We start from the raw sequence: 288,358 nt of genomic DNA on the forward strand, positions 1-288,358 counted from the left end.
CACATACACACACACACACACACACACACACACACACACACACACATATATATATATATATATATATACATACACAGACAATCGACGTATATATTTTACTTACATGACGTGTTCATTTTATAATACATTATAATACATATGTATATACCTACGGCATACGCAGTACACACGTCGTGTCTCCCTGAGCCCCCAGTCATTTTAGATCCTTTTCAGTTATCCCCTCCATCTTTCGAAAACTTCAAGTTTATACACGCACATACCACGACTACCTACTATTCGAAATTCACCCATTATTATACTGAGTGTAAGTATGTGTGCGTGTTACTTCACTGAAACTTATTTAATAACGACTCTGTTAATAACGATAATTATTGTCTCCGGCGTAAGTTAATGTGACTCACACGCTCCTTCGTGCACCAAATAAATGTGCTTCGCCGGGCCCATTAAATTCCGCATGGGATTAACCTGGATACGTGTAAGGGTGTGTGCGTGCAGAATGCGGCAATTGTATGTGCACGTGTGATTGCAAACTCGAACAATCCGTGTTTCCAGTGCCATGAACAAAGGTCGTTCTGAGCCAACATTGAATTTCTGATTTTGACCGAAACACACACACACACAATTTTCTTTAAATATAAAATTTACAACTACAATAATTATTATATTACAATATATTCTATAGTTTGTATTGATATTGAGTCCTGTCGGTTGCAAAGCGTAGTAATAGTGATTTGGATGAATACAAAAGTACCCGTTAAACGTCGAAAATGCATTATAACACCGGAAGTTACTTATGCCTCCTACAACAACCACATTATGACTATAAAGCAATTAAAATACCCAATCAAAAGATTAGCGTTGATTACAATTTTTCAATGATTATATACAGGACTTCTAACTAATATATTACTAATTATTCTAAAATAGTACGTAAAAAAATATACAAGTCAAAAATATGTTATGGATGTGTTATGTTAATTACAATATGTAGGTATATCTGGTTTAACTTGGATGGCTGTTGATATAATCATTCTCAGTTTCCATAATTATTTTGATCATAGTAATGTCACATAAACAGATTTGAAAAAGTAATTAATAATAGTGTAAATATCCGTGTTTTTACAGATTATTATTTAAAATCCTTCTATAATTACTAATTTGTTGATAACCACATTTTTTATTATCATATTTTTAGAACAGAAAATGTTGTATAAGATTCTTTTTTTTGTCGGGGGGGGGGGGGGATTTTGCGTTACGTTGATATTGTTTTTAATTTTGTTTGATTTGATGTTCAAATATCGACTGTGTGAGTGCCATTTGTTATTTATATGGACGTTGATTTCCTTTTTTACGTCTGAGTATGTGGTGGTATTGATAGTTAAAGTTGATCTTGAAACGATTGCATTGAGTGCTTCGGTTCTTTCGTTTCTTGGAATTCCAATATAGTATATACCTTGGAATCTATATAAATTCAATTTGTTTATCTTTTTCCTGCTAGGAAGGTTTCTTCTGGGAGAAGCTTTGTGATATCGGTTACATTTTTCTTATTTTTGATGGCCGTTAAGTTGTTGAGCGATTCACTAAGTATTATAAATTTTATTTGAGAGTACATTTCTTGTTCTGTGTGAATATATTTTACAGTTTTGTATATTTCCATCGCTTTTATTGTGAGTATTGAGGTTTATAGGGAGAGTTGAGTTTATATATTATTGTTTTATTATAACTGCAAGTCCGACTCCGTTATAGGTTTTAGAGGCATCAGTTTATACGTGTTCACTGTTTAGATGCTCTTTCGGTATGTTTTTGAGCAAGTTTTTGTACAAAAAAGGCATTGTGTTTTATTTTTTGAATTCTGTTACAGTAAGGTTAACATTAAATGTTCTGTTCCACGGGGAAAAATTGTATGGTTTTCTTTCTAATATGTTGTTTATTTTTATCTTTTCTTTTTTGACTTCTTGTATATATGTGTTTATTATACTTTGGCTGGGTTGTTTATGTTTCTCTTGGTTCTGGCACAATATAATAAAAGTAATTTTTCTATTCTGAGGTCAGGTGAAATTTAATTTGCAATATTTTTGATGCTCTTAATTGAGCTAGATTTTATACCACCTATTGATAATTTTATGGTAGTACTTAGTTTGGTTTGGATTATATTTAAGTGGTCGGTGTTAGAATTTTTAAGTAATATAGCGTCAAAGTCTGTTTTAAATCTGATAAATCATTAAAAGAGATGAATTGTCGCCATCCAATAATGTGTGTAATTATTTTAATTATACTGAGTTTTTAAGATATTGAATAACTTATACTTTTTATGGGATATAGTCAATTTAGTTTGAAGTGACTTAGGATTTATAAAATATATAAATTTAACAGTAAGATAGAACTTTCTATTACATTGAAATAAATATATCATCATTACAAATTAATCAATATTAGACTTAATTATTTTTAAATATAACTTTCTACTATTTTTAAAAATGAGTCTATTCATTAAAAATAAATGTATAATTTTAATTTTAATTCGTTATTAGATTTATATGAAAAAAAAAAAATAAATAAATAAATCAAAAAACGCAGTTATCTCGTTTAAAAAAAAAAAAAAAAAAACAGAACTAAAAGAAGAACGTTTATACAAGTAGTCTGAGAACTAACAGAAAAAAAAATAAAAATAAAATAGTAGTAATAATAATGATGACTTATCCAAACACTCGAGAACATCAGTGGTGCTTTTAATGCTCAATGTCTGCAAAGAAATAAGCAAAGGGGTATACAAAAATGGGAGAAATAAAGATAGAATTATTATGATTCAGAGTGACCCTTTAGAAACCTTTTTAGAGTTATCCATTTCGACTAGGAAAACGTTTTAGTTTCACGTATATGTAAATTTCAGGAAAACTGTATTAACCAGTACCCCCGGGGGGAGAAGAATAGGTCTAAAAAGGGCAGTGTTCCATTTAGTTATGTAGACTGGTGGGTACAACTTTGGACTTTAATATTCCCTGAAATTTTGTTCCTGAATATTTACCATTTTTTTTTTTTTTTTTTTGTTTTTTTAATACCATTGACTGTGCATGAGTAAATATATTTTTGTGTTTATTTATTATAATAATTTAGTTAAATACTTTAATTATATTGTTTTACTATTATTTATGAACACGCCTAGAAATAAAATAATAGTACATCATTTATCAAATTCTATAGTAAAATTGTTAAAAATATGACCATTGTTCAATTATTAGGATGTATTTTGTATTTCGTATTATTTATTTATTTTTTTATCATGTTGAAATAAGTATAAAATGAGATTTAGTGAAAAATGATTATGCGTCTCAAAAGGACACTATACTTGGATGCGTTATATCCATCTTAAAAATGCATACAAAAACGAATTGTTTGTTCTGAAAAATCTATTTAACTTCTTTATGGTTAAAATAATAGTGAATTTATTTATTATCAAATTTAAAATTAAAAAAATTATTTAACAGACTTTGTAAGGTTTATTTCAACATTTTAAATACAATTTAAAATTCTAAATTATTTGTGTATTCTGAAATGATCATAACTCGTTTTAAAATTAAAACATATAAGATTCACTGTAAGTTATGTACCTACTTACTTTTAAATTTTATAACAGGTAAATTATCTATAGTATTAATCGATTATTATAACTATATAAAATATACCAACGGAATTTTAAAAATTAATTCGTAATTAAAATATTCATTACCTTCTTAGATGTTAAAAATTTTTTAATTAATAACAGCTATACTCGGTAATAAAAAAAAGAAAAAAAAACTAATATTGTTTTTCGTTAAAAATCCTACTAAATATTCAATATTATGCATTTTTTCTATGGTAGAAACAATTAGTTTGTTAATCTTAATTTAAAAGTTATTAATTTTCAAATAATTTGCATAACTTATATACGATGCGTATATGGAATTATTTAAAACACTAATAACACAGTGGACTACTATCATCGCGGTATTATTATTTATTACTTAATAGAGTCTGCAGGCGTGTAGTTTTACCTTTTTGAAGGGTCATAGTACAATGATTTATTTACATTGAAATAGACCTAAAAGTCTGAAAATTATTTATAGAGTTGGATAATATGAAATATGGATACGACTAATAATATAAGTACCTCAACATTTAAATTTGGTTGCCTATTTACTATATAGGTACTTTATATTGCGAAATCGTAATTAATGTTTTAAGCTGATTTTCTTTTTTATTTGCTTAAAAATTAAATTTATGATCATAAACTTATTACTGTACATTATAGTGAGGATTTAAAACAATTTATCGTGGCTATTTAATGTTTTCTAATAATTATAGTAATAAAGATTAAAAAAATAATGATACATTTTTAGTATATTTTGTCATATTCATAATTTTCAAATAATATCATTATAATGATGATTAATAACCACGATAGTGTAGATATTATGCCTTTAAAAATATGAAATGTAATCTCTACTATTATATTTTTGTACTATTTATAAAATGCCTCTATCTCTAAATTGGCATTTTTTTCTTCATTTTTGGGTTGATTTTTTTCTACAACTAACTAAGAATAAAAATAATCATGGTTAGATTGAAATTTTTTAAACAATTAATAAAAGCCCAGATTGACGGATGGCATTTACCCATTTCAACATTAAGTAATTTATTTGCAGTTTTTTTGTGGTTATTAGTCCTATCTTGGGAATTCAAAACTTTATTATAAATATTCCAAATACCAGACGGAAAACGTGTGTAGCATTTACCTTTACCATTTATATTTACTATTTCAATATTGTTGGTTAGAAGAAGTAGAAAAAGTATGTTCCAATATAGTTGTCTTTGAACCATTCTAATAAATTATGAAACTTTTCATCGAGGTACTCGGCCAACGCGTCAAAAGCAATATCAACATTTTCTAATTTAACGAACACCTACGCAACAATTATTTTAACGAAAACTGCATAGTCAGAAATATTGTTATACTGAAAAATAAAATATAATTCAATGAATTGTTTTTAATATTTTCCGCCAAATTAAATAAACATCAAGATATTTTAACGTTAGAAAATGCTATTTTTATTGATTTTATAGTAGTTTATTCAAAATCATATAAAATAAAACTAGAATTTAAATTGCGTAAAACATATAATTGTAAGTTTTTAATTTTTTATCTGGTAATAAAATATGTACTAATGAGAAATACACTGTTTAGACACTTAACTAAATATGTAAGGTACAAATTTAAATGTACCATCAATATAGCATATTTTAGAGTTTTGTAGTAGGTATATAAAAGCTTTAGAAACGATTAAAAAATTAATATTATAACTAGACTCAGATTCCTATCATGTTATAAAAATAGTTCATCGTTTCCTGTTAATGGAGAGTACATACGATATGAAGCTGGTATTTCTATCATGGTTAAATTTTTTAGAATTGATGTTCCTGCTAGAATATTTTATCTTTTGATTCGAATTAACTTTTTAATAAATCACTATTCTATAATTTTGCCTGATAAATAAATAATAGTTAAAATAATTAAAAAATATAATGTTCACCTAAACTAAAAACATTTTTGCTATTTACTTTGGCTGCTTCAGACAAATAACTTATTCACATGTTAATCACAATAGACGTAGGTTCCACTCTTTCAGTAGCTTTTCTTTTTAGATTCGTTACTGCAACATCTGCTTCAATTTTTGATACTTTTAAGTCATGACAATGTTCATTAAATAGTTTTTATGACAGCTAAGTTATTTGTTCCAGTATGAATTCGCGCTTTACAAAAACTTTTATTACAACAACGCTAAAACCGTATTATATTATTAAAATAATTAACGTTATCATAAACATATATAAAACAATTACACACAAATGTATTATGAACATAATTCGACATTATTTGAAGTCCCATTATGTTATCTACTGCGAGTTGTGCCACCTGATAAGAACTGATTAAAACATTATAATCACAAATGTAACTTGTAATAGTGATAGTCGTCGATAGGCTACAGACGATGAATATCGGTTTTAAGATAAATACGTATGATGCATTAGTAAAATCCAATAATATTGATGATAATTTAGCATACAATTATATAGTGTGAATTTAAAGTTATTTGAATATACTCACAATTTTTCAACTTCGGATTTCTGAAAAATGTCCCAACAGAGATACGGCCGCTTTCTGTTAAATTTCGTCATAATAATGGCTGCATCCGAATTGTATGCCAAAAAGAAATTTCCGAATTGCATGCCAACTCTTAGAGGGGTCTGTCCGAATTGCATGCCACCTCTCAGAGGGGTTTGTTCGAATTTCAAGCCACCTCTTAAAGTAGTATGTAAAAATTGCATGTCGTGTACCTAAAAGTTTATTTATCATGCATGATTCACTTATGTGCACAACTTAAACTTTAATTTTGACTTTTCTAGTTTTTTTTAAAAAAAATCATGAATAAAAACGCTTTATGATTTATGGTTTTTACAACTTATTAGTTTCTAGATTAAAATATTTTATCAAACTGTACCTAACTATTATATACCTATTTACCATATTAACATTTTTTATTATTATAAATTATCATATTTTTATTTTATTATTATAAACTTATAAAATATTGTAAATTATCAAAAAAACACCAAATTTTATTATATTATTATTTATTCGAAATGCCATGTAAAAATATAAAATTCATTCACTTGATTACCTACCTTAAATTATAATAATTTTACTTAATATTCAGTGTGTCATTTTCTTCAATTTGATAAAATTTTTACTCAGATATAAAAATATTTCAATCTAGAAACTAATCAGTTTCTATTTATGAGTTTTTTTTTTTTTTTTTTAAATAATAGAAAAATCAAATATAAAGAGTTTAAGTTGTACCTAAGTGCATGATAAATAAAGTTAAACTTGTAGGTACACGGCATGCAATTCGGGCAGACCCCTCTAAGAGTTGACATGCAATTCGAACACTACAATTTGTGTTTATTTTTTCGGAATGCAATTCGGACGCACCGATAATAATATAGATGATATGATAGTAAAGTTTATAATTAATTAGTTAATTAAACTTTAAGATGTTGAATAAAATAAATAACGTTGTAAAATGAAGAATATGTAATGACATATTATATTAAGTATCTATTATAGTCAAATTGACGATTATTATAGAACGATACAGTAGACTTTAGATTAAATGTTATATGTTTGTAGTACAAACTATAGCTAAACTGAATAATAAAATTACTGTTTAGTTATTATATTTTATAATTTTAAATTGAAAATTGGATGAAATCAAATAATTTACTCAAGCAAACTGTTTGATTTCTATCATTCGTGTAACTTAACCAATTGTAAGCTTTTGAGCATTATCGTAATTTATATTTCTTACACAAACAATTCATCACGATTGATAGTTTCTAAAGCATTTAATCTATTTCTGAAAATATATTTATAGCTATTGTATTCGAGTTCAAATTGATTATTTAATAGATCTATAAACATACTAATATAATAGTATATTAAAAACATCGACTCTAATATTACATGTACTTTCTGCAAGTTTTGTCGGGAACTGACAGTTTTTTTTTTTTTTTTATCGATATACGTAGTATGTGGTTAGACATTTGAAAAACAATTTATAACCATCATTAAGTACAATTTTCATTTCGACTTTCTAAATGTTTCTTCTATTTGTGCTATATTATATGCTTTTGAAATTCAAACGTTAATTAAATAGAATTAAAATATATATATATACAGTTTAGAGTATTTCAATGTTACTTAAGTCGAATAAAGAATTCGAATCGGATTACAAACTTATTGATCTATTAGAATTCCAGTAGCTAATATTTATATTTTCTATCTATTAATTCCACTAAGTTTTCAATTTATAAAATTTATAGAATTATAGAAACCAAACATAAGTTTTAAAACGGTATTAATATTTTAAAATATTTTTTTTTTAATAATAATTAATTTACAACACACGTCATAATTTTACATGTATAATATGTATAAAATATACTCTATAAATATTTAAAATTTTATTTTTACTATTTATTTGATATAGATGGGTTCATACAAATAATTTATAATAAGAAGTATAATTTATTTAAAAATATACTTATATAATTAATAATTATACATAATTCAAAATAAAAATGTATATGTTAAGTATTAATACATTGTATAATAAGCCAACTTCCAAAACTTTTGACTTCATAATTTTAAATATTTAAACATATTACGTTATATTGATTTAAATATTAAACTTCCGCTCGTTGGAATCAATATATGCCCGACCGATTATACCACAAGTCTTTAATTGTTGGCAGTATATAATGAATGCGTAGAAGCACATCAACATAATCAGTTAATAACAAACACTACAACAGATAATTTGCAAATGCGTACTTACTTGTATATACAGTAATGTACGATACTAAATTAAATATATTAATTATTGAAAAAACACAATATGCAAATATCCCTTAATGAATTTTCACAAAAACCTTTAACACCAACCTGAATTTAGTATGAAAAATTAATAGTTCTATTTCGATGTGTGACATATTAGACAATTAAGTATGAAATATATTTTTTAAATTTTTGAATTTCAGTATAAATTGTTTATTGAAAATCCTATGTTATATTTTTAAGCTCTAAAAATAAAAATAAATAATATTTTATACGATTTTATCTACAAAGAAATTTGCAAATTTTCCATAACATATGCAATTCTTTCAAAATTTTAACTTCCAACACAGAAAAAAATAATATACATAAGTATGTATTTTTAATATTTTTAAATCGTTATAAAAAATAACTTATGGGAGATATTTTACTTGTTTTTCAAGGTTTTTAATTCAGCATAAACATTTTATTAACAATTAACATATACCTAATGCCTTTAATGTCTTATTTATATTATCTATATTATATTAATAATATTTTCTGTCAAAATTTAAACTTCAAACGTTTTTGAAAAAATAATTATGAAACTAAATTCAATTTTTTTTAAATATTTGTAAGCAAATCTTATGAGGACACTTTGTATTAAATTTTCTATATTATGTTTTTTTTTATCTTTAAAAAACTTAAAAATAACAATTTATCAGTGATTAAATTGAGGCGTTTTGTTTTTATTAAAAAATTAAGTTGTAATACTCATATTAGAATTTTAAAAAACTCCATCTTCAAAATCAACTAAAATTGCATAAATTTAAAATATATATTGTAATATAAAATGTCACATTCACAGTACACAACTATGCTTATACATTTTATACGTAAACTGTGTATATATCATCTTGCAGTGTTTAACTGGTAGTTGAAATTGAATAATATTTTCTACAACAAAATGTTAAAATTGCATTTTTTTCTTTATATATGATTAACATATTTTATATATAAAGTAAATAAATATTTTTTATTTTAAATTATTCGTCTTACTCATGAGTATTTATGTTACAGTATATAACTACATGCAGAGGCACAGAATGTTAAATTCAGAAATCTGGTCTATGTTATATTATAATATAACAAATGTTAAAAAAAAAATACCAGTATAAATTAAATATGAAAACATAAGAAACTGTAGGTAATAACTAATATTGTTAAATTGAGAGAAAATTAGTTAGTTAAAAATTCGAGTACATAACTGATTAATTTAATATGGTATTTTAATTTTTTCATGATACATATATAACATATATAAATATAATATATAGATGTAGAATATTATCTATTTTTATATATTATATATATAACAAATTCAGAGGTGTTATTAATGGATAGTTTCCTCTTACACGCATCATGTAGTACCTATATATTTTCTTATAATCATAAATTTACTTATTGTACTATTATTTAAATATATATTGTAAAAATTATTTATTTATTGTTTTTAATAAAATAAAATAATATTTATTTTTTACAACTAAAGTTATTTTAATTTTTTTTTTTCAGAGTATTTATTCCTCTTTTTATTACAGTAGTTGTATTGGATTTTTTTTTATTATTATTTTTACAATAAAAAAAATTAATAAATAAATAATACAACTATTCAAAATAAAAAATATATTAAAATTTAATTTAAAATTTTAACCATACATCAATTATATGAGAATATAACAATTTCGAGGAAAAAAAATATCATGAAATAATCAAATCTTATATGTTAACATAGAAACGTGATAACATAATGTGGTTTCACGATATTTACTAAAATAAATATATAAAACATATATTGAAAGAGGAGAAAAAAAGAGTATTCAATTTTTCAAAAAGAATATTATACGAGTAAGATAAATAATAGCCATAGATATAGAAAAAAAGTTTTACTTTATTAAAAGTAAATATGTACTATTCGAATATTAAAAGCCAGTAAAAAAATATCGAGTTAGAATTTACTAAACAGTACAAAAATAAGTCTTGAAGTATTTTACTTTTAAGAAAAACATATGTTTTATCAAAATACCAATAAAACAAATACGAAATGCAATATAATATTTAATTTTTGTTATTATTATACTATTTTATTTACGATTTAACCTAAAAATAAAATATATGATTAGGTTTAATGTAAATGTATTAATATTTTTTTTTCTTAAACATTTTAATTAAACGTATGATTTGGATTATTTAAGTCTTCTTATTTTCTAATTTAGATAACCGTATCTAAAATAATACGCAGATTAGGTTACTTTCATTGTAAATTTTATTATACTCAAACAACTAACTGTATAATTTTTTTTTTTTTTTTTTTGAGATATTTTTCACAAACAATTTTTTATGTAATCCCCAAATTATTTTTTCCATATTAGTAACCTTCAAAATGTGATAAACGTTGACATTTAAATAATTTACGTTTTGCTAATATTTAAAAAGTAGGAAATTATATTGACAAATATTAGCGGTTGGCCATAACACAAAACAAAAATCTTAATTAATAAATATATCGATAGGAAATCTGATGTTTAATAATAAAACAATTACTTCCTTTTAAAATTAATTTTGATCTTTGATCAAATATAGTTAATACGTCAAACTAGTAATTTTTCTTTTGGACAGAAATATCCAAAACATATCCATTACATTTCTATATTACGATTTAAAGAAGTACGCGTGATTAAAATAAAATATTTTATACATAAATATTTATAAAATTAGAAAACCAAAATGTCATTAATAAATGCGTATCTACTTACATTATAATATATACTAGTACTTTTTAATACTATTAATATTTTTTTGTTATAAACGATTAATTATACGTTTGAAAAAGTTTTGACTTAAAAACTAAATATAGTTCATTGCTGAACGGCTAAAAAACTAAATAACACGAGATGTCGAGATGTCTAACAACTAAAAATACTTAGATTGTAATTTAATGTTAAATGTAACACTGTTCATTTGAATTGAGATATGCTATTGTTTTAAACAATTATAAGCTAGATCATTTCTAATATCAATTAGAAAGACAAGCATGAAAATGAAATGAGCTATATAATATATTATATATACATATCTTAATGTTATTATATAGCATTCAATTTATTGTCATGCATTAAAATTGTACTGATGAGTTATGTACCTCAGTGACGTTCTAAGAACAACGAACCATAATAATAACAAATAATTTATTGTGACTAACGTAATAATATATTCATATACATTATATAGTTCCATAGTAACTTTATCAAATCAGTTTGCTTTTTTTGATTTCTTGAATTATTTGTTTTGTAGAATATCTATATATGTTGGTGGTATTTAGTTGGACAACTGACTAACTATAACGGTATAAAATATCGAATAATATAAAATTAGAAAAACAAATGTTAAGTGAATACAACAAACTATAAAATTATATTAAAATCTATTGTTTATTTTGAAGACATTTTTTGTGTAGATATAATATAGAATTCATTGTTTTACCAAACTAAGTTTTATATTTTAAATCAAAAATCTGATTTTAAATCAACAAAATATTTATTTGTTTTTTTTTTTAAATGAAATGGACCGTCAAACAAGGAAATAATTAATAACTTCAATATATATAAATATATATATATATATATATATATACATTATGTTCGATGAACGTAAAAATTACTTATCTCCTTATTAAACATTTTGTTTCTTCTTTTATCAGTGACAATATAGAGTTAATTATTACCAATACAACTTTAGCTACCTACCAAAGAACATCATAAACACTAAGAATATGAGTAAACACCCTTATTTCACAACAATAAAAATAACTACGAAAGTTAAACAAAACTTATAACAGTGTTGATAAAACTTAATATTAGCAATATAACGATATATTTGCATTTGGCCTGTTAAAAAAAAAAACAAAAAGACGTTGTAAAAGTAGAAGTAAAATATTTGTTAACATAAAAAATGTATATTAATACCTATATAAGTATAAAAAATTTGATGCACAATTTATTTTCAAATTGTTATTGAACGGCTTAGTGCTCTGCATGGTCAGGTCCTAAAATGCAAAAACTATTGAGTCGTAAGTTTGGTTTGGTTCAATATTTTCTAGGAGTAATTCGGTCTAGTTCTTAGATAAAATGCATTATTATCAGTCCGGTTCGGTTTCAATTACAATGCTTAAAATATAAATAATACATTGTTATTTAATATAAATAAAACGAAAAACAACAAATAAAAACCCCATAACTATTAATAAAGTGATTGTACTGATTACTAAATGCGGCATATCTGTAAATATCATCGACTACCACCCGTCAGACATGAAGGTCGAAGGAAATAATTTTATTTTTATTCATAGAATTCATAAATCATAATACGTAATTTTTAGAAATTCAATAACATTATACCGAGTATTATAATTATAGTATCGTATCGGTCTGGGCTAATATTGGCTGAACTTTACGGTCCGGTCCATAAACGGTCCAAAATGTTTTAAGATCGAACCGGAAGTTCGGTCCCGGTCTACTCTATTCGATTAATTGTAATTATTGGTCCGATCCGGTTAATAAATAATATGTAACCATAGGTTTAGTCCGAATTTAGTCTTCTGTATAATTTTTAAGTGTAGTTCGGTCCGAATTCAGTCTCTGGTTCAAATTTTAAGTCCGATCTGGTCCCTTAAACAACAAACCGTGCAAAGCACTACATTTATAAGAATATCAATACTTCAGGCACTCGAGTTACGTCTAATTGGATTATATTTTTCTATGCTTAAAATATTAGCCAATGTATTAATATTTTCGGACAAAGTCCGTCCATTTATAAAATTGTATTCCAATAATTATAATATACTGTACTCAAATAAGAGCAAGGCATGTATTGTATACATATAAGTAGACATTATCGTAAAAAAAAAATACGTCACCAAATAGAAAATTAATCGTTATTATATTTTTACATAAATCAATAACTTTTCTTGGTTAATTTTTCCAAGAATATAATATCATACTCCTGTAAGAAATTTTAGACAGACAATAAACGAACAATGTAATTGAAAATATTATATATTTGTTTAAAACTTGGTAACAGCTGCATGATGGTGTACTATTTGTTTTAAATTTTGGTTTCATCGAACCACTAAATGACTACAAATCGGAGATAATGGCAAAATACTTAGAATGTCGAAAAATGAACAAACATTATACCATCGATGGCTAAAAATATATTTCGTAATCTTAATAATAGTAAACGCGTAATGTAGATTAAAGCATATAATGTTGCTCATAAGAATTTTTTTTAAATATGTTTATAACTTTTATTGGGAATATAATACTCTGTATTTTGTAATTATAGTTACAATAATAAGTACATGGTAAGAGAAAAAAAATATGCATATATAAGACATGAAAGCCTAAGAAGAGTCGTTACCAAACGGTAACACTCAGACGCGATAGAGCATAAGTATTATGGAATTATATTATTAGCCATTAGCCATTAGCCATAATACAAGCGAAGAAGCATCCATTTTTGACACTACATGACTTATTTAAAAAGGCGTCGTTGATTATTTTTTGATGTGTCAGTAGATCTCTTCACCATATACATTCAAGTCTTTTGGGTGGGTTTCTAGAGAAAAAGAAAAGATATGTACGATATCTTAAGTACATAAGTGAATTTCTATGATTTAGAAGCGAGTATGAAATTTTATATAATATGTTTAAATTACATCTATAACAAAAGTATGAAGAGGTCATGATGAAGGGTGTGATTAAAAACGTAATATCGCGTTTTTTGACTTTTCTTAGAACTTTGAATACATAAGTTTGTATTATATTAATGTTGGTAAGATATGCTGACCTCAGAGCTGTATATCATAGACCTACAATGGTTTGAGTAGCATTTTATGTATAAAGAGCTTCTTCTTTTTTTTAAGTGAATAATTTTAGAGGTGTCGCAACTGGCGGCTATGATCGTTGAGGACTTTGTGTTTGGAGCATATATTATGAGAGACCCATATAAGCCGGCGATTTAAAATTAGTCTTTGAACTTATTTTAATTTTAATATTACTTAATAACTATTTAGTTTTTTAAGTTTGTTATTAAGATATAATTTTGGTCAGTCTCAGGGACATAGAATGAAAGGAATTTGTTTTTGTTTAATTTCAAGTCCCGTTCTGTATACCACAAATCAATAGTCAATAGGTTAAGATGATTTTGTATAAATAAATCAGAGTGACAAGAATTTTTTGAAGTTTGATTCACAATTATACACACACATTTTTTCGAAACTTTTTAATCGAAATAAATAATATTATTTATCATATATTGTAAAACTCTTGATAATTGTGTAAATATAAATATCTTAATCTTAATAACTATATTTTCTGTATTTTAACTTTTCTTATAAATTTACATAATACCTATTAAGTATTAAGTATTAACTATATGTAGGTACAAGAGGTTGAGCTTAAATTAACGTTTCCTTTAATATAATGTTTGATGGTAATATTATGCAAACACCCGGTTTAGTGTGATTAGAAAGGTTACTTATTGAACAGCAATCCTTCTTAGAGTTCATTCGACGTACATTTAAGTTTCAAACTATAAATATTTATTCGAATATTTTTACTAAGAATAAATATAATTACACATCCCTATCAACGCCTAAATCATAAGTTGTATTTTAATTTAAAACTATAAAAATAAACTATATTTTAATCATAATTTATAGCTAAAGATATTTTAATATTTATTTTCCGGTTTAAAAATATCTTATAAAATGAAAAATAAAACTGTGCTTATAAGGTATAAATTAGGTACGAAATTAATTTAATAAATCATTACCCAAATTCTACCAAAACACAGACTGTCAATAGTATTTTTATTATGTTGATTATAATGATAGTGAATCATTAAATATATGTTACCACTTAAATCAAAATTTGGTACTAGTTTTATAAATAAATAATAGTTCGATATGTATATTAGATATAAAAACGAAGATGAAAATCAACAAAGAAATTGATCCAGTTGATCAATTTTCAAATTGTTATCATATTTTCAAAATTATTGTATATAAAAAAAATTATTATATACGATTTTATGCTATTTTTTTCATTTTGTATAATAGCTATCATCGTATACTTCAATACCCGTTAAAATGATGCCTCTTGTATGATTCTAACGTTGTTCAATTTTTTATCTAATACTCCTCATTTGCAGATGACATGACGCTTCTTTTTATCTTTATAGTTATCTCCATGAACCTTATTACCCGCAAAAAATTACCACATATAATATATGGGACTTTCCAAAACTTATTTCATCATTAACTGATATTGAAGATACCCGCTGCGTCGCATCGTCCATCCACACTATTACTATGTTTTCGCTTAGCGTTCTTTCTGAATTTTTTCTTTTTGCTCGGTTTCTAAGGGTCGTCACATGATGTTAAATATACAATAACCTTTCTCAATAACTGAGCTGTAAAATATTCAAAAATAATTTTTAGGATCCAACTGGTAGTTACAGAGATAAATGTGTTCAAAGTTCAAACAGATTCTTTGATTTTATCATATATTAGTATAGTATACAAATATATATATTGGCTGAATTTTTTTATTAAATTACACTCATTATTTCAAAATCTATCAAAGTTTTAAAAAAAAAAATATCACATCATTTTCAGTCGAAATAAAATATATATTTTTATATTTTTTATCTTTATAAATTTTTTAGTTTTTTAGTTTTTTAAGATATATTCTTAATATATATATATATATTCAAGTATAATATGTATATGCATATATATAATAATTATATAATTTTTTTAATTACGCTCAATTAAAATCCTATAATTGCTCTTCAATATTTCAAATTTTGCTATCACTTAATTTACGACATTTTATTTCCATGGTGTTTATTTATGAACGAGATTTGTGTCTACGTCGTTTGACTAATTAGCAGGATTTTTTTTTTTAACTCAGAAGTTTTTGCCAAGCTTGTTTTGAGTTAATGGTAATTTCTTTTATCAATGTTTCAAGTAAATAATTTACATATCAATACAGATAATTAAAACTCGTTATTATTAAAACAATATGAAACGCGTACCAGGATTGAAAACTTGAAACGAGAAAATGTCAGCATATTGAAACGGTCATATTAACCACTCGCCCTTCACCCATGGCTGTAATAAATTGTTTATTATGTATCTTAAACTAACTTAGAAGTATTAAATTTCCTGTTCAAAGGTACGTAAATATACTGAAGATATTGCAGACCTAATTAGCTTATTAATATACGTATATGTAATATAACTTTGGTAGAAATTGGTTTGTATGCAATCGGTTTGAGTGGCAAATTACTATACAGTATACATATATACGACCTATATAATTAATTATATTTTGGATAAAACAAAAATGTCTAGACTAAATTCATAAAAAAACATTAAAACACCGATAAAATTATAATCAAATATTTCAATATTTGAGTTGGTATTAAAATTAGAATATAAAAACAATAAACGATTAATAGAAAATAATGATATAAATCAAGGTTGTATTTATTTATATTCTTAATTTTTAAATCATTGACAAACATTGTATTAATAATCAGAATTTGACAAATGACTATTGTTACCCTTAAAGTTTCCTATCTTTTTACTAATTTATGCTACATTTAAGATAAATGGGAAATTTCTGTTTGGAAATCACAAGTTTATATAGTTTAAACAGACAGATAGAAGTAATAACAATATTATAATAATTATTATGATAGAACCACCATCTAAAACGCAACAAACTTTTAATATATATAATATATAAGTATATTTTAATATTGAGATTTTAAGCAAACGGTGATTGTCTTTAATAATAATTAATGATACAAACAAAGATTTAACGTATTTATACAAATAACTAAGATTTACTGTGGTGCTAGAGAAATAAATTATTTTCTATTTAATATCAAGTTGATATCTATTTATTAAACTATTATCAAAAAAAACTTTTAGGTGCAATAAATAATATGAATAAGTACTTAACTATTTACGTGCATATTTACAGCACCTACCTAATACGTGCTATCATAATTAGTTTTCTACTTTTTCTGAAGTTTTAAATTATTTTTTTTATAATAATAAATAATTAATTTTAAATGTAATACCATATGGCAAAAGTTTATAATTAATGAACAATAATAATTCATCTAATGCTAGAATTAGTAGTTAGTCGCATTTCGTAATTAATCCCCATGCTTAGATAAAGAAAAATTATATAAGTTTATTTTCTCTCAAAATACATCTCAAAATAATTTTAATCATTTATTCTATAAATAGACCTATTATCTAAAAAACTATACAGTACATTTTATATCAAATAAAACATTTACAGTATAAAAATTGAATTAAAAGTTAAAACATACATTTTAAACTAGCTTTAAACATGCGATTATGTGCAACTTTTTATCTAATTAAATATTTAATATGGCATTACTAATGTTTTTTTTACCGATTAGTTCTTAATAATTTTAGTTAAGAGTACACTAAAATAAATTAATCGTTGTACACAACATGTCTAAATTCATTACAGCCAAAATCTTATTCAAACAATATTAATGTTTTTATACCTACTTTAAGATACCTAACTATATCAACATTAAATTAAAAGATCATGAAATTTCATCTTTGCATGAAATGTAATTAAACGTATGAATATATGTGATGTTTTGCTTATTTATTCAGACATATATTAACGCTTAAGCTAAAAATTTGTACATAGCTGAAACTCGCACCATTCTATGTGCGTACTGAATACTACAACTACAGATAATCGTAATAAAAACATCTACCTCTGCCTTAAATATTTAGAAAATAGACAAATAAACATAGAAATATATGTTAGAGATTCAGTGTAATTAAAACTTAACCATTCTCACGTAAATGGTAAAATAATTATTTAAGTTCCATTTAAAATTAGTCACAGTAAAAAAATTAAATAATTTATGTCCGTAATAAATTAACAATATAATTATTTATTCATACCACATTTAATTGTTTGATTTTCTATAATATTGCTATCAATGGTACCAAAATTAAAATTACACTTCCGAAATTAAAATAAATCATTCATTAATCACTTGAGAGTAAATATACATATTTAAGAAATAATAAGCTATAATAAATAAGTATCTTCTTTATTTTTTATTTTTTTTTTTAAACATAAAATTAAATTCAAAATTATTATCTAAATACCAGTAGAATAATAAAACACACGATATAATGAATTATACTTGAAGTTTTTTATAGTGTTTTATTTGGTTTTTTAGAGTATAATATTCACTTGTATTAGAGCGTTTGGGTATGTGGTTTATTTTTAAATTAATTATTCGGTGTATTTTAATATTTTAATCGAACAATATAAAATTTATTTTATTTATTTTTCATCAATAAAAATTATTTATACAGTGTAAAGCTCGAATTTAATCTTAATGTAACGTTAATAATCGATAGCTCATAAAAATGCAAATTATTCGAAAACATAAATATTAAATAGCGTTATTATTTCAATTATTTAAAACCTTAATATTCGTAATAAATGAACATTGCATGTTATACGAATATGAACAATTTTAATGAAATTATACAAACATTTATTATTTTGTTGTATTCAACTGATTTTAATAATCTAGCGAAGTTACTATTCAGAGAAACGTATTATATTTTCCCGAATTTCTTCGCATAATATCAAATCATTCACTGTGAAAATGCAACCTGAACTTAAAAAAAAAAAAATGTAACGAAATAACAATGATATCAATATCAATAACGATGACGCTAGAAATAATATACTTTGCGAATGTTCGGTGGTTCTTATAAATACATATCTTAACAATGGATCATTCGTTGCGTGTTCATATTCTTGTGTATTGTAGACTCCCCAAAGACATAGGCAGTCACGTCAGGAAGAGGAAAACGTGAAAAAACGTCGAAATTGACCTGCGGATAATTCAAGACGTAACGCCGGGAATATCGAAAATAACTTCTTACGTGCTGTAGACGAGAGGAGAAGTATAGTAGCAGCAGTGGCGTAAGTATCCATTTCAGTTGCAGGCGATGTGTGTAAAAAATATTAACAAACGGAAATAAAAATCTAGTGCCTACCACCTGTACGCAGAGGGTAGCGCCTGAGGTGCGGGCGAGGTGCGTACGAGGGCGGAAAACCGTGGATACAAAAACCTGACGGGCGGACGGATGGCTGGCGCCGGCCATGTACCGCCCGGTACAAGCACACCACTGTAACGGCGGCGGCACGCAAGTAGTCAGGTCCTCTCCTCCCCTGAAATTTAACCAGCGTAAAACGTCACGCTGATTTCCCACGAGATCTCTGATACGCCGCTGCTTTATCCCCGGTGTAAACGTGTACTGTATTTACCCATGAGCGCGATACCTGGTGCGTGCACGTGCTGTATGCAAAATGCCTAGAGGTTTGTCGTTGTATTTGCCGTTGCAGAGTTTTTCAGTTATTATACACGTTAAATTATTGTTGTGTGATTTCGGACATATTATGATACGACGGGATGTTATGTCGATACAATAATAATAATAGTACAATATGATACAGTGGCCATCGTGTATACGCGATATTATTTGTGTTTGTGATCATAAAATGTTCTACTGTTATATTAATATATTATGTTAATAATTCACGACCGGAAACCATTCTCAATGCTGAGAGTTGAAAAACATTTTTTTTTTTTTTTTGTTTACTCCAAAACGCAACGATAGACATATATAAAAAAAAAATGCATGTAATTGCAGTAAAACCAATACATCACTCCTCTCATCAGAACTCAATTTTTTTTATGAAAAGTTACTACTACAAATATTACCAATAATAATTATTTTTTTTATAAAGTCATTGAAATCGTTATAATTCTTTTTTTTTTTGCTGAAATTCGATTTGAAATAAGCTTATCGTTAATCATACGTATACATATTGTACAGCTTATCAAGTCTGTAAGTCTTTGTAATATAATTGAAAGTTGCCATGCGACATGCACCCATGAATTTAAAATTAAAATTGATAACAATAATAAAATAATAAGCTATTTATTTTGTACATATTATTTTTTGCCTTTAAAAATGTAAAAATATATTGGAGAGAAATAAATTTACAATTAGTTAAGTATAGATAAGCTCTTTTTCCTATAGCTAAGCTTATGGCGATATAACAACGTTGATTGACTTATCGCCAAGTTAAGCCACTTTGAACTTTTAAATTGTGGTAATTGTTACCAATTTAAAGATAAAAATAGTTTTAAGGTAATTTAATTTAATACCATTTTTTAAAAATATTATCTAACGAAGAAACTAAAGAATTAAAGCGTCATATGTTTTCTTCTGATATTGCATTGTTTATATAATATGGTTGAGAAATTCTTTGATAGACAATATTATTTATTTTTTTTTTTTTTTAATGCAATAATATAATATCATAAAAATATTCTTACAATCAATGTTGGTAGTCTTTTAAAAATCAATAATAAATTAACATTTTTTAATTACATTGTTCTATATAAAATAATATTAAGTTGTATATATCTCTATACTGATAGTAATAGATTTAACTACATACAGATGCCAGTAATGCGTGATAACATTTTAGCCATATACGATCATTTCCAGATCGTGGACTTAGTAACACTCATCGGATACTATAGGTTATCGAGAGCAAAACGTACCGTGGAATGTGCTTTTGGAATTTTGGCAAATAAATAGCGAGTTTTGCACATGACCATTTTAGTGGAATCTGATTTTTGCGATTATATTGTAAAAGCATGTTGTGTTCTCCATAATTTTGTCCAAAAGAGAGATGGGTATAATTACGACGAAGAAACTGATGTGTATAATTTTAATAATTTGACAACACGTAGAAAAAATATTAAGTGGATTAGACGTAAGAGATAATTTTACTGATTATTTTATGGCTGACGGAGTGGTACCTTTCCAACACAGAATGCTTTAGAAGAATGATATATTTTATTTTATTTTAACCTGTATTATTTTTTTTTCTTATGATATCACCATATATCTAAATTTAATTTTATAAATTATATGCATTAAATAATATTATTATTTTATCTAATAAAATTTCATATTAAACAGTATATAATACATTATAACATTAGTTGGTATAGTATATTTATTTAATCGTATAAAGTTATACAAATAATACCTACGGTTTATTATTAATTATTACTTACCTTTACTATTATGTTCAATAGTATTATTTTATTTATATACTTATACATATTTAAACTATTTATAATCGTATGTTTAATTGTCTTACCTTTTTTTTTCAGCAGCTTCTCAGTTATTCCATTCCAAATTGTATACTGCTCAGCTACTTTCAATCAAGATGAGATTTTTAGGTCCCTATTCATTTTTAATAATTTGAGGTCATATCCCAAATACACGGATAGTTTTGAACCTCAGTTTCAGTTATACATTTTTCGGTTGAATTCATGTTTATTGTGTTTTAATAAAAAATATTTTTAAATATTTAAAAAAAAACTGCAAATTGAACTATTCAAAAAATAATGGCAACCAAAAAAACGCTCAGTGTAGACGTCTTTGTATAAATGAATATAATGTTGTATCTGATGGAAACGCATCGTCGCTACCAAAGCGCAACAGCACGCAAATTGTTCTAAACCGATATCAGATGGTTCGAAGAAACGGTTTAGTCTAGACGCAACAACGTGGTTAATACGTTAATTATAGATGTCTCATGTCATTTACCGATCGGTTACGTATTATTGGCAGCCGAAAAAATAATAGTCGGATCCGGCACTAAACATGTTGAAGACATTTATTTTTCTTAAAAATCACATTCATAAGACTTGAATAGGTTGTAATAATTTTATTATCCCATTTATCTATGTACAGTAGTAAATAGATTTTTATACACTATCCAAGTCATAAACTACTGACTGATGTTAAAAAAAAAGCACATTCTTTTCAAAATATCTTTTAGAGAATATAAAATAAGACTAGATGGATTTAATAGTTTAAGGTAAAAGTCATAAGATAATTTTTTCTTTAGTTCTAAAATGTGAATAATAATAATGGCTGGACATTTGCATATACTAAATTTAGAAAGGGACACTAACGATGGGGTTAGGAGACTAATAAAAGTTTTAAAAACTTTAATTATCATAAATCATAGTTAAACTAAATTTATGATCGCCTGGCAGAAATCTCTCGTGGATACTAAAAAGTATGAATAAGTGGTTTGGTTGAAATTTTTATTCGAATGAAAAGTTTATAATCGCTAAATGGTTTCGTTCCGAAAGTTTTTAATAAGTTTGAATATTGCAGAATAATATCGTACGATATGATTACTGATTTATATGGTTGTCCATCTGATTTAAATTTTCCGATACAAATATGCATATTTTAATAACTCACATAGTCACATAAATGTATTTTGCATGTATGTGTTTTCATTTATCACATTATTGAATTTCAAACAATTTTTTTTTTTCATTTCGACCATCGGTTGCCTTTTTATTATGAAACACTATACCGTTAACAGATCACTTTGTTCTGTGATAACTCTTGATTTTTCAAAATATTTGATTGATACCATAACAATTATTAGGATTGAATCAACATTGGGTAAAATATATGACTGTGAAACTTTATCCAAAAACTTTGTTGTCTATATTCAAGTTTAACCTAAAACAAACAAACAAGATGATATATGATATTCTAGACAATATACTATATTAACTAACTTCAATGTACAATTGAATATATTTTGTATAGAGCTCATCAATAACACAAAAATATATTTTACGTGAAAAAATAATAAATGTTATTATAATAAGGACTTCCGGACGAAGATTTCTTTTTCTTTTAATTTTTTTTAATATTAGAAATATTTTTAACTAGTATACATTAAAAATATACTTCATAAAAGTATAGTAACCAAAATAACAAGAAATAACATGGTTGATAAAATATTCATTGATAATATGTAACAGGAGAAATATTTACATATATATTATAATATGGGCAATAGATATTAAAAAGAAAAATTGTAGTAACATTTTTTTTTTTTGTTTAACATATATACCAAACAACAATGTTGTACAAAGATAACCAAAAATTTATCTAGAGATGTATTATTAAACACTTAAATCATGTATCTATAAAATAAATAAAAGATAACGTATATTTGTAAATATAGTTATATTAAATGCGATTACCCCCATTGGTGTTTGAAAGGCATGAATAATATACTAACAACAATAGTACACACGTAAATAAATTTAAAAATACTATTAAGTGAAAATAAAATAAAATAAATGTACTATTTGCAATAGCTTAAAAGATTTAACATATATTAAAAAAAAAAATCTTTTAACAAAATTAAATTGAAAATCTTGTCTCAAAAATGATCTCGATAATGAATTTCAGATAATTGTTTTATTCAAATAGATAGGTAAAAATATACTTTAAATTATTTTTAGAAGATAAATGACATAGTTGTAATTATACAGATTCAAAATTTTGAACAACACTTGTGATTTCTAATGAACTTCCGATAATGTTTTATCACATATGTCATTACATTAATTGCTTATCATAAATTTAAATTAGATTATTCTTATTGCAAAATCTGCACATATATTATCTTATATGAACACAATTACCAAATCGATGACTGGTCCATTTGTTGCATTTTTATATACATTGGCAGAACCTTCGAGTTCAATATAATCTATTCAAAATCACTGTACATGGTTACGATGTAAGTTTACAATATTTAAAAAGTTCAAAACTAATAGGATAAATACGTATAATCGTTTCATTATAACATTTGATCAATGGTTATAAGTTAATTAATCTAAGTTCGTTCCGATCAGTTCCTTAATTTGGAAGTTTAAACTTAATTCAAGTTTACTTACTTATATAACTTCTGTTTATAGTATAAAATTAATAGTGCACAAATACAAAATTTCCCAATAGTTATAATAACGGTATAAGAGGATACAATATATCGTAGTTTAACATATTATCTGCATTTGTATTTCGTAAAGATTTATGACTAAAGGAACCATTCAAAAGCCAAAGTACTGTTCGACGTGATTTATTTTCCCGTCATCTCGTTTTAACCTTTAATTATTACGGATGTTAAAGGTAACAATAAGCAGTCCGCAAATCGCCTTATTACTTATATAAATAGTTAATATTATCAATATTGATTTATTTTTATCCAAAACCACCAATGGTATAAAAACAATAATTATTATTTTTATAAAATCCGTCGTAATTATTATGATTCAAAATGCAAAGATGATTGCTAAACAGATGAAAGTAGAAATGCAATGTTTAAATGTGCAGAAACGGAATATTTATATCAAACGAATTATAAGTGTTTTTGGTAGAATATAAGTAAATATAAACAGCAACATTGTATAATATTAAAATTAAAATAATTCATAAAAAAATGAATCCTCAGTGTGTACAAGTGGGTGATTAAAAATTAAAATATTCATAAATATGTTTGCTATATTGTTTATTTATAATTACTGATTGTACCATAATATTTATTTAGCGTGTACACCAACTGTAAAATTATATTTTCTTTTCAACGTCCGAATACCGTCGTAATTGTGTCTACAAACCTCTGAAATGAGAATTTAAACGTACCTAATTAATTTTGCAGAAAAACACAGAAAATACGTCACATTATACTTATTTGTACACAGTTTACTTAATATATTGTGATAAATTGGTTGTACGAAATTATTTTGAATTTCCATTCGAATATTCAAATTCAGTATTTATAAACATTAAATTGACACGTTTTAAATTTTCGATTGGTATTTTATATAAAATCTTAAAAGCTCAACACTAAAACCAAAAAATATTTCAGTACAAATAATAAAAATATCGATAATTCTAAACTATAAAATCATTAAAGAACGTGTTAAAAATCTCAATAGCAGTATCTATTTTATATTTTTATTCGAATACAGGATGATTTACCTAGCACGCATCCCTCTTTTTTTCTTCAATATTGCAGATATTCAAAATCTAATTTTTGAAATTCTTCAAGACTATATTTTAAAATGCTCTATATTTTTCGTATTACTTACGGAGTATCTCGCGGATATTATACAAATTTTTATTCCTCAAACAATAACACCCTACTCTTTTTTTATACAGTACATTTTTAGCAGATAATTTTTCCTAAAAACGTCGCACCGAAATCGAAATTTAACGAGTAGTTTTCAAGTTATTTTTAAATCGGTGTGTTAAGAGTAATCTATTCGTAATAATAAGTCTAGAAGAAATGTGTAGAAGTAAAGTATAATTTGAAACATTAAAAAAAAAAAAAACGATAATTTAAATAAATAATAAGAACGGCGATGATTGTGATCGGTGAATCGCTCTATACAATGCAGGCAATTTACAACAAGTGTTCAACGTCACGATACATTTTTAAGTATCATGCAATGACTTAAACTCGTAGTGTGATAAGTCGTATAGAGGTGCGTATATCTCGACTCAAAGACATCGAATAGGGCGAATGCCGTTTGAGAACACGTCATTATAATATGTACATAAACGAGCACGAGATTAACGGGCATCTTCGTTGTTTATACACTAACCCAAACGCGGCTGCTTTGTCGGGCTCCGATTAATTTCGGTAAAACTATTATAATATAATATACCTACAAACTATTACGCCACGGCTGGTTCGTTCGGTATATTACATAAAATATATTGTGCCCGCGGCCACAACAATACGGTATGTCAACAACTTTTTGGCGCGTAAACGGGTTGTACAGTAATACAGTAGTAATATAAATATATATATATATATATATAACGTCTAAGTACTGTGCGTGGTATATATATATATATTTATAATATGCTTATGTGTATTTATGTGCATGTGTGTTCGTGTGCGTTCCGCGGCGGCGGTGCAAGGGAGGCGACTGGGAAACAACTGAAAAGTATAAATCGTCTGACCCGTGGCGGTGTGTCGCACACTTAGGAATTCCTACACTGCCGCTAAACGATCATAAATTGGCGAAACTCGTTGGTGAAACAAAGTAACCGGGTGTACTTAATAGACCGTTCGCCGATTGTATTTCTTTCTGTTGCGCGCCGGCAATAACGGCATCTCTCCTAGAAAACAAAATTAATAAATTTCTATGATATTGTTCGCTCGATTCGTTTTACACACACACACACGTATACCTATATATATATTATTTTTTTTGTTATTATTATTATTATTATTATATATATGTTTCCGGTAAATTATTATCGTTTGCCGCCGGCGGGCGTGTTTGTTTTACACGCGCGCGAACTCCACCGGTGGACCCCCGCAATAATTCACGTCAGCCGCCGCGGCATCGGTGTCAGCGACCGCTGCACCGTACCGATCGGATTTATCGACGGCTGCCTGCCCGGACGTGTATTATTACCACAGGTAACGCACACACGCGCGCGCGTTTGTTTGTGTAAACGCTGTAATATAATATATATATATACTTCTGCCGTTGACAATATAATAAAGTTATGGTTATTGTGTGTTGTTTATTCATTGGACGGGATCGAGGATTAACGTCGTCCTAACCCGCCCGCGACCGATACCGAAATTGATTCGTTTTCCAGACATATTCTTACGTATAAATCGTGAGTTCGTGAGCACACCATCGCACCGGTGCACAACACAATGTGTTTTTTTTTTTTATCCCCTCAACAACCCCTTATACGAGCTACTATCCACTCTGCAGATAGCTGCTACGTGGCGTGCACAAATATACACGATGCTATATAATATAAATATATCACGCTGCTTTGTAAATCGTAACGAATTCGTGTTCCATAACGTGCGAGGACAATCCGCACCCCAGTTTTTGACGGCATGGTATTTTATCAAACGGTCACAAACACCTAAGGAATAATTTATTTAATATTAAATCGAGTCCATTGTCTTGAAACACAATGCATATTTTATTATATTTTTTTCATTTTTTCTGTTTTGCTATTCTCAATCATAATATTTATTTTTTTCAAGTTTTTGCTTTTTGAGTAAATGACAACACATATTTTATATTTTATAATACTCTTAAATAGTAAATTATTATAAACATTTTGATTGATGATTTTCAAATTTTAAACATTGTAGTTAATATATTATAACTTATAAGTTATAACTATTTAAAATTTAGAGTGGTGTTAAACTTAAAACATTTTGTTCTACTACGCCTCTCATCAAAAAGGTAAAATAATTATAAGATTTATATAATTAACAAAAGTAAGGTGTCGTATTTTGTGGTAGTTATTTATTTTATGTACTCTATGAATTTTGCAAATATAATTTTTTTGTAAATTTAAGTATAATAATTGTGCAGTTTAACAATATGAATGGAATGTTTTATTTAATTTCAAAAATGGATATTTACTGTCATAAATGGTGATTATGATACAATGAAATCATTTATATACTATTTAAATATCAAATAGAATTCACATATCACGGTTAAATTAACACAAATATGACAGAAATTGAATTATAACCTTCTTAGATGAGAGTATAAATCTCATATTAATAAAACAAAACAGTATAAGAAAGTGATTTAATAGTAGAAACTACAAAGAAAATAACAATTCATATTTATCGTGATAGAAACCCTAGATTACTTCATGGAAACTAATATGTGACCGACAATATTTGATTTTCAACGAGAAAACCGTATGATATTAATAGCTGATATATAACATTCCTTATTCAAATTTAATGGAAACTAATATGTGACCGACAATATTTGATTTTCAACGAGAAAACCGTATGATATTAATAGTTGATGCATAACATTCCTTATTAAAATTCAAATACTACACTTGAATAGCAGTTTCTGACGATTTAGTTTTGTGTAGATAGACGATATATGCACTTAAATCTCTTACGAGCTGCGTGACTGGTTGTAAATTTCAAACAATATATTATAACCTCGTGTTATACGCACAAAGTATATTGTATTTATAGTCCTTTGAATGAGAAATAATTCTGTGACACATCAAGTGCACGTCAAGCCTAAACATTGCTCATTTGCAAGAATTCAACAATCTCGAATTTGATTAAACAACCAGCATCCGCAAATACATATTATATAGCTATCATTATAGTGTGCCATTTCATCAGAATATTTAACTAATACACTTCTCAAATTTCCTCTCTAGGCTCTTTCATCAATCATATGTACAATGTTAGTTTAACACTATATAACATTATGTACATGCATATGACTTTTGTCTTCCTTTAGCTTATTTTGTTCTACATATAAATGATATATAAGTACTATAATATATGAATTTGACGACTTAATATATTATTCAAAGTTTCTAATGATATTAGAATATTGTATATTAATAAGCACATAGCTATTTAGTCTTCTAATAATATTGTTCACGATAAAAAATATTTTATAGTTCTATTTTACTTAGTTAGGTATACATTTTGGTGACTTGATAATAGTTAATTAAAATTTATAATAAAATAATAGTTAAAAAAATCATGTATTTAGATAACTCTCACCAAACAAAATTAAATTGTTATTATAATATTAAGTAAATACTATAGATGATACTTATAAATATTCATAACAAAAATATTTGTTTATTCATTTAAGTTTATTACACATTGTTTATTATAAATATTAAATATCTACATTTTAACCGTATCTTATGAAACTATATAACCCATTAATGCGATATTTGTTTTTATTTGTATAGTTTAAATGTAAGTGCCTAAGTAGTTAAAAGTATAATTTTTAATAAAATGTATTTTTATAAAATTTTGATTGGAAACACCATAAATAACTGAAAAAAGATATGAAGTGGAAGTTATAGAACTGTATACCTTCACACTGTTTGGCTTTCAGTTTAATATGAACGTCTTAATTCATTAATTTTGAACGAAAATCTACTTAACAGAATAATAACAGTTAACATCATAATTCACATTTATTCAAATTAGTTAATTAATCCATTAAAACAAAAACAGAATTATGATTTACTCACTCTTGGACCGAATTCAAATTTTTAATCGCAGTACTATCTTTTACTAAAGAAACGATTAAATGCGGTATTAAGTACAATTTAAAGTGTATACATAAACAAATTATACTGTATAATACAGCTATAATAATATAATTATAAATTATACAGTTAAAACGAACTTTCTATAATAATGGTAAATAATTACAATAATAGTATCATTGTAATAGTTATAAGTTATTACGTATATATGTATTTATTATTATACATTAATATATTATATTATCATAGATAAATGTAGTTTTCTTATTGAAAATCCATGGCGCACACACATACACACACGTGTTCAAACCCTTCAAAACAAACATTTACAAAAATAAACCTACTGTTCCTATCCACAGCTAATGGCCTTAGTTGCCGGGCTTAAATAAGATCAATAAAAAAAAATATATATTAAGTTTCTAAAAAACGTAATTGGTATTTACAATGTTATACTTAAAGCAGTAAGTATTACATTTTTTACCAAAAATTTTGTTTAGATCGTTTGTTTAACTAACATACGTATTGTTAATTTAAATATAACATATAAAAATATTTCTATAAAATATTTTGACATAATAAGAATATTTTAGTTTGGTCTTATCATAATTATTCCAATATGACAATTAATGTTTATCATACACTTAAGTAGAAGTGTAATTAAAATGCTTTAAAAACACAGTCATCTACTGTCTGATGCATTTTATGTATTTATAGTTCTTCGACAAATTCAAATTACGTATTTATTTAATAAATGATTTAAATTTTTTACCGAAAGTAATCCATATTTGTCTTAAGCGTATACGAGTACTTAGAATCTCTTGTCATTCATATTCTTTTTATTTCGATTATTTAATATTCTATTATAATGCAAATTCAAGACGTTGCATAACTTTTATTTTATTCTTCAAAACAACGATATTATTTTTTCTCTGAAGTCTTCTGTTAATTATTCAAAAATAATAATATATTACTTTTAAGATTCAAACAAAATACGTGTTTTGGAAAGTATATCACAGTTTGTCATAAAGTCACATCTACAAATTGTTACATAATTAAAATTATTTAAGTTTTTTATTTTCTTTAATATCATGATTATCTGCTTTATGTTGATTAATAACATCTTACAGCATGATAATTTGATACCAAACATTTGTTGTGTCACACAAATACACAATATTTAATAAAAATATACATTGAATTTTAAACACACCTTCAAAAAAGTTTTAGGCAATTTTAAAAATTACCTAAAATAAAAAATATATTTATATAAAAAAAAAAAAAAATAGCTTATGTTAGGATGAATTATGGAAAGACCATGGTTAATACTAGCATCCAATATTCTTAAGTAAAGCGTGTTTAGAGATAAAACTCACTGAACTACTGGGATGACATGATATTATAACGTTTTAAATTATTAAAAATGTTTTTTATTTTTATTTATTTTTTTTATTTCTTACAATATAGCATTTTCCAAAAAGATAAATACTAAACAAAATGAAAATTTATTTTTCCATTCCGTGATGCGTTTTGGATAAAGTGAATTTAAAATAATTGTAAAGATAAATATAAAGTATAACAATACAATATGTTATATACTATTATAGGCTCTCATAATACAAATATTATTATTTCATATTATAAACTATCATTGTATCATTTCATCATAAGAATAGTTGTTATCATACGGATAAACTTATCTTCATTAAAATATTGATATTGAAGTTTAAGCACCATATAAACAAATGTTTTTAATCGCTGGACTTTGAAAATCACGTTTACGGAGTTTTTATTATATTGTATAACTTCATCTATATTTTAGGTTTATACGCACGTGGTGAAAAATATTCAAACACTTTCAAATGAAAGATGTATATTAGTTTTCATAGGTCCACCTAACGAGGATACAGTTAATACTAAACATTGAATATTAAAAACAAAAATAATGTACGTAAATATTTCCAACATAAAATAAGAAAAATAATATGACATTTTTTCAAAAAAAAGTTTACTATATATATATTAAAATTAGGCATGTATTATTTTGAGTATTTTTTTATTTAAAATCAAAAAAAAAAAAATAAATAAATGAATTTAACATACTATTGATGAGTAAATGATATTTTTTACATTTTTTTTTTTTACCGTAATCGGAAATTGATATATACTTACAGTTATACAATCAGAAATTCCAAAGTCGAAAAAAAAATTCATATTATATAAACTCAAAAACTCAAATTGTATGATGTTATTTTCTAGGAAACATAACTTACTATGCATGATCAGCGATCAGCATTATATTTAGCGTATATATTACTGTATATCGTTTGAAACCGAAGTTTTTTTTGGGCCGACAAACGTAACTAACATCTCTTCTGCTTTATACAAAGTATTGTTAACAAGTATATACGAATTATATATTTTGTAAGTCGTACATCATCGATCCGAATTCATCAACAACGGTATCGAACCGAAAATACTCAATCAAAATGCAAAATAAAAATATTAAATCACATAACCTGTATATATATACAATGGCACAAACAACTACAAATGCCTATTACAAAGACGTCTGTAATCAAAATCTATAGCCGATTGATCGCTGAAAAAAAGCGTATTATTGTTATTAGTTATACACACAAATTTATATATATATATATAAATATTAGAATAATGTGGGATATAAAATGAATACATATGGGGAAATTGAATAACGCTTTCTGTCCAATGATACAATAATAAATAAATGTTGACAGAGATAGATAAAATATTGTTAAGATAACAAATTATGTTATTAAATAGTCGATATTAAAATTATAGGTATGAAGTACATTTATCGAATTTCCATCCGTTTGCATTTAAAAAAGTTATATAACATTTATTATTTATTATAAATAGATTTTAAGATGAGTGTATCAAAATATTTACTAACTTTCACATTCCTTTTTTTCATATTTATTTATAAATTATAATATACCTACTTTCAAAGTACTTTTTTAATATAATATTATTGAAAATACATTTTTGAGTTTTGATGAATATTAAGCACCCCGATGACATAATGTGATAAGCAATGTGGAAAAAAATAGATGAGCTATTTTTTAACTTTGATATTCTTTTGTTTTACTCTTAAAAAAATTTAAAGAACTTAAACGTAGACATGTAACCTCCACCCCCCTTTTATCGCAAAGCATGATTAAATTTGGTTACAAATATAAAATAATTATAATTCATGCTAAAAAATAAAACACATACACAGTGTATTAAATAAATTAAGACTGTAAAAATAAGGCAAATCATATTAATCCATTACAATTCAATTTACACTTATAACAACTCACAATTTGTTCATAAATATATTTTTACCAACAACTTACGTACATAGATCATAATTTAAACTTTAAGTGTAATTTTTAATGATAATAAACGAATATCAATATTTTTTAATAAATGGACCAATAAATTAACAAAAAATATAATTTAAAAATACATTTCACGATTTTTTGTAACTTAAAAAAAAATGTATATTTTTTTATGTATCACTATAAAGCTAACCTAATAAAAAATAAGTTAAAGGTTGCTTATCTATATTAGAATATTTTCAAAATCTTGTTATGACATTATAACTAACTAATTGAAGCAAGTTTTCTGTTTTTTAGAATCTCTGTGATGATACAAACTTTTAAATATATAGTATATTTTTTGTACAAAAATTTATTTTAATATGATTTCTATAGACTATTTCTGACGAGTAGTTATACACATTTTAATGATATTCCATAGTGTGTTTTTAAAATAACATATAGTGCATTTACACTATCGGTAACTTATATTTACATTTTTTAAATCATATTAATTTTTTACATATAATGCTTATTATGCTTTAAATAGTTTATAGTTAACATTAAGTATAGAAATGTGAAAAAAAACAAAACTTATTTAATAAAATAACATGTTCTTTATACCTAAACGAAGTTATGCTTTAAACGTTTAATAAATTATAATTTGTGAGAGCATTAAAAATTGTAAAAAGTCACAAAAAATGTGTAAAATACTCAAATAAATTAATAAAGTAATATAATTATAAAAATACTAAACTCATTTGAAGAAACTTAAAATGTAAACTTTTGATAATAAAATATTGTCAAGAAACTACCTAGCGTAATATCAAAACTAAAATAATTCAAGAGAAATTTTTAATAAGACACATTTCTAATGATTTTATTAATCATGTATATTACACATTTCTAAGAATACAATTTTTTGTTTAATAAATTAAAATAATATGCGTTTTATTATTAAGTCATAAAAGTATAATTATGATTTAAAAATACATAAATAAAAAAAATCATATAAACCTATCAAGTTCTATTTTTAAAATAAATGATTATATTGAGTTTGTTAAATATATTTTCTTATAATATATGTATACAGAAAATCAATAAATATTATAATCGTGATTCGAGACAATACAGAACAGGTTATATATATATATATATATATATATATATTATACACTATGTAATACTCAATGAGCTAAAAATAAAAATAAATTGTATTACACGGTAGAATACGACACATTTGAATATGTTTCTCTTATTAATTTCAAATAGCATTTATATCAATATGTTTAACAAAAATTAGTTAAATTTAACAATGAGAAGTTATATTAAATAATTTTAAGTGTTTATGACATATTTTTTTTTTTTTTTTTTTTTTTAATGGGTAATTGATGTAGTATTTTAGCAAAAATATCCTAAAATATATTTATTTTATTAATGCGATATTGTAGATTTTGATACGCATGGACAATGGACTTCAATTATTTTTTATAGAAATTATCAAATGATGAGTTATAAACTATAGTAATATAACTGTATAGTTATATAAGAATAAACTATAATGATATATATTAACAAATAAAATTTGAAAATTGATTAAATTACTATAGTGCTAATTTACTAACGCTGTCTACTGAAAATTAACTAATCTGTAATTAAAGTCAAAGCATCATAATTTAATATTGTATAATACTTACGTGATATTATAAGGCTGTTTTACGTGTTAATCAAATACAAATACCGTTGATGATATGATGTGTAAACGTGTAATTTTTATTTATTTGATTTGTATTGATAATATACTGTAGGATGTAAGAGTAACCATCGGCTTATGTATTACACACATATATACAAAATAACATATAATATATTTATGTGATTGTTTTTTTCATACATCATTAATAGGTTTTGTTTCTTCATGACAATATGTTAGCATTTTTTTTTTTTTTTTTTTATCCAAAACGTTGTAAATATACAAAACTAAAAAAAAATCAATAATATAAATCACATATTATTATTGCCTAGCTAATACATTCATCAAGATCTGAAATCTTAAAATAATACTAGAAATTATACAGATTTAATATTTAAAAAAATCATTTGCATGTGTATTAACACTAAAATCTAAACATAAAATTGTATAAATCTTGTGTAAATAAAAATAATATTCGTCTTTTTTGTTTTTTTTCCTTTCTCTGTATTTATTTTACAGGTTAAATTGTAAGCCTTTGATTTAAACATTGGACATAAACAAATATTTGTTGGCATTATTCCATTGTCCAAAGTTTCAATATTCCTATAAAGTTATTTAATTCTCATTTCTGAATTTTTGGACTAGTCCCCATTTTACTAATATTATATATTAAACTTACCCCCTCCTATAAAGTAAAAATGTGATATCTGCTTTTGAAATTGGGACCTACATTTTCAAGTGCAGATTATCATGCATAGTTTAGCACATTGCAATCCAATTTAAAATTAGAATTTCAAAAACTGAAGATCTTTTACTTTGTGGTAACAGAAACAAATAATTAAAACATTTTTTTTCTTATCATTTTTTTTACGAATTTCTAATTCTCTTAAGTTCTGTTTAGATAATCTGTGAACGTATTTTACGCCACTTTTGTTTAATGTCCACTCTGCAAACTAAAATATATATATAATATACAAAAACCTAAAACGCAAAGACAATAACGTCTCAAACAAACAAAGTCAATAACTTCCATCATCTAAAATCACTACCAATTATTAGTAAAACATAATTTTTTTAATTTCCTAATTAATTTAAATCTATTATAAATTCACATATATACGACCTCACAAATGTACTCTAAAGTCTCACAAAAAAAAAAAAAAAATGTCAAATAATAACTTTTGTATCAATATTTTATCCTTGTTCCTTGTCCCAACATGGTGTCATAACTTACTGAATTCGATTACATCATGTCATGAAGTTTTATCAATTGATTGCTTCTTCAACCATTCCCTTGACTATGTACTATATTAGCTAATTTAATCAACTATATTTTATTTTATTTAAAATTAAAGTAAACATAGCGTTTATTTATTGTAATAATTAAAATTAAATTTATAGATTATATATATATATATATATATATAAATATTTTTTTTTTAATCTCATTTATGTAAATATAATATAATAATCATTCATAATGAAATAATGAAGTTTTTTTTTTTTTTTTATTACCATTAATTTTTCGTTAAACTCGATTTATAATATTAAAAATATATTGACTGAAGATCCATTACTGGATAATGGAATAATAACTGAATTGATAATATGAGTAGTTAAAAAAGTTTTAGCATTATCACCCCATTTGAAATTTGTGAATTTTTGTAGTAAAAAATAAAGAAATAAAAAAATAATAATAATATATTATTAATAACACGTGCAATAAACGGTAATTTTTACATAATTATGTCAAAATAGTACCGCAACAAAATATTTTCTTAATTTCAAATTCGTTTTTTAATAATAGCACAGGTTATATGATTCAAAAACCACCTACACGTTAATGTACCGAAATTGCATATATACTGCGCCATCATAGTTTAAATTATTATTATTATTTAAAAATATTTTTATTATATTATCTTGAGTTAAATTCCTTATTAATTTAGTACTCAACCCACTTATTGTATAGAATTATTTATTTAGTTAGAAAGTTGTTATCTAAAAACTGCTTTTTTGAGAGGAAATTTAATTTTAAATTTTACTTATTTTGTTGATAAAATTAATCATTTCAATAAGAAATTCAAATTTATAATCGTCATTTAGCTAAAAATATATTAAAATTCAATTTTTTTTTTTTTTTGTAACTCCCTATATTTATGTTTGTAATATAATGTTTTTAAAAGTTTAACTACTTTTTTGTAATACATTTTTACAATTATTTGATATTTCATGATTATTTATGACTGAAAAATATTTTTACATTTTAATAAAAATTAATAAAAAAATTTTATTTTATAGGTCATAATTAATACACTCGTATAATGTTTATAAGAGGTATTATTGCATTTCTGATTCAGAAAAATTTAAATTTTTTTCAACTGTTAGGATAACTTAAAAACCAAACAAATATTTAAAATGAGATAATTATAAAAAATGCAAGACATTAAAAAAATAAGTTAAAAAATTTCACTATTTTTCTCATAGTATTCTGTATTTACAATTTTATTCATGCTTATAGTGTTAATAAAATTAATAGTAAGAAATAGATAACTTGAGCGATAGTTGTTGTGTTAACCACTTTTACACATCTTTTAACGAATTCATCAATAATACATGTAGTTTTAGAATAAAAACTTAAACAATATAGGACTGTAAAATATTTTCATTTTTTTTTTTTATTTCATGCTTATTAAATCTAATTAAATAATTTAGTATAATTTAGTCTGAAATACCATATTGCTATCGAAATGTCGACAATAATATTTTCGGCCTAATATAAATTTTTATCATATCGATTATTGAAATGCTGTCCTGTGTTAATAATAAATGCCTGTCGAATGTGAATTTTGAATAATGGTATGGCGTAGGTACTATTTCACACACACACATATAAGACTTTTATAACGAACAAATAAAATATGTATATTTATGTATTTATATATATATAAATGTGTGTGTGCGTGTGTAAATACGTATATAAATCAAACCAGCGTTTGTTGAATGTGACTGTTCTCTTTTCGAAAAATCAACAACCGATATGTTCAACAAATAGAAGTGTATTTTTATTTTTGTTTAATTTTTTTTTTTAATTTTTTTTATATAAAATAACGACCTACCAGGTTACAGCCGTCTATTGGAAGTGTAATGTTTCAGTATCACTATTTTTTTTTCAAATTGTATGATCGTCCGATTAATGACCTATGTAGACATAAAAACAAATTAGTGTAACTATGTTGGTTAATAATTAATTGCATTGATGAATTACAATTATTTTAAAACAAGCGAGATCGGTGTTCGTATAAATTGTCAATATTAACTAAATATATCTATATATTTACGATTTTTGCAAATTATAACGCATAAGTTATACCTGAAGAAAGAATATTACAAAAATAATACGACAATATTATGTGCGATATCCGATTCTACGCGCGTCACAACGGTAACTCTGTCATTGTCGTCGCACGTACGGGAGTAATATTAATAATTATTATCAAACGATCGATCGCATTTCACACATCCGCTCCACACTAGATCGAATTTACCTGCGTGATGAGATGAGAAACTAATTGAACGGCGCTGGTTATTTATGTAATGGTATTAATCCTCCACCTGGGTATATGTACACGGCGGCGTTGTAAATTAGCAATCGCCTATCGACTTCGGACGCTGATTGAGCCCAGTTAACCGTTTGAAAATTAACGTGAGAATAATGTAACATGGTAACGCATCTGACAAGCAATACGTCATTTACATCTCTTGTATGATATGCGTATAATATTACAACATAATAATTCTATGTTAATATATACATGTTCAGTTAGCGCTATATAGCTTGGGCATTTCGCCTATATATTTGTGTGTGTTTTGAGTGTTATTATTATTGTAAAATATGCAAAATTGTTATTTGGTAAAGTATAATATAGGTACCTAACACAAGGTTATGTATGTATAGGCTTAACGAAACATAACACGAGCGGTTATGGGTCATAGTATGCATATTATATTTATGAATTTATTTATATTATTATTATTATTATTATAATTTATAAGGAATTTCATCGTTAATGTCTACGCACCTGCATGCAATTTGTATAACGGTGTATCTAACAGAAGATGTCGGTATACGAACTACTGTATTATACAGGTATAGGTAAATGATTACAGTTCTAGAACGCTGAGCTTTTGAAAAACATGCGTGACTAAAGGTACTAACTGAAAATGCAATAATGTTATATCATATATGTATAGGCAAGTACGCAAATTCGAAATTGTCAGTACGGTGGTTACATACATTTTATCAAATTTAGAATGATAATATAGAATGTCAAATCGTTTTCTTATTTATGCCGTATCGTCACCACCACCACCACCATCACCACCACTACCACCGACATCATCGCGTAGAACGATGTAAGAAGTGGTGTGTGTAAATGTAAAATGAAATCCCGTAGTGATATTTGCACACCGGAAAATATCTGCGTCAGTTGACAAATATTCGATCTATCGTATGGTTATTGTCAAACAACAATAATAGCGAAATATAAACGACGCGAGTATAAATATTTATAGCTTGTGAATCACGAGTTTTTCTCGCGTAAAAAAAACACAAATATAATTTAGTAATCCGTCATTTTTAAGAGGATCAAGTGGTGATACGTACACGTCTCTAACTATCGCAAAAATGTCACTTATAATTTATTTATTTTTATATTTTTGTCTATATTTCATCTTCATTTTGCTCGAATTTTCTAATTTAAACTACATTTATTTAAGAACTCGTAATTAAAATAATATAATATTATATTAGTAGGTAGTACCTAAATGAATCTTCAACAGAAATAGAACCACTATTGAATTAAGCCATTCGAATATTAACACCGAGATGGAAAGACATAGTGGACTTAGTGATAAAACATATTAAATAATCGTATGATGTAGATTTGAATATGATTTATATAAAAAATTGTTTCTAAGAACATAAAGTCTGTGTATGTATTGTTTTCATCGTACAAGCATACGATAAAATATAACGTAAATATATGTACAATATATGTACAATATATTAGCATACAGGAAAATCCATTTTGAGTTCTTAGTTTTCACATAATATTAAATTTACTTTTATGGTATAGTTTGAGGTATGATTATTAGTCATGTTTTCTTTTCAATTTTTCAAATATTTTAAAACAAGTTACTCGTAAACAAGTAATAAAAAATTGAAAAATCCAATAAGAAGATTCAAATAATATTCTTATCTTTAAATGTATCATATAAGTGTAGTATTGTATAAGTCAATACACTGTAATATGAAAACTTATAGCAAAATATGAATTTAGTAAAATACCTTACTATAATTTAATTTTAAAATGATTTTAAAATTTAATTCATGTTATTATATGTGAGTTTAAATGTTGGCATTTAATTTAAAATGTTTACTAGAGAACTGCAACTATACTTACATGTTTCGCCTCCTTCTATAGAAATATTTTAACCTAGGCAAAATTAAAATTATTTTAATTTTTATCTAGATAGTAAAATTAAGTGTTTTAAATGTATTATATTCTATCAATATTTTTTTTTTATTTATTCTTAACACTAGTATTGATGTTTTTTAATACGAAAATACAATTAATAATTTCCACAAATTTCGTTTTCTATATAATAATAAATATTCTTATAAAAAATCAGCGATGACTTTTTAATCAGTTTTTTCAATTATTCACTTCTTAGAATTTCAATTAATACAACAACAACCCGTCGTTTAAAAATTTCACAAGAAATCAAATTATCACAAAAATAACCTAATAAGGTTTTCTATAAGCATGAAATACAACAAAATTCCATCCTCGTAGTTGACTAAAAATACACTAGTACTGGAACCTTTCATTTATAATCAATTTTTAACTTTGAAACCATCTCCATGCTTTTACTCTACATAGTTATACACTGTTGTTGTAATTTATTATATTTATTAAATTCAATCATCTTTATTTAGTTACAGAATGTATATATTATTATTTATATTCTTTAAGAATTTAAATAAAAACACTTCAGTTACACACTCTTCCATGATTGTTTCGAGTATATTTTTTTTCTCATGATATTGGATTTATAGTTATAACAAATCACTGAATATAAATAATATATACATTAAAAATGAAATTATATGATAAAGTAAAGTAAATTAAATATTTGGTTATATTTATTTTTGACAAATTTCGGTAGATAAGGTTTTAATATCTGTGTGTTAGTTAAAGTTATATTGTCGTAACAACGGCACTGCTCAGTGATCACATGCATGATGCAAATAATTCGAATTGAAAGTATTAACATATGTATTATGTATATATTATACTGCTAAGTTATACAAACCGCTTTTACACAAATTAAAGTCTAATAGAATTTTCTTGCATAAATTCCATTATACCAATAAATCTCTTGTAAGATCTATTTGGGCTTATGGTGTACAACGTATATACATACGTTTGAAACGGCGCTAAATCGCCTCAAACCCTCGCCATTCAGCTTTCCAATTAATTTCCCTCCGCGTTGTTACTTCTGTTCCGCGATACACGTACTACACGCACTATGGTATAATTAATTTTAGAACAAACTTAAAAACAAAAACCATTAACTGATTAACAAATGTTTTAATGTCAAAAATACAAACAAAAGAAGAAATCATAGTTTTCCACACGCGTGTATGCCAATGACTACATCACAACAATAGCACTTAAATCTAATATCTACATTGAGTTGTCCTCGCATTTAGATGGTAAATTTAATCATTTCAATTAATCTAAACACCATTACATTTCTTGAATTTTATACTCCAATCCAATAAACGTACATGCACATCTTACATGTGAATGGTGGTGTCTTTGCTTTCATAATTATTTTGTTGTATCATTAGATTAAATTGTATTGTCAGAATCGATTTTCGCGTTTCACTATAGTTTATCGGGCAAAAGTGCGTCACACGGTAATATATATTATTAATAATAGAATTGTTTTGAATTCAGTGAGTAGTGACGTTTTATAAACGACAGTACAATGTCATAAAATGTTAATACATTTTTAGATTATGTTAAAAACGGACGTCTGCACACTGTAAGACCACGCATTGTATCGGTTTTAAATAATTCGATCATCGACGATTATTACCTAACTAAAAGATTCTTTCGTTGACGTAAACTAATATCAAATATTGCAACAAAATCGAAATATACAACGTCAATGAAATTTTGTGGCGATTAAAATATAATTATGTAGGTACTATTATTCAAGTAAAATGTCCAATGCAATATTTCGATCATTTTGTATAATATTTTAAGCGTATGTAATGTTTGTGTTTGGCATACTATGTACATTCTTCAAACAATATCATAAGTATTTAACGATACATATAAGTAAGCAATATAATTACAATTAGCAAATAGATCAATAAGTGTTTAGGGCTAGTCAGTTAAAACAGAGTTGATGTTCAAAATAAAAATAATACTTAACTCGACCGTTATGACGATAGACCGTCGTAAGCGACAAATATAAACGATTGTATTTATTAGTATTTACATATTTGATAAAAGTATTTCTGACTGTGTTTAATCCTATTAAACGTATGTATTACACAGAAAAAATACGTATAATATATTTACTTGGTTTTTTGACGGGGAATAAATACATTTCAAAATAAATGTCTGTTGTGCGGCATGTATATATTTTTTAAATTTAACATACCTCGTCTTTAACATTCCTGAAATTTTTTTTTTACGTCTTTATAGCGTTTTTCATTTCATTTCCCTTCTCTTCAATAGTTTTTCAGGCATACCCGGTATGCTGTACACGATTATTAATTCTATGTTTAGACTAAATACATTAGTAGAATTGATTGTTTAACTCTCTAGCTCATTCAATTGCTCAAACTTTAATAAATAATCAATTACATGATAGGTACTACACAAAGTGACATGACAACTAAAACGTCCTATTAAGTACGATAAATACAATCTGTAAATTATATTATGGTAAACGTAGGTATACATAATATAACGGTAAGTGTCAATTGGTAATGGCAGGCGTACAGTAACGTAATATAATTATGTACAGATTGTTTCGGAGTTTCGAGTAAAAACTAGTATAATTCTTGACTTACGATTAAAAATCTGTTTTCTTCAGAGTAATTAAGTTTTTTAATGATTTTTTAAGACGGGTACGATTCCGCGTAATTGGAAACTGGGAGTCTTAATTAAATCTTATGTCTGAAAAACGCAGTGCAGGTTTTTGATTACGCCCACGAGATCACTCTCAAAGTTTATACAGAAAACCAGGAAACAAAATAAATACATAATATTAGTATTATTGTATTTGTCAAAAACATCGAAAACGGATATTACACCATCGATTAATTGTGCCAGACGTGCGGATCGGATGACGGTAACGCGGGGTGACTACGCAAGAGAAATACAATATACACAACATTGTTCTTTAGTGGAAAGCGTTCATCGAATCGGCTACGAAAACAAATAATAAGCGTACGATGGTACACAAGATCGTTTGACGTGACGTCAAACCAAGTAAACAGTACAAACAAAGAGCTGCAAAAACGGTACCTTTAAAAATACCACGTGTGCATGAGTTTGACAGAATTAAGTACTGTGGTTTTAGGCATATTATTATTAGTATTATTATTTTATTAAAAACTATCAGTAGGAAAAAAAAACTATTGGACGTAGCATAAAATTTTAATTAAATCAGATGCTGCATTGTTGATAGTATTTAAAAAAACAAATTAATTTAATCATATACGTCGAATAAGCTAAGAATCGCATCTTCAAAAACAGATGCATCCGTAAATGTTATTTGAACTCAAGGTTAAATGATGTATATATAATCCTTTTTATTTTTCGTATGACAGTTATACAACAGTATCTACAATAACCACGGTCAGAATTCACAATACCTAATCTATCCATGTGTTGGGGGTATTGACATTTTTATGTTCGTATAAATATTTTTTTATCATATATTTTTGTTAATATCGTAAATTCAGATATTATTGAAATTAATTAGTTAAATTATATATTTAACGCCTTGGTAATTATTGAGAACATGTATGTATATAAACTTAATATGATAGATAAAATCATGTTGTATACCATGGTGCATTGACTAGTTATTTCAATATTTCTAATTGTCGTGCAGACAATATTACCTGTTAATTGTTATTTATAGTTTATTTTTTTATAGTTAGATGAAAAATTTAAATTGACCTCAATATCAGGTTAGTATTTATCGTTGAACTGACATGTGTGTTTCGTACGCAGATTTTTCTCATAGTGTCGCATTTGTGCAACTAACAAGTATATTTTACAAACGGAAGAAGAAAGAAAATCAAGCGCTTATTTGAAGAATGCAAAACCGATGAAAAACGCAAATGATTGTAGATATTAATCATTAACTAAAACTTTGAACGACACATTTCACAATTCAAATTTTGTACGTCGTATAAGTTGAATGATTGTAAAATAGTGTGAGGTTGACATTTTTTTTTAAAATCACATTATAAACCAACAATTAATTCAATGACAAAACGTAAATTTCCATAACGGTATACAAATTTCAGAAGGTGTTTGAAACATCTATAAAGGGTTAACGTTAAGTACACCTTCTACTTTTAGTTACATCAGCGCCTATGTATTTATGTATTTTGCAGACACGATGGAATGGCAAGTAAGAAAAACAATGTATTCCCTTTGTGCGTCTACTCGGGCGATAAAAATCGATAAGCCGTCTAACACGCACAACTCACATGACGTGATGAATAACGCCGTTGTACACGTCTCATTATTATAATATGCGCGTGTTAGTGTGTTACTTCGCACATTTTACTTGCGACAGAAGAGTATAATGTATTATTATGCAATATAATAAATACTCTGGAAACTTTGTGGCTTTTGAAGGCGATTAACTGACGTACACGCGCGGCGTACATCAAACTCGCCAAATATTTAATATTGTATTTTACATTTCGTGTGGTGTTCGTATTATAATATTACGTACATTCACGTCACCTGTACAATACGCGCTATGTATACGTTTCGTTGAACAATGATGATTTTATAATATGGATGTACATACTTACAGCGAAAAGCACACAATACAAGAATAGTATATAATATTATGTTATTATATTCGGCTCAAAACGTTTCATTCGTAATCCTGTAATTTTTTTATTTTTTTTGTTTTTTTATCTCTTACCTATATCGATGAAAGAAGAACCATAGATCCCCGAGTTTATACACTAGATTTTTAAAGATCACGAATCATATAAACACACTACGGGTACACACTTTTCTGGTGAGTGGTATTTACTTTAATTTAGCAACGGGATATTAATAAATATTATTGATCATACTGCTTTAAATACATTATATAGGTTTAATGTATTTTTGTAAGAACATAAACATTAACAGCTAGATTTATCCATTTTTCTCAATAACGTTCATCATAGCACATTTTTAAAATTAAATATTATAAGATAACTGTTATAGCATGTCATAACAAGACAAATGTTTAGCATGTTATACTAAGAAATGTGTCAAAGTACTCTTGAGAAGTCATTATTTGGTATCGGAAGACAAGAAATCCAGATGGCACAAAACTTTGAACGCTGCAAAACTGATGTCCAACCAACTTTGTGGGATACTTAGAGAAGATAGATTATGATCATTAGAAATACTTCCAGAAATAAACTGTCTAGTTAAGTTTGGAAGTTTTCATTCAAATATCTGTGTCCATTATATTTAGCAAAATTTCGACCATGATGTGTTTTTAAACTAAATAAATTACTGTATACATCAAGCTAACATATAATTATATTATATCTCGGTAAAAAGTTCGTTTTAAATTTTGTTATTAATTAGAATAGATTATTGCTATGGAATAAAAATTATATAAAATATCTTAGAGCAATTTTATCGATTTTCTATATTTATAAATATTGTTTATAAACTTAACATCTTTTTTTCTTTTTTATATCAATACAAAATCGATGGTTAAGTTATGGATATCATAGCTCAGATTAATAAAGCTGCAGAACGTCGATATTTTTTATTTATTATCGTTCAGCTTGTCACTAATGAACAGTTTACAAACCGGAATACTTGAAAACTAATATAACATTTGCATTGTAGTGATCGGAAATTTGCGTTCAAAAAAATAATTTTACACTTACTTTTTTATTCTTGTTTTTAATCATTATCACTACCTCTTTCTATCTCTATGACATATATAATGTGTTGTGTGCACGTACGGTATTAAATTCTGCCTATCCACTAACGGAAATCATGGAATATGTGTACATATACATATTGTACATGTCTTATTGCAACGCAATACCCATTGGTTGAAATCGCTTCAAGTTGTTAGTTGTTACCCTAGACAAAACAAAATTTGTAAAACAATATTCCACGAGCATTATATATATATATACATTATACTCGTATGTATATATGGAGGAATGTGTACTATGTATCATACATATGTAATTGTAATATATGCGGATTATGATAATAATAATAATAATAATAATAATAATAATAATATGCGTCCAAAACCGCACAAGCCATCATAAAATATAACTTATTTTTATTTAATCGTAAAAATATCGATAGCCGCGAGAGCGTGGTAAGCGCGGAACTCGACTCGAACCCACCCAACCACCCACCTAACCACCTAGTTAGCGTATTATATGGGATTAAATGTTTTTGACAACACGACAAGTCCCACACCAATATACCAATTATTGGCTGAGGCCTGAGGGGTGCAACAGCAATTGTTGTATTGTTATGATGAGTTAGATGAAGAAGGGTTATTTTTCCTAAACAGCACTAATATTTCGTTTCTGATAATATAATATATATTTATGCGTGATACATAAAGGTAAAATGATTATACGTGATGGCAGTAAGCACCCATTTATAACTTTATAAATGTATTTATTTAAATCCTAATTTTTTTTTAATTTTCAAGTATTTATATTGAACATAATATTTTAAAATACCTACTTACATTTTGTTTGCATTTAAAGAGTCGTGTGTCAATAAAATGTTCTTTTTTTTTTTTTTTTTTTTAAGTACCCTTATTAGCAGTTAATTGATTATTTTTTTTTTTTTTTTTGTTCTTTACGATAATAATAGTATAAAACCAAAATTTAAACAAGTAATTTCTTAAGTGTTTAGTTACATGAATTATACTATTATGATTACATAATCAACGATAATAGCTTTAAATAAAATATAAGGACTGTATGGCTATGATTTGAAACATACTTCCTATGGTCTACCAAGATTAAAGTATATTGCATATTTATAATTGTTTTATGTTTAATTTAAAACTGTTATCAAAAAAATATTAAGCCTTAGTACATGCACTTTGCATTTTATCAACTCTGAAACTACTCGTATGAATTTTTATTTATATGCACCAGCATTTAAGAAAAAAAAACAATGCGTGTAACAATGTATAGTAAAAATAAGTGTTTTTAACTAGAAAAAAAAGTTTATGTCACAACAGGATACTTCTTAAATGATATATAAGATTTAAGTTTCTGAAAATAAGGTCTTTGAGCATTATTTAAGGTTGAAATAACAGTACGCACATTTGATGAATCATTCTGTAAATAATATATAACGCACGTATAAAATATATTTTAACAGCATACTATAAGATACAATATTTAAATATATATTTTAATATTATAATCAGTTAGCAGACTGTAATCGTATAATATTAATTAGAATAATAATATATTCGAGGCAAATATTAATAACAATAAAATCAATTTAATAGGTAGCGTATTCTGATCGAATATTATTTTTAACAAACTATAAAAACGGATTATGACGTGGGCATTAAAATAGTATAATATCGATAAACACACAAACACACATACATATGGGTATTACAATTTAAAATATATTTTCTACTTACAATTAAATATATGTGTGTCTGAGTGCATATGCGTTACTAAATTCCATCTGATCTGATTATTGTCTTCTGGGTAATATGCGTTCAAAATACGTTTCTCCTAAGTCCTAATACGTACATTAGGTATTATAATATAGAACATTGTTGTTTTAGAATGACATGAAGTATGGCGATCAGTATAAGTGGTGTTTAGATATTTATGCTTAAGTCGTTCTCATCAGCCACACGATCGTAGTCCATATTATAATCTCTGGACACATCAACTAACAAATACGGTAAATGTATAATACTATTATTACAATAATTTTTGTTTTAGTTTCGGTTACCCAGTTTTTAAAGAATTAAAAAAATTTTAAATTATCTTGTATAATTATGATATTCGAATTTTTTATTTTTATTAAATCATAATATATGTACTGTGTAGGTACTTGAATAATAAAAAATAATAAAAACTGGAAAGTCACTTTTTCCGTATAAATTTTAGCCTTTGGGTTGGGAAATATCGGTATAGTGGTAAACTTAACGCGTTTCGAATATTCATTTAAATTAATCGATATTAAAGTAATTATAATATTAAAAATGGAATCATGAATGGAATCATGGAATTTCACGGTAGAACTTCACATCGTTTAGACAAAATAAAAAACCATAAGACACAACATACTTATGGGGTCACTATATAACACTCTACTTACTCGAGTAATATTACAGCCAACGTAAGCTTGAACATTTAAAAACAAAAATAAAGTGAAGCACCTAACCACCAACATTAATCCATCGCTAACCATTTTCCAGCGTTGATGCGGCGGGAGAGCACTGCAGTAGAAAACCTTTTTACGACGAAGGTGTGTCGTTCGATATTTATAACGTTAAAAAAAATAATTTAACCTATATCCGTCTTTCCATTTTTTTTTCACTATATATATATATATATATATATATATTTAATATTATATGTGTTATTTTCGTTCCAACTATCATATATACGACCCAAACAGCGCCGGAACTCGAATGTACCACCAGAATGGTTTCGTTACGTATTTTTAAATGAAATTTTAAAAGTCATCCGTGCTGAATACAATATCTCAATGCGTATACACATAGTATAGCTAGCAGTTTACATAAAAGTTTTTACGACCTTTCGCGACGGTAAATTTAAATATTTACGTAATAGCAACGATTTGAAAGTATATGTATGTATGTATGTATATATATATATAAATATATATATTATGGGTTACTACGATGACGCATATTACCCGTTATCGGTTACATGCTGTCGACAGAAGTCTGAGTGAGATGAAATCATATATAAAATATTTTTTCGATCATATATTTTATTTATTCTTTGTAACGTTCTATTTTATCCACCATTCCAGCGCAGGTAAATAATATGAATACTCGAATGGTGCCTATAGTATTAAAACCGGTAATATACTTTAAAATGTATCTGTCGTTTTCAATAATTCACATAAGTGTTTTTATTTTTTTCAATATAACTATTTTAGGGGTGTTTCGATCGTCAGTCAGGACAGTTTTTTGAACATGATAGACAATATCTACTGTAGCGTTCAAGTTCAAAACAACTGAGCACTGCAATATCCCGTACCATAAACCAATGAAAAACATAGCTTGTCATGTTTCTCGACTCTCAACAACTGTCACCCGACGAAATACAATTTTCAGAAACATTTTAATTTAAGCGCACTTTAGTAACATACAATATTCAAATGTGCCATCCACAAAAACATATTAAAATGCATTTAATATTTTTTATTTTATTTTTTTATAGTTATTTTGTAGTATATTTTTTTTTTTTTACAATTGAAGATTATAAATTATGTAGAAACTTATTTTAAACATGCATAAACTACGTAACTGCATAATTTATATTTCTTTATCTTGAGTAATTAGGCATCTAATAGATTTTTTATGAATTAAAAATAACCATTATAATTCATTACTTAAACAGATAAAATATATTATTTTTGACCAGGCATTGCGGTTACACTATAGAAGATTAGTAAATCGTTACATATTATATATTATTTTATTATTTTTTCACATACTGTTGTAAACAATGTTTAGTAATTCTTATATTGGACCGCTACTTTCAATTTTAACAATATTCCAAACTCTATCTAAAGTAATGACGTATCCAGAATATCGTGATCGTTCTATACTATATTTTTTTCAAATAAAACTAAACTGCATGGTACTAAAATATATATTCTATGATATAAACTTTTATATAAAATATAGGCGTATCTAAATGTATTTTAAAAAGTCGAAAAAGGTATGCAAATTAATATTTTCTTTATATCGAAAAAAGTTGTAAAATAATAATTCCAAAAACGAATTTTCCATAATATTTACTAAATTGTTTTATTTAAGTATTTCATTTACAAATTAAAATTATACGACGCTTGGTATTTTTGTCGCCTTAAAAGTTTATCTCAATAACAATAAATTTAAATAAGTCAAAGATACTGTATGCAATTGTGAATAGAAAAAAAAATACATAATATTTATGTATTTATTTTAGTTGCATTAATATAATTTTTCTAAAAAATTAATCAATACTTTAAAGTTCTAATTTAAACATTATATACATACGAATACTAATAACATTGTATAATTCGTATAAAAATTAAAATAAAAAAAAAATGTAATAATTAAGAATTGACAATTGAAATGATTTGAAATAGATATTGGCACACGTTAATAAGTGACAATTTTTTCAACATACAATGTAAACGTGATTGGTTTCGTTTTTTAAAAATTTTGATGTTGCCTACAAAGATAACAACGACATAAAACTTTCTAAGAAATTCACTTTAATGCAAAACATTTAATCAAAACAATGAAACATACTGTTTTTTTCAATTTAAAAATAATTTGTAGTTTTGTAGTATACTCGTAACCTATGTACGAGTATACTACAAAACGTATAATAATAAATATATGTACTATTTAAATACATATAGGTACATGATAAAATATACTAGTTAAAATATAAATTAAATAATAATACAAATTGATAGATAACATGGTATATTTTTAGTTTACCATTAAAAAAGTTTAACTGTTTAAATTATATTAAAACAATAACTCAACGGGTAAAAAATATTTGATAATAATAATTTTAGATAAAATAATATATTATCTGTCAATTTAATATATTTATTTAATTATTCTATAGTGCCCATTTCATTTTTGAACACACCAAACGTAACAGTAGCATAATTCATGCGGAAATAGTTATGATTTTTTTTTTTTTTTTTATCAGTAGGATATTTAAATAATCATATAAATGTAAGAGAATACTTAATCAATAAATACATATTAATCAGTAAATACTATTTACTTAATATCTATCAATTATTTAATAACATGCATCAATAATAAACATAAATAAAAATATCAAAAATAAAAACAATAAAATCAAATAATCAGTGGTATAAGCTAAATGGAAAAATATAATGAGTAGGTATAGGATTTTACAGCTTTTAAATACGTGCATAAATGTATTCTATATAAATTAAAAATATGAATAAAAGTTTATTAATTAGTGAAAGATAATTCACTAAAATTTGAATGTTCATGATAGTATTATTGACATGAATAAATTCGAGAAGTCATACAATTCCGAGTATAAAGTTTTTTTTTTTTTTTATAACTGACAATGAAAATAAGCTCGTATAGGTTAAAATACAGTAGATAAGAATTTAAATGAAAAGTGAAATGGAATATTATATTTAAAAATGTGTTGAACAAATTACGTGAATACATCTATGAGTGAAAAGCTACCAAGTAAAAACAAATGAGGATTCAATTACAATTATACATTCTACAATTTATTTCATTTTATTTTTTTTTTATTTCAAATATACGAAAAGTACCTCTTATTTTTGCATGCTGTAAAATATCACAAATTTCAATATATCAAAATAATTATGCTAGTCAAGATAAAATAATTTTCTGACCTTTCGAATAAAACAACATTTCACAATATTTTATCTGTACTAGCGTACTTTTATGACCAGTATAGAAAATAATTCTACGTTTATATTTACTGCAATGACCTAACCTTACCTATTTTACTTTTGTTATTTTATTTATTTACTTATTTTTAAAATCAGGATAAAATTATTATCTAAAAAAAAAAATGTATGTATTAATTGTACAGTATCATATAAGCAATACGTATTATCGAAGAGCTAATAGATTTAATTTATGTTTATCCTTAACAATATATTTCATAATAGCAATTTTTATAAGAACACTACCAAGGACCAACCTATAAAAATATATAATAAATAATAATAAAATGTTTTATATTGGTGTTCTCAGTTTTTGTTCTTGTACTATCTATGTCTTTCCACTTAATTCGATTGAACAATGAATTATTTTTGAACTAATTTTCCCTATACATCGACCATTGTGTCTTATCAAGATTTAATTACCAATATAAATAAAATTTATAAAAATCTATTTTTTTTTTTTTTTTTTTAACTTTTACTCACGGTTAATAAAAAACAGTAATTTTACAATTATTATGTATTTATATAAAATAATTAATACGAAAAAGATATATTACGAAATTCAATACATGAGAAGAAATGTCACCTATTAGCAACATCCCTATCAGAAGAGATTAAGACAACTCCAAATCATTTCCAACAATCTAGGCAGCTGGTGGATTACTTAATTTTTTCATGGTGATATCATTCATTAGAGGATTGTGTGATTACTATACACATTATGACTTTTTTTTTTTAAATTTTAAGAAATGAAAGATTATTTAATGCTAGGTTAGAAGGTAGTTGAATATAAAATAGTATACCTAGTGTTAACTACTAAAATAATATGAAAAATTGTACATAACATTTATTCGAAAAAATAAAATAATGATAATAATTATTTTTATTACATATTAATTAATATCATTATTTTATTTTTATTTTTGTTTCTTTTCTACTATAAATATATTTTTATTTGGAAGAAAAAGTATCATAAAATGAATTTAAAATAATACGGTATTGGTATTTAATATCGATTGTTTATTACTCGATATCGTAATATGATGTGTATAATGTATATATATATATTTATACGCATATGTATATGTGTATGTGTATGATATTAATAATAACAAATATATCGCACTCTATTAATATTAATTAATAAATTACTTCCAATGTTACCTCTGTATATCTGCGCAGTACGCTGTCTATTTATTGGCATCGTTAGAAATTCAAACAATGATACAAATTGAAAATTATTATTTTAAACATAAATATTTTATTTAAATCTTCTCGACTTAATTTCAATAAAAAAAAGTGCATTTTATAAGTAATACGATAATTTTACATGCAACGTAAACATAAATTTCAATAAATTGCAACCATAATTTAATTTATTTAATTTCTGCAATAAAATAAAATAATTTTATTATTATAATAAATTAATTTACTAATAATTATTTGACTTACTTTTTTTTTTTGTATAACCACCAAAAACACACAGCAAGTTTTAAATTATGTATTGTTTACTGTTAAAAATACTTGAATATTTGCAGAAATAAAATAAGTTTCATCACATTTTAATGACATTTTATGTGGCAAAATTATTTCGAAAGTTGTTTGTGTATATTTATAATACTAGTCTTACAAGGAAACATTTTATACTATTTATAAAGTATTTTTAAAACTTAATCATATTATTTTTTTAAATTAATTTTTAGTTGTACTTTTCTTTTAATTATGACTTTCATTTTTGTTTTCAAAAACGTTTTAATTAAGTTTTATACGCAGCATTTGACCATTGATTGTTTTAAAAACTTTACTTCCATCAACAGTTGAAACAATATTGTGTACTTACTTGTTTAAAAAAAGTATTAAACAGCAAATAAGATTACAATATTTTTTTATGTTTATATAGTTGAGTTAAATGGAAAAAAATATTTTCGAGGATAGGCATTATAAGGACATAAAACAATAAACACTTTTTTTAAAAACAATTATGGCACATATAATATTATATTTACATACTTATTTTCTAGTGGTAATACAAGTTGTTCATAAGGTTCATAAATTGTTGATACTCGAAAAAAAAATCTTTTTTAATTTGTACAAAATACAAAAAAATCGTGTAAAACAAACAACATCAACATTAAATATCATTATAAATTTCAACTTATATTATCATTACTTAACTTAAAACAACTCAAAAATCCAACGTAAAAACAAAACAATATATTTCAAATTAAGTACCAAAAAAGTTAATATAACATATTGAATAATATTTATTTACACATTCTTGTTTCAAAATCATCTCAGTCGTCCTATAAATGTATTCATACAAACAATAAATGAAAACAATAAAACAATTCAATTAATAGTGTTTAGATTAAACTCGAATTATTATTAACGATGAAATAATGACTGATATCTTGACATTTTTAATAACACGGAAATATAACTATGTTTAATTCACTAAATGAAAATTTTTTTTTGTTCATTTTGTATTTTCTTTTTACAACTGTACATCAATAATGAGTTTAGAATACAAAAACAAAAATAATAATAAATAAATATATATATATATATATATATATATATATATTTCACAATTTAAAATGTATTTAAATAGATATACGAGAAAGATGATGAGAGAGAGAGAGAGATAGAGAGCAAAATAGATAGAGTAAGATAAAAGAGAGAGAAATATAGAGCAAGAGAGAAAAAACAATTTCAAGTTATTGGAAAACAAGTTCCAGAGTTTAGAGTTGAAAGTGTTTTTCATCTGCATCTGGGAGATGGGTCTCTGTATATATAATAAATGTACAAGGCTTTTTCCGTTTAGGACTCGAACGTATTGTTTTTCATCTAAAGAATAAATGCATCATTGTCACAAGCATATTAAGCAAATTGGTAGGTTATATATAATTCCAAGCGAAAAATATTTGACACTAATGTCACAATATCTCGCAGTCATAATATGAGTATATACAACGAGACAAACGTAGTTTAAAAAAAAAAAAAATGAAAAATAATGTCTTAAAAATATATTGACTGATTATTACAATTTGTCAAACGTTAAAAATAATATCCTTCTCTTTAAACTGTCAGAAACATAATTCAGTTAATTGACGTAATATGTCAAATTTGAAAACAAAACTAACAATTCGTATTCTATAATTATTTTTTTTTTTTTATATCTTTTGTGCTTTATGATTAATAAGTTTGATTATAATCATTCGTTTAAATTAAGTATCTAAGTGTTTTTTTGATGGTATTATAAAAGTAAGTAAGCAAACAAAAAAACAAAATAGATTTTACTAATCAACAATCAAATTCAAATATAACTTATATTTTCAAAAAATTAAATAAATGCATTTAAACTTACAAAGATTATTTTCAGGGAGTTTCAATTAACAGTGCAAACAAACATTATTTGTCCTACGTGCCGATCACTCTGCACATGTCCACTGGAGTTTCCTACAAGAAAAAAAAAAAATTTAAAAAAAACATTTTATTGATTAGGTGCAATACAAGCGAATATGATAAAAAGATAAAAAGTTATTTTAAATTACTTTTTTATTGTTTTTAAAATAGTGTTAAGAGAAAAACGATTATCCTAACACCTAATAAAACCCACATGATATAAAGTTGATCGTCTATTACCAATAAGCAAACATTATAATACCGCGTGCCTTACAATGCATTTATATTCACTATGGATAGTGTTAAACGAAATACCTGATACGACTATCCATCTACTTAACGCCCGTAAACTGCTGTTTCGTACAAAATGTGCAATGGGTGCAAATTTTTAAATAGAAATCGAATTTCCCTCACGCACAAATACTTTTAAACGTGGATATAGAATTTTTAAATAATGACTGTTATTACTCCATAATTTTATTACATTTAATTGAACTATACCGTCACGGTGTAAACATGAATTTAAAAGTAAACTCAATTTTTTTGACAACACAATCGGTGCTGCGTATATTAAAAACAATAATGATAATAGTAAAGTATATAATTTATAAGCTACGTCCATTAAACAACACTCACCCTGCCACCGTTCTCGGGGTCGTGCCTGTTATTTTTGTACTTTCCGACTGTTTTCACGGCATCCGGCAACTGAAACTAGAAACGATAAAAATTCTATTAAGTTTAGGCCGAAATCGAAACTTAACCACGGAAAAAAGATAGTAGATTAGTAGGTATATGCGCGATCGTAGACTTCGTATGGCACGCAGTCTTCGTCGAATTAATTGGAAAACTTACTAAGTGGTTTTATTGGACCGGTGCTAATAGTTTTACATGCGTCTGATAATACCGGGCTAACAACAATGCGATTATGACTACTAGGGTTTATTGATTAGACAGGCAGATTATTATTGTATTGCGTCGTTTATTATCGAATAATATTATTATGATATATTATCATAATATTCTCGTAGCTATTTACGTATTATGAACAATATTATAACAATCATTATTATCGCTTAAACGACCGTGGTAGATCGCGTAAATTTTAAGGATGTACCACTTAACCACCCACCGAGACTAATTTGAGTCCTAAAGGGGAAAATTTCGGAATTATTCGTAATATATAAAACAATTTACCAATAGATAATCATAACCAAAGCTACACCCTTCAATCGTAATAAACATTTTTAATTTCAAATTTTTTATCTATCGAAATAACACTGCAACATTTTAATAATTTAAAAATTATTTTATCAATAATACATAAGTGCAATATAATAGTAAGCACATATTTCAAAATGATTATCAGCATTTTATTTAAATTAAAAGTTATATAGCAGACAATAATTCGAGATAATTATAATATTAAATCAGGAAGAATTTAAATTTAAAAAAAAAAAATTATTTGTATCATTAAAAATGCTTAACCCTGTTAAAATATTATTATTTGTATTAAAAATGCTTCTATTGATTTTAACAACAAATATATAAAATACGAAAATAAGGTGCAACCATGTGAAGCAAATGCCTGCTTATGTAAATGATGATTATATGGTAAAACAATACAAAAATGTATTGTTTACAATATATAAATCCAATGATACATTTATGTCAACGAGATATCTTATTATAATATTTTAAATTATAAAGCACGCAAACTATACCAGATAACTTTAAATTGTTGATTTAAATTGATTTAAACAGTATTATTTAACTTAATTTGCTGATTCCTAAAAATTTCAAGTAAGAACAAAATTTTAGGATTTTTATATATAGTCTTTGCTTTTTATTATTAGGAAAAAAATTTCTGACTTTAATTGTGTTGAATTAAAATTTAAGCATGTGATAAATTATGGTGAAAAGAATGGAACAATTTAAAAAAATCGTTTTTTCAGCGTTTAATTTTATGTATACTGATCTACTATATATGCCACCAAGTTTTAAAAATAAAAACAGAAATAGAAATATATTTTAATATTATACATTTTTAATTTTTATGTACCGATTTACTGCACAAACTATCTCATTAACTAGATACTCCTTTTCTTGAACGTTATCTCTTTACTGCAATAACACCGACTTTGACTTTTTCTTTACGTGTTAATTCAAAATGTTTAATTCGTATTGTACTCTAAGGTATCAGAGATAATTTAAAACTATTATTACTAATTGTATTTTTATTATTTATACTTAATATTAATTTATGCTCTATATACCTATATAGTATAGGCTATAACTATTAAATTATGACTAATTTTTATCATTGAAACTTGACTCGTTTTTATTCATACATATCTATTTGAATAAAATATTATTATTAATTATCTTGATTAAACAAAAGCTTATCTTTGACATTTCAAAAGCGCAAAATCACAAACACAAATTTTATCAGCTTTCTTTAACTATCATATAAATCTATTTTGAATTGAAAGAGGAAATAATGCTTGTCTGATTAAAATTTAAATTTAATCCATTGCATGGCGTTTTCTTTGTTTGGACCAGGACCGACGAACGATAACTGACTGAAATATATTTTACTATAAAGTGCGACAAGTATTAATTAATAATAATGGCCAGTTATAATGATAGACAAATGGCCAAAGACGTGACACTGCAGCTGTTCCATTCGTGAACAATATTATTCTCATCTCTCGCGTAAACTTTTAAATACTATATAAATCGATTTACCAGACATTACAACCAGTCGAACGGCAACAGTAAAAAAATTTTCTCGTTTAATACTCGCGAACAACAATAATTTTTCTAATTCTTCATCGGCAGTAAGACGCGAAAAAAAAATATTTATTATTAACAGTTTTCCGTGATGGGCTATATATTACGAACGAACACCCACATTCCATGGACACAAATCGATGTGTTCGTCTTATGTTTTTTACTTGTTAAGCGCCAGAATAAATTGTTATAGTAAATATCTACTAAGACCATATTATAACAATATATACAAGCTGTATTAGTAAATTATTTTTTATACGCAACCAGACACTTATTTATGACCTGCTACTATCTTTAAGCCTACAGAAAAATTCTAGACACAATAAATATAGTATTTCAATAATATTTCAATTTTCTGTACGCTTTAATGGTGTTCTGCTGTTATAGTTTAGGTAAAAAATAAAAAATAAAAATGTATTAATACTTGACAATCACGAAAAATAACGATATTTATTCTGTTTTTATATTATTATTAAGATAAAAGTATAATTAACAATACATATAATAATACAACTTGCTAGTTTCATATAATCTCTACTTTTTTTTATCTACGTGAAAATTCCAAATGATATTTTTTATTGGTATATAAAAAACGTTTTTTCATACAAACCTAACTTAAGTCACACTTCAAAGTATCAGCATAATAATATAACCAAACGATCACGGTTGAGTTTATCATAAAAAAAGTCTGTATTTTATTTACTAAGTAATGAAATATCAGTTTTTTTTTCTTAGGTCTCGGTGGAATATAGTCATATATCAACGAAAAAAAAATTTGTCAACGAAATTGGATTTTGATCTTATATTGATGGCCGATAAGCCACAGTGTTGGTGAAGCGAGAGGGTTTTTTGCGGGCAACCATAGCTAAGCCCAAAGAGATTTATTCAGACTCCCTTACTTCTACAACATTTTTCGTTAACAAAAAATAATTGAACACACAAGATCACTAACTGGTTATTACTCTGTAAAGTATTTCAATTATAATTAATTAAATAAAATAGTACACGATCGTTTTTTTTTTCTATTATTATTATTGTTATCAAATGTCGTAATTCACTTAATTCAATTAAACAATTCAATAATACAATTATCATAGTGTTATAAATAAACTCAAAATAATTATTACTTGATAATATTACTGTAGAACTTAAGTTAAAGGTTTAGAAATTAAATAATATATCACATGCCAAATCATATATTTTAATTTAAAGTCTCATATTTAATATTTTTTAGCGACCTCGAGTAGTAATTTATCCTGTCATGTTTTTTATAAAGTAAAAAATTCTAGTTAATAAACATTTGTTATGTGTAAGAGAACGTAAAAATACAATAAAATAGTTTCAATGTATATCTGTTATATTAAATATATATATATATATATATACATATTACATACATATAAGATAATATAAAAAAATACAATGAAAAAGATCTTGTAAGTGACCGCGAATACTGTCTATAATTTGTTATAAGTTTCACCTAGTCATTTCTGTTATTAATTATTATTTTTTTTAAATAAATTTGGATTATACATTTTACTTATGTATATATTTAAAAATAAATGTTAAATTGAATTTCATATTTTATTTGTATATCTTGATAATAAATTGCCTTCTAAGTTATAATGATGAGTATAAAAATATAAAAACAAATGTTAATTTGTGAAAAACATTTTTGCAAATGTGTTAGGTAGAAGTCATCAATTAATGAACTCTTATTAATTTTTTAAACAAATAAAAAGTATATATTATTAAAAATGATAGTCTTAACTTTGAACTCATTATAAAATTAAAAGCCAAAAAACAGTATAGGGGGGTTTGTCTGTTCTTTAAAGTTTTTTTTTCTATTAAAGTAAGTGCAATAACTCGCAGGTGACGTTAATATATTATTCTTTACTATAAAATAAATTTTCTGCTGTTATCCATGTCACTTTGTTTGATTATAGTTACTAAAAGGTGACATTATACCATTTTTTTTAAATTTTTATTTTTGTAACATAAAAAAAAAAAAAAATCAAAACACAATTTTTACTCGTTTGAGTAAAATATTTTTAAACCATTTAAACTCATAGCTAGGATAATGAGTGAAATTTACTAAACATCGTAAAGCTTTCAATTTAATTAAAGTTACATTATATCACTAATTTCTAATCATAATTTATGTAGGTAACTAACCTAGAATACTTATTTTTTGAAGTAATTTACAAATGAATACATTTGTAATATATCTATGAAGTGATATAACTATTGCACATAAATACATTTTTATTTATACTCAATAAATTTAGTAACTATCTTTTTCTAATTCTTCAAGTAATCAAAATTTAATTTTTAGTTTTCAATTTAATAAAGTTCAAAACTAAAATATTAGATTTAAAATAAAAATATATTTATATAAAATAAATACACATGTTACAATATGTTAATATGAAATGCATAAAATGTTTGTAATTATAATGCTTGACATAACTAAGTAGATATGAATGTCATTTATTGTGTCATTTTATGAAAATTAGTTTTAATTTTTTAGAGAGTACGTAACACATCATGTTAAGTCATGGTTTATCATTACAGCTATCAAAATATATTGTAATAATTGGAATAAAATTTAACTAACAGTAATTTATTAAATTTTAAAGGAATCGATTGGAAGCATGGTTTATAGTAAGTGATGGGTTATAAAATATATTAACAGTGCAGACAACAATGTTTTCCGCGTGTAGTGTAACATCTAATTTGCACATATTCAAAGTGATTGGGGTAAGAAATTTATTGAGAAATATAATATAAACGGTTTGTTTCAAATGTTTTATATGATATTCGTCGACAAAACATTATTAAATTGTTAACGTAAAGTAGATAGAATACACGCATGTTGGTTGTAAAGCGTGAATTAAAATTGTAATGAAATCTATAATTTTAAATAATATATTTTAGTTTATTATAAAAAATATAATTGAAAATGTTGAATATTTTGAATACCAGAGAAGCGAGGTTGTGTTTATATGTATGAATAACATACATTTATAGATTAAGTAATATTTATTTTGAGTTTTATTATATTTATATTAAAAGTATTTTATTAATCATTAGATACTGTGTATTTCATTAATCCATATAATATATTAATTTCACTTTAAGGAGTATTAAATTTCAATTTAGAAAACAACGATATCAATTAAATTCTTTATAATTTTTTAAGTAATAAACACTTAATACATAGTTATTTTAGATAATATAATATCAATAGTTTTCATTTTAATATTTTTACAATTTAAAAGCTGATAAAAAATATTTTAAAGCAATAGTGTATAGTGAAATTTAAAAAATAGGTTACAAAAACTACTTTTTACGAGTTTCTTCAGTATTTTTCACAAGCTTTCAATGCATTTAAACACTTATAGTAACTTCTTGGAAAATTGAGAAATTATCCTTTTATAAATTAAATACTCTCAATTTATCAAATTTAATAAACACAAATCAATTAAAAACTGATTAATAATTTCTATTGTGTTCTTTTACCAAATATTTAGTAAAAAATTGTTCAAACATAATTTTTTTTAAATCATACGTACATTGAAAACAAAAATAAAACAACAACATTGATATGTAATACTAAAAACATTATTTTCATGAAGACAATTTAATTTTCTATTAATTTATTTTGGCCAACGTTATTAAATTTGTTTTGTATACGTTTTAAAATGTCGAAACCAATATAATGATAATTAAATTATTCATTGTATTTACTCTTTATAATCTTTGTAGATATTTTTAAAACTCCTATAAATATCTATAAAACTTTAAAAAGACTTACCTAGAATCATAATACTAAACATTGTAAACTTTGGAAAATGCTCTAGGCAATACTAACCAACTATCTTTATCCTTTTGAAGTTTATATAGTAAATACAAGTTAAAATGTATTATCGTATAACAAAACAAACATGCGATAGACAGTAAAATCTATTTGCAAAATATCTATATACAGATATAATAATTCTTACAAAATGTAACTCATTTATAAAGTAATGATATCACTAGTTGATAAGTTATAAATTTCAAAAGTGTATAAAATCAAAAAAACATTTTCTATATTATTATTTTATTGAGAAATTATTTGTCATACATAAATAAACGATTAGATTAAATCATAATAATTTAATTTAACAAATAATATTATTAATATAATGGTAATTATTTTATTCTAATGTTTTCGTCATCATAATGTCAGTATACGATGTACATAAATCGATTTATTTCATAACTTCCTTAATATAATATAGATAGATGTACTTGAGTGTACGTTTACTAATTTAATACTCATATAATATATATATTACATATTAGTCTTTACCTATCTTCAGCATAAGCATAACCATTTTTTTATGAAAATACGTATAAAATAATGGTGAGAAAATGTCAAATGAAAAATTAAAAGTTGGATTTTAAAATATAAATAAGTTAACTTTGTGAAAATATGATAAAATAAATGTTGTAAGACTAAGTAATTTTTATAAAAACAACTTAGATTGTTTATTTTTTAACTATTCATAAAATCAAAGTTAAAAAATGCTTTCTAAAAATTAAAACTGAAAAATACTATTTTTTTAAATAAGCAATTTTGTTTAATGATTGTCAAGTAAAAACATTAACAGATTTTTAGCGTAGTCTTGTAAGATATGTTGTTTTAGAACTAGAACCACTTGTCTTTGGTAAACCTATAAATAACGAGCCTAAATAATTGCTTATGAGTTTCAAGTTTCGATAAAGCATTTAAACTAAAACTATATAAATATATGTGTATAAAAAGTCAATTTTTAAATTATATTTTAAATTTCATAAATACTAATCTCGTTGGCATTTATATAAAACTACTATTTAAAACTAAAATCATTTTTTTGTAGCTATACTGATCATAATAATCATTGCTACAATTAGAAACCGCATTTTCATTAATCAATACTATAGCCGAAAACATCAAATAACCTGCGCGCGCATCAAAAAAGGATACCTAACGTAAACACGTAATAAAATTAGAATTTAAAAGTAATCAACCGCCGATACTGGAAGCAAAGTTATGCATACATCACACTGACAATATTAATTATTTATAAAACATCATAATATTTAAGTGTAACAAAATATATAATAATAGTATTACTTTTGAGTTGGCTTGATCCGAATGCGTTCGGTAGCAAAACTGGAACAATGCCACGGCGATGGCCACGATGAGTCCCAGTACTAGTATGTAAAATATACCAGCAATATTGTTTAACGTCAGCTCAGCATTGCGGAAAGACTCCTGCGGGAATTAAGATGTGCGGTATGTAAAACGTTGGCAATTTTAGACTTATTATTTTTAATAAATTCAGTGATATTTCGTGTTTTATAGCGCATGACAAGGAAAGAGAGAAACGAGAAAAGTTACCGTTGCACTTCTGCACCAAGTTCAAAAATAAAAAAGGACATAAATTGCTGCTATAACCTATTTTTCCTTATTTTTTCGTTTGTGGGTTTGCTAGTAATGTAAAACTGCGAACAAGCAAATGGACTAAAAGTAAAGTTTTAAAAATTCAACTACCGTTTTTATTCAAAACGGTCTTTAAGTGGTCAAGCCTCAATGTATTTTTCTTTTGAAAAAATAAATGACTTTCAGATTGTTTTATTTATATTTTTTTTTTCTCCCAAAACTGAGAGTTCTATCATTTCATTATTAAATAACCATACATTTTCAAATTACTTAAGTGAATTAAAGTAGTATTTAGTCAACATCACTTTATATTATTTAAGTAATTTTTCAATGTTTCCTACATTTTTAAAAGTATTTCATTAAAAAACAAATATAGGGAGGGGGATAAAATTGAAAAATGAACGACTGGTGATATACATTCTGAGTAAAGTAATTTGTCTATAAACAACTAACAACTGTGAATATCTTTGTAAATATTCGTTAATAAAAATTTAAAATAATATTGTAATAATTCAAAATAAATTTAAGGATTTGTTTAACGGAATACCACATAAATATATTAAATAAACGGATTTATCTAATTTTTAATCATTCTATTGTTTATGAATTGTATATATATATTTAATGCTTCATTTATTTTAAATATTTAATAAATAATATTGGTTATATTACAATATTAAATCATTTAATTCATATAAATTAAAAAATTAATTTATCATCAAAAGAATAATTAAGATAAAAAATTAGAAAATTGTATTTTACTTTCATTACCTTTGCTTCGTAACCGCACTCATCTATCCACCATTTGTTTTCGAGCCTTGTAAGATCGCCGCTATCAGTCAATTGTACAATTGCAGCATTTATTCGATTCCTAAATAATAGTAAAATTAAATGTATTATAATCATGTACATAAGCTTAATATATTTAAGTATAAAAATTAATATTTTATAAATTATAAATATATAAGACAAAGAATTATAAAAATTGATCGTCCAAAACAAAGATGGATAAAACAATCAAAGAAGATATGAAAACCTATATAAGGAATAAACATTATAGAATAGGAATTAGTTACTCATAAAAGGAGATTGAGAACAATGGAGGTTATGTTAAAGAACCTAAATGATATATGTTACTCTAAAAATGAAAATTAATTTTAGATGAAATTATAATATATATATAAAACTTTAATAAAAATACCAATACCTAACTGTAATTAATAATAAAATATATCAACTCATTTGTTCATAGTAGTTATTATTTTAATTTTATACTAAATTAGCTTAATAACTCTCGACTATTATAAAACTAGATATGGGAATTTTAATGTAAAATTTGTTTCGGTAAATTTTTTAATACTGTATAATATTTTTATTTATTAAATTTATTACGAACTCAATAATATTTTTTAAAACAAACTAACCAACTTATTACCCCTTACCTCGTATTACGTTTAGAAACATAACAATTAATGAAAAACATATAAATTATGAGAACTTGATAATTATTTAAACAAAGAAAAAAACAAAAACTAACTAATTATTAATATATTAATATATATTTTTATTATTTTACAAATATTGAGAAACCTATACATAAAAAAAAATAAATTTTACTAGTTAGATTTGGATATTTATTCAAAATGCGATTCATCAAATTCATCATCACTTGAAATATTATGTTCATCTGATAAGTTATCAGATTTAACTATATAATTTGTATTATAATATTCTTCTGTGTCTTCGCAGTCAGAAATCACATGACTAATCACTAATTAGTAATCAGTAATCAATAACCAATAATCACATAGGTACTATTAAACTATTATATACTCTGTTCCGATTAAGATGACTTGCATTCGAGCACGGTGAGCAACGAGCGTGGCTGATGGGCCGCACACAAACACATCGGTTGGACAGCACGACGCGACGATTGGTTTCGCAACACGGGCGATGAAAAGCGATCTACTACGATGTAAACCTAACATAATTCAGTCGTTTTCGCACAAGTCATATTTATTTGGAACAGAATATACTAGGTTAAATGTTGATATGATATTATGATAATATGATGGTTAATAGAAACAATATTTATTTTCGTCGAATGCGGGGAATGGCGATAAAAATAAAATTCAAGTTTTACCGATATTCTCGTAATATTGACGTATAAACATTATAGTATACGTAGAAGTGTAGAACGTCAATAGCGTTATTATGCACATGAAAATCATTGAAATGAAGGGTTACCCGATTTCATAAACAGTAAAAAAAAGTTTACCGAGTAAAAAAATATCGGTAAAATTTACCTAGTAAATTTACCAAGCTCCCATCTCTATTATATAATACATAATTTATAACTATTCAAATATCTTACTTCCTTAAATAATATTTTAAATATCATAGTTGCTTTATCCAATGTTAGTAGAAACCATCCAGATTCAATTCTCAACCTCCTACTGATATATTTATTCGTGTAGTTATATAATTTTCGCAAAGATATAAATTGCCCTTGGGTGTACCAAATATTGGCGCAAAGCACATAAAAGAGAAATAAGTTCAATATAGGTGTTGTATTCGAATAGACCCAAGAGAATACCATTTGGGCGGAGATAAAATTAACGGAAGGACAATCATATAGATCAAACTGCAAAACACCACCATTCCTCTCTACTGGTCCCCCATTTTTTGGCTCTAGAGCATTTTTCGATAGCCCTTGGGGACCCTCTTGATACCCCTATAAATCGCTTATAGGATTCGATCGGATGGTAAAACAATGTTGAACGAGTATATTGTTTATATATAAAACCATTAAAACAAAAATACAAAGAATTTATTACTTACTAAAAAAGAACAAACAATAATCCAAAATAAATATATAAAAATTTTTATTATATTGTTTTGTAAGTTTAAAAAAGTGTTTAAATTTTTTAACAATCTAATAAAAGTTACTTATTATAAATAGTACGTACTATTAAAATTATGTTACCCCACTGAATGTCATATCTACTTATTTTACTAATTAACGGATATTTCTATTTACTACATTAGAATTTCTATTTATAAAACCAAAAAACCTAAAAAGCACTCATAAATGTATTTATCTAAAGCCCTAATAATAATAAGTATTAGGCTTTAATTACCAAATTTCACATCCGCTACATATTGTAAGTCTCTCACATATTTTTGTCTAAAGAAAATATAGGCTTTAGGTATTTATAAATACCATATACATGGTACAATTTGATATTACTACACATATTAATTCATGTTAAACATAAAAATTTAAACTTCCCAATTTATTATCTTAAGAATTTTACTACTACTCAATCTCAATCACTGCCACAAACAAATACAAACAAGCTGCCAACTTACTTGACAAAATATAAATAACACTCAGTTATTTTAACAATGTTATTAAGTAGTATTATCGTTATTAAAATAATATTAAATATATTCATAGACCTCTCTCATTTTATGAAAATGTATTATTTAATACTAAATCTGTAAATGATAAACGACACACTAGTTGCTAGAACTCAAAGTAACAATAAAACATTTTTTACACCTATTATAATGTGTAATAGATTTTTATCGAACCAAGTAAACTATCCAATTTTTTAAAATATATGTAAAGTATTATATTTATAGAACACACAAGCATATATAATATAAAATGCCATTGTGCATCTAATCGCATAATCTCTTACACAATTATGCAGGTCTAGTATGAAGCTATGTATCATTTTTGCATAATATACATTATTATCTAATGACAAACTTTTTTTTAAATATTTGAAATGTTTTAATTAATTTAGTATAGCTAGTTATCACATAATATTTTAATAAAATATGAATATGTTACACTGCATAAAATCTGTGGAATGGAATGGTTCATAAAATGTACCGGGTTATACAAATAATAAATCTGAATTTAAATTAATTTTGTTCACTCGTTGTTTAAAATTAAATTCAATAACAATACTTTTTTTAAATTTAACATAACAACAATAATTACTATATTATATTTTAAATCAATTTTCCAGGCTGTTTTTAAAAGTCAATTAAAATTATCACCTTGTGACATCCTAATTTTAACGCAACACGAATTTCATCAGAATAACATTAGAAAAACTTTAATTTTTAACATGAATATTTTATTTAAAATATTACATGGATTTAGATAGTAACTAAAGTTTTGAAATCGACGTCAGTTAACCACTGCAGGTTATTATAAATCGCATTGAATAGACTCGTATATAATATATAATATATGAGTGCCTCTCCTTCTTTATAATATATATGTATGTATCTTTATACATATATACATATATATATATATATATATATATATATTTATTTTTCTTATAATCAAAAATGTGTTGCAGAAAATTGGGTTTTCTTTTTTTTTTTTCATATCAGTCTCTCGTCTTAGAAAATGTGATTTTGTGGAATGTAATCCGAGAGAGTCATTCAACCGAAAGACACGCGTAATATTCCCACTTGTGTCCCTTTACCCGAACCTCACATCTATCGGTGATCTTATTTCCCAAAAGCCCCAAACGAGATTTGTCAATATTATATATGATATGTATAAAATAAAATAGATCAGTCTCACCTTAGCGGAGACCCAAGTGGCATCGCTATACCGTAGCCCTTAACGTCTATGTTACGTCCGACTTTCATTGTGTCACAAGGTTTTCTCATGTTCACAAAGTCATTTTTGGGAGACTCAATAAGCAAAGCAAACTTGCCATTTGAGTTCCTTACTCGTTGGATGCCTTCATCGTAAGTATCCACAAACACGTGTGTCCGCGAATTCATGAACTGCCACATTTTACTGTACAATGAACTATGCGATCTCTATATAATAATCAAAAAATATAAGCAATACATTTATAGAAATAATTATTATAGTTTATATTATAAGTTTTATTTGTTTGACTTAATAACTAAAATAATAAAAATGCAGCAAAATATACTTGTAATTGTTGCATATTAGGTACATTTAACATTTATGTTTTAATAAATTGTATGATTTTAGATGATTTAATCAGATATATTTTTTGAAAACAATTTAAATTAATTTTTATGACATCATTGATATAATGATTGAATAATAATATAAAATTAAACACGATACTCAAATTAAAAATCATTTTATGATTTTATAAATAAAATTTAAATAAAATTATTTAGTTGAAAAAAAAACAGAACACTAGCGTACTATTAATTATTAATTTACTTATTCAAGTATCTATTTTATAAATTAATCAGATCAATTGATTGTAAGTAATTTGGAAATCAATTGTTTTTATTTTTCAGTTTTCTTTTTATCATTCTCTATAGGTTTTTTAAGTAAAGCAAAAACATTCATAAGAAACTGCCGTGGTGAATGGCCCGAAACGAAAAGTTTTCTGCTAAAAAAAAAGTGGACCAAACCCAAGATTTACAGTCCATAGAACTCAAAAATTGAACACGTAATGAGAAATTATATATTAGTTCAACACCTTTTACGTATGTACCTATAAATTTTATTTTTATTTCTAATATCATTTTTCACGTATCCCACAACAAATAAGCTAAAAATTATTGAGGAAAAATATTAAATTTTCAACAAGCTAAAAAAATCAAATACAAAATGAATTCGGTGAATAATTTATCTCCATAGTTCTGAAGGTTTGAATTTAATGGTGTTGACGTTTGCAGACTTCATTGGATAAACAACTTATTAAAGGGGACAATCAAGTATTGAAAATAATTCCAAACTTTGACGACGACAAAGTCACTGCCAGGTATAAAGTTTTTGAATAAAAAATATTTTTTATTTTTTTATTTCTTATAAAATAATATAAATAATAAACTCATGTCTAGGTATTATATTGTATTCATAACGATGAAATTATACGTATAAACAAGTTAACCCAGATTATTTACTACTATAACAGAAATATAATTAAAATTGTAAAATTTATTTTAGTGAACAGTTATTGTTTTACAATTATAAATAATATTATTTTAAAATTTGTTAAAAAAGCTATGTGAAACAATACTATAGATGCAAAAATATATGCATTCATTTTTACGTTCGTTTAAGTCAATCGTTGTGTTTTAAGGTGTAACGATAATATTATGTTAATTATAGTTTATAATAATAATTCACCAATTTATTCGTAGAATAATTATAATAATTATATTTATCATTTATATAGTTATATTATATCAAGGTATTTTGATTCAAAAAAATACACTTGGAAATTCAAAAAGTAAATTAAGTGCGCTACTTACTTTGAAAAAATCCCACGTAGACCCATGAGAAAGAATTCCGTATTCAATTTCAGTTTGTGCAGCTAAATCTTCTGGTGTACTGATTGGTGTGGACATTTTCTGTACGATCAAATACGCAGTAAAATTAGATACGTACGATGATATCAATATCACAGTGAAAAACCACCAGACGGCTCCAACAATACGTCCTGGTGTAGTCCTGTGCAAATAGGTTTATAAACAATGTTATTATTATGACTTTTTGTTTTCATTTAGAACAAGTAGGCTTAGACAAAAAGGTATTGCTTTGCTATATTGTAAGTACCGTGTGAGTCTCCGTAATAAGTGTATTAAATTTAAATTCTATGGTATTATATCATTGTATACGAAAAACGATAATAAGCAGAGACGATATATTAGACTAAGAATATTTCATATCTTGTTTTTATTATTACAACTAGACAAAGTAGTTTATTTTTCTAATAGTTATACACTGAATTAAAATTGAATTAATTTTTGTCAAAAAAATTGCATTTGAGAATATCATCATATGTTCTAAAACATAATAATATAAGTAAAAATGTTATGTTAAATTATGTTTTTGAATTATAATAAAACAATTAATATCATAATTTATAGTTTGAACAAGCATATTAATAACTATAAATTGATATACATTTTAACTTACAATGTCTTTATACATTTATAAAAAAAAAAATATGCTTGTAATTCTTTAGATTTTTTGGTACGATCTATTCATGAAAAACTTGGTATTAAATTTAACCTTAACTATAAAAATTACACATTTTATACATATTAAACAACGAAGCAATTTAAATACTTTTTGTGATTTTAATAAATTTTATAAAAATTAGAACATCAAATACTTCAAAAAAAAAAAAATTACGCCAATGTATTCTAAATGTTTTTATATATTTCTAAAAAAAACTTTTTGTGGAATTTCATATTCAATTTTCAAAGAATTTTACCCAATAAATAATTTTTTATCAACATTTATAAAAAATTAAATAAGAGTCATAATATTTCGTAAATATTATGAAGTACAGAAAAATTTCAAATAAATATTTAACGAAAATTTCAAGTGTCAACAACTATTCGTTTTTTAATTATAACAAAATAACAAAAATCGTACGAAGTGAAATATTTATTATATAGATATCTTAAAAATTTGAATTTTAACATACATAATCAATTAATTCGACTTCTCTGTATTTTTTTTTTAAGTATAGATTGAAAAATGTATGAATGATATTGTATTTATTTTTCAAATCTTTGATATCAAAATAAAGTTTTTCATAAATTTATAACTTCAAAATAGTTTAAAAATGTTCGAGATGATACGAATTTCATAAAAATTTTATATTAAAATACTCTTATAAATAATATTGTCTATTATGTATTTTAGGTGTTTTTTAATTGTCATATAAGTAACTTATGAGAAACCTTGTATTAAATTTTTAAACATTTTCTGTATTGTTTTTTTTTCTTAAAGTATGTATTTATAAAAATAACATTTGATAATTTAAAAAAAAAAAACTTTTTCAGTATACATAATTATATCAACAATTAAAATTAAATTTTTTATACAAATATTAATCAACAAGTTTATATTATTATTCAAAAAATATGTAAGTTATCAAATCGCGTAGAAGCACAAACTTTTTTAATTTGCAAGAGCTTCTATTGTATATTTTATATTATGAATTTGGTATATTTTTTAAACAAAAAGTTATGAAAGTTCTTCCTGTTATATAGCAAACGATCTTTATTTAATTTTAATTACATTTTAATTTAAGAAAATAAAAATAATTTTTATATAAATTCTGAAAATACCATGAATATTTCTAATATCTACTTAATAACTATATAGGAATAATTTGTGTCGGAACTCAAAATAGTAGAATGTAGTTAATAAAAATTTAATAAAAATATGTATAATTCTTGACAGAGAAATATGTTAATAAAATAATTATATTAGGTATGTTAATTAGTCGTGTAATGTGTAGTGCCAGGTTTCAATTTTTTTTTAACAAAATACTTACGGATTGTGTAATAACATTTCAAAAATTAAATACATGAGTATATATTTTGAAAATTTTAAGCCTAAAACTTTTAAATTACTTACCATAATAATTATGAATTTAAAACAATTTAATTTTTATTTATAATATTTTCTGTAATCTATTACTTAATAACTACTTAATGCATATTACATTTTTAATAAAATATATTTTTTTAATTTAAAAGATATTTTTTTGAATTATTTAAATTTTAAGTGTTCATCGCAAATATAATGTAAATATTTGGATAAATTATTTTGTTAATTACGTGGCGATTATCAGTGTAAATTATGATTTAAAAAAATTAAAATAAATAATAACTTTATAAATGTAAATGACTTTTTCATGTACATTTTAGATTTTGTATTTTGTTTGATATTGTGTTTATTTTTTAAAAGCTTTATAAAAATTGCTCTACATACAAACAATTACATTACATTACATAGTACTATAAACCTGATGTTTAAATAAATGTTTAAAATGAGATAAATATTTAGGTTATTTGAAAATTTTTAATAAACAAAATATGTATGTAATTACAAGTTGACTAGTAACAAGGAACCTACAGCAGCAACAAACGACATTTTTCATTTGTTTCCCAGAATACCCTATTATAATTTTGTGTAATAATTTACAAATTAAATATATTTTTATTATGTTTTAACTTTTAATAGTAATTTAATTTCATTATTGAAATAATAAAAACCCATTATTTGATATAATTACCTAACCTACATTAATATTATTTTTTAAATTTCGAATATTAATATTTCATTAACTTAGAAATAATATTTTAATAAGTAAATCTTAATTTCGTCATGGTAGAACATAAAACGCATTTAGATATAAATATAAAGCAATTAAAAACAAAAATAGCGCATTTTATTAATTTTATAATAATGTTGATTTTTATCAAACAACATTGATAAAACTTATTAAATCATTAAATATTAATGATAACCATATAATAATCTTATTATTACATCTAAATAACGCTATCACACGAGACTAAAGCATAAAGTAAACTTTGAAACGCCAAATAAAAAACTATTCGGTTAAAAAAGTATTTTTAGTATTTATATTAATCTACTAAGACGATTAAATATTGATTTATTTAGTTATTTTTAAATAACTAGTCGAATTACCCGACCTCGCTCTAGAAGTAATTAACTATTAAAAAAAAATTGAGGTTTAAAAAAATTACTATTTGCCTTATTATAAGTCTTTAATTTATGTAAAACTCTGTTAACATTATATTATTTTTTTGTAAAAAAATATTTTTTTGTTTTTTGACGAGGCATATACACATATAGGCTTTTCACCAAGTAGACACAAGAACAAGCAGCATACAAAATTATCCATAAGTAAAACAGGGAATCGTGATATCAAAGCCAGTAACCTTCAGAGTCTGTCCCTGTGCCTTATTGATGGACAGAGCACAAAACAAAGCTTTATAGGGAAGTGGATTCTTTTAAATTCAAACGAGTACTGTGAATAAAAACAACTTGACCTTGGGCTGAGTCGGATAGAATTTTAGCTTCGATCATGTTCCTCACAATGTAGGTAATATCCGTAATCTAATACCATAGCATAATTTTAATACATTTAGATTCTTCATAAATATTATTGGAACCACGATTTTCAAAGCAAGCTTATGCTGAGTTAATGATTGTTTCTAGATAACCACGTCCTCTTGGCCCTATTTGTAGAGCGACCCAGGTTTGATTTTCTACTTATAGGCATTATGCAACCAATAAAACAAATATTAATAACTAAAAATATTTAACACAAATGAAAAAATGAAACCTACATATTTAAGTATCTATTTAGTTTATTTAAAATATTGCATAACAATTGATAATTTACTCATTATTCTTATTTTTAAATCTTACTTTTACAAGTTGAAAACAATTCAAACCATTTGGTGATTTCCAACATACCTAGTAATTATAAAGTATTTTAATATTTTTCCAATTCCAACTTTAATCCACTAATAATGTTGTCATCAATACAAGTATGTTTTGTTTTTCTACAGGTAATAAACTGTTCAATTGAAATGTTAAAGATAAATCCAATTAGTTAAATAACTCATTCAAAAAAGTACTTAATCATTGTGTAAGTTTAAGAAACTATAGATTCAATACAGTCAAATTTAACCAAGTACGAAGACTTTAATATAACAAATAATCTAATTATCATTTTAAAATATTATTATATTTTATATCTATCAATCACTTTACTAAAATTGTTAAATGCATTAAATTAAACTAAGCATAAAATAATAATTGAATCTATAATTATTTTTCTCGTAGATAATATATAATTATCCATGAGAAAAATAAAGAAAAATTCAATCTCATGAAATATGCTTTTTATGTTTTTATTATAGTTATAATTTTAATTTCTTATTACGATTTTTTTTATTGATACATCGATATTGAATCAATAAACCAAAAATTAAAAAAATTAACTTTTAAATAATAAAAGTTTAATTTAAAATAATAGATGTTTAAGTAAGTCCCCAAAATAATAGAATATCTATTGTATGTATAATTTGAAAAACCTTATACATATATATATATATGCCATATTTCATGATAATGAAATAATAAAGTATGCCAATAATTTAGCTATTTATTTTTCCCGTTTTAATATCATAATTTCAATGATTTTTATAGATTTCCTTTATAGGTAATTTGCACCCCGCTCCGATTGCAATAGCCAAATACATAAATATGCATGTTAACTATGTTAGCATTTATGAATTACAAGTTGAGTTTTATTTAGCTGAAAACCAGCAATTTTAATGAAAATAAACGTAGTTAGTAACAAAACACGCACACACAGAAAAGTCAGGTATAATATACTATATATATATAGTATATGTATATAATATAAAAAGGTAGGTATAGATGAAAGAACAATTTTTATTAAACTATGAAGACTACAATTTGTAGTAATATAATTTAAATGGTATCAGAGAACTGTTTAGATATTATTAAATACGATTATGTTTTATAGTATTGTACCCAAAAACGTGAGAGTCAATTACACATTTACACGCGAAATACTGTTAAAAGTCTATAATTTCCAAACTTTTCATTCACATGTTTTAAGTACGGGATCTTAAAAAAACATAAATAAAAAAATAATAAAATAGTTCTATTTGCCAAATTCCTATCGTAGCCTAAGTATTTAATACATACTCTTTCTGAAACAATAAAATTTACAGTGTAATTATCATTTAGTTTAGCTATGATTAAATATTAATATGATCAGCATTAAAATTGCTCTACTGAGTTCAATCTGACAAAGACATTAAAATAACACAAAAACTATAACCAATACAACTAAATTAACATTAAGTAATTTTGCAAGCGACCAAACTGTATTAACAAATTAATTATTTAATGCAAACAAATACACGTGATTTTAATAGATTGTAAATCAAACTTCAATTATTTTTTAATTAAATTGCTTTTATCTTGTATGGTACTCGGTGAAGTGAAGTAGGATACTTTAAATTGTTCATTTTACTGATAACTGCAGAAGATAGATAAATACAATTATAATCTCATTATAATTTAGTACAAAATAAATATTAAAGTTTAAGTTAATAACACGAAAAAATTAGTTTAAAAATATTAATTTAAGTATTTGAAAAACTGAACTGTAAATAAATGTCTTTAAAAATATCTTTGAAAACATTTTATTCATTTTAAACGATATAAGGACTTAATACCTAGTTTAAAATGCATTCACCTGTTAAAGGTTAAAAGTTATTATGACATATTGTTCAGCTGGGAATAATAATTTCACTTATATGCTTTAGCCACTAAACATCTTAAATATTGTTTCATAACAATTATTAAGCTATTATAATTTTTATCTACTCTAATTATTACCTTCTACATAAGTAAATATTTTTTTAGAGAAGTTAAAAATTTAATTGTGAATATAATAATGAAAAAAATAAATCAACAATATCAGAAAAAGATCTATACATAACTGTTAAACAATTTGATTTTCATAACACTAAATGGATTAATAGATTTAAATGTGTATTATAATTAATTTTGAATATTTTGAACATTTATTGATTATATATGAATGATTGATACTATACAAGTATCTTTATTAATAAATTATATAAAAATATGAACTATACAAAGCTCAAGTTGTAAACCATTATAAAAAAAAATAAACTATGGAAATATGGAAATCAGGGTTTTCATAATCATTGTAGTTAGTATAACCATATTAAACCATAATTATTACAACACTATTAACACATATATTATAAATTTATAATGGACGTGAAACGGGTCGGCCTTATACAAAACTAAAACCCTTTGGAGAATATAACCCTAATAGAAATTAGGAAATCATAAATTCATAATTATAACATATTATAATAAAAACTGTGATTGATATTCAATTCTTATAAATATAATAACAATTAAATATAATAATATTTTAAATTTTAAAAATGTATTATTTATTTAGTTTCAAAATTTTATAATTATCTTTATATTTTTTCCAGTACCTATATGTTTATATAGATAATACATATTTTTTATTATCTTTTAAAGTTTATTTTTACTCTCAATAGTCATATTATTTTGAATTATAGCAGATAAATAGAATAAACAGAATCTATTTTTAGATTCAATACCCAATAGCTTAATAATAAATATTTATTTATTTTTGTAATTTTTCTATGAGTTTAAAGAGAAAAAATGGCTTCCCAAAAGTTTCAATTGGATAAAACTTACAATCTAAAAAGGTCACTTAAACTTTAGGAGCATTCTTAGATGATGTCAGAAAATAAAATTATACAATTATCATTGTAAGATAAATACTTCTTTCACTTTGTACAAAAACTTACAAAATTAATCTTATAAATATTAAGTATAATTTTAGTATTTTTATAGTCAGTAATTTATGTTTGTATATAATATAGTATCTACAAATAAATATGAATAAATTTTAATATAAACATAAATTATTAATAAAAAGCATCTGAAATGATCAGCCGTTGTTTCAATATTAGCACAATAAATTTATTACCTCATCTTATCAATAATAAAAAAAAAAAAAATGTGATTATGCAATTTAAACAAAATATTTATAATAATCTAAATTTTCTTATGTTGTTTGTTATTTATATACTACGTATTTAATATTAGTAAACGTTAAAATCTGAGGGAAGGCATGTCTAGATCCGAAATTAATATCTTAAGTACGCCACTGATGTACACCATGTATACCACCATACTATATATATACACACACGATATTCTACTACTCAGCATGCAATCTTATAATTTGGCAACCATTGATTATAATATAATATTGGGTTGCTGTAAATTGCATCCCATTTTTAATTTTTTGTGTAAATTGCGGCCCGGATATATTTTATACATACGTAAATTGCGGCCAGGATATATTTTGTACATATGTAAACTGTGGCCGAGGTATAATTTGAATAAAATCAATTGAAAATTGAATTAAAATCATTATTTTCTTTCCTATTTTTCAGACTTAGGACTGGCAATTTAATTGTTTTAATATTGGTATGGTTAAAAATATTCGGTTTTGCTGTTTTTATTTATAATTAAAAAAGTATTATTAACAATTATTTATAAAGTATTAAGTAAAAATATGTATCATTAAAAAATATATTATTAAAAAAAATTGTAATTAAAAAATTGGTAAAAATTTGTAAGATAATTTCCGCACATAGTCTAACTAATTTTTTTTTTTTTGCTTGCAATTCATGCATTTTTTCATGTATAAATGTTTCTCTTTCAGTCATTTTTTTGCTTTTTGTTCCTTGACTTCTCAAGCTGATATCTACATCGTAGATTATTAGTAATTACTAATCTTTAAATTGCACAGTTCACTGGAAATCGAAATATCCCAAGCCGCAATTTACGTGTCATAAAAATACACGGGCGGCAATTTACGTATGTTTTAAAAGTACATGGGCCGCAATTTACATAGTATATGACTATGGCCTTTTTTTTGGGACGCAGTTCACAGACTCCGATAATATTATGCTATTATTTTACAAAGACAGTTACCTCGGTGCGATATCACAAGCCTGTTGGGTGATGGCCGCCACTGCAAACCACATGCTGTTGGCTAACGTAAAAGGATTATGAACAAACATTGGGGGTGGTGGTATAGTCTGCTGTAGTTCATGACCCAAGCCACCGCCGCCACTGCCATTGCCGATACCACCACCACCGCCGTAGCTGTTGTGCACTGGCCTAACGTGAGCCGCAGCAGTGGCGTGCGCAGAAAACCGCGACACAACGTACATGACGATCACGACAGCTACATAAGCAAACCCAATGCTGATCCACACCTCCCGTGACAGTGGCGATAAGAAACTGAAAACTCCAGGCTTGTGTTTAGACGGTTTTTTAATCAAGATGTTAATGGCCGTTGACATGAACGGCTTACTAAACTCAACCACTTTTTCCCGTTCTGCCGTAATGGTGAGTGGTGCAATGGCCAAGTCCACTTCCTATAATAATAATAACAAATAATAATAATAATAAGAAGAAGAAGAATAGTAAAATTAAAAGAAAAGAAACTCACGATACTTAATATTTCGAATCACAGTGCACAAGGCAAATATTATTAGTTAGTTTATAATTTATATGCTTACTAATATAATTCCGAACTTGTTTCTGACAACAAGATAAATTATTTATTTAAATTATTGGTCAATGAATAATGTAACAGTCAGACAAAGCTTATATAGTTATTTTATTTTGTTACTTTTAAATTAAATGAAAATAAAATTAAACAAATAACAGTGGTAGTCGAAAAAAAATTTTTAAATTATAATTCGACAAGATATTTTTAAACTTTTTTTTTTTAATGAAATATTATGAAATATATTTTAACTATAGTAATTAAAGTCTTATTTTATAAATATGAATATTTTCTGATCATGTTTTTTGAAGAAAAATAGAATATACTGTAAATTAGATTTTTCATGAAATGTGAAGAAGTAAGAAGTACGAAAAACATTTTAAGTACTTGACGTTTTTTTTTATATTTCTGATCTACAATTTATACTGTTTACTACAATGAAAAATAATTATTATACTCTTATACAATGATAAATTTCCAAAATAAATACTAAACAATAATAAATGGTTGACGAATGAGACATATATTATTATATTTAATACTAAAGTAAAAAATTAATAAATTATTTAAGTTAGTATGATTATTCAAAATATAAACCATATATTATGTTCTATAGCCAATAATTATTTGGTTAAAAAACAAATATTCCATTAATTTCATTATATTTTTTATAGACCTAAAAACTTTCCTAAGAAACTGAAAAATTTCAATACCTACTAACTTTTTGAAAACAGTTCAAATTAGTTAAATTATCCATGGATATTTAAACAGGCACCCTTTTTTTTTTAATTGAACTACTGCCAACATAATTAGTTTGTGAAAGGAAGTTATTGAATGCAAGTTTTTGGTTGGTTATACATTGGTTGTATATTTTAAAATCAAATAAATAAAGACATTAAGTATTTACCATTTTAAAATCAAAAATAATAAAATTTTCATGTGCAATTAATATTTTAAAACTTAATACAAAGTCTCCAACAGTTTCTCCAACAAAATCGATATAAAGTATAAACATTAAACCATATTCATACTATAAGAAATAATTGAATTATAATTAATAGATTGCTATTGTATGCATGTATATAAAACGATGTTATTATTTATTTTTATTTAGACCCAAAATAAATTTAATTCATTAAATGTATTAAAAATAAATAATACACTTCCATTATAATATTATTATAAATAAGATAACTGAATAATACCATGTTCCAATATTACTATGTCCTATATTACAGTAACATGAGTAATATGTGGTTTATTAACTTATAAATTACGTATTAAAAAGTTTAGTTGGCTTTATTATAATTATGGAATATCTATTGAGTGCATTAAAAAAGATTTACATCAATGATTCAAATAAATTTGTAAAAGTAAATAAGAAATCAAGCTACAATTGGATTTTTAATAACTATAAAAAAATAATTGTATTTTTATAAATAATAAATTATTAATTATAATAAGTATTTTATAAGAAATATAAACATATAAAAACCAAAATTGATTTTAAAACATCAGTGGAATAACTATCTACAACAATGCGTTTATTTTAATAAAATCCACATCGGTATATTAAGTTGAACAGTTCTTTCGGTACCATTCATATGAGTAATAGTTTTACTTAAAAATGTATTTCTAATATCATTAGATTTCGTTTTAAAACAAATACAAAGAAACTTTTTTTAAAACTCATTTTATGTTACGTCATTAAATAGTTTATTATACAAAATAAAAATAAAAATATAAATAGTATTAATAATAATTTTGTTTAGAATTTTTAATAAATCAGCATACAATTATTTTTACTTTTTTAAATTAGAAAATAGGAAGAAATAACATTTTTAAGTCGTACTTTTAATAATTATAGTAATAAAATATTTAAAAATTAACAATTCAGTAGAAGTTTTATTAATTCCATAGTTCATACCTTTCTAATTATTTCGCCGACCATCCCATCCCAACCACCTTTAACTTCATGATTCTCCATTCCATATTTCCGGTCTTTGACGGTACGTAACTCATCTGAAAAAATACGTTTAATAATAATGCATAAATTACGTGCCGCCATATTTCATAACTCTACTATATGCTATACACTATATAATTTAATAGCTACATAAACATATTCATACTTATAACAAACTAAAATCATTGTGCATTATTAATATAAATATTAATTATTGTTATATCTATATTCTAAACATAATAATTAATAATTGTTACATATATAGTTAAGACAACTGGAAAATAGTTGAACAATAAGCTTTATAAAAAATTTTTGATTTATTATTTACTCATTGAGAATTATTTGCTAAATTAATAGTGCTATTCAAAGATACCTAGAATTGAGAGTTTCGATATTAATTTACTTCTCGTCAATGATAATAATTATAACGAGTAATTGCGAAGACTAATTTTATGCCTTTGTGGCAAACTTTAAAGTCGACACGATGTTCAATAAACGACCATCGACAATAATTTGCATACATACTGATCACGAAACAAATCGACATCTTTTGTTTCCCGAATATATGTGTTTTGAACTTACTGTATAATTATTAGAACTAAATACTAAAACCTTATTGATAAGACTAATGACTTATTTTAAGTCAAATTTAATATATATGATAGAAGTACACAAGTAAATAAATGATATGATCAAATTTATATGGACAATTATTTTTTTAATTTAAATTAAATTAAATTTAAATGTTTAATCTGATCTCTGTTATTTCATTTTTATTTGTATACGAATATTTTAAATATTCAATTAATCACGGTATACGAGTACTAAACGTATACTCATATTGAACACGGTAAAACATGGTTGTGTTATAAATGAACTATGTACATTTTTAACAACTTTTTATATTGATAATTTAATTAATTAAATATTAGGTATTAAACAAAAAATTACCTAATTAGAAAAATGTAGTTTTATTTTTAAATTTGAAAATATTAGAAATGTATTAAGTAGTCCACGTACCTTATGTTGTTTGGTTAATTTGAAAAAAAAATTATAAAATCAATTTTACTTGTTATATAATTTAGAGCAATAAACTATTTAATCAGAATTATTATTATACATTTTAAAATATAAATTAATTAAGAGCTAAATAATTGTTTACGCTATAATACTATATTCCTATAATATACTACAATTAAACTTAAAATTAAGTGTTAGTAGGTGGTATACATTATTTTATTAATATTGAAAAAATTATTAAAACATTTCAAAATCTATGTGATCTTATTTTATTTTTAACCCAAAGAATATATATATTTTATGTAAATATAACTGTTTAAAATTTTGATATTTTCTTTAAAAGAAACGAAATAGTTATTTATTATTTTATTATTTATGAAAACTTTATTTAACACTTTCGATATAAATTCCATTGACATGATGATTTTATAGCTTATTCCTACACGAGCATGTTACATACTTTATTTTTACTAATAAGAAATAAAAAAGTTCTGTATGCCTATTTTGGTACTCCCGTTTGTTATTAATGGATACGCTCTTATTCAGGTTCAGATATGGTAATGTATAATATAACATGTACTAAATTATAGTCATATGGTCTAAAGGATAATCATCTGTTGATACGTAAAACCCTCCCACAAATATATCTAGTCCATAAGTTTTTAGTATTCGCTAATAAGCATTCCGCAAAAACGTCGTCTTTCTTTAGTTCTATTTAAAAATCAATATCATTCGCCATTTTTTGGGAATTAAAGCTAATATATATATATTTATTTATTATTTCATATATATATATATGAAATATGCGTTTAGTATATTATCAGCCAATAATTCTTTGAACTGTATATTAAATATTAATGGTATAATACATAATTATACGCTTAAATAAATGAAATATAATATTATGTATCTGAACTACGAGTATAGTGCCGCATAATAAATAGCACAAAAAAGTTTGGTAGGAAAAATATTTTTGATACATATAATTTTAAATGCTAGTGAATTTTAAACAAATTCGTTGCCTAACATTTTCTTTTTCGAGATATCCCAAAGGACAAATTTATCATACCAAAACTTTAAATCATTATCTACTTAACAGTAAGAATAACTTTTTTCGGAATGTGTTCTATTATCTTAAAATAATAATATTATGTTTACACAGATGTATGACGTGCTTCTTAAAAGTTTTTCCATTTATATGTAAGATATTATATTTAAATACAAAAATCTCAGTGAAATATGATAGTTATATGACAGCTGTATTATTTTTCTTTTTAAATATTTATATTAGTCATCCCAAATTCCTTACTTTTTTCTAAATTATTCATATTCTATTTTAGTATATTTTTATTATAATAATGTATATTCCAATAGCTATTACTTTTTGTTGCATAATCATAATATTTTAAATATTTTGAAATATATCTTTTAAAAAACAATAATAATTAAATTTCATAAAGATTAAGTTGTCAAGTTGAATGGAATATTTTGTTCAAAAATAAATAATTAAAAAATAATATTAAAAAGTATCTTAGAAAAATAAGCCTTTTCATTAATAACAAATTTATTATGTTACAATATATATATATATATATTATTTTAACTTGAAAATGATTTAACTTTTGTTATTTTATACTGGAATATTTTTCAATGGCATTGCGTTTAAATATATATATATATATAAAACAAAATAAAAATTCATTCATTTGACATTGTATTATATCTAAATCAATCAAAATTTAACTCTGTAAAAACAGATAGCTTCAAAATATTTGTAAATTTTGAAAATTATATGTAAAATAATGACTCTCTCAATGATAAAATTAATACAAATAAAATATAAAACATTTCTTTGTCATAATTAAAAGATAAGTTATTAGAGTAAATACATAAAAAAAAATTACCTAGTAATGATATATAAATTAGATACTTAATTTAAAATAACCGGTTTACTAACAAAAAAAGATGTTTCTATAACTTCATCATAAAATTACAAGATACAATAATGCATAAAAAACACAATAAAATACAAAGATTACTAAATAAAAAATATTTAAATTAAGGATTTATAAAATGAAATGATAATAATATTATAAGCAATCCTATTAAAAATAAATTATGTATTATTGCAAGAACAATAACATACTATAATATTCATAGTAACTAAGTAATCATATATCAGCCACACGTAGCTTTCTTAAAAATCATTAATGAAAAATTTATATTATTAAAAAAATATATTTTAAAATTGAAATTATAAGAGATTCTATTGAAATAATGAAATACATTTTCTTTTGAGTATTAGTTCAGTACAAACATGATTCAATCTTTTGTCGAATTTTCACATTATTTTTCTTATGGATGAATTATGTTCATTTGCATACAACTTACCAAATTCGGTATTAGTTAAATTTTATTCTAATAAACGTTGACAATTTTTACTTTTTCGTATTGTCGCGAGATGTATTTACTGGTCATATAGCTCTTTTTCAATCTATTGTAGATTATTTTAAAGCGTTTGGATCAATTGTAAATTTCGAAAAGACCCGACATTTTCATTGGATGTATAGTATAAAATATATGAACAGCCTCAAACTAATAATACAGTTAAAGATTGATATTATAATTTAAGTCATCAAATAATAAATACTATACAACAGCATCAATTTTTATAACCTTTTTTAAGTCAAATGAATCCAAATTTAAGTATTCAAATGGAGTTGAAGATATTTATCCAAAATATCAATAATAAAGAATTAACTATATATACTGAACAATACATAATAAGCCAGTAAATAAAAAAAAGCAAATTAATTCGTTTAAGAAGCAATTTTCATTATGTTTTAGATTCTAAACAAAATAATACATGTATTGATTTACGTTTTTTTTTTTCTGTGTACATATGTAGTAAAAAATATGCTTTTATCATCAACTTTGAAAGAAATATCTGATATAAAATTAAATCTAGTTAGAATTTATTAAAGATCAACATCAAAAACCTCTTATTATTTTTTTAAATAATTAAGAAAATTAAAAAATATTAAGGAAAAGCCGATGAATAATCATAGATATTTCAAATTTACACCAAATGTTTAACTATAATATTCTTTATTTTTATCACTAAATTAAAAAATAAAATTGAGTGTGATTTCATAAATATTTTTTGTGAACGTCTGAAAATTAAATTATTCATAAGTAAAATATCGTAAATATGGAGTTCTTCAAAAGTTTTTAATATATCTATTTAAAAAATATTAAAGATAATACTCTTTCAATATTTATTATACACATATGAAGTTGGTAAAATATTTTTTTATTAAAAATCTATTAAGTATTAAATTTATATTGCCAGATCTGAAAAGAATACAAAATTCCTTATACATTATTTATAATAGAATCAAAAATGTTTAAAAATTGTAAGGTCATTTAATGAAATTCATTATTTAAATAAAGAATAATGATAATAATAATTCTTTTGTTATTCAAAAATAGTATTTGTTTGATATTAGAAAGTTTTACGAATATTATTATATTTTGTAGACATGATCTGATCACATTTTCAAAACACTTTAATTTTATGCTATTATCTAATTATAGTTTATACCAAATTACTCATAATAAAATAAATAATTATAGTAAATTATAGTAGTACATTTATATGACGGTATGCTGTTTTCACTTAGAAACGTTTTTAAATGCAAACATTATTTAAAATTAATCATTGAATTCAGATTTAACACATTCACTATAGTAACCAACTCAATGACGAGGTAAACTTGGACCCTTGTGTACCAATACAGTAAAGTAGATAGACCTACTTAACCCATTTTTATCGATTGATTTTTAGGAATTATAGATATAACATTTTGTATTTCGAATATTTTATTTTTTTCCAGTATTTTGGTACTCAATAATTTTAGTTCGTGGATCAAAATAACAATGGTATTATACACCAGATAAAATAACATAGACAAATTGTAAATATTATAAATAATAATCTATTCAAAAATTTGAAATTCAATTTATTTAAAAACCATTAATATAACTGATCAGTTATCAATCAAAATACACTTTAATAGTTAATTAATATTAATTCATCAGTTGAAAATAGTTTTGTAATTTTGAATTAACTTCATCTTTTGCTATCCCCCGCCACTATCATATTAAGGTTGTTTCGACACATTTATTATATATTGCTGTACACTGAGGTTTTGAGTTTTCAACGCATGACATTTTGTAATAAAAAGAGATTGATTTATATGAAGTTTACCACGTTATATTCTTATTCATATTAGTGCAAATGATTTAGGTTGTTTCATTAATGTTAATAGTTCTGTTTCTCAAGAAACATTAAGACAAAAAAAAAATTCACAAAGCTGACCTACTAACCATTTGAATTCTATAGAAGTTGCGTTATTCATGTTTCAAATTATCTATACATACAGATTAAATAATAATTTATTCTGTAATCGAATTTAACATATATTCAAATATCATTAAATTAAAACCGAAATATTTATTTTTGTTACAACTCATTATTATATAAAAATAATTATTTTAATTAGGAAACACTTTCAAACGTTGTAAATCATTTGGCTATTTCTAAAACTAATTATTAAATAAACAATGAAATATAATATATAAATTTATTTTTATTCCATTATACTGTGTTAATTTATCAAGTATTTAAAAATTGTGTATGATGCTTATAATGTATAATATATTTAATTATTAATTTTATAAATAACCTAATAATGGACAATGTCAAGGTTATTAATTTCACTACTGAAAATAAATTACGTGATTATTAACTTTAATTATAAACTTAGTGTTTTTCTTATGTATATTTATGCAATGAAATACCTACATAACCTAGAAATAAGTCAAAAATTAAATGCGAAAATAGTTTAGAAATTGAATTTCAGAACCAAAGCAAGAGTCAAGGTTATTTATTATGTTGTTATTAGTATATTTATAGCATACAGGACTTCAGAAATGTAATTTTTGTTATACTATTACAATTTTCTAACATCTAAATAACAAAAATAACTACTTAAGATACAGTTATTCCACAATTAATAATTATAGTTTTATTTTAAGTATTGTTCACTAAAATAGTATTAATATTTCGATATACAATTATCTACAATAATTAATAAAAAATTTAATGGATATAATAAAAATCTATTAATAAATGTATGATCTTTTTATAGGTTTTACTTACATTTCACTCCAATTTTATCAGCTAATAATTTAGTTAAATCCTTACAATATCCTTCAAATCTGTCATTTCCTGCTAAGGATTCTCCATACTTGGGCTTTTTAAACATGATAAATGGTTCTTCCTATAAAATATATAATAAATAACTAATTAAATCTATAAAATGAATGTTTATAAGTAAATTGAAACTTATTAAAAACATATTAAATATAGTGAATTGTTTTTAATTATTTTTAAAAAAAAATAGTTATATATTATGTACCATCCAATACAATCATAACATACTTTATAGATGATCGTAATTAAACTTTACTTCATAATATTACATTGACATTAAATTAATATATTTTATTGTTTTAATATAGCAAAACCTAGATAGTATTGTTATAGTTAAATAATAATAAATCCAAAATAAAACCATTGATAATACTAAAACTGTATTAAGAGTTTGAAACGTTACGAATTCGGTAAAATGTGTTTATCCTATACCATTTGCAAAATATTAAACTTTTTACGATAAATATGAATCATAAGGTGAATTGTATTTTAGTACAACACAAAAAGAAAACTGGCGTATGTACAGAATACATCAACCACTTCTGGCGGTTTGTCTAAAACCAATTTAAGTCTCAACTCCTAGCTTAGCAACATCAGTCTATCTCTAAACACACTCTCTATACATTTTCTCGCTCATCACTTGATGTTCATAAATTGATAATGTTCAAAGTTTTTAGTACGGTAATACTCGTATTTCATCCAATCTTGGGAACCCTCCGGAACAATGCGCTATCTCGAAAGATTTACGACATTTTATCTTTTAAAATATCTGTATGCTCTTTCTTCACTTTTAACACTAATGTAGCATTCTTTTTAAGTTTATTTCTCATTGGATACTTTCAGTGCTTATAAATTTATTTAGATTTCTTCCGAACTTATTACAGTGCTGTATTCTCAAGTTCACCTTAAATTTCAAGATTTGAGATTTGGAATCAGAGTTAAAAGCAAAATTCAACGTTTCAATTTCACTAATAAGTAATAAATTATAAGTGCAACATAAAATTGTCTTATTAAGAATTATATTTTTTTTGTTTACTCACCATTAATGTGGCCACGATCAATGTAGCGTTACCTTTATGTGAATGTCCTGAGGTGTGAACCCTTTCTGGTTTACTAATAACTGTTTTGAAACCATCTGTATCCGACCACTCTGCAATCTAGATTTTTGATAATGCATTAAAATATATACGTCATACTTATCTAATACTATAACTTCTAAAATTAATAATTATATAAAATATACTAATAACATACAAATTATGGATCTGTTATAAAAAAATGAAGTAATCTTTACTAAATTCAATTTTTTTTTAATAAAGCAATGTTAAATTTATTATTAAAATAACACAATATACTTATTAACCAATGTGATATTATAAATTGAAATACGATATCAGAAAATAATCAATATTTCTGTCATCATAATAAGGAGCAGTTGTCTTTGAATATTAAATTATCTTTAAACAATTTTAAAAAAAACCCTTACTTTTGTTATAGTGCTATCAATTGTCATCTGTACAACGTGTAATGTGTAATTATAACGTTTCCCATCGTCGTTAAACATTATATGTCCAGTCAATCCTTCCATAACAACCTAAAAATTTAAAAAATAAATCTTTAATCGTATGATACTATGTTTTAATTATTACATCTTTTACATATTTTGCATCGTAACATTTTTGAAAAATAATTAATAATAAAAAAACCGCATGTGTAAAATGTTATTTTAATTTTATCCGTCAAGGATATAATGAAAAAGCGCAAGTATTCTTTTTTTTTTTTTAATTCAATTAATAGGCTTGCAAAAAACAAATACACCAAGAGAAGGATCGAGGTTTTCGATTCATTTAACAAATTTGTGTTAAATAAACGTGACCAGCCTATAGCCTAAATAAATACGTGGAAGAGAATTTCGGGGAAGGGTTTGATTTATATAACAATTTTACGCAAGAGATTCTTGAAAATTAACAGTATTCTGTTTACTAGACTTTTATTTGCATAGCATAAATAAATGATCTGCATCGATATGGAAATAGTGAAATAAAATACACAAAATTCAAATTTTTGAAATATCAAAAATGCATTATTTTCATTGTAATATAATTTACGATTAACCTTTACGTAGTAGTAGATTATAACATGAATGACTATGAATCTAACCTAAATAAGCAGTGATACTCCGTATGGATCTAATGTCTGATAGATTTAATTAGTTTAACGAGTCATTAAGTAGTTTAACAAATTAGTTAATGGAGTTCCTAAATTCTATGACAGATATCGAGACACATGCCTTATACACTCATAAATCCTTTTAGCATTTACATTATTTTGAGATTAATCGTGAAACAATTACCTAATTTAAATCAAAAGCAATAATAAATTATAGTTCTAGTTCAGACTATTATTATTAGGTATCATATTTAGATTAACTAGCTACTTATGCGTTAACTGATATACTATACCTATATTGTAATAATTACTCATTTTATTTTTTTTATTTTAAACAAGGTCCAAATAAAATTAAAATAAACTAAATATTTATCTTTTTTAAATTAAATGAAATATATTAAATAAATATTTAAAAATATAATAATTTATAATATACAGTTTAGAAAGTTTAAATTAAGTTGTGATTAGTGATAACAACAATGATATGGGTATGTACTATTCCTACACCGATGATATTAAACCAGCCTTCAGCCATCCTACAATTAGTAACATGTATATTTTCGGATTGTGATATCAGCCGGATCCGGTACGTGCTATCATTATTGTTATAAGACGTGGTTAATTTTATTTTTAATAGTATTTAAATTGTATTACTTAACCATGTATTCTACGAATAATAAGTTAGTATGAATACATAAATTTATAAGAGTGTTGATATTTTCTTAGTTAAGGCCTACCTTTCCACAGTAAATATATTGTTGTTCTATAAAAGTTGAAAAAAAAATACAGAACACAATTATTTTTTTTATCGATTATCAACATAGTAATAATGATATACTAATGCTATGTCGATTATTTTAACTCTAAGTTCCAAACTAAAAACTAATGAAAATTTTTAATTAGAAAAATAATATTCTTGTTTAACAAATTTATTTTTACCTATCAATAATGTATGAGATTAATATAACTAATACATTATTTTTTATGTTATAAATTTATCTAATGACGATTTTGTGTGTTTTTATTCCATATTTGTTTATGACATTTTTAAAAATATATATATAATTATTATATAAAATAGATTTACAATTTTGTATTTGATGATCATGAATCATTTATAATCCAGTTATTATTTTAAAATACATAAAAATATAAAGTACTATAATCATTATATTTTGTATAATTTTATAAACTTAATAACTATCAAGTATTTAGGTAACGTATTTTACGAGTGTTGTGGCTGACGTATACTATAAATTACTATAAATAATATAATATAATACATTTAGCATAGAAACAAAATATTATAATATAGGTATGAGATATTTTCAATACATTTTTAGCATATAAATTACTAACAAGGCCCGAGAAGCAAATTGTGCTGAGGCAACATAAAATTATGTTATGTAACACCACCGCTGCCATACATGTGAGGAGCGTTCCACTACTGACATAGAGTTTGGTAATAGCGTTGTACGTAAAGAATTGAACAGACGTCACTACATACTTCATATTGTCATAAATGAATAGGTAATAAACTTGTTTCCGACCATAACAGCTGTGTAATACTTTATACTTGTAATCGTTTTACGTTCAACCTTTGAGGATTGATCTAGGCAAGAGTATAAAAACCATTGAGTTGTTTAAGTCTGAAAAGGAATGAGCATAGAACCAAGTAATATATGCCATCATACCTCAATATAAGTTAACTATGTCGGCCAAATTAATTGTTGGATAGCGTTATTAACTTGGAAAGTACAAAAGTAGGACCTTGTAGGTTTTAGTGCATAGATACTACTCATAACGAGTAATACGATATGGTATAATCACGATTTATTTTGGGGTAGCTTAATAATTTGTTATATAAGGGAGGCTAAGGAATTTCTCATAAATTTGGCACATATCAAATATGTATGTACGTAACATACGCTGTGTTTCCAGTGTATACATAAATTTAGACTATTGCAGCAACCTTCAAACAAATTATATGGTTTATATTTCCACTTTAATTTGTGTACGAAAATAATTTAAAAATATATTCTTTGGGTGGTTTGAACTTTATAGTATATTATATTTTTATGCGCGTGGAATAATTATTATAAACGTATTAACAATGACGTAAGTTGCAGATGTGTACATGCAATTCAAGTTTCAAGCTAGGAAGACTATATAGTTAGCAAATTGTATAATAATATCGAATTATTAATACAAATATACAATATATTATGACACTGATAAGTGTTAACGATACATTTGGTTATGTGGTCATTCCATAAATATAATATAAAAGTATATAATTATAGAATGACGTCGCTCGATTTATATCGGCCTTAAATGCAATTTACTCATTATACGCCTAAGCTACACAATGTTGGAACATGGAATAACGACGTGTAAATACAAATTCAGGAGTTACTGTTATATAATATGATATACGTAGTGAGCTGCATAGTACCGTCGTTTATTGCCCGAGGTGCGAACAAGTTACAGAATCTCGTGAACATATACTATACATGTGTGTGTGTGTGTGTGTGTGTGTGTACGAGTGAACACGTTTTATACATTGCAGGGCAGTATATACTAAGGACGATTGCGTTAACTCATGTTAGAGGGGCGTTCGGTGCAATCTTTTTACCGTACACAGAGCTCGGAGGCGGGTGGAGAGATAATAAAAGGTGACAGAGACGAATACGCGGCGAGCGTCAAGGTGGAGGCGGTGACGTAAGACTCGGCTACTACGTCCGCCGCCCCCGCGCGCCACCGGCCACACGATTCACCCCCTTACCGCCGTCATTTTCGTCTGTACGAGACGTGGTGGTCGCGCGATGAAGATTGAACGTGTGCGGCCGCGTCGTCCCGGACGGATCACCTTGCACAATGTAGGTAGGTGAATCACGACTGGTGCTCACTAATTTCACTTAGGCGAGTGAAATTAAAAACTCTGCCGCCGTAAAAGAACGACGACGGTGGCAATGCTCACGGCAGCCCTCGCCGCCGAGTGCTCAGAGCTCGTACATTAAACACGTTTATATATTATATATATATATACAGAAAGACATCGTGGCGTGACGAGAGGGTGTTTGAGTGGGGGGGAATAGCTGAGGGGAGAGAAAAAGGAGGGATTATGTCGCGCGGACGTTATTAACGCGACGGGACGTCCAAGCCCATTTATACCACTTTGGATAACCCCAACCACCGTCACTACTGCTGCCACCCCTTCGCGTACTTACCATCCTTTCGTAGTATATATACATGTTCTATATTATAACTATACATATACGTACACATTACACTATACTCGTATACGGTATTACATATAGGATATATACATGAAAAGAGGCCAATGGGAAGGAACGAAAAAGAACGATTTCGTAATTGAGTTTTGCCTGGACAACGGTGGCACACGCTGCTGCACATTTCGGTACACCGAGTGCTTTTTCTAGGCTACGTAGTAAAAAAATTTAACCATTTTCCGTCATCGCATTGTTTTCATTCGTATATTTATTTATTTATAATTAGATACCAACGTAGCGAATGAAAAAATACGCTATGAACATTATATGACTACAGAATAATAATGATTTTATTCCACAATAAACAATAACTTTTTTAAACTGAAAAAAGTACCTGGTTTACTATTAATTATTAATAATATTTTTGTCTTTGTTGTACATATGAATGTATAACATTCATATAAATACAACATCTTGTTTTACGGATATTTTTAAAAAAAGAATAAGTGCTTAAAACAGAAATATTAATTATAAATTATGTTAAAAAATGTTTTGAAGAAATGTAAGCAAATATTAAATTCCAATAAGAATTGTTTTTCAGGTTTATTATTTATTTTTTTTTTATATATCAACCCGTAAATTGGTACATCACCGTCTAATATACTATTTATTTATTTAGTAATTTGTTTAAGATAACATCTTTATCTTTATCTAACATAGAAGATGCGATATCATCCTATATGTTCTCGCTTCCTAGATCCTAACATTAGTATATAAATAATATTGATAGTGTTTTATGCTGGTTCAGATTTTATTTTTGGATCAAAGTTGTAAATGATACAACGTGTAACATTATATCTTTCACTAATATGATGTATAATATTGACAATTTTTATTTTAAACAATCAAAAATGTAATACGGTAAGATTGACTATATTATATGTTATTCTAACGATTTAATTCAAAAATGCTACATACAAAATATTATTATATTAAAAATGAAATTTTAGGTTGTCGTATGTTTTTTACCTTTCTTAAAAAGCGTGAAATTTTTTCACCGTGTTCCCATTGATTTCCTGAAGTCCGACCACCATTACAGTCCAGACCAAGGATTTGAGAAGACATAGATGAGTTACTGTTTGAAAGTGTTCTCTTGGTGTTCGCCTTAAACATATCTGGTTTTTTCCATAAAAGCTTGTCGAAGGTTTCTACGAGGACCAGTACCGCATCATGCATTAGTGCAGCTTGCGCCTAAATATAAAAAAAAATAGATCCATTAATGTATAATATTATAACAACTAAAAGGTCCAAAGAAATCCTTGATCAAAATAAAGAGAAGAAATTCTACACTCGCGAGCGCGTGTGTGTATTTGGAGGATGCCAGCAATACGTCAGCCGATGACAATCCGATGCGCGGATCATGACAAATGGGCAAAAAATTAACCCGAAAGACCTTTTCATCTATAGGTCGTCGCAAACAAAAATAAACAAAAAAAAATTATATATATATGTCTGTGTATAAATGTACAGTTATATATGAATATAAGTATTCGCAAGGTGCAGCCATGGACAGAGGGTGGGTTACGGTGAACATTTTTGAGTGTGATTGATTTGTTGTTGTTGTTGGGGGATGAAACGGTTGAGCGGCCATGTTTGTCAGTAGGGCTTTGGCTCATGATTGATAGTGGAACATTTTCGTGCGACGCCCGATTGAGGAGAATGGAGAGACGGTGGTACAGGCAATGCTGGCACGCACAAACAGAGAGAAGCGAGGAGTCCTGCAGGGTACGAAAAGCTACGTTCAATAATGCAGAAGCCACAGCGTAGCGAAACACAATCACACCCATGCTCGGGACTAATTCATCAACTAAGGTCGGTTTGAAAAAGAAAAAAATTGGTTTAACCTGTCAACAGATGAAAACCGACAAAAAAAATATATATGTATATTGTATATATATATATATATAACTGAAAGTCACTTAACAAATTATTATAGTGTTTCACAATAAAACTGCATAATTTAATTTCGGTTAATAGTAACAAATATTATAATATGTCTTTTATAAGCACTTAATAACAAGGTCTATGCAATAACCAAATTCAAAGCAATACAAAGAGGATATCTGTATAAAATTCTTTAAATAAGTTAAATTTATAATAAATCAAAAATATTTACAAATTAAGTATTTATAAATATTATACACACAAGTAAGTTTAAATTTAATAATTTTTACCGGAGTATATTGAAAAAATATAACACAATAGAACAAAAGATATATTATTCACTTGGTTGATTCAAAAAATTAAAGTTATAAAAATAAGTGCAACAGCAAATTCCATCTTTTTTTTAAACAGATATTCAAAGAGTATTCAAAAATATTTCATGTTTATCTAGAATAATTAATTTAGCTGCTTACAAAGAAGCTTTCCCATATAAAAACACAATAAAATATGACACACTTGTATAAAGTTAAAACCAAAGAAAAATATTAATCAAAAAGGAAAATGAGTAGAATAGAAATCCACTGATAAATTTATATTTATAATATTCATGAAGATAATAACACAAAAATTATTTTAATATTTAAATTTCAAATGTATTTGTAAATTATATTTAAGCTGTGCTTTTTTTCACCTTTGCTTATAATATATTATTAGCATTTTGTATAGACTAATAGTTATTGTTAAAATTGAAGGGAGGAAACTTACAAAAAAGTAACTATTCAACTCAAAATTTAATTTATTGTGATAAAAATAATTGTAATTAATTTTGTAACATTAAACATACATACATACATATACAAATATGTATATATCATATATATTACGTAAGTAATTGATATTAAATCCTACCGAAATCGTGTTCTTTCCTGCTCCAGGTGAAGTGATGGGATCTAAATTTTTCCACTCGGATAGAAAATGTTTAACTGACCATTGATTCATGTCTAATAGTCTAAATCCAGTTATATTTATAGCACCATACTCGATAACTTCTGTCTCCCAATGATCATCCATTATCTAACAAAAGGCAATAAATAATTAACTATTATTAGCTTCAATTACAAATAACATATCTATATATTGTCATATAAAATAAATTAATGCTAAAAATATTAATTAAATAATTAAAAATACATTATTATATAAGTACCTACCTAATACTAACTACTTTATTTTTTTTTTTTTTTAAATATATTTATTAAAATAATGATATAGTTTTATTTTTGAGTTAACATTACAATTATTTATTGTATTCAATACAAATATTTGGTTAAACAAAAAAAAAAATTGACAACTTGATGTGTGTATCAAAAATAAGTATACCAAAATAATAAACAAGGTCATTATTTTATATTTCTAAATAGGTTGCTAAAAGACAAAGACCGAATATAACCAGTTCTGAGATCCAACAACTCCTAAAGTATTGGAAATTGAAATATATTTAGAACCGAATTTAAATATTTTCAAATAACTGAAACCAAAGCCTTTATTTTTAAATTTGAAGTTAAAACTATAACCTTAATCCTTAATATATATTTCAAAAACCAAAATCAACTCTTAATAAAACTTGTTTACACTGGAACTAGAATTAGAACTGAAAAAAAAACTAAAAAAACCTCTCTGTAAGTATATGACTTCACAAGTGCATTTTATGAATTATCATATAAATACATGATTAGGGTCTAGTGGTATACATTTCTCGGTAATTTATTTTAATGCTTTTTTTTTAAGTTATTAAAAACCTGAAAAATTTTAAGTACATTTTACTTTACCTGTAAATTGTATAATGAATGAAAAAGTTCAGTTTAAAGTACAATATTGTATGTATATATAAATAATAAATATATAATAAATTTATAATGTTTTCAATATATCCTATAGTTAAAGCCTTAAAGGTATCTACAAGTATTTTTTTTTATTATTATCATTAAAATAATTATTTTTAAGTATAGAAAGGAAAATAATTACTAATAAATGGATTTAAACTTCTCCTTTACACGTGAACTTGTCAACGAAAATGTTTGTCTTTTGACGGAAACTTTAAAGAACACGTTCGCATAATTAATTAATTTAACACCCTAACCTATTTCGTTAATATGGAATCACTAACTTCACGGATACCTTGTAATTAATCAGTAGTGATTGTACGTAACAAAGATAAACTCAAGTGATAGAACACGATGGAATTTTAGGGAAACTCTAAAATTAAATTAAACTTGAATGTAACGAATTGATTGCTGCACTATAGTATACCAGAAACCTAGGGTAGGCTATTACTATTTAACTTTAGAATTACCTACATGAATTCAAATCTTAACTTTGATAAATCAAGAGATATTTTTTAATGTCAGTCCTTAAAACGTTAGAATTTAAATTACATTTAAATTTCAAAGCATAAATTATAAATTAGGTATATATAATTTAATATTGCACCTATTAATTTTTTTTAAATATACTTTACTATTCGTAAGTATGGCTGGTTAATGATTATTAATTTTAATTTATACAAATAAACATATGCAATTCTTTTTAAATTTACATAGTTCATAGTGTTTTAGCATAAATAGTGTTTGCTTTCTTAATATACAAGTGTTATATTATAATAAAAGAGAATAAATATCTAATAGCAATTAAACAAAAATCTCAAGTAGATTCATCTGCCATTAACAATGCCTAATAAAAAATAAAAATATAATGAAAAAACAATAAAATTGTAAATATAAGTTATATTGCTATCAACTATCCAAAAAATAAAACAGATCAATAAACAAATTCAATTTTAAAAGAAAAAAACCTGCAGCTAAAAAAATGGAAAAAATTATGCACTAAAATTCGCTATTACATCATAATTTCATTTTACTAAAAGGTACCATTTTTCAAAATTAGTCTTTTAATTAATAAAAATAGTGACATTAAACATCTTTACTATGGAATAATTATAAAATGTAAGATAAATTTTAAAATAAATTATTTACATAAAGATAGATTTTATAATTCCTAAAAAATATTTATCTTCTATCCAACGAGAATTTTAACTTTAAAAAAATATATATTCAATTAACCATTTAAAAAGTATACATTTATGTTATACATACACCAATTTTCAAATGTATTTAAATTTAATACACCTTTATATGAATATTTGATATCATAAAATAACTTAACTATAAAATACATTATATTTATAAGCTTTAAATTAAACTATGTTTTTATTTGATAATTTAATTAATATTTACCAATCCACTGAGTAAATAGTGATATGTTCTTTTTCCCAATTGAATATCTTTTACATGTGAAACGACAATTTGCTTAGCCATAAGTGTTGGACAATCAAGCACAATTCTTTTATTACCCCATCTGCGAATAATTTAAAAATAAATAAAAGATAAAACAATAGCATAACATATGAAAAAAATAATTTTTACACATTTTACTACGGTTTTCTATAGTAATTTAACTACAGAGAATTATTTTATTATTATTATTATTAATCAAAACCGTGATATTTTTTCCTTTTACATTTTTCACAAATACACAAAAAAACCACGTAAGTAGTTTGGTCTGTAAAATCGAATCGATTAAAAAAAAGGGATGATTTCTGTATATACTTTACATATTTTATACATAAAGTACGATACACAGTTGGCTGATGAATTGGGTCAGAGGGCTGAGTCGGGATGGAAAAAAATCGTTGAGAAACCAATTCAGCACACAATATAGTGTTTAATTTACCAAAATACATGTATGAAACATTCAAGTTTTCTAATAAACATAGGTATTTAACGTTTATATTTTGATTTTGTGTACTTTCATAATAATTTAGATGTTAGGATGTAGTAAATATTATGATAACTATATAGCGTCATTTAAGAACTATGTAAACTAAATTATTTCAAAATTTAAATTCTACGGCATCACTTTTTGTTTTAATGATTTTAATTCCTCAGTAAAAATACTACATTAATAAAAAAATAATGTTCATGTTTAAAATTTAAAATATTATTTTGTACAATATGTATTAAATATTGTTTAATATTGTTACCGTATTTGTTTCAAACAAACATTTAATAAAACAATATACTGAAAATATTTTTTAAATTTATTTCAACGCATTTTAAAGAACGCTACTCTATAACTTACTCTATCTAATAGTATCTACTGTACATTTTTTAAACTAAATAATAAATTTGTTAAAATTTAATTTATAAACATCAATATGACAAAAATACACAAACCTAAATATTAATATTTTCTTTTTACAGGACTTTACAGAAAATTTTTTATTTGGAATTGTACTTAAATAAGTGCGAATAAACTACTCAATATATATCAACCTACAATACCTTATTATTAATAACTATTAATATATTAATATATCTACAATTTTTAACATGGAGGATTTTATACATAGTACCTAAATTATAAATATAAATGCTATTTAAAAATTGAAATTCTAAACATTTTTATAAGTTGTAAAAATGTATACTAAGCTCTTATAAGTCAATTGCAGTACCTTCATTTTACATTTAATAAATTTTTAAGTAAATACACATATTATTAAATCATGCATCAAAAATAATTTGCAAATTAATGAAATACTGTAGAACTTAATACAGTTAAAATATTAGATAATTTTATGAATAGATATAATCATTCATCATACAAATAAAATATAAAAACCGGTACAATCCTTCAAAATCATTAATGTTCATTAGAACTCAAAAGCTCCTCACATTATATTATTAGTATTTAATAGTACCTTAAACATTAATATTTAATATACATTGCATTGTATTTCACATCTTAGGTTTCTAAACTAATAAGTTCAGAGCACTTTGTATTCCTGTTGTATCGGTGGGAACACATGAGTTGCGTCCCGTAAAGAGATATACACGAATTGCGTCCCAACAAATCCAGGACGCAATTCGTGTATTTTAATCAGAACCTCATATAAATTAGTAGATATATATTATATATTATAAATCTATATAATATATATATATATATATATATATATATATTTATATTTATTATATATTATTAAATTATATATATATTATATTATATAATATCTATATTTTATATTATAAATCTATATAACAATATAGATTTATATATATATATATGTATATATAATTATACACGGGTAACATCATAAAACCTACTATAAAATGTATGTATTAGTATACTAAGTATAAGTACAAATACAGAATTAAAACAATGATTGTAAACTAAAAACTTTATTTATTTTCTAATTTCCTTACCATGTTCACAAAATTATTTAGTCATAAAACGTTACAAATCATAACAATATACAAAATAGAATAAGTATATATAAATTGATAAATATTTTAAATTGTTTTAAATAATTATTTTTTATAAATCAGATAATATTTTTAAAAAAACTAATCTAAATTCTAAAGTAAATAATAAACAAAATTAATATTATAAGTAAAAAATATTATTATAATATAATAATAGCTTATTAAACGTATAAATATTTTACTGTTTTTGGTTAGTAAGTTAAATGTTTAGCTGGTGATAAAATAATAGAAAGATAGAAAGGTATATTACTGAAGATAATTTAAAAGTAATCATCTAATTTTACAAAACTTTTACGTGAATTATAAAAAAGTCTAATACAATATATATCACAGTATTGAAACAAACATAATATATATATATATTATAATTTTACCTGTTTACTCGTTCTACTTGGTGAATAAAATTTAAAGCATCTGATACATTTTGAATACGTTTGACCATGTCCACTTTAAGGCTATTTGGGCCAAGGTCTAGAGCTTCATACAACTGCTGCAAACGTAAAAGTCCTGAAAATTACAATTATAATATTATTATACATTTATTTGTTTAAACAAACGAATATGATACATGATCTAATTTATGTAAAATTTAGTTATCCGTTCATTATCCCCTTGCCATGCAAAAACTCATTAGTGTTGTCTTGGCGTTTCAATTTTTAAATTATCTATTTCAGATTTCTCGCCTGGGGTTACAAACATTTCACAAACACAATAGATTGAAGCCATTGCTCAAAGAGAGGAAATATAGTGATAACTAAATAGGGCAGCGGTTTTAACATACAGAGAAGGCAACTCTACAAACATATTTGTTATATGTATATAATATCTATATTTGCATTTCAAACAAATTTTATCGCCCTATATCTTGAATATCTTCAAACCATTTACTATTTGTTTGACATTTAGATTCTACCTACGCACGATTATCTATACAACTATATTTTATGAATAGTTAAATAAAATTATATAAGAAAAAATATCTAAAATGCCAATATAAATAATGAAGTTTATTAAAAAAACTCATAAAAATCAAAAAAAAAAAATCTGAAATTATGTACAATTTATAAAATTTAATATTTTTAAAAGGTTCAAGCATTTAATGTATCCAGATTGTATGCCATATATAATTTTACTTTTAACAATGAAAGCCATATACATATATCATTTTATTTAAACTTTTGGAACCCTCAATTCAATTTTTTCAACATAAATTGAAAAAATAAAATAAAATGTTTTGATATCTAAGTTAACATTTTAACAAATCATATTTTAGTGTATTGTGGCTTTTTTCACAGAAACTACGTATTTTTCACTCGAGTGATTCAAGCTCAAATATATAAATACTATAAAAATCGTCTTGAACAGTTAAAATAAAAAAGGTGACACTATGACCATAAAAAATAATAATAATATAATTTAAACAAATTGGAGATATTTTGAGTATTCAGTCTTGTGTTTCCAGCGTTTTCTAATATTAGTACATATTGGAACATAAATATTATAACTTTTTCACAATATTATTTTAGTAGGATCATTAAATTACAAGTTGAAAATACATTGAGTAAAATAAATAAAAAAACATTTGTAATTAATGATTTTAAATTTGATTTTTAAAAGTTATTGTGCAATAATATTGAAAGATTGGCTTGTTACAAACGTTTGTGTAACGCTCACATAAAATTAAACAATAAACATAAAATAATACTCCGTCAGATGGATTACAGTAAAAGCAAGGACAACAAACAAAAAACTAAATAGATAATAGGTATACAATAATTTAAAACTTAAAGCTGTAAATGGTTGTATTGAAAAATCTAGTAAAATACTACATTATGAACTATTTTAAGATAATATTAAGACATGAACGACAACATAACACAAATAGTATTCAAAAAAATGTATATTAAACCTTCGAGCATTTATACCAAACTACCAGATATTTTGATTAATTTATATACAGCTTAATATAATCTGGATATCAAAACTATCGAGATGAAAAGATTTTATTTATTAAAAATCATGAAAAATATGTTATAGATTTCACAACACAAGCAGATTTAAAATATTTTGGTGAGTGCTAAAGGTTCTGTGTTGACGGTATATTTAAAAGTTGTTCTAAATTGTTTTAATAGTTATTCATAATTCACAGAATTAAAAAATAAAACTATATACCACTAGTTTTTTTTGTTTTTTTTTTTTTTACCAATGAGAAAAACAAATAAAAATGTTTGAAAATGCTGTGACTAATTTATTAATAAATATGAACGACTTGAACTTAAATTTATCGCCAAAAATAATTTACGCTTACTTTGAATTAGTTATTCATTTTACACTCGTAGAATGTAATTTTTTTTTTTTAATTTATTAAGAAAATTATGCTATTTTCATTTTGCATAGAAGGAAAAAATTCAATCATAGATTTATGCACAAATCTTAAAAAGAAAACAGAAAACGGAATATTTTTAAAATTATTTTTTAAACTGCCATCCTTAAATTTAAATTAAAAAAGAAAAAAATTTACAAGTGGCATTAAAGCGATTCAACCTGATGATGAAAGAATACATGCATTTTGTGACTACTTCTTAAAAACTTATATGATGGCCAACAATTAATTTTCTCCATCGATTTGAGCTAAGTTTTTGAATTTTTTAATCCAAAAAACTTAATGTTTTCAATCATTCCATTTCAAACCGAATAGCATGTTTTACTCTCTAAGTTCTAATTTTATTTATGTTTTAAAGGAAATAAAATGTAACCTATATATAAAAATACGTAGTTCAAATTGAAATTATAAACATTAAAAAATATTAGACAAAATAAAATTTTTAAATACAGCGATAACGCAATTTTAAAATAAAGAAATTAGTAGAATTATATATGTAAACAATTAATATATTATGGTACTGCCGATAAAAAAATAAATAAAGATCAATAAATACATAATCAATTTGTATAATATATGACATTAGATATAACAATACAGACGATATTAAATTATAACCAAAATAATAAAATAGAATGCGATTGTATAACACCTAATATTAAAATTAAAAAATTTATAAATTTAATATGAAATTCAAAAATGTAATATTTTTAACCACATTAGTAAAACAATTCAGTTTCTATTGTCAGTTCAATAAGTCTGCAAAAGTGGAAAGGAAAATGTAAAATTTTAAGTTATGGAAGTATATAATGTAAATTATATAGAACTATAAAATTTGATTTGAAATAAATAATAAGCGCCAAAAGCAGATCACTTTTTTTATGTTAACTAACCCCGCATAAATGTAAATGAAATAAATTACACCTTTCTAAATTTTTTTAGTAAAAAATTACTTAAAAGAACAATGCCAAATCTTTATTGTTTTTTTACTTAGTTCTTAACAAGCACATTCCACAATAAATGGTTATTAAAAATAAAAGAACACTCTCCATTAGCGAGTATTATTTTTTTTATTCTACACATAAAGAGGTCTTTTGTTTCCTATGAAGACTTTTACGCATAAATTCGTCTTTGTCTTTACATTTTAATGTCATTTTCTTTCAATGCTTTAGTATTTAATCGATTTTTAATTTGAATTATTTCAACTAAATTATAAGGTGGCCAAATATTTTGTAAATTTAACGATTGGAAATATAAAAATAACATCTCTATAATTCATATACTATTGACTCACAATTTATCTAACAAGTTATACTTTAATGCATAAAACTCGATTTAAATAATATGAAAAATATTAAATGAATTTATAACGAACCAAATTGTATTATTTATACTCTCACATATTCAATGTTGACAAAAACTAAATATTATCAAAGTTCTATTTATAAAAACATGTTTTCCTAAAAACTAAGCAATGTATCAAATATGAGACATATTATCAGCATCAATCTTTTTAAAAGGTAAATATTTTCTGTATAAATATCAAAATAAAAAATATTTATTGTTTAAATTATATTGAAGTCAATAATATTTCAAAAATAAATTACCGAGAAAAGTTGTATAAAATTATACAAGTATAAATAAAGTTTGAAATATTTTTATATAGATATAAAAATATATAGGTTTGTAATTTAAATTAATATTGTTATAAATAACCAATAAAAGTACATATAAACTATAGTATATAAATTTAATAGCAGTCTTAACTTTGAGAAAACTTCCTAACTAAAAAGTATATTGTATTATTGCACATCTGTCACGTTACGTATTGTATTAAAACGATATAACCAAACTTATATGCATATGAGTACAACACAACGTATTTAAAAGCCTTTATTATAAAATATTATTGCAAAAATTATAGGAAAAATGATTTATAACAAATAATATATTAATTATTAAGTTATAGTATTTAAGAAATCTGTGGTATTTATTTTGTTATTTAGTACAATATTTTTTTATTATTTTTTAATAACAATTCTTACTTAAACCATAATTCTTCATAAATTAATTTAAATTGTTTTAAAAATATGACGTTAACAGTATAAATTGTTACCTTATAAGTTATAAGTACCTAGTATAATACATAACAAAAATATATAATTAATACCTGTACTAGAATAATATAATGATAAGTTGTTATTCTGTTCGACCAATATTTGCTTAGATATTAGATATGCCTAATTGACAATTAAATAAAAAAATAAAATACAACTGATAATCAATGACATTTTTTTATCAATATTTCTTTATGGTATATAGTAATATATTTTTTTTTAATTACTATGAATTACAACTCCAAATTTACCTCCAATAAAATAAAATAATTTCAAAAATTCCTTAAAATGTACCACAGTTTGATAAAAGGTAATATTAAATATTTCTAACGGATGACCTTTAATTAGATTTTGATTTTTTTTTTACTGCACAAAGGACTTAATAATTGTATAAAAGTTCAAATTTTAACCTTTTTTCGAGCATAAACAGTATATTTCAATTTTTAATTGCATATCTCCTCCCTATATCATCAATACTTTTTGAGTATAAATTTGAATTACATTATTTTTTAAGCAACTTTGACATGTAAAATTTTTTAAATCTTAAACAGAGCGATACTTGCATTGATTTTACAATGATATGTATCTTTTTCCTATCCATCATCTTTTGATTTTGAAAAAAAATTTAGTAAAAATTTAAATTTAAATGGTATTTTTTAGAGGAAGGTGGTGGATCAAAAGTAACAAAAATTTAAATCGAAAAAAAAAGAAAATTAAAACGGGAGTTTTTACATAAATTCAATTTTGGAAAAAATCGTATTTTTATTTTTTTCTGTAACTCATATAAGAACAACCATTACAGATATTTGAAACTTTCACCAAATATTTTTTTTTTACCATTTTCTATTTATGAAAAAATTTCAACTTTTTTCAGAACTATTTATATGCATGAGCAATTTTTTAATTTTACTTTTTTTTCTATATCTGTTGATTAAAGATTATTAACTTTATAGAAATGCTTGAAAATTTAATATAAAACTCCTCATAAGTTTTTAAATTCTCAATTATAAGGTTCGAAAATTTATAGTTACAATTTTTTTTTAAGCGTCTCAAGTTAGAACTTTATAAAATTCATAAAAACTGTGAAAATTATTAAGCTATTTTTTCGTTAGCAATTCATAACTTTTTTTTTTTGGTTTCAATTCCTAAAAGTTAAAAATTTATAACATTGTTCTATAAATCTATAAATTAATTCTACCGGAAAGCCAAATTAATTTTTTGTGAGCATTTGAAGTTTAAACTTTTATGATATTGAATATTCATTTATGAAAAAATTATTTCTCCTCAAACCAGTTTTAATATTTTGTTGTATTTCAAAAAAAAAAAAATAAATAACAGTAAATTCTTAAAATTTCCACCAAATATTTATTTTATCATTCTTAATTCATTTTTATTATTATTTATGATGACATTTTCAAAACATTTCAACTTTTTTAACTAATTTATTATAGACATAACAAATTTTAAATATTTTAAAAAAATTTTCATTAAATGTCAATAAAGAATTATTCACTGAGTCAAAATTCTTGAAAACTTGACACAAAATCTCTCAAAAGTTTGATTATATTTATTAAAAAAAATTAAAAATATAAAGGCACAATTATTTTTATATGCATTTGTAGTTCAAATTTTAACAAATTTCATCAAAATCACAAAAAAATGGCAAATTATTTTGCAGTTAGAAATTCTTAAAAACTTTTCATTTTATATTTAACTCTTTCATACCCGAATTAATTTTAGTAAAGTTAAAAATACAGTGGTATATATTATATATATATAATAAAAGGTACTTAATAAGATTTATCTTAAAAATTGGAGATATTCTGGCCATCTACACCAGAGATACAGCTAATTATGTAAATTTTAATGTTTATTGAGTCAATAAGGAAATATTTGAGTTGTTGTGTGCACATTGCAAAGTAGGTTGGATATCCTTGATATAACACTATGCATATTGTAATATATAAATGGTATTCAGGCAATGAACTTATTTTTCATAATTTATACAATTTTATTTATAAAAAAAAATGAATTTTATTGTTGTTCACAATATTTTAATTTAAAAAATATTAATGCAGTTGTAATTTGAGTAAAAAAAAACTCGACATTTTCAGTAAGATACAGCTATCGAATAACATCAACAGATACACAAGAAGTGAGTAAGTGCCTTATGTCTAAAAAAGAGGAATATGATACAAGATCCCTGATACTGAAATCATTAAATCCAAAAAATATGTAAATGCAGTTATTTTTATAAATATTTAAAATTCAAATTTAAACGAAATTATTATTTAAACGATAAATAACGATGTTAATATTTTTATTATAATTTTACAACATTATTCGTGGAACTTAAAACTTTTACGTTTATTATATTATTATGAATTTTATTATTATTGATCAAATTAATCAATTACGAGTTTTATTTAAATATCCCAGTTTTTTCTTATTATTATTATTATTATTATTTTATTTTATACCAATTACTAACTAGATTCAATTTTCTATCAGAATTTATAACCAAATTTGAAAATCAAAGAATTTTAATTGCCCCAAAAAATGATAATAGGCAAAAAACACATATCACTGTAAAATTAATACATTCTTAGCTCCGTTCAAAATCAAAAACATTTTACTTTATTGCATATGAATCCATCATAGGATTCCGAATGATTTGTAATAATTTGTATAATTTACAACTTACTATAAATCACTTAATTTTTACGATGAAAAAAAACTTAACATTTAAAAGTTGTTTAAAACAAATAATGTAATTTAAATTCGTAGTTGGGAGGAGGTTGAAATATTTGGTTTACTACGCATACGTGAAAAAAAAGGTTTGAAGTTTTATAAGATTACTGTGATTTAATCCTTCACAATGAACAAACCTCGAATAAAATTAAAGGTCATCTAGCAAAAATATCTAATGTTTTAAATTGTAACCAAATTACGTACCTACATAAATATAGCAAAAGTTACTATCATTATTATTTTCGATTTTGTAATTAATAGATACGCTTTATAATAATATCGGTGTATAATGAGATATAGAAATAAAAACATTTAAATTCGAACTTAAAGGATTGTATTCTTTTACCCTTACTTTTTATTCAAACTGATTAACTATTTCAATGTCCTATAGAACTCTTTATTTCTGAGTACTAATAAAGCATCCAAAGAAATGTAAATGACGAAATGAATAAAACGCTTTTAGAAAAGAAATATTTAAATTAAATAGGATATGAAAGGACTTTTAAAATAAACTCTGAATTTCGGTACTGTTACTTAAACGTATTTTATACCTACTACTATATTAGGACAAAAGACTCTATCAAGCATTTAATCTTAAAGCTTAACTTAGAAACACTATGAAGTAAAATGATCATAAATACATTGTATTAAATAGGTACCTAACTAAAAATCTATTAACCTATTTATATATGAGTAACTCATAAATACACTCTAAATAAAACAAAAATCACTAAAGAGTTATTATACATGACTACACGAGTATAAGTAAATAGATTAATAAGAATTGATTAAATAAAATTATTCTAATATTTTCAAAATCGAAAGAAACTAGTTGAAATATCTGGGTAATAAACTTTCAAATTATCATATGAAAAATCACATATCTGATGAGGTATAATTAAAATAACATAAAAAAATGTAAATAAATCATCATTTTATTTTTAAATTTGAATATGAGCAAGTATGAGTATTACATAATCTTATAAAAAGTTTAAAGATAATATATTCTAAAAGTAGTCTAAAAGATATTCATTCTTTTCTATTAATCCAGGCCGTTTATTATGGTAATAATAAAATTTTAAAAATCATCTTATATCGTTAAATTAAAAATTAATTAACTTATAGCTAATCAATATCAAATTAAATATAAGTAAAAATGTACTTACCATCATGTGAGTCATACATATAAATTATATTAGTCCAACCATAATATCTAACGGTATCCAATATGGCACGGTGGTAGTCCGGTCTAAGACTGACCGCATAGTCCAACATCCCCGATGAGGGAGACAATACCTAAAATAATCGTAATAATAATAATTAAATGTATATTTTTAAAATAAATATAACTAATTTATATAAATATATCAATACAATATATTAAAATGTAAAATATGCATACTGAAGTAAATATTTCTCTCTAAATACTAAATAGGTACATGTTCTTTAAAATACGAGTGTACATTTTATAATTGTAAAAAATTTGTATGATAATTAATGGTAATAGTAAATAAAAAAATAAAGTATTCATCATTTAAATACAGTGGATTCTCTGTCTATTTATAATATACGATACTTAAAATATACATACTATAAATTTTTATACACAACATTTTCGTCAAATCAGATAATGTAATTTGTCGGAAATAAAAGGAGCCTTTGGATATCGTCAGGAATGACAGAAAATATTGAAAAATAAATGACTATAAATTACATAATATCCACTGACCACTATTAATCATTATATTGATTAATGATAATGTCAATTAAACAATCAAATGCATGATCAAATACAATCCATAAATTTCAGTTATAAGAGAAAAACTAAGTTTAACTTATCTTACAAATATTAAGTTATAATTTGATCGTTTAAAATTTAATAATCAAAAAAAAAAACAAAAGCTGAACTTAAAATAAGGTATGATATCCATTAGTGCATTTGTACACGGAATATTATTAAGTCAAATTATTTATAATAAAATAACTTAATAAAAATCATTAAATAAAGATCAAATAATACTAAACAAACTATAAAATGTTCACCCCCCACGCTTCAAATATAGATTCATTTAACCCTTACAGTCCTAACAGTAGATATTTAATTATTTAAAACACTTAAATAATACTTTTATTTACCATGTAAATAATTTTGAGCAATAAATATTAAAAGTAGTTCTTCATTAAAAATTGGGGAGCTATTTGGTATTTTTAAAAGATCAAATGTAAAAATTCTAAGTGCTATTCAAATACTTACTTCAATTTAATTTTTCAGAAAAACAAAAATTAAATTAAGAAAAAACGTAAATTATTATGCAAAATTAATTTTTTTTTTTTTGTTGTTGTAATAAAAATAAATAACCGAAGAAACATGAAATTTTCACCAAAAGCTTATATTAGTATTTTATCAAATATGAAATCATTTTTTTTAAATATATTTTTCTTTTGATTCATGTAAGATAACATTTTTGTTTACAAATAATAAAAATATAGAAAATGTAATACAGAGTAGCAAGTTCCTACTACACAAATTATTATAAAATATTGAAAATACAGTCACATTTTTTTTTCATAAGCATTTAAAGTTTCAATTATTATGAAATTCATCAAAATTACAAAAATTCAAAAACTATTATATTATAAAATTTATAATATTTTTAATTTTAAATAAAAAGTTTAATTAAAATAAATTAAAAAATTAATGTGAAGTCACAAAATATATAGAGTGATGAAAGTCAATTTAAATTTTAACAACATCATTAGATATTCAAACGTATAATAACGATTTAACTTCAAAAGATTTTTAATATTTAGTCGTAATACAATAATATAGATTGATTATAGAAACTTGGAACATGCAAATTAAATTATCACTTCAAATACGTAGTACTCGTATATTTTTTAAAATATTTTAATTCTTTTTGAGCTACAATTTAAATTAAAATCTTTTTTTTTGTTTTAGCCATATTAATCTTATAAATATTAGAATATGTTTAAATTTTTACGATATTGCATATATTATTCAATAACAAATAACTATAGATACATTCTATGAGCTATTTATAATCTATTATAAACATTTGAAATCTTTAACTTTTTTAAGCTTTCTTTTTAATATGAATAAATATTTACTGGATAAAAATTTTTGAAATTTTAATACATGAACGGATGATCCCCATATAATTTACTTTTATATTTGTATAAAAATATTAAAAACACATAAGAACAATTTTTTATAGATGTACGTTTAAAGTTCAGATATTAACAAACTGTCAAAATCACAATAATTTACAAATTACGAATATTGTATAATAAAAATGTATAAAATCTTCAATTTTTATAGCTAAGGTTTGAAAACTTAATTCATTAATCCTTATAAGAAGTTCGTCCTAGAACCAAAATTTAAAATATGTTCAATCACAATTTGGTAGATTAACATTATGTGGTATGTGTGCGGGTATTCTTAACACGAGTACATGAAGTATGCTTTGGTATACTCTTATAAATAATTAGGTTTATGAGAAAAATACAAAGTAAATTTTACTTAATATAATTCACATTAGTCTAATAAAATTGATGTATAACTTAAAATTTTCATAACTTTTTTCAATAAATACTACAAAAAATATCTTGTTAACACAATAAGTCCTTAATTTAAAGATGTTTATTATCATCAACATGAAAAAAGTAAATACCTATATTTTTTGCAATATACCATTGATTACATGTTATAACTGAGATAAGTTTTTTTAGTTGAAAATGTTAATATATTATTAATTATTATCTACATTAATCTCAGCTAATCTTATTTTGAAATATAACTTAAATCTTTTAAAAGTACATATTTAAATTAAAAAAATGTTTCTACTGCACAAACTCTATGAAACAAATTATATTTGTATTCGTGTTAAACATTTATAATTTTTGAGTGTATTTTCAAAACATGGTTTTTAAATTATAAAAATAATCATAACTTTAACTATAATATAGAAGATATGCAATTAATAACTAAAAATATATTTCCTTACTTGCTCAGGAAACCATGGCGTCACAAATGGCATCTGAAATGTATTGCTATAGGAATGTAATGTGTCAAATGAATCTGGGCTGACACTTCCCAACATGGAATAAACACCTCGTGAAAACTGGATACAAACTGAAAAAAAAAAAATAATAAAACAATAAAAATTAATGAAACGAGGCAAAAGCAAATTAAAGAGTTTAATTAATTATTTTAAGTAAGCTTATTCATATTGCATAAATCTCGTTAGGAGGTTTGACAACTATCTATACAATCAACATCTATTTTTTTTATTTAGGTATCATCTACTAGCTAGCTGTTAAATTTGAATTAATGACATTGGGTTAGTATAAATAATACTTTAATTATACTATAAGACACAATTATATTTTGTACATCTACTTATATTTTTTAATTTGAAATTTATTTCTGTCCAAATTGATTAATTTACTAACTGTTAAATATGTCACTCGTACTTTGCTTAATACAATTCTGTCACAAAAAGAAAACACTCGCACGCAACTCAGCACTAACACTAGAAATCATGCACGTAATTCGACTTAAATAGATACCTAATGATTTTTGCTCACAATTTGGAAACAAAATATTACCTATTTGTATTATATAAACTATTTTATAAGCCAATAATGAAAAAATTAAGAACATAACGAGGTCGCTCATACAATATACATAAATAATTAGGAATTTTAATTTATGAATGTAAAACTCTAAACTCTTAGTATGTTCAACGTGAATGTATATCTCTTAAATTTATACCTTCAGAATTTGTCATATTTTTTTCCGATTTTTGGTTTATTATGAATGAACATTAATTATAAAAAATCCCTTATAACAAAATATTTCCATATTTTCATACAACTTTAATTGTATGCATTAATTTTGTATACTAAACAGGCTGTATAAGTATCTATATATTTTATCATTTTTAACACCCACACCTAAATATATTAAAATTTCTATTTATTTCTTTGAATATGAACTTTAAAATATAGATCTCTCATTTTAATACAAATTGATTTATTTGTGATGAATTTATTGAAACTTGTTTAAAGTGCATTTTAAATGGTTTTTTTTTTTTTCTTAATTTTAAATACTTTGTTAATAACTTATTATATTCACTATATTTAAGTTTTAATCTAATAATCTGAATAAAACATCAAAGTTTAGTTTGTATATAAAGCCTTATTGTAAATGTCTTTACTAATTAATTTATTTAAAAAATATATATAATCTTCTGCAATTAAAAATTATTAGGTACTGTATTTACAAATTAAAAAATCATATGTTATTGTTTATTAAAATTATATAGAATTTTTGGTTTACTTGTAAATTCAAAATAATTATATTTATTTATTTTTTTTTATATTAAATACTTTAAAATTCAAGGTGGCTAATTTATGTTAATATTTTAAAAGTTAAAATATGAATTCCTATTTGGTATTTAAATGGTTATACGAGGGTTAGTTTTGATAGGTGACAGGTTAAGGAGTGTTTATAAGTATACTTTTAAACAGACACTAGGAATGCATGAAAGTTAAGAATAAAGATTACAATACACTCAGTATGTAGGTTGAATACCTATACAGCCTATAATTATGTATGTAATATATAATAAAATGTATTGATGTCTTGATCATTTAAGGTTCTTATACATTTGGTAAAATGGATAGAAATTGTATTTATTTTACAAAACTAAACTTATTGTTACACACATTGTGTAACTACACAAAACACATTGAAATTTAGTAGTACCTATGTAACTTGCTCCATAATCAATACATCCACATAGGTACCAAAAAAAAAACAATGTTTTAATTAATCTGAATTAAAATTATAAAACTATATTTAAAAACTATTTATTTAAATCAGTTGTATATTCTAAAAATGTATTGAAGATTATAGTAAGTAGGTATTATCATGAAATAATATTGAAAAACTTTAAAATGTAATTTATAAATAAAAATTATTAAAATATAAAAATTTAAATTGCAATATTTTAAATTAAATAATAAATATGTTGCATCAAAAATGAAGAAGTATTTTTGAAAATAACTATACAATAGTAAGAACCTATAATAAAACGATTTCTAAATATATTATTTCTTATAATTTGACTTATTCATATTAATAATCTTACTTCATTTTCTACTGAAGCTATATATTTATATAAATCAATACTGCATGTTTTACTCATCTCTATCTTTATGAATATGTAATAATTTTAAGCAAAGTACTTTTATGTCGTGGGAATTTTGGAGATATAATTCTTATTATAGTATAAGAGGCCAAGTAGGAATTTTGAATTTGTTGATCAGAACTAACAAATAAGAAATCAAGAACATTCAAATCCTAAAATAAAAATATTTATCTTAATGTACTAAAACAACTAGATACTTACCTAATATCTTAATAATATACTAAGTGCAACTCCTTGATTAAATACAATGATAATAATACTAATAACCTTACTATCATCCAACAATCCAACCCTTAAGATTAACCTAAATGATTAAAACTCAACATCATAGCATAAAGATGAGAAGTTTCATTCAAGAAATATAAATAATTTATAAGCATCAATGGCATCATTATTTATAAATATTAGATATAAACAAAGATAGTCGACTTTAAAGAAACTATACCTACCTACAGTAGATTAAAATATAAAATTATGTGAAACACTTAATCTCAATAATATTATATATCAAATTAATTCAATCTAATTTTAAAAATAATAAAAACTGAAAATATAATATAATTTTTTTTTTTCAAATAATGTTTTGGTTTCTATAATATTATATTATTATTAATAATTAACTATTAACTATTAAGTAAATATAATATTTAATAAAGTAATATACTATATACATAGATACTCACTTACTAACATAGATTAATATTATGCCAAAATAATTTTAAATCATTAATATTATATGAATAAAACTAAATTGTTTCAATGAAAAAACTAAAAAAAAATCAATTATTATATAGACTATATATATACATAGGCAAAAATAGATGTAGCCTTTATCCAAAATAAACACTAGGCATCAAGTTAATTTACTGACACTGATTGTCTATTATAATAGAAAAAAACTAGTTAAAAATATAGGGTGAACATTAAAATATAGACAAGACAGATCAATAAATATTATATTATGAAAAGTTTGAGTATGTAGAACAGATACACTCATACCTCATACAAGTATACAACTGACTACACCTAGTAAACCTATTAACTATACACATAGTATATAATATAACAAGCATATAAGGTATAATATCTTAAATTATAAAAAACAAAACAAACAGAACACTTCTTACTTCTTAGATTAGGAAAATTATACATGAACCATAAACTAATAGTAATTATTATCATAGATCATAGATACAAGGTATAATGATTACTCAATAAAATATAGAAAGTTTTTTTTTTAAATCTTTTACATCTTTAGCAGCGACAACTGTACCAAGAGGAATTTGAGTCACCTGGTGGTACTCTTGAAATAGTTGAAATCATGATTATCATTTATCAGGAATAACTCATCGATCATAAGGAAATAAGTTATCTATTTTATCTGTTTATTTTATATGGACTTTTGCATTAAGGTAATAATTTTTTACAAATATTTGGAATAATGTCGTCATTTTTAATCATGACATAGCCACCAACGGAATACTGAATGGCTGGTGTCAAAGTTTAATCATGGTAAGCTTCATTAATCAATTGTTCTACGAATATATTTTACTGAGCATTCTACCTAATTTAAAATTTTATAAGTTACATTATCATTTTCGGAATCAATAAGTGCTTATAAAATAAAAATAGTCGGACATAATCTGTATGTTTTCTTATCTAATACAAATAATCCTTTAAATTTAATAAATTATAATATTAGTGTTAATCATGATTCATAGATGTACTATTTTTATTGCTGTCTGTATTCTGTTGACGCATCAAGCGATACCCGTCATAACAACAATCTAATATATATTTTATTTCATCAAAAACTGACAGCTGTGACAGGGCATCTTACATTTCACTGTTAACAGCAGCTACACTCCCGGACGTCTGGTTGATATTTTTACTAGTGTGTTTGGTGGCTAGACTGTAGATTGTAAACCGCTTCACTCGGCATTATTGCTGGGAAAACCGAACCGCTACCTCACAATCGTCTAATGTCTATACTTAGTCTCAAAGTAGAATACACCAGGCGGCGACCGGTTTTTGTCCGAAGGTACGCGTCTCCCAACTACCACATAACTGATATAGGTATTCTATTTGGAAACAGAATTTAGGCGTCAAAACACTCAAAACATCGTAGCTCGTGTTTATCTGTTAAGTTGTTGGCCATTTCGAATCAGAACAAAAAATATTTACGCGGCACAAATCCGAATTAATGACAGAAAACAATTTAAGGAAAACACTATATAGTTAATAGTACAGATTACAGACAAGAAAAACCAATTAATTTAATATCACGGAAAGCCCGAGCGTACAGCACAAAGCCACAAAATCAGTCCTCTGACGCACTTACACAGTTACACAACTAAATGTACCCCGGTCGCCGAATCCGCAAACTGGCGGCATGCGGCAAAAACATCAACGATCTGTTCCAATTATTACCGTTATCACACTACAATACATGATAGCAATAAAACTAAATTAAGTCGATACTCTGGATAATCAACACTTCAACAGGTACCTAATGGCTAATACCTATCAACTGGCAACTACTCACCTACCTACTTAATAAATATTTTTATTCTTTATATTATACATTTTAACATGAACTTCAAATATCTGCACATTGTTTACTGGTTTTTTCTTCTCTCTATAGTCTATATAATAAGTAAAAACAGTATAATCCTTACTGTTTAAAAAAAAAGCATTAAAATAGTATGGATATTAAATAAACATAAGAATATCAATAATATAGACTATAAGACTAAATATAAAATAATATGTATTATGCTCATGCTACCACTCCTATCTGTGCAGGAACCTAATGAATAGGTTACTCTTAGTTAAGACAGAATAAATTATATTCATATTATCTACCAATTAATTTCTTAAACGGTACTATATAGCTTAATAGCTTATATTATATTCCATAATGCATTGACTTTACATGTTTAACAAAAAACACAATTACGTAAAATCGATTTCACTCATTCCTAAAATTATCAAGTAGGCATTAGGTAGGTAATATTATTGAATATAGAATCAGAATGGACTATTTCACAACCAATGGTAATATGTTGGAATCATTGAGTAATTATTTTATGTCCTATGGTCGGCATACGGGTACCTATTTAATAATAGAACGTTTTGTCAACTCAGATTTTTGATATGTATTTGAGTACTCGTAAATTAGAAAAATCATTTTTGTAAAGCCCAAAACCAAATAGGTTAATTTAATAAAAATAAATTGTATCGAAATTGTAAAATTTGATCACATTAAATATAACTATATCATATAAATCATTATGTTATAATAATTATTATCGACATTATTAAATTTGTTAATTTATATTTATGATATGGGCGCCAAAACCAAAACCACCATCAATATTAATATTGATATTTTTATTAAATTATAATAAATCAGTATTGAATTATAATAATCAGTAATCACCTAACATAATCGAACTTGTTTGTTTTTTGGAAAGTAGTGGCCACACTGTTCAAAAATTGGTTGCTGTTTACATGTACAGTGTTTACTTAATAAATGTAATGTTTTATTTTGTTTCTTTATTCTTTGTAAAAATAATTATAGTCAACGATCCAATATCCAGGCAGTAGGCACAAGACTGAAGACTGAATTAATACGATTACCGCTGTGGCGCTGTATTGTCATTTGTCACTACTCACTGGGTATCACCATTTACCACAGACCGATTCGTAAAATAAACCTAACATTCAAATTTGACTGAGTTATTTTGACCAGAGGTCCAACTTTTCCACTCAATTTTCACTGATTTAGTTGCTGTTGCACGTTACATTTTTGATAATATTATCGAGGTAAGTGACCGTTAAAGCGGCGGCTGTACGCGTGTTCGTGTATGAACTATTATTTTGTAGAAATATCCATATGTGTAAGTACTTTTAAGCTTATTACTTCATTGATATATATTATATATATATATATATACATCTATGATATAAATACGCGAACTGTCGCTCGTGAATTTCTAAAATATCAATGAGGTAGTTTGCGATAATTTATTGTACATGAAACTACAATATAATTTAATTATTAATGTGCAATATGCCGCACAAACGTAATTTTATTGGGAGGGGCCTAAAGCTTTTCATGTTGGGTTACTTACTATTTTTTTGATTTGACGGGTTTGTCTTTTTTATCGTATCGCTTTTGAGAGTTTGTTTATAATTAAAAATATCTATTTTATGTTAAAAATGTTAAGTTTTTGAGAACTTAAAGTTGATCACAGAACCAATATAAAAAGTTTCTTTAAAAAGGCCGAAAATTTTTTCAAAGTTTAAGAATTTGCTTAGATGTTATAATAATCTGTTTAATACTGTTTAATAGACAGTAGGTACACACTTAAATTTTTTACTAGTACCTACTTGCCCGCTTTGAAAGTACATTACATAGGTTGTAGGCAGCGGTGTATTAATAAATAAATTTATGGGTATACGCACTTGAATAGTTAAATAGGTGTACCTTAAAAAATTTTTTCGCTTCGTTCAAAATATGTTATATGTATTCATGTAAATAACTTATAACTAGCATACTTTTGAAATTTAATTTTTAAAATTTATAAATTTATTTATTTTATTCAACAAATATTTGCATACTTATGAATATTTTTATGTTAAACCAAAATTGCGATTTTAGTGGTAAACAGGATATAAACAAATATATTTAGTTTGAATATAAGTAGTATTTTGACTACATAAATTTTAGTTGAATATCTGCTATAGACACATACATTTTAAACTTCAATAATACTGATGCTAATATTCAATATGTACACATTCGGCAGTTTCCAAATTTTGAACTTCATATGGAACTGAGACGTCTTTTATGTAATCAAAATTTACTTGTTAAAATTATTATGAATTAAAATTTTTTTTTTTAGTATATATTTGTATAAAATATATAAAATATTTAAACATTTTGGCTTTTGGAATCAATGTGGCCTGCAAATTTATTGACATTGGCCATTCCTATTACATATCATAAATTTTAAACAAGTTGGTATAAAATCTGCTGATTTTATGTCAATTAATCAATTTAAAAAAAACTTTTCTCTTAAAATTTCTCATAATTAATTTCATATTTTTATTGGTATGTAATAAAATATTATTTTATAATATCAGTTAAAAACAACATATTATCTATATTTTATATTTATGTATATATTTACTAATTATTAATATACAGTAGAAATTGTTTGTAGTATCATTCAAGGGACAAAAAAAAGTAGATAATAATAACCAATAGTCAATACCTATCTATCTAAATTAATATAAAAAAAAAATATATTTATATATAAATTAGTACCTACACTCAGTCAGCGAGAGAACATGTTGTGGCTCTACAAAAATCAGTCCTATTTATTTTCTATGTTACACCCTGCTATAGTGGAATAGGTTTCATTGACAAGATGTTACATGGGGATGCACAGAATTGACTTGTTTTTTTAATGGAAACAGAGTATATATATAATCTTATATTTAATTTAAAAAATATTAACTTTAATTATGTATATCATTAAACAGTAAAGCATATTTTTATTATATATTAAAATATTCTACCTATTCTTTTGTATTTTAAAAATTGTTGTATTTTTTTTTTTTTCATTTTCTAATTTTGTTTTTGATCTTATTTTATTAATAGTCATATAGTTTAATATTAATTTTGCTTAATATTTTGCTCTGTCTTGATTTTCATGTCATAAACCTTTGATAATATGATCTATATATTGTGTATTAATTATAAATAAACCATTTTTATTTTTATTTTTGAATTTTAAGTTTTTTTTTTCAGATGTCAAGTTATGAAAATAATGAAAGTTGGATACATAACAATAAAGACAATAGTAATATCAGTATAAACATCAAACAACACATTAAAAATGGTCTTCATAGAGCAAAGTACACTTTTTCTGATGATCCTGTAAGTAAATCTAATAAATTCTGATAAAATAAAATATTTGTTTTACATGAATAAATCATTTCATTTTAAGCTTTTCTAAAAACTAAAATGTTCAATTAAAAATAGTTTTATAAATTTATTTTAAAACAAATATTTATTTTTATGAACAATTTTAATGTTAAGTTTTTCTACTGTAATTTTTGCAGGTCTTTAAATTAGTAAGTATGAAATAATAAATAGTAATACTACTACTAAAATATAACTATACACTATGATATAATATATGTTGCATGATTTATTACCCTTTATTATAGATTATAATTTTAAAAACCACCCATTTATTACATATAGGTGTCCTCTTTCCTATATTATACAAAATATCTACACTGCCAATCAATCCGCCTCTCCACACATAACAGTTGCTAAGTTTACAGACTATAAGGTTATTATTTTATTCATAAATTCTCACACTACCTTCCTTTTCTCCAAAACCATCTTAATTTTGTTGCTTGATTTACAATTGGTATTTTAATGTCAACCAATCCAAATTACTACATATACTCTTCGCATTCCTCCTTATACTATGATGTTTCTAGATTTTATTCAAATTCCTACATTTTAATCGACAAATACTTTTGACTAATTATTGACTGCCAACTTACTTATTACTCTAATGATTAACAACAAGAACACTAAATTAAATTAAAAACTCTTAATAAATAAATCCTGTTTAATCCAATGTGGACTTTGGTCTCTATCTCTGGGACAATGCTAAATAATCAAACACTGACAAAATTCAAAAAATTGCTTATTTTTCTTACTACCTTTTATCTGAAGCCTAACATTTTATACCATCTAAAAATTTTAGCAGTTCATGAAGAAGCAGTAACCTTTTATAAAAATTACCACTTATTCCCATTTTATATCTAACCTTACCTTACCATTCACAATTCTTTGTAATCTACAAGGCTTAAAAGGAACATGTGTTGTGATCTATTTGAAGTTAAATAATTAAAATGTTTAATTCGCTTAAAAAAATAAAACAAGTTAGGGTAGTTTTTCCACTGAGGGTGATTTTTCTTCTATCATGCTACTCTTATAAAAAAAAATTAATTCTATTATCAAATATTCTTATTGTTTCTTGGTGAACAGATTGTATATACCTTTAAATAAATCAAAAAAAATCTACCTATTAATAATGGCAATATGAAAATTAAATACAACAAAATTATTGTACTACATTTTTCTTTTATTTGTATAATATTTAATTTAAATACATATTTGTAATCTAAAATTATATACATGTTTAATTTAAATGGTTAATGTACTATTAAAATTATAATTAGATAAACTAGAATTTGAATCAATAATAAATATTAATTTTTTTAATTCTTGAAAAAAAAATTAATTTTACTTTCAGACTGATATTATTGATCTGAATATCCAAACATATGATGGTTTTGATCATATAAAAGCTCTACATGAATATTTAGAAGAAATGAATTTAGGACAAGTTGAATTTACTGTTTTTAAATGTAAATCAAAATCAAAAATACCTGCTCACTATGCCAATATTAAGGTAATTTAATGTAGTTATATATAATTATGCTGTTTAGAAATATAAATGTATATTATATACAGTACAAACGCTTTATTAGTAAAAATATTTTGTTTCTCCTTTAATATTCAATATCCGTGTATATTTTTATATAATGTATTTGTTCTATGTTATATTTTTCATGATTTATAATTATTATTAACACACTTAGGTATATTAGAATAATGTTCTGTATTTTTTTGTTAATATTTTTTATTTGTAAATAATTTGATACTTAAATAAAACAATAACATCTAAAATCATAAAACCTATTTAATTATTATAAATTAATTATGAGACTCACTTTAAACATTGTAAATTTTTTTTTTAACTAATTCTTCATATTTTATTTTTAAATTATAATATTTTAAATTTTGTTAAATTATTTCTTACCTATATAAAAAATATTTTAATTATTGATAAATTTTTTATTGATTAATATTGGAAAAAATATTACTTATTGTGAACTTATAGTGATTTTTATTTTAATGCATTTTAATATATTTATTGTATTTTATTTTGAAAGTATTCATTGCTTAACTTTTAGCTAGGTAATGTGTCTCTTGCTAGTTCATTCCCAGAAAAATATTCTCTTCCTGAAGTTGCTCAACAGGTAGCTGCACGTAAAGCATTATCTGTACTGAAGAAGACTCATAGTTATAAAAATATTCCCATTACTCAAGATATGTCTATTGTTGCTGAAAGATTGGAAAAGGTTTAATTTTTAATTTATTATTAAATTATTTTATTTGTTTTAATCATAGTTATTTACAGGAATTACAAAAAAATTATGCTGGACTTTTCTGTGATAAAGTAGAAAATATTTACAAAGAAGTATATAGTGAACAATTGCCTTCAGATTGGTTGATTCTACTTGGTCGGTTAAACACAAATATTGTAATTGAAGATTTACCTAATCAGAACAAATCCATTTTATACTATGATGCTTCTCCTGTATGTACAATAATAAATACATTTAAAAATTCTTAATTTTGTACAATATTGAATTTTTAAAGGTTGATAAAAAAAAACATAAAGAGTTATTGGATATTCCCACGACTGAATCTTCTGAGAACTTATTTGTTATGAAATTGGTTGATAAAACTGAAAGAAGCGTAACTGTGACTAGTTTAGACAGTAATAACAACATTTGGGTTCTTTTTGTTCATGACAGTATTAATGTAATTATAAGTTATTTTATTTAATAACATAATATTATGGTATAATATAAATCCTTTTTATAGGACGACTATGACACATTATTCAAATTAATGAATATGCCAAGTGAATCAAAACATTTTATTAAAATGTTTAACATTGAGATATCTGATGTATATGCAGTTCAAATACAAGATGTGTGGTATAGGTTTAAAGTCAGTTCAATTGAAGATGATAGTATTACTGGCATTTTTATTGATCTGGGTATAGAGTTTTGTGTTACTAAAAATAATGTTATGTTTTTGCCTCCAAAGTTTCTAAAAGTATCCTCACAAGTAAGCTTATAAATTTTTATTAACAACCTATTCTAAATTAATATTGTATTTATATTTTTTCAGGCTATAAAATGTACTTTAACATCACTGTTTTTTGCTCCTTACTTTCAAGTTGCTCAAGAATTGTTTCATAAAATGTTATTTGGAAAAGAATTTACTTTAGTTCCAGATAATATTGAAAATGATGTACCATTGGTCACATTATATGATGGAAAGTGTAATATGAATAATGTGATTAGAGAAGCCATTATAGAAAAAACCAATTTTAATAAAGTATTTTAACATTTTACTTATATATTTTATATTAATTAAATGGTTTAAAAACTGGTGAATATGTATTTCAAAGAATCTTAAAAAAAAAGGTTTTTAATAATTAGTAGTAAATTTTAGTTATTATAAATGTATATTAACTAAGAGTTGTATAAAAATATAATTTTTTTAATTTAAACCTTGGAAAGAAACACTTGAAGCATTATGTTAAAATTTAATAAAATAAATTAAAAAATGGCATGTTTTTTCACTATTTTAAAAAAAATTGTCTGGACTCTTATATTTAATTAGTAGGGTAGTATCTTATGGTAATTTTTGCAATAATATTTAACATTATTCATACTAATATTAAATAGTTTAGACAAATGTATAAAAATGTTATTACTTTATTTTTAATCTTATGATATAGAATAGATAATTAGTAGAATTTATCATGATTTATTCTATGATTTGCCAATGTAAGGTACTGTAATATGCTTTCATTGGGACATTTGCTTCTATTTGATTTTAAAAATTATTTATTTATTGAATTTAAATCTTATAAATGTCATATTGTGTATATCTTATACAAAATGTATTCACAATTTCTGCAAATACTACAAAAGAAAAGTCACAAATGATAATATATTTTTAAAACTTTATTGAACAAAATATGGACAGTTAAAATTAATTATGGGCATGATCACCAACCAAAAAAAAAAAAAATGTATAACCAAATTAGTTAATTCTAACTAAATTAAAATCTTATATAGGTTTATTTATTATTTATAGAATATGTTGATAATATTTAATATGTTTTTAATTTATTAGATATAAGTAAAACATTTAGTTCCTTAAAATATTACTCAATTTGTGTAAGTGCATTAAATTGAGTCATTCAAATAAAAATAATTGTTATGTGATAAATAATACTAAATTACATATTATTATTAAATTTTATAAAGTTAATTTTTTTTTTTAATCAATGATTTATAATAATATTTATTTGTTTTTTATAAATAATTTTTCTAGATTCATGAAAAATGTGAAAAAGCTATTCTCTCTTACATTGCTAATGGCTATGTATATTTACATCCATCAAGTGAAACATTAACAGTTATGGAATCTATATTAGATTCTATATCAGCCTCTCGACCTCTTGACACTCTATATTCTAAAAATAGCATTTCACCTCATAAGTTATATCTTGTTAAGTGCCCAGAACTTAATTTGTGGAGTAGAGCAATAGTTCATGATTTTATATTTACTGATCAAAAGGTCAGTTATTTTAAACATGGTAATATTGATATGTATTTATATATTTTTCTGTGTTTTTAGTTCAAAGTATACTTTATTGATTATGGTAATTATGGATTTATTGATCAAGATAAATTTATCGATTTGCAATCATTTGATTTGTTGTTGTCAACAATTGGCCCTCAGGTAACTTGTCTAATCTTATGTTTCAAGAAATTTATATTATTTTATTTTAAAGAATACCTTTATGATTTCATAGGCTTTAAAAGTATCTTTTCATTTATTTCCACCGGAGAATCTTATAGATCAATCTCGATCCAAAGCGTTGTATGAAATGATGATTGATAAATCTTTGGAAATAAACGTTATTTCAACTAATAGTGATGGTATTCAAGTGGTTGAAATATTTGACGCTGATGATCAAAATCCAAATCGATTGTCTTTTAATACTCAATTATATCAAAGGTAAGTTCATTGTGATTATTATTATTATTATTATTATTATTATTATTAGAAATGTAGTATTTGATGACAAAATTATTATTTTTAATATTTGATAGACTATTAGGCTGACGCTTTTAATGTATGACTACTATAACTGACAATCTTAAACCATTTAGTTCTATAAATATTATTTCACAATCATTTTTTTTCTTTCATAATTTTCATATTTTTTGCTTGAATTCTTACAAATTTGTTTTTTATGCATATTGTGGTAACTCTCGTGTAAAAAAAAAAAAATACTATTTTTTTTGTGATAGTATAGCATTTTTGAATTGTATTACTATTTAATACTGATAACTGACAAGCATTAAATTATTACATTTAAAAAAAATGTATTGGAAATTAATAGGTTTTGCTCTTTAAAATATTAAATGACGATGGAACCACATAAGTTTTGAAATGATGATTATTGATTATGTATGTTAAATAGATCATTTGGTCAATTTTGTACAATATTGTACTAATTTCAGTAACTATTAAGTTACAATTTTACTAAATAAAATTATATTAAGAGATTCACAGTATAATTTGACATTTTTTTTATATTAAATAAAAATATTATTTATTTTTGCTATAACCTCTAGCTATGCAAGGATTTATAAATCTTAATTTAACTGATATATTATCTGAATATCACTGAACATGCTAATATGTCTTAATTATAAGAATGCATTAGTATCACAACAGAATTAAAAAAATTTTATAAATTTCATTTAACTTTTTAATTAACAATATGTAATTATACCAATATTTATTTAATTTTTTTTTTTTTTTTTCAGTGTTTAGCTGAACTTTTAAAGGAACGTTTTTACGGAATTTATTTGTCAGACTTACTCATAACTAATAAGTAAAGTATTTATTAATTTGTAATATTATATTATTTAATAAGTCATAGTACTTTTTTTTATGTTAATATTTAATTTTTTTTTCCGTTTTATATAAATATTTTAAAAGTGTAATCTGAATATAAATATAAACAAACTAAATTTATGCTGAATAATTGATTTTATATTTATTTTTATTATACTTATCAATAAAACTAACATTTTTGTTATAAACAACTTTTATTGGGTCAGTGGTGTATTTAGGAGAAGGAAAATAATATACTCAAATGCCAAATTTTAAAGTTTAGAAAACTTAAATGTTTACCAATTTAGTGCTCATAAAATATATAAATTTATCAGTTTATCAGACAAAATCGTGACATGTATTTTTTTTAATATAAAAAACACGAAGCCTTGACTAAAAAGGTCATTAGCCGCAATCGTCAAAATATACTTTATAGTAATATGTTTCATTTGTATATTTCAATTGTTTGCAACCCTTTTAACGTACAGTAAAATGGTGTAAATATAGGTTTGGGCTTTATAAACTTAATAGTAAGTAGTTTAAAATTAATCTAAGTAATTGTAATTTTAATTTTCATTCTGCGTACAAAATAATAAAAATTTATTACATCTAATGACAAAAAGTTCAATGTAATATTTGCTCCATTATGCAAAAATAACTAAATGTGTTATCGAATATTGTGAATGTAGATAAATTATTCCATGTGCATTGCGTGTTCAATTTTATGATAGTGTACATAGTAGGTATATCACGTTTATACGACAAAAGATCAAGCCGAAAAAAATGAAACTTATGAAACCACCTTCGCCAAGTAGGGAAGACGACTACTCTTAAAAGAAACGGTCATACGTGATACATGTATGTGGAGGGAAGAATAAGTGTATACTGTATATTAACTATTGTAATAGAAAAGCGCTTATATAAGGGATTGGAGTAGGTGTGGTAGCGAAACTTTATGATTAGCGGGAATGGTTTATGTGATGGGGGGAGGTTATAGCAAAAGAATATTAAAAAAAAATCCATTTATAAAGGTTTTTTTTGTTTAAATCTACTAATCCTTCGTTCTGTTGCAGTCTACGCCACTGATCTGCCTACGTGGATAGAGCAGGATTTACCCTACTCATTTAAAGGCTAATATCTCGTTGTTAATTGAATTCACCGCTGGCCGTAACTACTGGTGTCCTACCACACTATCAGTATTTAATTAAACGTGCAGTATTTATGTGTACTCGCTTATGTATTTATATATAAAAAAAGTATATTCACTATATACATAACATAATATGACGTGATATCGGTCCATCTCGGGGACGCTGCGGGTTGAGTTTTTATTACGCGGCAAAAAGAAAAGGAAATCCTTCACATAAATGTAGATTAGTCGAAAACAACGGCTGCTGTGTTATCGTCACTAATCTTCGTGTGCAGGCTTAGTCGGGCGCAATTATTTTCCTTCTTCACTTCCACTATTGTATCTATGTTTTCTGTATGTAATGTGTGTGTGTATTTTGTGAACAGTACTATAATACGAAGGGAGTGTATAATTAGATAGCAACTGCATAAAAACTTATTGTATACGAAAGGAACTACAATTATAGCAATTAGGAATTAATTATTAATATACAATATATTATCTAATGCGCATGGTATTTAACTATTAAAACGTACAATGGTTTTATAGATGACCATATAAATATGTATAACAGAGGCTTAGCGTGCATGTAACTGTAAACACTGTTTATACTTTAAATCAAAGAAAAAAGATTTTTCAATCAAGACTAATAGGTTTATAATAAATTATTTTATTTATAAAATATTTAAACTTATAGGTAGTGGTTTTCGTTATCGTTTTGTCGGTGTCGTACACTGTCCACTAGATTACTCACTATTTATGGAAAACCATCGATTGACGGTCTATTTTTAATCTATTGTGTTATTGGCATATAATACGACCGCACTAAGTCCCACTACAGTGTTAAGGTACGGGCCCACTGAATGTGATTTGCGATTTACGATTTTACAATTTTATTGAAACTATAAAATAACTATGACATAGCCGCACCGAGAGCGTTTTTCGTTTTAAGATAAATCGCTTTAAACGCAAATAAATCAAAATAGTTTGTTTCCTTGCGGATTAATCACTGGACAATATAGCTCGCATCACAAATCACGTTCAGTGTGGCCATACCTTAACACTGTAGTGAGACTTAGTGTATTTCACATTCTGAAATTGCTAACGCGCTACTGTTGGTTTCTAATAGCCTATAGTCAGGGCCGGATTTATGTCTAGGCCCGCGAGACCCGGGCATAGGACGGCAAATTTTATAAGAAATGGAAAAAAAATCTTATTAATATTTTATGCATTTATGTAACTGCGTAAATTAATATTATATAATATTTAATATATATATTTAAAAAACAGAAGTAAATCCATGAATTTAAGAAATTAATACTACATTATTTTTTTTTGGAAGGGGGGCACTTGTTTTAAATCTGGCACTGTCTATAGTATCATAGAGGGGGTCACGTATTTAGCTAACGTTTGTATACAATTTTATTTTGCTTACGCGATAAGCGAATTGCGACCAGCACTTAGTCCGATGCGTTTTTTCTTATTTACACTGTCATTTGCTTCATAGCCTTTATATTACAAATTCTTTGTTTTCTCAAAATTTATAACATGTTAAAAGGACTAAATTTGTTTTTACATAATTGATAATTAGCTATAGTATTCTAATTACTATAATCACTTGAAAAAATATCACTACTTACGTCTTTTTAATACTTGTGCCACGGCATTGAGCGTGATTTAATTATTCACCCACCTATGTATGATATTTTGTTAATAGTATCCACCTTTTTTATTTTATTATTAAACATAATGTTATAATACGTAAAATAATTATGGATTATGGTAAGCTATTATTTATAATAAATTGCTTAATGTGATCACATAATATTATAAACAAGCAATTTCAATAATATTAGCTGATATGTTCAATTAAACAACAAAATATTTTAATACTTTACTTACAACTTATAAGATGTCAATAAATTTAACAAAAATGAAATGTACATAAAATTGAAAAGAAGAATAAGAACATTAAAGAATTGCATGAATCACCAATATAAATAAAATGCTAAATAAACATACTAACACAGAAACACTATAAAAGTTTATATTTTTTTAAATACTTGGACCAATCAAATAAATTAAAAATTAAGATCTCTCTACTGTAAGTATTTGATATTTCTTTGTAGAAATTTCTTTTATATCATTTTTTTTTTTAATATGTATAGTGACAAATGCAGCAGCGCCAATGCACAGTAAACAGTGTATAACTAGTACGAGTATGACTGTGACATACACCTCACAACTATTTTAACACATATCGAACAATTAAATTATGAAGTTTGTTAGCTTCATAAAAGTTCAATAAATAGTTGACAAACATTTTTTCCTCAAACACATGTTAAGTATGCACACAGTTTTTGAAATAAAAATGATATCAACCTAATTTATATTTTTATAATCAAGTTAAACGTTTTTATATAAATTAAATTAAATTATAAAAACTAAAATTGAACTGTCTTATTGTAGATAAGTATCTAATTTTTCTGTTAATATTCATTGAATCAATATGAACTTGATAGATGAGAGTATACAATTGATATTTCGATGCGGTGTAAACTTTAATTAGGTTCCTATAAAAAACGAACGTCGACATTTACACACTGTACGTCAATATCAATTTTAACGTGTAAAATTATAATTTAAAGATATAAGAGTGGTCATATATTATGTGGGTTTTCAATGTTTTAATTTACCATGTGCGATGTGCGTATTTGTTTATTCGTACGATTTTCAATTTATAAAAAACAAATGATAAACAACAAATTTTTGGAACACAGGTGGTAAAGACTAAAGATACGACTTTTTTTATCTGTACGAATATTGGATACCTACTAAACTAACAACCGTAACAAATATAAACAAAACATCTTCACTATCCTTTAAGTGGTCCGCCCCTGCGTATGTGCACCAGCACCACCATACACTTGCGAGTGTTATATTAATTTGTTTATCATTGTATTGAGTACGAATACAAAAATGGAATAATAATGTTATATTATATTAACAAAATTCAATACGGCGGACACCTACACACATCACGCCGCACGTACTGTGTACTACTGTAGTCTGTAATGATGGTGCGGTAGTACAGAAGTGTGGAATCTCCGAGCGTATATATTATTATTACTATTATTATAACGACCGCCGCGTGCACTGCAGTTCCCGTCGTGTATTTTTGGCTTAAGTCAATTATCCGTATAGATACGCAATGTATGTATGCAAATGATTCGGATTAAAATTCAAACCTCGATTCCCGGAGTTATTTAAGTTTGGGCCCGGTGGCTCGTCCCGTACTCCCCTTCGACTCATGGTTGGTTCGTCGTCGGATTCGGAACCGACTCGAAAACGAAAGATTCACAGTCTCAAAGTCATTACGCGTTAAAGTTGCAACGATACTAGTGGTGATGAGGGTAAAGAGAATGGATGGGTGGCGTAGGATTGGGGTTGACACATGGGTTAAGTGGAGAACCGAGGCTCGGCTCGGCGGTATTAAACCGAATTGTCGCGTGCTCTTGCGGATATTGGCGAGGAGGGGAAGGATATCGTTTAAAACCGTCGCGTGCATTGTCGTATCCGCACCTATATATAATACTATGTACATATACGTATATATATATTTATTATTATATAGCTGCTATGCCGGAGGTCCTCCTCACCGGTTCGTCGAGTTTCGCCACCGCTGATATTCGCTCGATGAATAATAATTTCGCGGTGTTAATTCGCCACACCGTTTATATGGCTTTTGTTTGCCACGACGGAGAATCGTAAATATATATATATACATGTATACATAATATTATTATATACCTATTGCGGTCGCGTTATAAACGTGATCGCTGTTAAGTCGGCGTCGAGGGTTTTTCGAATTTGAATAAAACGATTGCCTCTCGCGCGGCTTGTATAAAATAATATTATTATACGCGTTTGCGTCCGTTTCTTCTATCCTCGCCACCGTCATCTCCGTCGTCGTCCGTCATTGTTATTCCCGGCGGTGGTGGTTTTTTTCGGCCCAATATAAATAACATCCACCCGACAGATGCCGCACATAGGTAATCTTTGGAAAGGCTGCCATCGTATCAAACCAGTGACATTTTACTTTATTATTATGTAAACGTTACATTCGCCGATTACGGCATAAATGTATAATTGGTACAATAATATTATAACTTTCCCATTAATAATACTTATAATTTCAATCATCTGAGCCATCTGTGTGTTATAAATAGGCTTTATTCCAACAGACAGTTGGAAATCCCAAATGTTACAGCTAGCTATTATAATTATTATTCCAAGTATACCAGTAATATTTCCATAGTTTATGCTAAATAAAAATTATCAATCATTGATCAATTAAATTTAGAAAGGTAGTGATTTACTAAGTTTGTTTTATTTGTGTACAGTATATCATACATCATTACATGTACCTAGTCTTTGAATATAATATTATGATCTATGAAATTTAATTAACAAAGGGAGGTGTGGGGGAAATATTCTATAACGAAAGTATTTAAAATTACATGCCACCCCAGAATCATATATCAGACTATCAGAGTAGGTATACGTTATTCTATTTATGGCAATAGAGAAGGATATAACAATAACATCTAACCTAAGTGGAGAAGTGACAAGAGACCTACTTCTAGACACAAACACGCTTCTTAAATTTTCTTATTTTTAATAAAGTAGGTAATAATTAAATAATTTAATGGGATATTCGTGCTTTTTTAATTAAAACCTTAACTAAATAAACTATAACTGATACCTCATATAAAATATAAATTTTAAATCATAAGCCTAGCCATTAAAAATGATTTTGCTTCAAACAATGAACCGTCACCACCGGTGGTACATTGTATATAATTAATATATTATGTATAATATTTTATATTACCATACATTATTTATAAATTATAATATAATACTATATAATAGACATAAATGTTAACTTATTTTGTTCTTCGTTTTTCTACTTGGATGCATGGAGCATAAGTATAAAATCTGAATTTTAATCTCTTAAAACTATTAAAAATGCTAAAAAAAAAAATATTAAAAATTTATTTTAAATTAAAAATAACCATTTTTTTTTACATTTTTACTTGATTACAAAAATTTGAAAAAATTTAATGAATACGTCGGCAGTGGTTTTAAACGTTGATGAGCGTAAAACATTTCTTTTGATTTTTGTGGTTGAATTACTCAGTATTAAAACATATGATTACCAACACTTATAGTTAAGTTAAATTGTACGTTTGTTTGAAAACTAGACGTACCTACTACATCTGTTAATTGCACTGACGCACTGTAGATAAAAAAAAGACGTTGTTGATGTATTGTAATTATAGGCTCACACATCATTGTATATTATATTACTATAAAACTCAAATAAATAAAATAACGGTCAAGTTGTCGCACGCAGATTAAAACCCCATAAACATCCTTTCACTACTGATGAAAGAAACAACTTATATGGTCACGAAGAAATTGACACATGATTTGTGGCAATGTGCCGCAAAGCGTTTGGCCCAATTTTGTGTGCCACCAAAGACAAGGAATGGTTAAATGAGGGTCTCTGTTGCCTAGAAGAAAGCCTAATTCTTAGAAAACGCGGAGACCTTCGATGGTGCCGCCTGCGACTTTGGCTGGCTTGACCAAGTCGTCTTCTCTCATCAGTGCATGATTACTAGCCAAGCTATAAAGTGCAGGTGCACCATACAAGCAAGCAAGAGCTCTTCCCAAGACCACCACATACACAAGATTCTGAGCGACAGCTGTACTTCTTCTTTATTTATAAGTCAAATCAGAGTTGCTTTTTTCTTGTTTAAATTTAAGTTTTCCTTAAGTCGTTTCGTAATTTGTGTCACCTTATATCTCTCTTCGAGGAACTTATAATAGGCATTCACTGCGGCGAATCAGGTAAGGTACATGTTTAAAATACCTATTGTTAATTTAGGTTCTTTTACTATCTAATTTACGTAACGGTGTGCTTGGTTATACATTTTCGAATACAAGATCTTCGAGAACCCTCCGAAGAACAGGAGGAAGGTTATAACGCAAGAACAAGTGTATTGAGTATTCAATAATTATTAACACCGGACTTTACATCCAAGGCTTGTGTTTGTCAGGCCCAATTATTATCTTTATTTTCATTTTATTTTGTCATATTTTTACGTTATTACAGTATGAAAGTCATAAATATATAACGATAAAAAATGAAGATTAATGGTCGGAAAAAAAATGTCTGATTAAATTTTATCTAAAAATTCATATTCATATGTTCGTGTGTATGAATATGCATTCAAAGTTATGAAATTATTTTAAAAACGTCAAAACTGTAAAAATGCAAAATAAAAGTTTAAGTGTTCAATTCTCTGATGTATGAAACGGATTTTGTACTTGAAAAGTATTTCCCGGCACTTCCTAAAAAAATAATGCATTTTACATTTAAATCCGGGTCTTAGTGTTAAGGATAACATTTGAAACTTGTCGTGACGTCGTCTCTAACGTATTGTGTATTTTTTATTACTTTTTTGCTATTTTACCTTTGCAACCGCACTCCTTGTTTTATATTCGAAATGCAGTTAGTTATTATTTTTTGGTACGTATTTCGTTCTCGAAAATGGTGTGTACAAATTATCATAATTTATGTTCCAAACCTATCCTATTAAATTGCATTTTGACACTCGTTGCACTTTTAAAAAATTTATTTTCGTTTACTGTATTCTTTCCACATTACCTAAATTATATAACATAAATGCCTATTCATATCGTATTTATTTATTGAATTGTGTTAACTATTTTTATTATGGTTACTTAATACCTATATTTAATAAGAATATTGAAAAATATTTATTTAGCATATTACATGGTATTAGCATGAGAAATTGAAAAATAATATATACGCAAAATAATATTATACATCGTACCACCGGTTATGTATTCTAAAAAGTAAAACATATTTAAATTTTTATTTTTCAATTACCCAATTTCTTTTTATTCCATTTATTTTGTCGTCAATGGTTGATGGTAAAGATCAGTGGTTTTCAACCGGTATGCCGTGAGCGCCATTGAACTTTGAAGCGTGCCAAGATAAATCTATTAATAGTTTTATAAGTATGTATTTACTAGTATTTTAATCGATATTCGGTAAAAACTGATGAATATCAAACATAAAGATAACCTAAATCATTAATCGTATGGATTAGTGCCTCGAAATTTTTTTAGGAGATGAAGTGTGTCATATTGTTAAAAAGGTTGAAAATCACTGGTATAGATATAGATGATGGATCTGCGACGTGTTGAAGTATATTGTATATTAAGTTAAATTAAGCGGAAAGCAAGCAGACAATTTTTAAGAGGTTCAAAATAAGCAATAATATAAATAATAAATAATAATATTCATAAAATAATACATTAACTAAATAATAATGTAAATGTCAATATAAGTACTATAATTATATGTTAAACATTTTTTATTCATTGTCAAAAATTAGGTACTTTAGGAATAATATCAATTCCAACATAAAACGAGCAATTTTATTATCTATAAACTCATTCTTGACAATGACCATAATTATTATCATATTAATTGCAAACGAAATAAATACCTAATATAATGTTATTTAACTATATTAGTGCACAATATGGCAATGATAAATGAGGTCGTGACGGTGGGTCTGTCAAGAAAAAGAGATTTTTCAAGAATATTATTGCCGTTCAAATTGCATCGTGGAAAAATCTTATTTTCGTCACCGGCTGACAAAGTAATATTATGGTATTATTATTTATTAGCGTTACGTAACGTTATATAGTATTGTGTAGATTACCATGACGATAGACGATAAACGACTATGTTACGTGCGCCACTGTGACAGTATGACGCCCAGCACATAAAACATTTAAACTCAATAAAATACTTGATTACCCTCGGGAGGTTTGCATTGAGACTCGAGAGTTTTAATGTTAAATTAACTGGCGTGTTCAGGCGGTGGCGATCGTATACATCCCGCACACACAGTCACACAGACACACAGACACATAAACATAGTTAAATAGGTAATAAATTGCTGTAAATCAAATGCGTGCTTTAGTAATAAACTAATAACTAATAACGTAATGTTTTGGTATTGTATTGATATGAATAAAATTGTCGAAACGACTGCAACTGACTATACGCAGTAATAGGTTATAATAGTAATAGGTATATTATTATTTATTATATTATTTTGGGAAGGTCCAAAAGTATAACAAATGCGCATATTTTCAGAATAATTGAAAACGAATCTTTTAAGAACACACTGAACGACTGAACAATAAATCATGGTTCTAGAAAGTTTAACAAGTCAGATATTTTAATGTTGATTATACAATCGAGTTTAAAATCAGGTTGTAGAATTATTATTTACAACCGTGCAGACGAAACATCTAATTCAGTTAAAAGTTAAATGATCAATCTTATTTTTAAGGTGATTATGTTTTAATTAGTAGAATTACTCTATGTAATAAATTTACATCGATAAAATCGTGTTATTTTCGTATGTAGAAGTTAAGTAGGTACTTACCGAAGAAAACTTATCCCTACTAAATCTACTATTATAGTCATAAATCGCACGTTCGATTGGCCTCAATTCTAACAAAGAATCAGTCACAGAGAGCTTCTATAATGACTACATGACTTCATACATTTTAAGTTTATATTCGGTATAGGTACATTCAATATTAATTTACTTGTAATTTAATGTTAACAGTTAATACACTTATTTGGTATGGGCTTACTAATATATTAAGAAGTAAGCCTATGTGTTAGTATCGACATTATAAAAAGAAAGTTAAAATAGTATAAATGTTATAAAAGTCCTGTGGCCATCGATAAAATGGTGATGACCATAATCGGTGAATCGTCCCGTATAATATAATTATCAACTATCATGTTTTGAAGATATTTTAATCGTAATATGTCTACGGAATACGACTAGAAATCGATCGAAACTTAAAAATTATTATCGTCCCCGGCCATTTCCACTCCATATATTTTCCACCATCACGTCTAGATATATACGAGAATTTTATTCGTTCCATATAATATTTATTTTTCACTCGGACACTTTGCTATGACATCTTCATCGCCGCCGACACTGTAGGACATTATCATCGCGTATGTATAATATGTAATATTATGATTTATCGGAGGATCATTTATAGCCACAGCCCTTCACCCCATAAATCATTCCGTTTTCGCTGTCCACATGTAATTTAATATAATTATGTAGGACTTATACTCTACATTAAACGTGATGTGTATATTAATATTGAATACTTAATAGTCAATAGACAACCTCAATAATCGTATATTGCGCAGTATTGCGGGTAATAAAAAATAATATTATGCTTAATAATTTATTTCAAAATACGAAAAGAAAATAAACCGTCAAAGTTTATGCATGTTTATGAAAAAAACTACTTGTTACAACGGATTACGCAGGTTTGTTGTTTTAAGAGATTTAAAAGTTACAACATAGGTTTAAGTATAAAATAGTCTAAAAGTACCTATATGTTTATAAATCGTTAATATTGAATAATAATTGATTAAAATCGACATAACAACAAGATATACCAATAGGACTTTTTAACTTTTTGAGTTTACTTGTTGACTTATATTTTTGAAGTCTTCGAGTGTTCTGTAGCAAAATAAATAAATTTTTTTAAAAATCAGTGAATTTTAAGTAATCTCAAAACTTGAACAAGGTATTAAGTGCAATAGTGTTTTTGATTGTACGCTTAAAAATGATCTGGGAAATAATTACAATTAGATATTAGAATTCGACAAAATTAAATTAAAATATTTATATTGTTTTAATATAAATATTAATTATTAGTTTTTTTTTAACTGGTTATAATACCTAATTAATAACTAATACGATACCTAGTACAAGATTAAATAATATTACTTATTTTTTATAGCCATATAAGTAAAATTATTATTAAGAACTATAATTTTTATTAATTGAAAAACAAAAACTATTCACTCAAATTTTTATTTAGATTTATCAACACTTTAAAAAAAAACAACATGTTCAATGTGTTTTTAACAATTTACAGGCAAAAAAATCAGTATACACTTGGGAAGTACTATTATGTATTATGTATCGCCACAAGAAACAACTCAAGTTATATTACTATAAATAGAAATGTCACATCTATAATAGATACTGTTAGTGTATTCCGTGTACAATAAATTAAAAAATATAATTTTATAATATCAAAAATTTGTAAGTTTTCAAGTTTATGTTTGTAAGTTAACTGAAATTTATTTTTATATTTGATTGTTTCTCCACCGCAATCTATTCGGAACAAAAATACCCATCACGTCTTATACCCGCTTCTCGATTTTGGTGTTGAGTTTAATAATAGTTGAAAATGTAATAGGTATATACTATATTGTATAGTCAGGGTAATCTAACGACCTAGACAACGATAAAGTTCTTCAGAAAATACAACTGCTAACCGTTATATAAGTGTCGAAATATAAAATATAATAATTATAAAATAATATAAAGTTGTATTTTTTCTATACGATTTGTGAGATATTCTAGTGGTGGTGAATAGGTATTGCAACTACGATATTGTTATAGTGTACGTATACTAATACAATAATTACCATGGATCGTCTATCATCCCGCCGACTTGTTTTTTTTTCGCATCATATCACGCTCAAAATCATTATATTATGATGTCGTTATTATATCACTTCCGCCTTAATGCCTTATTGCTCGTTGCTCGCGCCGAGATCGCGTGCCTGTAACTCGTTACCATCGTCGCCGTCGTTTATAATCGTTCGTATGAAATAGCACGCCGTTATTGTAAACGCACTCTTATTATTACGATTATTATAATATTATTATACTGTCGGCGGCTTTCATCAACGTGCTTTATAGCATATATTGCAGACGCTTCGCAAACAATACGCACAAGTGTACATATAAAACACTAATTTGCGGTCTCTAGTTAAATAAAGACGTAAAACCCTCCCCCGAGTGCCGCTTTCGGAGTACCAAAATAGTAAAATATATGTTAATTTGTGATTTATCATTTGATAATGTGCCTACATAATAATACATAGCCCATTTCCTGTTGTCTGCGTTTTATGCCCCCCCAACTACTTGTCTCCCATACCGACTCACAAAACCCCTTAATTTCGCTTTATGTATGTGTGCACACGTACTTACGTAAGTTCGCTATAGTCTAAATAATAAATGCATGTATTAATTTTCATGTTGTTTTCATGTATTTTAACCACGCCTTATTTTCACAGGTTTTCTCTACGTCACTAATATACATTTGCATTATTTAATAATATATTTCCTCGATCGCCAACTCGCCATTGGATTTCAGCACAAAAATCAAACTGTGTATTGCTAAAAACGGCGGCGGATGGATTGTTATCGCTTCTACTTTTGTTGGATCAACTCAATCAGGTCGAAAAGTTTAACTCGATAATATATGCAAAATACGGTTCTCACTCCTCCTCTTTCTACACGTGATTCATTTGACCTCGCAAAATGAGTTCCACTTAATAATTAACATACCTATTGTGTATCTAAAGCTTTGGAAACTAAAATATTCCAAGTACATTCGTACAATGGCTATTAATTATTGGATTCTAAAACAAGTAATATAACGTATTATTTTACTGTAGTACTCGTCTAAAATTTGATATACCTAAGGGGAAATTTGTGCACCCACGGTGCACTCATGCCAATATATCATATTGACATATTGTTGAATTACTCTGAGAATGTTGTCGGATTACCACTAAAACCATCAAATATTTAAAAAATTGTATAAATATTTAGTACATGAAATAAAATCGAGACAAATAATTCTAGAAAAGCAATTAAAATAATAATATAGCAGCACTCTATTCATTTGCTACGTGACATTACAGTTTTTTTACTTCTAAAAATATAAAGAAACTGACAAAGAATGTATTTCTCTTGCTAGCAATTTTTGGTATTATTCAGGGCCAAATTTAAATATTTTATACCTTAGGGGAAAAAACCTCCACTTAAAAAAAAAAAATTAATTAAAATAATACCAATTTTGTCTTTTATAAGATGTAAGATCTTTGAACACTTGAATGTTCATATTAAGTAAGCTTTTCACCAGTTTTTTCGACATGAAAATCCAGTTTTTAAAATACTAAAAGCATCACCAAACAGTCGACATAAAACACAAATAAGAACTTTAGTGATTTCAAAGTATAAAAGATAATCTTTATTTTTACTTTTATTTTCATTTCCTAAAACAGTATAAAGTTAACTTGATTTATAATATCCAAAATAATCCAGAGATTTGCCTCTGATAATACTCTGATAACGCCCTAATGACTGAAAACTTAAATTGTTTCATGTACATTTTATATAAAACTATTATGTTCGCTTCAGTTATAATTATAACCACAAAACAAACATTAATTTCACATAATTGCTTAAAAGAATTCGAAAACAAATAATAAAATAAATTAATATAAATAAAAAAATATTGCAACCAGTATAAATGACAAATGCATTGTATAAATTTGGAAAAAAAAATGTTAATGATTTGGATAAACATTTGATTATAAATATAATATTAAATTATATAATATTTTTGAACAATAGTTTGAGATGCCTACTGGTTATTTAATGGTTTTATACGATTAAACAAATAAGTGACAATACAATGATATACATGACATAAGTATAATGTTATAAAATTCTGTCGTAAATCGTTACTCATATTATGCAATATTTTTATAATAATGAGATATGTAATGATATATTATTAATGTCTTGTGTTTTAAGTTTTAACAATGCACTGCCGATCAGGGGGAAGCAGTTTTCACGATTTTTCATAACTTTGCACGTGACAGCATCTACGGCTACAATGCCGTTTGACTGAAATTCACTTAATATTTATAATGCATTTTCAACGGTTTACTTTAATGCGAATGTGATTAAATATGTATACAAAGATTTTTAAAATAGTATTTGAAAAACGATTTTTTTTTTTCTTTTTTATGTTAGCCAATCGTGCTCGAGCAAGTGTACCGTTGTGGTATACGAGATGGGGATAAAAATAAATCATTTGTCAACCAAAAAGGACATTATTGTTAAACTATTTATTTTAAATCTACTGAAACTGTTTGTTATATAAAATTTGCACGCGTCTTTGCCGTAACACCGTGCGTGTATTATCGTGTGTGTAGCGGTATTATAATATACCTAATTTAAATATATATTTATATACATATTTCTAAATAGTATAATAATATAGTGCTGTATATAAGAGAAATAAAAAGTGGTATAAATAATACCTACATTATTCAACGCAAACATAACAATTTATGTCAATAATTAAGACAAATCTGCGGCGCCGTACCTTCACCATGAATATATCTATACATACCCACTGTGCAAAAATTTGTAATATTTATGTTTTATAAATGTTTTAAGTTTACTTAAAACGTTAAAAATTATTGTAAAACTTACGTAAATTTAACATTATACGAACTGCAAATGTCCGCGAAAATTTACTTGATAATTATGTAATATTTACATAAATATAACAAAATAGTAAACGTCAATTTGATGTTAAAATTATGTTAAAATTCTGTTTCACCAAACATGAAATTTATGTTAAAACTATGTTTTATTAAACATAAAATATGTGTTTTATCGAAACAGACGAAAAACATTATAATAAAACTGCTTATTTATGTTCTAAGAAAGTTTTTAAATACTAAAATATAACATAAATATTATATGATTATTTAACAGCAATAAGATATATCGGATGTATCTCATATTTTACATACCTACCATGCATTTATAAATGGCTATAATAGTCATAACAGATATAGATATAAATCATACTAATTAATTATCTATATTATATCTGTGAACATCAATTAAATTTTTCAGTATGCTATCATTATTAAAATATACCTTTAATGTGTCTCGACTCTTGATTACTTACCTACTAATGTTATTCGTAAGTCCTATTAAATAAAATAGATAGGTAGGTACTTAAAATGCAGATTAACAAAAAACAGAAAACCAATTAGACTTCAACTAAGCATTTATTATGATATTAAATCAATATAAAATATAGATATAAGAAAGAAATATAGATAATTATGGACTAAACATTTTTTGGTATAACATATAGTAAGTAGTTGAAGTTCCACTGTGCTTACAATATTTCATGACATAATCACTGGTTGTAGTTCTGTATAGTGTACAGGCTCTTCATTATTGGGCAACTTAAATGCAGAAGTAGATTCAGGTATTATACAGTACCCAGAATGATCTGTACACAATAATTTCAACATGTTTAGTCTTACACATATTACAACCCATAGTTTACTAAGCCTTTAGGTACCTTACTGTAATAATTAGGATAGATTGAGGTTATTAATTACCTTCATCACTGCTACTGCTTGATACATCAAATATCGTTGATGCACGTTTACATTTGGTCATCAAATGAACCTCCTCATTTTCCGATTCTTTTTCAACTCTTACATGCCAAGCTTTTTTAAAATTATCTAAAATGTTGGTAAATTTTAGATTAGAACAAATTATAACAAAACAAAATAATTATTAAATAAATTTAATTTTTAAAATAAGTGTTTACATTTTTTAAAATATAACATACAGGTTCCATACTACATACTTAAAATAATAATAAATATAAACTTTGTAAACTATTAAATAGATTTTATTTTACATACCATATGTTTTATTGCCACCAACTATTTTAATACCATACTCAAACCAAGTTGGATCTGGATCTAGGGCGTCATGAATGTCAGTACTGGTTACTCGACCAAGTGGCCATTTACATAACCTTACATTACTATTTTCTAGATTATTTGTGTCATTTTGAACTAGCCACTTTGTTGGTACTACACTGTAATCCTTCGAATCCACAAATACCACAATAACCCAACTAACTTTAATCTAAAATGGAAAAACATTCAACATTTATTTTTTAGTTGAGTATCAACTACCTTATTTATTATGCACTAGAAATCTGAAATATAGTAGCAATACCTAATGACTAAACTTGATAAAAAATTAAAGGCACCTATTAGGTAGGTAATATCTACTGTTATAGGCAAAAATATGAAACTGGCTATGCCACTGATAGCTAGGTGCATATTTATTTTTCCAATCTTAAAGAAATGGGTACTTTCTTTGTAACATTATTGTAATAATATTGAGTTTAGATGGATGATTGTTACTTTAGTTTTTCTGATTTACTGAAATAATATAGATATTTATAAGTTATGGAAGAGGAATCAGATAGAAACAATTACACACATTTTCTGGTAAAAAATTGTATTATTTATAACTAGGGCTAGGATTTATATGCAATAAAAAATTGTAAAATATGCATTTTATTTACCAAAATATGCAAAAATAAATTGGTTCTATTTAAACGAGAATTAGCCAAATCGTGGACAAATCTGACAACCATTAAATTTGGACTTAAGGAAAAAAACATGCAAATGCATATAAATCCTAGCCCTATTTATAACTAAAATAAGCAATACAATTAATGAGAAATTTAAATTTAATAAAGAATAAATAAATTAAACTATTATATATAATAAATAAAAATATGTTATAAAAATAAATTATAGGTACGACAGAAAGAATTTTTTTTAATGGAATGTTTTTGGAAGGAAACTTTGAACATAATATACTTAATCATTAGGACAAATAGGGGAAAAAATCATAACTAAATAATCACTATCATCTTGGTTATTCATGAACTGTATTTGTTGATTGTTCGAAATAAAAACTTAAAACATAATCAATGGTTAATGCACATGTATGTTGTCACATATTGACATATCGAGTATCAATATGTAGCCATATAGATACATATTATGGAGGTAGAAATATCGGATGACAGTGCTACAAGGGCATGGCCCGAAAATGCACATTTTAACTTTAATAATAGTTATAATATACTACTAAGTAGGTATTGTATACAGTAATGAATCTTACCTTTCTAGTTGCCATGATACACTTTAAGTCTTAAAACGATCTAAAAACGATGACAGGATACTAATCAGCTGGATACGTGATGCATGTATCATGTATCTACTGCTGTATTGTCGTACTATTGCAAGTAGAAAACAAGAGTCACGAGAAATGTGAACATTCGTCCACAATCAAAAAAACACATTTACTGTTATATCTGCTGTAGAAAAATAATAATTAACGTACGACTGACGAGTCACGAGTGACGACGGTTATCGGTGGTGTTTCTGGGTATTGTTGATAATTTATAATAATAAAACTATTTTCAGCCGCTATTTATAAATTAAAAATAAAACCCATATCTATGGCGGAGTACATAATAATTTAATATATTTTTGGATTGCTATCAACATCAAAAGAACATAAAATTGATATAATATATTATATTCTAAAATAGGTGGCGTTTTTATTATTATCAAATATTCTTACAACGTTCTACTGCTATGTTTATTTGATGTATTTATATTTGGAAATACATACATTCGTTGAATGTTTATTTCGTGTAATAAATATTGATGTTTTTTTTTAACAAATATATTATATAAAATAAACGTTATAAAATTATGTTATTATTGTAACTTAAAATTAACATTTTAAGGATGTTTAAAAACTTAAATTGCACAGTGGGTACTGAACATTAAAAAACATTAATCGTCCGATCGGTGAATACAAAAAAAAAAAAAAAAATGGATGAATACAGTTCCGAGTTTTTTGTATTATACGTACATCGTATCGTGATGTATGTGCACTGTATAATACATATTTAATATTCGAATCGGCTTTTTGTTTATACATTTTGGAATTTCGCAGTCATATAATGCGTAATGCACTAATGTTTATTATACGGAGAGAGAGGGAGATACTCAGATACCTACGTTTATATTATTCCCACATACAAACGCATAATATACACTAACTGGGATGGGTGTCGAGTTTTCTTGTCGTATCCCCAACGCGACCATATAATACTTTTTAAACGCATATTTTGCACATAATAATATGTCGTATTATAATATTATATTATGATACTATATGCGAGTCGAGGGAAATTAATTCGATAAATAATAAAATATTATATTCTTTTCGATGAGCTGGGTTGTTTGATCGTGATTATCGTCGTTGTTTATCTCTTAAGTTTTTATTTTATTTTTTTCATATAAATCGCATAAATTGTTACTGTACGTACATTTAGTACATAATTTAACATAGTTAACAAATCACTGACCCGTGTGACAACAGTGGCGTCAGTGGTATTATAGGTGAATTAGTCGTGTCTGTCGATTGCACAATATAACTTAACGCTATTATTATACCGCCGAAGACTGTAGGTAAGGTAAGGTTAGCGGAGCACCGAGGTCTATTTCAGCGTAGGGTCATCATAGTTTTGTTTTTCTATTAGACATGCTAATTTTTTTAAGCTGGACATTTGTGTCAGTCAGTGATATTTCAGCCACTGCTCATGTACATTAACGAGTGTACTGATTACACATTTACACCAATTATGCTGATAATGTGCACGTCACACCAACATAGAATAAACTATAGCATTTTTTAAAATGAACGGTCATACGTATGTAGTTCATAAAACGTATTTATTCGGAAAATATTATGCGTGTGATGTGTCGTATCCCAATTGATAGACACAGATATTATGTCACGCGGTTAACGCAGATGAGGAGAACATGATTGCGTGTTTAAAATCTAAGTCCGAAATTCGATTATAAATCGACGTCGACCATGTTTATTGCTTGCGGGATCGTTTAATTATCAGATAACTACCGTATCACGAACTTTCGGTAAGGTACAATGACAAAATAACTTCTGAGGAAGTTGCTGATGGTAATCGAAAATAGGTACCTACATATTATCATTATGCGCATTGAAATATCGTGTTTCTAATCATAATGATCATTTTTAGTTTTGCTATAGACTTTTTAACTTCTAAATTGTTCAAATATTAAATCATTATTTTTTTTTGAAAATAACCTTTACAATTGTATATTTACATAATGTATTACAAATTACAATACATAGAAACACTTCTATCTTTAAAAAATTCCGTAAATTTCTATCTAATTCAAACATTGTCCATAATTGATGAGTACGTGTCAATGCTGTAAAATATTCAATGTTACCTGCTGTCGATTTGATCCTAAATCTTAATCAACAATGGATAACAACGGCTATGTAATAATAATGTGGTGAACTTCATCATTAATGGCAAAATAATGTTATTAGTATACTACAACAGTAACGTACGCGTGCGCCACGTATTATACGAGTACTCTTCGAACATCGCGGTGACGGTCATCAGTGGTGATATAAAAACACGCGATGCTTCGTGGGGGAATGTCAAGGGGAGGGTTGCGTACCCCATTTAATTACGTCGTTTTCTGCGCCCGAGTTTCCGGGAAATGATTAACAACATTTTAACCATCGGTATACGGGTTTCCGGCGGTGGCGGAGAAGGAATGTAAGTATACTATAAATCAACGGGTCGCGAAGAGGGTTGCCGCCACCGCCGTTCCGGGGAGGGATTTCGCGCGCGCGTTTATATATTATATATAATAATACGCAGACCGTTCCCAATACGCACACACATGTACACACATACACGTACATACAGCGTATATTTCGCGAGTATATCTATGTGTGTATACAGCACTTACGACGGTACGATGCTGTGCTTTACCGAGAGTAAATTATTTTTGTTTTATCACGACCCTTAAAATCTCTTTTCCAACTATCTCTGTCGTTCCAATCCCATGCAACTACCACTGCGGCAATGTACTCGTCCCCGCGACACCTCTCGCGCGTAGAGCTTTTCTTAATATCCTGGCCATAAGGGCCGAATTAATATAACTCATATCATAGTATTATGTATCATACCGTATACCGCATCAGTGTTGCAACTGCTACACGTGAGAGGCTCGAGGTAAACCCAATTTAAGGTGGCACAGTGGTGAGAGGGTGTGTGTTACCTGCCGTGTATCTCTCGTAGTGTATTATAATATTGTGCGTAATATGCATATACGTAGCGCTTTCCCTTTCTATCTAGTCTATACAAGAGCTACTGCCGACCACTTGATAAACCCCGTTCTCATTCTTTACCGCCAATATTTCGTCGTAATCTCCACTATAAGACGATTAATTATTAAAAACCCCTTCATAGTTATAGCCGTTACACGTGGACGGTTGATATTAATAGTGTTAATAGGTGTATAACGTTACGTTATAAACTATCGCGCAGGTATAAAATGTCTCGCGCATGTACATACGATAAGTAAATATCGCACTGGGGAACGATTTTTAAAATATATATCTATCTATAAAAGGGCCGTTTCCTACATAGATATAATCATAACGCGTCGTTTTGCTTATATACTCCGCCGCCACCCGCGACATTATTCCCATACCTTACCGTCGTCGTCGTCAGACGACGAGGTAGTTATATTTTTATTATAATAATACGCGTGCTTTTTTATGATTATTATTACTGTATAACGTCTCGTCATCTGTGCTATATATATATACATATAATATACACAAACGGACATATATATATATATAATATTATTATTATTATAAAATATTACCACGCATCGAGTAACGAGCAGCGGTGCGTGCCTGCAGCACAATAATATACATATATATATATATATATTATATATCTATATTTATATATATTATACATGTATACGGTGCATGACTCTGAAAAACGACGCTGTGAAATCAACATTTTTCATCAATCCATTTTGGCGAGACGATTACTACGGTGGCGGCTGAAAAACTATATTCACCACCGACGCGACGCCGCGCCGTTGTGTACATAGTTTTTACTCGCAAAATTTCAGCCGACTAAAAATGGTATAAATTATCATAATTTCTCGACTGTATATATATATATATATACACGCGTACACACACAATCATAAAAAAATACATATACATATAAATAATCCATACGTCCGTTCTTGGCTTTGCGTGTATATATTATACAGAAGTTTGTATACACAATCGCCGCGGCGCACTTCATTATTCCATACTAATAGAAAATGTCATATCATCGTAAATCCTTTTAATATGTAAATCGTTGTTATTTATTTTTAGCTAGAAATTATTATTATCTTTTTGCGCCCCTAAAAGTTGTAATTATTATTCGGCGGTTTGCACAACTCTGCGTTTATCAAGTATAAATAATGCAGCATGTCTACTGGATAAAGGACCACTTCTACAGTATAGTTTAACTTATAATATAATAATTATAATAATAATGATAAAAAAATACAGAGACATAGAGTAATTAAAAATAGTTAAATAAAAAAGTAGTGGGTCTTCATTGGTGAACAACATTAAAGTCTTATTAGTTCTTTTTTATAAGAGAGCAGTAGAGTGTATATAACGGTCAGCTTAGAAAAGTTTTACTTAACTTTCATCAACGGTTCGCTAAAAAATTTAAGAATATCATTTTAAGTTATTATGAGAGGATGGGCATTGAATTTTCAAAATAAATCTTGCACACCTCAAGAATTCGCGCTGGACTCTTTCAAGTTTAACAGAGCCATATTTGAAGTATGAGGGTATATAAGTGCTGAGCCACACTCTAAGACTGTACTTTGTATATAAATATATGGTATTTATTTTTTAAATCATGACTTGTAATTATGGTATTTATAGTGGGTACACGATTTTACTATACATGGATATTTTATTAAAATAAATGTTCGTCTTGAGTTTGAGTTAAAATCGTTAAGTCGAGGATACACGCCGCTTTTAAATTGTGAAGTAAAACGTTATGTACAATGGTTGCAGTAAGCCCGAATTTTAAAATCTAAATCAATTTCAATCTTCGAATACTTTTTGTTGTAATTGATAAAAAACAGAAGTTTAGTAATTATTATAATTATTACAGTATCTGTGATCATGGTAACTGTGATTCATGGTACTATTTTTTCAATTTAACCTTATGTTAATACAACTATATACCCTCATTTAACTTGTAAAATATTCTGTACCTTTTTATATACAACAGAAAAAAATTCGTATTCTTATTAGACGTTTCCATCAAATTGTATAGGTATTTAAAAATTTCTAATTTATTTTACGTAATAACAATTAATAATATATATGTATAATATAACAATGGTTTTATGAAAAAAGCAACCCAATTTTTGTGACACTTAAAATTTATTATCATAATTATTAATTCTTAGTTTAACAGATCTTTAAATTATTTTTGTGTAAGATAATTTTGAGGATTACCAGGAATTACGTTGGTTGATAAGTCATGCATTAAGGGATTATAGTGAGTGCTAATTCGTGCGTCGAATTTCTTGTAGAAGTATTTTTTTATCTATTCCTGAACAGCTTTTATATGCAAATCAGTGTAAAAGTTGTGATTAGATAAGTATGGTGGGGGATTTGTTATTTTTTTAAATAATATTTTGAAAATTTAATTTTTTCAAAATTAAGATTTTGATGTTTTCCTATAATTAAGTTTGCGTACAATTCAGGAAAATGCTATACTCATCTTACAATATTTTAGAAGGGGGTTTATGTAATAAGTTTAATTATTATATCTGTATGGTTAGTCTGGATTTTTATTTTGACTGAAAACATCAAATTAGATGATGAAAATAATTTGCTGGACTTATGGTGAGATTGGAGTTTCAGGAATTGGATTGCTGGAGAAGTATATTTTCCTAGAATCTAGATTGTTGTATAGATGATAGTAATTATATCGTTTTTTCGACTGATGTTTTGTTGTTTGTTTTACGATAAATTGGATAAACTTCTATTTGTGTAGACGATTCTGATCAGAGTTATCGGTTTGTTGATTTAATTATTATTGGTATTAATTTAAAATCCGTTTATTCAATGAGTATATAAATATTATGGTATCGAGTAGATAACTAGAACAAGAATGATATTACTGATTAGTTTATGTCGTTAATAAAGTTTAAATAGAGTGTTGTTGGTGGTCGCAGATTATAAAATATCGAATGCGGTTTATACATATGTACGTGATTATTGGTAATTAAAGATATGTATATTGTACATATTTTAAATGCTCACTAATGTACATAGTTTAGACCAGGATGTAATTAAATGAAATAAGCTTATTAATAGGTATAATATCATTACACATCTGTATTAGAAAAAAGTAATCTACAAAATTCGTAGTTTAAACATTTATTTTGTAATTGCACCTTATTACGTAAAACATAAGCTTTTAAAATAGATTTTTGACTCTAAATTGTAATTTTCTAGTTCCAGTAGCAAAGAACTTCCACTTACAGTACAAATCTCACAATTAATAAACTAAGCTTACGACAAGAATTAATTCTAAATTATCCGCACTCTTGCAGTCTTACTGCAAAATATTATTGATCCGGTGAGTATATTTCATATGATTTAATAACTGCAAGTAAATAGTAATTATATCTCACCTATTTGAAAACGTAAACGAGGTTACGCACGAGTATATAAAAAAAAATCTATGTATGGTAATATTTTCATTAAAACAGCGTTTTTCCCTCTACTATTGGCCTTTAGCATGATGTAAAAAGAAATTGTCTAATACGAAAAATCAAAAAAATATAGGCCATGGCAAGAACCGAAGTCAAACCGTTACTGGAGGGTTTAGAGGTGGTGATATACACGCGCACATACACACACAACCATCGATTAATTAATCACACGGTAAACCCGAGAAAACCATAAATCAAGGCAAGCGTTTGACATTCGATACCAATTATAACCTAATACAGCGACTGTGTGCACTTTGTACATAGTACGTATATAATACGTGTATGGAGTCTACGACGCGGATACGGAAGCTGGTGCGGAGGCAGCGATAGATATAGGTATTTAGGTTACACCGGGTGTATAGAAATGATGTGTTTTAGCGATCGCGTCGAACATATTATATTATATAAATTGCGTGAGTATATATATAATGGAAAATCCTATTTGCAGCCGACCTAAAATGTCCTTCTCGAATAACACGCTCAGACAACGGATATCACTAAGCTATATAATATATATTTATGTGTGTGTGTGTGATACGGTCGGTGGCGTTTACTGTGTTTATATGTATGTATAAGACGCACGCGTTATAAATGAACACTGCCGCGAAGGCTGCGGGTTTCCGGTGGAAGTTTGGACACCTCTGTACTTCCTCTACCCTCATCGAGAATCCATTCCCCAGAGACTATTTCGTTACACCAACTTTGGACATCAATAATACATATATATATATATATATATATATATATATTTATACACACACACTGGTAGAAGACTAGAAGAGGGAGATATTATTTACGTAATATATACATTATACATATATATATTTGTTTCGCTACTTCTACCGCACCAACCAACCGACCAATAGTTTTACCCTAGTTGTCGTCTCCTTATCGTATCATCATCATCGACATCATTATCATTATTATCATCATCGCCGCTATTAGTGCACGGGTATATAATAGTAATAATAATAATAATAATAATAAAAGCCCCCAATGTACAAGACAGAATATATAAAAGCTGTAAGTCCTATAGAGAGACCGCCAATTCTCTCTCTCTCTCTTATTCTCTCTCTTTTTTTCTAATAATGCGTTCGGCACTGCTCGTGTTCTCCAAAACTCGGAGCTTTTGTAATCTGTTTTTAATGACATTTCAAAGGCAAGACCTCATACCGTCCTCTTTTCCTGTCAGATGGTATAACAACTACAGTCAACAATTGAATGTCTGTGTTATGGCCTTATGGGGAATAAAATACACACGCATACGTACATATACACACGGGTACACGATATGACACTGTAATATACGATACGCGTATATTGTAAGTGGTTTTCATTTGTTCGAAAATCCGCATAAATTTAATATCAGTTCGTGTGTGCATGTGCGTTTGTATTGTGTGTCACATTTTTTAGCGTATAAAATGATTTTATAAAAATAAGAAGACGAAGATGAAAAAAAAGAAGAAAACGTTCGTTTAAACCAATAACAAAGTCAAATACAATATTTGTCTGTAAAAAATAAATAATATTATACAAAAAATATGATATACGTTTCATACAGTTAACTTTTTATAATAGTAATAATATTATACAACTATCCTCTGGATGATATGATCTTTCAAAGACGTTAGATTTTTTTTCTTTTTTTGAACGAACAATTCTTATTTTGTACATTTATTCACACTAATAAATGTTTTATACATAGAAACGTATTTCCATATAAAAAAAAAAACTTGTGTAATATAATGTACAACGTCAGTTTGTAGTAAAGTACGACTACGATGAAACGTTTAATCGGATCGTAAAATGTAAAATCCTTTCTGTGGATATTATATTTTACATAATATTATCATACACGTAAAACAAGTAACAACGCGATGTTTATTAATTTGTTCCGGTTGGGGAACTTTGAATTCATCCGTAAACACGAGGTCGAATTTTGTCGTTTTAAAGTAGACAACTTTAGTTTGGTTTCATAAAAAAAAACAAAACATAATGAATGGAGAGCTTATTCCAGGACAATTAGTTGACGTTCTCCTCACATCCTGTAAACTATTCACTTGCGAATATCTATACGATTGTGTTGTCCATTTCGTGTATTACAATTGTATGTATATTATTGAGTATAAATAATATTTTATACTAAGACGTGTTTATGCATTCCGTTTAATACGTATCTGCATATCACGTATTACATACAAAGTTTGTATTATAATCAAGTCCTTAACTTAGGAGTGATGGTTGGACCAGATCTATCAGATTCTTCGTTTTTTTTTAGGTAGTAAATCTTTAGCAGTAATGAAAACATAATGCACGTGTAATATATCAATTGTTTTTTTATTAATTAATTGTTAACCAAAACAGGTTAAAACTTAATACGATTTTTTTTATTTATACAAATTATAATGTATCGACATACATATCGCATATTACGATGAGTATATTTACAATTATTAAATAAATATGTTATAAATGTACGAAAGATATGATATGTGTTATAAAATGGGAATTATGGGAATTTAGATTTTGTTTAATAAGGATAGTAGGATAATTAGAAGGAGGTTAAGGATAGATTTTAATTGTCGAGGACTTTGGTGATGATGTGAAGTGATTGATCTGATGATGTTTTGGTTTTGGCGTAATATTAATTTTAAATATATGTATAATAACAATGTGAATTTAATAAAAATAAAAAAATAATGAATATAATGAAAAAATAATTTACCAATAAAATCCTTTAGTATAATAATTATAAAAAGATTTGATAAAGTTAAAATATCATTAGCTTGATTTAGTTCTATGTATTAGTGTATAAAAAGTATAAGCAGACCTAGCTTGGTGTCGAGGAACGTAAAGATTTAAAAAACCAGGCAGATCTGAATAATTTACGTAACCATTGACCAATCTATACAATAATTTTTAATCTGATATATTAAAAAAATGTCAAATCTCTTTATTTTGTGGTCGTTGTTTTCAGTACAGCCTTGTTTGTGAATAATAGTTGTTATATCAAGCGTCCGAGAATTAATTTATATATTTTCAATCAGTATTGTCACCTACATCATACGCGTAGTATAATACTATGCGTGTGTGTTTGATCGTTTTACCGATTGACCTGAATTTTACGGTAAATTGAATTTTTTAAGTAAACTGCACCGTTAATATTATGAAAAATGTATAAAGTTTAGACTGCGTAATCCTATATGATTGCTTTACGTATTACATACGTATATTTATATATATATTATAATATATACGTGCCATGTATTTAAAAATAATCTCATCGTGTGCACGCAAATAATTGCCCATCGATTATTATAGCAGGTCAAGCCTTATCTTCCAGGCGCTATTTTATTATGTTGTACCTACTAACTACACCTTTTTTTTATTGTTTTAAAAAACCATTGAATTATTTATCGGAAAAATAATAAAAATAAAATCGTTACCTTGATGTTATAATGTGTTCAGTTTTTTTTCTAGACAAATGGTTTTTTTAAAACTGACATAACACTTACAGTAATATATTTATAAAGATATGACAATATTATAATCGTTAAAATTGCATTTATTAAATATAAAATAATATCATGTCAATAAAATATTATAAATTATGTACACTTACAGTGATGCGAGTGAAAGTTAGGCATAGGACATGCTAAATATATTTATTTTTATTTTTATTTATGTGCATATACCATTCCATTATAGTGTTAATAACATTATATACTATTTAGTATGTATCTTGGTGAAGGAGAGTACCAACACTAATAATAATTACAAAACGTTTTATAACATTTAAAAAAAGAATAAATAGCTAGGTTGTGGTTTTAAAACTAAGATATTTTTGATAGATAGTTTGACAAATAATTACTAAAGGACGAAAAAAACAAATACGGGTATATAATACCTATTAAAATTAAGTATTAACTTGTATATTTTTCAAAATAGTTAAAAATTCACTGTTAAAAAAATTATTTTGTCTCAGAAATATTTAAAAAGTATCAATTACTCTGCTACGTAGAATAAAAAAAATATACAAATTTTATGATACGAAACTATTATAATTGGTTCAGCATTGGAAAATCGACAATGAATCACATAATCACTAACAGACAGGTAATGAAAAAGTTTGACTTTAAACAAGCATATGGTAGTGTTATAAGAAATGAGTTATGGGATGCTCTTAAAGAATTTTAAGTATCAGCTAAATTAATTCAACTTGTAAAAGAATGTAATTCCAACAATAGATGCTTGTTAAATTTGAAAAGACAATATCAAAAAGTTTTAAAGTCTGAACAGGGCTTAGGTAAGTTAATGGATTGTCTCCAACTCTATTTACAACTACATTCAACGAAGATTTGTAGATGATAATAAGATTAGTAAGCCAGTGTGTCAATGAATGGAATTACTTAGGAATAAAACGATACTAGCATATACTATACACGGTGTACATATATGATATCATATTGATTGGTAATTCACGTGCCAAAGTTATTATTGAAATTGCAGACTTTATTGCGGCGAATTATCTTACGGGACTCAAGATTAATAAAGATAAAACCAAATATATAATCATAGACAAAAGAACTAGAGTCGTAAATTATTTACAGTTGGTAATAACTTTTTTCAAGAGGTTAATGATTTTAAATATTTAGTGATGAATACAAATAATCCAAACAATATACATGATGATGTAATACTAAGAATTCTAGTCGCTAATTAAGGTTATTTTATGTTGGAAAAATCATTTAAATCAAAGTTATTAACTATAAGATCAAAATTAACTTTTATTCAAGTCATTTGCGACCAGTCCTTTACTGTGGAAGTGAAACGTGATCGGTTACTAATGGCGATGAAGAGAAACTGCTGATATGAGTATTTGAAAGAAATATAGTGTGACATATTCATTGAACTATTATTGAAAATGGGGTGTAAAGAATGAAAAATAATAGTGCAACCTGATATTAAGTCATTGATAATAAGTAGACGTTTATAATAGGCTGAATATATACAGAGATTCAATGATGCAATAAAAATGGCAAGTTTTTAGATAGAAAAAGGCCTAGAGGACATCCTAAGCAGAGATGGATAAATATAGTCAAATCAAACTTTGAAAAATTTTCATAAGGATTAAAATTAAAGGAGAGAGAAGATAAGTAAATAAAACGTAGTATAGTATAAACAGCGAAGGTGCTAAATAAGCATAGAAGTTTCAAGTTAGTGAAGAAAAAATGAATTGAATGTTTAATATAATATTATATACATTTGCAGATGATATAAACGAAAAATATATTATAAAAACAGCATTTTAATAACTGACAAGTATAAAATATGAGATTTGTTGTGTTAGCTCTAGAATTCAAGATGATAATGATAACCAACTTGAAAACCCTTGAGATTTTTGTCTATGGACTATACAAGTAACCTAACCTATACAAGTAGCAGATTTTATAATTTTATAATGAAATTTTTCTAAATACATATTAATAATAGGATATCAAGTTATATTTTAAAGATACGAACTTGCAGATATTATTTTTTACTTTGAATTCCATGTTTAAATTTATAGTAGAATATATTATATAGGTTCTAGCGTTGTCGTGTAAGTACTACATATACGTTTTATACAGAAACAAATAACAATGACACGTGAATAATACATAAAGAAAAGATTTCATGCTATTTTTAATAAATTATAAATATATTTATAATAATAATTAAAAAAAAAAAAATGTAGCGATACTGAGTGTAGACAATATGAATGGTAATAGTCAATTAGTGCTGTTTCATAACGCTAGTTTACCAAGCGTTCGTATTCTTATTGGTATTATTTTTAACTGGTAATAGAAAGACAGCAAACTAGTACTTAAATAATTTCAATAGGCTTACATTTATAAATATACAATATTGTCATATAATAATTATAATTTTCGTAACAATATACACATACATTATATTATATATCAGATATGTTATTATTTTATATTACATCTATAGACTAAAAATAGGTAGAGACAGTCTGTCTTTGTGATGTCAGTAACGACAATGGAACATGACTAATTAAAATGTTGACTTCAAAAGATTTAGTAATCAGTAGTACATATATATTCCTTATAAGTATAAACATAAACACAGCTAGATTCTTTCAAATGGAATAACCAAAAATTATATAGATCACGTAATGATCAGTAGAAAACACGAGTTGCATGCGTAATGTGAGAAGTTATAAAGGTGCAAATGCGGATACTGATCATTATTTAATAATAACTTAATCCAGTATAAGATTATCATCAAAATGAAAACCAACATCAAACGGTAACAACTAAAAATGTAATACTGAAAGATCGAGACAAAGAGTTAATTAATATAAACATGATATTTTGATAAAGAATATAGGATATCAAGAATATCATTGAAGTGTCGAATTAAACAAACCAAAACAAGATGCGCGACAATGGCCATTGGAAGTGTATCAGAGCGAGAAGAAAAACGGTGGTACAAAAATAATTGTCGAGAAAGCAATACAAAAGTGAGCTAAAAAAAAAAAAAAAAGCTACAAATCCGCTGTAAGAAAATAAAACTAAATTTGAAGACTGCGGAAGAGAAACCGATAAAATGTTTAACAAAATAAAATACAATCGATTTAACCATTATAAAATATTGTCGATAATATGAGTTATCAATAATAATATGAGTTTGGCGAATAGTAAATTATAGAACTATTTTTATAATAATAGTATAATTAAATATTTATCATTATTTTTTTTTTTTACTAGAATGCTAGTTGGCAAGATACGTGTGGATGTAGGAAATGGATAGGTCTTAAACGCGTTCATGGCACCAAAATGTTTTACATCTTCTCACGCACGTTTCATTTAGACAATAATACCCGTGATAAACGAAATTGACTAATATATATATATAATTATACTCAGGCATACATATTATAGTCCGTATTGCGACTTAATGGTTTTTGTTTTAACGATCTCCGAGCGGAGGTGATGTTTTAATCGCCGGTTAGTCGGAAACTTTCAAAGTGTTAAAATTAATACGCGCGGGGAAAAACGAACCGTTGTATGCGGCGGTTTTTTTTTTTTTTATGTATTATTATTATTATAGTCTGTGGAAATACGTTGGCACAACAACGGTATCGTGCGAAAGAAAATTTTTGACAAAAATACTAAGACTTTTGTCGCCGCCGCAGACACACTGCCGTCCAGCTGTTGTACGGATGACGGATACAGCGCAATACTCACTATAATTTTTTTTTACTTATCGTTTCGGAGTGGTTACGATGGCGACACGCCTCTTTGGCCGCGCTTGTCTTGGTTTTGGTCAATTTAATATTTATTTACACGCGGTTCGCAGACGTACCGTACAATAATAAAATGTCGCATACAATTTATCGGTGTCGCGTTTTATTTCAGCCGAAGTCGCGTGCAGTTATACGCATAATCTACTCGCAATAATGTCGTATATATGAGCACTGTGTTGCACCTACATAATACACGTGGTGTACACCCAGTCACGTTATATGTACACGTCGTCGTGGGCGTACGAACGAGGTCTGTTTTATCGTTTTATTTTTTTTTTCAATATCGATTTGGCGATACGGTCGACGTTTTATTTTTTATTATTTATATTTTGCAATTTTTTTTACTCTGCAGTTTCGTGGACTATAATAATGTATACGTGTATAGTCGAGTACGTATATCTATCTATAAATGCGGGACTACGTGGCGGCTATGTGTGCGCGGGGCAGAATTTGTTTACGTACGCGCACGCATGTACAGACAGGCGCGGCATACTCGCACGTTCCGAATATTATAATAGCAAGTAAAAAAAAAAATAAAATAAATAAAATGATGCTCCGAACGTTTTGCGGGGGTAGTTTTCCGCTACCCTTAGTATTGTGCGAGTGAAAAACGCCATTACTTACTTTCACTACGCATACAATACGAGCGCCACCCTCGAATGCGTGTAAATCAGTCGGGGGTAAGAGACACACGGACGACAGGCGGAATGGCTTCGGTCGTCGATCTGCACCTCCATATTAATTCGCTACCAGAACGGTTTGCCGTGCAGGGCGAAGAACGAATGGCTTATAGTGGGAGGGGGGAGATGAGAGGAGAGGTATTGTTGCGAGAGGAAAGAAAGTGATTCCCCCTTCCCCTTTCCCCCAGCACCCTTTATAATTGCTGAGAGGCCGAGCTTTCACGACCAATTTTGTTAGGCGTCTTCCGATCTGAGGGAGGTAAAAATCGCGTGTATAGCGTATACGTACACATATACACATATATATGTGCGTACATGAACATGTATATGTACTCGCACGGGGTATTTCGAACGGTCGTCGGATTGATTTACAGTGACATTGTGTCCGCTAATGGGAACTTATCGCCCAAAAATCCCACAAATACATACACTATTCTCTTATATATATATATATTTCTGCGTCCTATATGACTAGCTGCTGCACCAGCCTTTTGTCCGATATAATTACGTTTTATAATATACTGCATTGGACATCATCATTCATCTTATCAACTCGATTCGATGGATTCGGCGAAAAACACGTTTAGCTTGAAACCGTGCGACATCAAACAAATTCGTTGAATTGTTTTTTATTGTATATATCGATTTAGTAATTTCTGGTGCGGGATCTTTGTTTTTAATTTTCCATTACGTGCTAATAATGATTTACACATTTTATAGGTATGCGGCCTACAGATTTTTTTTTTATAATTTTAATACAGTTATACAAGCATTCTTTCAATAAGCCCGATATCTCGTAAATTACAGAACAAAAAAAACACCTTAACTTTAATAATAATTAATAAACAAATACCTTTTGCTGGCAAAACCAATTAGTTAAACAGCACAGAGAACGGAGTTAAAAGTCACCGTAAAATGCATTCAGTGTACAAAGTGTACTGTAAAGAGTTAATACTAATAAAAAAAAAAAAAAAAAACTGTGACCGGACAGATTTTCCTCAAATTTAATAGTTGTCCGACGTTTGTTCGGGAAGCGTGATAGCCACGTACAACTCAGTATTCAGTGGCGTATTGTATTACAGTGAACCAGTTACAAGGTTAACACTTTTTGGTGCATTATTGGACGTGGTTGAAAATTCAGATGCGCCGGAGTATACTGCGTGTCTGATGACTTGTACTGTTGTAGTGCAAAATTACCACTCTATTCTATCTAGTTGTCGATCGGAACTTTGGTCTTAGGCTGCTTCATTGATTAGTCCGTCAGGCCGTTCAGTATTGTGAGTAAAAAGGAAAAAACATTATGCGTGTTCAATTTTTATACTTGGAAGTTGGGGTTCTAGTTTCCACGATAATACGACGATGGCCAAAGTCGTAGAGTAATAATTATAATACACTTCATACTATGGTCACTGACCGTGGATAAATATAACTTTGATTTCTGACAAATGTCTGTACTAGTCGAAAGTAAAAATGAAACCACCCTAGTGAAAACTAGATAGATTACTACCTGGAACGGAAATTGTTTTGTTAATGTTTACATATTATATGTGAAAAGTCTGTTGGTATAATATAAGTAATAAATTAAAAATTGATGTATACTTTTTTTTAATAGTGTGAAATTTTAAGATTTTGACATGATTCACATATTTTGTACAAAAATTATGCAATAGTAATGAAAATACGAATTTGTTTAGATAAATAAATAAATATTTAAGTATTTTATTCGAATAGGTTTGTACGAAATATCAGAAAAATTATTTCATGATATTGATAATTAAATTATCCCTCTCTCTCTATATATATATATATATATCTCGCTGTGTTATTATAATGTTTTATATTGAAATGCATACAAATGTAAAATAGTATATTTATAATAATTATATTATCAATTATCTTGCTAAGATTATTATTATTTATCTGAAATGAAAATATGATAGTGTATTAAATATAAATTATATCAATGAAGCAATTATATATCAAAAAATATTATAACATATAGTCGTCAATCAATAAAATAAGAATAAATATCACGATATGTGACAATAGTACTCCCAATATATGTTATTCTACACTTTTGTCGTGTAATTAAACAATACGTTTGCTTTTTATATTTTGTTTTTAAACTAATAGTATTTTTTGGTACGTCCCATCGAACTATAGCCTGAATTTTATTTACCAACGACACCAAGAAAATGTCACGATATATCAAATGAAAATTAATCAATGGTTTATTGAAAAATGTAAATTATATATACGTTTATATTTATACGTCTTTTTGTATATGTTATATAATTATTTTAATTTTATTTAAGTGGTTTGGTAATACTATATGCGTTTGAATATATTTCGTCAAATTTAATATGTATCACATAACACATTATAATACATTGGTAATTTCCAATTTTCCATGAATAATATCACATATTATAGGTACTTTATATTTTTTTGTTTTTTAGTATTTTAATTTAACGTCTTAGTCTTGAAGATAATATTACACGAAGATGTGTCTAAATATATTTATGTTTAAAAATAAACTTCCATTACAAAATTGGATGGTTTAAATGACACATCATAATGGAATTATACCGTTCGATTATTAGATATTTGGTTGAAAGTGTACCTGTCATTTTTGTCAGTCAGCTATTCAATTTCGGCGGGTATAGGGTTTGAAGTCATGAATTTACGGTTGGTTTTTCAGAGGGGTGGAAGAGTATTTCTTTAGTGAAGTTTCGGTTTTTTTTCTTTATTTTATTAATAAATAAACCAACCATGCAATGTAATCGCAGAGGAGAAGTTTAATTTGAAAGTTGTAAAAAACCGTTAGCTAAAGGTGTGCAGTCGTAGCAGCTATAGTTTGGGTGTAATCGCGTCTTTTATTGCTTTTTCCTTTCCCCGTTTTGTTCGAATCTTAATATTTACGGTCTCAGACAAATTTGTAATTAGGTATATTATTATATATATATATTTCAAAGAATCGGCTAGTCCGTTTTATCCGCTTCGAGTTGATGTAGTGTGTATGTATATCATTGTTATAAGTCTAGATTTCTACAATGTATATGTACAAGTTCACGTAATGTTATTCGACGACCCTTTTATTGTTTTCGTGAACTTATGTACCTACCTGCTATACCCGGCCGTGTTTTACTTACTGTCGTCACTATGGCGACCGTGAGGCTATATTATATGCAAACTTTTTAACACAGTTTTCAGCGCTCTGTTTAACTGCCATTCCCTCTCTCGGGGCAAAAGTAAGAGATTTATTTATTTTTTCACTTTTCGAAAATATAAGTTATATACGGTATTGATGCAACATTTTAAATTACTTTAGTTGTCGCACGTGTGCACTATGCTCGTTCCATCAATGATGCACCCCCCGATATTTTCTCCCCGGGAGTTGTATCTCGATTATGGCGAATTTGACGAAAAAAAAAAAAATAAGAAGACTTATAATTACAAATACGACCATTAAATATTTTCAAGAGAGATTCGGAAAAATATGAAATGTTTAAATGAATTTATAGAAAGTTTATTAAACCAATTAATTTTTTTTTTGCAAAATATGACTTAGTCTTGTATATGTATTTACATGAATATTCTGTGTATGAATCTATACATATATATATATATTTAACATTTTAACAGTGAAAACAGGTGATAATGGATGAGGGTGGGATGTAGATTAACCATAACAGTTATATAAATAATAATGACAATGTAAAACGATTGGAACGAAAGCTAGGAAATAGAGAGATCGAGTGATTCTTAATAGTTAAACTAAAAGTCAACTCTGAATCAGAAACCGTTTAAGTGTTGTTAGATGGAAGATATTAATAGCGATAGTATTTAAGATTACACTCATACTAATACTAATACTCAAATCTTCTTTATGCTTAAAGACTTAGACTCCACCAGCAACGAAGGCTATTCAGCATCAAGAACTATCAACCTGCTATCATTTAGTTACTCATCAACCAAATAATTCAGCAACATAATCTTTAAAACAACAATAGTAAAGGATAAAAGCATTAATATCAGTTTTTGCGCTGGTGATGTCAATATTATCAAATGCTTCCACGTTTAAGACATGAACTAAAATTGAATTCCCCAATGTAAGGAAAAATAATTTTTTTCTCTGGGAGAGAGCAGGGGTAGTCAAGAAGCGTCAAATCACCTTTTTTTGAATTTTTAGCATTGTTTTAATTATAAAATATGTTATATTTATGTTTTAAATTATTATTTTAGGGTGATTATCAATATATATATATATATATGTATATATACCAATTGATTTCCCTAATATGGTTCTTTTAGCTTGTTCAGATTTGTCTTAGCTTTTCTTTTTTTTTTTTATCATTTATTCGGTTGCATTAATTTTCATGCTAATAAATTGTCGCTTTCTAGGTTAAATAACTAATTACAGTGTTAAAAAAAAATTAAATAGACGAATTAATATTGAATATACACATATATAATTTACAATTAACTATCCTCGTGTATTACGTTGCCGTACAAAATACATACGTTTTAAATTTGGTTGCCTAATGCTAACATTTAGCGTAATATCTATGAATATAATATTTTTGGTTTTATGATTTGGTGTTCAAATGATATTTCTGTCATATCGACTTTACATAGATGCTCCGCATACTTTTTTGAACATTTTAAAGCAGTATTTTAAAAATAATATTTTTCGATTTGGTGGTCTGTGCCGGATAAAATATTTTTCTTAAGGTTTCTATCGATTTTATAACATTTCTTTTTAAACCATATTATTCGTGTTTATGATTATCTACATTGATGCATAAATTGTTTTCTGAGCTTACACGGGATCAAGCATCATTGCAGTTATTCTCGCGCATTCTATGGCCAATTTACGCATTTTATGTGATTCAAATTTTTTTTATTTTGTTATTTATATTTTTCATTCACAGACAACACTGCATTTATTTTTTACCTTTATGTATATATTTGTTGGTTATTTAAAAAATTAATAATTTGATTGTTAATAAAGTTATAGAATTAGAAATGTGCTTAAAACTTTTTCAGCTCAAACGAGCGTAAGTTACATCATTGAACTAGGTTTTAGTGTACTTACTGCCAATTTGTTAATTTTTTAAATATATTTTTATAATGATTATTTTAAAATTAAGTTACTACAATATTCATAGTTTTTCTTGTTGTATTAAGCTCGTTTTTTGTCAGGGAAAATGTTTTATAAAATGTTAGTTTTAATTGTGTGAAGTTTAAATTTTATTTTCTTGGACGCGTTATCTGTCCAAATATTTATATATTTATATTTTATCGCTCAATTTTCTGTAGATGAGAGTTGGATTTATAAAACTATGCTTAAAAACTTGATTCGTAGTGTGCTCTTTCAGTTAAAAAAACCCCTTGACGATCTCCGGTTCATTGACATCTAAGATTCACACATGTGTTATTCAAGTCATATCCATGTCAATATTTTTTAGAACCCAATTGTAGTGTCACCTACTTGGTCTAATTGTAAATCTAAGTTATTCAGGGATTCACTCTAATACATGCAAGAAATTCGATAAAAATCGATCGAGTCGTTTAGGAGGAGTTCAATACGAAACAATTATATATATGAAGATACGGACTAAACGGACAATCATATCTAATTATAATAATTATTTAATTTTATGATAAAAATGGCGCAATTTTATATCATATTATATGTAAAAAATATTCGATTTTTTGAGCTGAAACAAAATTTATGTTTGGGATAACATATATTTTAAGTGTTGAAATCCGGGATGAAAAGTAGCACCTACAAATTAAAAAAACAAATGTACACAATTTGGTGCTAATAATTGATTTAAAAAATCTGGATATTTATGAGGAAAATTAGATAGGCTTTTGATTTTGTATAATAAATAAAAGTGTATTTTAATCAATTTTCATAAGTCTAAATTAAAAATAGTACAGAGTTAAGTTTTTTTTAATTCCAAATACATTTTTTTCTATGCAGTATATTCCTCTTTTTATTTTTACACCTACATGCTGAATCTTAGTGATATTTTTCTGTTGGAAAAGATTAGTAAGCTTACTCACAGGAGAATTAATTCATAAAACTACTTTAATAAACATACTTCTATTTCTCGTTTATTGTAGTGTTATTATAATTTGTAAGTTTACACACGAGTAAACGACATGAAACTGCTGTAATATACGATACTCTATAATAATAATGAAGCTTTCGATTTATTTGAAACTAAATTTAATTTGTTTTTAAACTAGTATAAATTTCAAAAAGGGCTGTCTACAAAATGGCTGTGAACCAATTTTGAGATTTATTTTTAGTAATGTCTAGTTGTAGTACAGTGTTTTGTGAAAAGGTCTTTAAGCCTCTTAAAATACCGCAAAAGGATAAAACCCATTTCAACACTACAGAATTCCCAAAGGGTATTTCGTAATTTTCAAATACTGTGATTTATCTTTGTTCGAAAATATGTTTTTGCAGTACTTATTTATAACCAATTAAATCAATTGTATTGTCTCTCTTTCACACACACGTATTGCATAGGTATATGTTTATGTCACCTTCGAAATAAATTACATTTTTATCAATACATAGAGAAGCGTTCATGTATAACATTTGTTCTTATTAATGATAAGTAAACCACAACTGTGTTAACTGTGTTAATTACTGTGTTTTAATATATAAAAATTATATACAAATAAAACGTAAAATATTGTAAAATGTTATAATTTTGAGAAATTTTTTGTAACGATTTGAAGTTATCCTAGAGTGTAGTGGATTCGAATAAAAATAAAATTTATGATGCATTTTAAAAATAATAATATAACTATCTTCAGATTGATTCGACATAATATACATTTATTAAATTAGCTACTTTATCAAAATTGTTCGATATACAAAAATAATCTATGTATTCAAAGTTTGAATAACATTGAATTGAGTCCCGCGAATACTTTTGGGTTATAGGAGTTGAGTCCCTTTCTTTAATAAATTGTACATTGTAATAATAATTATAAGGATTCAATCAATTGAAAAATATTAAAAATAATAATAAATTAAGATACTTTTTATCTAGAGAATAATTTTTTAACAAAAGTTATAAAAAAATACTAAAAAAAAAATTGAAAATTCATCATACCTATAAATATTTCAAAAAGAGTTAAAATTTGTTGAAAATTTTATCAACATAGGTAATAAAAATTATAACTTAGAAATTTAAAGTACATAATTATCTTAGTATTTTAGAAATAGAACAAAATATTAAAAGTTGTTTGAGGAGAAATAATTATTTTACGGGTGAATATCTAAACATACACTTAATTTTTCAATCGTAATAATTTAATAATTAAGTAAGTATTAACTAATTATGTGTCACCAACCATATAGGTAGTTATGACATTTTATCTATACCAACTCAATTCAAAGATATTAAGATAATAAGTTGGACTCAATTCAAACACATAAAAGTAGCATAGACTCAATTCAATATCACCGCAAAGTTTTATTTCTGATAAACAACAATATTGAGAAATTGAGGTTGTTCAATTTATATATATATTATATTCGTATAAAATAATATGTAATTCGATTTCAAAAATAATAATATCAATAAAAATACTGCTGGAATGGAAAGATATACTGTATTTTTTGCATTGTATTATTTCAGTAAATTAAAAAAATATATTTCTTCCTGTGAAAAATGCATTATAGCCGAATAGAATTAAAATACCAGCATTAAAAAACTAAACTATATTTTTATTCTGTGCTTATAATATGCTAATAATTATATTTCAATAGGTGTACAAAATAAACGTTTATTGCAGTGTATATCATAATTATAGATATCCTGTTAATATGTTTGATTTTGCATTGAATATTTATTAATTTGATTTAAAATTTAACAGATCATACTAAAAAAATTAATTTTAATACTTTACTATCAAAAACTAATTCGTAAAATAATATAATATATCACATTAAGTATTTAGGTAATCATGACTTGTTGCTCTTCTTCGATATTTATATTGTTAATATCATGAGCTTATTATACGTCTTTAAACAACCAAATTTTTGTACGCATATATAATTTTATTTTTTATAAATAATACCGTACATATGTATGAAAAAAATTTAATATAACCCAGACAATGAAAAAAATAGTTGACATATTTTCATGTAATTCTTCATAAATTGCAAATCGATATCTACTTTCCCCTTTGTCCGTATAACTGTAACATGAAGTTTTTTTTTGAAAATTGGTTTCCATGCACTTATATTTCTTTTAACTCAGCTTCCTCTCCCTAACCACAGTTGTAGTCTCATAAAAATTGCATTACATCAGAAAAATATTGAAACGAATGAATTCAGTTGCATGTATTTAAAAAATAAACGTAGAATGCTTGAGAAAAATGCAATTTAATAGCATTGATATTTCATAGAAGTCTGGTTTCAAACAACTTTTTATTTTGAATTTTTGTTATTAATTTTAAATGGATAGAAAAAAAAAATAAAATCATATAATACGCAGGATTTGGGTTTAGAATCCGAGGCCACTCGTTTCGCTTCGTTCGTCTTGTCATTATGACCCTCGCACTATATTGTATTGTTTTTAATTTTAGAGCTATGTATAAAGAATTGTAGCATTCATTGTATACGGAAAACGGTCTCGCAATTATGTTAAATTGGGGCGGCTTGTTTAGGTTTTTCCATCGTCGTAGTATTTTGACCAGTTTTTCTTTTATTTTATTTTTAAAAGTTAGTTGATATTTGATTATTTAAAAACAAAAATGCTTTCTTTAAATTATATACAACTTGCGTGCTTGTATTAATTGATAAAAATACTATGTTTTGGAAAATTACAAATAATTATACACGTTTACACTTAACATCATCTTCAGTTCCACTTGACATCTATGTTTTAACGATTTTATGTTTCCTGTATTACAAATTACGATGAGAACGATTTACATCATATTATCATTAAAATTATACGTACTTTTAAAATCGATATTTTTTATTCATAAGATCATTATATCTCAATACCTCTCAAATTATATGTTTGCATTTTATTAATACATTTAAAAAGCATACTAATAAATAATAAACATAATTTTAAATCATTTTTCAGAGAAATACCTTGTCAGATACTTGTATTGATTATTAATTAGTTAACTGCGATTCGGACATTCAAGAAATATTATATTTTTTAACGATAATTATTTTTAATTTCCGTCAATTACTTATTGATTTTAGTTGTTTCCGTAGAGTAAAAGAGAAAAAGATTTCTAGATTAAAGAATTTACGTCAATATTAATTTAGTTATTGAGCTATTTTTAAATTTTGAAAATTTCAAATTTTATGCACAAATGATTTTGATTTTCTATGCACAATTTTATACAAATTGCCGTAATACTCGAGATGTCGGAAGTAATATAGACGCGTAAGGGCTATTATTGTTATCATGCAACTCGGTAACGCGTCAAATACAACGGTAAACCGTCATTGTCTTACTGGTGACTGCACTAAAATGATAGACATTTCGGCCAATTGCGTTCTTTGTCCAAGGATTCGGTCGGTTTTTGAGGAGCATATTTAGTAGTTTTTAGACTTTCCAAAAATTACTCTACAATACGTTCAAAAACGAGGATTGACGGAGAAAATAATAATAATATAATCTAGTGATCAATATCGTCGTCCAAAATGTAAAACACTAATAAGATAATATAATACTTCTTTGCAAAAAACCTCAATGGGTACTATAACTACTATAATGGTATCTAGTATTCTTTATTTTATAAACCTCCATAGTATGCTCACTTTTTACCTTGATAATTCAAATTATGATTATAATTATTATAAATTATATATATTAAATATTACGTTTGTAATTTTTTATTTTAATATGTATGATTAAAATTTAACACTAAAAAATAATTATGCAAATTTATATTACACCTGATAACATGTGAATATTTGAAAGTTAAAGCAGTTAATATAAATGTATACATTGTTATCGTTGATACAATAAAATGTATGTATAAGATATTATTATATTTATACCATATATCGTCATTATAATAAAAAGCTTAAATTATATTTTGACTATCAATAAAGTAGTTATTATTATAGAAAATAATGATTGATTATAATTATAACTTTATTTCAGATTTTAATTGAGCTAAACATCCAATTCTATACTAACATCATTACCTAATATAAAAAAATCCTCAAAATACGTATAATATATTCTATGAATACAACAATAAAATAAAATAAAAGATAAAACACCATTCATATGTTAATTAACTAATATATATATAAAAAAAACATTATAAAATAGGTATGTATAAAAACTATTATATTATAAATACGTATCTAATGTTTTCGTTTAGTGCAGGAATAATTTTATGTAAAAATTATACCAATTAATTTGATTTTTACACGCAATTAAATGAACATTTTTGTTCTTTTAATTTATTTATAATATGTACTCGTATTTATTATGCATAAAGACCTTTTTGATATTTCTGGTAGCCTGTATTAATTATTACATCATTCAAATGCGAAGTGGGTATTTAATTGGCGGACAAGACTAAAACAATATTAGAAGAAGTATTTATTTTTTTTATTCCAAGCGAAAGTGCATAGGTTTTGATATATATTGCTTAATGTTATTTTTCTTTCCATTATTATATTTTTCTGTATACATCAGTCACGTCTAGAAAACTAGAAAAGGTGTACTCGAGTAGTTTCATACAATACGCAGTTGAAAATCGGAAATTCAGTCTGGATGATACTTTTTAAGGAAGGTAATTTTTCAGTGTCTCAACATAGTTTCTTTAGTCGCTGAACGACTAGTTTTGAAAACATTTTATAGCAAATGTGATTTTAAATGTTATACATTGGAAATATACCTACCACCATTATTGTTCACTGAAACGTCATATTTTCAGTTTCGATTATTTTTCTATTTATTCATTTAATCGTTTAGTCATGAACTAATATTGTTTTTACGACATAATTTAAATGAAATGAAATTGTACATGACATTTAAATGATGTTTTAATTATCAAACCTATTGTATGAATAAACTTATTTTTAACGGATTTGATAAACCATAGATATTCCATGTTTTATTAATAATAAGTGATAAATATTTTGTTAGTCGTATTATGTGGTTGAAACAAAATTGAATTCAATATTTCATTTCAAATAAATGTTATTCTGGCAAAAATGATCATCCTTTTTATTTGTGGATATGACAGATGTTTCGATAACGGGACAATAAAACAGTTTTGAATATTTTTCTTATTCGAACGAGGTAGTTACATACTATTATTATTAAACTTAGTTTTAGCGTTGAATTATTTCCATTTTGTATTTGTTTTTGATAACTCTACTATAGAAATAGCAATGGAATGTTAAGAATTTCCGTCTTGTGTGGTATTTCTGACATCCCAATAGAATTTATGAGCTACACTAGAGACACACTCTTGCGATTCCGAATGTAACGTAGAATGTTGACGTTTATACTCAGTTAAAATAGTATCGATTATGTGGCGAGCATGATAATATTATTATAGTAATATTAACAGTCAATATTGTTTTGAACCTTAAGGCTCTTTTTCAAGACGTTTAAAAAGCTGTATATATTTATAATTGAGTGACTAATTGTCAAAATAAAATTATTTTTATTGAAGTGAAAGGTATGTTTTGTAGAGATTTTCTTATAATTTTATATTTTTAAATATTTTTTATCAAAAAATTAGCATGTGACACCTCTAATTATCTAATTAAACGTCTTAATGAATCGATTATTCATAATCGATAGAATGGAATAGTTAATATAAAATGTAAAATGTTCAACACGCCCACAGCTACTTGTGTATTATACTTTATACTATCTTCTATCAATATAATTACCATTGCTGATAATTTTTTTTATATTCATAAAAATAGAAATAATTTTAAAAAATCAGGTGTTGAAAAAAATAAATCTTGCAAAGAAAAATAGCCAATTTCTAATAATTATAATCATGAAAATAATAATTTTGATTTTCCATTTACATCTAGACCATCAACAACCATACAAATTACATAACAGTAAAAATTTTATATATATAAAAAAAAAAAAAACGACTGAAGTGTTTGAATTTGAAATAGACCGAATTAATAAAAACTGTTGGGTGTTAAAATTCAACTCTGATTCTTCGGAAGATTCTAAAGTAGATAATTGGAATTTTGAAGATTTATTTGATGATTCAATTTCACTTTATTGACTCGATCAGACTGGGAAGAATTATATTGATTATTATTTTTATTTTTTATTTTTACTTGTTATTAATAAAAAAATATATTATTTTTTTAGTGAGTGTAATTATCACAATATACCAGATGGGTAAAATCTATTTTATTTTCATTATTACTTTCTATTTTTTATTATTAAGTTATAATCTTAAAATTATTTATTAATGAAATATTACTATTATTATTAGAGGTAAAGACTATAAAAAAACTAACACAAAGATTGTGAACTGTGATAAATAAAACTAAAAGATAAGAAATTATTTTGTTTTTAGTTGTTGATTTTATGCGTACCTAATGAATAAATTTAATTCATTTTTCAATTTATTTTGTAGGCTCATTTTTAATGTATGTGTTTATAAAATAACAATTCGAAATATGTTCAAAAGTCAATAATATATTACTAGTTATCTATTAAGTTATACATTTATAACACCGCAAAACCCTATTTCTAGTAAATATTAAAAATATACGAGTACATTACAATAATCATTATAAATCCGCGAAAAAAGAGGCATAAATGAGTTTCTAGTGGTATCATACCAACATTCACTAAATTTTCACAGTTTACGATAAATTTACGTATATTTTTCTCGGTAAAATACCAAAAAAAAAAAAATCATGTACACTTTAAACCTCCACATTTTAAATAGCGACTTATTAGCCTTGAGGATTCTACTCGAAATCCAAATCGATTTTTTTAATTTACTTATCGCTATGGCTAAATGATATTAATAGATCATTTCAATACTATAAAACTATGTGGACATGATATTAAGATTTCACTACAGAATGATTTTTATTATTTGCACAGGCAAAATTTTTCAATAATACGTATATTACCGACAGAGAATATCGTTTAAGAATTGATTATCGAAATCCAATGTAATGGCTGTAGGTAGATAATGCACGGCAATAAAATATATTATTCATTCATTTGTCATTAAACAATATTTTACATCGGGGAAACATTCTGTAGGTGCTGGTAATTGTTTTTTGGAATTACAACCGAGGTTCGCAAAGTGTGTACATAACGTATGTGTATATTATGTAGTTATTGCTCATTCGATAACGACCGCAACACTCGGCACATCATAATTATTAACGATTAATGTACGTGTTGATAATAATAATATTACAACGTATCCGAACCGTTGATAATAAAAATCTAAAATATTATGTTTATTAGGAGAAATTGAAGTATTCGCGTTGTACATCCCTTTTGGTCTTTGTGTATTCGGTTAATCCTTCCGATAGGTATTGTATTCGATTATAGGCTATACATCTATGTATACAATATACATATACCGGTACATTGTACTGTAAAATAATTATGCGCATAGAATTAAATTATTATTCTTAGCCCTCGAAACATGTTCACAGCAATTATTTTATAAAATCGTTTTTATATTTAAATCCTTTCTTAATTACAATATTCCACAGATAGCGATACCCATAACCCGATGACGTATATTGTCGATCCAGATATCTTGAGCCCATTAGTTTTATTTACAATATCATTATTTATATCTAACTATTTACATTTTGATGTACACAATTTTAATTTATTTTGATTCTCTAGCTAAATATTCTACGTCGTTATCATTATAGAGTTCTCATGTCATTATTATTATTATTATTATTTCTTAATTATATTTTTAATATTTATACTATACATAGCAAAACTTTTTGGAGCTTACTGTAAAAACTTTTTTTATGATTTTTATCATATCTTGAGTTACCTATTAATTGTTATTCATTTATTCTAAGCTATGGGATAAAATAAAAAATTTCAAAATAAAAAAGTGAACATTACGTGATTATTTATTCCTGAAGTAAAATAAAAATAACTATGGGATAGGTATTTTTACGAAATTTGACTATTTGAATTTGTGTCCTGTTAATTTTAAAATTATATATGACCTTATATTAAAAAATAAACATAATAGGAATACATTAATACTCAAATAATTGTAAATTCACGCCAAAGTACCTTCACTGGACGGTTTCTTCCCTCAAGACACTCAAGCCTTGCACTTAATTTTTAAAACATACATTGCTATATAATATACATAACATGCTTATTGCACATTTTTTTTTAGTATAGATTGTATAATATCCTAAATTAAAAAAAAAAAAAAATGTATATACATAAGAGAAACAAAAAAATTATGTTTTCTGTCATACTTTATTTAAAATATACCATACCTATTTTGTATGATATTTTGTAATATTATATTATAAATTGATAGTTGATACAGTTATATATTTCAGAAATACTTATTGAACTAATGAACTTTTTTTTTTTCAATTTGATTCTTTCAAAATAAGACTGTATAAAATCATTAATATATATAACGCTTGTGAACAAAAATACATTTTTTTACGTATATAAGATAAAAAGTTTTTTTTTATAGAAAAACTTGTGCTAAAGTTTTGAAATAAAAATAATATAAACGTCTGAATCCATTAGGTGATACTCGTATATTGTTTAAGTTACATATCATGTAAAAATATACTTAAAATATAATTTTATTTAATTGTTTTTAATAGCATTGAATAACAATACAAATTTTAGATTTATACGAGTGATCTATTTAATAACTGGCTTCCTAGCTACTCTAATTTTGTAATTTAATTTTTGAGATTTTGAAAATAAAAATTATATACACTTCATTTATTACACTACATCTTTTTTTTTTTTTTTTATCGAGAAAATGTTGTAAATTTTAAGTTTTTTAATGACTAAACGATGTTAAGTAAATATAATATTTTAATTTATATAAAAACATTTAAGGTTTAGATGAGTGGATTAATATAACAGCTAGACAACATTTTCGCAGGATAGGTACAATTGGGATTGGATATCCAAATCTACGAGTATTTAACTCCTTTTATCTAAATCAATAACTATTAATAAAACTAATTTTTTTATATTTATAAATAAAATCAGTATTCTTATTGACTTTTTTTTTAATTCTATTTTTTTTTCAATTTCAATTAATTATATATAGATTTTTTTTTTTAAATATTAAAGAATAACTATATATATATATAAATAAAACAAAAAAAATATGGTTATTATTTTATAAAAATGTTGTTTTATAAACATGTAAATCTATATAGATGCATACTCGTAGGTACTTTGTTTAAAAAAATATAAAAATTGGCTTGGACAATTTATTATTAGAATACAAAAAACGAATCATTATCTATATAAATTATTAAGTAAATAATAAGATGGTTTTATCTTAATAACTAATTTGACAGTACCTATTATATTATATCAAATGGTTCTAATACTTTTATTCTGCAAATACTGCCATTAATCGAAAACACGCCTTATATTAAATTCATACTTAGTAGTGTATAATAAATTTCTATACACGTATAAAGAATAAAGTTTATTTTGTTTTTATAAATGTCTCATTTTTCATTCACGTTATTATGTATTATTATATTAACTATGACATTGTTAGATGCATTACAATATGTCTATACATATATATGTCTAACGTTGTTTAGGGCTTATCGTGTATTTTAATCGGATGACATGTCTTAAACGTAGGTTGCGTTACTTAGAAATTATCATACCCTACAGCTTATTTGGTGCATATATTTTATGATATTATAATATTATTTACGAAATATTATTTTTCAGAGAGTCATTTTTGTTTTCTGATCCGTGCAGCGTAATGCATTAAATGTATGAAAGCGATAGTCTTACGAAATAGTTGGAAATTATTTCGGAGTAGCGTGCGTTGCGCAACGCAGTGTATTATTTATATATTTATAATGTACAGCATAAAGTAAAACCACCACTGCGATCTCTTATACGTACACAATACGTGTATAAATATATTATATATGAAGTCAGAACACATAATTCTGGTTATGATAGGTCCTCTGCTGTTCTTTTTTAGCCGCTTATCAAAAGTAGGTATTTAAGTAATAATCGAGTTTAGCGGAAACTGGCGCGTTTGTATACCGAATTGTATACTTAAGAGAAATCCTGTTTATACGAAATTGAACTTTTGTAATTTTGTATGATTAAATTCCACTTACACCCTCACGTCTTCCACGTTACCCATTCGTCTAATGACTAATCAGTCGCTACTGTTTAATATGTTTATAATATATATATTATATATATATGCGCACGTGTGTGTGTGTGTGTGTGTGTGTGTGTGTGAGTGTATATATAAATATGTATGTATATAAGTATAAGATATACATATATAAGCATGTACATAAAACAGCTTAAGTAGTAACTTATATACGTTTGTTACAACGTAAGTTCTTATTTCGCGTTGTAGTAATCTCTGTATGATATACATATAAAATACAGCTGGTTTATATATCTGGTACCTAAATTTCCAGGATTAGTTGGTCAATTACGTGTATTTATTTTACTGCAAACTCTCCGGAGAAAATAAAACTGACTACCTAGCTACTCATTATTTTTGTTCTATTGCAATAAAGAGGCGCATTTTAAGCCCTCTTTTTATGGCCACTCAGATTCATAAAAATAATGGTAATAATATTTTATTTTTATTATGAAGACAATAATCAAAGAAATGTAAGTGTCATCAAGCTTGGATAAAATTTAAATATTTATTCTCATAAATAAACACGATTCCTATCATTGTTTTGCACATATTAGAATATATGCATCAATAGAAATCATAATATACGTATACATTATACATATTAAATATTTATAATTTATTCACTTTTTTGAGCGATTAATTAAACTTCCAAAAAAGTTATGCAATTATAAAACAATATAACATTATTGTTACTTACCAGAAACTAAACTCATTTATCATATTTTGTAGGCTATACAATAAAAAGTTTGCATAATTATGTTTTGTATCGAGTAAATATATTGTTTAAGTATTAAACATACACAGATGTGTAATATATTTTCTCAGTTAATTTGTATTTGATTTGTTTGAAAAATATTTCGATATTAATTAATTTTTTTTAAAACGCAATTTACCCAATTGACAAATAAAATTATTTTTTTAAAGAGACGTCATTGAAATTAAATCGCGTTTCAAGCGTTTATTATGGTAGAAAAATGTATTACATTTATTACTTTATATGTTTACTGCATTTTTATTTTATGCAAATAAAATAATTGGGCATGTCTATGGTTGTATGTAATTAGTAATTACATTATACCATTCAAAAGTGAAAAAATGCATTCTTTTGTATAGTGGTATAACAGGTATATACGTATAATACATATATGTAGATAAAGTGAGAGGATAGCTGTCTAACAAAATATGTGAAGTATGTTTTGTTTATAGCCTGAAACTTTTATATCATTAAAATAAAATTATCACAACAATCTAGTGAGGAAGAATAATAAATAGCTATTAATTATTGCTATACATCATCGCACGGTATGTATTCATACGTATTAAAAACAACAGAGATAATCTATGCTTTGCATTGAGCAGTGGAAAATAAATCGAGATTTACTTGACCCTTACACACATAAATCTATAACACCTTTTAGAATTATTCTAATTTTTAACACTGGCATATTATCATGGTATTATTTATTGCAAATTTTATGACCATATGTATGAGTTATCTTATTTTGTATGTATGTTTATATATATAATAAATCAATTATAAAACATTATCTTACTGTGCTCTTAATAATTAGCTTACTAAATAATAATCATTATCATAAGAATAATTAACGTTATTTGTTTTAAATTATAAGAAACTATTTATGTTTATCTATTTAAACTCGAACTTTCGTAAACATTGTATACGGCCGAATGAACGAAAAACAAATTGCATTCGAAATAACCTGCAAACAGTGGAAATGCCTGAAATACGAGACGTTTTCAAGACAGTTTATTAAGTAAAAAATAATAAAAAATGTCCAATTATTATTCAATTGTATGGGAATAACATTATATACCATAACATCTGCACTTATCGATTGGAATGTGGAATAAACAAAAGGCAAAAGAATAATAAAATGTTATCGTGGACAACTGCGACGACGATGCGTCCTACATAATAAATTACGATGATTTTTTTTTTTTTTAATTATACACTCACAACCCCCAGCATATATGATTCGGAATATGATAATAATAATAAAAAAAATAAACGGTTGCTCAAAATGGATAGAGGTCGATAACAGCCTACGCGCTTGACGAGAATGGTTGGGATTGATTGGGTATGAGAAGGGGTTGATTCCGAGTGCTGTAATTTCACTGTTGGGCTGTTTATTACTTACGGGGAGCACAGATGCAGTGGCGATGACGTCTAACACGTGATTCTCTGCTCTAGGAGACACTGAGAATAATTTAATAGCTACCGCTTGCAGATTAAAATATTATTTTATAATTATTGCAACAGCCCTGTTTGTCGCAGAGGACAACGATGTCTTCCGTTATATTCGGGCCTGTAGTGCTGTCATATACTTGCCGAAGAGTGGGTATCTGTTAAACTGTTTAATACTGTTGTCTGCTCGTGGACGCGAAAAAATATTAATTCTTTAAGTGTTTTAGAAGGCGGAGGGTTAGTGTTTCATCGATTTACAACTTACCGTCAACGTACCTGCAGAATACAGGGCAGTTCACCAGGGATTCCTAACGCTAATTTTTTTTTTCATTTTTTCAAAAATATAAATTAGATGTAATAATTTACTTGGTAATATTTATTATTAATTTATTAAATAAGAATACTTGGACCGTTGTTATAAATTATAAATATTGATAGATTAATATAAATTACTAAAATGTTTAAACACAATTATTTTACTCTACAAACTCATTATTAAAGACATTTTATTATTTTTATACAAAATTAAATGTCTCAAAATTATTCGTCCAATTTTCGATTTTAATACTATGGCATTTTCAGAAAATGTATATAATAAATAATTTTTAGAAGAAAATAAAGGTTGTCATTTGAATAAAAGAAGTTTATATTTCTACAGAACAATCTTTGAGTAGTGGAAAAAATTTCAAAATTTCAAAATATATGAACAATAAGAATTCGAAAATTCAAAAATCAGACTTTGAAAAATCGCATTATTGAAGAAGAAAAACGGGAATGGGCGTGCTTGGAGAATCATCTTGTATAATAGTATGCATGGATATGATGACAGTGCATGCTATGTTGATGAAAAAATAATTTGCTACCCCAAGAAATCTCCAGAGGTTTCTATAATATTATACAATATTATTATGTTGTCCACCATCGTCTTGGGAACGCCAAACAACCGCCGTTAGATGACACACGCAGGTATAAAATATGTATGCCAGTCTATATGTTTTATTTTTGAAAAGAAATTCAGTCAAATTCGACCGAATCACTCGAACCCAACCCAAACTTTAATCGTTATCATACAAATTTATAAATTAAAATATACGATTTTATACAAAAACACGTGATTATCTAGTTATTTTTTATGTCTTATTATCTCCAAGAAATGTATATCAATGTATATTAATCGATGATATGGGTAGCTACCCATAAATTAACATTGATTTTATTTTATTTTAATTGGAAATTTTATTATAATATCCTGTAAACAATACAGGTACATCCGTTTTTCATTTTCGTTAAAGATAAAATGTTGAATAATATCAAATACATTTATAAATCTAAATTTTTAAAGGTTTTACATATTTAAAAACGAATAAAATACATTATATGCAAGGATAGGTTAGATAATAAATTAATAAAACTTGATTGGAATAATAAGATTCACCAAAAATGAATTAAATAAAATTAATCTATCATTAATTTCGTTCTTAAAGGTATATGTTTTTCGAATAAAAGTAATAATGAGTTATAATAATAATTTATAATGAGTTATAATAGTTATGATAAGTTATAATAACTTATAATGTACGTGCTGAATATTTTAATTTATATATATTTATAAATAACTGTTTAAGATTTTGTACACACACGACATTTTTAATTAAGGTTATAAACTTATAACTTATTCGTAAATATTTAAACTAAAAAAATTTTGTTTTAGAAACCTATTACATTTATTTTATATCTGTATTTTAAAACAAAATATGAAATCATTATAAGAACACTATTAAAATATTTGTCTTATAATAAAATACTTAAAAAATAAATAGATTCTTGCTTGATTACCCGAAACGGTTCGAATTATGTTGAAAATGGGCGCTTGCTTTCATTTATTCACCTTTTGTTTGCTAGTTTCCACAAAAACTACTCGGATTTTCGAGAACAACTGCCTCTTTATAATTACAACTTGTGTTGTATTACTTCATCTATATGTCCGATCTATATAGAAACAGTGCATAGAACTTTTAGTGTCTTTTTATGTATTAAAAATGTTATCTGATAAAAAAAAAAAAAAATAAATAATTGAAAAACCAATATAGTTCTTTTGCACCGCTAAAAACCTACAAGTATATGTACTATAAAATAGAATAACAATATTTGAGACACTATTTATACACTAAAGATAATCATAGGGTGATACTATACATATTATTTAAAATTTTAAATCAATGTCAACATTTGATTATTTCGATCTAAAATAATTCAGAATATAAATTATACGCTATAATATCTTAAGATTTGAACTTCAATAGTAAAAAAAAAAAATAACATGGTTAAAAGCTTTTGAAAAATTAATGAATTAGATATGTAAAATAATATAAAATAATCTTGTGTTATAAAATTTCAAACTTTCCTAAACTACACAATGTGTCAAAGAATATTTGAATTTGAGCATATATCTAAAATACGTATAATAAAAACATATTATAAGTATTCATAGGAAAAAATGTAAGTCAATATATTTGAAATTAAAGTATTCAGATATAATTAGATTGCGGACTGCGGTTTAATGAATCTTGCAAATTTCAAATATAAATATCAACTGATCATTACTTCAATACAATATTGAAAAAAAAAATACATAATAAATACTGAAATAATTCAAAATCAAAATGTATTATAAGATAGCCTTATTTATTGCTCACTTATCACAAATGCAAATTTCATTTTTAATATTTTGTCAAATCACAATTATTTTTTTTTATAACTGTATGTTACAATATAATTTTTTGTCATCACACATCAGTTATAAAAATTTAAATACATCAATACTTATGTAAGCATATCTTTAATAAAATCTGTTTCATATTTTTTTTATGTTATACTTAACAAAAATCTAAAATCTTAAAATAGGCAAGTAAATTTAATAAAAGATTAATACCTACATAATTAATGTAATAAAATAAATATTTCAATTTTTTATTTATATTATTATTGTTTTAAATAAAAAAAATAATAAATAGGTATTTTATAATTTGATATACACCAGTTGTCAATTGTATGCACAAATAACAGTGTTTGAATATAAAATAAAGTTGTATTATGACAGCGTATCTATGTATATAAAATTGAAAAGACTTTTTCGTGGTGTCTTATTTTATACACTACCATAGAAAAGAGGATTGACCTCGAATAGACGACAGGAGATTACGCTACTTCAGTTCTTCTTATAAGGTGGTTGCGAAAAGTGCCAAAAACAACTATTCATATATATGTGTATATACTAGGAAAAGTTTGAATGTATGTGGATTTGTCATCCTGCCATACGTTCAGATGAACAATTGTAGCAAGGAAAAATCTGCAGTAATTTTTTACCAAGTTTTTTCTTTCACCACTATATTCAAGCCATTGAAATTCTAATTTTTATACGGCCACGTGGTTTCCAGTATTATTTTTTGTTGCCAGTGTAATTCAAAACTTTTGTCTTATATAAAGTGGAAATTTGAGTTCATAAGTCACACAACTTAAAGATGACCTCCGCCGAGTGTCAGTTGAATGTACTAAACGTATTCACAGTTAAAGTTTTCATCGAGTTTGTGAATTTAAATATATCCGGCCTTCAAAACACTGTAAGTTATGACCACGACATTCCTGTGTACATTCTATAGACTTGATATTAGTATGCAAATAACAATACCTATGTAATGACTATACGCTTTGAATATTTATATAATGTTGTTGTTTTAATGATATTTCCATCTAATAACAATAGATATAAATACATTTGATGAACAATCAGTATATAAGTAATAATTAAGTAGGTAGGTACATAGTTCTAAACGTACCCCAAAATGTCAAGTCATAAGGAATTTAATGATGTATAAGACATTAAAACTATCGTATATTTCATAGGTACAATTTAGAGAAAAATAAAATCGTAATTTTATTTTAAACCATTTCACTAATTTTATGAAACAAATAATATTACTGTGCAATTTATGATGTTAGGGATATTTTAAGTACTTAATACATGTGTACATAACCATAGTATGAAATGTTAAAATTTTTTTATTTTTTGAAAATAAATTGAAAAAGTGTACACGAAATTAATTGAATACGTATACACATACTATATGGGCTTTATTTCTACGGACTTCGCCTGTTTAAACAAAACAAATCTCGGTGGTGTATACGCAAGCGTGCCTAATTATTATTAATATAATTTGTTAATAAGGCATGTACAAGATTACACTACGATTTAATCACGGAATTCATTATGTATTACACAATATTTGGTTTTATGTAAATATTGTTTATGTGTAAACGTTGGGGTGTATTTATCGTCTAATCACGTTCTTTTAATAACATATACGTATATTATTATATATAGTGATTAGTGGCAACGTGGGCGTGTTTATATAGACGCAAACAAAATATCACAAACATACCTAAACTCATGAGATAAAAGTAAATTAATACGGTATGCAATTTAAATATTATGTCTTGACATGTGTGTTTTAAATTAAGAAATGGGTTTTCGAGGTGTAAAAAGCATAACGATCTTATCAAAGAATATTCGACCGCGTTACACATTATAATTTATATGCATTATAATCTCATTACGGGAGAAGACACTAAATAAAATCGTTACCGCTTGTGTTACTCATAAAAATGGATAAATTCGCATCTATTTGTAATGTTGTACGCATTGCCGTTCTGCATTTATAGTTGGTCCCATATTTTTTGTTTGTTTTACTTAAAGCACGTACGATTATTGTATCTCACACGAATCCCGATAAAATTAATGTTTTGTCATCGTGACCAGGGCTCGTAATAACGAAAATAAGACGAGTTAAGTTATCACTGCGAAGGCGGTAGCCTCTTGGGGTATTTCCAACCGGGGCTCCGGTTTCAAAGCCAACGAAACCGCATTAGTCTTGTCCTTTGGACAAACAAGAATCGTTTCCAGTTACCAAATGGATCAGCGTCATTCAGTCGTCCCCTCCCGCTGGCCATGTGTATCCGTGTAAAATATCAATGGTTTCGTGTTCTTCGTTTACGCTTGTATAACGATCTACTTCCACCTCCGCGCCGCTTTTCAAACTAACCAAACCAAATATATTATTATTATTAATTGGACCAAGTACCCGTTTAACGAACCATGATGGGACGGGACGTTAACGCCTCTAGCAGCTCAGGCCTTCATTAACGTCCGTCGCAAAAATATGAATCATTAATATGCTTTGCGAAACACCTTCTATTTATTAAAATTAAAATAAAGCGATTGTGGCAGTCATTACGATTCATTTTTCTTTTGAGTTTTGGGTTTTTTTTTTTCTTTTGGTTTTTACTCACTCGAATCGTTTACTGTTTCAGTAAACGATTCAAATAGCATCGTGAAACAAAATTCTTCGCGCGTTCAGTCCCATAATGATAAGTACCGTAATAATATCATCTTTGTTTTCATGTTATAATATATACGTTACAGTCCATCAAAAAGGGTTATTTTTTATTCATAATCCTTAAGTGTTGTGGTCGAGTATTGATGTTTTTTTTTTCTGAATGAATTGAGAAAAGGATTTTTTTTTATATCAATATTAAATGCGCGTGCTGGGTCGATATAATTTAATTCATAAAGTTCAGTATAAATATAAAACATAATCTTGTAAATAACTCTTCCGATATACGAACGCGCGTAATGGATTAGAAATATCTATGTCGGTTATACACGTTTTTATTGGTGTGTCATGATGATGTGAATTCTGGGCAAAGAACGTTCACATATGTTATAGTTTCACATCGATTGTCGCGATCGTTGCGTCATTGTCGATTACGACGATAAATAGACATTCATGTATTTTAATTCACGTACTTTGGCGAATAAATTCCTCGCCGTTTGAATCGAACCGAAACTACGGAAACGACGTGCGTGGAAATAAAGTTGAAAACCACGATAGCGTTTCTCAGTTTTGAAGTGTAGAAAAAACAACGTTCGTCGGCGTGTGATGCGAAACCGTAATTTTGTTTATGCTTAGAACTTTACTACGGCGGTGAGTGGTTCAAACCGCGGAAAACTTAATTTGGTTTAATTCACAAACGGCAACCTACTTAGATTACAATCTCTCTCGATTACTTGTCAACAGCTGCTGGCCCGCAAACACCCTTGAAGAGCAAATCGTCGGCAGTGGTGTACGATGTTGTGTGCAGTCGTAAGTTAAGAATGTTGTGCTACCGACTCGAAATAAACTATATTATTTTCCAGACTCATATGAATGGTTTGGATTTAATAATAATAATAATATGTTGTGAACACACGACGGTGTAATTGAGCACAACGTTAAATGGTTATATAAATCATTTGTAATATTATGCGTGTGATATTATTATTTATTATTTGTTTCTTACAAACTGATTAAAACAAAGATGTCTATGTATAATTCTACCATAAATATGTATGTGTCTTTTTATATTTTAATTATTTATGTATATAACATATATTATGTTTTTTTACACAGTTACTGAAATTTGTATAAAAAATACTCAATTCGTTTATTTTATGATATAAAAATATTATCAACTTGTTAAACAAACCTCATAAAAAGTATTGTGACTTTTAAAGTATATATTTACACTTTTATTAGCATCAAATAGTTTTTTTAAATATTCTTATTATTAATAATTCAAATTATGTTTTAAATTAAACTGATTGTAATGATTAAGTGAATAATTTAAAATTAAAATTGAACGTTTATTGGATATACAATTATTATTGTATTAGAGTTTAAGTGCTATTTATAATATTGAAACCAAACAATTTTAATTTAAAAAATATCTGGAACAAAAAATGTTGTAAAAGCATTGAAGCGTAACCACAAATAATCAAATAATAATAATAATAATAATAACTATCAATACTATATTATAATATTATTTTAAATAAATACAATTTTTATTTTAAATTTATTTGATTACTTTTCAAAAGTATTTGAATATAAATGAATTAAATTGAATAAAAGAGTATAAGAAAAGTCAGGTTAGATATGTCAAAAAATAACATGACTTACGTCAAGTTAAACCAAATTCAGATGTATTATTAAATAATATTCGTTACTAATTAAAATAAAATGCGGATCTTATTTCAACTATAAATAAAATGAAAGCCATTAAGTTATAAGCTGTATGATAATTTTTATAATATTGTCATATTTTATATATATATTTTTTTTTTGTTTCATTATTATTATCACTTCATAACTGAGGGAGAAAAAAATTCTTAATTTGCATTTTCATTATGAGGGCGGTAAGTCGGTGACCTTATTTCCACATTTATCTCATCAAAATAACAATTTTTAATTTAATATTTTAAACAGGCGAAATAGAAAATATATTACGCTGTGAAATATTTTCGATAAGAAATAATAATATATCAAAACCGTTTTGATTTAGAATTGTATTGGCTGCCGTTGTTTTCATATCACATTAATAAAATATTGAAATTATTTTAGGACTAGGATTTTTATGCAAAAATATAGTTAAATATGCACATAAAAATTCAAAAATCTGCAAAATAAAATTTTTAATTATTCATTTAATAAAATAATAATTAAAAACTATTAGAAATTGTGTGATAATAAAAAAAATAACTATAGAAGTACAATATGCAACTAAAATTACAATCAAACTATATTAACTTTAATTATTATTTATCGTTGATAAAATGATATCATATTTATATAAATGTAAAATTAACGACAAAAACTTAATATTAATTTTAGAAATTTAGAAACGAATATCATCACGAAATTATAAAATGTAATTTAAGATTTTCATACTGAAAACTTCTGTGATTGTCACATAGCATAGATTTTTACTTAGAAAATCTTCTTTTTACGTAGTAAGACACTATAGATACGTATTTAAGACAAGCAATGTTTTCAGATCATAACTCTTCAATACTTTCATTATTGTTGCGTATTTTTCTACTTAATAATCTCTAAATCTTTTTAATCATTTATGTAAAATTGTGTTTTTGTTGTCTTAAGCATTTTTTTTTAAAGACATTTTTTAGTTTTTACAAAATCTGCCGAAAATCTGCGTATTGATTACACCAAAGAGAAATCGTCACTAGCTAATATACCTTAAAGTCAAGTAGTTATCCGATAACTGTAAGCCCCTTCGACACATCCTATTACACGTTGACAGCATTGATGTTATCGAAAATCCGAAGTTTTTTATGACTAAAATCAATGCTAAAAATGGGTTAAACAAGAGGTTAAGTTAAATCGCTACTGAGCAAAATTTAAAAAACTTTGATTTCCTTTTCATAAAATATGCAACTTTTATGCAAATATATAGAAATATGCGATTTATTGTCATTTTCACTTAATTATGCAAAAATATGCAAAATAGAAAATTGATTATAGAGTCTACACATACGAAACGTTGACATTTTTAATTAAAATTGCTCTGAATGAATTTTAGAAGAATATGCATCTGCATACAAATCTGGGCCCTAATAACTATTGACCACGTGATTGGTTCAGTGTGCCCAAATCGTCGTTAATGAATTTGATTTTTTTTCTACACATGCCTTTGTGTATTATTTTAGAATAATAATAATTATATTATCACACTCGAATCACGCCCAACGTAATATGGTGATATTATAACATTGTTTTACCAGAGCAAATCTTGAACCGATATTAAATTTGTATAATATTGTATCAGTGCAGTAACTGTAATGACGGCTGCGAATATTTTATTATTGAATTGATAACATAGTGATATGCGCTTAAAAAATAAGTATACATATTATGTAAATGCAAACAGACCGGAAGGTTATGACATGCATTCGTGCATATCCGTTGAGAACAGCGGACGATTTCTTGGTTCCAATGATACTCGTATATGCGATATTATATTATATAATATCATATGATATTGAAAGATCGGTCAGAGAGGGTGGGGGAACAGTGGTTGATACCATTAAATTCTGGTAGTTGACACCGCTAGTTGGATGATGGGCCATTTCATATTTTGCATTCTGTGGCTCATCCGTGACATAATTCGGCGTAACCCAACCACAGTCAGGTGTATACTAATAATAATAATAGTAATAATATGAAGCGTGCCCGGTGACTGCGGTCAAAGTTATGAATTTAAGATATACATTTCTTACTTATTCGTCTCGGTATAAACTGTAGGTACTTACATAGTATGAAAATTAATATAATGCGAACAACGTAATCGTTGAACCTCGTGGTTATGTATTGGGAACGATAAGGTTAGATGATAAACGCGTGATTATAATAGGTTTATTATTGAAAAAAAATGTGATATAATGTAATATTATTATGTTTCGGCACTACCGATAGCGAATCAATACAACGAATTCGTTATAATTTACGAATAAATTCATTAAATTGTATCAAATTTATAAAATTACCCAAAATGTCCGATACCTAGGTCTACACTTAGACCACAGGCTAATTTGGGCAACTCACACCCACAACAAAAGACTTGCCTTAAATAATCGCTCTCGCCAATTACGTTATCTCCTCACATCACAACACATCAACTTAAAAAACAAGCTACTATTATACAAACTCCTACTCAAACCGGTCTGGACATTCACTATCCAACTCTGGGGTGCAGCCAAAAAGTCCAACTTAAACAAAACTCAGGTCTTTCAATCAAAATGTCTCCGCCAAATAACCAAAGCCCCCTACTATGTATCAAACGACATTCTACATAGAGATCTAGCCATTTCAACAGTCCAAATCGTTGCAAAAACTTTCTATAAACGCACACACTCCAAGTTCCACAGCTATCGTAATCCTCTAATTTCCGAGCTATCCACCAACGCTAATCCTGGTGACCTCAGAAGGCGTCTTAAACGTACCTGGTGTCATGACCTACTTATCTAAAATTGTATATACCTCTACCTCTCCTTAATTTTGTAACCCCACTCTCTCTTGCTAACACATAACATCCTAGCCTAATAACTTAACCTAACCTTAAGTGCCTTCAATGGGCGGCTTCTAATTTCCTGCCACTCAAGTCATCTCACCCACCTCCATCACATACGCTTATTGTAAAACAAAACTTACAGATTGTGTATATTTAAATAAATTATAAAAAAAAAAAAAAAAATATAAAATCACATAATTGTTATATCATAATTGATATTTAAACCACGATGGTTTGTAGATTAATCGAATATGCTGTTATGGTCCTTAAAGTATAATGTGTTTGTATATTGAATTTGTAATATAATATAATAAATTATGTGCAGTGTGCACTTCACTGGACATTCCAAAGTGAATTTAAGACCGATTAAAATGACTCCGTTAATCGAAAACACACGTAGCGTAAACTGAAGATGTTCGTTCACTCGAAACGAAATTGATAAAATAATATTAACGATCCATTAATTTGCGAAATGAAAAACGTTAATTTTTACTTAGTTCGTTTGGCGAGTACCTGCAGCGTGTAGTATAAAATATCTTGCGATTACACTCATATAATTTGAACACTTTCAGTTTTAACGAGTATACGAGATCGGCGGTCGTTACGATGTTGATTGGTAAACCGTCTCGTGGGTTTGGTTATTTATTGTATTTATAAATACTTTATAGATATAAAATATTATTTGTGAGCGCCATGCAAGAAACAATGACGTTTCTTGTACATTAATTGTAGGTACTCGTATTTACTCTAGTGGTTATTAAACACGGGTAAATACGTAAAAGACAATACAAATAATGCGTTACATTAATGAGATGGTTTTGCAAATAAGTAATACAAACCACAATATTTCAATACAGTTTTTTTTTATGGTTTTATTTAATCGTTGACAAACACAGTGATGACATCTATTACACCTTTTCTATACTTCCATGTATTCATAATAATTAACATAATCACCCTATTATAATTTTGCCAATTATTTTAATGTGCAACGATATGATGATCGGCTACAATACCCATTGCCAATTACTGTAAGCGTATACCATTACTAAGGTTACCGTAATCTCATGCTAACTAGAACTAATACGTTTTGTTCTGAGCAGTGAAGATATACCTGCAGGTAAGACCAAATCAAAACAACCCAAAAACATCTGAACCGCTGAAACGCTCACGTTTTGTAACAAATGTTTAACAAAAAAAAAAAAAAAAGTTCTATCAAACTGTCAACGCACGAATTTCGACTTCAGAAGTTTTGACATTATTGGCGGACTAACAAAATGTATAAATATTGCTCGTCACGTTATATAAAATTGATTTTATGTTTGTGGTTGTATCGAATAAGCCATAAATGTCAATTATATTGTTGACATAACATTTTGTTCATCATTAGTGTACTTCGTATTGATTTAGGGTGACTTTGGCTTTAAACTATATCGTGTAATTATTTGCGACGATTATTTCTTTAAATGATACTTTAACATAATAAAAAAAAGAAAACAGCCTATAAATATTATATAGGTACGTGATATATTTACTATTTAATCTTAAAACTACACATTTTATTAAAATGCTATAATATATATAATAATAATAGTAAAAAAAATATATTTTTTTTCACATCAAATTGTCACCATGTTGTAATTTAGGTACATTTATAATTTCAAAAAATGTGCAATATTATATAATATTATCATGACAAAACTATCGTTATACTATTACGATACCTACTATGTACCATATTATAGAAATTATATTCGTTATTAACTAATAAACTAAGTATAAAACGACGTGCTCGATATCTGAGAACAGCATTAAAATTAAATGAATATTATTGCTATAAAAATAATCTGTTATTCTTAATTTAAACATTGTTACTATATTAATAATGATGATAATAATAACCTAATTACTATGAGGATAAAACGTCACTGACCATCACGTTAAAGGACAAGACTAGGCAAAACTTGAATTATGTCTGTTTCAAATAGTTTCAATAGAGCTCAGTGACTAGGGTGTTTATATATAAGTTTAACGTATATATATTATGATACGTGTCCTTGGAGAAGAAACTGTCGACTACGCCTATAGTTGTAGCTTGATTTATATATGTGGTAGATTTCGGTTGTGGGCAATTCATGTAAATATATATATATATATATATATATATATATATATATCAGTGAAACTCTGTGCGCGTTAAACATCAACCAAATTGTGTTGAAAGATTCTTATCAAATAAATGTTCTATGCATATTGAGTTTTTCTTAGTTCCAGAGAAAAAATATAATAATGGCATTGGTAAAAATGATTTCCTTTAGAATGAAAAAATAAAATAACAAAACAAAACAAAATTAAGCATGTCGCTCTGCTTTGTATAGTGAATGTCGATATATAATTGTCATTAACTAGGTCACTGTAATGTGTTATTTAATTTAAATTCAATGATAAATTTATTGCATACATAACTGATTCTAATTGGAAACGATCTGTTAGCGTATTTATCTTTAAGGATATTTTACTATTTATTTATACTTGTATAGATAAATAGGTTTGTGGCATCGATCGCTTAAGATTATCTAAATATTAAGAAATTGCACTATGTATAATAAATAAAAAAAAAATAGAGGCGATAAATTGTTTAGTGTAAAATTATTAAACGGCATACGTTATATCTCTTATTTTTACGATTATTTTTTCTTAGATTTTCAATATTTTGAGGTAAAAAATATTCCTGTTTTTATTTTTATTTTTTTTCAATTACGTGAAAAATATTGAAAATTTTACCCACTAGTTTTAATTTACCACCAGAAACCACTCTCAAAATTGAAAATCTGATAATTTTTAATCTTTTTCAAGGTGATTTTAAACACAAATAAATACACACGCTAGGACCAATAAAATCTAAAAATTTAAACTTTAAATACATTATATTCAAACACAACAAAAAAAAAAAAAAAAAAAATGCGAAATTTAAAATTAAAACTACTACCAAACTCTCAATTCGGGTAAAAAATATTCGCTTAATTGAATCACGCGAATGAAATTACATAATTGTACAGTGGTGTAATTTTATATTATTTTGGTTTAATTGTATAGCAGCAACGCAAAAAGTTAAATTCCTTTGAGAATATAATTTTTAAATATAATCTCAATAATTAATAGTTTTTAATATTATTTTTTAAAATAAATTCGAGCATAATGCGTATTTTTATATGGGTGATTAAAAACAATGATTGCCAGTGTGTGCAGATTATAACCTACATCATATCTAACTGAAAAAATACAAAATCGTAACATGTTTGTATTCTAAAACGATAAATTATAGTCTAACAATAACCTATTGGCCTTCTACCAGCGGAATTATTTCAATTTTTTTTTTTTAATACACCTATATTTATGCAGGCCACAAACCCTGTCTGGAATCTATCCATTTTTCAGGCAAACCAATTTAAAAAGTGGTCCAAATTAACGTATACTATTGGATTTAAAAAAACCAAAATAATATAATAATACATTATAATTTATATATTTATATGAATAATGCCGTCACTAGACTGTTTTATAAGCTCAGCCGACTGAAAAAATCGCAGTTACCCTCTTATCCTGAGTACCGTAATAAATATTATAGTCGGCCTTGCTTATCAGAGTTGAAGCGCTTCGAGTTTAAAACCTCATTGGATTTCGCTGACAACTTTGAAATTCAGCCCGTTGTTTCTGTATCGAGGTATTATAAGTTAATGTTTTTTTTCTATATTCCAGCAACAGTATATTAAGCTTTGCTGAGTATTGTATCATTATTCATTGAGTTATATACGGTTTACTCTCGGTGAGCGGGAATCAGTGATATTTTCCGTCTGTTTTTAGCGCATCTGTTTCGCCACTGTCTGATTTACGACAATTTTTAATCAAAATATTTACACTTAATAAATTGTTCTCGAGTGTATGTATTCTATAGGTATATATAACAATAAAATGTATAGTTTTTGTAGTGTTGAGTCACAAAGTTTCGGTAAAGCGAGTTTCGAACATGTCTCCATATCACCTCCGGTCTGACCGCAATGCGCTACTTGTATACTGAGGTTTGTACAGTGTATGAAGTTTAAAGATAAAATGTACAATAGTTATCGATATTATTAACAGTCTAACTAACAAGTCCATTTTAGGTATACCTATTGTTTTATACACCTCAAACTAAAATGTATGGCTTATTATATTTACGTAATAAGAATATATTGTAATAATTGATTTAAAATAATTTCAATTAAATATTCGGTTAAAAATGTTTTTGAGATCTATAAATTGTATTTTTGTGCATTTCCATTGCTTCTTATTATTTAAAAATAACTATAAAGGTTATACATACTGTTATACAGTAGATTTTTAGCGTAATTATATTATTCTGGTTGAAAACCATGGTATTATTGTTTAGAGTTTTAATATGGTAGGAACTGTAAAAGATGTTTTCATTTTGTTGTACTTAAATTATTATTTAATAATCGTATAACAAAGAATAAATTAAAAATAACTACTAAATAATTAAATATTATAAATTTATAATCTTATAAAGACAATATTTTTATTTTTTTTTGCATACATAACTGGTCTAAGCTGCTCTTAATTTTTCAATTAAGTATTTTCCATTACTAGTATTCGTTACTATACAAATTAAATGTTGAAAGTCTTTGACTATATTTTATTATTTGTAAGAGCAACATAAAAATGTTTAAAATGTTCTAATATTTATAAGTACTACTAAACCACTACTGTTTGAAACCAATGATTTATCATTGCTTTCAAATGTCTTTAAATACGAAATAATACACTACTATAATGTACCGAGGTTAGTGAAGCGAAAAAAGTGGTCAAAACTCGATCCTTGTTGTACCTTGTCCAAATTTTTAAAAATAATATAATGTATAGCAGGGCGTATTGAATAGGCAATATAGGTACATTAATGTTTGGAAGAACAATGACGTTATGTTCAATGGATTTGTTTTATATTGCATGGTAGTTTTTTTATTCTATCATGACTATTGTATCTGATAGTGGTCCACTGATGGAAAATATAACGATAAAAACTTCCGTTTTAGCATTGAAGCTCAATATTTTTGCGATGAATATAATTTAAAAAAAAAATTGCACAAATTATATAATGTGGATACACTATATCAGCACAGGTATTCGTTTCAGTCATCTAATTAAAACGAACAATTAATCAGATAAATTTATTATTGAATTGATATTATGTAATTGAAATTTTTAATTGACATTTTATCATAATATTGTTTTTAATTTTAAATGCATAGTAAGAACTTGCATGTAATATTGCTCTTCTGTCACTACGGGAACATAATTCGATGTAGGGTTTTTTTTTCGTCATCTAATTACAGTCTCAGATTTTGATGAAAATTTAATGATTTATTTTCAATGATTATTTGTTAGGATGTAGAACTATTTGTTTGACATAAATTCAGCGTTAATTATGGAAACAAAATGAACGAGGATATAATATCACGTGTCAGCCAGTGTGTATTGATTTTACAAGAATGCTATACTACCATTGTTTTATTCATTTATTGCTATTTATAAATTCAATAAATATTATCTTTGTTGGTTGTTGAATAAGCGATTTTTTTTCGCATTATATACTTAAATAATCATTTATTATTTAAAATTATTTTTATTTTTATTTCATCTAAAATGTGTATAATATAAAAGTAACTTAACACTTCTACATAGTTTTTGTTTATTAATTGATACATATGCTGTTGTTGATATATTTTATATAATTTTATGATAAGAATGTATTAAATACTTTTTTGGTAACAATATTGGATAAAATATCTCCTTTAAAGTCAAACTAAACAATTGGTTCATGACAAACTTTTAAAATTAATTTACAACACATATTATTTTTAAATTGAGTAAACTATACGGTAAGTGTCATTTGCATGCTTATAGAGTTACATTAAGACCCCAGTTAAAACAAAAATCTAAAGAAGATTACCGAATCGTAAACAATTTAACGATATTTAATTTAACGTATCGTCGAAGTGAATAATATATGTAAAGGAAATTGATAGTCATAGATAATTCAAAATCTAATTGACTGTGAAAACACGAATGATAATGTAAAAGCAAATAGTGGCTTTAGATTAATGTTGAACAAAATTGTCATATACAATTTTAGTCCAAAATAACGTGTTAAAAATTAGATAATATTATACAGAAAATATTGAATATTCGTTAGTGGCTGTAGATTATGTTTATATTTAGGTATTATTTACTAATTCACCACTAAAACTATGTGCTTAAAAGAATGTATACTACATATAACATTATTTTCTGACAACTCAACAACCATAGTCGAGAAATAAAATTTTACTAAGCTTATTTTTTAAAAGATAAGCCATTCAATTAGTTGTTCAATTTACTAATTTAGTTTAAACAGCTAATTTTTAAAAGAAAACAACCAGATTGTACTACGCATGCTTTTAGTCACGGTAGGGTAACCCGGGTATAGAATGGGGACGCTGGGCACAATGGGATAACCACTGTTTTCCATACGCAACGTTACTCATCGCTTATCACCGTTAGAAATAAGAATGTTTTACTTCTTTGTAATCATAGATAATTTTTTCATAATCATAACCAACATATTTTGAAAGACAGAAAAAAATGTGGTATATTCAAAATTATTAGTATAAAAAAAATGTTTATACCATAGAAAAATTCCATTATCTGGTCATATAATAAAGTCATTCGATTATTAAAATCTGAGTAAATAAAAATAGAATAGACTTCAGAATTTAAATTATTCTATATACTTATTTCATAATTTATAAAGTTGTTATAAACAATACTATTCTTATATGAAAAAAATTGGAACACGATTTTATTAAAATTAACGGGATTTTTTTAAATGAAAATCCAAGATACATCTTAAATGGTGATTGATAAATATATAAGATTTAGTGACACAAAGAGACTTATAATTATTTAAACGGTACAGCTAGAATAAAATAATATGTAATTTTATAACTTTTGAAATAGATAACATTTTGTTTTTGTTATATATTACGCCGAGGGGAAGGACGTCGTACATTATTTTATATATAAAAAATAAATAAGCAGCACTCTATCAGTTGGTAATATGCAGAATATAAGAACAAGTTCATAATTTTTCCTTAAAAAAAGGTTTTTACGTGGAAATATATATATTAAAAGAACCTGACTTAACAATTAAGCTTAGGTAGACGTAGTGTAATGGTTTACTTCAGTTAACGGTTAATTTGAATTTAATTTCAGTCTGTTAATGCAAATTTCAATAACAATAATTTATAGTTAACCTAAACAATGAGTCAGTTAAATTTACGATCAGTTAACTAGTCAAAATAATATTTTTATTTTTATTTTAGTTGATATAAAAGAATAAATGATTAATCGGAATTATCATTAATAGAAGATACTTTATTGAGTTGGTTTTTTTTTACTAATTTTTGTATATAATTATAATATGTATTTGTATATAACATTTTAAAAATATTATTTTTACTAATGTTCTAATATAAATATGTGGTTGACTTCAGTAAACTTATGAGTTAATTAATAAATTTTAAATTAGAATCGGAGCCAGAGAGCTCTTGTTTTTTAATGATAACACTGGTATGTTATATTTCTCGAATTTGCACTATTTATAATAGTAAATAAATTTCAGAAAGCATATATATATATATATATATATATTATTATCTAAAAATTAAAATTTAATATTAATAGTTGTAGTAACACTTAAATAAAAATATTAAGTACAAATATATAATAAATAAATTGTATAAGGGAATGTAATTTTTATGTTTCAATCCGTGAGTAAATTTTCGTTATTATTTTTGTATGAATTAATTTATTAATTTAATATTACATTTTAATTTTTTAAAAATAAGTTTACCATTTTAGTAACATATCTTATCTAACTCCACTATCTCTGTTTATTATTAAGATAATAATTGTTTTGATTAACATTCTTAATTACTGTATATTCTAATAGCTAAAATGATAGATGTACAAAATAATATTCACTAATAAATTATAGAATTGAAATATTTTGCATAAAAAACAATTATTAATGTCTATATTATATTATAATGCATATCTCACCTCCAATATAAGTATAACGATATTATTTGTTTTAAAATAGTTTAGTAATCTGTCTAAATTAGTTATTTGTCGACGTGAATTAGTCTAAAAAAAAAAAAAAACTCACTTAGATTAGATAATTTAAAAGCGTCTACTGTTTTTATGACATCCACATAGGCTTGTAGTTCAAATCGTCTTTCAGTATTGTTTTGGTTATGCTTAAACACGGCTAATTTGAATGCGGTTTGCACCTCATCAGATCCTTGTTCGAAAATTGCTCCTGTGGAAAAAAAAAATAATAACCATGATAATATATTGATAATATATATTCACTGAATTCTTTATTAATTAATCCAAAGAAAATATATTCGCAACGCGCTATAATGGTCACCAAACGTAGCGTGCTTTCGGATTTATTTATGACTTCACCGTGTAAGAAAAAAGTTCTCCCTTTATCAACCGACCCGATTTCGTATGTACTTTGGGTCACTGAAAATTTGTCCTTAGTTTTGCACTCCAAATAACTATCTCTTTCTTTCAAATACGAAATCCTATTCTCTTTTAGTCCAGTGCACATTTTGTTCAGCTGATCCCACTAAGACCCTTTCCCTTTCCACTTGCCATCTACGTAGAACTTCATTCGAAGAACAGATTCACATTAAATCGTCTAGAAAAGTATTATTAGAATAGTCGTAAGTTTTTATTTTACCCACCGACCACCACCCGTTACTCGTATATTATATGCTAGACAAATATTTGAACCATTCAGTTTGGGTCACTTCATTGGTTACTGTTCTTATACATTTGTATTATCGTGGTATATTGACCAATCATTAAGTTTTATGAAATAGATTCCAGAAAAATATGATAAGGCTTTTGTGTTTCAAACGAAAACCAATCATCATATTTAACCGACCGTTGTTGCCAAGCGGCTTAGTTTTTCAATAACATTAAATCCGATGATAATAATATTATATTGAAGGAATTGTTGTGTTTTTATAAAACCGTACTAATACCTATATTTCTATTTCAATAATTCAAATTATTTTACAAAATGAAAATCTTTTAAATTTTCAATACAAAAATTACGATTCTATAATGAAATACAAGTAATTATGTTATTTGATGATAATATTTTAATACCATTTACTAATTAGGTCACGAACCGTTTAAACTAAATAATTTACAATTACAAAATAACAGCAATAGATAATTGTACCGAATAGTATGTAATAAGTACTTTTGTTCTTATAGTATTGAATTTTGGTTAAGAGTATTAATTTTTTATTAAATTCTGAGAGAACAAAATATATATTGTCTGAATGATTAATAGTCTGTACTCTGTACATTTTGTTGTGTATTATTTTTTTAAGCCATTATGAAACGTCATAAATATCTCAATGGAAAAACATTTATATTATTTTTTACAGATATATTTAGTTACAAATCCTAGTATCAAATTCGTTATGGTTTAATATATAAATGTATATTGTACTAATTATTATGTACTGTTAGATGCGATTTAATATCAAATAGGTAGGTAATGCATTAGTAATGTATAGGAATATAGGATTTTATTTCAACTTTAAACATAAAAATCTGATTTATCTCGAAAATAACAATGATATTCTTTTTATTTTTTTAAATTGTAAATAGTATTTACAAAATATAAAATATAGTTAAAATAGCTCATATGCTAAGTAAGATTATAATAGAAGAATCTAGATTTGAAGATAAAAGTTAATATTAGATTAGCTCTTATGATTATTAGCTAATTTAGAAATTGTTAAGTATTGATGTATATAGTTGCGATTAAACAAATTTAATTAACACGTCTTACAAATCCATTGCGTTTGCTACGTGTCTAATTAAATAGAAAGCGCGCCATTGTTTCGATTTGAAAGAGAAGTCCAACTAATTAAAATATATTGAGCTACACCTTTGATAATTTTATATATTTTCCAATTTTGTTATATAGCGTTTATTCATTTATACTTTAAATCCAAGTTGGTGTAAAACTATCATTCATTCGTATACATGTACCTATAGTAAATCGATAACAATTTAAGTGCCGAAAATAAAAAACCAGCTTTTGTTTACTTAGTTTTTCATATTATTTTGCAGTAAAATCTAATGGCAGCTTTTGTCTTCGAATAAGTAAAGTAAAATTTGACTAAAAGGCAATGAATATCGAATTATCTTCATTTTATAACAAATTAGGAGACTCTGACCGCTGCTCGTTTCACTTAACAATCTTTTGTAGGCTTATACTAACCTAGACTAACAAATATATTAGTCTATAATTTATAATTATTGTAATTTTATCTAATATAAAGTTGTACAATAATATAAATCAATTTCATACGATGTTTATGTTATATAATACGTAGTCATTGTCGAAAAATTATTCAAGTGAATAGCTTATTTTATTCGCTTGTTATAGTTTATTATAATGTTTTTATGCCCAAAACAAATAGTATATTATCCGGTATAAGAGAATTTTTGATTTTTTTCTGAAAAAAATGTATCATGAGTAGTAATATAAATTTCTGTATACATTTTGTTGAAATATTAATAACTATATGTATACATATATATATATATTACAGTCTAATGATTGAATTTAACACTTTTTATGATAAATACAATCCAATTTATTTATGCCTATTTTAACTCTAACGTTGTTTATGTGAATAATCTAGTGATCTTAGAAGCTTATTGATTTAAATTACAAATAACTAGTAATATGCTTAGCTTAAACAATGTAAAATATGTAGTCTTAATGAGTAGAATTTTTTTTTGTTATTAGACATAAAAGCTTCAATCGTTATTCTTTGATGTTTAAGTTATTTAATATTATTTATGAGTATCATTTATTCATTAGTTTTACTAAGTATAAGAGAATACTTATTAATGTAATATGTAATCGACTTAATGTGAGTTATATATATATATCATAAATTATTTGCACGAAAAAGTGTAAATTAATTTAAATTATAGATAAATACAATACTATTATAACATTATTTGTGCATGATGCTGTATTATTAATATTTTTAAAATTTTATTTACTAATAATAAGCGATAATGATATAAATGACTGATAACTAAAACACAAGTGTCATCCACATATTTATTTAAAAATGTATATCATATGAATCATGTGTTTAAAAACTTCAACCTATAGTATATTTGCTTACATGATATGCATTTCAAATACGTTTTAAATAGCTGACGTAATGGCGTGAACAGTTATTCATACATTCCAAAGGAAATTTTACTATGGTGTGAAAAATCGAAATATTTACGATAAAAAAGTAACATCTTTACGGTGCATTAAACGTAATGTAAAACGTATCCAGCGAAAGACTATTTGTTTAATAATATAATACTCAACTTATTCTTGAACGTGTACCTACGTTGTTTCGTGTACAAAACACTGTTTTTGTCGTTTACTCGATTTTACAAGTTAGAGTATTTTTGTTTTTTATCCACAATTAATTTTCAAATTATTACTATGCTCATACATGTTTTTCTATAGTAGTTATAAACAATTAATATAATAATTGTTAATTATATTACAGTCAATATTTAACAATACATACAAATCATAAGATTTTAAAAGTAATAAGATGTTTGGTCGTGTCTTATGTCAGTGAAAATAAATTAGTAAAATAAAAGTTGTAAATCTTGAAAATTATATTGTTCAAACTAAATATAAAAACTTAGTTAAAATTATGTCAAGCTTTGTCAAATTCAATAATAATTGGTTTTCAGACAGTGATCGTTCGCCAACTATTTGTCTATGATCAAAGTGTTGTATAGTATTGTAAGTATTGTAAGTATATCATACTGTATAATTTACCTAAAAATATTTGTCTTAATTTCTAACATTTTGTTGTAATATGATTTAATTAAGATTATGACAATTACATAATATACAGCTTATTACTATTTTTCTTAGAGAGACATTCTAAAACAAGTTTATTCTTTGGGAATCTTATAAAATTGTTTGTACAGATTAAAGCGCTTAAAACATTATGGCTGTTCAAATATTTAGTGTTGATTTTAAATGTTAATAAATTACAAACATCATTGTTATCTTTTATATTTTTTTCAACGCGAAAGTTTCCAATTAAAAAAAAAGTCTCGCCTGCACGATTTTAAAAAGTCGATCGTGTTTCTTGTGCATTATTATGCACACGTAAGGATTTTGATTCATATTTTCTCGTGGGACATACTGTTCTTGAACAATATCTGTGGAAAGTCAAATTGTCTGGCTATATAAGATACAAGATTTTGATATATGTGTATTATGTTCGGTCATCTATCATTATGTTATGTAAAAAACAAATAGCGCTAGATAAAATCATATCCCTCTGCTATCGTTCCGACCTCTTTTCATACACCCTTTATATAGACTTTTTTTATTCAGTCAGGAAAAAAAAAATAAAACATATAATATCTATATAAATAACTATTACGCGTTACCGTTCCGGCGATAAACAAAAAAGCATTTGTCAATACAAAATAAAAGGAGGTCCTGATAAATTGCTGTAGAGCCGCCACCGAGAGATTGGCTTTTGGTTGGACGATGAGGGAATGGATTGGGGTGGAGGTTGAAACATGTAATTTATATATATTTATATACAGTGAAAGAGAGAGATTGAGAGGATGGCGGTAGTGTGTATCGAACTCTGTGTAGTCGTCCGTCGTCAGGAAAAAGGAATGTTGTAGTAAATTTGTTGCCAAAGACCGTGTCCAGTGATCGGGTTCATGCCTAACGGAATAGCTGGGTGTATAAGGTGGAAAGTAGAGGTGAACGTTTACGTGCAGAAAGTGACGGAGTTGCATATAGTAGGTATATAGTGATAGCACACTCGCGCACATACACCTACACACCCACACTATATACACTGTTTTCTGTGTATTCGTAATAAAAATAGTAATAGTAGTAGTATTATATTAACTGTATTGCAAAGGAGTGTATATAAACTGCCGGCACAAAAGCTCCGAGTCCCTATCATCTATCTAACGTGTTTGGTACACGTCCAAACCACGCCCACCGTCTGTGTCTCACTCCCTGCTCTCACTCACCCCATCTATCCTCTTCAACTTTTGCATTGCCCCCTTCACTTATACTCACGATCTTTTTCCACTCTACTATCGTGTGTTATTCCTAGCCCTTACACATACACACACACACACAATCTTTACCATCCTTCTCTTCACAACTGTGAGTTTTTGTTTTCTGATCGGCCAGGTTTTCTAATGTAAAACAAATTGATTGCCCCGGATTTTAGCCTGTTTTTTCTACCCTTTACCGATACCGTGATGTATGTGTGTGTGTGCGTGAGTATGTTTTCTCTTTATCAATCCTTCGCGATCCTTCTCCCGCGCTCTCTTTTTATCTATCTATCCATCTATATCACATCAGTGACCCAGATTGATTCGACGGTTCGTTTTTATCACTAAATGCTTTAGTACATCAGCCGGGTTACCCCCTCCCCACAGTACGTCAGCCAACTAATATAAACTATATACGTATATAATAACATGTACAACTAGTTCATGTGGATTTAACTTCAATTTTAGGTTTGACTTAAGTTACCAGAGGACAAAAATAATTAAATTAATTGAATGTGCGAGAGATGAGAGAAATATTGGAGCAGATGCAATGTCAGCTACAAAATGTGTAAATACTTTTATTACTCGACCAAGAATAAAGATCTTTTATTTGTTTGTTTTATTGGAAATAGCATAAAATAGATTGTTTTTGACCAAAATTGATAACTAATATTATTCTAAACGTAGTTTTTTCGAAAAACTGTTATAGCTATTAATATTTAATTTCAATTAATTGTAATGTTATAATAATAATTTTCTATTTCAGTTCATGTTTGAAAATCAAACTGCATATTTTATAAATTCATTTAAAGTATTTAAACATTATTTTATTATCAATTTTAAGATGAAAAATTGTATCATATAATAAAATATGATAAACAATGAAAATGGCTTAAGTGTGTTTACTCTTTAGTGTTTTAGTAAAAATAATTTATTTTTAATAAACTAAATAATTATTTTGATGTCCAATAAATATATTTAAAATATATATTTTAGATGATGAATATTAATTTTAATCAAATTTAAAACTATAATTTTAGATTTATTTTTAATTCGGAGTATTATTAAAATATATAATTTTTATGTCCAATGTGCAATTACAAAACTGTAAACAAAATGTTAATTCTATATTTTTATCGGTTGTATATAATGATTGAATAATATATTCTATAAGTTTTTTTTCTGAGTACGGAAGTTATATAAATATTCCAACTTATTCAATTAAAATTTTTAAATCAATTTATAAGAAAAAAATATAAAAATATAAATTTATATTTTATATATAATTATAATAAAAATTTAGTTTAGATATTATATATATATTTTTTTTTAATATTTATGAAGTACTACATTTTTGTTGAAAGCTATTCAAAATAATATATGCATAATATCAGTTACAAATTTAAAATTAATTAAACGTAGTTTTTGAAAGCGTTTTATCAAATATGAAATAGACATAATACTTATTGTATTGTTGTTAATATTTGTATTGAATTTTTATTCTATTACTGACTACACTATAATTATTAATCATCTTATATTGTACGTATTTGTGTATAATTAAAAAGATTTAAGTACACGAATATAAAGTTACACAATTAGGTGAAAATCTATAATTAATTTCTATCATATGGTTAACTTGTAACAAATTTAAAAAATATTATATTTGATGTTTTACTCAAACTTGTTTTTGTATATACTTTTATTATGTGTTCTAACTTAAACACTTCCTTAATGATGAGTCATTATTAAAATTTTCTTCAGATGTGTGCCAAACGGTGAACCATAATTACTATTAAATAAGTTATATTTTATTTAATATTATAACTTAAGAGCCACACTTATACGAATGTTATTAAAAATTGAAAAATAAAAGTTATTCAATTATTTATCGTGAATAAAACCGTTAATTTAACTTTTTTTTAAAGTTTTTATAATACAATTTGTAGTATATTATTTATAATAATTGTCTAAAAATTATTTATAACACGTTTAATTTAACATAAATAATTAAATGAGCTTTCTAAAATGTATTCATATTTCATAAACTATTACCAACTTTCTTCATATAGGTAGTTAATTAATGATTAATCTACTGCATAAATGTTTTAAACAAGTAAAATTATATAATAACTATAAACATATTATTTAGTAACCATATAAATGTTTGCTAGTTATATCAATATTAGTAAAAACATAAAATAAATTTAAATTTAAAATAAAAACAATGATTTTGGTAAAATTAGAAATTAATTATATAATACTATTTAAAATTAACACGCCATAAATAAAAAGAGTTTCAATGTTTCATTTATTTTGGTGAATTTTCTTATAGGATTAATTACCATTTAGATATTAAAGTTCAATTTATTGAACTCGAATAATAATTTGTATTTAATAATAACAATATACTACTTTAAAACCATTCATTATTGTAATAAATATTTAAAATGTTATCATTATTATTATTATAGGAACTATTTGTTACAGTAAAATGTTTTCGTAAACTGGTTTATAATTATTTGAATGAATAATTTTAAGTTTAGTCTACTCCATTAGTTGTGAACAATAGTGAAATTGAGATAAACATTTCGGGAGGTTTATATCAAATTGGATATTTTAATTTTAAAACAAAAAAAATGTTTGTTAAAATAAATTCTAGAGGGGTAAGGATTTGAGGTCAATCCTTTTTTTAGAGATGATAAAAAAAAAAAATAATTAATTTATGAAAACATATTTAAAATAACATCATTCATGCATATGAGTAAACAAAAATTTAATATAAAAGTAAATAATAACATACTACAAATGTAATAACCGCATAATATTGATACATTTTTGTTTGCATTCTACTTTTATAACCTTTAAATAATATCTTGAAAACTAATGCATTATTTTAGCAAGATAGACACAAAAATAAGTTCCTTGAAGTTTAAAATTACTGTATAGTAATATTCATGATACTATTAAGTACTATGTTTATATTTTACTGTTATTGTATTTACCAGGAAAATAAAGATCACCGGCCGTGACCTCGATACTTTTATCTTATTACGAAAACCTCCACAGAACCGAAACATCTATTTTTACTGAAGGGATTTTCTATAGCTCTTATAGAGGAGCTAAGAAACATAGGTACACTAACACTGTGGATTACTTTTAAAAGAATCGTGGTTGTAGCCGCAGGCCATCTATAAAATATTTGCTTGGGATAAAACGCACAAAGTCCTTTATATTATAAAATCCGAGAGTAATATTTTTTTATTGATTTTCGTTTACACATAAAAACACATAACAGAAAATAATGAATTCATGTAAATTATATTGAACGTTTTTTCACGCCCATTTTTATAAATTAATGGAAATGTCGACGACATGACATTCGGGCTTACACGTCGTACAACGAAGATGTAGAATTTATTTCATTCGGTTTATTCAGGTTTACGAACGATTTGATAACAATGCATAATGCGTATATTTATGTATTTTAAGTTGTATTACGCGAGATACGCCTACATAGGTATCATTCAATTTTGTTAGACTGATATCAATTTATAATTATATTTATATATTATAATTATTTATCAAAAATTAATATTGTTTTATCATAATGTTGTAATAACGAGAAAAATAAACATAAACATTAGTAACGAAAAATTATGAATATCTCATATCATTTGTTTTTCTCACATTCGGGTAGAAAATAAATCAAACAAATTAAAATCGTGAAAATATTAAATTAAATTATATCTGTTCAGTGTTCATGGGATATTTTAGATGATGTAAAGCACATGCAATAATACTATCGTATGTATTATACGAACGTATGGCGTATGCTCATATATATAATATATATATATATATATATATATATTCGTTGAAGTGTTAGAAATCCATTTTTATTTATTTAACAGCACTAATCGGGCTTAACAATATAATAACATAACAATAATCTTAGAACTGAAGTTAAATAATGCACTACAACAGCTTATCATAAATCAAAGTAATTAATAAATTTAATCATAAATATAATTACTATAATTTTATAATATAAGATATCATAGTACTAGCATCAGTGTAGGATTGAATTTTAGTTGCTTCATTACTTTAATAATTAGAGAATCATTCATCGGGAAATAAGTATCCTAGTTTGAAAAATAAAAATATTGCGTGTATAAATATTATGTATAATATATTTATTATTTCGTAGGCGGATGAACCGACAGCCAAGACTATAGTTTTGTCTCTTTGTTATCCGCATTTGAGCGAGACTATACAGAACTCGTTCAAGAACTGTATTGCCGAGCTTTCAGCGCAATGTGTATAATATAAGTATAATATTTATCCATCTCGACTGGTAGGTATACCATTACAATGTGAAATGCACTGCGCCGTGTCATCGTCATACATAATAATAATAATAATGATTACAATAATGAAAATAATAATAATAATAATAATAATGATTACAATAATGAAAATGATAATAATAATAATGATGATGATGATAAGACTATTGTTGTCGGCTTCTATTGAAACTATAGAAATAGGGAAAGTAGAACGTAACACACACACACACACACACACACACTCGCATACGCATCAGTCGAGCTACAGGGGGATGAACAGAAATATCTGTCTGGGTCTGGTTTGCAGACGTGACGGGTGGCGAACCCTGCCCCGAACCCGTAGTCGGCCAGTATTCGACATACTTATTCCTTTATATTATTATGTAGGTATATAATAATATGTAAGCATAAACCTTGTTTATAAATCATTATATATAATATTTATGTGTGTAATTATTATTATAATTATTGTATACGTATAATGTTGAAGTTAAGGTGGTGGGAGGGTTGTATGGTGGTCGAAAGAATTTAGTCGGCGGGAGGTGGCGAACATCGTCGCGACTACTCGCTTGTTAATTAAACATGCTCCCTCGGTGTGGCGTCCATCGCTGCCCCGTGTTCTATGTTTATATATTTTAGAATCACAAAGTCTGTCTACCTACGACGACGAGTTTCACTGCTTTATTATATTATTATATTATTGACTGTTTATTCCGTTGTCGAGCTTCGTTAGTGTAAAGTGTACCATATAGAAAGCACAAAGGGCTGTGTTCTACCGGTGAACATTTGTAGCGGAGGGTGCAAAATAGTTAGTTAGTTTTGTAATAGTTTTGTAAAATTCACAAATTGACGTACTATGTGGTTGAAGGCATAGTGTCGAGTCCGCATCCTGTCCAATACACATGTAACAGAAGACGTCATTCACGACTAGCAGTAATAAAATAGCAGCAGTAGAACAAATACAAATAGCGAGCGATAAATAAAACCGTGAAGATGCGAAAAAAACAAAGTGTATGTACCTAGTTTCATGAGGCTATAAGAACACAACTCAGCTAACTTAAGTAAAGTTTTTTGGTATAGCCTAACATATATTATATATACATAGGGTGATACATCAAGCATGATCACCCTGTTCTTTTTTCAATGATACAGTTATTTAAAATCTAATTTTTAGAATTTTTAAATATATTTAACATTTTTATGTATCAAAATCAAAATTTGAACTACTAGTTTTTGAGTTATTTCTCCTAGCGTAGTAAGAACTTTAAGTCTATAATATGAGGTTTATGATGATTTGAAAATTTTAGTCATCAATATAAATCAGTCGACATTATAATAATTTGTAAAAATATTTTAAGTACAAAAATAAGATCCAATATTACATATATTTTACATATTTTTTAAGAAACATTATTTTCAGTATAAATTTTACTTAATAACTGAGAAATTAATCGTTAGAATTTTGAATTATTTAATACATTATCATAGACATCTACTAATTAACACACTGTAAAAAATAGAATTCTTATTTGAAAAACAGAAATGTGTATAACCATAGGACATCCTTTAAATAGTAAAAAAAAATTAAGAATTTGAAAATATGGTCTTAGAAATTTTAAAAATCAAGACTTGATTAAATTAATCATTTAAGTTAAAATGAGTGTAAGCATATAAATCAATCACTCTGTACATACGTATGTATTATACATTATGTTTAATGAATAAGGTGTAATAATATTATTGTTTGTATAGAACAAACGACGACACTGCCGCGAGAATTCGTTAAATGTCATCCTCCCTTAACCGACGAACGGAAAAAAAAAAATAATAGTAGTATGACAGAGTCAGTATAATATAGATGACCATTTTTATAGAAATAAAAAACCAGACAAACTATTTTTTATTAATTTGATAGTTTTTGTTTTTCAATTACATTTAAGTTACAATTTATTAAAATAATAAAATAATAATTAATAAATAATAGTTATAATATTATGTTGCTCTTTTTAAATTTTTAAAATTAATATTAATACAATGATATTTTTTTTTACAGGATTAAAACGATATCATCTTTTAAAAACGGGATAAAGAGCGTCCCGATTGGAGTTTGTCAGGAAAACGAGATATGACGATCAAAAAAGGGACAACCTCGTTTGAAACGGGACGTATGGTCATTCTAGCATAATAGGGTGTGTGCCTTCGTCCAACATATAGTAGGTCGACGGCCGTGACAGTTTTGTTTTTGTTTTCAAATTTTTAATGCATGTCTCTAAACAACCATTTCAGTAGAACACGCTGGACACGAAAATTGCACACTTAAGACATGTCATAACCGAATAACAGTTGTGAGTTGACGAGCGGCGAACTAGGTGAAGTGGTGCACCATTCAAAGTTTAAAACAATTTTTAATCTCCGATATTACGAACGTGTAATCGATGTTTTCGTTGGACAACAATGATTATTACTCACTCCTAATTATTAATAATCGATCAACGGCGGTGACCAATCAATGTTTCGTTCGCTGTGTTTTTGATACGATCGGATTATTAAATGATAGACAGCCGGCCAAACAAAGCCATATGTGACGCTTATATTTGGACAACACAGACAACGCTGAACATAAACCGTCGGATTCGGCACTGTATTATTATTATTATTATTACAATATTGTCGTCGTGTCAAATTGTCAGACACTTCTGTCGACTACGCGCTAGCCGACCCGACAATGTTTGTAACACGTCTGTCCCTCTACTCCCACGCACCGCTAAACACCAGCATTTGGTCACTATCACGTACACGGGCTAATGGCCGTTTTCGTTTCGTGTGGCGCTTTTCGCCTATCGTTTCACTGGGTTTTCGCAATGTGTTTTCGGTGTTCAATTAAAACGAGTACCTGTTTGGCGAGTGCTATTTTATCGCGTTGCAGATGTACGAGTATAATATTTTGTACGTGACTGTGCGCATGGCATTCGTAATTTGACTATATACAAGTTTTTCGTAGATCGAAAAGACTTAATAAAACGACTACGGGTAAAACTACCTAGATATACCATGCGTGCACGGCAAGAATGCGACGACGATACATCGCGTTTTCCGATTTTCCATTACGCGAGTGACGCCGCCCAAGAGAAAATCACACAGCTGTAGAAATGTGCCTATCTACACACGACTGTGTTTGTGTAAATATATATATATATATATATTATTTTAGCGCAAAATATAGTGGTGATACTACATTAGTGCGTATACGTCGTGATGAGGCGGTGGTGGGGGGGGGTTGTGGCGGTGGTGGTAGTGGTGTTGGTGGTGGTGGGTAGGGGGGTAGTGCCGCCGTAAACACGCGTGTAGTATAGAGTCGTTCGAAATTTGTATTGAGGGATAATGTGGGTGGAGAGGGCCGGAACCGCCGGATTTTAATTAAATCTAGTCGGACGGTCAGCCGTGCGAGCGTCCGGTGTTGTCATAATCACGTGCCAGTCGTGCCGAACACGCACGCGCGTGTTATCGTCATTGTTCCGACCGATTGAACGTCGTCGTCGTCGTCATCGTCGTCGGTGGCTACGGCAGCTGCACACCGTAATTCCAGCGTGCAGTGTAGTCCACTGCTCGACGACAGTAAACATAGTCGTGATTGCCATCAGCATCATAATAATATATCAAATAATAATATTAGCCATTAGGCACGTCCGCGTGGTAACGATTCCGATAATATCGTAATGGCCATAACCACCACACCTCTCGTATAGAAAACCCGTGTTGTAACCGCTGGATCGAGATATTGTATTGCTCTGCGGTGTTCGCGAATGAATACGAGAATCTCGGTGACGTTAAATAATATTAGGGCTTATATGCTTACGCGCATGTAACTGGTGCGACATAAGCATGCCGGCCCGAGTAAAACCGAATTCATATTATTAGAAAATAAAATTGATCCCTCGTAATATTATTACGATGCATCGCCACGTCCTCAGTCTACCCAGTACAAAGGTTTTCGACATTTTTTGGTTACCCTAAATACCCTAAAGTATTTTCTAAAAATTCAGAAGAACCCTGTATAATAGTAGTATGATGTGTATTTATACTTATATCCTACAACTTCGGTTTCTTTAGTTAAACGTAACCAAACATAATATTATGAATACACATCATTATATTTTATATAAAAAAAAAACTAATACGTTAAACACACATACTTTATAAAATCTTATTTTTTTTTATATATATATTGTAAAAATATGTATAATTTCTTTATATTTAAAATAATTATACAGTCAAGTTTGATTCCTTTGTCCTAACAAATAAATCGTTAATGGGTTAATCTTTCCAACGTTTGATATTACTCAATTATAAACCAAATAGGTAACTTAAAACTATTACGGTACGGACGTTTTTCGTTTAACTAATTCTAAGGCAATAATAGGGTAAATTAATTCCTGGTATTATGTAGGTATGCATTTTTCGTTTCTTAAATGTTTTTTTATTTAATCACAAAAAATACGAAAATAACTACTTATATAAAATAATTAAATGTAATAATTCGCATTAACTGTTCAATTTAAATTATGCGAAAACATAATACAATATAAAATAATATATATTTGTTATGGAGGTTTTCTTTAAATTTATATTTAACGTGTTTATCTCAGTAGTTAACGAAAAAAAAAATGTTAGTTATCTTGATGGCTGGTTTTTTTTAACGTCCACAATATTTTATAATAATATTATAACCACACTTAAGTATCATTATTTTTTTTTAAATATATAATAATTTTATTGAATAAATATATAATTATTATATTAATTGGGCTAAATAGAATACTTGGCTATAAAAATAATGTTATACTTATTGAAAAACCGGGAGTTATACCTAAAATCAATAAGCGTAGTGATATTGCATATACACGACGCCGTCTGAATGATAATATTGATGTCATGCAATGGCAAATAAATAATAATACTACAATATTAATTCCAGACAAAATTACTAATTTAATTATTAACGTGTTGTACATGAAATCGATTAATGCTAATTGCTAATATGATTATTATTATCTGGTTAACTTTGTAAACATTATGTTAAGGTGTAGTTTGAATAACGTTATTATTTTATTAACATAAGCTACCTGAATAGAATAAGATAAATTATTAAAACACAAAATATTAGGAGTTTGGCAAATAATAATAGATACATATCGATGAAATTTTGTTTTAAATATATCTGTGTACATAAGTGAAACTACGAGTCAGGCCAGTCAGGCAATAATCTGACCTAATGCCTATGAGTTATCAGTATCAAAAATGATACAGATGAGGTATATAATAATTATAAATTATATAAAAAATTGTATTTAAATAAAACAAAAATACCATTTTGAGGTTATTTTCCCAAAATGCAACAAAAAAACGATGAGTTTACATTTTTATCATTAATAACAATAATAATATATAATATATGATGCATGATATTACCGTCTTCTACCTGATGTAATTATTAATAAATTATAAGAAACAAGAATATGCCATTAAAATATTTTATTAAAATCAAAAAATGAAAATTATTTTTAAGCATTTTTATTTTTATTTAATTTATTTATCCATATTTACTTCAATGTGATGCATTATGTTCGATTGTGGTGGTATTTGTACAATTCGTTTTCCTTAAATGTATGCATATTTATAGAAATACCTAAGTAATTAAAAGAGTGGTGGTGGCCTAGTCACAATCCGTATTTTCGTTTCAGTAACACGGTATTCGTACTGCGAATAGGTTGTGGCATTTAATAATTATCGATAGGTACATTTTTTTGTAATTTAATGTAAATATTGAATATATTGTGGTGGTATGATTATCATACAAAAAAAATTTTAAAAATATTACAAATATTTAATTATATTAAAGAATTATGTAAGAAACAAAGCCCAGAATATTAACAATTGTAAAAATACATAGAGGTAAGCTCTTTTATAATGTTAAGAAATATAAAAATTTTAATAGCTAATATTTTATGACCAAAGAGGGGAGGGGCAATTTTAAAACATTTTGGTCTACACTTAAACAAATGTCTAGTTTCGCCCATGGACTGTATATTTTTAATTTGTACAATTTATTGCACACATCAATGTAAGCAGTGTTTTTTTTTTGTTTATAAAATATGCGGTTAATTTCTATGTATTCATAAAAGTGTAATATACATTTTTAATAACAAGTTACTAAAATTATTCGAAATGTTCAAAAAAAATTTTTAGCAATTGAAAAAGCACGAAAAAAAAAAATAATATTAAAATACCCGAATCAGTATTGTTGCTTTAAAAGAAGAATCACCATTAAAAATATAAAATAAAAGTTTAGCAATAAATTGATTATTTAATATTTTAAAACTTAAAATATTAATATTACGTGTTTACTTATTTAAAAATGTTTTGATTTGTTTTTGATTAATACTTTATGAATATACCCTCACAAATATTTATTTTTTTTTTAATAAACAATTAAGTATTAATAATTAATTGTCATACACTTAGTTTAAATTATAAGTATCTAGAAATTTTATAAATAAATAAATTTAGCTTACTAAATTTTTTTTAAAAGTAACTCAAAAGAATATTTTTTTTCTATAAAAGAATATTAACGTTATTTGGATATATTTATTTCGTGCTGATTCATCTAAGTGTCCATTTCGTAGGGTTAGGAGATTTGTAATCGGTCGGAAACTAAAAACACGGTTTTACTACCGTTCTCGGAAGTATTTCCGGTCTTTACAGAAGGTTTAGCTGTATAGTGTGTTTCTCTTCACTCTTTCCATTTCATTCTCTTTGTATATGATTTTTTTTTGCACCCTTGTGATTTTTATTTCGAATTATACGACCGGAAAACAAGGTTTTTGGATTGTGTCCAATATCTTCAGTCTAGACCTTTGAACCGGTCTTCGAAAACGGAAATGCTCTTATCCCAAACTCAGCAGTCGTACCGACCAGTGCCAGGAACGAACAAACCTTTCCGGTAAACGGGCTTGTTAAAACTACAACGAAAAATGCAACCTAATCTCTCGAATATTAACATAGCCACAAGCGTGTGTGTGTAGCCATTGGGCATTTATCAGATGTGGAGATCTGAAAAAAAGGATTACCTATGACAACGGTTGAAACATTAAAAAAAAAAATCCTCAGGCTACCCGTAAATAATACGACGTGCGTGTACCTAAAGTTTTTACTAGAACACCTGCAGATAAGAGAAAAACTACAGGGGTGATAACAGTTAAGTAACCGCTGTGCGTGAAAAATAAATAAATAATCTCAGAACGGAAAGGCGTGTAATAAGCAAAAAATGTATAGTGCCGAATTCCACGAAAACATTTTTCCAGTAAACATATTTAGTATACTAACAACCTATCAGACTTTATCTTTTCAGGAATAAAACGCAAAATAATTAGTAATATTCAATACATTTTATTTAAGTGTTTGAAATTATTACGCGATTTAAGTTGTTAAGTAAAGATTTATTAACTTAAAGTATTTGGTATGTACACTGTTTGTATAAAATAATAAAATGATTCATGTTTATCATCTGCAATTAAAACTTGAGTACTTCTCTTGAACAAATAATCGATAATAAATAAAATTATTATATAAATGTTAAAAATAATAAAATCATTCTATAAAATTAATTTGACTACAACGTAAGAAATATAATTGTTTGATTGACTTTGAATTAACTTTGAAAAGATATAATAGTTAAGAATTTGATTTTACTCAAGGATGGGACCACGAGGCATTTGTTGTTTAACAATCGAAATTATCGTGAGTGTCAAAATACGAATGTGTAATATTACACGTACCTTAAAATATTATTGTAAATTATGTCTTTATTAAAATGTAAAATATTAATTTTTGGTTCTATGAATTAATCGGTCTTAAATTTTCGTTTTACATTTAAAACAATTAAAATTTTTATTCTTTTTTAATATTATATTATATTTTTACTGTTAACATAAATAATTTTTGAATATCTTTTTATGGTATAATATAAGTTGGGCTGATTTGATTTTTACATTAGTCTGATTTCGGTATATAGGTCTTAAGGGTTATGCAAGCTTGATTTAATCTATTCACTTTTTATTATTATAAATTAATGGTTTTCGTGTTTAAGATAATTTAAGGGGAAAAAAAATAAAATAGTATGGGTCATTAGTTTTTCATGATTGAGCAATTATGAAAAAATTATTAATTACTCATAAAATGATTTGATCTTTTTTCTAACTAATCATAAAAATTAGTATAGTAGATGGCTTTCTTTTTTTTTTTACTTTCACTGATCCGAAATATCGAACTTTTTTAATGTCAATATTAATTAGTATATTTTTTTAGATTTTCTTATACTTGTTGTGTTTAGTACATCTTTCATTAAAATGTAATTTCAATTTAAAAACATAAACATAAAATTCCTATGAACTGTTTTTAAAAGTTGAAATTAATAAATTCAAAAAAATAATTCTATATTCAGTACAGACAATCGGTTTTCAGTATTCTGTTGAAATTAATTGATAATATTCAATTCAATTCATTATACTCGTGCTGTAGTTGCAACATTATAATAGAACGTATTTATAATACAATATCATATGAATTGCCAAATATTTCCAAATTCAATAATATACAACTCTGGGGTTTTCGTGGAATAGGCACGGCTTAAGGCCATCATGTAGAGTAGGGAACGGAAAAACAATAAAAAAAAAAAAAAATAACAATAAGACTACCACCACCGTCGAACACGGTTTAAAACGAGAATCTCTGCAGTAGCAAAGAGACCCCTATCCGAACACACGGTTGAACGAATTTAAAGGGTCTGCAGAGTTATATGTTTCTTATTTTTATTTATTTTTTAGGTTATCCCTGTTTTTACTTTTTACCCCCGTTCGTTTCCGACTACCAGAACCAGTGTAATTCTTCAGCCACCGTATATTTTTTTTTAACGTCATAATGGCCGGAGTTCAAGTCCAGAGATTTCGGCCATGAAATATCGCCGTCCAGCCAATTTATTATCCCCTCTCACTCCTTTGGTCTCAGCACGAATAATCATCTACGACGATCCCCCATAGGTAGGTATACTTATATATACATGCATACATACATAAATATATATACATTATATATATTATATATATATATATATTGTACATAACTGTACAGATTATTTGGGTTTACATATGCATTTTGTTGCAGGTCCGGTTTAACACACGCAAAATATATTATGTATACATATAGTGTGTTTTTCGTTGACCATTTTTTTTCGAAATATAAAAAATCATCGTTATGCCCTTTTTTTTTTCGGTGATTCCTATAACAGGTCGTTCAGTCACATCAAAAACGACGGACGCAGCGGTCGAAAGAAACAAAAACACACGAGATTGGTGGCGGATACGCCCAAAGTTCAATAAAAGTCACATGCTCTGACCATAAACATTCCAACGATATCTCGCCTCTGACCCCCTTTCCTCTCGGCGTCTATTCATCCCCCAATACAACCACCCACCGGGCGAAATGACCGTCGCCGCCTTCATGCCGATCAATGATTCCCGTTCATAATAATATTATCGTAGATGCCATCTTTTAACGCTTTACCCTCTAAAATTGATTTCACACACCAATGAGTTAAACAGTTCAAACTTGATAGTCGCCAGAAATAATGATAATAAAAAATACATGCACATTTTTATTATGGATAGACGGGGACGTTTGTAAAATATGTGACACGAATAAAACCAACGCACCACCTACATACCTACATATTTAATTTGCATTTATAATCAGGAATTATGTACTTGAAAATTATCATATCCGACTCACTTAACTTATCCAACGTAACGTTAATTACACACACCGATAACGTTTTAAAATATTTAGCAATTTAAATGATAATGATATATATTTAATTATATTTATTTATCAAATTAAAATATACTATAAAAAATGCAAAAAGGTAAAAAGGAAAAGGTAAAAGGTCTAGCAATAATTTATCAGCATCATAATATTTATCTCAATATGTTTATTATATTGAATGAGACTACAGTCTAAAAATATTTCAATAACAATAAAAAATTGATTTTCAGTTTCTTGAAATTTTAATTTATATTAGATACTTCCATGGGCGCACATTGGGGGAGGGCAAGACAGGGCACTTGCCCCCCCCTGGAAAAAATATTACCACAATATTACCTTATTACCGAGGCAAATTATTTGTTGAAATCACTTTTAAGATATGAAATAAATATAAAAATATACTCATTGTTATCGTATATTAACATCATAGATAGGTCGTATTCTGTAGTCCGTATAACCTATACGTAAAATTATTTATCGCAGATAATTTGTGGTAAATCTATAAAGATCACAATATAGGTACTACAAATATTTTAACCTGACACAAACAAGGATACTTTCATTTAGGATGTCATTAATATGTTTGGAATAAAACGAAGAAATTTACAGTTCTTATTTACTGATACCGAATAATATACTTAATTATATTATTTAATTTCTATTTTTTTATATACTTATTGAAATTATTATTTATTTATTTATTTATTCGTATGGCAATTATTATTAATACACTATATATAAATAAAAATATAATATGCATGTATAGTGTATACATTTATGTGTGAAAAATAACATTAAATCTTTATTATCTTACATTCGAAAATTTTTTTATTTTGACCCCCCCCCCTAAAATATTACCTTTGGGCGCCCATGGATACTTCACAATTTTCAGCATAGTGTTTAGTAAAATAATGCAATTAATTAAAAACTGGTAATCATGGCATGTTACATGTTAAATTATAATTAAAAGTCAAAAATATTTACGAGTATAGTTTTTGTTTTATACATTGGGATATTTAAAAGAAATAGCATTAGAGCACACGATTTTCAGACAACACAAATGTTAATTTTAAATAATACAATTATGTTAATATAATAATTAAAGTAATTCGTGACATATATAAAAAAGTATTATACATAATAAGATTAACTAGATTTAGACCTTGTTTGTTTTGGATATATATACAAAACAACGGTGTTTCCGTAAGTTTTTAGATGTATATGTTTGGCGATGAAGTTTCTCTGTTATAATACATATGAATTTATAAAATACTCTACTCGGTAAATTTAAAATTATTCTAGTCATTTATTTCGGGATTTTGCCAAAAAGTAAAAGCATCCCGTATACAATGTATAAATCGCCAGTGTTTGGCACAAATTCACAAAGTTTGGCCAAACATAATATAATATATATATAGTTATGATATTATAACTTGCTTTAAATTGTTGAAAAAAAGTTAATTTTAACTGTACATTTAATGTATTATACTTGAATTATTCTAATTAAATTTTTATATGTTATCTACAACGTGTTAAATAAATAATAATAATAAAAAAATAACATTACGTATTTTAGTTTTAAATTATTTATTTTTTGATATAGTCAAACTCAGTGGAAATGGTATGTATCAAATAGGTATTTAACTGCTTTAAAATAATATATAAACTCGAGTATGAAAAAAAAAATGCTTGATACTACATTATATTATTGCAATATTTCATTAAATTAAAGTAATGAAATGCATACGATTGCTAAAACACTCAAAGTTATTATAAAATATTTTATGACGAAAAAATAAAATATTTTAAACATATTTTTCTCATTGATACAATACTGCCACACTATATATATAATATTATGCCACAATTCGATGGACAGACAGACGCCATTCGAATTTTGTTATACATTTGAAGTTTAAACGCAAAAAAACTTCACTGAAACTCATTTAGTTTATAAGGATGAAAGACTGATATGTATTGAAATATTTAATATATAAGGATTTATTTACAATAACGTATGAACGTCATTTTTAAATGTGGCCCATACGCACCAATAAACGGTTTGACTTCATTAAATAATTGCTTAACCAGTAAAAAGTTAAACATTACATTTTGTATTGATGAAATTAAAATTACAAAGACGAATATTGAAATTAAATTATGAAAAAAATGATTTTTTTTTTTGTTATGGAATTTATTTAAGATTTTTATTTTATCTAAATATTACTGTGCGTATAAACATATTTTTATATTAAATTGTGCCTCGTTAGAACAAGTATTTACACAATTAATATTAATTATAAATTTAATCTTAAGTATATCGCATTCAAAGTATTCTCGTTATCATTATATATTATATTTTAATATAAATGGAAATATTTAGTAATATCATAGCAACTCTTCAATTCTGCTATACTTGATTTATTTGGTACTTATAGTCATAGCAATAGATGAAAAATAAATATTTTTTTTTTACAATTTTTTTTTATTATGATTTAAAACAAATGATAGCCCTATAAAATATATGCTTCAATATATTCTAACAATATTATTTTTATATAATTTATATCATATAAATACAATGAATCTGATTTTGTTTTCTTAACCAATAATATAATAATTTCGGAAAATCCTTTTGTTTAAATTTCCATATCGATAATCTTATACAAATAACCAGAGTAAAATAATATTATTAACTGTAGTAGTTGGCTTATGTAAAATATTTTAGACAAATTTAGTCTAAAATACAATTTGTAGATCTGTAATCACGAGTTGTAGCTGTTATGCTATTATAGTGTTAAAACAATTACCTCATTCCATTATTACTTTTAGACGTAAATAAATAATTTAAATTAGAATGTTTTTCTAAGCTATAAGGTTAAGTTATTATATTTTTTGGTAAAAGCAATGGACATTTTGTAAATATTTTACAAGAATTATGGTTTAACAATAGTTATACCTTGTTAATTGTTTCATAGAAATGTATGTAATTTGATTTACAAAACAAGGTAGGTTTGATAATTATAGTTAGACCATAAATCTGTGGAGTATCTATTTACAAAATATCTGTTATTCATATTAGGAAATATAATAAAATTATTTCATGACTTATAAAAACATGATAATTTCAATGTTTTACTTCTCAGCAAATTAACGCTTTCAAATTTAAAATAGAACACGCTTGTTTAAATCAATTATTTAAATATTATCTTTTACTTACATATAAACGATAATTTCAGTATCGTGCAACAATTTTCTTAAAATTAATTTAAAATCTAAAAGAATTTTTGTTTAGTTAATTTAATAAACTTATTTAATGATTAAGTTAAATTCTTGATATTATAATATATAATGTATTGAATAATGTTTTTTTTTTCAAATAAGTAAATGAAATTAGTAGTATGTATTGACACAAATGGTCTTGAATTAAACATTATTCGTTGAAATTTAGAATGTATAATTGTATTGTTGATCACTTTCGTTTCTCAAAACAGGTAAAATTATTTACAACCAATTGGCCTAGACTAAATTTATTTGGCCAATAAATGTAGTGACGAAATCTTCCAGACTCATAAAATTATCCCCAATATTAAAATTACCGATTTATTGCACATATTCTTATTTAGTTATTAATATAATTATTTTCCTATTAGTTTATCAAAATATTATTTAAATAATAGTTACACGTACAATCGTAGATACATTTTTTTGTTACATTAAAACTGTTAAAACGGGTTAGGTTCTATGCAAATAAAATGTATAACCCTTTTTTAAATGTGTAAATTATAAGAATGTAAAACATGAGTTATAGTCTACAAAAATATTTATCATAATTAACTCTATATATGATGTTCAAACAATAGAAAAAATAACGAATCAAACTTAAACTAAAACATATAATGAAAAACTCAACTTGTTTTTACTAGTCAATCAATTGATTTTTTTTTTTAAATATTCGTACCTTTTTAGTATTTTCTATGTTATGTTTAATTAAACATTTATTACATAAAACGCATTACAAACGTTATATTTTATTTAATATATATTTAGTTTAACTATCAAATATTTTAATATATTATAATTTATTCGTACCAAATTTATTTCTAAATCAATTGACTTTAATTACTTTTTCTTAAAACCATGTGTCACTCAAATATATGAAAATAACTTTCAGTTTATAATTTTTATAAAGTGTTCATCAAACTTTTAGAAACTTCACGAAGAATCCATCCACACAAAAACATTCAAACTACTTATCAAATGTATAAATAAACTTATTTCTACCAACTAATTTAATATAATTGTAAAGAACGTAAATAATATAATTATTTAAACTAGTATTTCAAACCTAAATCAAAAATAATAACAATAGTATAACTACTTAAATAAAGCCTATGAATTGAACAGTTTAATTGACAACTTATGCATGGTCACTTAAAATCCAATGTAAATAAAGTAAAATAACATCATAAACCTTTATTTAAACCAGCTTACAAAACGTGAGATTAAAAATGTAAATGACACGATTCTCACATAATTAAATCCATGGGTCGCGTATATTTGTTACACTTCAATAGTCATGCGGTGAGAAAAAAAAATAAAAATATAAGTTCATAAAATAAAATTTATATATTTTAATGCCGATTTCACCTAATGTATATAACATAATTATTAAAAATTGAACATTTGAACTAAAATATTATAATTATTTTTTATGCCGTGTATAAAACATTATTTTCCGACTACGTAAGCAGAACGTATTACGCTAGACGGATACAGACGATCAATAGTAAATTAGAACTTCTGTTAAGACACATTTTTTTTTAGTTTATTTGTTGTGATAATTTATGAAGTATAAACGTTCAAGGCAACAATTTAATACAATAGTAATGAATATCAAGGCGAGAATATAATTGAAAATATATCATCGCCACAAGACTAACAACGTGTTAAACACGTTAAAATATCGAAGGTAATTACTCAATCTCGGACATCTTTGTTGATTATACCACTTTATATGTATGTATGTGTGTGGTGCATACTAATCCTTTTGGTATACAGTTGTATACGTCCGGTCTTAGATGTCCGTACATTTCATGCCAGATAAAAAGATACTTCCTGTTTTTCAAAGGGATAATGGGAGAGGTTGATATGTCCTCGGTTCATTTAACTGCTTTAAAACTCCCTAGAATTTAGATTGTATAAAGCGATGTTTTACATTTTCACGATAATGGTTTTTCTTTTTTCCCTGTTATTTTGTAATTATTTATAAATATATATATACACTCGTATATTAATGGTAAATTTATCCTCATAAAACTGTCTCATACACTGGAATTAATAAGCTTTTTCAGACTAGTTAAATGCTATTTAATTGAAAAAAAAAGAAATACTCAATGAATTAATGTATTTTTATAAATGAAAATAATTATAAATTATCTAAACAAGTGGATATTAAAATAAGCATGCGTATAAATTACAGCGGATTGATATATATTTTATTGTCTGTTAACTTTTATGTAAAAGTAAGTATATTTACTTACGTATTATTATGCAAAATATTAAAAAAAAATTATATTTTTGAAAATTATCTATATTTATGAAATTTATTACCGTTATTACTTTAAATTTGTTGCTTTAAATGTTATTGAAAGTTTAACTCATTACCCGACCCGTCCATAAGTTCAAGAACAGTATTATAATAACTATATTATTTATATTCGTAATTCTTTTACATATAATGTATAGTGCACTACATTATTCTTTGTAAGTGCTGCGATTATTTGAAAATATAATAGTAGGTTTTAGTATTATGCTTAATTTTAAAATTTAGATATTGAGCATTATACATCTAAATTTTCTAAAACGATGATACGTATATACAATCTAAAAATGTACTGCTTACCTGCCATATAATTATTTTAATCAACGTTATTGCACTTATATGTTTACCTATTTAGTTACTTAATTCCCTATAAGTTTTTTAAATTATTTTTCTAATAATATAAACATATACACTCGTAGAACTAGATTAGTTATAAAAAAAAAAAATAAATACAATTCTTTTTTAAGCAACTATTCAAGAGTCAATTTACCGATGTAAATAAATATAATATAATTATAATTTCTGTTGATTTAACAATTAATTTTGTAATTTTTATTTTTAATCCTTGATTAGTAGCTGTAAAATTGAAAACAAATACTAACCGGATTTATCGAGTTTAAAGTGCCAACTGACTGGTTAAGATTAAACTATTTTTGGTTAATTTAAATTTCACTAAAAATGTTTAGTGAAAAATACGTCAATTTAATAGACATTTTTAAGACCATACAGGAATTAAACATTAATTTCTACAAGTATTTATATACTTAGTATTAAGATATACCTCAATCTTGTCAAAATGTGTTGACATTTATTATTTACTCATGATAAATAATACATCACGTTAAAAATCACTTAAGTAAAAAGTAATATTAATGTTCATTTTAATCTTTTTTTAACGAATAAAATAATTAAAATTGATTTTGAAAAAGCGATAAACTAGCGGTGTTTAAAAATTACTTTATTGACATCCATACACAATTTATCGTGTCTTAAAAATCATAAAATTTAAAGAAATGATTCTGAGTGTAATTTATTATGTTTAATTGAATCGGACTAGAAAGGTAAAACATTTTAATTGATCATTAATATTAATCAAAGTAAATATTTGAGAAATGTGTATATTTAATATTAAAATAAAGAACATTTACTTAAACTCGTGTTAAAGAATCAAGTTTTAATACTCAAATTAACATACATTGAACACATTCTAAAAAAAAAAGCTGTGATAAAAAAAAAAAAAATCCAATACAATTCGAATATTTTAAACACTTAAAATAAATAAAAATAATTACAAATGTATATTTAATTTTAATCATTGAAGGACGAAGGTAGTATAACAGTTAACGAAATTTTAAAATGATTTTAAGTAATACAGACATAAATAATACAAATTATGTTTAACATTAAAGTTGTTAAAGGAAAAAAGAAAAATTAATGTTTGTAAAAATATCACTATTATTTCAAGTAAATAATTACAACTAGATTTTATTTACATATTATACAAAATAAAAATTGATGATAAATTGATTGTGGTAAATAAGCATCATGTTAGTACTTTATACAATAAAGTAATTTATATTCCTTTTTATTCATTATTCGTTTAGTTATTGGTTTTTTTTTTTTGATAGGTAAATATTTTTTATTTCAAGCAATGATCTAATGTTTTCTTAAACAAATATTATTAATTCAATCACACATAACCTGCATGTTAATCGTTGTAATTAAATCAATATTTATAAATATTTATAATTTCATAATATATATATATATATATATATATATGTATATTTCATACATATTAATAATTTTCTATTGTATCTTATATCGACTTATATATACATATATTCCTGATTATTTTGTATTTACAACAGATATTAGAATATCTACATATTATCAAGACTTTATATCATGAACTTTGAGTGCGACCAATAAAATTTATATTGACGTTGTATAATAGGTATCTACTAAGCCAACAATTAGAAGATTATTGAATAATGTATATTTATAATATGAGTCCAGCCAAGGTCTTTCCAATTAGTTTAAATTAAATTATTTTTTAATAAAAGAACTGTTCAGTTCTTTTGTGAATTTCTATCTTTTGAATTTAAGCTGATTTCTTAATTAAGTTTATGTTGAAATTATTATTTTTTAGTTGCTTAGTAGAAATGTATTCAAAGTTCTTCAATATGATGTTTACAGTTTGTTTTAGTAAAAAAAAAATAAACAAGAATAAACCTAAATTTGAAAGAAAAATGTATAATTGTTGAAATCCTAAGTTATATATTTTGAAAAAAGTGTAAAATATCGATGGCATATATGTTAAATACAATAAATACAATTATGAATGCTATTATAATTGAATTATAATAATATTCATAATTATTTATTTTAAAATATTATTATCAATAATACGATTCGTACTCGATGAAAAATTTTGAACCAATAATTTAAAAGTGCACCTACTTTTTTATATTTATTTATACTTTAATCATAAATAAACATTAAAAATGCAAACTTTTTTTATTGAACCCACTTCAGTTTAATTCATAGTCGTTTATTTTTTAATATCTCTGGTTCTCTGAATTTAAAAATTAAATATTTTATCGTAAAGTGATTGCAAGCCTTTGATATTGTTGATATATTTAAAAATTATACATTAATGCATTGTAATAGATAAGCCTATTACTTGTAGTGTTCTTTAATTTTAATGTATACTGTTATTTAATTGAAAAGCCTCTTTATCTTATAAATACCATACCTTGCAATTCTTATAATAGCTGACAAGGATCATTGAAGATTATAGAATAATATACAATTTGTTTTTCTTTTTTTTTTAAGTTTCGTGTATTCTCTCCTTTATGTATATTATATACACTTATTTACTTAACACACCTTTTAACACTATTATACCTTTTATAGTTATATCATAATTTAAACCGAACTCTTTAAAGGGGAAGCCCTCATATTTCAACCACAAAATTCCGATCTAATTGAGAATACCGAAAATATTATAAAAAGTAGTGATTCTCTGGAGAAATACTTAAGATTTTTTTTTTGAATGACATGAAAGTCTAAAGTACGTTAAATTTAGGTCTGTTATACCAGCCGCTTGGGGACTATAAGTGGTTGGTTTCAGTTAGTAAGACCGTGAAATATGTATACAAACGTGTGCGTGTGAGAGTATGTAATGCTCGAGTCTGTGGTGTAATCGATGTAGGGTATCCCGTTTTGAAGTCTACAGGACCCTTGTGTGTATAGAAGTTTGGGAACGAAAAGGATGATGGCTGTTAGGGAAGGTGGGCTGGGAAAAGTCGAGTTTGACGCGATAAATAACGAGAAAATAACGCTATTCTTCGCGCGGCCCGGGCTGTGTCAACCCCTACTGCGCTTTTGTACGCTTTCGGCTTTTTCAACCCTCATTTCTGATTGCTGCCTCCACCGCAATGTGATAAATAGGATTAGGGTGGATACTTTTTTTCTCTTCTCTACACCATATTATACATTATACAATTTATATTAGACTAAGGGTTGTTTTCATTTTCCGTATCTTAGCTAGATACCTTGAGATATTTTAATTATATAATTATTAGAAAATAAGACAGAACATGTACTATATCTAAATTAATCACGTGAGTCATTGTAGAACAATTATGACTTAAATTGTATTAAATAATATGTATAATATATATACAATATACATTATGTATTAGGTACTTCAAGAATTATTGAAAAATTATATTTTAATATTCGATCATATGTGCTATACGTTGTTACTTATGAAGTTGACGATTTAATCAAATTATTTATATAAATATATGAAATAATGGTGGATTTTACTCGCATGTAAATATTTATAATGTTTAATTCCATTTTTTTTATTAATCAATGATATTAGTAAATGTAATATCATATCAATAAAACTAAAAACAAATATTATGATAAGGTATTCTAAACATAAAGTTACGTATAGAAATATAATATTAATATTATATAAATACATAAGTGTAGGTTTACATAATTTAGGTAAATATTTAACAGTTAATATGCTAAGCTTGTAACATTTTTGTTGATTTTAATTAAAATGTTGTGGTTAATTAGCGCATGAGATATATTATATAATATATATATATATATATATATATTTACATTCACACAGAAAAGACTTAAGTTATAATAATTATAGAAGTTGAAAAACAGTATGTTAAAGATGTTTGCTGATAAGTTATAGATTATAGTTAAATCTAGAAGTTATATATTGTGGTTGATTAAAATTGAATTGAAAATAGTTTTGTTTAAACATATTGTTATATTAGAAATTTAAAATTTTTGATAAATCTGAAATAATAATTTATCAAAATATACTAAAGTTAAATGTAGTTAATTATTAATTAACATAAAACGTTATTTAATTTCCTATAACCATCTTAAACATATTACTAAATTTTATGCTAAGGTTAGTATAAAGTCTATGGAAAAATCAAATTTATATATTTTACAAAGACAATTTATTTCTATATAAAATTTACGAGTCAATAAATAAAATATTAAAACGTGAAATATTCATATAAAATTGCTGATTAAAATTAAGTTAATTATTTTAAAATTAATTCAACCATAACTTTAAAAATGTTTTTTGTACGTTATCTCCTAATTTTACAATGAAATATTTACTATAAAATAAATACAGTTATAGAAATAATATGAAATAATTGTGTAAGTTTTGTTTTGTTCGATCAAGAGTTTAATTTAACAATATTATTGGTATAATAAGTAACGTTCGTATGTTATTTTTAAAACATAAATTACAAACATTATTTAATATTATGTTTAAAACTTCCGTGTTATTCCAAATAATTCTAACTTTAGCTACCTTAAATCTTTCTTTTTTTATTCAGCCGTTCGTCTATTGACGAATTTAATGTCTTGTGATAGTTGGGCCATTGTTGATTTTATTATAACATATTGAGAAGATCTTTTTTGGCATACTCCTATCTTAGGTATCGTTGTTTTATAATTTATCGTTTTTTAGATATTAATTTCGTTTTCTACTATGATATTTTTTCTTTTGCCAATCATGTTAATATAGGAATAGTATTTACAATGAGCTGTTGAGATGCGTTTGTTTATTTTGTTATGTTAATTTGTCAGGTAATTTAATAACAATGAATGTTTATGTTTTCTAAATTATGCATATAGAAACTTTGAGTATTACGGTCAATACCCGTATCTAATTTAATATTAAAATTAACAACAATATTGGAAGTGGTAACCAGTAGAACGGTAAAAAAAAAAACTGGGACAGACCTTATATTATTTATTTATTAAAAAAAAAAAAAAAAAAAAAAAATACATAAGTAAGTTAATAATTCACACCGGATACCAATTTTTTATTTTCATGTTAAATTGATGACATGTACGATTTTACAAATTCTTAAACACGGCAATTGTCAGTTGTAAACAACGATACGCTCGTTTGTAAATATTCACAAAACCATTTGGATTTTAGCCAAATTTAGGTGGATGCATGAGTAACTTTTGTGGAGCTTATTACAATCAAATGTTTACATGACCTTTATTCTGTAAGTTTAAATTGAACGCATTTAATTATGAATTTTATATAATTCATAAAATGTAGTCACTGGGTAGTGTAGGTACTTCACGAATCGGAATTTGAACTTTTGAAGCACTTCAATTTTATAACAATACTTTTCATCGAAATATTATGTACCATAAATTTAACATAAAACGTTCATTTAACAATCAAAAATATGCAAAGTATTGAGTTAACAATTGTTTTTTTTATCTCTACGTACCGTTTGTAATGGGAAATTTATTCGATCGTCAACTACGGCTGTTCTGGATTAATTATTTTCGCTTTTGTGTTCGAGTGTCATAATGACGGCCAATAAAAATATAGCACGCCCAATGTGTTAGGGATAGGTAACAAAATGGATATACCATTTTTTTGATTTTATTACTCGACTGGTAAATTTATGTAGCGATCCGTTGCTTGTAGTATAAATCACCTAATAACGAGCAGCTGGCTCATTTCGTTTTCCTGATGATAAATCCGAATTTAAAACGCCCTCTCCGAGAGAGTATTATGAACGCTAGTCGATATTTCACTAGCTCATGCAATTATGTAGAAATTTTGTTTGATTTTTATTGTTGGTACATATTTCGATTTTGACATGCTCAGCTTTACTCATCAATCAATCAAAGTATTATTAAAACGCATTGTATTTATTAGGAGTGATATTACTTACTACCTATATAATATTAAAGATGTATTCAATATTTACACATAGGCAATTTTATATTGTTACTACAAAATTATTCGATTACATTTTAAATACTATCGTTTCAAATAATCTCCATGTTATTTATTTGAATGTAAAATATATATAATATTATATATTTTAAGTGTTCGAATTTATACAAAATCGTCAAAATCAAACTGAAACTGTAATACCTAAACGTCGAGATTAATAAATAATGACATCATATGTTTTTCTATGCATACGAAGTATTGCTTGTAAAAAAACGTACAGAATTTTGAACATAACCCTGTACATAAAGCTGTTAGTCTTTATCTGAATTCAAATTATGTAGATGTAATAAAATCACGCGGATAAGGGAATGTTAGGATTTACAAAACCCAATTATGCATAAACCTTAATCAGGATTTACTGAGAGGAGGTCACACACCTTAATGAAAGGCTATAATTATTGCGTGCATTATTTTCACTTATATTATTTAATTAAATTAGCCATAGTCTAGTAAAACGTAGTGAATGACCATTATATTATAATATAAATACATTTACTCGAAACTTAACTTTTTTCCAGTTGTTCATACTTTTAAAATTGATTTTAATAGTTTTTTCGAAAAAACACCTAATGTATGAAATATTATATTATTGTCATATTTATATTTTAATTTTTAATTAACATCATCAAATACGATTTTAAACTTGTTTATATTTAAACAAGTTTTTTTTTTTTTTATATTTTATTTTAAAATATTTAAAGAAATTTCAGATTGACTACTAGAAATTAATAATTTAAAAAATATAATTTTTATTAATTCGTTTTTTCATTTGTGCTTAATAAACATGAAGATCAATAATTATTAAAATAAAATTTATAAATATTTTTTGTATTTTTTTTTTTGTATTCGTAGTTTGAATATTATTAATTATTTTTAAATTTTATGAAAATTATAATAATGGTCACCTAAAACTTTGAAAATCAGTTAATTTTTTTTTTTTTTAGATGCCTATATTTTATTTTCATAACAAATTTAAAAAAAAATATTTTTAAATACAAGTATAAAATAAACACCTTGATTGTAATCATAATATTATTTATAATATTGACTTCCTGATCATCACATAAATACTACATACACTGTGAGATTATTAAATTTACTCCACATGACTTAAGTGACGGTACAAACTATTGCTTTATCAGTAGTACTAAAGTCAATTATCAATATTAAACCACTCATCTCTCCTGCGAGTCATTAGTTACAAAAGTATAACTAGTATTATTTATTATTTTTTTGTTTATCTTCTTTATTTTTGTTTGACTTTTATTATTGACATATTTTTATCGAGAATATACACGTAAAGTGGAATTTACAAATGTGTTTGTAAGTAAATGGGTTGAATTAACTATAAAAAAAAAAAAAAAAGAAAGAAAGGAAAAACAAATATTGTTAAATATAATTTTCAAATTATTATGAACAACGACATAATTGATTTAAAGTATGTTCTTGAATAAAAATATGTATTTCATTGCGATACTATACTTTCAATTTTTAAAATAAAATTACCATGTGTATTGCTAGGTATATACAACCCGATGAAATTTTTTACTAACGAAAAATTGCAGTTTATTATTGATATTTCAAATATTGTCTAACAATTGGTACAGTTATATTATGTCGTTAGTATTTAATTTTCACACAAATACTATATTATAATACCATTATAATTATTATAAATACCAGTATAAAAAATTGGTTATTTCAATAATCAATATTATGATAATTTATATATAACTAGTAACTACAAACTACATTGAGATTTTACTGTACGGTAGCTAATATCTGGATACAAACTCTTTTTATTTATTTATTATTATTTTATTTTTGTTCTGGAATATGTCCAATACCCTCATATCCAACTATTAAATTAAATGGACATGAGGAAGAGTATCAAATAAATCACATTAAAAACACTAACAAAATATGTTGTTCTCCTGCTCGATTAATATTTTTTTGTTTAAAATGAGTCTAGTTATACGCGCTTAATTATTGCCTTATGATTTATTATTACACATAATTGCATTGTTATTCGTGTTCAATTTAAACAACAATTAGGGATGCAAAGTTAATGAAATAGAATTGAGGTCAATTGCTTTATAATTATTATTTTATGTAAATTAACGGCTGGAAATATATTGTATACGTGTAAATTCACTATCGTATGCGCAAATATAAGTTAAAAAACAATAAGGCGGTGCTGAAAACAAACGAAATCCGCTCCTAAATAATTTATTATTTATTATATTAAATTTTTGATGAAATCTATAGTAGATTATTATGTTTCAAACTATGGAATTATTTTAAAAATGTATTAAAAATATGAGTCATAAGAATAATGTTGAGAATAATTTATTGTTAACCATAAAAAAATAACTTTGACTATTAACACCGCGAATTTGCGAAATTTTTCAAAATCATGCATGATTTATAAAATGTCAGTTTATCCGATACCGTCTTATGATAGACAACGTTTTTACCAAAATCCAAGTACAATTTTGCAAATTCAGTTTAATATATATATTTAAATTAAAATATGAAAAAAACACTATAATGAACGAATATTGACAATTAAAATGTACTCATACCTAAGAGATAGCTTAAATCGTAATACTAGTACTACTTCGACGTGACACGACTCGATCAGTTGTGTAGGTATCGTATGTATAATACTACGTTATTAACAGTAACAATAATTTTATTATAATAATTACTATACGCGCGTTACCCAGTGAGTAGGTAGGCGCGGTACCCGCGAATGTCGACTAATGAATCTAATAAATAATAATTACGAAAGAGCGTCGATGAATCGCCACCTCGGTGGCGGTCGTACACGACCGAAATCGTAGATCAGTCGACCGCCAAATCACGACCGTCATATCGATAGACAGCATTATAATTATTCGTATAAAAATACACAATATAGCATAGCTGCAGCAGAGTGTAGGCACACGACAACGTTACGATGTGTCAGCCCCGCGGTCGGACGACGTGAAACGTATCAAAAACGCGTGGGGAAATCCTCCTCTTTTGGGGTGTCCGAATCGTGGTTTTTGGGAGATGGGGGAATCGGTTGCGGGGCGAGGGGAGGGTTTATTTTTGTTTTATTATTATTATTATTATTATTATTATTATTATTATCCAGTCCGAGAGCATAGGCCTAACCTAACCTAACCTAGGCCGTTCGTTACTCACCGAGGGGTATTTTCTCGTACACGATGCCGTCGGCGCGTGACGCGGTTGCGGCTGCGGCGAACGCGACGCAGTACAATACGAAGGATCGCGTAATACGTGGCCCGGCCATTTTGCCGGTTCGAATGACACGCACCAACTGGAGAGACGTCGTCGGCGGGCCGCGCGAGTAATACGGTACGGTCGCCGCCGGAGAAAAAGGGACCTTTGCGCGCAACTCGCCGAGCGTCCGCCACATGTCGTCCGACTATCCGGCGGTGGAGGTGGCGGGCGATGCTGTGCGCAGTTACACCACCGCCGCCGCCACACGCCGACGGCTGGCGTATAAAACGGACGGGTCGTCGTCGTCGTCGTCGTCGTCATCGCCGGCGTACAACGACGATCAGTGGCGGCGTGCCTAGCTTTTTTGATAGCGAAATAAAGGACCCAATGGTGGGAGGAGGAGGGCGGCGAGAGGAGAAGATGTACGCGTTTTGACTATTCTCAAACCGGGACTGTGACAAAAATAAATAAAAATGTAATAAATATACATTTATTTATGTATATAATATTCCTCTTGCATTTACCCGCGGCAAGCGTTACGGAATTAATAATATTTTCATTGATCGCGGCGTGCGTAAGACGAATAATATTTGTATGCTGTATATGGTACGACGTTTAGAGACGCCTGACGTCATTGCGTTATAGCGGTAAACACCTATGTTTTCAATTGCTGTCGATGGATTTGACTTGTAATACGAAAGATTAAAAATCACGCAGAAAAAAACGATTGTAAAGCATGCGTTTTGTCCGAACGAAAATTACTACGAGAAACCCATAGACGAAAAAATAGCCAAAAGATAAGACGCCCTCGTCTCCACCGCGATAGCACGCGCTTGATGATAATTTTAACTCGAGGTAGGTAATAATTGTTTTTCGTTAAACAGTTGTTTCCACCATCTATTTTATATTTTGATCTATTTAAATCGTTATAATAAATTACGTACGTATTTCATATGTAATGAATCTATTGGTATTATCTGATACTAATAGTTTCAACAACGATCGATAAAAAAAAAAAAAAACGGCTTGTCTATAAAATAGGTAATATTTTCTGATGTTTTATATTTAAAAAAAAAAATAAAATATTTAATTCATATTAAAAATAAATATCTAATAAATATGATAGAATATATGTTATTTAATAAGGTATCATTTGATCATTTCAAAGTAAACTTTAAGACAAAATAATAAACGTATAAACCACACGTGAATTATATTATAAGCATTTTGGATGAATATCTAAAAAATGCAATTTATTTATATAATATTTTTTTTATTAGTAGGTACTTATAATTTTTTATGGCGATATTGGCTTTTATTTCATATAAACCAAAATGGAATAAAACATTATTTTTATGAGAATTCTGACGTTCCTTTATATAGAAATCTAATACCGAACAATACGAATATTATAGTTAAAATAATTTAAATATTATAGAAGTGGAGTAAAGCTTGTGATACTCCGAATGTTAGTAAACTACTCCTTCACTCATCTGAATATCAGGATATGAGATTAAAAAATGTATGTTATCAGTTTAAAAAGTAAAATAAACAACAACAAAACCTGTATTACGATAAAAAAAAAAAATAATGAATATATATTTTTTGTTTATTGAAAATATTATGTTGTAATAACTTAAAATTGTGTAGTAAAAAGTAGTTTTTTTTTTCAAAAACATGAATTTAACGAGAATAATCCAACGCCTATTTTATTTATTCCGGCATGATGTATGGTGGTTTATTTTTGGTCTGAGCAGCATTTACATTAAATTTAAAAATTAATCTATTTTGGGTGAAATTGTTTGATCACAAAATGTTATCAACAAGACTACGAGAAAATAGTAATAAGTAACGGTAATTTTAATAAATTACAAATTACATGTTCTATATTGTAATTTAATTCGAAACAAAAATTGATTCAACATAAACACAATAACATGAGCATGTGTCGGCCACCTATTATATTGCAAAATATTGGATATCATGATTTTTTTTTTTTTTATCCTGATATTAAAAATCCAAGGGATGAAAGTAGAATGTATAAATTCTCTATTCTATATTCATATATAATGTACATATTATATTATTTGTACGTAAAGGTTATTTCGATCCTTTTGAAATCGAATATGGGGTTCAACAAGTCGATTTGTCTGTAATAATGCGCGGAGTTGACGACGAGAACTGCAACCATGTACGCACACGGCGTTTGTATAATATTATACGCGTGTGCTCGTGCAAAAATGTTTTTTCCAAATGATTTAAGTTTAAAATATTCCCGAATTCCCTGAATTCGCAACCATATACACTAGCTCGTAAACTAATGCACAGATATAATATAACATGTATTAGTGTATCACTAATATCGTCTTCGCATTAGCGGTGGTATATAGATCATACGCCCGCGAAAATTGGAAAACTGTAAACAAACAAGCAAACAACAAGCATAAATATGCATCATCGTACACATTACGATGAACGCATGTATATCTGTATTCTTCACACTCTTTGATTATTCGTTTGTATTTATTATTTTTCATTTTTCTTTTTTTTTCTTTTTTTTTTCATTCGCATCTATGAATTATAAATGCGATAAAACACTTTCTTCAAGGTTGTATATAACGTTATTCCTTGTTTTTTTTTTTTTTACGTAAAAGCTATTAATAACTAGTAATTACGATGTGCGTAATCACTGATATTTGTCAAGATATTTTAATATGATATCAAAATAAAGAGTTTGTATTTCCAAAACATAAAATGTATAATTTTGAATTTAATAACTCATTTATCACTATGAAATAACATAATTTAATAATTAAACATTAATATATTGCTATAAATAATACAGGTGCGTGATGTCAAGAATGAAGTGTATAGTAAACAGTAAGAAATATGTTAATTAATTATTTTCCCATTTCCGTTTATAAGTCACATTAAAATAATTTAAATGAATAAACATAATATGTTATTAGTTGAAAATTTAATATTAAAATAGCATCAACGTATAATAGTATTATTTGTATATATATATATATAATTATGTGAAACAAATTTAAAATAATTATTATAATGTAATAATATAATAAAAAATATAATATAATATAATTAATACATTATTATTTTTTATATAATAATATCAATAGTAATATACTTAATAATTATTTTATAGTTATATAGTATATTATATTTATAATAACTAACATTTTATTTAAACTTCAATAATGTTTTATTGAAACTACACATGTAAATGATTCCTTTGAGTCTTTGAACATTATAGGTTTTTAGTTTCAAACGATGTTATTATTTGTTGTGAGATGGTTAAATTCAATTACACTGAAAAAAAAATTACCCTTTGTGTGTGATAAATAATAATAATAATAATACCAGCCAGACATCTAAGCTTACAGTATATTATATTCTGTATTTTGTATTGACAAAAGGTATCTTTTTTGTATTCATTAAATTTTTTATAAAGATGAATGTCTTCATTGGAAATATAGAAATAATATTATACACAATAGGTTCGTGTTTCTCGTTATAGTTGTCCATTATTTATAGGTATAGCACACCAGACTACCAAAACCTATCAACGTTTGTTATTCAGAGGTGTCCTCTATTTATAGAAGCACAATCTATTAACTTTAATGTGGCTGTGTCGGTACCATACAATTTTTCCATTATTGAGAAATGTTCGCTGATTAGATTTGACTTTTCTTTTAAGAGAAGTTTCACTGTATAATGCAAAAGACTTTTGTTCTCTGTAGTTAGTATGATTATGTATATATTATTATTATTATTAATAAATGGCTACTGGAAAATTTTTAAAATAAATTATACAGCAGTGTAGAATTTTAAAACGATGTAAAACTGTGTATAAACAATAATTGTAAATCTAACTACGAGTAAGTTGAACACGGCAATTCACATTTTTATTTTATTATATCTAAAGCTGAACATTTTTAAATTTGGGTAAATTAAAAATCAACTTTACCATAATAAATAATTTAAAAATCAAATTTAAACATAATTAAATATGTTTTATGTTTGTATTATCTGGGAATATCATAAGTAAAATTTAAGACAGCTTATTCACTTATTTTTAGAGTTAGACTTATTAATTTCTACAATTACATTAGTTGTCATATGAATTATAGTTATTTTTGAATTGATAGAGACATAATATTTATAAAAGTAAGCTAGATATATAATAAAAGCAGTAAATGATAAGAGTGATATTTTTCGATTATATTTTATTCTGTTTATTACATATATTATAACTTTTTTAAATTATTTGTTTATAAATATTTAAAATATCAGCATACATATAAATTCTTTAATTAACAAAATTTTTATTTATACAAAAAAAAAATAATGTATATATATATATATATCATATTCTTATAATCGCTTGTATTTTTCTGGTTTTTATTTTTAAAAAATTTAAATTTTGTAGTATAAATATAAACGCTGATAATAACCTTTATCCGTTACGATGATTTAGTCATTAAATAGCAAAAACTAGGTACCTAAGTAACGTAATAATAAACACTAAAAATTTACTGAAATGTGAACGAAACGAAACGAATGATTAAAAAGCTGTGGAATATGTCTGAGTCCTATGTTTTTTTTTTAATAAATTAAAACAATAAAATATTAGTAATTTGTTTTTTTTTTCATTAAAAAGAAGCACTGGAAATTTTGTCATCGGCTGATAATATTTATTTTTTAAAATAATTGCATTATAATAATGATATTTTAAGGTTTTGTTTACAATTTATGTATTTTATCACAATAATTGTCTATTTTTAAATTTAATAATTGTAATTAATATGACGTAATTTTTTTTTAATAAATTAATTTAAGCGTAATTATTATTGTTTCTTTCTAACTGTATCATTATTTTAATTACGAATTTGTTTTGTGTAGTTTAATGTGAAGCGACATGATGTTTTATTTAATAAACTACCAACCTTATATAGGATAATAATTGTTTAATCAATATATTCAAAAATAAATTACAAAAAGCAAATATACATTTATCTTTAAATAAATAAATATATTTAAGTATTAACCTATTATTTTTATACTAAATGTTTTAAAGATCTTTAATTACTGTTGAATAATTGAATAATAATAACTTCAAACGTACTTGTAAACTTATAGAACGGTAAATAATTTGTGTATTGTATTATTATGCGTTTAATTATAATTAAATAATATAAGGTTCATTAAATTTTGAAATTTTCAATTAATAAAAATTATTATTGTGTATAATAAATATTTTAAATTATAATTATGAGACGTTTTTAAAAGAGTATAAGTTTTCTGAAGAGTTTAATTATTACGATAAGTATATAACACGATTTATGGTACCTAAATTAATGGTGTACTTATTATTCATCTATGAGATTTTTTAGTTTTGATCGATGTTTCAAAATATTAGGTAATACAAAAAAAAAAACATAAAACAGCGGTTATACTTGTATGTATTATTGGAATGTATATAAAATATTAATTTAAAAATCTAGCCTGGCTGTTAGACTGCTTTGAGTGGGTATTGTATTACATTTACAAGTAAATGCAACAATAAATCAATAAATTCAAAAGTCAAATTTAATTTGTTAGTGGAAATCTGTTCAAATTGGAATTACTACAGACATTTTATTTTATAAAATGTACCAAAAGTTTTTACATAACAGTGGTTTTTTCAACACAATCAGAGAAATCACTGAGGTAATTAAAAAAATATAATTTCCCGTTGCTAACACCGCCACTTGAATTACAATCTGAAAAAAATTGTCCATATTTTCAGTGCTTTTGAAGTATTCGTTTAATCAAAAAATTTCATAGAAAAAAAAAAAAAAACATCAAAACATAATTTTTAAACTAACAACGCTATTATTCTTCGTACTAATTAGAATCTAGAATATTATTAATAAATACAAATGATAACTATTCAACTAAACTATGTATTTGGAAAAGACATTTAATTAAATATATAATTTTAGAAGGACTGAATCTAATCTAAAGGACTGTGTTTTACGTATATAATAAACTTGCTCTAAATTCATAGTCTATGAGTAATTTTAATAATAAAGCAAAGCAGGTAGGTAAATAAATGATTCAAAAATTGATAGTTGAGTTCACGTTTTACTTCATTAATACCATGGTTGCGTCTTATTAGTAATATGAAATTCAATTACAATAATGAATCATTCATTAAAAAAAAAAAAAATTACTGAGGAGTTAGCTAGGTTTATACTTTTGTCTTCATTGGACGTATATAACTCAACTGAAAAATGTATCAACATTTAAATTAAATAAATTAATAATAACAAAATATTACACTAAAAATTATAAATACAATTTTCAAACAAATCAATTTACATATGTTCATTTATGACATGGGTATTTTAAACATCGATACACGGATGATTGGAGGAAAATATTGTACCTTTTTATAATAAAACAGTGAAATTATGACGGGATAAATTTATTATTTATCGAGTTTGGGTTGTATTTTTATTTGCAAATAAAAATATATCGTTATATTATATAACTTGCGTAAGGTGTTTTATGTGATGAATGCATAGAATTTTTCAAATCTTCTTACATACTTTATGTAAAAATTAAATTCATTTTTAGTAAAAATGTGAGCATAAGTACAATGTTTTTTACTTGCAAAATATATTAGTTTGTTACACTTGTAAGTTCATTATACATTTATAATAACGGTTTCCGTTTTTATCTTTTTACCTCTATTTAATTTTTAATAAAAATAAAGAATTAAACATTCATCGTTGAATAATAATTATTTTGATAGTGTTGATGTTCAAAAATAATACTTTATAATAATAGTATTTAACTGTATTACAGTAAAAAGTATAAATATATTTTTTTAAGTCGTATATTTTTAATCTAAATATGTTTTTAATTTTGATTCAGTATTTACTTGGATTTGATAAATGTATGACTTTTGTCTAGCCAGAAATTCAACTAGTATTGATTAAGTTTTTACTTTTCGTGTAGGTACATGATATAGATATCATGTTGACATGGGATAAAAGACCTTTTATTTTTCATTAAGTTGTTATCATGTGCAAACAGTCATAAAAAATGAAAATAAAAAAGCTATAAATTTTATTAAAAAAAAAAAGTGGTCGAGGAAAAATATAAAAACTTTACTGATCCAGGTATGTGTTATTTACAAAAGAGAATGCATATAAAATACAGCGTTTACGGTGTACAGAACATGACATCAGCAGAAATCTTCTCGTATTATTTAATATAATTTTATAATACTTTATCAAATTTGTCTTCTCAGAGTAGCTTTTCCCGCCACCCGCACAGACGTTTCGTAAACCTTTTGAAATGTCAGAGAAACGGTTTTTAATACTATTCCAGCTTTTCTTCCTACCTCTATCATTCCAGTGTAATGTCGTAGTAAATAATCCATTATGTCATATATTATAAAAATGGTTTTGGTTAAAATTGTATTTAATAATAAATAAAGTATAAATTTGAGTTCATGATCATTAATTGAGGTTACCTGATAATGGATATGTATACAATTTTTAATTTAATTTAATAAATATTATAAATCTAGGTAAGTAATATGGAAAATATTATAAAAGCTTTAAAGTTGAGTATTGAATATAAATATAACAATAATTAACAAAAAAAAAAAGAAATTATTAAACTAATGCTAGTATATAATATTATGTTATATTGTATTACTATTATTTTTAATTATTATTATAATTATTGTTGTTGTTATTATTATTATTATGAACCTCGATAACAATTTTAAATAATCTTACAGTTGTATATATTTTTTTAAAAAGGTTCTAAAATTTCATATTATCATTTTAATAATGATTGAAAAATTGTATCTCCAATGATATACGTAAGTCTGTTAAAATGTCCTTGCTTACGTAAGACTGATGAAAAATATATTTATACTATATTATTACATAATACTATAGTAAATACACTTTTAGTTCGAAAACGGAGTATACGGTTTTTAAATGTAAAATGAGTCAACAATTCATAAAAATCAAAAACAAGTAAAAAACCTAAGGGTTATATCTTGCGCGTAATCCATAAAATTAACGACTAATAAACACTCGATGTGTACACAATAATACACTATATATTTTGATATTTCTACAATAATAATAATTTATGCACGTAATACTCACGTAATATTGTTAGTAGGGATATCAAACGCAACACGTTTCTCATGAAAACTATACTTATGTCGTAATAATAACAAGTCGTATTTTAGGCTGTATATTATAATTTTATGCAATAGTAATAATTTATTACAATATTATGAATGTTCTTACGCGCCACAATACACATTGACTCACACCCATACAATGCTGTAATATTACATTGAACTTTGTAGGAATAGCAAAGACTTTTTTGTTCAAAAAGACGAATACTTGTCGCTTGAATTTGTTAATTAATTTTTAAAATCGTAATCATAATTTAAAAGATTATAAAGCAATAATAATTAATAACTCTCAGATTTTTTTCAGTCGATTTGAAAAATATAACAAAACAAGTAAGAATTGTTTTTTTTTTTTTTTTTAACAGTGATTTAAAATAATAACCAATTTAACATTTTTTTTTTTATTATTATTATTATTATTATTAATTACACCATTATAGATTTATTTGTGTACAGTCAATTCAAATTAAAAATAAATCAATAATTGTTTTTAGTTTAATAATTATTTAGTTAAACAATAGTCTTACAATAGTGTACATAAAGTAAATGACCGATAAATGAGTAGAACAAAATCGTAATTGTGTTGTATGACATGTGGCCTAGGTGGTAATTTAAAAAAAAATTACTCGGGTCTAGTTTCAGTTGTGTTGATATTCAATTTAACTTTTAATAAAAATATTATTTCTAGCCATATAATCTTAAAAATTAACGTTTTTAATGTCATCTTATAGTAAATAGTTATTTACCAAATTCGATTTGTTTTATTTCGACAATCTAAAAATAAATATTAAATAGCACACACACAATATACAATAAACATCAATACGACGTGAATCGTACAGATTCTGTATCATGCTATTATTATTAGAAAACTTCAACTCCTAACGCCTAGAGTATAGTCTATATTTCTTATTTTAATTCCAATTCCCCTTTCGGCGCTATCCCATTCCGTTATCCCGATCGTAAAACTTGCTATGTCACGATGCGTTAGTAAAACAAAGATACTATGCATTATGCTGATATAACATCCTTTTAACAATATAATATAGTTATGATTTTATGATTGTAAAATACTAAATATCTAGGTCCTGTTTTATGGATTAGTAGTGTTGCGATTGATTATTTCAATAATATTATCGTTTAAGTAAATACTCAATAATTCAACAAGGCATTATTTTAATGCGTACAACTCAAATATGACCAAATACATAAGTATGCATAATAATATTTGCAAGATTTTTTTCGGATACATAATAGTATGACTTTTAAATATGTATATAAAGTATAAATTATCAGTTATTTGCAAATTATGACTTGAACCATAACTTGTATGTGGATATCTAGTAAGACAAAAAAAAAAAAAAAAATCAATGACTAGACAATATTTAATATTCTATCACAAACGGAAGTAAGTATGCAGTATATTATATTGTTCCGATACAGTTGTTTATTAGACCCACAGCTATCGCGATTACGTTCGTGATTGGATCTTTTGATGGTCACATCGAAGACTGACATTGACGTCATTGTTACGTTTCTGTGTAATATCCTGTAGTAACCGTCATCGTTCTATAGCAGTGATGGCATATTATCATTGTTACACGACGGTCTGTGGCGGTTGTGATGAGCCTTGAACGGCGAGCAAGCTATGGCTGCGCATCAAAAATCGAATAAACTGTATTAATATTGTCCGAATATTATCATAATAATATTTCGTGTAAAACGGTTTAAAATTTTCCGATTTATGACGATTTCGCCCGCCATTAACACGGACGCGCCGATACCGTCAAATTAAGGCATCGTTCCATAGCGTAGAGGCATAGTGCGCTAGTCGATTATGGCTGTGGCGTATTTCCAAAGAGTATATTATTATTATTATTATCATCATCATCAAAGTCATAAAACGAGCAGGTTATTTCACATGAGCAATGGGTGATGCGCGCTCGCTGTCGTCGGGTACGTAATATTACATTATTCGAGTTTGGAAATCGTGTCACGCATGCCGGAAACTACCACGCAAACATTTCTACTGAATTACTCCGGAAACGTTCAAAAGCATATAATATAAACCTCCTACTCACTATTTTAATATTATCTATTGTCTATGTTTTATAAATAAAAAAGAATAATAATAATATAAAAATATGCACGTGTACGCGTGGGAGGTAACTTGCGAGTACACAGGACGATTTCGAGTCTAGACGCCCCAAGCGTCTAAAACAAATCTGCGCTTTTCCCGTAAACAAAAAATAAGTTTTGTAATTTTTTTTTTTTTTTGTTAAACTTAAGTTACTTATTTAATATATTTTAATTGAATATAAATACAAACAGAAATTAAAAGCTTTTAATTTTTACTATTTTATATTACGTAAAAATAAAACTAATATTCGAGGGCTTATATAATATAATATGTATTATGATGTTTCAAAAATTTATTTGTTCAGCTTTTTTTTTGCAGCAAAATCATTCATTATCATATCATTTTGATTGGTTTGTCGATACGAAACACTCTAATTGTGTTTAGGTGATTATACTTCCAATTATAGGGTACGTTCAATAACGTACAAATCTCTCCTCAAACACAGTAAAACTAATCATTCAAACTATCACATAATATATAAAAACAAAACACACACGTAATATTTTCTTAACTTCCCCATTCGCCAACCCATCTTATATCTCTGTTGCCAATTCCAATAATACTATATAGCCATTAAACTATATTACCTGTTAATTCCATTAACGATAAATTGTTAAATAAATCGATTTCAGACCTTACTGCATTAATTAACCGACTCGTAACCTTTCTTATTGAGATACTTCACAAATAATAATATATTCCTAGTTCTTTATATACCAATTAAATTTACTTAAATTACTATTATTATAATGTCTTAGCATATTATTTGAAAATGTGATAGTATTTTATTTTATTTTTTTGCATTTTAATTAGTCTCCGATTTAAATGTATACTAATAACGCTTGTTGCATATAGCTATTTAGTTATTATCGTGATTCAACATTTTTTTATGTTCATTATATTATTTTTACGCTTTAAACTATAATAATTGTTGAGCTATAATAAATATTTGATAAAAGCTAACAAAAAATTGTTTGTCTGCTACACATTATAATTTGTTAATTTATTTTATTATAATAAACAGATAATATAATTTTATATTATGATGTGTTATTATTATGGGTGTAAGATTTAATTATTACATAAATAGAAAAACTACTTTTCAAAAATCATTTGTAACATACCTACTCAAAAGTATTAATGATTTATACAATAATAATTATAAATAACAATCAGGTGAACGTCTTGATAAAAAAAATAATAAATATGAACTTGAATGGATCCGTTTGTTAAGCAAATAATGCAGCAGTAACAGTTATCCATGATTATTAAAAGTATGCTCAACACAATATTGTACAACTGAACTTTAACGAAATGTGTATGAACGTGTGTATGTATAAGGCGTTATTTAATGATCATAAGTCCTATTAAAAGCAACTTTTTTTGTTTTTTCTACGTTGTGTCTCGTTTTTCTGACAACAATTCCAACGAATTTTGTTTCATTACATAATTATGAATTTGTTTTTATCCTTTTTACGGTGTTTAATTGAATTCAATGAAAGACCAAAATCATCGACTACAAATATTTTTGAATTAGTCAACACAAATAATATCAATCGTCAAAAAATCTAATATAGAATTTTGATCTAAGATTTTATTAGTTCACTGCTGCAGAGAGGAATAATTGGTGATCAAAGGGATTCAAATTTAAAATTATACGCGTATCCGTGCAATTTATTTCACTTTTATTTTTTTGTGTGACTTTATTTTATTTGGAATTTATTTCTAATTTAATTCTCAAGTCTCAAAGAAAGTCTACTACTATCATCAAATGTAAAAAGAAGTTTTCGGGACGTCATTAAATTAAGATATCCTTTGAAATTAATCCAGATTAACGGTGCGGAATGATTGTCTGATGTGTAGGAGTTACAGATAAAAATCGTTTTCTTCCTAATAAAAAAAAAAAAATCATTTTTTTGTACACATTTTCAAAACTTATTGACTCAGGTAAACTGGTAAGTTTAGTGTAAGAGACTGTATCACGACGTGCACAATTGGCGGCGGCAACGGCGACGGTAGGTTAGCCACTAGTGTACACAAACAAAACGCAGTGTTTAGGTTAATGGAATGCAAACAGTGTAAACCAAGATGCCACAGAGATTTGTTTAAGGTCCTCTGGTCCTCGCTCCGGCACCTCTCCCCTGATGACGCTTGTCCCGTCGCCTTCGCCATTCTTGCCGTTGTTCCCGTTGTATTCGTGCGCTTGTAAACTCACTCATTTTCAAGTAAACTTTTTACATTCACCCCCATATCCTTTCACCCCCTCTCCACGACTACTCTCTGCCACCAGATCCTAAGCCCGCCCTTTAAAAACCCCCTCTCGAGTGATAGCAGCCACCGCATATAGATGTATGCACTCGATCCCCAGCCACCGACACGAGAACATTTCCCAGGCAGCTTATTAGCACGCGTTATAGCAACAAACGTTGTCTTTGTCACCACGTCAACGCGGCCCACTCCTACGTACACATACCTGCAAACATTCAACTCCTCCGCCACATCGCCGTCCGCAACTGTCAATATTCTCTGGGGATGGGTTCTTATTAGACATTTCGGGTTTCGCGTGCACATGTACTTAAGTCATACACTGCAATACTTCACGGAAGAGGAATTATCTTATTCCGCCAACATGAGTGCGTATTGTTGATATTATTATTATATTTTTTTTTTTATACGGATAAACATGTAAATGGACGACGGGGTAACGTGATTTCCGTGTATAATGATATTGTGAGAGTGTAAAAATATACGTATAAATGCTATTTTATCGGAATACAAAAGCACTCTTCCGCTCAATAATATAATAGGTATATATATTTTATAAATATTTATTTTTTTTTATAGTTAAGTGAAAAGAGTGTCTGCAGTTAATTCTATATCTATAACGGTTGTTATATTTACTTAAAAATATATTAAAAAGACAAAAAAATATAAATTATTATCAGAATGTTAATAAACTGGATAATAATATTATATTTGTATATTTACGTATGTAGAAGTGCTTAATGAAACGTTAAATAAAGTTTTTATTATCAATTGCGTTATATAATATCAGCTTATGACTACAGTTATGCGCTAAATACATATCTATACCGTGGAATATTCAGTATAATATATGATAATTATATACAATTTATTTTTGTACCATGAAAAAAAATTTGAATTAACTTCATACTCGATTTTTATATATGTGTAATCCGAGCAAAGTGATTTGTTTAATAACTTATAATTTATTTTTTATCAAAAGATTATTGACTTAGGTAATATCATAATTATTTCAATGAATAATTTTTATATTAATTGTCTAATCGTGTGTGCTAATAATTTTTAAATAAATGAAAATCACACATAAACACAAGTTATAATACTAATGTAAAATAACTTTTTAAATTTAATTAATTGAAAATAAATGATTTGAAATATTTTTAGCATCAAAAACAATAAAACTTATTATATTTAATGAAAAATAACACAGGTTACGTGTATTATTTTCTTGTTTTATTATATTACTAACTATAGGGCTTCTTGGTAAAAGTAAACTCTATTCGTCTGATATAACCTTAGTCAATATTACACCAAATCACCTAGGTACCTAATTGAATATTATTGTTAGTTGTAAGTTTTCCAAAAAGCAATTCGATTTTGTTATGTCATTATAATTTATCAATGATTACTTAATTCCCTGATGTTTTTTCTTTTTTTTTTATAAAACATTTGTTGACAGCAAAGTTTAAATATAAATTATTTATTCACTTGTAAAATTCTATCTAGTTCCAGTATTTCTAAGAGATCGAAGTTTAGAGAGATTATAAATGGATTAAAATAATATACATATAGGCCCACCATGTTCATGTGAATTTTTATACGTTTCTCTTTCACTCTCTCTGTTTCTCTCTCATTCTCTCTTATCTCTCTGTAGTATCAATCTATTGATTAGTTTTCAGCTATTCTCTACTTTTCTCTATTACCCGTTTTTTTCATTTATACATGTGAATCGCATCCTTGGTCATTTTTTTTTATTAATTATTGAATGTATTCCAGTCTTCGCCTTCCATTTCGATTTAATCCTTCTACGATCACTTATATAATTAGTTTTAACAATTCTTCAAACCACATTTTTATATAATAAATATTAATATGTTTAAACATTCAGATAAAGAATATAATGATAAAAAATAAAAAGAATAAAATACATAATAATAAAAAATTGATGATAAATAACTGTAAGCACGTAATAATTACAAATAATGTATAAATTAATTTAGTTTTGAAAGAAAGATATTTTGTTAGTTTTCATGCATAATTTTAGATGTTTTGGAAGAAGTAAAAGAAGAGTCATATCATATATTTATTTTTTGCGTGTATTTTCATATTATTTTTTTATATGAGACGCATAGTGATATAATCAATAATATTTATCATGCGATTACTTATTTGCGGTATATTAATGAGAAATTTTTGTTGTAATGATTATAAACTAGATATAGTTATACTTACTTGAGTACTCATTTTATATTTTTATGATAGTACAATATCATACGAAAATTATTGGTTTATTGAATTAAGGTCAATTAAAGAAAGGATAATAAATACATAAAAAAATATTAATATTAAGAGAAAAAATAATTGTTGTTAATAATAAAAAATATAACACTTATGTTTCCAAAATGCCATTCTGTAACAATTATCAAACGACTTAAAAGCTAAAGCCAAACTATACAAAAAACTTGCATGATATTTAGTTACATGTGGAATGTGGTATTTTAGAGGACACTACACTGGCATGTGTTGTATCCGTTTTATAAAAATAAAAATGTGAATACTATATCAGAACTAATATTGTATCGTTACTAATTAGTTTAGTATTATAACGAATATAAACATTATTAAGCATACAGTTAAATAAATTATTTTTATTTGTAAATATGTTAAATGTTTAATGATATTTAAGTTTCTTGATCAAATCATGAATTGTCAGTATGTAAAATACGAAAATAACCACAAATCAGTTAAAAATTAAAATATTATGTAAGATTAATAAACACACATAGGTAAATGTTCTTAAATTATTAAGTTTGAAAATAGGTCAATTCACCTTAATATTAAAGCTAACAACACAACATTTGTTTTGACGGATCAAAATTTGCTGTATTTTACATTTTACAAACGATGGAAACATATGCGGGTTTGGCATCTTTTTTATTGATAGTCGATAGGTGCTTTTTTGACAGAATGTTCTCGTATATATAAAAGGTACATCTGCTAGGCTTTTTTCAAAGAAAAAACAGATTGAACCTGCCTACCAATGCTGTGGTTTGTATTAAATTACCTTTTGTAGTGAAAACCATAGTCTCAAATTAATTTGTGAGCTAGTGATATCAATATATAAATAAAAGTATTAATTTGGGTTAAGTATATATTTGCTTTACTAAACAAATTTTTTCAATTAATTATTTTTATTTTTTATTGATCATATTATCAATATGATCCAATTGTTAATAGATTAAACATAGTGTAATAAAATATTTTAATACATGGAATTACATTTATATATCTTCATGGAAAATGCTTAATAAAATACGTTGTTTAACTATAGTTATTATTAAATTTGGTTACTCAGTCCAATATCTCTGAGTGAGGAAATAATTTCGTTTAATATATCAGGGCCAATAGCTGTCGGTTGCATTTTAGATTCGTTCCAAAGAAAACTACAAAAAAAGAATCTAATTCGAATTGCATCCCGGTTGTTTTACGTTATACCCAAGTGGTGGTTTAGGTTTTTGCGTTATATCCGAGTTGCAGTCCGATTAATATTTACGGTGTTAAGACGTGACTATAATATCTATATTGTTATCATCACTGCCCATTTATTAAAACTACTTATAGCTGTAAGAATTTTTATTTTAAGTCAAACAGCATGATCTATAGTGAACATTCAAACAATTTTTTGTTTATAAAATATAGAAAGATATATTCATTAGAAATATTATGGCACAATTAGAATAAACCCAAATTAACAAACAAATTTATGAAAAAAAGTTTTTCTATTAGTACTACAATATAACACAATGCGTCACCATATGACATTATCGGACAAAAATATGGCAAACGTTATGAAAAAATATGATTATAATTTTAAAAGAAAAAATAAATAAAACGGTTTATTTTAATTCCTCTATAGTAATGGTGCAACAGACAATCCTAAGTCTAGGTAAAAATTTAAAAGGACAATTTAACTAAGAATAATATAATATTTATTTTTATATTTCGTATTTGTAATTAGTGTATACACACGAAAAGACCTGGATCACATTTAGGACGACATTTTTATGCAGGATGCAAATTTAGGCTTTGTATAGGTTGGAATGAATTTTATACCTCGCGCGTTCTTGCCTCTTTGTATAATATTATGATAAACAGTCTTTAAAGACGTATTTTATTGTTATTGTCACTGTACAAGAAGTGCTAAGTTGTATTTATTAATTTACACGTTACAATAATAATTGAGGAATATAATCTAATAAAACACTTTTATGCGTGTAATAAAATTAATTTATTTTTATATTACAAAAGATAATAATAATAATAATAAATAAATAAAACAATAAAAATGTTTAATATTACTGCGTATTAAAAGTGAAATGTCACTCATTGAAATGAAAACAAAATGGTGTATTTTAATAAGTTTAGTTTAGGTATTATAAAATTTAATTTTAACAAAATGTTTTCGAAGGAATACTGTCTTTTTTTTCATTTATTCTAAATGATATATTATTGCTTTATCAAATAAACTACGTATTCTATGGTAAGTGACAAGTCACTAATGAAGATAGACTGGATAAAGACAGTTCATAATAATATGGAATATTATTATTGTCTACATTAAACTTTCGAACAATAATACTAATCAATCGGCTTACACATCATCAACAAAGCACCTTGGTTTGCTTCCAATGAAGAATACTTTATTTAAATTTTCCATATTATATGAAAGTAATAAATTAACACAACTGCTTCAAAATAATCGGCCAATAGTTATATTTAAAATTAAACACTTATTCAAACTCATTTCTATAATAGGGTTATTCTTATGTCAGAAATGTCTTTATAGACTTAAGGAGCCATAAAGGATTATGTCTGAAAAAACCACAAATGGCCATCACACCAGGTGAATATTATAGTACATTTCAAATAAAAGAGATTGTTGAGTTCCACTCCAGGTTATTATTTTCTAAATAATAACGTTTCTTTTCGTCTAATTTATTTATTGTTCTGTACATAAATTAAATCAAAACAAAACTATAATATTTATAAATTAAGTGCTCGTAATACTATATTAAAGTACGTTTATTGGCATATCTTGCGAATAACTTTTAGCTATTATAAACGTATACATGAATAATAATAGTATAGGAAACAAGGTAAATTTTAATTATTTAATGCAATGATAAAATAATAAGCGAATTCAAATATTTGCATACGATACATGAACATTACATTACATTACTTCAATATAAAGTATTATGCTACATATTACATTTTATCGGAAAGCTTTGCCATTTTCAAGGATTTATTTAAACCACATTTTATTTAGTTATGTATAACTAGTATCGCGCGATTATGATACAATAGTATTTACGTAAGAATAAATTAAGATTATGTTACACATAATTTATATTGTATACCAGGTTTATTGGTAATTAAAAAATAGAAAAAAAAATTTAAAAAAACCAATAAAACTATGTTAATGAAATCGCACGTAAAAAATTTAAAAAAAAATTCTTATAGTAGGTATAATGTATTACCTAGTATATAAACCTACATACAAAAAGGATTGTGAGTTATTTCAGTTTCATCATAGTTTAAGCATTCATGGTACACGAAAACGTTTATATATAAACTAAAACCTATACAGTTTTAGTTATAGACTTCTAGATTTTCAAGACAAATCAAATTAGTCATAAAAATTACATAAAATATAATTTTTTTTTTTTTCATGAGATAAAACTAAGCCCTATTTAAGAAGTGTGTATAAAAATAGTTGGTCACAGTTAAGTTTTTTTTTTCTTTTATAATCGTAAACTAATCGAAGAAAACTGAACTAACAAAAGCTATTACTGTACCTACATTTTTCAAATTATATTAGATAATGGGTAAGTAAAAATGTGATAATTTTTACTAAATATTTATTATTTTTTGGATAATACTTGAATTAACTAATCATTGTTTTATTTTATTCGAACGTTAATCAATTATTTTATTATAGATCCCCTATTTGAAGATGATTTTTTTTTAACAATTCTGTCTTATCTAATCATAGTTTGTACTTAATGCGCGGAATTTACAAAATGATTTAATAATTTACCAACCGACACTGGAGATTAATGATAGTTGATATACATTTTTTTGCATTTAAAAAAAAAAAAAAAATTAATTTTCGTATAAATATATATTTTTGTTAATAGAAATGAATGCTGTGCTTTTATTTACATTTATTTTGGACGTCAATGCACTGGCGTCGGGATTCGTAATTCAACTTTATAAAAATGTCGATCATAATAATGCATCAGATGAGATTCTTGGAGGAGATAAATCATTAGACCTTGAAATTGTGACCACTCGTAGTGTTACTACAAGCGATCATGACATGCTCACGACCACGTCGATAACTTTTACGGAAATTACAACACTCACAACTATTTCAGACAATAAATTATTGACAACTACCCCTTCCGTCACTGATGACGATGATGATTGTAATTGTTCTACTACTCCTTCCGTCTTAGATGTTAATGTTACTCCAGGCGACCACGAAGTGCCTGCAATCACATCGAATATTTTCACGGAAGTCACAACACTCAGGACCATTTCAGACGATAAATTATTGACGACTGCCCCTTCCGTCATAGATGACGATGATGACTATTATGATGAATGTGATAGTTCATTTGAATGTATAATCTTAATTTTAGAATCAATAATTGAATATTACTAGTTAATATTATTGGTGTTAAATTATGCACGACTAGGTCATAATAGTAAAAATGTATTTAATTTACATAGATTTTAAAACGATAATATTTTCGGAATGAGTTTCATTAAGTAACCAATAAAAATATTAAAGTATTAAAGAATCATAAATTATATTAATAAGCCAGTACAATATCTTCTCAAACACATCCTTCAAATTTTACCAAGTATTATGCGTAGATTTACTTCACTCAATATGACTTATATCAAATGTATTGTATAAACAATATCATATATTATTTACTATTTTCAATATAAAATTAACCAAATTAAAATTATTGTAACAATAATAAAATAAATCATCAACAATTTCAATTTTATGATTTATGATATCTTGTTAGACACAATTTTGATTGTTTAATGTTTACTTCAAAGAAGTTGAAATATATATTAAACATTGAAATAAATAAACATATATTATGTTTAATAATAAAATTTAATAACATTAATTTAACGTTAATGTGATTAAAATATACGTCATAATATGTCATAGTATATCGATGAAACTTTCAAAAATAATAATTGTTATTAATATGTCAATTTAACGGTTCTAATGATTGAAAATATTGCATGCTCGATACATCTATGGCTATTTTGTACAATAAAATAATCATTTATTAACACAATGAAATTAGTCATCGACTAACTTTCAGAAATCAAAACAAAATAACCGAGTATCTTTTCACTCATTACTTTTGAACAAGACAAGACGATGAATAAGCAAATACTAAGACTCATTAAAGAAATTATTATATAGATGATTGATTTTAATAGCATCATTACTTGAATTATTTTACATAAGTAAAACATTGTAAGCCAATAGCTTGGATGATCAGATACTGAATTTATCTTAATGTTAATTATAATAAAAAAAAAAATTCTGAAAAAAATCTAAAATAAAAACAAAAGGGTTTGGTTTATCGATTTAGCACACCAACTAACTCCTGAGTAGGCACACACTTGTATGAGTAAACAAAACGTTGTTCGTATAAAACGAGTAAACGTTGAAGTGGAAGTTATAATTATAGTGATACTGTAACAGAGCACATAAAAAGAACGGGTTTTTGCCGGTAATTATGCTCACTCGGGTTATATAAAATTATTGAAATTATAATAATATTATGTTTTCGGCATTTTAAAAGCATACCTATATCATTTTACTAAATGATATATAGTCACTTGATCTTTAGGTGTTTCCATATTTCCTACCCGTCAAAGTCTTGTTGCCACCAGACCCCGACTGCACTCGATGTAGCCCATACACCATAGTTTTAGGTTTTATATTTTGGTTATACATTTTAAAAATATTATTAATGTACTCGTATATATATTTAAAGTTTATACTTAATAAATATACATTAAGCAAATTTGTTCAAAGTAAAAAAAAAAATATTAAAATTTGAGAGATGAGAGTAGGAAAACTTTCAAATTTTAAAACCCTTAAAAGTATTATACAAATATTAATTATTTAATATTTTTATGAGTAATTTAAAATGAAAAAAAAGTCCTTTTGTGAATATTATAGTAGAGTAGACCGATTATAATTTCAGATGTCATCAAAATTGTATTTTTGAGACATTGATTTATTTAATTTTAATTATATAGTATAAGTACATATTTTTCATAGTTGGAAATATAGAATATCCTATTTCTTGGCTTGATTTTTTAAATAAAAAATTAATTATTTCTTAAGTCTAAATATCATTAAATTTTATTTAAAAAGTTTAAATATAAACGCATGATTAAGTGTAAATGCACATAGATTTTTAAATTTTACAATTTAACACTATTTCACTTATCTTTTTTAATCGACAAATGCAAGTTATCAGCAAAACGATAAAATATAATTTTACTAACAATTTTAAAACAACATTTACCAAAAATAATATATACGATAATATTATTATATTAATATTAATTATTATACATATTCATTATTAATTGGTTATAATTATTTTTAAAAAATAAAATATTTTAATACCTACATAATAGGAGCATTTTGGAAAATTATTTTATCATAATATACCTGCAGTAGTGCTGTTTATGTCAGCTAACCGTTCTTCATTATATTTATACTATTTTGCGTATAATTCTTATAATTATATTTTAAACGCAGTAGTTTTTTTCCCATTTAAAACCCAAATAAACTTATTACGAGCAAAATATAAAATAACAATACATCACAAACCGAATGCGGTGTCTACTAAATTCATGACATTTTTAAAAATATTAATTATTTATTATTCGAGTATTGTAACACCTAAAGGTGCTGTTTCTTCATCATAGCTTTATCTTTAATCACAAAGACTACTACAAAAATCATATTACATTATTTGCAATGTCCCATAACACCACGCCAACAGTATTTCTTTTAATTCAGAAAACACGTATATACAATGGTTAAAATAGTAATAAAAATTCTTCAACCAGTAACACTTACTCTATTACAAATTAATCATGGTCTGCTCAAAAATATCAAAATTTCAAATTAATATAGTCTCCCTAAGACAAACAAAAAAAAAAAAACGTTCTCGTCGCAAAATAATTTTATTTATGTTATAATTTATTATTTTAGTTATACCTTATTCAATACGCTAACTACTGAGACAAAAACTAAGAAAACTGAGCTATCGGAATTTATCATTAATATAAAATTATCACCATTAACGTCTCTACCATCAAAAATATTTATCAATTATGTAAGTAACATTGACTTACTTGGTAAGACATTAAAATAAATACTTACTTATGATGATAAATTTGCGCGTAAAAAATCTTTAAACGGAATAAAATTAACTATTAATGCGTCGAATGCCTACAGAATAATAATAACATTTAAAAAAAAATAAAAATAGTAAATTTAGTAAAATTATTGCATATCTTAAGATGACAAAACTATGGTCATATCAAAAAATATTTTAACCATTTACCGAAATATGTAAGTTAAGCAAAAATTGCTATAAACCACTAACTCAACCACTCACTTGTAATTTGACAAGGGATATCATACAGCTAAATTCAGAAAATACACTAATTATAAATAACTCAAAAAATTAAAATTCTCCACAAATTCAACAATTATTTAACAAATATTCAACACCTAATTTATCATCAACCAATGGTTCTAGCAAAATTTAAGATTAAGTATTATAAACGAACTACTAAAAATACCATTTATAATACGTAATTCTCTATCAATATCAAGAATGATATATCACAAAAATATGTTTCTTATCTAATCGAATTAAAGTTTGTTATTCATTTATTAAACTCTATCTTCTATAGGTTATAAATAACTTAACCCTTAAAGCTTAAAGAGTAGAGTAGTATAATTTAATATTTTTTCTGAACCTCTCATAATTTTTTTTCTCATTAACCAAATTTACTTAATTTATTACTCAGTATAGATTTTTAAATAAAAATAATAAAATTATTTATTTATAATGTATTAGCAGAAAAATATAATAAAATATTTGCAGGAAAAAAAACTAAAATAAACAACTACAACGTTATTTGTTTTTTTTTTAATAATTTATTGAGCTTAAGTACCAATACAACATTTATATTTGATTAATTTTGTATATTTTAATTAATTATAAAATAAAAATAAAACCATTGAAGTATTTTTAAACATTGTAACTGTTTAAATAAATATGTATGAAATTACCAATTGGAATAGGTACTAATTTTAAATATTTTGATGATAGCTGTTTCGTTAGATTTTATTTATAATATATCTAATTAATACAAAAAAAAAAAAAAGTTGTACATTGTTAAATATTAATATACTTAAATGAAAAATATTTTTTGTGTTGACTTTTAAGTTGTAAAATACTTAATCACATCGCAATTATTTTTTTCTTTGATACAATTTATTTTACTATCATTAGAAATTGCAAATTTTTAGAAACATAAAACCTCTGTATTGATAACCAGTTTTTGTTTTGTTTAATATATTATAATTTATAATTCATGAAATATATATAAACCATATATATATATATACCATAAAAATTGTTTTATTAAAACATAATATTTAATACATTATTTTATGGTTTGTATCATAAATATAAAATTTAGATATTTTCGTTCAAGTTTCAATACATTGTTTTTTCAAAATATTGGTGTTCTAATCAAAAAAAGCAATGATATTTTTTATTGATTGTAAAAATTCACACTTATGGATAACAGCTAACTATTTGTTGAATAAATCTAAAAAATATGACCAATCTTTAATAGTTTTTTATGATTATACAACTTGTACGATTTTTAATTTTAGTTATTTTTAGTTATAATATAATCACTGCATTGTTTTAATATTTTTTACTATAAGCACATATATTTTTTTCATATTTTTTTTATTTTTTTTTTTTATTGCATTTTCTATATTTTTTAATTAACTATGTATAACATTGGTTTTATAAATTATTGGTAGTTATTTATAAATAAATAAAATAAATCTGCAATCTTACAACGATATACAATAATTAATATTATTTTATTGCGAGACTAGTGGTGACAAAAAAAGTGTTGAAAAAATAAATTTATATTTTGATCAAACATTAAAAACAAGTAGTACTCAAAGTCCAAAGTTCAGACACACTGACATCAGAGTAAAACAGAAATGTATCAATTTTTTTGATCCGTAAATATTTTATATTTTTATGTATAAAGAACTAAAAGTTTTCTCATGAATTTAAATAGTTTCGACTTATAAGCAGTCATATTCTTGAGAGTATACTACATGTGATTTATATATTTTTATGCTACGGGTTAAAATAAGCTTAAAAAAAAAAATAAAGATGAATTAGTAAAAATTATGCATTGTTTTAACTTATTTTATGTATAAACCACGTGAGGCAATGTCGACTAGTCTTTAGAAAGACTATAATGGAAAATACGAAGAATAAGAAACACGTCTTATTGAAAAACTTTTCACAAACTTGAATTTTCCAACTGAGTTGGAGGTTTAAATAGTTATTAAAATGGCGTCGGCAATCAGACACTTATGAAACTCCTGCATCGGTTCTTATACTTAGTATACTTTTGTTAGGTAACCACGCTTTTATCAGTTTTTGAATATATTTATGAAGTCAATAATATTTATTGACGCTTTATTGATATTTTTTACATCACAAAATATAAGTTATAAATGTTATTTATCAGACGATGTTTAATTTTTATTTTTTTTTAATATAACTTTTAGAATCTATTTTTACATTTAACAATTTAATTATTAATATTGTATGAATATCACATTATAGAAAAATCTCGTTTTTGGAAACTGTACATTTAGGAAATAATCTTACTAGAATTAAACCAATTCCGAACTAACTTAAGTTAGTTTATTAAACTCCAAATATTGATTATACGTTTATTTCTTATATGAAATTTTCTATACCATAAATTTAAAATGAGTTAAATATTTTACCTTTCTAAAGGTTGGGTGAAAGTATTTATAAAATAAACACCTTAAAATGTATTTCATGATTATGTTTATATAAACCGTATTTAATAATATCGGGTTCATGAAACCCTTTGTTTAATCTTTGTAATATACAGATAATATAAAATAGTTTAAAGCAAAGTTTTAAATGCTTTTATATTATGTCTTGTACAGCCTAACCACCTTATGTATTAGTTAATAAGTTTATAATTGAGTGGTGATATACAAGTAGGTATTTACCTACCTAAATTGTCAGTGTTCTTTATTTATAATTTTAAAAAAGAATTATAATTTAAAATATTTACCTTTACTTCTTTAATTTGTTTTTAAATTGCTTATTAAACATATTTTTATGAACATAAATTAATAATAAAATATAGGGTCTATACTAACAACCACATAATACTTTCATTAAGACCGTCTGCCTCAAGATTCTTAAGCAACATGTAAATTAAAAAAGATATTATGTGAAATTTATTTTAAAACTTTGTGCAAAACGCTATTATAGCTTAATGTCTTGTCTTCTATAAGTTAGTAGCTGTTAACGATTTATTCGTAAGTCATATTATAATAATGTGTAAACTTACAGTTTCGTCTAACTGAAATATCGTGTAGTAATTTATCAGTTTTATATTCTACATTAGTAATAGTGTCCAATTGAAAGGTCAACGTTGGATGAATGGTAATAAACAAGATACTATATAACAGTGAGTTGTTGGTGTTTTGACTGTTTTGTCCGCGTAATGGATATCATTAATGTTATGTACCTCTCGCCCGCTTTTATTGTTTAAGGGTAGGACATCTATACGGTTGTATATACATATATATATGTATACATATATATATATGGATTGAACCTATTTAAGAGGATAACGAAGAGAGGTGGCGTTGTTTTTGTGATTGAAAATCCCCCGGTGTGAACAATATAGAAACGCAATAATTTGGCAGTTTTACTTTCTCCTCGCCAAAGCTATCGGGTGTTACGACCCAATAAAGAAGAAATGAAAACAACGAACCAAATAATGGATTTTTTCAACCTCCCATTTCTTTACTCTACCATATAGCTTCCAAATCTTTTGTCCCTAGTTACGTTGATTCAATAATAAACGTAACAAGACGAAATCGAAATACGTGAGCAAAGTTCGATTATTAACACCATATACAAAAAGTTGATTGGAAAGTTCATATTTTCATCTCTTCTCCCTGTGTAGCTATTCGATTACATCTTGGGTTATGATTTCAAGTTGAATTAGTTTCACGAGTTGTATAAGTTTTTTTGCAGCTCATTTCTATATCGTAGTAATTTTATAAAATAATTTCATAACACAATAATATTTTGTTTATTTTTTGTTCAGGTTATTGGGCAATATAAATAATTGTATTTAAACACATCCATTATAATATAAGAATAAAGATAAAATAGAAATCGTTGAGTTAAAATTAGAAAATAATGTTATTTTCTTACAAAAAAAATACTTAATGTTTGAACACTCGTAAATTTATGTAGTATAATGTATATCGATTAGCAAACATATATTTTTAAATCATGTACTAAAATTAGATTTTATTAAATTGTCTCCTCTCTCGACTTATTAATAGTTAATAACGTACACAAATGTAAGTTCAAAACCTTACAGTGATATAGGTACATTAAGTATATTTCTGTAGAATACTAGATAATATTTATTTTTTTCAATAAAGTTATTTTAGTTTTAACATATTTCGTCTGGTCATAAATGTTTTATTATATGCAAAATAAATACAAAATATAATATAATGGACATATAATTTTGTGTTATGGATTTTGATTTTAATTTACAATTAATGAAAATAATTCAATTTAATTATTCGTTGGCGTGAATAAAAGCTCTTCGAATATAGGTACCACACTTAGTATAACTTAATAATGGTTAAGTAACGAAATGAAAAACCGTAAAAGGAATAATAAAAAAAAAATGTTCAAGTATATGTACTCTTAGAGAAATTTAATAAAATACATTGAAAGTGAATTTGTACTGCCAGATACCAGTATTTTCAGAAAAGTGTGATATAATCGTTCATTGACGTTAATGGCGTGTCAACATTAATTACGTTAATAATCAAAACTGCGTGACATAGAACTTCCGACGACTAAATACTTTCAAAAAGCAAGTTATCGTAAAGGCATTCGTTTCTATAGTTGTACGCTGTCGTAATGCAATTCCACAGCTACGGACGTCTAATTTTCCCCTTTTCGTTTCATAAGATAATTTCATTCTAATAAGTATTTTACTTTCCAATCGGATAAAATTTCTTTTTGGTAAAAAAACAAACTTTTTTTTTTAACTAGCAAGCCAATTCGTTAAAAGAGTAAAGAAAAACATAATAGGCTGAAACTTTTAGATTAATCATTTTCTACTTTGAAATTCTGCACACGGTTGTGCTCATATGAGGATGAATACTAAGTTAAGCAGTGGCGCAATCATGTGCTTTCTGTAAATTTCTATATAACAATATTTTTACGTAATGGGTAAAAGGTGAAAACCTCTTCTATATTAATAGTACTATTCCTATAATATCTGATTCACAAAGTTAATTAGTATTTAACAAGGAATAATAAAATTATACAATTTAGACCTATATAGGCTATATGATGGCTTAACGGATTTAACTTATTTTTATTAATAATATAGAACAATACACTCGTTATTATAAAATATTAATTTATATTTAAATGATCTAATCAACTAATATTTTATTGTACTTATTGTACTCAACCAAATTAAAACGAATCACAATCATATATTTATAATATATTTTTGTTTGCATTAAATTAAAATTGTATTCAATGGTATAAACCATTATAATATGATATTATAAATTAATCTAAATCTAAACAATACATAATAATGGAATAATTTTCATTTATATAAAATATCATCAAATACCATTGTTGTATTCAATTAAATTTTTTGTGGATCATTTTTTTTGATAATTATATTTTTGTTTTAATTAAAAATAAAACAATTTTTACGATTAGACTGGAGTTTGTAGTTTACATTATTTATCTGCAAATTATGACAATCAAAAATTGATCATTCCAATTAATATGATAAGTACACAATAATATAATGTTTAGTCCTCGATTATTATCAGGTAACACTTATTATCAAAGAAAAGGCTTGAAAGTTTATTCATCTAAAATATAAATAAACTCAATCAACAGTCAACAGGCAAGACTAAAACTGTAATATGATTAATAATTACAAATATATGCTCATGTAATTTATTTATAATTTTTCGTATAATAAAGGAATATTAATTATATATTTTATTTAACCATTTAATATACTTGGGAATATATTAAAACTAGTTAATTCTATTTTTTTTTAGTTTAAGGTATATTTTAAACTTTTTAAAAAGAAAAACTAATAAACCTAATGGAAAAATATAACCACACATTCATCTTCTCCAAATAAGTTAATCAATCTATGCTAATACTGTGTAACCACTTGTTAAAGTAAAAATAATTATTATTATTTTTATAGTAACATACTTCAAATGTCTCCTTTAATACAAATATTATGCTAATTGTTATTAAAGGACGTATTAAAAGTATGTAGGTAATGTAAATTCTCAACGTCAAGGCACAACTTAAACAATCCATCCATAATGGAAGGAGCAGATGCAGTTAGGGTAACAAACACCCTTCTTATACACGACATTTTTAAAAGCATCACTGATATCGATACCAAGATATAATACTATTACATTACTACCATTTTAAAATATAAGTATAATACCTAACACAATGTAATATGACCATAAACTGAAATTTTATAAGTCAGATGAAGTCAAAATAAAAATATATTTATGTTGCAAATGTTTGCTAATTGCCCCGAAAATAATGCCTTTGAATATAAAAAAAAAGAATTAAAAGCATTATAAAATGTTAAGTCCCAATAGGCACTTATTACTTGTGTACATTGTTCGTATGAGTCATACCTACTCATTTGATAGATTCTAAAGTTCGATATCTGATACAGAATATTAAAAAACGCGGTGTGGCAAATATTTTAAAATGGTTAAATAAAACAAGGAGTCTTAACACTACTTGGAAATCATTATTTCATATTCGTTTCAACCTGAAATATTGCCCTTTAGTCTGGTTAATTAATACATCAAAACAAAACAATATGATAGACTCAATCAACTAAAATAATTGTTTACGATTTAGTTCCTTTAAATTCAATATTCATATACCACCCCATACTTCATACGATATCGTTTAAAGATTTCTGTATATTACTTCACTTCATGAACGTCGCTCAATCATGTTCTCAAAATATTGACACAAACTGTTAACTGGTAGGAATCATTGACTGCTCAAAAATGTTATTCTTAATTATAATTAGAATAAACAACCTTAATACGATAAATTCCTTGTCATTTTATCCAATCTCATTTAACAAAAATTATATTTTAAATTTTGATTATATTTATTGTATTTATTTATATATGTACTAGTATTTCATTGTCTTTAAGTTAAAATACTATATTATTATAAAGAACTAAGAACTAAACAATGTAACTTTTATGTACTGTAATCTATATTATGTATCACAAAATCATGAATTGCAATAAGACTTTTGTCTGTATATATTTATATATCAAATAAAATAATAATAAATTAATTAATTCCTTTATACTTGTTATTATAACTATTTAAATATAATCGAATAATTATAGACAGTTAATAATCAACATGACATCTATCTGCGTAATTATTCATCGACCTTAACGCGAATAGAAATAAACCGATATTTATGAGATTGTCAATATAGCTTAAACTTAAAACTTAAAACTTAAATACTAAATCAATAAATCATTTTTTTTCTTTTGTATTACTTATCAATTTCCATAATCTATGCCTTTATCTGACATTTAAATTTAATATTTATTAATTTTTTCCATATTCATAATGGATGGCTGGAATTTCAATTCTTGAAGTTCGGATTCGGAATATATATAATATTAGTTCTATTAAATACATAATATATGTTATTCAATCTTTTTAAATAGATTTATCATAAAATTAGAATTTTCAATAAAATTTATTTTTTTCTTATACAGAAGATTTTGTCACAGAATTACACAATATACAAAATAAACAAATACCTATTTATACAAGCAATATTATATTAAAATTAAGTATTTAATTTTCTAAATTTTAACCAAATGCTTTCAGGTATATTTACAAAACTTCCAATAACATATTTTATAGGAATTTGGGTTTTATCACATGACATCACTTCATAGTTAGTTAACACTTCAGACAAGGCCATTTTCATTTCGAATTCGGCAAATCTTTTGCCTGAAATTCATAAACACACCATTATAAACATTGAATGAATACAATTTGTATGCATTTTTATGCATTAGAAACATCTTTGAAAAATATATGAAACCACATAATACGTACCAATACAAAATCTAGGACCATCTCCGAACGGCATATATGTATTAGGGTGTAAATTATGTATGTTTTCGTCTGAAAAACGATCCGGATCAAAAGCTTCTGGGTTAGAGTAGTATTTTGGATCGTAGTGAATGGCGTGTACTGGAATAACAATTTTAGAACCAGTTTTTAACTTAATCTGTGTTCCAGGTATTACATAAGGCTTAGTCACAACTCGATTTAATGTCACTAATGGAGGATATTTTCTCAATGTTTCTGAAAAATAAAAAGAAACGATTAAAATAAAATATAAGTTAACGTATCTGTGAGCTGCCATAATCCCGTTGAAAAACATTTTTTGAAAGACGTTTTGAAAAGGAATATTATTATATTAAACCTTAAAATATTGCTTAATACGTTTTACCGTTATTATAATATATTAGTATTCATAAAGTTTGTTACATATATAATTGTTTTTACCATGCATTCAGTAACAAATATAATTAATTTTTACATTATAACTTCCTGAATTAATTCAAAATTAAATAAATATTTTTAATATTATGATTAGTTCACATAAATCCACAATTATATAAACACCAAAAATTTGTTTTTTACCACTTTACTGCCATATATATGGTGCGCTCTATCAACACAAACTTGAAAAAATATTATTTCAATAAAAAGAATTACATTATTATTTAATTTGTGAAGATCAAACTTATATAAGACATATCTATTATTTTAACTTTATTTCAAATATTTATATAATTTTAATCAATTGATTAATAATATGTATTTTTTATTTATTTTTTAACAATTTACTTCATATTCTTTTTCATCAGAATAATAGATAATACTCAATTTTAACTTGAAATACCAAGTTTATAGTCACAGAAACTTATTTTTTTTTCCTTTACTGTTCTCAATAGATATGTTTTTTATTGTACAAATTCAAATATTTTTCATTTTTCTTACTATTTACATTACGGTGATCTGGTAATTTGATATTATATGTTATTTGGGGTTTTTTAGTGTCGATTATATTTGTGACCAGCTGCAGACAATGTCGAGAAAAACAAATCAATAATTTAAGTTTATAAAGATGATAAGTAGGTATATATAATTTAAAATTCACAAATTTCAATAAATATAATAATAATTTAAAATGAAGCGAACTAAAATTAATGATTATATTTTAATCATTATTAATGGTTAGTAATATTCCACAAACAATATTCCTCAAAGAACGTTTTTGAGATTAAAATATATAACGAAAATATTCACTTATTCATTGGAAATGGGGATATCACATAACTTTAAAAAGTTAATTTATATAAATACGACAATACCTACAGGAGGATTTGTATTTTACTTCACATAAGTCTAAAATGTAATATCTTCACTGGCAACTGACATTTAAGCTCATTTAAGCTGTATACTTAAATTAAAAGTATTATATTATTATTAACATTTTTGGAATCATCAAAAAGTTTTCTTTGTCTTATGTTATTTTATTTTCATATAAAATATTCAAATAATTAATGACTATATATAAAATTAGACATGGAAAAACTTGAACAGTATGTGAGAAAATTATAATTTTCTAAAAAATTAGTATGAACAAATTTTTGGTCTTAGAAATATTTTACAGGAGTTTTTTAAACTACACCTCACATCATTATTCATAATTAATTTCATAGATTGGTTTTTTATTTTATTTTAACATCAGTAAATAATAGTATATAATCTTAAACCTTTTTTTATTGAAAATTAATTTATATGTATTGAAATTATTGGTTTTAAATAAAATTGTTATCTTTATTAGTTTTAATCATTATTTAATCTAAGTATTTTCCCAACACTGCCTGCATTATATATATTAAATGATTCACTGTGTAACTAATATTGTCATATAGTGGTTTCACATGTCTTAAATGATTGTCTATCCTATAAATTAGATTTTTTTACTGTCAACAAATATGTTGATTAAAATGCATAATTACTATAGATGTGTAATTAATATTTTGATGTACTTTTTATATCAAATTAAAATAACTTAACCATTTTATTTTCTTAAAACTTTATTGATATAATAATTAATATCGTATTAAAAGTGATAACATGTAAAATAATAATACAAAATAATTATAATTATATTACCTTTACATATCATGCCAACCATGAAGGTTAAAATTTATGAGCTATTTGATATGAACCTAATATTTGTCAAAATTTTTGACAGGTAATTATAATCAAACATATAGATACTCATTTTTTTTTTTTATTATTATTATTATTCAAGTATGTAGAATTTATAAAAAAAACTTCTTTGAAAATATAAAACAAATAATTTAAAATTGTTTAAATAATTTTTTCATGATCTTTTTATATATCTAAATAATTATTGTGTTTTTGCATAATTTACAAATAGATGGTAATGCAGTAAAATATAATAAACCAATTACAAAATATTATTTAAGTGCTATTGTTTTAGTTATGAACTATTTCATTAAATTTTCAAAAATAAAAAAAAATGATGAAAATAATTATTACTACTTCAAGATATAAATCGCAAAAAAAAAAATTGAAAAGAAAATAAACATAAAAAGATGTATAATTAATATTTATAACACCTACCTACATAAAAATAAAATTTAAATTCAATATAACTCTTGAATTAATAATTTCTCTTCGGTTTTAAAATAATTCTTACCTTTAATCACCATGCCCAAATAATGAAGTTCGTTAAGACATTCACTATTCATTTGTCCATTATACTTCGATTTAATTTCCAATATTTCTTTTCGAACTTTATCTTGGACATCTTTTCTTAATGCTAACTCGTATAGGCAAAAACTCATTGATGTAGATACAGTCTCGAAACCAGCGATAAATAGAATATACGCATTTGCCACAATATCCATTTCAGTAAATTTTTCTAAAAAAAAAAAAAAACCAAAAAAAATTGTTTATATGAATAATATATTATAACATTTTTTTGAGAAAATTATTTAAATCTGTTTAAGAATTTAATTTAAATAAGTAATAAACAAAATAGGTAGATTAAAAATGCAACGATACTACTTTTTCGAGAACTATGTATAATAATTCTAATACAGTATTATCATTTTCACTAAGGTATCTTACATCAAACGAGTAAAGACAGTAATGGCTTTGTTGTTGCGGGTATATTTTTGTTCATCTCCCAAACTTAGCATTTATAGTAGGTACATTTACGACACGACGTGATTATATTTGGTCAGATAATAATGTTCTTATTATTTGTCGCTAAGGCGATCGACAAAGGTAGATTGGTTAGGCAAAACCGATGGTATAAGATAAGTACATAATTAACTGTTTGCGATTTTCTCATTAATTACCTACCTTCGGGTTTTAGATTCGGGTTCAACACCAGATCTTCTCTGGCCTTCATCAGATGCTGTACAAAGTCTTTGCGGTCTTCGTTGTGTTTCTCTCGGTATTCGATCGTCTGTCGAAACGCGTCGTGGAAGAATCGGATGGTGCGATGCGAGTAGTGATGCACGCGGAATATGCTCAGCAAGGACGGCTGCATGAATATGATCGCCACTCGTATCTTGGACCTCAGAGATGGCTGGAAAACGTTTTTACCGTGTTTCCGGAACTCCGAGTCCGGGTCATTGATGGCGTCTAGCTTTAGGCCGAACGCGCAGCTGCCGATCACGTCGGTCGAGTATTTGGCCATCATTTCACGGATTTCAATCCGGCCGGCGTCCTCGTTCAGGGTCTTGCCAATGGTCAACAGCAGACTGTCGCTGCACTCCTTTACCTGATCGTTCATGTATTTCAGTTTGTTTGCCGTAAACGTGGGAGTGAGCTTTTGCCGCATTGTTTTCCATCGTTCGCCCCGCGTGAAAAATATATTATTGTTAAGCGGATTCGTGTGCGTGCCGGCGTATAATCCGCGGTCTGTGAAGTTGTTGAAGTCTTTAATCAATATGTGTCCTAAATATTAGAAACGAAAGAAAACAAAAATTGAAAAGACTTGTTAAAAAAAAAGTTATGTTCTAAATTAAGTCGTTCATCAGTGAGTTAAAAGAACTTTCGATTTAATGATGTGTAGGTATGGCTTAACTAAGAATGAAGGCAGTGAAGATTTTATTTAAACTCTATCGTTGGTTTTTTATAGTTGGTTTTGCAAATATTCAAAAATACAGATAAAAAATAAAGTTCATAATTTCCTATATTTCTAGTTTATATAATATCAGGAATAGCTAACTATTTTCTTTTTTTTTTTTTTTTTTGAGATGAGAATGACAAGTTACTTTTTTTTTTTACACTTATAATTATGTTTACAAAATAAAAATAAACAATATTTTTATAAACAGTTTACATGACTGGCCATTGTAATAAACATGATTATAAATTAGTAAACAATAATTATTGATGGAACAATAATTTATGAAAACAGTTCAGATTTTGCAACAGTTATGAAACATCTATTAATTGCTGAATTATGATATGAATACCTTAGATGACGACTACCTCGTGGGATTATTAGTAAATAAGACTTATTGATTAACAGCAAAAAATTAAAAACTAATTATATATTATTTAGTTCTGAATAACTTAAAAATTATATGAAATATTTATTTAAAAATTAATTAATTATCCATTACACTATTTTTTCACCATTTTTTTTTTTGTTTAAACACAATTAGAAATTTAAAAAATTGAATTATTAGTTAATAATCAAAGATTGGATAAACACAGTTTAAATAGTATAACACTTTTAAAAATGTATATTAATATTATATAATAACTGATAAGACAAAATACAAAAATAATGTGTTACAACGTAGTTATTATTTAACGTTATATAAATAATACACCTAATAAGAATCTAAGAATTTATAAGTCATTATATTAATGAGATTACATGTAAGTTAAAATTGATTATTTTGATGTAAAATAATTTTCTTACCATTAAAAATATTTATAATATTAATTAATGTATCAATTTACTTCCATTTTAAATAATAGTTTTATGTGTATTCTAATGAGATTATTAAAATATTACGTAATTAATAGTCTTACCAACAGTGATAATCTTCAAAAACTATTTCTCATATAACTAACCAACATCATTTTACTATAGGTCAAAACTCAATGTAAAAATAACAGAATAAAATTTAAGTTGGATTCAAAGTCCTTGTTTTATGCATCCATCTCTTAGCTCACTCACCTTAACAGTTATATAATATTTATAGGTTTTTTTTTTTTTAATATTATTAAAAGTAAAAATTAGTAGTTCAGAAACTGTAATAATATATATAGTAAAAAATATTTCATTAATATTCATTATATAATCAAAAAAAAATGCATACACTACCTACTAATCCATGTGTGTGTGTGTGTGTGTGTGTGTGTGTGTGTGTGTGTGTGTGTGTGTACACAAGGTACACAAATGAAAACATTTACAATCAACCTTTTAAGTTTGATAACGATTAATGCTGATTAAGTGATATAGCTATTAATTATTATGAAGCGTATTCAAATAAATAAATACCAGTACTAAGTTTAATGACAAACATTATCATTTTTTTTTGTTTCCACGAAACAATTTATTATAATACAGAAAATAAAAAACATCGACACTTATGTCGATCAACACGATGATCGGATGGAAAAATATAACAGTTAAAGGCCATTATCTTAATAACAATAAAAAATATACTTTATAGTTTTTGAAAATAAAGCTAAACCAAATCGATCATGGAAAGTGGTCGCATTTTTAATCACCGATCAATAATAATCTCGCTGGCTAGTTTTTTTTCTGTCATACTCCAATAGCGTCATCTCGATCGTCGAATATTATAAAATTCAATTAGTGTGTGTCTACTAAAATGTGTCGATTTTAAATTTTAAGTACCCATATGCGATCTAATAAATTCAAAATTACAATCACCGATCGATCATATAATAAAGTAGTTTCGCACGAGTTACGTTCGTTGTACGTTACCTATTAGTTCTGGGTCTTTGACGAGCAGCTGCGGTGTTCGCATCGTATAAATGCCGCCAAACCGCTGGTCGCCCAGCTGCCGATAAAGGTCGTGCAGCACGTCCATGAAGTGCATTCGGCCCAACATGGAGGGCATCGCGTGCCCGAACAACGGCACCGGCGCCGACGGACTGGATATGCCCAGTTTTGACCAGTGGCTGTGGGTCCAGGTAGAGTACACGTATATGGCCCCGAAAAACGCGGTGACCAATAGCATTTTCAGATCGAACAGTTCGTAGACGAATTCAAACATTTTCGTTTCGGCAAGAAAACGGACATGCGAAATTTATTTTACTGTTCGAACCAACGTCTGTTGGACGTCTGTCGACCGTTAAGTTGACTCGTATTAAATTGTGTATACTCGTGTAATCGTATAATATAGATTAGTAACGCATTACTTAAGTGCCACTTATCTTCAATTAAATTTTTAAATTAATTATATTTATACATGCCTATGTATCAAGCAATACCTATATCTACAAACACTGTACAGTCATTTTTATTATTAAACGTCCTTCAAGTGCAGGTATATTATACATCATAATTATTTCTGTCCAATAAACATCGTGTTATAATTGTTAAAATGTCACCAAACATCTTCACACGACTCAAGGGCATTCCGTGCAGTATAATTATTAATGTATAAATAAATGTCTATAATTTATATGTATGTTTTCACTTTTAAAAGTTGTTGCTCTATACATTATACCGTATAATGTTTAAAAATTATAAAAAAATTAAATTTATAATAACAATAATTGTAATTTTGTCGATTTTTTAATATTTTTATCGTTCATACTTAGGTATTTTGCTTTTTTGATTTAATAATGTTTAACTGGACAACTACTATAATACTCAACCACTATTTATTCAAAAACATTTATTGGTGAATATTTACTATTTGAGCTATACATTATGTTCCGAGTGAAAATTTATAACGTATTTCGAATGAAATAAGATTCCCAGTGATGTTATTATTATTTTGCGGGAACACTTTTTAAACAAAATATGATTATTATTTGATAATTTGAAGTTTTGATATTTTAATAATATCTTTAAATGCAAAAGAAAATTACTTAAAACGATCAAAAATATTTAAAGAAGAGTTCAGATTCAACCTACAAACTAAAGTAGATTCAAATGTTATTATTATTACATTTTTATATTATTTTCCAAATGCACGTGTATTATTGATCCATGACAAACACTCTACCTACAAACACTATAGTGAGCCAAGTAAGATGAATATCTAACATGAGGTCTCAGTCATCAGTATAGTAAGCAATACCAATTTCTATATAACGATCTACAAAAAAGTAAAAGTAAAGTTTAAAAGTATACTTTTACCCCTCAAAAAAAAACTAAAAAAAAAAAAAACATAATTACAAAATCAATAGATTCCATGTTTGCTTTGTTTAGATTGTAAAGCGAATAATAATTATAACATACACAATATATCTTTCAAAATTTACAATTTATTTATACGATTTAAGGACTGAAATAAATAAACTTTAGTTGATCATTGGGTTTAAGAATAGTTAGAAATACGTGTTCAAAATATTTTTGTAGTTAAGATTATGTGCAGTCAAGCAGATAGAACTACTTCAGATCGACAAACAGGGTGAAAATGTAAAATGATACAATAAAAAGTTTCATGTAAAAGTTCTTGAGCCCCATAAATCACAGTTAATTGCATTTAACGTGGTTACATTTTTGGTTCATGTGACCCATTTAAGGGGAAAACGATAAAATCAATAAACAATTAAATTCGACAAGCGATCACTTTGAAAGACTTTAAATAATGATTATAAATCGAGTATATAAAAATAAAGTAAAAAATAAAATAAAATACTACATGAAGCAAGATGAGTAGATGAGTATATGAATCAAAAAAGTTAAAATTAATTATCTGTTTTCTTTGAAACATAAGTATAATTATTGATACTACAACGATTTGTCTTTATTATTTACGATAAATTTATAAAATAAACATAAATCGTTGAAATCAGACGCCACTGAAGAATACACTTTTCATTTATCTTTTGTACAACAAAATTTCCTTGAATTTGTTATAACATAAAATATATTACAACGTGAAATGTTTAACTTATATATCAAAATGATGTAGAAGAAATATGTGTACGATTTATCATATCGCATACATTAAAAACTATATACATAGAAGTTAAAAATTGTAAATAACTATAACAGAAAAAAAAGCCTATTTTGTTTATTTATTGTTAAAATTATAATTATGTCTTACATTGTTTATAATTAATATTATTTATAGACCATTATGATAATCTCTAAATAGCTTTTTTACTAAAATATACAACTGATATTATTATTTTATTGATTCAATATCAATTGTTTGATATACATTTTAGACAAATAAAAAATAATGTTAATAATTTGTGTACCCAATACCCATGTAATAATTATTGTTTCTATTGCTCTCAACATTTGATCCTTTGATATTTTTAAATATAGAACATTAATATTATGTTGTATTCTATAGAAAATAAAATATTCATTATTTATAATTAGTTTAATTTAATAATATTTACATGCAAATTAAAAACAGAGATATTTAAAGAATATAAACAACTAATCATAAGACAATATTTTTAAAGGAGCTAAGTGTCAACACGAATTTGTATTTATACAAACTGATTAAAAAAAGCAGTGAAAATTTACTTTAACTTGGTAAAAAATGTTATTATTATATATATATATATATATCAGTATAATAAAATATGAGAAATATTATTGGTTATTTCATTATAATTGCTATTAAATACTATATATGTATAATTTATTGCATAATTAAATGTTTATAACTTGCTATACGAATAAATAAATTGCTTAAGACTACTATTAAACCATTTTATTTCACATCAAAGTAGTTTTAAAATTTTTAAATATTTATAGTTAGAATCATCATTTTTCTATTTAAATATCTTGTAAAAATGCTATTAACATTTTGTTCATTTAATGTCTATGAAAAAAGTTGTATCAATACATTTTCACTATATTTTGAAGCCACTATGAGAAAATTTAATAGAGACTTTGCATTCAATTTTCAATTCTTGGATAATGGAATTCATAAGAGACTTTGAATTAAATTTGCATGCTGTTTGACTGAAACATAACAATTCCTTCAAGATAAATAAAAAAATGTATAAAAATACGTCAAAATTCAAATATCAATAAATATTTAAAAAATTATATTATGTCAATAAAATTATATTTTAACATTTAGTGATAGTTTCATTTTTTTTTTTTTAAGTGTTTCATTTTTGAATTACAACACTAAAACAAAATCAATTTTTGTTGGCGTTTTATTTTTTCCAAAACACGGTGATAAATAAAAAAAATATACTTCATTGTTATTAATGATTTTATACTAATACAATAAAAAATACTTATGATATTGTATAAAACGTATTTAAAATATGTATACTCTGAACTCATATAATATTCTGTTTTATATTCAAAAACATTATAATGTATAATTCGTGTAATATTTTTAGTTTTAAATATGCCATATTTAGGAGTCATAAGCTGTACAGCGCAAAACACAAGTTTAGTCAGAAATTAATAATTATTATAATACAAATCATGGATTTCCGAGCTTAAAGATTTTGGGGGTCACATAATACCTATTAAATGATATGACTATCTACTTGATAACTATAGTGTGGCAATTTAAATTCAGTAGTTAACATTATTCTAAATCAAAACCACATAAGCACCAAATAATATAATAATATTTTAAAAAGAATATTGTTCACTAAACTATAATATTATATTGCACTACGCCGTTTAACGCGGGTTATGGAAAATAATTATTTATATAAGTCAAATTTGATTTATGCAGTTTAAAATTTTAATAAACAGTGATTAATAAAATACAGTAGTTTAACTAATTTCAAAATAAATTTAAGATTTATTCTCAGTAATTTTCGTATTTTTAATTTAAAAAAAAATTATATTTAAATTAGACTGAACTTTTCAAAAATAAAAATACATCAAATACGTTTTTTTTTTTTTTTATTAATATTATTCTATACAATATATTTTTGGCATTAACTACGTGTTTATTAGCCGATACAATTATATATTTACATTTATTTTTAATTAAATTTAATTTGCGGATGATGTTTGATTGTTAGTTGAGTAGCTTGTTTGGTGTATTGACTGTCTTATATTTTCAGTGCTAGAATTTCTTGTAAAGATTCTAGTAATTAATGTCAAATTAATAATTTGGTGTTCTGTCTGCATTAGAGAAGTATGTATTTGACTTTGATGAGTGCTCATCAACTGAGTTTGGAAATAAATTTTGATATTGTGCATTATCTTAGATAATTCTGTACAAATTACTTGATGAAATCAATACAATAATATTATAATCTATCAAAGGCAAATTTCAGTCACATAAATAATGCTATTGTTTTTTTTTTTTAAATTTACCTCAAACAAATAAAATGTACATATAAATGGTTTTTATTGTTACATTCTGTCTCTTGTTTTAGTCGATTCAAAAGTAACGAAATTGATATCTAAATAATATTAATACATAATACGTATATGATATTTTCGGCGCAAATTTCTCTTGTAATATTCTTGTAATAATTATTAACATCATAAACCTCGACAGTTATTGGCCAACCTACTTCGTTTCGTCGAGACATCTTTGTCGCTCTAATCATCACAGGTTTGTCTCCCATCCTGTATGGCTTCCAATCGTCCCAACTAAAATTATATTATGACGAAGTGACGTTTACGACCAAGAGGGTACAATTTTAAGTTTCCGATGCGCGAGAACCACAGCCGACTGGTTTAAAACGTTTTTAGTTGATTTCTTTGATGCAAATAACGCTTCTGGTTTGGATGCCGGAAGACCTGCAACGCCGGAATCTGGGTCCGGAATTCGCCGGACGTGGAAGTGCAACAGCAATAGACCGCGATGCATGTCGCGCAGAAACCGTCGAATGCAAACGCTAGCAACTGTTGTGAATTTTGGTCGTTATCGATGATGTTTACGGTTTTAAATTACTATAATATTATTTTATATATTGTTACAATCGATGTCACTTCAATAAGGAGTAGATCCGGGGTAAAACAACTACGAAGGCCGCCTCGTGCAGATTACCGAACAACTCGACCGTGGTCCGCGAAACGCGTAGCTCGTACCGTAATAACTAATGATGATATTATGACGAATGAACTGTTTCGATGTACTCTTATTGTTTACCCGAATCTCACGTTTATTTGTTTTATGCGGGTCGCGATGGATGGAGGGCCGGGGAAGAGATTAGTTTTATCTCAAGGCGTGACCGACGAGCCCTATAGCAGCGTATTTAAACATAAAGTGCGATTGCTGCCAAGACATTTATGTTCATATCTATGTATTTTATGTGCATCTAAGGCCAAATGCTCATCTGCGTCGTATTACTAAGCCGTGGTAATCCGCTCGGGTCGAAATAATAGTTCTCTGGTTCGAAACGTCTAATCGAAAACAAGAGATCTCACGAATTCGGCGTGTTCCCGCGAGACTAGATGAATGTAACCATGATTGCACATTTATAAGGACCACATAAAAATCTATGGAGTATGTTGATCTTTCGCCTAACACACACTCCCCACTATCCGTATAAATAATTTCAAATTGTCTTGTCAAATAGTAATGAAACAGATATAAAATTAAAATAAATAGGTAGGTATACATTATTATGAATAATAGGTTTTCATTAATATTACTATGAGGGAATCTGTACTTACTCGATTTTCTCACCTACCATCTGTAGACTACACCCACGTCAGGTGGGTTATCCAGGTGGTTACTCTCCTGTAATCCAAGACTTACGCCCTTTACCATCTTGAGGTGCAATTTAAAATATTTGAAAATTGAATATAAAACAATAATATGTAATATAAAAAACAAAATATTTCGATAATATAACTGAGACAAAAGATAACATGGTATATTTAAAATTAATTACAAACTAATCTTTGTGAAAAAAAGTTGTTAGAAATTCGTTATTCATCACTATCAATATTTTTGATTCATTTTATTTTTTTATAGAATTAGTTATATAAATCTTTTTTATATTGTATTGGATTTTACATTATGTTCCGTATACTAAAAGTTTTTATCTTTATCATCTAATCCTCTTAGGTCAGATATCGCAGTAAAACTATTTTTTCTTCCCTAAATTTCCTAATTTTATATATTTAACAATATAATATTTTAATAAATATAAACCGTTATTACTTTTTATAATATTATTCGTTTATAACATATAAAACATGTGTCTTATAAATGAGATACAATCAACACATCCTACACTGACATAAAGTTTATTCATAATAAACAATTATAAAAATTATATATATATCCATGTTAGATTTTTCTTTATTATACTAATCTTTTTAACTAAATTTTATTCAAAAATATTATTCTATTATCTATATTTTTCTGAACAAATATATAAAACATATCTCATCATTATTCTTAGACTTGTATTTATAATATATAGTTGATGATAAAGATGGTGTTTCGACTGTAGGTATTTAAGAATATTAAAACACATCGAGTTACAAATCCACACAAACAATGTACTCTTAGACTATATTATCACCCATAAAAAAAAATTTTATATAAATAAGATGTTATTAATAAGAATTCATTGTAGTGCATATACATGATTCGCTCTACATGCCTACATATGGCAAATGTCACTACAACACTTTTTTACAGTTTGAACCGACGACTCCGCGGGAAACTGAAAATCTACAAATCTTATCACGCGAATCTGGTATTTATAAATATGCAATATCGGTTTAATCTGAGAAAAGATTTTTGTATAATATTATTTCAACGAACCATGTGTATTTGTGTCTCCCGATCAATTTTTAATGTAAAGAAAATATACTTTAACTATTGGCTATTTCATTCGCAATATAATAAATATAAATTCATAGTGAACTTATAATTAACCACGTCTTATTTATTCTTAACCACAATATTATTATATGCCATTAAATTGTATAATATATTAACTATTTTTATAATCCCAGATCTATCCTTAAAACACATTTAAGTCATGGCTAAAAGCCTCAATTTTCGCTTATAGTTGAATTTACTAAATAATAAAATTATTAAATTAACCTACAAAAATATGTATTTATTATGTGAAAACATAATAATTTACTACTATTTGTTAATAAAAAAACTCCTTAATTTTTACAAGTTTAATTTTATTGAAATTAAATTACTTTAAAATAGAATATATATTTTTATATTCTGTATGTATTACAGTATACTGACTTAATTTTTATTGGACTAAAATATTTTTTTATAATATTTAAAACTTATTGTAATTATCGAATATTCACTCACGATTAATAGATATCGAAGTTTTTATACATAATGTATTATAGTATATTATTGTAGATTCTTAACTAATGTTTGGTAAAAAAATAGATAAATGAGTGTCGATCTGTTGTACATTAAATTTCGAGTTAGTTACTATCATAGGTCTGTTAATTTTGATTTAAATGTAATATCATTGTACATTAAAAATAATTCTAAAGGGAGATGATCTGTAAGCTTATATTAATTAGTATATTTTATGATATAGTTTTTAAATTCATTTATTTATTTTATTTTTTTTTTTTTTTTAATGCAACGGTAAGTTTAAATAGCTTTTTATTGAATTTATTATATTATTATAATGATATAAATGTATAATACATTATCAATCTATTTAACTCAAAAGTTAATTACATGTTTATATTAATACCGTAAAATAGTAAAAATAAATTCATAGTACCTATAAACAAATAATATCCTAAAATAAATCAAAAATTTCTTTGTATACAATAAAATTAATAGTAATATACTCGTAATATACGTTAAAGTTTTAAGCCCATGTACAAATATTTTTTAATTTATAACAAAATAAGTAATAACTATCTAAAACTATTATTTTCAGTTAAAATACGCTATTTCGTACAAATTTAAACTTTATATGTTAATAGAAAATAATTGTCTTTATATATTTTTTTAGATTTTATGGTTTCCGTATAAATTAACTATGAAAAATCTTGTGTTAAATTTTCAAAACTTTGATATGAAAAGACAATTTTTTGATATCTTTCAAACAACAAAAAAAACTTATATTTTTTTTGCAATTTTAACAAATTTGGCTAACTTTAAATGCATACATAAAAAATTTAAAAAATATTATTCCAATAGGTTTTTAATATTTTTTTTTTTTTACAAATATAAGAATAACTTATATAAAATATTGTCAAAAATATTTTAATTTTCAAAAATGTTTACTCAGTGAATATTAATTTGTCAATACTTAAAAAAAAAAAATTAAAATTTGAAATATCTATAAATAGCTTAAAAAATATAGATTTATATAGACAATGATAATATAAAGACTTAATAGAAATTTCAAGTTTTTATGTTCATTCGCTATTGAATTATAGTAAAATAAAAAAATCAATTTAATCAAAATCTGATTTAGCATCAAAATTCCCGTTTTTCTTTAATTTTATGTTAGTTTTAGCAGATTATATAAAAAAAGTTCATAGAATTTTAAATTTTGACATTTTTAAAGTACAAACTATATCTAATTTTCAATAAAAATAAAAAACTACACTTGAAACATTTTATCTACAACTCATCGTGTATTCTAATAAACAATAGTACAGAATTTTATATTATTAGTTAATACAATAAGCATTTTATTATTATTTATTATATAGCTAAAAACTTATAATATTTCGCCATAGTTAATATCGTCGTTTGTATTTTTATTCTTTATTTTTGCAAATACGTAATTACTAACGTAAAAATAAAATATTATTGCAGTAAATCGAATAAAACAATCGTAAGTACCCTAAATGTTTGTGAGATTAAAAGATAATAATATAAGTATAGTACAGTAACACATACAGTTTATTCTTTACTCTGGACAATTGTATATCGAAAATAGTATAGGTACACGTATCTCGATTTATTTTCGGCCAATGGGTTTTGTATAAAAAATAAATTACTTCCCGATGCTCTTAAATAGAAAACCTACTGAGGATTAATTATTTTCGTATTTAGAAAATACACATATAACATTTATTCGTGTGTGTATCTATACAAATATATATATTTATATAAATGTAAAAATGGAAAACTTTATCATGCATGTCTCTTAAACTACTCATCCGATTATCTTGTTTTTTCTTCAATGAAAATGAAAATCGTGGATCAGATTTTAAATCTAATTCTGATTCTATAAATTAATGAAAAATTTAGTTAAGTATTAATTTTTAAACAATCGGTAAGTACACATAAATTTATTTTTTTTTTTTTTTCATCCGTGTTAATAATTATTAGTTATTACTTATTACTATAAATTTGTATTTTAGTGAATAGTAGTTGATGTATACAATAATGAAAAACGTTTTCGTTGTTTTTGGCTTACACAATCGTAACTTTTCACTCTGTTTAAGCTTAACGAATTGTAAGTTTTTAGTTCAAAATGAAAAGGTATTCAAATTTTGATCATTCAGTAAAAAAAAAAAAAACAGAAAAAGAATTTAAAAAAAAAAATGCTGCTATTAAATTGTCAAAAAAGAGCAACGTTGAGCGAGACAGATATATAAAGGTTAATAAATAATAAGCAATAAATATAATTTATACACTAAATCAGAAAATCAAAAATATTATTTATTCGCTTGCGTTACGCTAAATTTTGGCATTAAACAACCAAATTTAACAAAAATATATTTTATATGGCAACAGAATGCACGGAGATAGCTAGTATATTATTATACACATATATTTTATGAGTATATAGTGCTAGATTTGTTTTTAAGTCTCATGTAGCCCCATACACCTATAACGAGCAGTGGCATATAAAGCTTAAGTAAACACCGTCAATGCACAGATCGTAGAAAATGACTGTATTAGAGGTCGGTTGGATTACGTTATCGCTTTACTGAATATTTAGCTTTTCTATTCGGTATTATTTTTAATTCCATTTTAATTCTTGTGTGTATAGTGGTACTTTCCACGTACGAAATAGTCATACTTCAGGCAAACAACGTTGATATTAAAATGTAAATGCTCGAATTTGTAAATTATTATTATACACCACGAATGATTGTATTATTCTGCACCAGACAATATTTAAAGAAATATTTGACATTTTTAAGTTAAAAATTTTATTTTTTAAAAGTTGACAGTATTTTTTCAAAAAATACAATTTCTTAATTGTTTTAAATATTCTGCAGTCTAAGGAAATAGTTGACTTTATAATTTATATATTTATAAGGCCGATGAAAGATTTCAAAATAAAGTGACGTATTTATTTTAAGAATATTTACATTAAGTTGTAATAGTCATACATTTATTTTAAATAATGTAATAAAATATACATTGATTAGCTGTTATTAATAAAAATACATGAAATTCCATTTGTTTAACAATTGAATGTGTTTTGTATAATCACTAATCACTATTTGTAAATAAAAACTATGGGAATCCTCAAAACAATCTAATTGTAACTATATTTTCAGACATTGAAAAAAAAAAAATTAAATTTGTATGTATGTATCTATGTATCACTAAAAAAATTAATTTATCAAATCAAAAATTGATAAGCTATATTAAAAAGGTTAATTTAAGTGCACAATTATATTAAAAATACGAATATGCAACCATATTTAGAATAGAAAAATATTCTAAAATATAAATTATTAATAAGTAAAATCAATAAATGTATAACAATTTATATTGTCAAAATCACTTACTTATCGGCTATCATTAGTTATTTTTTTAAATGTTAGCCAAATTCCATTTTCTGGCACTGTAATCAAAGCCTTTTTACTGAATCGTATGGGAATTTCAGTTTTTTCACATGGTTCTACTTCAAATTTAGTTAGAATTTCAACCAAAGCTAATTTCATTTCCAACTCAGCGAAACGTTTCCCTATTGAAATAAATACACATTTGTTATATCCAATAAAATATAGATATTTTACATGATTATTTCAATAATATACCTATACAAATTCGAGGTCCGTCGCCAAATGGAAGATAAGTACCACTTATACGTTTAGCTTTTTCTTCAGGTGAAAATCTTTCTGGATCAAATACTTCAGGATCCGTATAATACTTTGGATCGTAATGCAGTGAATAAATAGGAATTATAACTTTTTGACCCTTTTCAATAGTTAATGAATCGTTTGGTACGTGATATGTTTGTAATGCTTTTCTAAATAAAGCAAAGGTCGGCGGATACTTACGGAGTGTTTCTAAAAAGTTAAATATTTTTATACTTAAATTTTCATAATTCAATTTTTGTATTAAGAAAAAAACAATTAATAGGTAAAAATGACCAAATTAAAATAGTCTTAAAAATGAAAACAGGATCTATATTTTCAGTTTAGTTTTGAAATTGAGGACTTCACTAATCTCGATATAATATGTGTTAATATATTTTTTATACTATGATAAATCATTAAATTAAAAATATCTCAGTGTGCTATAATTTTTAATTTATGTGCAACAAATTATTTAATAATAATCTATTAAAATCGATCTCATAATATTATTTTTTTTTTTTAACTTATATTTTTTATGCATACAATCTATAAATAAGTTTTACAGTAAGCATGTTTGAGGATTTACATTATTGGCATTATTGACATGATGAAGTAATCACCCAGCGGTAAAACTTATTGGCTAGAGAGCTCATAATATTATAATTGAAAAAATAAAAGTACTCAAAACTACTTATTCTGATAAAAAAAAATTTAAAAACTGTCTAACAATAAAAATTAAAATATATGTTACAACATATTTAAATCAAAAGTAAAAATATAAGCAATTATGTATTTAATTATAATTAAAATGTTTATAACACAATTAAATTATTAGTGTTAAGTAAATAATACAATGTGTCCTATTTTCCAATAAACTGAATGAAATCACGAAAAACTTTTTGAACTGACCACAACCACAAAATGTCAAAACAAGAATATATTATTGTAATATCAATACCTTTTCTATTGATTCGGGTAAATAATAAAAGTAATGCATTTTTGAATAACTACCTGCTAAAATCATATCTAAGTAATTTAGTTCCAACAACAAATCGTTATTAACCAGTCCGTTATTTTTCGATAATTTCAAATTAATTTCTTCGCGTAATTTGTCTTGGATATGCTTCTTCAACGCTAGCTCATATAAACAAAAACTCATAGCAGTAGATACGGTTTCAAATCCAGCAGCAAACATAACAAATGCATTGGCAACAATTTGTGACTCTAAAAATCTTTCTAATAAAAAATAAAATTAAATCCATATAAATTATTTATTTGTTTATAAATTTTCAAAACAACACGTTTACCTCCTTGAGGTATATTTTTATTCAAAACTAAATCGTTTCTTGCTTGTATCAAGGTTTGAACAAAATCGTTTCTGACTATGTTGTTTTTTTCCCTGTATGTTAGCGTTTCGTGAAATGCTGAATGGAAAAACTCAGTTGCGTCCGCTGGGAAATCCTTAATCTTTAGGATATTCAAAAGAGTAGGACTTATCATCAAACTCAATTCCCTTAAATGTACTCTGAGTGATGGAGCAAATATAGTCTTCCCGTATTTCCGAAATGTAGAATTATCATCGTTTACGGCATTTAATTTTAAACCAAAAATACAAGTGCCGATGACGTCGGTTGAATATTTTCCCAAAATATCTCGCACTTCAATTGCATTTTCAGTTTTCATAAAATTTTTATGGATATTTCTCATTAGTCCATCACCACATTCTTTGATTTGATCGTACATTTGCTTGAGTTTGCCTGAAGTGAACGCTGGACTCAATACTTTCCTGATTAATTTCCATTGGGGATTTTCCATAAAAAATAGATGGTTCGACAGGGGATTCGCTGAGAAATCAGAGTAAATACCACGATTAGGGAAATTTGAGAAGTCTTTGATAAGCACATTGTTTATTATTTCCGGGTCGCGGATCATCAAATACGGGGTTCGCATCTGAAATAATCCTCCGTATTTGTGACCAGCCAGCTCATAATAAATTTTCCTATAAAAATCTATGGGGTGTTGCATTCCAAAAGCTACATAGAAGAAGTTACCAAATAGTGGAATTGGTCGAACATAAGATACATTGATCTTATCCCATTTACTAAATGTCGAAGTACAAAAATAATAAAAAATTGTAAAAATTAATAGACATAGCGTTATAATACTTATCCACCAAATGGAAGTGGACGCAAACATTATAAGAAAAACACAAAATACAACTAACTCAATACACACGAAAGTTAAAACTGTAATAGAATAAACTATTTTCATTTATTATAAAGTGAATAAAACATTAGTTGTCCTTGAATTTACTGTTGGTTTTAGTGGGGTTTAAATACAAAAATAAAAAATTATAGGTAAAGCGTGTTATTTATCATAATTAAAATGTTGGAAAATAATTACATTTATGTTTGTTTACTTAAAATAATTGTTTTAATTAATAGATATTATGAAATTATCAGTTATAACCTTGTAAAGTATTAAATTCAATCAATATTCTTTCATAAATAATTTCAGGGTTAACACAAATTTAAAACTATTTAATAAGTGGCTTGGTGTGGCGTGTTGGCTGATGTCAGTCGTGGAATGCGACTGGGAGTAAGTAACGGCCACAGCTACTAGTTCCCGGATGGGTGACCAACCCGGGCTCGTAGTGGTTAAAAACCTAGCCACACATACACGAGTTTGCTATCAATCGTAACAACCATAACAATCGTAAAAACAACCTACCTGTATCAACCTTACCTCTACCCACAATTCATAACCCCTACAACAACTAATGGCCCTAGTCACCGGGCTTTTGTTCAATAAAAAAAAAAAAAACTATTTAATATATTTTAATTCATTGTATGTTTAAAATTACACTGAAGATAATATAATTAATTGCATTTGTTTTTTTACCATATAAACTGTATAATGATTACTTTCCTTTTCTTTTAAAAAATTATTCAGCAATAATCAATAATATAAATAAAATGTTTTCACTTACATATTATAAACTATTTGAAATACGACACATATTCGTAGAACGTGGATCGATATTAATATCACATTGTTTATAACAATATTAAACAAATTATATTTACTCTAACTATATGCAAATACGTAATACAGTGTGATCACGATAAGTGGAAACACTCAATAACTATGTGCAGGCTTCATATATTTCAATTCTGCTTTTTCGGCTAACTAATAAACATTATTATACACATTTTCAAATAATTAGACTATTTTTTTGATAACTAATTTTGCGCATGCGCACAATAACTTTTTTTTTTTTTTAATGGCATGATCCATTTTTGACCACAAATTATTTTTTTTGGTATTTTTTAATGAATTTTAGTGGTTGAATTTCTTTTCTAAGTCAAAAATTGACCGAGTTATAGCAATTTGCTTTTATGTTATTTGCACGGGTATGAAATACGTAGTTGATAATAATAAATACGTAAATAATAAAAATAAAAATAACTTATCCAATTTATGAAATACCTGTCTGCCTATTGTGTTTATCTTTATTAATTTTATCTCAGTAAATGCATTATAATAAATTATAATGTATAAATAATGTCACACGGGCATAGGTACCAGTAATGGTTCAAATTAAGACATTTTTCACAGTCGATTATTCTGCAGTAAGTGCCAGTAACTAATAGGAAATAAAAATTGATATTTTGTAGTTTTAAACCAAATTTAATACTTATCTATTAGTTATTATGAATAATAATTCAGAAAAAGTTGACATGCTTTTTACATATTGGGAATGCCAAAAAAATACACGTCTTCCCAAAGAAACCTATGCTCTTCGTTATCCAAGTAACTACTCGTATGATTTAACAATAAATTTAATTTTCTCTGCTTAATTTCTCATAAAATAAATGCTCTTTCTTATTTATAAATTCAGATAGGCAGCATCCATCACATACTTTTTTTTATAAACTGGAAAAAAATTTGAGAGACACCGGTTCTTTTTCCAAACGAGTTATTAACCAACAACCAAGACGAGGAAATGCTATTGGAGAAGATATTGAGGTGCAAATACTAGCTTACGTGAGAGCAAATCCTAAGACTTCTATTCGCCATGTTAGTAGAGAAATAAATATTTCATTTGGAGTTGTTCAAAAAATTTTGAATAAACATAAAATGCACGCTTATTGTGCCGATTTAGTTCAACATTTACGTGAAGGTGACGCCGAACGTAGAATTACGTTCATTGCTTGGTTGGAAACACAGTTAAACGAAAATCCTTATGTTTTAAATTACATTCTTTGGACAGACGAATCAAAGTTTACAAATAATGGAGTTTTAAATAAACAGAATCATCGCTATTGGGATGACCAAAATCCTCATTGGACATTTGACACCAACAATCATAAAGTGTGTGGGGAACGAGTGTATGGTATGGTTTAATAAATGGTAAACTATTAGGGCCATACTTCTACGATGGCACTCTTAATGGAAGACGATATCATGAATTCTTACTAAATGAGCTCCCTAATATGTTAGATGACCTTCCACTAGACATAAGAGCAAATTTAATATTCCAACAAGACGGAGCTCCAGCTCATAATGCAAATATTGTTCGCAATCAGCTCAATGAATATTTTCCAAATCGGTGGATAGGGACTTATGGAGCAGTTCAGTGGCCACCAAGGTCACCAGATCTTACACCACTAGATTACTTCCTATGGGGTCACTTGAAAACGGTAGTGTATGCCAATCCACCTACGTGTCTTCTTGAGTTGAAAAATAAAATACTTGCTGCATGTAATCAAATTATAGAGGAACAAATTATTTCTGCTATTAACAGAGAATTTTTAATTCATGTTGAATGTTGTTTACAGCACTATGGTGCACAGTTTGAACAATTTGTTAGATAAATAAAACTTTTATAAATAAAAAAATCAATATTTGTAATTTTATTTTTATTATTTACGTATTTATTATTATCAACTATGTATTTCATACCCGTGCAAATAACATAAAAGCAAATTGCTATAACTCGGTCAATTTTTGACTTAGAAAAGAAATTCAACCACTAAAATTCATTAAAAAATACCAAAAAAAATAATTTGTGGTCAAAAATGGATCATGCCATTAAAAAAAAAAAAAAGTTATTGTGCGCATGCGCAAAATTAGTTATCAAAAAAATAGTCTAATTATTTGAAAATGTGTATAATAATGTTTATTAGTTAGCCGAAAAAGCAGAATTGAAATATATGAAGCCTGCACATAGTTATTGAGTGTTTCCACTTATCGTGATCACACTGTATACTGTAATTTTATATAATATTATGTATAATTAATGAAAACTAACTAGCAATTCTACAACAATTATATTGTATAAAGACTCTAAAATATTGTAAACAAGTTCGCGTGACTGTTATTATTTAATTACGTCGATCAGTCGAATGAAAAGAAAAATCATATTATTATAGTTTTAAAATCCAAAAACCCATGACATTATTTATATATATATAATTTCATTACATATTACTGGTAGTAGCTTATAACACGATATATCTATACATATATTCACATACTTTAATATATAGGTACGATTTTGTATGTGTTTGTTATTACTTGTTACGTATCTAAACATCTTACATTACTATTAAAAAAAATTTTAAAAATAAGTTAAAAATAAATGATATTCTATATATTCATTAAGAACCTAATATTTAAACATGCGATTTTTGAAGTTATAAGTGATTTTTAAAAGTGTAATCTAATTTTACGTTACATAGGTACAATAAAAAGATACATAATATATCCACGCAGAGAAATTAAATAGTATTACATAATAATAATAGGTACTATGTTCAGTTATATTTATAATTTTCTTATTCTTATATATTTACTGTTTCTTTATTTACTCTCAAATATGTATAGCAAACTGTTTATAGTTATAATATAACAAACAACTGTTTAAGTTGATCAAATAAATCACAAAGTAATATTCAACGTCAAGTTGAATTCATATTGTTAGCATTTTTAAATAATTTCATTATATGTTGAATCCGAATTACAAATAGTATTTTTTTTTTAAATAAGTAATTTAGTTAATACATTTTTGTATTTATTATTTTCAATTACATGAGAAGTACAATCACTCGTCTATCATATTATCTGCACACGAAATCTGTTTTGAAACCTGTAAAATGTAAGTCTTAACATACTTACAGAAGGTTATATTATTTTATCCGTATATACTTAGTAATAAATTATACAGTTACGTGAAAATAATATCAAAATAAAGTCAGAATATTATTCAACATGTATAAAAGATATTAAATGAGTTTCAAATTTAAATTTTCAAGTTTTGTGGCAAACTTATACAACGCGTTTAATTATCGTTGTTCCTTGTTCACAATAATAGTAAGGATGTGCTGTAATTGGTAACATGGTCTTATTAACTCATTTTTGGTGTAATCATCATAATTTGAACCATATAAATAGTTTTTGTTTTTTAATTTTTCAACTAAAATGTACGATTTAGCTATTGAAATAAGTATTATACTCTTTTCATTATTGGCATGATGTCTACGTATAAATAATTAGAGACTGCGTAGAGATTGCATAAATAATTTTAGTGAGCCAAATAAAACTAAGGTAGGGAACGGATTTATTTGTAATAAAAGTACAAAAATATATACATAAATATAGAAGTATAATTTATAAAATATGTGCTAAAAACATCGAAATATGTAGGAAAAAAAATTTTATTTCTGTGTAAGTACAATCCATTTATAGAAAAAATACATTAAATATAATTATAAAAATATCAACATCTCCTATTTTCCACTTACGAGTTTTAATTTACCTATCGCTGATTCGACAATTTGCATACTATCATTTAAGTTCATATTTTTTATTTCTAATTTTGTAATTCTATGTACAATAAAACTAAAATTCCATGAGATGAAAATAAAATTATTTTTCAATATGTTTAATTTTGTGTAATATGTTGAGCTTTTCAAATAGCGACAGAAATTTCTAGATCCATAACTATGAAATAATTTCTTGTATTTTGAAAAGTGCTCACAATAATACTGAGCAGATGCCAATCATGTGCCCCACTTAGTATTTATTGGCTCGGGTGGTAGAGCAAAATTAGGGTATATATTTTTTTAAATTGTGTTATGACTAAGAACTTTCAAAAAAAATTTTTTTACAGTAACTATGAGAAATTTCTATCATCGATTGTCAATCTTATAAAAATATTTACTATATTAAATAAAAGATTAGGGCTTATAACACATTTAATTTCGTCACTGCATGGAAAACTGTTCGAAAAATATGAGAAAAATATCGATTAAAATATAAATCATAACAATATACTGATAATTAGCTGTTTTTGTTCGCTGTAATATAGCTTGAAAATGTATATATAATGAAATAATAAAATATATTTAAAAATATTTACAAATTAGTAAAATATGTAAAATAAAATTGACCTCGTTTTAATAAACGATATGAAAATTTCTTATCAAATTTTAAACATCTTGTTTTAATAAAAATATGCATTTACATATAAATCCGTTCCCTACTTATAAATAATAGCTAGGGCTAGAGAGTTGATGATCTTAAAAAAATTAAAAATGACTAAAAAAATGCAAATAAGACTTAAAAATGACCTAAAAAATTATAAATATTTGTTAAAATTAGTAAAAATACATTTTTTTTTTTTTTTTTTGAAAGAACAGTAGTAATAAAAAAAATTACTCAAAATTATTACATTGTACTGTTAAAGCATATTTTATATTATCAAAAATAAAAATGACAGCTAGCAATTGCCTTATTTTATCGAATCTTTATCTTTACCTAACCCGTATACAATTTGTGTAAAACATAAATTTGTTGTAGGTACTTAAATACAGTCTGTGTAAAACAAAAACTATGTGTGTATAAAGACGTTAATTGACAAAATCTAATTATAAATACTAGAAATTGAACTAAAAAGGAAAATAGGACCTTAAAATGATAAAAAAAATGACTTAAAAAGAAAAATATAACTTAAAAATGATAAAAAATAACTTAAAAGTAAAATAAAACCAAAAAAAAAAAAAAAATGCAAAATAAAAATTGTTTATTTAGATTCACATTTTTATAAAACATATTTGTGGCCAGGAGCGCATCGTCTAATAAGTACCAAAAAAAAAATAAAAAATACATCAATTTCCGAGCCCTAGTTATAATTATACGTTGTACCTATTACATATTTAAATTTATTTATAAATATATGAATAAATTGTATACTTGATAAAATAGTTAATTAAATAAAACAAAATATGCCATAGTGAATGTATTGAATGTTTGTTATATTTATTTAATAATTTAACGGCTACACCCGATTGCATGTCAAAAAAGTTACCAATTTTATTCAACAACCAAATTGCGAGCGCAATTTTTATAATAGAGTAGAGTTGCGTGCTAGTATTTTTTGAACATGCCCGAATAAGTCTTTAAAATTTTGAGCAGACGACCGGTTTTCGTCGCCTATATTTATGCCATACAAACAGAGCCGCGTTTAACGGGTGGCAATTGCCCCAAGGCGGCAAATTTTGGAGGATCAACATAAAATAAAAAATTTATAATTATAATTTTATTTGTGTGACTGTATAACTATAATAAGTACATATTATTTCGTTTATAAATACCACAAAAAATCCGCCGTCTACCGATACATGTCACAAGGCGATAAGAATTAAGAACTTGTTCTAATAATTGTACGTATAAACTATTTTCATTATTTCTGTACGTTTTTTCCTCAAACATATTCTGTTACAAGTAAATCGTTAGTATTAATAGTGTGTTGAATATAATTTTGAATTGTAATTTTTGTAAGGGCGGCATATTTTAATTTGCGCCGGGGCGGCAACATAGCTTAACGCGGCACTGCATACAAATACTATTGTAATTATAACTAGTAAATTCAATGTATACTGTATTTTAGGTTTTTTTCCAGGGAATGCGACTCAATAAGTAAATGGCGATTAGATATGAGTAAATTAATATTATTTGATTAATATATAACGATGAAATAGAACATTGCGTTATTTTTAATTTTTGACAGTCAGTTAGCATCCAGATCGGTTTAACGACAAATGATAAAAATAAAACTGTTTATTGAGTTATAGTGAAAAATAAAAATGTAAATAATTAATGGCTAAAAATTGCATACCAATAAGTTTTGAATAACAATATTCAAAGTTGGGCATGCAAAAAATTGATGTGTACATTTTATTTTAAATCAAGTGATAAAAATACAATTTTTTTAGTGTTTTAAATTATGACCATAAAAAAATGATATAAATAATTTAACTCAACAAAAAGTAAGAAATACATTAAAACATAAAGCTCTGAATGAATCCATGTGAAAAGTCATGTAAGATTTTACATTAACAATTATTGAAGAAGATATTAATAGTTCAATTAATATAGGCACCATTAGGCATGTGCGTAACAAAGAATATTCCCTACGCACGTTCAAGTATGATTTCAAAGTTATCTAAAAATTTAGAAGAACTTCATTTGGCAATAACAAATTTAATCGGAAATATTTTTGCTTATAAATAATTCAGAAAAAAATATTGTAGCGTTTTCAACACAAATTAATTTTAAATATTTAATTGAATGTGACTTATATGCTGATGATACGTTTGAAAGTTGTTCTAAGGCATTTTATTAATTACTCATTATTTACAAAGCTGAAAATGCAAATTATACACTACCAGAATATTTTTATTAACAAACAAATTTTCAAAAATTTATAAATTTACATTTTTCAATTTAATAGATAAAATGATTGAATTGAATTTGACTTTTACATCAAGTATAACTTACACTAATTTTGAATAAGCAATACACTCGACAATTTCAAAAAATGTTAATATTTAAATCGATAAAAATATTACAATATAATCTATTTTTTATTTACACTGTTTGTTACCATTGTTAAAGCTACTCTAAATCAGTATTGATTTCTCTGTTTTTCCAATAACATGAAATTGTATAATACTAAAGTGAATACTATTGATGACTGTTTGAAATTGCAATAAATGTGGATAGTTTTTTCAAATGTTCTGATTCATTATTATTACATTTGATCAAGTGTTATGTAATATTTTAGAATACACTGACTTTTTATTTTTTGTTGTTATTTAGAAACGAATAACTGTATATATTTGAAAATCGCCAAATATTTATATTATAATTTTCTTAACACGGTATGATTAATATATTGAAATTTGTTGAGCTATTTTTTTGAACAATTTTCAATTATTTTATTTCTTTAAATTTAAACTCATTTGAATTTAAAATTTTTAGAACATTTTTTAAAAATCGGGAAAATTAGAAACTACCAGCAAACAGTAATACAACATTTATAAAATCTTTAAATTTCATAGCTAAGCATTGAAAAATTAAGATTATATTCCTCATAAATATCTTATACTACATCTAAAAAAAATCTAAAGCTTATACAAACACAATTATTTTTTATAGAAATTTGAAAAAAATTATGTTTTTTAACAATGAATATCGACATTATTTATTTCATTATAAATCAAAAACATATATTGTGAAGACTTTAAACTTGTACGTAGTATGATTAAAAATTTTACTAAACACAATAGAATTTTTGATTCATTTTAAGATATTATTAATTTACGAGTATACTATGAATCTGTTTTTACTGCTATACAATATTTACAGACAATTTTTATTAACTTTTGAGCTATATAGCTATCAATCTATGTTGATAATATTATGATATATAAATACATATTATTATAGTAATTAAATACTAAAAATATAAAAATTACAATATTTTTGGAATAAAGTTATAACAACGTATCGTAATATTAAAACAGAAATATATTACTTTAATAGCTATACCAAAAAACATATCATAAAATATACTTAGTGTATAAGTTGACAGACCATCTCCTTCACAACCGTTTTTCGTATACAATGATAAACACTGAATTCAAATTTAACATACCCGCTCAAATTACACTTAATGTACAGCAGAGCGGTTATTCACTTACTATGTATTTAAAAAAAAATGTATTTTGTATTATATTATGTTATATTATGTAATGCTGTTAATTTATTGTTATAATTTGAAATTATGTAAATATTTGTTTACATGGGCATTTGTTTGTTGGGCTTTGATCGTGTTATTTATTTAAATGAAATAAAACAAAATAGTGTATTAGCAATCCTAAAATATTATTTTTGGTTAATTTGTCGAGTTGTTTCACAGTAAAGTAAATAGTGATTATTTTGATCAGCAAATAAAAGAAATGCATACAGCTACTGCTCGTTTTGCTGAAAATTCATACAATATTTATTCAAGTGTTTATAATTTGGATTTAGCCATATTAACCATGACGTGTACATAATGCAAAATAATAAACCTTGACCATGTCTTTAATAATTTTCTTGGTTAATAATTATTTATTCTTAGACATGTAATATAAATAATAGCTGTCGATGATATTGAATTGAGTCTATGCTAATAATATGTTTTTAATTTGGGTCCAGTTAATTATTTTATGTCTTTGAATTGAGTCCATATAGATAAGATATTATAACTACCTTTATAGCTGGTGACTAACAGCCTTGAAAGAGTTGAATAATTATGCTAAAGCATTTCAATATAATATTGTTTACCGTTGTAAATCGAAAAGTTTGAAATTTCGCCCTTCAGAAATTTATGTTGATTTTGAAAATGGAATCCACAATTTAATTGAACAAATCTGAACCGATTTTATAATTAAAAGGTGTCGATTTCATTTGAGCCAAAGCAGGTGGCAAATAATTCAAAAGTTAGGCCTGTCTAAGATATACAAGTCTGATTCTGAAAAAAACTAGATATTTCAAGTATTTTTTTTTGGATTGCCATTTTTAAATGAAAATGACGTAGTCCAATATCTCACAGAAGATTTGATGGCAACAAAACCACGTAATGAACAAAAAATTGACAGTTTTACAGATAACACTTTAAATTATTACGCTGTCGATGATGTTGCACAGTTCCTTCTCAAACTTTGGAGTGATTTTTCAACAAGCACCAAATGGATCACTAACAGTTGTAAAAGTTTTTACTTAATATTAAATGCATTTTTTTACTCGGGACATTCAAATATTTTTATTCTTGATGACACTCTTCTAGACATATTGTCAGATACATACATAAAATTACGAGGCAAAGCAACGAAACCATATAAAAGGACATTTGAAAAGGAACAATTTTTACGGTAGCAGACCAACAAATATATAAATAAACAAATTTACAGATTTAACTTTTTAAAATCAATGTCATTTTAATTTTTACCAGAAACTAATTGGCTAAATGGACTCAACTCGAACAACTTAACAATATTGATCGGATTTAAAAGTCTTTGTGAAACTTAATTTAATATATGTTATCTATAGCTGTTGTACTCTGTAAATTATAAAAACGATTGGATACCATTATGAATATTAAAATATAACACAGTATTCCTAAATACATTTTTTTTTTTTTAATTGGTAAAAAAAAGTACCTATTGCATCCAAAAATATTTGGTGTCTACTTCAGTAGTTCTCAACCGGGGTGACATGTCACCTTAGGGTAACATGGACCTAGCTTAATGGTGACGCAGAATTTTAACAAGAAAAGAAAACAATCATATTATTTCTTATAATAAATATTATACACCTATACCACCATTGTCATGTACATAACATACCTCAAAGTTCGTATCTTTATAATAGTTTGTATTATATATATTTAATCTTTTGGTCCGATAAACACGTGTACCTAGTGATTTGTCGTGCGATAACGCTGCGATACACAGCTAAAATTGCTTATTATTTTGATGTTAGAGTGACGCAGTGTTTGATTCTAGTGGCTAAACGTGATATGAATCAAAAAAGGTTGAAAACTACTGGTTTACTTATATACATTAGACAGCTTTGTTTTATTATATGTCATATAGAAAATATTTTAATTTATCATTTTAATATGATTTTACTATAGTTATTATTAATTATTAATTAATAATATGGCATTCAATATAAGTATATGAATATGATGTTTTGAATAATATTACATTAATACTTATAAAATAATACTGAATTTTGTAATCCGAAATTATAAACGTCAAGTAAAGTATTAAAATATAACTATTTTATTTTATGATAAATGCCATTGCTTTATTTAAGTGTTACAACGTACTTGTA

The 288,358-nt window shown here is 25.7% G+C and overlaps 5 protein-coding genes across 6 annotated transcripts; 2 read left to right on the forward strand and 3 right to left on the reverse strand.

Moving 5' to 3' along the window:
• Positions 1–54,294: 54,294 nt before the first annotated feature.
• On the reverse strand, positions 54,295–227,787 carry LOC112598595 (glutamate receptor 1-like). Of its 2 annotated transcripts, XM_025345124.1 has the most exons (20): positions 227,640–227,787; positions 193,287–193,439; positions 110,605–110,732; positions 107,746–107,875; positions 99,703–99,835; positions 97,241–97,361; positions 94,857–95,021; positions 93,033–93,254; positions 88,088–88,195; positions 87,642–87,758; positions 86,548–86,668; positions 80,265–80,359; positions 77,755–78,203; positions 69,609–69,807; positions 67,939–68,183; positions 64,095–64,194; positions 63,015–63,155; positions 55,697–55,771; positions 55,023–55,114; positions 54,295–54,502 (listed from the first exon to the last, which is right to left on the reverse strand). In XM_025345124.1, exons 1-19 carry the CDS (start codon positions 227,746–227,748, stop codon positions 55,076–55,078), a joined length of 2,850 nt encoding a protein of 949 aa, XP_025200909.1. In that variant the 5' UTR covers positions 227,749–227,787; the 3' UTR covers positions 54,295–54,502; positions 55,023–55,075. The 2 variants fall into 2 exon arrangements, with proteins under 2 accessions (XP_025200909.1, XP_025200910.1); XM_025345125.1 differs by lacking the exons at positions 193,287–193,439; positions 227,640–227,787 and adding an exon at positions 114,656–115,179.
• On the forward strand, positions 116,406–124,716 carry LOC112598596 (tudor domain-containing protein 7-like). Its single transcript, XM_025345126.1, has 12 exons — positions 116,406–116,643; positions 118,637–118,765; positions 120,165–120,323; positions 120,889–121,056; positions 121,116–121,295; positions 121,358–121,522; positions 121,586–121,834; positions 121,898–122,107; positions 123,116–123,361; positions 123,422–123,526; positions 123,600–123,805; positions 124,624–124,716. The coding sequence occupies exons 2-12, from the start codon at positions 118,637–118,639 to the stop codon at positions 124,628–124,630; spliced, it is 1,824 nt and encodes a 607-aa protein (XP_025200911.1). The 5' UTR covers positions 116,406–116,643; the 3' UTR covers positions 124,631–124,716.
• Positions 139,963–142,188, reverse strand: LOC112598598. The gene is made up of 4 exons (XM_025345127.1): positions 141,881–142,188; positions 140,596–140,824; positions 140,284–140,409; positions 139,963–140,171 (listed from the first exon to the last, which is right to left on the reverse strand). Exons 1-4 carry the CDS (start codon positions 141,893–141,895, stop codon positions 140,065–140,067), a joined length of 477 nt encoding a protein of 158 aa, XP_025200912.1. The 5' UTR covers positions 141,896–142,188; the 3' UTR covers positions 139,963–140,064.
• Positions 227,788–257,725: 29,938 nt separating the features above from the next.
• LOC112598584 lies at positions 257,726–277,356 on the reverse strand (the record flags this gene model as incomplete). The annotated part of the gene is made up of 9 exons (XM_025345107.1): positions 276,436–277,356; positions 276,140–276,364; positions 275,087–275,338; positions 274,841–275,013; positions 263,969–264,278; positions 261,352–261,951; positions 260,681–260,905; positions 257,989–258,240; positions 257,726–257,880 (listed from the first exon to the last, which is right to left on the reverse strand). Coding segments are annotated over exons 1-9 (3,081 nt in total), but the record flags the coding sequence as incomplete, so codon positions are not given.
• A 1,485-nt stretch (positions 277,357–278,841) lies between these two features.
• On the forward strand, positions 278,842–280,005 carry LOC112598585. Its single transcript, XM_025345108.1, has 3 exons — positions 278,842–278,941; positions 279,003–279,231; positions 279,666–280,005. Exons 1-3 carry the CDS (start codon positions 278,842–278,844, stop codon positions 280,003–280,005), a joined length of 669 nt encoding a protein of 222 aa, XP_025200893.1.
• Positions 280,006–288,358: the final 8,353 nt, after the last annotated feature.

Source organism: Melanaphis sacchari, unplaced genomic scaffold (assembly GCF_002803265.2).
Source record: "Melanaphis sacchari strain LSU unplaced genomic scaffold, SCAv2.0 Contig48_pilon_pilon, whole genome shotgun sequence".
Taxonomy (NCBI): Eukaryota; Metazoa; Arthropoda; class Insecta; order Hemiptera; family Aphididae; genus Melanaphis; species Melanaphis sacchari.

What these genes read in the sequence shown, in the direction of transcription:
- LOC112598598 (XM_025345127.1), bottom strand. An exon ending in TGGTGGCAATAAAACATATG is followed by an intron (nt 140,410 to 140,595) that starts GTATGTAAAATA and finishes CCAACATTTTAG; the next exon opens with ATAATTTTAAAAAAGCTTGG. An exon ending in AAGCAGTAGCAGTGATGAAG is followed by an intron (nt 140,172 to 140,283) that starts GTAATTAATAAC and finishes TATTGTGTACAG; the next exon opens with ATCATTCTGGGTACTGTATA.
- LOC112598595 (XM_025345124.1), bottom strand. Translation starts at nt 227,748, where the DNA reads ATGGCCGGGCCACGTATTACGCGATCCTTCGTATTGTACTGCGTCGCG. An exon ending in TTGATAGCACTATAACAAAA is followed by an intron (nt 87,759 to 88,087) that starts GTAAGGGTTTTT and finishes TCAAAAATCTAG; the next exon opens with ATTGCAGAGTGGTCGGATAC. An exon ending in CCACTTGGGTCTCCGCTAAG is followed by an intron (nt 64,195 to 67,938) that starts GTGAGACTGATC and finishes ACTATTATTTAG; the next exon opens with GAATCGAATAAATGCTGCAA.
- LOC112598585 (XM_025345108.1), top strand. Translation starts at nt 278,842, where the DNA reads ATGAATAATAATTCAGAAAAAGTTGACATGCTTTTTACATATTGGGAA. An exon ending in CTATGCTCTTCGTTATCCAA is followed by an intron (nt 278,942 to 279,002) that starts GTAACTACTCGT and finishes TCTCATAAAATA; the next exon opens with AATGCTCTTTCTTATTTATA. An exon ending in AGTAGAGAAATAAATATTTC is followed by an intron (nt 279,232 to 279,665) that starts ATTTGGAGTTGT and finishes AGCAAATTTAAT; the next exon opens with ATTCCAACAAGACGGAGCTC.
- LOC112598596 (XM_025345126.1), top strand. Translation starts at nt 118,637, where the DNA reads ATGTCAAGTTATGAAAATAATGAAAGTTGGATACATAACAATAAAGAC. An exon ending in TATACTATGATGCTTCTCCT is followed by an intron (nt 121,296 to 121,357) that starts GTATGTACAATA and finishes GAATTTTTAAAG; the next exon opens with GTTGATAAAAAAAAACATAA. An exon ending in TTATATTTACTGATCAAAAG is followed by an intron (nt 123,362 to 123,421) that starts GTCAGTTATTTT and finishes CTGTGTTTTTAG; the next exon opens with TTCAAAGTATACTTTATTGA.